A 234,231-nucleotide genomic window follows, 5' to 3' on the forward strand; every position below is an offset into this window, starting at 1 on the left:
CAGCTGAAATTACGGAGCTAAAATCTCAACAAACTCGATCGGAATCAAAGGGAAAATTATATATACATTTATTTTAAAAGCATTTATAAAAATATGCCTAAAACCAGGGACATTGTAGTTTTTTTTTGTTTGTTTTTTTAAAGAAAGTTTTTAGAACATGGAAAGCATACTTTCAAATACATTTATTTATTTATTTATTTATTTTAAAGCTTTACATTGGTATAATGTGTGGGGAAGAAACAGCAAAATGAACCACCTCAGAGCAAAGATCTGTGCAGTTATTTACTGTAGGATTCTACTGCCACCTTCAGGTAAAACATCATCATCGCTGGTCATCGACTAGTTTTTAACCGAGTATCTCGTAGCATAGCATAGTGGTATCATATCTACTGTATATATAATTATTATTGATGATGTACTTGAGCCCTATTCCAAGTACCTGGATTAATGGAAGTCCTGGCTATGTTCAGGTTAAGATGAGGCAGATTCTGGACTTCACATTCCAAAACGCTGGATCACTGTAATCGAGACATTGTTGCCATGGTAACTTGTTCCATGAATCAAACCCGCTCTTTGGCAGGTTATGATTATATCATGAGAATGATGACAGTCTAAAGTCTAAAGCTGCAAACATTGAGGGACGTTAAATTGTTGTTTTTGTTTGTTTGTTTGTTTGTTGCTGTTTTTAATCAGTGGATTGATGCAGGATGCAGGGTTTTGTTTTTGCCGAGTCATGCTGTGGCTGATTCCTTAATTGTTGACAGGTGTGATAATCAATGTGCACGTGTGCCTCACGTGCACATTGAGGAAGTGAAGTGTCTGTAACAGGGTGAAGTACTGACAACACTGACAGGTAAGCGGTGCTTTTTAACACAAATTCTTACTGAGTTGTTTCTCTGTTTACTCAGTATGGCATTATGGACTATTTTAACCAACTGCTGCCTAAATATATGCAAATTGTATTTTTTTTTTGTATTTTCAAATCAATTATTTTATTTATGCACACCCCTCAGCATTAATGCATGTTAAAAAAAAAAAAAAAAAACATTTACGGCATATATGTTTAGGTATTGAGTGATTTATTTATTAACGCAGTGGTTCTCAAACTTTTTTATTTTAGCTCAAGTAGCTACCGCCTTTCTCTTGTTCCTGAATCCAAAGTACCCAAAGCCACCTGATATAGAGTATTACAGCACTGGGACTTTTTACAGACTATATCGCGTTCTAATAACCGTTTTTTAAACTTTCAGTTAAGAAATGTTTGTGTTGCCAGGCAGCGGCCTCGTCTCCCTTCCAGTTGTGGACCCATTTGTTTGGGGGCGGAGCTAAATAAATTATTAAATAAACAACTCATAATCTTTTGTCACTTAATACTGTTGACTATTAAAATGTGTGACCGAATCACACCAGTGTTGATATTTCAGTGCAACAGCACTCCCTCTCATGTGATATGGTTAATAGAGTAACTAAACCTCAAAACCACTTTTTTTTTTTTTTTTTTTGGAGTGCTGTTGATTGATCCTGGTCCAACTCTCAACCTTTTAGTCAAAATATTTCAATTTGGCATATTTTGTGGTAAAATGTTAGAATGACTGCCCTCTATGGGTTGAAACCCGGCTATTACAATTGATTTTTGCTATTGACTGAGAACAAGATTGTGACGTTTTGGGGCCATCTTGCGTCACAAACAAGCACTGTTAGCCCCGCCCCTTTTATAAAAACTAGTACCTATGGGCTCTAAATTTTGTGGTGAGTAGGTTGGAATTTGGAGAAGAGTGAATAGAGAAGTAATGAGCAGTGACGTGCCGTGAGCTCTAGGGTTGGGTAGGCAGGGCGTTCCAAATCGAGACCACCAATGACAATTTCATATGTTTTTGCTGGCAAGTGTCAATTCAATTCAACTTTATTTGTATAGCGCAATTTACAACAGTCATCTCAATGTGCTTATCAAAATATAAAATTCATAATAAGAAAGAAAAAACCCAACAAGATCCACATGAACAAGCATTTAGCCATATAACAAAATCAACATTGTAAAACACCATTAAATAAACAAAAAGTTATTTAATATTGCCTCCATACTCTCCCAACAAGATATATCTCATGACATGACAGCACATCCGTTGTTTGTGTTGGAAACACAGAAAATGACAACAACCCAGAACAGCCTCAGTGAGGAGCATCCACAAAGCCAATGCTTCCATCCACTGTTGAAAATATGAACAATTTTCTGACCTTACCTTTGCTGAAGGTCTGCAGTGACGTGCCATGACCACTAGGGTTGGGTAGGCACGTTGCAAATCGAGACCACCAATGACAATTTCATGTTTCTGCTGGCAAGTGTTAATTCAATTCAAATCAGTTTTATTTGTATAAAGCAATTTGCAACAAAGTCATCTCAATGTGCTCATCAAAATATAAAATTCATGATAAGAAAGAAAAAACCCAACAAGATCCACATGAACAAGCATTTAGCTATCTAACAAAATCAACATCGTAAAACACCATTAAAGAAACAATTATTTAATATTGCCTTCATACTCTCCCAACAAGATATATCTCATTACACGGCAGTGCATCTGTTGTTTGTGTTGGAAACACGGAGGAAAAGACAACAACTCAGAAAAGCCTCAATGAGGCGCATCCACAAAGCAATCCTTCCTTTTGTACCATTCACTGTGAAAAGTATGAAACATTTTCTGACCTTACCTTTGCTGAAGGTCTGGTAATTCAGATGTTTGTCTCCCATCTTTTAAAAGCCGTCGTTTTTCCTAAAAAAAAGAAGTTTCTCTATCATCTCTGGCGCTGTCATCCTGCCTGTAGTGTTATCCCGCCCACTAGCGAGAGAATGCAGCAGCAGTGGTCACATAGCATCAATTCACTAATGTACTGTGAACTTACGTGTAGCATTTAGCATAGCGCGGTTACGTCCAAAGTCAGCTCTCTACGCTGCCTTTGGACGTAAATGGTTGTCATCTTGGGGACTTGACTGCGCATGCGCAAACACGCAATGGGAACGGAGGCAGAGGAGCAACATGCCTTTGGGAGGGGGCGTGGCCTCCCTCTGCCTTACAGCGGAGTGAGACTGTGCAGCTGTTCCAGGAAATAGCGCTGTTTAGTAATTTGGGCTATGAAACGCACAAAATGCGGACACTTTCAAATTTATAGGTACTGTAGGCTATTGGAAATGGAAAAATAAATAATTTATAATTATATTATTATAAAACAAATAATCTAAATGTCAATTCACCCTTGAGTAGGCACTGCCTACCTTGTCTACCCTGACGGCACGTCACTGAAGGTCTGGTAGCTCAAGTGTTGGTCTCCCATCTTTTAAAAGCTGTCGTTTTTCCTCAAAAAAAAGTTTCTTTATCGTCTTTGGCGCTGTCATCCTTACTGTAGTGTTATCCCTCCCACTAGCTAGAGAACGTAGCAGCAGCGGTCACGTGATATCAATTCACTAATGCAGTGAACTTAGGCATAGCATTTAGCATAGCGCATTTACTGTAAATGGTTGTCATCTTGGGAAACTGACTGGGCATGCGCAAACACAAAAACACGTTATGGGAACAGAGGCAGCGCAGCAACGTGCCTTTGAGAAGGGGTGTGGCCTCCTCCTGCCTTACAGCGGTTAGGAAATAGCAACGTTAAGTGATTTGGGCTATGAAATGCACAAAATGCTGACACTTTCAAACTTATAGGTATTATTGGCTATCGAAAATTTAAAAATGAATAATTTATAATATATTTAAAACAAATTATCAAATCACCCTTGGGTAGGCACTGCCTACCTTGCCTACCCTGATCGCATGTCACTGGTAATGAGCACATAGTTGGCATAGCATAGGTTGTTCATTGGAGATTTCATAGTATAGACTTGGCGTGTCTTAACTGCTCCAGGATCCCCGCCCATTAACGCATTTGTTGAATTTGTAGACATAGATGCACAACAGCCAAATCCTCCACGTTTAGTAACTAAACATAGTTAAGCCTTAAGCAAGGCAACATTTGATACAACCGTACCATTGCCCACTCTCACTCAAGCAGGTAATAACTGGCATTTTGTTATTGTTCTCAAGCCTGCTAATTCATTTTACACATGCACTGATTCATATTCCTCATCAAATTCAATGAAACATATCCCTCGCCCACACACTGAGCCATAGAATCAAATTGAATTTCATATTATAAGCATGACACCGGCTGCATAATTCATAGCGACACCAGCCACCGGCCCTACTTTAGTTCTGATGTTCGGACAAAGGCAGAAGAAGCAGGGCAGGTTCAATGATGTTTAATAAAAGGCACATGTACAGCCATAGTGAGATGAGTGAGTCCACTGGCATCGAGATAAAGCAGTAAAACACAGGACGCAGAAGTCAGGAGGAGAAAGCAATCTGCTTTACAGTAGAATCTACTTTAGTAACATCTCTCTCATCATTCAAGTAATCCTAACAATGTTACCAGGTGAAAACCCTTCTCACCTGTGGCGCTCCTGCCATGCACACACACCATCCACCTGCACACAGCGTGATGCAACAGTTTCTCACATTTCAAGCCTCATTCATTCCTTTAAAGCAGTGTTTCCCAACCTTTTTTGCCCCATGTACCCCTTATTCTTTCCGTCATATCGCAAGTACCCCTTAGTTCCTGTTATGCGTCTTTTATCAATGTCTGCAAGCTCGTCTGAACCCTTTCCTGCATCTGGTCCAACATTAACCTCAGGATTAAGCTTTGTATTCATCTAATTCTGATGTTTTTGCTGTTTTACCTTTTGAACCTAACCTTTTGATGAAATTCAAAGAGTTGTGCCACAATTTATTATTGATGAGAAAAATGTGTCATATAATAGAATTTAATTTGACAAATGTTTCTGTGTATCCCCTGAGATGTGAACAAGTACCCCTAAGAGTACATGTAACCTTGGTAGGGAACCACTGCTATAAAGTACAACTTTGTTTTTAATGAGACAACACAGCCATCCACAACCCGGGACAAAGCCAAGTTGTCTTGTATAGGGTTACACAGAACCCCGACATATTCCGAATGCCAGAAATCTATATTCACGACAGAGTGCCTCACATTTCAAGTTGTTTACATGTGTACAGCTCAATGTGAAAACAGGAAGTGCTAAGTTACGGAGCATATGTAGCAAAGCACACAGCTGCACCACTGGTCTCAATCGCTCCCGTTCAGAGGAGGTGGAGGAGTAACTGGAGGTGATGGAAGAGCATTAGGAGCTGCATGTGGGACTTGTTCTTCAGTTGTGGCATCTTGAAACAGTGAGAAATGAAGTGAGGATACGCTCCAAATGCTTTCAATCTCTATTGCGTTCCAAAACTGATCAGCACGGGGAGACACGGATGTTCAGGCGCTGCTACGCATAAATATGGTCACATTCGTGGAACATTTTTTTTTGACGTGTCAGTGCTCTGTGTAACCCCAGCATTTTAGTTTCGTTCTCATGATGAAATCTAATTTAGAATTAAAAAAAAAAATCATACTGAATAAAATGTAGCTTCATCCAAAATATAGTCTTGGGTGTTTCTTGAGTTAGGTGGATAATCACATAAAATGTTGACAACTTGATTAAAATAAGGCATCAAAATTACAAAGATCAGGTACTATTACACAACTTATTGGATTTATATTAAATTAAACCGATGAACAGAAGACAACCTGAGGCCATGGGGGATCTGGTGTTAGCTCAGCCTTGATAAAATTGTCCTCAAGGATCTCGTGGTTGTTTACACACTCTTATTGGTAGCTGTTACAACACTAAAAACTGAACTAAAGAGAAAATAGTTCACGGGTACTTAAATAATTAGTACTAGGATAAATAAAAAAATATTAGTGTTTGAGTGTAAATATAACTTCAGTTGAAAGAACTGAAAAAGCACACAGCCAAGTTTTGTCTGCTTGTGACCTTTGGGAAGGAGAAAGTCACAAATGTGTTTTTGCAGAAACAGTGTCGACTAAACTGGGCATAATTTGTAAGAGCAAAAATAAAAGGGAAGGGGACAAACAACCACTCAGTCCCCACGAACACACTCGCTCTCCCTTCTCTTTAGCGTCCAAAGAACAGCTACGGAGAGTCCGTCGCTCGTTTTTCACATTATCACGTCTTTGGGACGTCTGTACATGTGAGGAGAGTTTGGACCACACTCAGCCGTCTGTCTCTCAACTCTTGTTTCTCAACCATGTACTCGCATGGGTGGGTGGGTGTGTGCATGCACGTGTGTGTGTGTGTGTGTTTCTGTGTGTGTGTGTGTAAGAGGTATCAATGGTTTAGTGGTGTCACTCTAACAATTACAACCTCTGTCTCAGACCTTCTTCCTCTCCCGTTTTACTCATTATTTTTGGACTTGGAAGATGAACAGGCGCAGGTTGATGTTTTTGGCAGCCAGCAGTTTGTTGCACTCCACTGAATCAGAGATGGGCAGCAGGACATACTCGGTCTCATTGGTGTCGTTGCTGAACGAGTGATGGTGGATGACGGGCTTGATGCGCACGTCGTCGTATGGGCCCTTCAGTAGCAGGAAGGAACATTCTAGAGCCGAGTTCACCTGCAGACATGAAACATGTCAATACAGGCCTTAAACATAACACTTAAAATAACATAACTAGAATATTTGTGAGGATGCAGGTGCTGGCCCATGTCATTAAACACTGTATTAGCAAAACATTAATCTAACATTAACCTGGCATTATCATTAAGCCATCCATCCATTTTAAGACCCGCTTGTTCCTGTTTTTCAGGGTCGCGGGGGTATGGCGGTGCTCATCTCCGGCTCACATTTGGCGCAAGGCGGGGGTACACCCTGGACAGGGCGCCAGTTTATTGCACAGACAACCACTCACAATCACTAATACGGGCAATTTAGAGACTCCAATCAACCTTACAGTCATGTTTTTAAATTGTGGGAGGAAATTTGCATGGGGAGAACATGCAAATTCCACACGGAAATGACTCAAATGTCCACCCCAGGACTTGAACCCAGGACCTTCTTGCTGTGAGGTGGACGTGCTAACCACTAATCCATTGTGCACTCTAAATTAATCATTAAACTAGCATTAACATTAACCTACCATTAAAATAGCATTAACATTACTCCGCATTAGATGAGCATTAACCTAGCAATAACCATCAGACAAATGAAGATTTTAAAAGTGTAATGGTTGAAATCTGTTGAATAGCTGAAGTTCAAATTTGAAGCAGTTAAATCTTAAAACACTGAAATTCCCAATTGAGATGAATGGGGGGGAAAAAACCTATTTTAAAAAATTGATAAAAGTTGCATATCGCAAAAGTAAAAGCGCCCCTGTGCTGAGTTTTTGACAATTCAGATATCAAAGCATGTCAAAATCGGTCAAACGCTGAAGGTGTTGAAACTCGCCAAAATTCCTCCTGTATCTGAACTAAATAACGTGCTATGAACACTCTCAAAAGGTTCACACAAAATCTGTTAAGTCACGCTTCCCGACCCCTTAAAGAAGCCTGACAGGTTTAAAAATAAAGGGTAGCATACCTTGCTCTTGAGAATGAGCTGAAAGGAAAGTGTGCGCTTGCAGGAGAGATTGGGATTACGCTCGGAATCATTAACCCGGGCCTTCAGCACCCACGTCTGGTTGAGAACAGTGAAACGCGGCGTTTCATAGTACAGGCGAGTGATGAAGTCATCGGTGCGGTACGGCCTGAACTGCACCTCTGTGAGAGGACATGGAATAAAAATAAGTTTCTAGCCAGGAGGCAGAAGGAAGTTTCCGATAATATAAGAAGTTGTTGCATTCAGAAGTTTCCCCAAAGCCTTTTCTCACCAAACTTGGCATGTACCTGTGAAGCCAATCTTCTCATAACAGAGCAGGCTGAAGATGCTGTTGTAGAGCTGCATGTCTCTACGGTGGCTCTGGTCCATCTCACCCAGTATACCCATCAACTCTGTTCCAGTCTTGGTGGGATGAGAGCACTCTTCCTCGTGTGCTGGCAGCTCATGGAAGGGACCTTGCCAGGGGCAGCCGATCCTCTTGTACTTACATTGCGTCACCCTGGCAACACGATGGGTAGACAAAAGAAGCAAAAGTTCAGCCTTGTATAATTGGAGCTTTCACGGGTGGCCTTTTTGATGATTACATGATACTTGTAGTGCTTGAAATAATAACATGGGTACTAATTACCAGAGGTTTGGATCTGAGGGTAATTATTACTGAACAAAAGATGAGTTCTTTGTGAGAAACCTCAAGGATAAGAAGACATGATCTACATTTTTACACCCAAGAAAGAAAAAAAGTCCTTTAAAGGAATACAGAGAATTTCTCAAAGCATGAGTCACATGAAAGGCACTAGTTACCATGTACAGTAAATTATCTAATTAAAGGCAGATTTACATTATATAGTCTTGTGACTAAACACGTGTTCAACATTGAAGATTGACAACAATAACTGTTAGTTAAGGTTGTAATTTGTTTTATCCGACTACGCTGTTGCCATGGCAACCCCGTGTACAGCGTATGGCTGTACAAACAAAGGTCACCTGTTGCTATAGCAACTGTCTTGGGACTAGATGCACAAACATGTGGTCAGTGCTCACTGTCTCTTCCTTTTCCAAAGTAAGGGATCACAGATCAGCAAACACAAGATAGATGGATGGATATAGATAGATAAATAGATACAGATAGACAAATGGATAGTAAAAGTGCAGCATTTTGCATAAAGTTGCATGTACCTGTCTTGACACTCTTCTTTCTGGTGCCTCTCTAGGCTGGAACGAGGGAACTGTTTTAGGCAGAAAGTGCACTCTGTCGGCAGTTCGCTGACAGCCTTCTCCACTGCCAGGTTCCGGCAGCATAGGTTCTTGCTAATCTCACACCTGCACAAACACACACGCACACACACCCAGGTCTCACACTTCAGTGTTGCAGCATATGTAATATTTTGGGTATGGAAAGAATGTTGCTACTGGTATTGGAACTACACAAACGTACTAAGGCTGTGTTTGAAATGGCACACTCCGTTCTATACATTAAAAACTTAATTGAGTATATACTTTACTTTTTCCAATAACAACGATTACGACGAAGACAAATGAGTGTTCCCACTGAAGTATATTTCTAAGTTTCCAAAGATTCATTTCAAACCTACAATGTCAAAAACCTGAGGAACACTGAGGCTAAATATCTCCCTTGATTTGCCACCTTTGAAAGTTCTGAAACCATTTTAAGCAAGAAAGCGACTAAGTAAAATATCAACATGTGGTCATTTGATCCATAAAACTTGCGGAAACATTTCAAGCCGACATTTTAGGAGATTTTCAGAGGCCCGCCATTGTGCTACTGACAAACTTCCGGTTAACTTCAAAACAAGAACCCCATTTATGTAAGTGCTGAAAAACTAATGGAAGACCAGAGGAGATGCTTTTGTTTTGAAAAGGAGAAGTTTGATTTTTAGCTTGAAGCCAGTCCCTCTACGATTTTACATTCCACTAGCAATGCATCATGGGGCGGTTGAGTATGACGAGTGTGCCCACCGTGCATACTTGTCCCGATATAGTATTTCTCACGTACTCAATCTTTTCCTACTATCTAATGTGAATGCACTACATACTCATTTTGACATCACACATGAGTAGTATATTGGTATGCTATTTCAAACACGGCCTGACTGACAATGTGGTTTTAAAAATTAGGCAATTTCATTTGTTGGGCAATTTCGTATAAACATGTTGACGAATCACCTTAAAGCTGCTTGTTTAAACTAAACTTTACAATTGTTTATAACAATATCTGGTCTAAGCAGAACTGGCAAATTTTTGTCTAATTTATCTGGTTGTGTTGTCAAATGGAGTTTGTTTTGTGTCATCTGGGTCTCCAATTGTAAGGTTTGGTTGTGATTAGCTCAGGTTAAACTATTTCTCAGTACATAATATATCAAACTTATGTGAATCAATGATTGAAGTTGGTGAAGGGCAGTCGGCCTGGTGCTGTGGTGACTAAATATAACTAGTATGACTGTGGTGTGACTGTTATTAAGTACCAAGTACCCACTTACCAGGGTGAAGTCATTATGGCTTAAAAGATATATTTAGCCCTCTTTGGGAATTTGGTGACCTGGATTTGTTCTGCCAGAAAATGAAATCGAAAATCCACTCAGTAAAATATACAGTTTATGAACTGAACTTGCAACTAATTAACTTGTTTAATTAAAAATATTCAGATTTTTTTATTTATTTATTTATTTTTTTACTCTTTTAGGGATTTTTATTTTTTAGCTAATTTACTGCAAAGGGTTCATTTATGTGCTGCATGACCAATGCATTGAGAACCAATTTACTATAATATGGTAACAAAAACACTGTTTGGGCAGCTTGTTTGAACTGTTCACTGGTTTCACCCAGAGACTGTATGGGTAGTGTAGTAACAAGAAGGCCAGGCCACACGAAACCTTCCTCTCTGTGGGTGTGTATGTGTACGTGTGTGATATCGCTGAGTAACCCGGTGCCACCCTGAGTGCAGGAATAAGCAGGCACAGGAAATGGATGAATAGGTTTTTAAATATACAGTAGCCTTTTAATATTATTTAATATGGAAGTTTACGACTAAGAACAATTTTCCATTGTTTTTAAGCAACATAAGTTTGCAACCATCTCCATAGACACATTTAATTTGAATAGCATATACAGCATTTTTAAGGAACACAGCCTCTAAGTGCGTTTGGAAAAAAATATACCATGTCAGGAAAATGGCTGAAGAAGATTTAAATGACCAAAGCCCAACTTGGACATTTCATTTAATGTAAAATCCTGTAGTCTATGGTGTCACTAGGTTACCTGCAGTTGGGACATGTTGCTTGTTCCTCCTTGAGACGAGAATCAGCCAGGAGGTGGATAAAGCAGCCGGCACACATCAGGTGACCATTGGTACACTGTGTAGTTGGGGGTGGGGAGGGAGGAGAGTTAATCAGTGTCAAATTAAGACTTCTAATGATAGACAAAATATTTTAAGTGCAAGTACACCCTAAAATCACTTTTTTCTGCTGAATACATATATGGTTAGGTATGAAGTAATGAAGTTTATTGATCCCAGTCCCACTTTTCACATTTTAGTCTAAAGCAGGGGTTCTCAACTGGTCTCACCCTGGGACTTGTATTTTGCCACGGTCATTAAATAGCCACTCACTTTTTTTTCTCTCCTTTTTTAAGAATTCCACCAACCAGAATTTAGTTCTCCAAAACTAGCTGTTGAAAACATGCACAAAAGAAAAAAAAACACTAGAAGCAACGCCCATAATTACGGCATTTTTTAAATTTCCCCCTGCAAAAACCTGGGAGTGTACTTACACTTTAACAAATGCTTTTGAATTGAAAAAGATTTTTCTGTTCAAAATTGAAGCCAAAAATGTGACCCTAATTTATTTTATAGATTTTAACACGTGTGAATTTGAAAAATATTTCTTCAGAAGAAAAAAAAGGTACTCAGTGGAGAGAAAACCACTTTAGTTCTATGGCCTTTAACATCTAAATTTCTACTTAACCTTTAGACCTTCAGATTAAAGTACATTAATATTAAGTTTTAAGACATTTGCAATGGATGATTACAATACACATTAAAATACTGCAGCTCAGTGTTAAGCATGACATTAATGTTGAATTGAGCTCTTTGACCTTGTGGGCATTTATTATTAAAAAATTATAAATTGTGTCTTAGATATTTGTGTAAGGTGTTTGCTGGATTAGAGGAAAAATGTGTGGATGTTGACTATTGACAACAGTGATTGATTACATGTCCTGGGTAGTTTGAAGGGCAGTTGTGATTAAGGGCTGTGATGTGAGTTGTGTTTTCATTGTATTGGTTTGAACTTCTCGGGGGTCCACTGAGCCCAGTATTGTGATGCCTGGGCCTCATGGATAAAGCCCTTTGAGGCCTGGGTTGATGCTGTAAATAAGTGAAGCTGGGCCAACGTTCAACAGGTTGCGAGTGATGATGGATTGGGAAACGTAGGGGGTCTTTAGTGGAGTTCAGCCTTGTTTGGTGGTGTTTGACTGATCTTAGGATTGTGGTGGGGTATGTGATTCACACCAGGTTTACCTGATATACAGACGCCTTGGGCAAGTCTAGGCACACAGTGCAGCACAGCACTGAGTACAGTCTCTCCTCCAGCTTTCCTGATTCTCCTTCGGGTGCTCTCACCCTCTTCTTGGGGGGCTCGTCCTGGTGAGGCTCGGGCCCTTCTCGCCGTATCCCGATCTCCTCCTGCAGGGCTGCGACCCCGGCCGCAGCCTCCACCGCTGCCCCCACAGCTCCGAGGCCGGCCGAGGAGGAGCCAGGGGCGGCCGCAACGCCCACGTCCCTCTCCTCCATCGAAGACATGGCGGTGGCTGTCTGGCAGTTCCGGACGGGTACCTGCTGCGATGGGGCCCGAGATAATCGGAGGTTAGCTCCGGGCTAACGAGCTGTCACGCTAACGGTCAGCTGACAGCAGGCTAACGTTAGCAGGCTAACACTTTTAACTGCTGGCTGTCAAGAAGGAAGCGGACTAACTGACAATTAACGCCTCCTCACTCAGCCAGTCATTGCGTAATAACGAGATCGTATGCTAATTGTCAGGTTAACCGACTCTTTAGTACACTTACAGTGGAGCTAGCGGAGTGTTTGGCTAGCTGGGTCGACACAAACGCGGCGGTCCTCGGCTAAACAACAACAGCTCAACTGCTTCTCACTCTCGACGTTCGTTACCCGTAGTGACAGCAGAACACAGCGGGGTGAACCGGCGGAGCGGCTCGACTGCCCACCGCGTCCGAGCTCCGACACCGACCACCTGTCCACAGGACCCACGAGACGTTTCGGTGACTACGGTTGTGCTGGGTCTCGTCTCTCTCTGGCTACACAGCCATCTTTGTTTTCCCTTCTGAATTCACCCTTCACCACCACTGCAGCTCAATTCCGTTATTACTTGAGCAGCCTCTTGTTTGTGATGAAAAATAAAAGTTGTGTATTTAAAAGTAGACAGGTTGCCTGTATCTGAGAGGCCTGGTTGTCCCTGACTGCTGAGCAGGGCCGTGAGTGGGCTGACAGCAGACTGTTTTGTTGTGGCAGATGACTTGGGGTATTTAAAGAGTTTCCAACCACGCATGCGCAGCGAACAACAGCAGGTCAGGGTTTGGCAGGACTGAAAGGTGACACAAATCTGGTTTACAAGACGCGTGGAACACGTCCCTCAGACTAGCCTTTGTTAGCTACATCCACATGTTTATTACACAATAGTTGATGACATCCTGTTTTGTTTCCATTACCCTCGGAATTGTGCAAAATCTAAATAGCGCAATGAAAACTGCTAATGGAAACGCCCAAATTTCGAATAAGACTCAAATATCGCAAAAAGTGTTTACGTTTTCATGAGGAGGTATTTCAGATTTTTAGATATTGAAATGTGTCGCAAAAGGGCCATGGAAACACTTTTAACGCAAATACACGTCACAGGACGTGACGTACCTGGTCAAATGACCACTTCTCTCCGAGTAAACATGTGGACAGAAGAGATCAGGACATTTCTTGGCGTTATACTTATTAAATTATTAGTGCCACATTAGATGTGAAACAACAAAGGAATACGGAGTGTTATAAGGAAGTTCTGAGCTTCCGGCGCCGAAGTCTCGCGGGATGAGATTTCACGGGAGTTGCGAGGCTCCAGCACAAAACAATGTTCAATGGAAACACGTTCCAAGCGCAATTATATTATATATAGTTTGTCGACATTTAGAAATATTGATTTTTATTTTTCGAAAATCTGTAATAGAATTCAAGAGACAACTTTTAGCAAAACTTTTCGTGGAGCTTTGATGCAATCCATCAATGTGGCTAAACTGGTTGAGACGTCCCATTGTTAATGCTCACGATGCATAAATAATTCAACCTGAAAGACGTGATTGAAGAGAGCCTGGATTACAGAATTTAGATTTGATTGAAACTAGGCTATAAACACAGTAATAACAAGTCTGGTGGGATGTGAATGGCCAGGATGGGGGTTATGCATGTGATCTAAACTGGGTGGGGTAGGATGTCACTCGGTCAGCTGTCTGTAGGATTAACCATACATATACTGGAGGGTCACATACCATATTTGGCTCTGGCATATCAGCAGTACCACCCCCAACTATGCACACTGGGTTTCTGCTCTAGGTGGTTACACACTGACCTTAACTGCAACACATAACTGTTGTTTGCTTTCTAATAGTAACTTCATTCATTTTCTGTACCTGAATATTTTGGTGTATCTTATTATGACCATCATCATATACTTTTCAGTGGACTTTCACTTCCCCTCCTGCATTGCAGCTCCATTCGCTTTTTTTTTTTTTGCCCAATACAATCAATATCACTCTGCTGATTTAATCTTTCTGACTTTATTTTCCTAAATCTCAAGTTTAGCTTATTCTCTCATCTACTAATTTCCAATCCTTACCATAGTCAAACTCTACAGCTGATACTCCCGTCCCATAACCATACATTATGGCAGCGCTGTTGTCCCTTTTAAATGCAACATTTTGAGAAAATATGTAGTTCTGACTTGATTGTAATGAACATAATTTATATTGCAATTTAAAAAGACATTCTGTAGTTAAAATTATACCTCATAGACCCTTTTGAGGTATAAGAATTCTTGAAATATCAAACCGTAAATAGTCTTTTACATTTTCACCAATTCTTTGTTGCCAAAGAAATCAAAATTTAAATGCAGGACAAAAGTCACTGAGGCAAAAATAACCCCTATTAACCCAATACATACATCCAGAAAGGAATGGAACTTCAAGTGTTTATTTGTGATACTAGAGCAGTGCCCGTAGGAAGTACATATTGCTATATAAAAATGGAAGGTTTAATATTTAGCGCTGTAATATAGGCTAGCATACATCTGCAGCTTGCTGAAAGGTGTGTCTATCTCTTGCCGTTCAAATGAACTGTGCAGAGCATAATATTTTGCACTGTAATATAGGCTACAAACATATAGTCAAAACCTATTATTACTCATTATTGTTGCTCACAAGAGACACCCGCTGGTCAATATTTATTGCGTGTTTTTTTTTTTTTTTAGGATATTAGACCCACTTTAGTTGTTTTTAAAAGCCCTTTGTGCAATCACTTCTGTATATTTTTCTTCTGTGTAGTTTTTCGGCAGTTGGCAACCAAGGCAAGAAGATTCTACGCATCTTTACCCTGAGTTACAATGACTACCTGTCAACACTGAGCTGTTCTAACTTATCCTGAGTTACCACTACCTGTCAACATTGAGCTGTTCTACAAAGCTGCATTTAAGACAGTTTTATGAATTATTTATTGACGTATCATTGCAATCCAAACAAATTCGACATTGCACACTCTTGAACCAGGAAGCAGCCATGTTGAAAGTCTTCTTCTTCTAATGGTTTCTAGCAGGCGGTACACTAAAAAAGCATAATGCTGCCCTCTTCTGTGCAATAGAATCACTCCACTATTTATGTTCTCGAATAGAGGTTGGCAGAGAGAAGATGGCTCATGACTGCCTTATGTATTAACCACGAATTTGTTCTAGGCGAACATGGATTTTATTGAAAACACTGTAAGCCCCAGAGTTGAAAGTTCTTTAAATAACATTCCTCTTTCAACACAGTAACAGACACAGGACAGTAAAGCATATGAGATAGTCTCAAACTGACCACACTGACATAGACAATCTGGATACTTGCAAATTTTTATTTAAATATGCAGCAAGCCCACAATGCCCCAGTCTTAATCTGGTTATTTTAACTTGATTTGATCGGCAGGTTGACCACAGGAGTCTACTGCCCTGCACAAGAGGTTGATAATTAAAATAGTGCCTCCCTCTAGTCTCATTCTCCCACTCCTTTTTGCCATTGTTGATAAATAGTAGTTTTAAAAATACTGAGACACTCAGTCTTCCCCAAACGGACCATATATTCAATTTCCGTCTCGAGAAGAGCCTTCTTAGCAAGCATATCAGCAGCTTCATTCCCCACAATACCTGAATGAGATGGGATCCAGGAAAAAAACAATACTAGACCCCATCAACTCTATCTGGCGAAGTCAACACAAAATCTCCCGCACAATATCTGCTTTAGCCCCAGAGGGACTGTCAGAAATTGCCTTTAAGGCAGCCATAGAATCAGAATAAATATACAACATCTCAGGTTTATTTCAATCCAATCTAAAGCCCACCAAATGGCTAACAGCTCAGTAGTAAACACACATACATAATCAGATACTCGCATACTTTTCCCAATTTCATTATCCATAAGGTAGACTCCAAAACCAGCTTTCCCTGAGCTCGGATCCTTGGACTCATCTGTAAAGATGTGATAAGAAGTTTCCTTATTAAGATCCACAAACTAATTTACTTGGCCACTAACACAATGTGGACAGTCTCAGGCCAATCTGAGTCTGATTCACAGAGATATTTCAAGGAACGGACACCACACAGATACACACACAGACAGAGGTTCCTTGCTTTATAGATCGATTGATTCAGCCCACTTTAGTCATTTTTAAAAGCCCTTTGTGTAGTCACTCCTGTAGATTCTACGCAGCTTTCACTTATCCTGAGTTACCATGGCTATCTGTCAACATTGAGCTGTTCTGCAAAGCTGCATTTAAGACAATTTCATGAAATAATTAATGAACTGTATCATTGCAGTCCAAACAAATCCAAACTTTCACACCCTCGAATCAAGCAGCAGCCATGTTGAAAGTCTCAGGTCAATCTGAGCCTGATGTGCAGAAATATTTGAGGAACAGACAGACAGACAGAGATTCCTTGCTTTTATAGAGCGACGTAAAAGGAAAAAAAAAACAGCATTCAAAAGCCATTGTCAAAGTGCTGTTTTACTTTGAAAGTCTTTAAATTTGAGAAAAGTTCCACATAAATGGTCAGCATAAGATCCTTGTTTGTTCATTGGTAAAGGAGACAAGACTAACTGATAGGAACAAGGCACAACTGTGTGACATGGATAACTTGGAAATTTGTGAGGCTTCTCTTGAGTGAAACAAGTTGTTGTGGAATTCCAGGAATTTAGTGGCAGTCTTTATGATGTCAGAATACCACTGAAGACATTTACACCTCAGGCTGACTTTGGTTTTATATACATGTTTTTAAATTGTGGCTAAAAATGTCTCATTCGTGAATCAAAAGACTTCAATAATGTAATACTGGTACATTGCTAAATGGATGTTGCACAAATAAATACTGTCAGGATAATGGCCACCATGCTTTTCTTTAAAATAAATCTAAATGTATCATTAGTGTAATAATTGTTGCTAAACTATGCACAAGAAGATATTTGGTAATGCATTAGCTAAAACAATCAGGCTTAAACACAATATTCTAAAGGTGTACCATTGAGTAAAGTAGCAAAAACATTCAAAAGAGAAAAGTATTTGAAAATTTGCCAGAATTATTATTGACTAAATCGATGAAATTGCAGACTCGCTGTATGCTAAGGTTCCCATCCAGATCTCATCTGACAGCCCGAGGATGCACACATGGCTTGGTTATTACATAAAGTCTCATGATTGATTGCAAGATAAATGGATTACACACATTTATGAGATGTTCCTGGCCTCATCAGTCAGACTTTATTCCCACCAGGAGTAAATTTTATCTTCAGCAGGTCATTTAAGATCTTAAATGCCAAGAAATTAGTGTTATCATCCAGAACAAATTGCCTGATGAGCCTCACCTGAAAACCCAATCAAACCAAAGATTGATAGCACTATAGGGAACGTGTGGGTGTCTGACCATATCATTTGATGTGGATGTTAGTTGGATAGTCTTGGAATGGTAGTTTTATGGTTGTTTATTGGGAAAGCTGTATCCTGGAAACGGGAAGATGAAGAAGTGAAGCGACTGGTATAATTATGTTGATTGTCCTGCTGACTTGGATGAATGTTACTCTGTATGCCAGCATGTGACTTCTGTTTACCATTTTGACATAATTGTTGATGTCTGATTACTTCAAACTTGGGTCTGTAAATTAGTGTCTCTTTGTGTAGTTGTGTTTATGTTGACATGGTGTGGAGTCTAAGGATGTGCATTGTGGTGGTATCCTTCTGTTGGTCTCCTTAACTGGAAGCTGGGTTGGTTTGTTTTCCGGTCCAGTTTCTCCAGGTGTCTTGCTAAGCCTCTCTTTATGTTTACTGGGCTTGTTGGGAATTACTGCATTCCTGCCACCTAACATGTGTCCAGATGACTTTTCAACAAATATCTCTGCTGGTTGAGTTTCAGTAGTCTTTCCAAGTTCTTCTCTTTGGTCTCCAGTATCAGTTGAATTCCAGGGATTTCTGTCTATGAGCGCCCCCTGCCTGCAAGAGGCTGTCATAGCTCTCACCCATGGATGCTGTAGCGTCTGCTTGGCTGTCAGCCTCACCGTGGGGTCTGGCTGAAGGAGAGCTCTGACGAGGCTTTTAGCTTCTACACACAAAGATCAGAATTTATTTTTTAATTAATACATTTTGGGGTATGTGCACCATGTCTGCCAGATAGTACACAGCTCACCTTCTGTGATGGAGTCCCAGTCTTGGGATGGGAAGTGGAATTGTGCTTGTTTTATAAGTTTGAACAACTCCTCTTGGTCCCGATCACGACTGCGAAATGGTGGGAAGCCACACAGTAGGATGTAGAGAATTACACCCAGTGCCCAGACATCCACCGCTATCCCGTAACCTGATAAATACACCACAATTTAAGAATTACAACCAAAAACGTAAAATTTTGGTGTTGTGTCTGGACCTCACCTATCTCACAAAGAATTTCTGGAGCTACATAGGTGGGTGTACCACATATGGTGAACACTGGTTCCGACACCACCATGGCAAGACCAAAGTCTCCCAACTTCAGCCGGCAGATGTCAAAGGACACTTGCTCTATCTGAGCGAGGAAACAGGAAGAGATAGAGCTGAGATTTTATTTCTGTACATTAAGTGCATCAGGAAATAAGTCAAAATCATTCTGACAATGGATAATCCAATATTATGTGAGTATTGTAAACAAAAAATTTCTTTGCTTTGATTTTGTTTGCACATTTACAACTTTTGTCACCACAAAAACTGGCATTTTCATTGTACCATTTAAAAAAAATAAAAAATAACTGAATAAGTAAATTATTCATATTTTAAATAAAATCAATTACATAAGATTATTTTCAGTTGGAAATTTAACTCCTGAATGAGTAAAACATGGAAGCAGGACAGACTGCCTACAGGACCTGCGTGACATGGTAATTAACTGTAAAAATGTATTCTGAATCTTCCTGTGTAGGTGATTGTATATTATCTGTGTAAAATACACTGTTTACTTAAGGATTTTATTACTTAAGCATGTTGCTGGACAAAGGGAATATGAGGGTGGGTTTCTTGGTTTAGATTTTGTAAAGCTTTAAATTTGGGATGAACCCTTCCATAGGTAGGCTTAGCACTTGATACATACTTATTAAAGTGTGCACTGTCCTTGCACTAACTTGGATACCTACCAACAGGTTCTCTGGTTTGAGATCTCGGTGCACGATGCTCCGGCAGTGGATATAATCCAGAGCTTCACTCACATCAGACACCATCATTCCGGCCGCAGCCTCTGAAAATTTCCCTCGTTCACTGATGGCCTCGAACAAATCCCCACCACGGACCAGTTCCATCACCAGGTAGGAGTGTGTGTGTGTGTGGTGGTGTGCAAGAAGCCTTACAATACGAGGATGGCTCAAACTACCCAGGAGGCTCAACTCGTTCTGCATCATGTGCTCTCGACCAATCAGCTTAGAGCGTTCCACAATCTTTATGGCAAGCATTTGGCCGTTGTCACGGCGATGGCACTCCCGCACCACTGCAAAGTTCCCATCTCCAACCACACGTCCAATCTGATAGCAGCGCTCGATCTCTGACATGGTGACATCATTGCTATCTAGTGAAGGCTCAATGTTGACCTTTTTTTCCTCTTTGTGCACTTTCACCAAATCCTGAACTGGTTTTAAAATACGTTTGTCCTCATCCCTGCTGATTGGTTGAGGTGGTATAGAGTGCTTCTTTATGTCATGCTTTATAGGGGAGCTTCTTCTCAGCTTCCCTGACACAGGAGGAAGTGGAGCCTTGCCTGATAGTATACTGAGCATTTCTGCACCGTGATGCTTTGCTTTTCTTGATAAGCATTTTTCACACAGCATGGGAGAGGGGATGTCTGCTTCCTTAAAAATTTCATCATTCTTAAATGGACCAATACCAGAAGGCTCTCGCTCTCTGATCCTGCTGCCCCTGATTCTCAGCCTCTGTAGGTGGTTGGGGAGGTGAGCCAGTTTTCTAGAAGAATCTCTTTTAACAACTTTCTGAAAGTCATTGTTTCCTGTCTTGTGCTTATCAGCATGCAAGGAGGACATGGTATTTCTTTGGTTCTTCACATCTTTCTTTGAGTCTTGCTGTGTGTTTGGGTTGACCCCATTGCTGTCCGCTCCTTCACTGTATCCACTGTCGGCCTTAGGAGCCTTGCCTGGTGGTGTCCGGAGTCTTCTTTCCCAGGCCAACAGTGCCTCAGCTCTGTAATTCAAGTGGTCAGGAAAAAGTTCCTCCAGAGATTCCTTAATGCTGCTCAGCTCAGGGCGACATTTACCAAGAGCCAGGAAAGCAACATCACCACGAAAGAAATCGCACACACCCTTTACCTGTGACAGGAATGGAAAGAATTAGGGTTTTAAATGTAGTTGCACTCCCAAGAACCAGACAATGGCTGTGTTGGAAATCTCATATTAACGTACACACTCAATGAATATATATTGTCGACTATATACTATTAGTATAATTAGGATGGAGCTTGGGAAGCTGAAGTTTCCCAAGATGCATTTCAAACATACGACAAAAAGCGGAAGCACACTAAGGCTAAATATCTGTCAATTCGCCACCTTTGAAAGTTCTGAAAGCATTTTATGTGAGAAAAAGACCAAGTAGAATATCAACATGTGGTCATTTGATCCATAAAATTCACAAATTTCACACTGACATTTCAAAGTTTTTCAGAGACCCGCCATTGTGCTACTGACTAAATTTCCAGTTAACTTCAAAATAAGAGCCCTATTTATAAAAGCATTAAAAACTAATGGAAGACAAGAAGCGACGCTTTTGTTTTGAAATGGGATATTTGCAGTTTAGCTTGAAGCTGGTCTCTGGATGATTCAGCTCTCAATGCGTCATGGGGGGTTAAGTATGAACTTTGTTTGTGAATAAACCACATTGAACTCATACTACTCGTGTAATCTGTCAAGCTCTTCAATTAAACGGTGCAGGATAAAGTAAATGTATGGTGCTTCCCTAAAAATGAATGCTGTCTTTAAGTTAACCTGGTCATGATTGGGCCTCACCTCTCTGGCATGTGTGGTATATAGGCGTGTGACTCTGGCACTGTGCCAGCGAGGAACTCCCAATGCTTCTGAGATATCCAATAGCAGCTGCTCGAAGGATACCACACCTCTTCGATTCAGCAACACCGTTACCTGAGGGACACAAATGACAATACATTGTGGTCATAAACAATGAAGTGATGTTTAGTTACACCACATTCTTAAGTTCATCTACTTGTGATGGAGTAATGGATTATTGGGTTTTTGATCTGGTTGGCCAATAAGTAGCTCATGCGTTAATGAATGAAACTTTGTACTGAATTGACTGCGTGTCATCTGCATTGTCTCACTATCTCCATCAAGTAACAACGAAGGATCAAGCTCACACACCAATGTAACACTAGCTTCTCGTGGACACACTGTAGAGTCAAAAAAATAATTAACAATGAAAGGGATTTTGTTCATATGGGTGAACAATGTATTTCATCTTTAATGGTTTACAATAAATAGAATTAAATAAATTCACCTTCCGCAGGATGTTTTTGCCACATGGACGGACAATAGTTACAAGATGTGGCCTCTCAGCACTTTCCTCTGCATGACGGGTGTGAAAAAGGGGGACATGAGGTAGAGGAGAAGGAATTTGGGACCTGTGGACATGTCCACCAGGGTGGGGGTTGACTGGCCATGGTTTGGGTGCTGCAGCAAGATGTTTGAGGGGAATAGGGGGGACTGACAGAGATGGAGAGAGACAGAGGTAAAGGATGGGGAAAAAAAGTGAACAAATTAATGGTGAGGTTGTAATCCAAAAAGATTGTGGAACTGTTTTAATGAAGGACTTCAACATTTAGCCTTTAAAAACTCAACAGTAACAGAATACTCCATCTTGTGACTTTGTGTTTGTGAAAGAAAATCCGACTGATCGCATTTTGGTTTTTTCCATTGCATTGAGTGCAAAGGGCTATTTGAGATTCCTGAAGCACTTTGTACGACCAACTAAATAATTTAAGCTTCCTTAAGACATATAAACCAATACACACACACACACGCACACACACACACACACACACACACACACACACACACACACACACACAAATACATGATTGATGAAGTATTAGGAAACACTGCATCTTTGACATTTCACTTTCTGGGACACATACAAGAGATGAGGTCTGTACTCATAGGGCTTTGAGGGTTTTATTGTTTTGCTTGCTGTCCAGACAGCAGAACAACAGACAGAAACATGAGAACCTTTTTCCCCCTTTATTCACGACCTGGATCCACCTTTTCTCACTGTCTGTGCAGCACGTTTCTGTTTTACGTTGAGGTTTAATTTATTCAGAAAAGGTTTTTCAGGAAATTTTCATCTCCTCTGACGAAGACTGGCTGTTTTCCTGAAAAACCTTGCCTGAATAAATTAAACCTCAACTTAACATACTATCAAAAATGAATCTGGTGGTACTATGTGTTTTTTGAGGGAAAAAGTAGGCTTTTTGAACAAGAAAATCAATAAATGTTATTTTCCATCCACAATAAACTTAATGTTTTGAAAATGTACACAGTTTGCCCTAATAAAGTTACAATTTTTTGGTGTTCCTGTCTTTAATGCCAAGGAATGAAGCATTAGGGAAAAGAAGAAAAAAATCTAGTACTATATTTATATTATTTAAATTACTGCTATAGAAATAAAAACTCAATAAATAATCTTTAGCCAAAGGTATAAATAAATAAATGACAGTTTGACCTTTATCCATTAACTGCAGATTGGCATATATTGATAGATGATATTACATTTTGCCTGCAGCACTTAGTGCTAATATTTTAAGTTGTAATTTAATTATTTTGAATCACCATTAAATCAATTACTCCATTCTCACCTGTCAATCTCCATTTGGGGCTGTGCGCCTTGTCACAGCTGTACCAGGCTCTCTGTGAGGGCGTCATGGCTTCCCAAAAAAAGAACAAATATTACTGAGAAGTGAACGGAAGAGCTATTTTGTGTCAGTCCTCATGTTTCCATTGATGTTGCTGCATCGGGTCCTTTGCCTCCTCAGAAAGTAACGGTATCAGCTCCGGGACAACAGTGGTTGTCATGGAAACACGTCAAGTTAAACGGCAAAGGAAAAGGAGCCGAGTGGAAACACTGTCAAAATAAAATACAACAATGCCTTTATTGTGTGCTCACTCACTGAAATATTTGATTCGAATTCCATTTTTTTTTTTTTTTTTATTTATTTATTTATTTATTTATTTTTTACATCAAGCTGCATTTAGATGTCAACTAATTGCTGCCACACACTGCAATCAATGGGCTGGAACAGACAACTCGGCAGGTGGCCATGACGGACTTTTATTTTGGTAGATATAATTGAATTTTATCCATTTATTGATGTGTGTTCAAAAGAGGCGTAGAAGAAGAAGACTGCGACAATTTGTTGCGTAAATGTTTACAAAGAAAGAGAAGAGGTGAAATATTTGGTAAGGCTTCTGGTAATTTTTATTGTGAAATGAACACATTACAAATAATATTGTTGACGCCTGAGCAGAGAAATAATCCTTTATCAGTCTTGTTTCTGTCATATTGGAAAGCGAGCTAGCTACGAAAAAGCTAGCACAGATACAAAAGTTAGCCCAGTGATGGTGAATGAGTAAGATTTGCATATATATATATCAATTTATTTATTGATATTGAACAAATATGTTCTGATATTGTCCAACACTAAATTTTTGATACCGATGTCAACCTTCGTCACATTTTATGGCTAATTGGCCGGTAATATCCCATTTCCTGGGATAGTCTTGCTTCGTGTTAATGAAATGAATGTATACCATTAAAAGGCAGATTAATTTAATTTTGAACAGTATCACATGTTGAAAGGAACGTTAGTGAGAAAAGCAGAAAAATGAAATTTTGTGGATTGTACCCATGATAAATTGCAACCAAATGAATGTCCTAAGTTCATATAATGTGAATGAGTGCAATGTTATGCAGTTTTCTTGGGCTAATCTTTGCTTTTAAATGTTATTTGTTTTTGTTTTTATCCATCTGAATGTTATTGTTTTTGTTTTACTTCTGAGTTGTGCACTAAGGTGTTGGGAATCTGTGGAGAGTCTCAAACCTTTTTCTCCAAATTTAACCCAGTTTGTATATTTATATTTCCAGTCCAGATGCTGACCATTGTGTCTTAAATCTCATCTGGTGGCTGCTCGACTGTGGTGTAAAATGGGATTTACTCAAGGACAGCCATTCCAAATATCAGTGAGTGCTACTTGTAAGCCAGTCCTGTTTGAACATTAGAGCTGCTGAGTGTAAAAACAGAATAATCTACTATTAAAAAAGAAAATAATAATAAAGCATATTCATTTTAATCACTTAAAGATAATGAACACGTATACGAAGACATGGATTTATACAAAGTAACAATCTTACAATCTGAATAAATTGATAGTTTATAATGATAATAATCTATGATCAGATGAAACCCACCACAGTGAACTACTGCATTATAGCAGCCTAAATGAGAGAAAACCCAATAGTAATATCAGCTGCCTTATCTGCACAGATAGTGAAGTGTGTGTGCGTGTGGAAAATTCCCATCATTGTCTTTCTTCTCACATTTCCCATCTTGTCTTTTTTTTTATTGCGAATAATTCTATGTCTAAGATTTCAGTCCAATCAGTGAATTTATGCTACCTTCAAAATTATCATTGTGTTAAACAAGGGCAATAATACAAAAGTTTAAACAATAATACCCTGCTTTAAATATGCATGTCCTCCAGCAAGTATTAGTGTTACTCTGTTGTTGTTGTTGTACAGAAGAATATCTAATGGGAAAACTCTGCTACAAGAAATCATTTAGTGTGTCAAAGACTGAACGACAGTTATGGAAAAGCTGTGAAATGGCAGAAGTGTGTGAGGAGCTTCCAGTTACCCAGGTTCACTGGAGGAATTTAACACAAAACAAATGCAAACTCACACCCCGTGTCCAGTTAGGCTTTTAATACTGACTCCTGTGGTTTTGCCTCCATGGTTACTGTTGGTGTTCCGGCTCCTTATCCCGGATTCACTAAGTTGTGCAATTTTTCTTCATCCACTAGTTTCATATCTTTGATTTTGTTTTTGTTTTTTTCTTTGTTTTTTTTTGTCTGGACAAAGTTGTGTTTTTGAAGGATCTAGCTAAATAATGCTTAAATAGACAGTGATGAGTGGTAATAATACTTAATACTACAAGTTGTCATCACAGTGTGATAGCAAGAATTAAAGCAAACATGTATCCATACAAATAGATGATGGTGTTTCACAAGCCAATAAGTGTTGAAATAAAACTACACATTTATCTGTAAATGGAGGGTTATTAAATCAACAATTATGTTTCTATGCATCATATATACAGTATCATTTTCCATATCTGCTTTATCTTTAGGGTTTTTGAGAGGGTTGAGTAAATCTCAGTATATGCCAGTCCATTCCAAGGCTGAAAAACAGACTCCGAGATATACACACACCTATTCATTTCTTTGGTCTGTTTAGAAACTACAATACATTTGTTTATGCACGAATAAAATATTCTGATAGTTGAAAGCAAATATCCTGTGATTTACCCAAAATACCCTAATTGTTTCCTTCTTACTCCATTTGTTTGCTGTTTTATCACATGGTTTTTCTGTAATATTACTGTACATATAGTTTGGAATGATGTCGCAGTTTGTTGGTTTTCTTGTCTGGCAATTGAAAACTAACCCCCAGAGTTGAAGCACTAGTTTCAGACCAGCAGAGGGGGCAAGAGTGTACCTGCTGCAAACAATATATTATGTTAGGATAGTCATATGAAGCTCAAACTAAGCACGTTTGTCTCCGGAAAGGAATAAATCATTCTTTAAATGTTTGTATTAACACGTGATCTGTTACAAATATATATTTTCAATCTATTTACATCAACAACTTTTTAATCCAAAGGATATTGCACATAGTAACAGAGGGAAAGCAATATTTAGGAAAACACTCTATAGCAGGGGTGTCAAACTAATTTTAGTTCAGGGGCCAAATACAAAGCAGTTTTATCTTAAGATCAATTTCAATATTAATGTCCCCAAGTTTACACTACACCAACAATTGTGTTCTTTGAACAATTTGAGATTTAAAATGACTGCAATCGTGATAAATATTGTGGAGTTTCATTGAATTTGTGTATTTAGAGGGGCTACGATATCTACAACTGAAATCTTTGGTAATTTAGACAATAATTTAAGTTGTTTTCTGTCTTTTTAACTTTCTCCGGCGGGCCGAATTGGATGGTCTAAAGGGCCAGATTTTGCCCCCAGGCCTTGAGTTTGACACATGTGCTCTATAGGCTATTACTTGTTTTAAATATATGTATTTTGAAAGATGTGAAGTTTTAACCAAACAGCATTTTATTAATTTCATGCAATTGTAGTAAATGGATGATATGTGTACATATTAATTTAATTTTGCTGAATTAAATTAATTTCATGATTACACATTTCTTAATGCAGTCCGAGTATGATCCGTTGATTTTATTCTCCATTCATTACTAGGAGCACAGAACGCTTTTTTTTTCCTTTTTTTCTCTCTAACAACCAATCACAGATTTTAGCAGAATGCATCATACCCAGCAACGGGGTCAACCACACCTCCTCACTAGGATAAACATTTCTGTCAACTTCTTGCTTAGAGTTGCTCTCAGCTCAAAAGTTATTTGGGAAGTTTCTAAGATTCCTTGCTAGGAATTTTAAGGCTAAATTAGGAGCTCTGAGAAGCTTTGTGAATACGGGCACAGATGTTTATTCAGTTGCTTTATTCTCAGTCCTAAAAATAAGAAATCAGCTAAAGAAATCTGGACAACATATCAACATTCCATAGTTTATGGGTGCCTCTCCATCGTTTCTCAGATTCAGTTATGCACAGCTGTGCTGGCCTGCTTTATGCTGTTGTTAGTAATGTATTGTTAATTAGGACTGTTACAATATCTCGATAAGGCGATATATCGCAATATTTTTTTTTTTCTTCGCGCAATCGATTATCGATATGCTCGATTTTTAGATTTTTTTTTTTTCAAAACCTTTTCTGCTTTTTCACTAAAATGTGCAGGTAGGACTTCACAGAAATGTTGTCACTGTTTGTTAAATGAACCAGTATTTTGTTTACTGGCACTATTGGAGAGACTTATCATAGCTTAATTTCTGACCAATATATTGATAGTCATATCATGAGATAATCGTTATCGTGAGCTTTGTGTCGCGTATCGTGAGGTACCCAGAGGTTCCCACCCCTATTGTTAATACATTAAGTACATTGTGTATTAGTACACACAGTTAGTCATGTGTCTTTAGGTCAAAACAAGCTGCACAAGGTTCACCTGGTTGTATAAGGGCTGAGATCACAGACGAGGCTGATGACCTCAACTGTCTAGTCAGTAATATTGATTGTGTTTCACAAGTCAGAAATCATAACTATGACAGAGTGAATGAGAGCACAGGGTTCCTCACATATTCTATGATTCAAATATCAGTTTTGATCATCTGTCTGAAATGTGGCTCTGCTGAAGCTTTTTATGATATCCAGAGAAATTCCACCTAGAAGTCCATCTGCATTTGATTTATGACCACTGTGCCACACTAAAGAGCATTATATCACAGGATTGCACAACACGCCCTCACTCACACATGTTTGGACACATCTGCCCTTAACGCAGTAAAACTGGGAGTCAGTGTTGTTGTTGTTTTTTTTCCTGCTTTTCCGAGACTTGAATGTATAATTGTGTTATTTATTGTCCATCTGGAAAAGGGTTTGTCTGAATGAGGGTGAAAAAGTAAGGAGAGAAGCTCAAGCATGACGACTCCAACCTTTCACCTCGTCTCTCTCTCTTTTTCTCTCTCTTTCTCTCCTTCCATCCTTTGCACCTGTTTGTGTCAAATGCTTGTCTCTGCCATGCCACACATTTGTTCCATCACAAGCCATTTTATCCAAAGAAAGGTCAGTGAGGACAAGGGCTGTGGGACACCAGTGTGTGAATGCTAAATTAATTTATTACTTTTTCCCCTACCCTTTGTGTGTGGTGGAACAAATCTCAATGACATGGCCCAGTGTTACATGACTGCATGCATTTGCAGGTAGGACAGTACGTTACAAAGGAATATGCAGAAGGAAGGAGGATAGAGTATTTTAATCTTTCATTTTAGTAAGCTATACTTTTCTGTGTTCTATCTATATTTAAATGCGACAGGCGGTTGGACTGCATGGTGTTACAGTGGTTAGCACTTCTGTCTCATAACAAGAAGGCAATAAAAGTTAGGATTGTTTCTAGTCTGAGGACCTTGAGACTAGGGCTGGGCGATATGGCCTTTTATAAATACCGCGATATTTTTAGGCCATGTCACGATACACGATATATATCTCGATATTTTGCATTACCCTTGAATTAACACTTTGATGCACAAAATCACACCAGTATGATGATTCTATATGTCTACATTAAAACATTCTTGATCATACTGCATTAATATATGCCAATTTTAAACTTTCATGCAAAAAAGGGGATATCACAACTAAGTCAAAGTTGACATAACTGTATTTATTAAACAGTGAGTGGCTCAAACATAAAATTGTCAACACGTTCTGTGCAAAATTGTCACGGAGACATTTCAAAACAAGACATTAGTGCAGGATGCAACTCACATGGCATTTCAAAACACAAAATGAAAGTGCACTTTTTGTACATAATGCCACTACAATGTTTTAAAACAAATAGTGCCCTTTTGTGCATGTTGTCATTAAGATGACATTTCAAAACAACACTAAATTTAAGTGCACCTTTTGTGCATAATGCCACTAAGATATTTAAAAAAAAAAAAAAAAATCAAAAAAAAAAGTCCGCGAGTTTAACGGTATGGTCATTTTCAACACCGCACAGACTACAAGCTGCGATATATCGAGTATATTCGATATATCGCCCAGCCCTACTTGAGACCTTTCTGTGTAGAGTTTGCATGTTCTCTCCATGTTGCAGAATGCTCAGGCATCGTCCCATAATCCAAAAACACATATATTCAGTTTATTTTTTCTCTAAATGTGCCCAAAATATATTAAAGTGAGTAATGTAGCAAAAATGCATTAAAAGGAGCAAAAATATGGCAAGAAAGTCATGACAATAGCTTTAAATATAACAAGTTTGGTTTAGGTGCAGAAAAGTCGTAAAAATAATTAAAAAATGGGCTCAAATTAAGAAGAAAAAAAAAATCGGAGTTTCTTAAAGGCATCTGGTGACCCTCTCCCAGTTTCTCGTGACCCAAAATGGGGTCCTGACCCCAAGGTTGAGAACCCCTGATATGGTGACTGGGTCTTACTTAAATATAGGGTGATTTTTGCCTACAAAAAAATTTGAGGTTTTTTTTTTTTTTTTTTTCCAATGCACTTCTTAAAAATGACTGCAGACATCAGATATATTGTCAAGTCCAACTTTATTGCTGTGATTGTCTTCAAGAGTTAAAATGCATAAAATAATCCCAAAATAAAAAGTCAATGAGCCTCTGTCATTCAACAATTTCAAGCTTTAACCCAGGTTTAAGCAAAAGTGCAGCAGCAACTTCACAATAGCTTCAATTTTCTGATTTAGAAATCAGATAACTACATATTTTATAACATTACAAATAAAAAAATAATAAACATGCTTGTGGCAGACATATAGCCTACTCAAAGGGTAAACACTTTTTTTTTTTTTTTTTTTTAACTCGAATTTGCTAAATCATTTTTATCTACAAATTTGATAAATCAATTAAATCCATTTTTTTGCTTAAACCACAACTAGAAACTAGAAATACAAGAATGTTGTTTGTTTTTTATGGATAAGACCTAAATAATCAAACAAAGCCTGCAGTGGACAGCCAAACAAAAAGTTGTCATCAATCAGTTAGCTGGGATGGGCCACAGTGCACACATGACCAGGTGTAGAAGGATAATTTATTTGATGAATGGGTGTATTTATGCAGCCTTCTATGTCATGGACTTCTCTTTGAATGTGTTCTCTTCCTGGTCAGTGTCCCTCTTTGTCCTCCTTTTTGTATAAACCTCTACATTATTCATTCATAAAAAGCACATGTACGGATCATGTTTGGCTTTCCCATGCGGCACTTTTCTAACATTTCACTGAAACCGGTTTCAGACTTGGGTGAGGCTCTCGACCATCGTCTGGATACTGGATGGTTTTTTTAAAGCTGTTAAAAAATCTAATCCTAATCAGAATATTACCAACAAAACTAAATGAACCAATGGTTTACTGTAATTCATTGGTTCCCAAACATTTCACAGTCCCGTACCCCCTTTAGACATTTAACCTAAAGCTATGATGTACCCTTTACTCCTGCACAATTTAAAAAAACATAATAACATAATGTCATATACAATGTAGCCCTATTGTGAAATTTGTCTGAGTTTTACCTATCCTGTTGAGGAATAATATATATATATATATATATATATAAAATGAATAATAATCTGTAAACCAACAAAAAACATCTTATTCAGAATTATAACTTGAAATATTTAATTTGCAACATATTCATCACCCTGAAACTGAAATACAACTCGCTACAACTTTAATGAGAAGGGTGTGGTTCAGAGGATGCACAGAACTTAAATTGTTCTCCATGTCTTTTTCTGTATTTTGTTTGTCAAAGCTCAAAATCCACTTTAACACAAGTATGTGGTGAAAAAGGGCGTCAAAGTCTGGACATCACATTTGGCTAGCGCAAAGCATTTGCAGTTTTTTGACCAGATGTTACATGGTCACCACCAGTCTTACATAGGCCAATGTGTAGGTTGTGGCAATGCATGGAGGCTCCTGACTGCTGCTCTATTTACATTCTAGTTTCCAATGTTGTTATGCTGTTTTCACTTTCTACCCCCAGCGGTCTGCAACCTTTACTCTTAAGTTAGTCATTTTGTCTCCTGGATTGAAATTAAAGTGAAAAATACTTTCTCAATTAAGACAATAGTGTGTGTACAATTCTATACAGTTAAAATTATATCGAATAATGTTATGTGAACAACTTTTTTTTTTTTTAGTTAATGTATTTGAAGGACTAGAAAAATTGCTTTAATTTGATAACGCATGATCATGTCGGTCGACACATGCTACAAATAAAATTAAAATAATAAAAAATAAAATTTCTATTTTTTTCCAGAACAGTGTTTTTGTTAGTTTAGTTATCTTACCAAGGATTTAAAATGGAAGGTTTGCCACAGGTGCAAGGAAAGTTAATGGTCTGTAGATGTTGCTGGAGGTGGAGTAGAAAAGTGGCAGTTATTGCACAATGTGATTTATTTTCATAATTTTATCTGACGTTACCATCATCAATCATCAATACTCTCTGTAGGAAATAACAATTGATTATTTTAATATATTTTTTAAAACTATAGGGAGCCATTTAAAAAAGAGTCAAAGAGCCACATGAGGCTCCAGAGCCGCAGGCCCTAAGACAATTTGCGTACCCCACTTTGGGAACCTAGGCTGTAATGAATGCTAGTTCAACATATAATAAACATGCTTCTATAGTTACGTTTACCTGAATTATTGTGTTTACTTTGCAATCCACTGTCTTTAAAAAAACACACAAACACTATTTACAAATCCAATTATCTCCGGCTGGCCAGACTGGGGTTACCATAGGTCACATGTTGAATATAAGATGAAGCGAGAAGCAGCAAGTTAGGGCATTGTTCAACCTGCAGGCTGAAATGAATCAATCGTGTTCCCTCCTCCCCTTGGGGTCAATCTGATTTTTTTCTGTGGCTCCATCTCTGTCAGCAGAAGCTTACTCACCAGCTCCTCCTCCACCCACAGTGTGGTCTTTGCTCTACTTTATATTCTCTTTGCTTGGACTCCTTTGTTCAGACTCTGTGGATTTCCCTCTCTCTCTTTCTCTGTGTGTGAAGGAGGAAGGAACGAGCGACTGAACACTTTGTCATCTTGCATTGGGACGCTTGACAAACGTGCAAAAGCTGCTGCTGAACAGTGCCTTTAAAAGAGTGTCGAAAGTGATTAAAAATAGCCCCATGAAGGTGTAAACCAGCACTTTAAATACAGTTTTTCAAAAGAATTCACAAGATTTTCCCGTCTTAGACACGTTTCAGAGTAAAGTGCACTGCAATCAATGTTGCCCAATTGTTACTACACAGCATGTTGTATTACTTTGGTTTACATGTTGAGACTGCAGGGACTTTTCTACTTTATTGGGATCATTACTGCCTGATTATGGGTGCAACTTCCTTTGTAATAAATAGATTAAAGACTAATAAAACGCTTTGCTAAGTTATACAAACACAACAAGAACCCTTTGAAATGACTATACACTTGTAATAAGTCGACATCTTTAACTCTGGTTTACTCACATTCTATTAGAAGTAAGTTTACAATTATTAAAAGAAAATCAAGTTTCATTAGCTGATGCACAGCGAACATAAAAAATTTGATTGTGTTTTGATCTGATGCAAAATGTTGCATACAAATCTTCTGAAAAGTAAAATTATTGCACTTGTATATTGTATAACCCGTTAGTGGGTGGGATGCAATGAACTGACTTTTTGCAGGAGAAATGAGTGACTACAATCAGGAACAGATCAGATCCCAAACAGAAAACAATCCCCAGGAGAGTTTGACCTCACGACCCAAAAAAAAAAATTCTAAATCAATTCAAACTTACACACAGAAATAAACAGAATCAACCCACAGACCCTGATTATGGCACCTTGTTTTTTCTTGTTTATTGATCTCCACTAAAGGAGGTAGATGGTCATAATGCTATGGCTGATCAGTGTCCTGCTCACATGCTTTTTATGTCTCCTCCACAGCCTCCCTCCTCCCATGTAGTGACTGCACAGCCTGATGACATCAGAAACAGCCGGTGCACATCCAGCCAGTAGGAAAGCAGCGATCGAGGCTTTTACCGTTGACTCCTCTTTTTCTGCCTCTCCCTCTTCTCTCATTCTAAAGCTCCCCTGCATTGCTGCCTTTCACACACACATTCTTTCTCTCTCTCCCCCTCACTCTCATTCCTCCACTCTGCAGACATGGCTGAGGCTTTTGTTGGAACATGGAACCTCAAAACGAGCGAGAATTTTGATGAGTACATGAAGGATCTTGGTAAGTGGGGTGGAGTGGGGTTTTTTTTTCTCATTGAATGCGTGGGTGCATGCATGCTGTAACAGGAGATGGTGATGATGATGCAGTGCTGCAGGAGCTAAGTGTGAGCACGTGTGTGTGAGAGAGACGATCCTCACACAAGACGAACAGTTTTCAGTGTGTGTTTGCTAAAGCAATTGGATGGAGGTTGAAAAGCAAATAGATATAATGGATGATTTCATGCTGCAAAGTAATAGAATGAATGAACCACTAATGGAGGAGCATTATAGGATGGAAAAAGCAGCTGTGGATGGGAATGAGGGAAGAATAAAGAGGAAGAGTGGTTGACCACATGGTCCCAAGTGCTGGAAAATGAGGGTGGGGCCATTTTTTAGTGCAGTGGAGAAAAAGGAGCCCCACTGTGGGAAACAAATGCACACAACGCATGCATTTTAGTCAAAATGTGGATAATATATTATTTGGTTAAATCCAAATTCAATAAGAATAAATAAGAAATAAAAGCAACCAACAACTCCAAATGATCTCACGTTGTTGTAGTTTGCATGATGGGTGCAGGTGCAATGAATACAACTGTGAGAATGATCCTAAAATACGTGACTTCTCTGTGTGTAAAAGAGTGAGGAAGATTTATGCCTCTGGAAACCAGAGAACCTTTAACCTCTAACCTCCAATCTCTTTGATCACACACATGCTGCACCATTTGGTTCCACTGGGTGTGGGAGTTTATCCGTTTTAGTTCTTAAACTGGATTGACGACCTATTTTTTTTTTTTTTTTTAAAGAAGATGGTGTGATTCATTCTTGCCCAATCAAATGCACCGTTTGGATCTCACACACACACATGGGTCAGAGGGTGCTCTGCAGTATTTGCAATGCTTGCTGTTGGTTTGGTAGTAGATAAACAAAGATTAGTGTCAGTTGAAGGAGACCCAGAGGGCAAACCCTCAGCTCCTGCTTTGAAATCCTAATTATATTCCTATAGACAATTATGGATGAATTATGAGTCAGCAAAACACTTTGAAGCCACTCCAACAGTTCTTTACTTTCCCAGAGGAACAAACCTGTACGGACATATTCACACACAATTGAATACATCTGTTTATAGAGCAGAGATTGATATCGGACTTTCTAAAGTTCATATTTGATAATAAAAAGAAGATTTTCGAGGCTTTTGTTTTCGTCTCAGATTTGGCTGGACAATATCTGAACTCGTTTGGAATGTCAACTGTTCAACCCTGAGCCAGATTCAGGCTTTTTCCATCCAACTAAAAATATTAAACAACATACGTCTTGTATCAATGGTTTTTACTTCCTATAGCAACTTTGTTAAAGTATACAGCAAGACTTGTAATGGTTATCAAATGAAAGGTGAGTTCTAGAGATTTAAGAGAATGTCATGAATTCATCACAAGAGACATAGATATTTCTATGCAAGTAGGCCTTCAGCGTGTTTTTCTTCCCTATGTTCCTCATGTTGTCTCTACACAGGTGTGGGCTTTGCAACACGTAAGGTGGCTCTTGTAACCAAACCCACGACCATCATCGAGGTCGATGGCGACAAGGTAACGGTGAAGACGCAGAGCACCCTCAAAAACACAGAGCTGTCCTTCAAACTGGGAGAGGAATTTGATGAGACCACCGCTGATGACAGGAAGGTCAAGGTGAGAGGTCAAAGGTCATTATGAATTCAAAACAAAGACACTCATTTTCTAAAATCTGTGAATTCTTGGGAGATTTAAGAGCTTGACTTTGAGTGATGTTTGAGCCCCATTCAAATGCACAAATGTAACGTGATGCTGCCAATAATACGCGGCAGGAGTAATAGGGGTAATGACAAGATTGATGGACTGCCAAACAAACACAGTCATAGTTGGAGGAAGTAGGTCAGAAGTGAGAAGTCATGGTAATAGATAATATGAGGACCATACGCTCTCCAGACGTAATATTGGTTTATTTTTTACAGCCCATGAATAAGGAAGGGGTTACACGGGTGAAGCTGAGTAAATAGAGGAGACTGAAAGAACTTTCATCAAATAGTAAACTTGGTCATTTACTCTAACTACCAGGAAAAGCCAAATTCAATGTTTTACATTGTAGCGCCTCCATTCATTTAGTTAATTCACTCCATTTATTTGTTTGTTCAATATTATCGTTGTCGTCCTCATTTAAACAGACAGTGGAATCCCTCACTATGAACCAAAATAACATTGTGGCTCATAGATTTAGGTTAGCTTGTTGAACAGAAACCTCAAGAAAAACAATAGTTTTGTCATTATTTATTTATTGCTTTCATGCCAAGTTAGCAAAAGAATATTTGGCACATATAATGCTAACCTGGTTTGAGGACCACATCTGCCCAACAGCTGAAGGACTGTTGGGCAGATGTGCTGTGTTGGCTCAGGCTTTTCTGACAGGCATTTTTGACGTTTTTAGTGATTGTACGGCTCTTCTTAAATTAAGGATGATGATTTAAGTGGAGTTCCTGAATTAAAATGTTTTCAAATGTTGCTACTTGATGTTTTTGAGTTGTTTTAATGTGTAATAAATTAAACAATACTTAACAACTGTTACTAGCATTTGTAACCTGTAGCTAGCAAGCTAAAAAAGATTTGGAAGCCTTTTTTTTTTTTTTTGCATTTTTCTCTTGTCATGCGTTACTGTTATTTAGTTGTGTAGATTTTGATACTTTAAAATCTCATACTCACACTTTTCTCACATTTGTAAAAGATACAACAGATAAAACAGTGAAATAAACTTGCTAATAGGACTAGCACTGAAGCTAATAAACACCAGAGATGTTTGGCTTGCACATGAAAACATTTAATCAAAGTCTATATTTCAAAATACTTTGGTACAGTTTGTGATGTTCTGTGTTCATGAAATCAAATCTGATTATGTCCTCTGCTTTCTTCAGTCTGTCATCACTATTGTGGAGGGAAAGATGGTGCACGTACAGAAGTGGGACGGCAAAGAAACCAGTCTGGTCAGAGAGGTCAACGGAAACTGCCTCCTATTGGTCAGTACGTCCAACCATCAGGTCCATATATACACGTCTTTGTTCTTTGTTGTGTTTGAACTCTTTGTCTTTCTCACACAGACACTGCAAATTGGAGACACTGTTTGCACACGTCACTATGAGAAAGCCTAATGAGACATTAAAACAAATCCCCAACCCAACAGCATCTACTCGGATCAGCTGACGTCCTGAATGCCAGACTTTGCGTCACCCATTTTGTTCCAACTGTGTAAACCCGTTGTATGACTGCTGCTGTCGACCTTTCAGTGTCCTCCTCATTTTGTTCATCTAGTGTTGACATCGCATCTACCTGCGATCTCACAACATTCTTTCTGCTACTGTAAAAAAAAGAAAACACTGAATAAATTGGTTTGTTGTTGTTTTTCTCTATACATTTGTATGGCTTTATTTTGTAACCAGAAAGAACATGTTAGTGTGAATAAGAGTGTACGTTTAATTTTGTGATTGTGTTATTGTTAACGTTGGACAGTTAAGGGTGAGTTTGGAGGTAAAATGTTAACCATAAACAAGGTATGGCAAATATCCGATTGTATAGTTAAAATCTTTATTTTATTTTGTTTCTTTGCAGTTTCCTGCAGTGATTCATGTAATCTAAGAGGCTTAAATATCTCCTGTTGCTTTCCCCAAAAAACGGCAATAAAAAAACAAACAATAAAAACCACAGTTGTGGCGTTGTCGGCCAACTCTAATACCCAAAAAGTGTGACCACATTTTCCATTGAGACTGTCTTTACTGGGACTCACATGGCAGCTAATTATAGCCCTGCACCAGCTCATGTGTGTGAGAATGAGGAGTGTGTATCTACTCTGGCTTTGTTGATGGCTTGTTGGGGGTGTGTGAGTATTATCTGTTGTTTAAATGTTTGTGGGTGCTCTAAATTTAAATCAGTCCCTGCTCGAGAGGTGTCATGTGTTAGCGACACTCTGTTAAATAGAGGTCAAGGGGTTCAACATTACAAAGTTCCGCCTCTTGAAGTTACCCCAGTGTTGAAATGGTCAATGTAGAATAGGTGAGTAATGTTGAATGGTTCTTCATCCAGACCTCGTTACGACAGGAATCCATCACGTGGAGTCCCACAGGGATCTATTCCTGGTCCTCTTTTAAATTATCTTTAGGTTCAATATGGTCTAAATATAATGTATTTTAACTTGCTATGTTGATAGCCTTCATATTTGTCTCGTTGCGCAGCCTGAAAAAATGGTTGTTGCGTTTCTTGTTAAACATATCAATAGTTTTAAAAGCCATGCACGTGATGTAAATGAGAGATGGAGGGCTTTGCCATCATCATGTCAGGTTTTTTTAAAGTGCTCGAGTTAAAGTTGGAAATGTTTGCCATCATTCTATCAAGTAGTTAAGCAGTGGTACCACTTACATTTTAAATTTGATTTAGAAGGCTTTACCAGTTTTTTCGTAGTCAGTTTTTTTGGACCAATTTGTTAAGTTGAGGTTTGGTTTATTGAGACAAGGTTTTTCAGGAATTTTTTTTTATCTCCCGACATGTTTTGACTGTCAACTGCCAGTCTTCATCAGAGGAGTTCTGCTGATCGTCTTTGATGGATCCTTTGAAGTGACCGTTCACAATGACAAAATGAATCTTGCTGGAACTATATAAATTATTTTCTGATTCTATTACATTGAAGTCAATTGAAATTTCAAAGGAACCATCAAAGATGATCAGCAGAACTCCTCTGATGAAGACTGGCAGTTCAAAGTCAAAACATGTCAGGAAATTTTTTAAAAAATCCATAAAAAGCTTGTCTTAATAAACAAAACCTCAACTTAAACTGTTCAAAAAGAAGACTAAATTAATCTTGCTGGAACTATTTTTTGGACCGAAATTCTTTCTCCGCATTTTCCCCGAGGGGTAGCAGTGGGCTGCCAATTACAGACGCTCCGGGGAGCAGTTGGATTAGGGTTAAGGGACTTGCTCAACATCCCACAGTGATGTGCCCGGGCGAGATTCGAACGGGCGACCCTCGATTACAACCCTGTCCTTAACCACTAGGCCATCACTCCCCTAAGGAAAATGAAAGCTTGTGTAGTTGTCCCTTTGACATTTTCTGTTGCAGAGTAAATGGCTATTGGAGAACATTTTGTTCATGTAGCGTACACATTGTACTACCACAGTGTAACTTCCAAAGCTAAGTATCAAAAGACCAGTTTGAAGGTTGGTCCCATGTTCCCACACCCACGCTGCCTCTGCCATGCTGTTCTCCTCATAGTACAGGGGTCTGCAACCTTTACTCTTAAAGGAGCCATTTTGCCTAATCTCGACTGGATTAAAGTCCTTCCGGAGCAGAAAAAAATATCTTCTCATGGAAACAATACAGCGTATAAAATTCTATACAATTAAAATAGTATCGAATAATTTTACGAGTTAATGGATTTGAAGGGCTACAAAAATAACTTGAAGTTGATAACACATGATCAACTCCAACTCATGCTAATTTCTTACAACATATCAAGCATTTATATTAAGCCGGTATGTTAGCAGTTAAATAAATCTTTCCCCACACAAATAAAGTCTGTATTTTTTTCCAGAATAGTCTTTTTTGTTATTTAAGTTATCTTACCAGAGATTTAAAACTGAAGGTTAGCCACAGGTGGAAGGAAAGTTAATGGTCTGTAGATGTTACAGGAGCTGAAGTAGGACGGTGGCAGAGTTATTCATTTTTAGGTTAACCAATTGTTTTATCATCATTTTATTTGAAGTTAATGTCATTAATCACCAGTACCCTCTGTAGGAAATAATTCATTTTCTTATTTTTTTAAATCGTCAGAGATCCACATGAGGCTCCAGAGCTGCAAGTTACAGACCCCTGTCATAGTACATACTGTTATTTTGTGTTTGCCTTGTCAAAATACAGGAACTAAATAAATATTTATTGGTCCAGGTTGTGTTGCATCAGTATCTCCTCCTACAATTTAAGTAGCCCAACTGTAAAATATGACCTTATTGAACGGTCGAGCCAAATCAAATAAGTACAATACAGCTTCTTCTTTTTCAGTGAAAGACTGTTTCAACCTACATGTAAAAACAATTATATTCAACGCAAGCTTAGTCTTTAAGGGGTATGGTTAAAAACAAATCTAAATACTCTCCATGGTAATTATTTTTAAGACATGATTCCTAAAGTCAGATTGTGTCTGACTGGTGTGGAAGCAACAATCCTATTTGTTTCAGTAACACTGTATTAAAAATGTTCCTTCCAATCAAACTGAGGTCACATTAAACCAGGCTAGACATTGTAATCAAACCCTTCAACTGTTGCATTTATTGTGTAGTGAGTCGGGTGTGTAGGATCCAAATGACTGTGCCCAGATATAAAATCTTGACAATAATTGATTTGGAAATGATGTTTAATAAATACATTCATTTATTTATTATTGTGAACAAAGTTGGATAAAACACAGTAAAACACCATTTTGTAGACTCTGAATAGCCTAAAAAACATTGTTTTAAAATGAAAGGAGGAACATGTGTACAGTTCAAACTCCTGTTATGTCTACCAGCATGTTAAAAACACAAGATGGAACAGTGAGGGCAAGAGGGATAAAAAAAAAAAAAAAGACTGACTCAGATGCTTGTGGCTGTAAATGGTTTTTAACTGCATAATGTTCTTAGGTTGATAAGACAGCATCCTCTAAAACAAAAAGATTACTTCATTCCTGAACAAATTTGACTTTATGAAACCTTATACCTGTGTAGTGTAATGTAAATCCTCTGAAACATTAACTTAATATGACTTCAGGCTGGAACAATTCCCATAAACAACCTGTGTGTGGTGTGTGTGTGTGTGTGGTGTTTTTCAGTCCCGTTAGGACGAGGTGTGCTTTCAAAAACGAACTTCAGTTCAAGGTCTAAAAACAAAAGACACCAGGAGACATTTTTTTTTTTTAAAGAAAAACAAAACTGATTTAATGAAGCTGCCACATTACATGCAGGAAGAGGGTCACATACAATTAAAATAAAAATACACAATGAGTGCCAAATGACCTCAGGATACATGCACCCTGTGAGGTCCGGTTGCACTCACTTGTGCTACAATGTTACACTTCCTGTTTGCAACTTTACTATTTCCTATACCCCCCCCCACCCACACACACACACATAATCATTCATGTGGCTTAATGGAGTTCCCAGAGCAGAGCATCAGAAACCAGAGAGCTGCAGACAATATTGTGGATTTGAATAGGGAGAGCCATACTCATTACGCCTATCCTGTTACATTTCAAACACTGACTCCCAGAGGTTACTTTAGGACATGTGGACGCATGTCACATGAGCTTCTGACTGAGTGGATGCAAAAAAAACAAAACTTTGACAGTACGGAGGTTTTCATAGAGATATTATAGCGTCACATGCAGCTCCACTTACAGGTTTCCCTCTTTGCGTGTGTGTGTGTGTGTGTGTCCTGCTGACTCAGCTGTGCTTGTGGGACTTGTGTTTTTTGTGCTTCTTCTTTTTCTCCTCTCTGTCACGGCTGTGGTCTTGGCGTCTCCTCTTGGACTTGCATTCGTCGCTGCTGTTGCTGCTGCTGTTTGCTCTCTGATGCCTTTCTCTCTCTCTTCCTCTTCTTCTTTGTTTTCTTCTCCTGGCAGAAAAACACACGATAGATTGACAACAGTCTAAGACTTTAGAAGCATTTCTATCTTTTACCAGCATTAAAATATAACATTAGCTTTTCCTTCAATAGACTTTTATTAGATAAAACGATAAAATCAAATCATGCACACGAAGATACTCGTTTTACAACGAATGTTTCTGAAAAGAGGAAATGAAAACCACACGTGGTGCCAACATCTCACCTTCTTTTTCTTCTTTTTTTCTACATCCGGCTGTTGCTGTTGAGGCGCTGTCGCGTTCATCTGTGGCTCTTCGTCCCCCTCTTCAGGCAGAAGAGCGTACTGCAAGCCCGGTGCAGTGAAACAGTCCTTAGTGAAGTGACCTGAAGAATGAAAATTTAACATTTTCACGCTGTGAAGTTGATTGACAGAAATCACATTGGGAGGATTGTGCTTTCTTTTCTTTTTTTTTCTTTCTTTGGCAGATTGGTCGTACCTTGCAGCCGCACTTTGCGCATGTGTGTTGGTTAGGGACCGCCTCCAGAGTGATCCGGTTACCAGTGTGGTCTCTGAAATTCCTGCGCCGCCTTGCGTCTTGCCTACAAACACATAGGAACAATGATAGCACCAAACCCCCATAAGGACCAGCACCAGGGTTGGGGTCAACATAATTGTAATTGTGTAATTGATAGTTGATTACAATTATGGGATTACAATTGGGTAATTTAAAATGAAATAATATGTTGCCGTTGTAGCCGTAATTCAATTGTAATTGAGTTCAGATAGTAGACTTTGTAATTGTAATTACCATGGAAATTCTATCACAAATGTAATTTACAATTTAATTAAACACAAAACAGTTATATGGTTTATACATATGTAGTGAATTATTAAAATATGTTTTACATCAAGATTTCCCGTTTCCCGTTACCCTTATACAGGTTAGAGAGATGTTATATAATAGAATTATATACAATATAATACAATCAGATACAATTTTACATTGCAACAAAACTGTGAATGTAACTGATGTTTTGTACAAAGAGCTAAATTCCAACTATTGTCCCTAGTAGGAACTTTACATAAGATATTATGATCAATGCACTAAAATATAGATGTAAAGATACTAAAACGACACCATACACATACAACCATCACAACACAATAATATGAATAAAAGTTAGTAAAATTGCAATTAAACTTTAGTAAATTGAGAATGTAATTTGTAATTGAATTTCAGGGAAAAAAAATAATTACAATTTATTTGTAATTGGGAAAAAATGCTGGTCACCGCAATTGTAATTGAACATGGATGATTAAAGACGTAAAATATAAAATTGACCCCAACCCTGAACCAGACAAACATTGTAAAACTCACTCTGCCAGCACATTGTTGGGGTCCAAGTCCCGCCCTGTTCCCTGATTGACAGCTTTCATTGAAAATGAAAGCTTCACTTTGTCACCTTGAATCTAAGGAGACAGAGGCAGGTGTGAGCATTCTTCTCTGCTGCGGTGACGTGTGTGTTTGTGTGTGTGTTACCCTCTCTCCCAATGGACTTTGATCCACACCTGTTCCCCCATGTCGACTATCTCTGAGGCGCTCTCCACTCGAGACGCCGACATCTCGCTTACATGTACAAGACCTGTATGTGACAAACAGAGGGCCCTGTCAATCTTGTATCTTTTTTTTTTCTCACGCGCAGAAAAATTCCAACGCGTCAAGTTGTCCTTTGGTCTTGGAAAAGGTTCAGTGAAAACAATCACATTCGCTTTAATTAGGGTGCATTAATGATGTTCTTTCTCTTCACATCGTGCTGAACTACTTTAAATCGACTCTCACATTTAAAGTAGGCCAAAGTTAAACAAGATCAAACTTTCCATCTGAAAACAGTCGCTTAAAACCTCTTCAACGTATCAATTCCTCCCAATAAAGTGAGTCCAGGACTAAGAAAAAGCATTTGGCACACGATTGAGTACAAGTGTGTCAAGGACAGTCGTTCCACTGCCTCCGCTTCAATTAATCACTTATTATCTGAAACCCTGCTCTAATGTAGACCTCGTTATTAATCCTCCTTCTTCATCAATCTGTCCTATTTCCCCACAGGTACGCTCTCTCCTCATTCTGCCAATTTTCCTTTCTTCCCAGAGGAAGTTCATTCTAATGTGTGCACAGACAACATAATAGAAATTAAAAAATAGTGTATGTGAACATAAACACATCAGGTTACAATATTGTTTAGTGGCTTATACCATTAACCTTATTAGTGTTTCAGCACAGGAGTGAGTGTGTTCTAAAGGTAGGGCAACCGTTGACTCCCAATTAGTTTTCTAATTCATTTGTGTGGGGTGTGTGTTGGTGGACTGGCAGGGGCTCCCCGGCCCCTCCCAGTCCGCCAACGTGGGAATGGCTCTTGTGAGCGGCCGGGAGATGAGCGCACCAAGAAGCAGAGAGCACAGAGTGACAGATGTGGTGACAGCGAGGAGCAGCAGCTCCACCCGACCAAACACATGTGCTTTAAATGTGGGTGCCTGAAGCAGAACCCTGTTACTTTTTTCAAATATCACCTTCCTTTTGCTAAAAAATATCCTTTTCCCTAATTTTTGTCCATCTTTGCAAATAATTTTTTGACATTTATCCAATTTTTGTCCCTACTTTATCTATTTTTGCCACTTTTCATTCAAATAAGCAAACTTTTGCCCAATAAATAACACCCTATATTTTGCCTTTATGTTCCACATTTTTCCCCTTTTTCACTTTTGTTTGCCACATTTTGCTCATTTGAGCTACCTTCTGCCATTACATACCACCTGCTTCCTCTTTTTTTGTAAAAATTATTTTGTCACTCTTAACTGCTTTTGGCCCATTTTAGTCACTTTTCACTCTTTCTTTGCCACCCGTGACTCATTGTTTCACTTTTCAAATGTCTGGCTGTGATTGGCTTGATCACCATTTCATCAATCTAACTGGACCAATATGTTTTCAACAATGAATCCCTCTGTAAAAAGTGAGAGGGATTATTTTTTCTTTATGTGAAAGTGCGGGTATCGCATCCCTCGCATTCCCCATGAGTGAGACGCGCCTGCTGTTTCATGTTCATTGTGTAATCCCTTGTATTTCTGATACTGAAATGTGTCTGTAACTGTAATCATTCTCACTCATTTTGACCCCATTCTGGATTTTTCAAACCCGCTCAATGCTTGCCATCACTTTATCATCTGCTCACCTTGCTTCCTGTATCCTGGCAGTCGCACGAATGCACCGTAGGTTTGCACTGAAACAACCTCTCCCTTAAATATACTGTACAGTGGTGGCAGGCCATCCAGCCCAGCTGGCTCTGATGCCTCAGCATCTCGGTTAGACATCACAAAATCCCCATAGATGGCAGGTCTCGATAAAAGAATCTGAAAAATTGATAATTTCACACAATTAGAAACAGTAGCTACAAGCAACAACTTGGTACTTTTTTTTTTTTTTTTTTTAAATGAATGATCATTTGTAACTGTTACAGTCAGGCACTCACACATACTGTACTAAATGCATTTCAGAAGTAAAGTCACGTAAAATGGTCACAGATTCCAAATACATCACAGGTTTACCTATTTCTATTATCACTAGAGATGAAAAACCTTCCCCGTATATAGAGCATTATCTGTAGTAAACCTATTTATCACTATGTAATGAGAAAAAGGCTCAGGTCTGCACACCATGAACTAATCTGAAACTCCCACTGCAAACCTCTCTGACACCTCAGTCAGTCCGCAAAAGTAAGATACATTATTCAGGCAAAAGAAGAACGCTGTGATTACTTTCCATCCATTGTGGCATAAAGCCATAGTACTGCTCTTTAACGTCAACTTCCTGCACATTAAATGTATCCTTTAAAATGTGTCAAACTCAAGGCCTGTGGGCCCAAATCCAGCCCTTTAAAGCAGTTATTCTAAACTGGTGGGTAGGGACCCAAAAGTGGGTCTGTACTGGGTGGTTCGCGAACAGCTGGTCTTTTCTTTTGGGAGGCATGCTGTGAAAAGCATGTTGCACAGGAAAATACATTGTGTTTAAAAAAAAAAAAAAAAAAAAAAAGATTATATGTGTGTGTGTTTTCAACAACTATTTTTTTAAAAAGCTACATTTGGTTGAATTAAATTAAAAAAAAAGTAGGTCATGATTTAATGTCCGTGGCAAGATGTGGGTCCCAGAGTGAGACCAGTTGAGAACCCCAATAAAAAACTTTACCAGCTGTAGTTGTTTAGGGACAGCAGATGAAAAATAGGCTAACTCTGGCATGTTTACTGTATAATGTTGATGAATGTACATTGTCCCTGCCAAATAAACAATAATAAAAACAGATGACTCAGCCAATAATTGAAATATTTGCTGGACTCACAGTTTGCTCATGCTTATCTCACATGATGGCAGTCATTTTTAATCGCATAGTGTTTAAGAAGTCTCAATTCCTCAAAAACGTCCCCCAAATTAAAAAATGAAGTGTCTATTGATACGGAAACGTACGTTTTCCAGACCTTTTCTACGTAAGCGTAATGTGCCTGTGTTTTCACACTAATCCGCCGCACTCAAGGATCCTTCCTCCTGCTAACGTGGGTTCGAATCCCATTTTTGTCATATATATTTTTTCATTTTTACATAATCAACATGGCAATTTCCACCTTTAAAAATACATATACAAAACAATAAAATAAAACATTTTAGGGTATTTCCTGGGTTAGGGCTTAAATAAAAGGGTTAGCAGGGTAGCTAAAAATAAATGAGCTAAAATAAAACTGACGGAACTTTAAGTCACGTGGTGCACCTATCACGTTACCGAAACTGGCCAATGACTCGTTTCCGTATGAATAGCCACGGCCATTAAAAAAAAATAGGGATATTTAAATTGTAGATTCTACAGGGACTAATATCTCCCACTTCTTGCGTGGATATTGTTGTTAGGGCCTTAGATACTTTAAGTATCATTTAAATAAGGGAGTGCTGCAAACTATGGCACATTAATGTTGAAATTGCTTGTTTTCCTCATCTAAAATCTGCAGCCCATTAGAGATGAAACTAGTCCGTGTTTGGCCCCTGAACCAAGTTTGATTTTGCTTTCAAATGTACACGCTTTCTTCTGCACCTGATAGAAATTGATGTTATTCTTCAAGACTGTTACAGAAACTGGCTACAAAGTCCACAACACTGTCTTTAGGCATGCCCCATGCCCCTTTAAACATTTTCCTCATTCTTCAGCACACTCAACTTATCCGCTACATTTTCCATGTTAAGACAAATGTAGCGGTAATCGTCCAGGTTCAGTAGCTCGTTGGGTCAGACACATGTGAATTATTTGGAGAAGACTAACTCATCGACTACAGCAAAAACACATAAAGTAAACACCATAACCTGAAACATCAAAACACGCTGACTAATGTCTAGAGGATTACACACTTTACAATTTAGCACCTCGACCTGTACCCGTCATCAAACTATGAACACATTTCACATTTTATGTATAAATTCGCAAGAAAACATTTCCTTCGTTACCTTCAGCGCTTACAGGAACACTGCTCGTTTACTTCCGGGTCAAGTTGTAGTGGTCAACAAACAAAGGGCCAATCAAATTCAACTATACTAATCCCGGCCAATCAGGGGAATTTGCTCCCCGGAAGTACTTTCCCGTGTCGGAGCCATAGCCCCTGAACGACTCATATGAAAGACACTCATTCATTTTGATAAAAAGCTGTACTAAAGTTTCCCTTTGGGGCTGTTTTCAGTGGACTGATTCGTGATGATTGAACCGATGAAGAGAGCGGCGGACATGGCGGTGGTCTCAGCCGGCGTGAAGCGGCCTCGGATGGAGCTTGTGGCGGCGGCGCAGTCTCAGCAGCTCATGGCGGCGGTAGGAAGTTCACATATGAGTGGAGGGACAAGCATGAAACTACACAAACAGACACATTACAGCTAACAACTTCCCGTTAATGTATATGCTCAAAGACTATAACTGCACAGGCAATGTTTATCCTGTGTCAATAATAATAATTACTCATTTAAATAAGAGGAAGTCCGTGTTGCTTAAAATAATCGGAACGTGATCATTTCGTTCAGATGTATTCTGTTTGACAAATGTTAGGAATTGAATTATTGTTTTTATAGTCACCTGTTTACACTTAAAAACATATGAGTAATGAATAAAGGTGTTGATCCACCTTTTATAAAATTAACTTGGCATCTAGTCAGTTTAAAGTTTCATATTTTAGCTCTCAAATTAAATGATGAATACAGTTGGCTATTACAGGAGTTCAACTTAACTACTATAGTCAATGTATTTTTCAATGTGGCACTGATTTCAATCATGTATATATTTAAAGTAAATAGTTGACCACCTTTGTTTAACAAAAATTCAAAGGAAGAAATTTGACCTAATTAGTCTGGGCCTATATTGCCGTCACTTAAAAGAAAAACGAGGTACAAACTCAAGCAAACCATGCATGATTAAAACTATTTATTTTTAACTATATCCAGAAATATTGTAATCGAGAGCAGTGTTTTTTAAAAAGAGAAAATTGAAAATTAACAAACGAAACGTTGTAAAAATGGGATTGTATAATGTTTTTTTTTTTTTTTTTTTTTTTTAAACTTAAAAATGATAATCATAATAATGATGATGGAAATGATCTTGATTATTAAATGTAAATACAAGGACCAGTCTTGGTCCCACATCAGGTGGGAGATGACCAGAAATGATAAAAAAAACTATAGAAATAAATCTATTCAGGAGGCACTAAATACTGTTTAATTTAATTTATTTATAACAATGGGATCACTCATTCTTTCCATAATTTTGATCTATAGTTGTTGTTTTTCCATAGAATTTTTTTTTCTGAGCAATCAAACGGTTGGACAAAGGGGTACTAGGATTCAGAAATAAGAGAAAGGGGGTACTTGGGCCAAAAAAGTTGGCAGTGGCAATCATTACGTAACACTTATCAATATACCGGCATTCTATCTGTACGCAACGGCCCTCATTGGCCAGTTTAGGTGACGTGATAGGTGCATCACGTGACCTAAAGTGGCCAGTGAGGGACTACTTCTGTTTGTATCAATACGTCAACTACGTTACGGACTAACTAACCGTAAACTACGTTACGGACTAACTAACCCTAACAATAACCCTAAACTACGTCACAGACTAACTAACCCTAACCATAACCCTAAACTGTTACGGACTAACTAACCCTAAACTACGTTACGGACTAACTAGCCGTAAACTACATTACGGACTAACTAACCGTAAACTACGTTACAGACTAACTAACTGTAAACTACGTTACGGACTAACTAACCCTAACAATAACCCTAAACTACGTCACAGACTAACTAACCCTAACCATAACCCTAAACTGTTACGGACTAACTAACCCTAAACTACGTTACGGACTAACTAACCGTAAACTATGTTACGGACTAACTAACCCTAACAATAACCCTAAACTACGTCACAGACTAACTAACCCTAACCATAACCCTAAACTATGTTACGGACTAACTAACCCTAAACTACATTACGGACTAACTAACCCTAACAATAACCCTAAACTACGTTACGGACTAACTAACATAACCCTAAACTATGTTACGGACTAACTAACCATAACCCTAAACTATGTTACGGACGAACTAACCCTAAACTACATTACGGACTAACTAACCATAACCCTAACTTACGTTACGGACTAACTAACCATAACCCTAAACTACATTACGGACAAACTAACCATAACCCTAACCTACGTTACGGACTAACTAACCATAACCCTAACCTACGTTACGGACAAACTAACCATAACCCTAACCTACGTTACGGACAAACTAACCATAACCCTAACCTACGTTACGGACAAACTAACCATAACCCTAACCTACGTTACGGACTAACTAACCATAACCCTAACCTACGTTACGGACAAACTAACCATAACCCTAACCTACGTTACGGACAAACTAACCATAACCCTAACCTACGTTACGGACAAACTAACCATAACCCTAACCTACGTTACGGACTAACTAACCATAACCCTAACTTACGTTACGGACTAACTAACCATAACCCTAAACTACATTACGGACTAACTAACCATAACCCTAACCTACGTTACGGACCAACTAACCATAACCCTAACCTACGTTACGGACCAACTAACCATAACCCTAACCTACGTTACGGACTAACTAACCATAACCCTATCCTACGTTACGGACCAACTAACCATAACCCTAACCTACGTTACGGACCAACTATCCCTAACCATAACCTACGCTACGGAATAGCTAACCCTAACCATAACCCTAAACTATGTTACGGACTAACTAACCCTCACCATAACCCTAACCTACGTTACGGACTAACTAACCCTAACCTATGTTACGGACTAACTAACCCTAATAATCTACTATAAAATCTACATCCACCCACACACTCATTTTCTATGTTTAAGATAGCAGAAATACCCTTCATAGAACAAATAAGCGGATGTCATGTATGTTTTGCACAGTCACCACATAATTAGGACAAAAGACAAGTGGAGTTGAAGGCTTTAAAATGGATAAATAGTTTATTCCACTCGAGATATTCATCAGGCTTCTTGAAATGTATTATTATATGTAGAAGACGATTAAATCTGAGCTTCCCTCAATAAACAAAAAAAAAAAAATGAACTCTAGAAAGTAAGTTATGACAAAATGAGTACAATTTATGTCATTAAAAATGTACCGGTAGTTATTATTCAGCCTTCTGTGAAAAGATGTCACCATGACCTAAAAATAAATCTGTTCATGGAGAACCAAACACCAACCACAATGTATTATCCAGCTGCAAAGAAACAGACAAGAGATCAGTTTTTTACTCCTCAACACAAAATTCTTATCCAAAAACTCTTTAAAAGCTGCTGGAACAGGATGCTTTAGATAAAACCCAATTACTTCATTTCTTACATGATTTGATGTCAATCATCAACAAAGCATTTAAAGAGCCATTTTACCTGATCGCAGTAGGTCAGGAGCACAAGTCTCACTTTAAACTTTATTAAATTCACCCATTTTCTAAGTTCATCTGCTACAAAATTAACCACATTAACTACAGTAATCATTGCATCCCAATCATGGAAAAAAATGACCCAAAATCAATGTTAGGAAGTAGGGCTGAACGAGTAATTGCATTTGTGATATTATTGCGATATTATAAAACGCAATTTTCTAATCGCAAAGGCTGCAATTGATTTTATTTATTTGTCTCGTCCTGTTAAGTTCAGAGAGTGTTTAAGAAGTGCCGTCCACATGTTTACATGTTTCATGAAACGTGAAGTTTGTTAGATATGTTGATGAGGTGAAGCCACAGATTTGTTTGCTTTATTGTTGTAATACGTGCTTTAAAATGTATATTTTATATTTAATCTGAAATTGTTTATTATGAAACAGATTAATTTATTGCTTGTGTTCATTGAAAAATACATGACAAGTGGCCCTTGAAAAAATGATTGCATATTAAATTGCAATCTCAATATTGAGGGAAAAAAAATCGCAATTAGAATATTTTTTAAAATCGTTCAGGCCTTTTAGGAAGTTAAGAAAATACCTCTTTTGTGCAAACAAGTCTTAAATGTAAAACAACAACCCTGCTTGGTGCATTGCTATAGAACACCTGCGATACGCAAGACTACTACTACAAAAAATACAAAAATGACAACAAGAATACTCAAAAGGGACTCCAGAAATGCACACAACAACAAAAACACACAAAATAAAAGGAAAATACACGGTGACCCCAAAAACAGACAAAACTGCAAAAAAAAAAAAACACACTTTCCTGTATTAATCCTCAAATCAGTTATATATATATATTTTTTAAATTCAGACTTGAATGTTAGTGAAAAAAGTAGCCCATCTCTGCTCTTGAAGCACAAATATTTAATTTGAAAAAAATCCAATATGTTTCAAAAGTTTCTATTTGTAGGTTTCACAAATGTGTTCTATTGCCACTTTCTAATCAAACAGATGTTGAAGCTTTAGTCTCTGTAACGTGTCATCCTCCTTTGACACAACTTGTCCTGTTTTGAAACCAGACGGTTATTATCCAATAAGTCCCCAATAAACAGTCCTGTTTTTATTTCACGTGTCTTCATATTTCCTGTGAAAAGCATCGACAAGCGTTTCAGATCTTATCATCTCTGCACACTGCTGACACTACTCCTGCTCTTTCCCGTGGAGATGATGTTTTTGTGTTGCTTTTTATAAGCCAACATTAATCTGGCTTATCCTTCTGACAATTTCCCAGTGTGTGGATATCTGTGGCGTGAATAATGCTGAAAGAGGCTCTTGTTAGTTGTTTCACTCGATAGCATCTGACAGCTGATGCAGATGTTTTTGTTAAAGTGAGAATAATGCACTTATATTTCTGCCTTGCAGTTATAATAAAACACATTAAACTGTTTATGTATATTGATAGAGTCAGTATGATGGCTGATTTAAGAATGCTGGCATTCTTTCTGAAAGAGCATTTGAGGTAGCATTGTATTTCCTGTGGCTGATTTATAAAAAGGTTGGTTATGTGTTGATCAGGGCCCTCCACGCAGCTCCAGCCTGCAGGCTCCCATCATGCTGATGTCGGGCCACGAGGGCGAGGTCTACTGCTGCAAGTTTCACCCCAACGGAGCCACTCTGGCCTCCTCGGGATTCGACAGGCTCATTTGTACGTTATTACACCCACTTTATGTCATGTCATGTCATGACCTCACATGCACATCGTGGTTTTGTGTCTGGTGTGTTTGTTGCAGTGATGTGGAACGTGTACGGAGACTGTGAGAACTACGCCACTTTAAAGGGCCACAGTGGAGCCGTGATGGAGCTGCACTACAACACAGATGGAAGGTGGGACACGGATACAAGTACTCTCGTTACTGTATTTGAGTTGCTTTTGTGGGTACTTGTACTTTTTTGAATATATTTCTAAATTTTACTTGTACTTAAGTACGTTTTACAAGAAGTAAAGTAATTAATTATAATTCTACACCCAACCGTTACTGAGTAAATTATCATTTTGTGTTTTAAAGTGATGAACAAACATTGTGAAATTACAAAAACTGAAATAACCCGACGACAAATCAAATGCATCACATCATAGCCGACCAATCAGATTAAACGTAATGCACGCCACTAAAACGGCATCGAATGGAGGTTATTTTCTCAGTTTTAGAGTTCATGAGTTTAGCTATACTGAAATAAGATAAGTTCCAACTGTGCAAGATTTCCTGTTTACTGTATGCTAGGGAACCGTGGCAAGATTTCTTGCCAAAAACAAACATGGAGGGTGAAAGTAACTAGTAAGTTTTACATGACGCACTATTTATTTGAGCTACTTTTTACTTGTACTTGAGGACATATTCAATCAAGTAACAGTACTTCTACTTAAGTAGGATATATCAGTACTCTTTACACCTCTGCACAAGTTTTATCTGCAATTGCATTGGACAGGTTGATGATATTCTTCCAGTTTATTATAACATGATCACCAATAGTCAATAAATCACTAAAACTAGACTTGAACCGTTAACACTGTCGGAGCGTATTCACACCTGTCTGTTTGTTCCAGCACTGAGAGCGTTTCCTCCAAAAATGGGTTTTTTTGGACATATGGGAGCACAGAAGTTAACAAACGACCCAACTTAAATATGCAACAATTGTATTGTATCTATTTAGCCTCACAGGTGTAAATACAGCCTATATTTATTTAGAGCAGTGTCGAGTGAGTGTAATTTGTTCAAGAATTTATGAGAATAAAAGTATTTTAGGTTGTTTTCAAACAAAACACAAAAAGTTTTACAAAAAAGCAGAAATGTAGCTTACTTAAATTTAGGTTTGTGCTTTGCGAACAATGCAATTATAATATTCTTTATTCATATTGCACATTATGTTAGCACTCAGTGATGAAAATAATAAACACAATTTTGTTGTTTCAGCTCATTTATTGTTTTCATTGATTCAGTCATATACCAAAATCTATTTAAATTGGAAAAATGTTGCTTCTCGTGTCAAATGTTGTTATGCGATTAATCAAGATTAATTATTTACAAAGTCTGTAATTAATTAGATACATTTTCATTAATAATGTCATTGTTATGTTGCGTTTGATTTCAGCACCCTGTTCTCAGCCAGCACAGATAAGACTGTGGGCGTGTGGGACAGTGAAACGGGCGACAGGATCAAGCGTCTGAAAGGCCACACCTCCTTTGTTAACACCTGCTATCCGGCCCGACGAGGCCCTCAGCTGGTCTGCACCGGCAGCGATGACGGGACCATCAAAGTCAGCCCTCACATGTCTTTTAGGATTCTGTTTTTCTACAGTCGTGCAAAATGTTAACGATCCGGTTATGGTCCAATGGTGTTTACCTGTAATTGTTGTGTCTGTGTAGCTGTGGGACATCCGTAAGAAGGGGGCCATCCACACCTTCCAGAACACCTACCAGGTGCTGGCCGTGACTTTCAACGACACCAGCGATCAGATCTTGTCTGGAGGGATCGACAACGACATCAAGGTACCATCACATTTAGATCATAAGTAGTTTTTAAAGAAAACATAAACCCATGTCAGACTGGAGGTTGACGATAAAATGACAGTGACAAACAAAAGTGTGTGTGACGCAGGTGTGGGACCTCAGGCAGAATAAACTGATCTACAACATGCACGGCCATGCTGACTCAGTGACCGGGCTCAGCCTGAGCTCAGAGGGGTCGTACCTCCTCTCCAACTCCATGGACAACACAGGTAGAGTGACACCTGCCCGTTATTTCATATCCAATAGATGATTTCAAAGCAAACATCCATCCCTGACTTCTCTGTGTGTGTGTGTGTGTGTGTGTGTGCGCGTGTGTGTGTGTGTGTGCGCGCGTGTGTGTGTGCAGTGCGTATCTGGGATGTTCGACCGTTTGCACCCAAGGAAAGATGTGTGAAGATTTTTCAGGGCAACATTCACAACTTTGAAAAGGTAACAGCAATACCGGCAAATGTTTTATTAGCAAATGTTAATTTATTATATATTTATTATTTTGTATTTTTCTTTTAGTTGCTCAAATGACGTGGAGTCATTATTTAATTAAAACATAGTAAAAGTAAGGTTTCCTTTTACTTTCCTGTTGCACTTGACTGATCAAGTTTTCCTCTGTGTAATAAACATCAAACTAATTCACGTTCTGAAACAGAAAAAGCAATCTGTACCACTGTTTTGTGCGTGTTTTGGGATGATATCCCACATTTACAATAATTTTCTCAGGAAAACGAGTGACTGAATGTGTAGCACATGGAAGAATGTCCAATTTTGCTCATTATCTCATTCAAAATCTCTCTACGTGTTCTATTTCTAGTAATAATCATGTTATCCTGTCATCTAAAATGAATGAAGAGCTTCATCTGAAGTGTGTTTTTAAAGGGCCCATGTTACGCTAAATCGACTTTTCTGTGCTTTAAACATCATAAAAGTGCTATTTGGGCTTCGTACACATGCCCAAAGTTTTTATTGATTCCTTCAATCTTTAGTTTGAGGGTGATTTGCTCCTTTCTTACTGGAGGACGAGCCCAAACACCTTGCTCCAATTTGACGACGCGTTTCACACTGAGCTGGAGAAGCCGCGCCTCCAGGAAGCTCTCTTCCGTGATTGACATATAATAAGACACGCTCACAAAGGTGAGCATTTCAGCGTCCTTCGCGCAGTGCTTCCACAGTCTATCACCGCTGCACATTGAAGGCTGTTGTCAATCGCCGCTTAAATAGCCATGTGTTTCACTGTAATGTGCAGTTTTACTGATCCCCTCGTAACAGAGCGAGACACGCAGGGAAGTCAGTGCCCCGTCTATAGACACGCCCACTCATGAATGTGCATAAGTGGGCTGCAAATCAGCCTAATTGTAAAGTTGCTCAGAAAGTGACTTTTCAGAGGCTAAAACTCTGGAAAACAGGCGACTTTGGGAAAATAAACCTCCAATGCTATGTTTTTGGGGTTCTTCGAACAAATGGAGATGGGTGAAAAATAGCACGATGTGGGACCTTTAAATGTGTTGTGATGAACAAACGGTTCACATTACTATGACCTGATTCAAATCTGAAAAGACAGGTTCAGATGTTGGTGTAGCTGGTGACACATCATGGCAGAAACATTACACCTCCAATAACACGGCTGTTCAGGATTTCGTGCAAAACTTGAGAGTGATTTGACGGTTGGTGGTAATTAAAGGTTTCAATCATAACGTTAATAATGAAAAATAAAATAACGAAGCTGAGGGTCGAAAGTGTAACAAACGGATACGTTAAAGATCTTGCGTAACCCTCCTGGCTTCCATTAATCATCTGAAGGATCGAGATGATGTCAAATTAATAACAGCAGTTTACTCTATTCGTATGTTTGGTACGATTTCTGAAAATGTAATACGCAGTAAAGTTATTTAAACAGGGGAAGACGATCAAACAGAAACTGAATAGAAATAGCTAAACTCAAGCAGAGATGAGACAGAAATAAGCAAACGTTGAAATGGAATTGAAGAAATCGGAGGCTTCAGACATCTTAGTAGAACTTTCTGCATCTCTACCCGAGAAGATGGACACAAGGACTGGAAACTATCGCATCTAAAACCTGGATTGATTCAAGTCATCTGGAAAAGTGTTGATGTGATTAGCTCTGAGTTTTTACCTGGTAAATACACAAACATGTAGCCGCTTTCAGTACTGAGGACAGATATTGAAATCTGCAGCTTCTATATTGAACAGCTTTGTGTGTACAAAGTTTGTAACATTGTTTTTCTTTTTTCTTCTCATTCTCGTTGTTAGAATTTGCTACGGTGCTCCTGGTCCACTGACGGCAGTAAGATCGCTGCGGGCTCTGCTGACAGGTGAGATTAAATCACTCCCACGCGCTCTTTCAATTCACACACCAGCTTTTCTCAACGACTAGACTTTTGTCTCTGGAAAAAAAAGTGTTTGTCTTCTCTTGCGTTGGATCGTTCACCCACTAATAGGGAACGTGAGCTGGGTTTACACCGTCATGAGACAGGGTAGTTTTACCCTACTGATGATGTGTTGTTGCAATAGTAATCCTTAAATCTGTTCATTAGTTTGATTTTAAAAAAAAAAAAAAAAAAAAAAAAAGTTCAAGCAAAATATGGTTTAAAGAAAAGTTATTCACGTCACCATGAAGAAACCAGAGCTCTGTTACAGTAAATGTGCTGATTCACAGTTTCTCACAATATCAGAGGAAGTGTGTGTTAGTTCCAGGTAGAGAAAAACACTTAGTCTAATCAAATGTGTTGGTTTTCTTCATTTTACTTTTATAAACATTGCTTTATTGCAGTCTGCACACTACTGTTAGAATGCTGTTATTTATAGCCGCAGTCAGGTGTCACTGTCACTATTGTGGGTTTTTTTGTGTGTGTGTATAGATTTGTGTACATCTGGGACACCACATCACGGAGGATCCTGTATAAGCTACCAGGCCATGCTGGCTCTGTCAATGAAGTGGTCTTTCACCCCGAGGAGTCAGTAGGTGAGTCACACTCCTGGTTTACTGTCAGGAAGAAACGCAGAGGAAGACTGAAGAGTTTCTAAACGCTTAATCAAAAATAATGAGGAAGTTAGTGTATTTACAGAGTTACTGGTATACGTTGATAATTCTTGTTTTTTTTTTCTCTCTTTGCAGTGTTGTCTGGTTCCAGTGATAAACGTCTGTACTTGGGGGAAATTCAGTAGCGTCCCCCTCCGACTGGATTGTGTGTGTGTGCGCAAGGACGTGTGTCCTTCCATGAGTCTGGCGTCTCTGTAAAATGCTGACCTCGGGCTTGTCTCGAGATCAGCATTTGAACTTTGTATCGATCCGTCAAAAACAACCTCAACAAGAAACTTTTTTAGGCTTATTTTGTTTTAATAAACTTCCGTTTTCAACTAAAAGTGGTCATTTGTGTCATTGTAATGTGTCTGTGTGTTTTCATATGGAGGGTTTTTTTTCAGCTGTGAAGAGTGTTTTTTGGTTAAATTGTGATTTATTTATTTTTTAAAGTGTAGGTTGTTTCTTGTTTACTTTTTTCCTTTTGATCTTATTTTTTCTATATTTATATTTTGTTCATTTAAATTCCTTAAACTGTCTTTTTGAATTGATTTAAATTCATTTCAGCGTCTGAGCACTTTCTATCAACCTAATCACCATTACTCGCCTGTATGATTTCTGATTATATCTAACCTTTGAGAGCTTTTGTTCTTATGATATGACAAAAACTTGAAATAATCTGTCTTGATTTTGTCATAATGTAATTGTTTGCATTGCCTAGGTTTCTTTCATTGTAAAAATGATTATTGACAAAAAACGTAACAAAAATAATTTGATAAAAATCAACAGGCCTTACCGTAGTGTTCACATTGTGGCTCTACAGAAATAAAATTGAGTATGTGTTCATCAAATAAGCAAGATGGGTGACATAGTTATTATGTATCTACCATAAAATGTAATGTCTGTTATCTGTATCAATTTTTTTTCCCCCACCAATATTAAAAACAGATGTGATGTTTTTTGAGGCATGTTATTATAATTCATTAATTAATTATAATATTTTTGTGGATTGCATCATATTAAAAGTAGGCTTAACATGTTATTTCCATATAGAGATATAATGTGACACAAAATCAGGCTGTGGGGAGGGTGTGTGGGTAAATATCGGTATCGTTATCGAAAATGTAATATTGGACAATATTGTGTATCGGCAAAAAAAAAAAAAAAAAAACTAATATCGAACACCTCTATTTAGAATCAGATATAAAGTGATTAGAGGATTTAAATGTGTCCCACTATACTGGCTGGTTTAACTGGACTGTGTTAAGTAGTTGAGATTAAACTGGGCTTTGAATCACCGCAGGCCTTGAACGCATCACGGCTGATGGAGCGATAACGCATGACATTATGATTTAGTCCGTGAACACCCCCTCCCTGCCCTGGTCCTGGTCCTTTGTGACCTCTCCGGCTCAGACGCAGCTCTTCCTCAGGGTCGCAGTGACGAAGACCCCCCCCTCCTCTTCCTCCTCCTCCTCTTCCTCCCCCGGCTCCTCCTGCTCGCTCCTCTGCACCGATTGTTGACAAAAGACGCTGGTAGACGGAGCCTCGGAGCCGGACCCCGGTGTGTAAACCTGGGCCCTGCCTAAAGAGCAGCGGCTGATCCAGACTGAGGGTCTAGTCTGAACCCCGGGGACCAGGACCTCCAGCTCAGTGAAAACCGTGAGTCTCATCGTGTTGCTTTGTGTCCTCGGTGGATCGCATGCAGTCGGCCGTGGTCCCTGTGCGGGTCCGCGCCCCTCCCTCCTCCTCCTCTGTGATCCCGTATCATATGATGCTCATTTCTGGCTCCAGCCCGAGGCGGATTATGACAGCTTTCCGTCTTTCTTTGTGTCTTTGTGTGTCCCCTGTTCGGAAGGTGTGGCCGAGGTGATCGCAGCAGGCCGGTGTGGACTGGACCCCCTCCTCCCCACCCCCCTCCTGCACCTGGAAACCCCCGGACCAGGCTCAGCTTTAACCCAGTCCCCGCAGGCTGAAGATGGGACACTAGCTGGGGGAGAACCGTCGGAGTGGGTCGTTAGAAGAAGAAGAAGAAGGGGGAGACGGGCAGGCAGGGGCCTCTCAGTTGGGAATGGTGTAAACTGAGACCACCAGACACTCTGGATCTAACCGGGGAGCCGTCTTTCCCCCGGAGCCTCCGCGGCTCCAAGCCGCGTCCGGAGCCCTCCAAGATGGGGAAGTGCGACGGCCGATGCACGTTGCTGGTGATCTGTTCCCTGCAGCTGGTGAGTCTATAATTATATCCTCATAGCGGGCCATGCACACACCAGCACATTGTAGTCCACCAGACAGACCGCCATAGGGTCTCCTTGCTGCAGCTGCTGGACCCACATGCCACATTAGAGGCTGGCCTATGGGGGTCTGAGGACACTGGGACAGGGTGGCTGCTCCATCCAGCCGGTGGAAACAACATGGGAACATGGGAATGTTCAAGGTTCACCATCTGGTCTCTATTCCAGGGCTCATGGGGAAGGTTCCCTCACAGCTGTAGAGCTGTGTAATAGGAGCCGCAACATCTATTCCTGCCTGGGAGAGATGCAGCACTGAGCAGCAGAGTGAGGGCTGCTGCTCAGTGCTGCTCAGTGCTGCATGCACACCATGCACTATTGTTTCCTTGTTGTGAAGGAGCGGGTCCAGCCCACCGCCTCTCATTAGTTTGGCTCTGCTTTTTGGGGGGTGCCCTTATTTTTACAGTCACTGGACTGGATGGTGCTCCAGGCAGTTACCATGGAAACAACTGCGGCAGACCTGTGCATGTGTGTCCTTGTCACACTCTGTGTGTGTGTGTGTGTGTGTGTGTGTGAGATGGATTTGCACGTGTGTCTAAATGCATTATTCTGTGAGTATGACTGAAACACTGTCTCTAACTCTCTCTGTGGCCCCTCCAGGTTGCCGCTCTTCAACGACAGGTGTTTGATTTCCTGGGCTACCAGTGGGCTCCAATTCTGGCCAACTTTCTGCATATTATGTCCGTCATTCTCGGGATGTTTGGCACAGTGCAGTTTCGCTTCAGATACCTCATCTTTGTGAGTAAACCCACCCTTCATCCTTATAACTCGAGCCATGTGCAGAGCTACTCTCATGTAAACAAAGACCTGTGTGTGTGTGTGTGTCACAGTATGCTGTGTGGCTCGTGCTCTGGGTTGGATGGAACTCCTTCATTATTTGTTTTTATCTGGAGGTTGGAAACCTGTCTCAGGTAAGTCTGTTACTTTTTTCCACGTTGGTGGGAAATCCAGTGTGAACTTTCACTGTTGGTTTTGTTCTACTTTAAAACGAGAGTTCTCAGAGTGCACAGACCTCAGTCAAATCTCCTCTTTGCCAGATTTGATCATTTTTCTAGATCAGTGATCCTGATCATGGTACCATGACCATTGACACTGTAAAGGCGTGGAAGACATTTCTATCCTCATTAATAACGATACAGTAGGTCCAAATGTATGGAAGAATCGCGAAGAAATGCACAATCCAGATCCGATCCAAATGAAACTCGGTAGCGTAACTGAGTCAAATTTCATAAAGATTGGTCAATGACTAACCGGGATATGAATTTTTGAAATTTCTCCAATGATGAGACAGAAACTGATCCAGAACCAGTATATTTATCTGGATCCCCTCCAAATTTGAATAGAATCTGCCGTGGCATCAGGTATATTTTTGGTTAAATATGGTACTTTTGATGTACTCTTGCTAATGCCAGTGAATACATTACCTCCTTGGTGGAGGTATAGGAGGACAGCAGAAGATGTCCTTTGGAAGTATTAGATTTATCCTTTTCTTGGCCTCATGTTGCTAACTTATTGGCATTGCAGCTCCTATGATGTTATAAAGTATGTCAAACTTCATAATCATATAAGAGGTATGTCATTTCAATCACTGTTAGTTAGGAGAGGGTCAAACACTGCTTTGTTCTAAAATACTTCAATTTCCAAATGCATGTCTTTGACCTGAGGAAACATCTTTATCATCTGTTACAGGTTAACTTCTATTTACAGAGCTGCTCTTTTTGGGTTGGCTAAAAGGCAGATTGGATGATATATATGACACATGAAAGGATACATTTCTCAGTTGAAACATGAAGATTGCCAATCATTCAAGGGTTTTTTTTGGTTTACGTATCCCAGGTATTGGATTTTGTTCTCAAGTGAGAGGTATAGGATTACGGTAATACCTAAAGTGCTAACATCCGAGAGAGTCTCGGAGTATAGAGCTGCTGCTCCAGCATGTTTGAAGGGAAACAGCTGAGATTTTTTTGTGAGGATTCCTCCTGAATAGCACGCTGGGAAAGTGTTTCAGGCATGTCCGTCTGGGGAAAGGCCTCAGAGCCAGTCGAGGTCAAACCAGAGGGGAATACGTGCCAGCTGGTCTGTGAGGTGGGGGAGACGGGGGTTTTCTGTATTTCCTCGCTGAGGATGTTTCCCTGTGATTAGTGGACGGTGAAATAAAATCAGCAGTAATGCAACTAGAACCTGTTTGTTTGCTTATATTTTAACTTCTAGCTGTGATACAGATAGTTTTTCTTGAAATTGGAACTTGAGAAATCGCATGCTATGGTATTGTCTCAAATGTTGTGCCTTTTTAAAATATATATATATAAAGGGGTAACGTTCATTTATTTTATATGTGTACACATAATTAGGACCGACACTTCCTCATGACATTCAACACATCCCTTCACCGTTCATGGTGGATGGAGCATGGACCTGGTTGCCTGGTAACGCCTGTTTTGGACTCGCACATGGCCCCAGACGACCACCATGTCATCACCGTTTCTGGATGCCTACTTGACTACCAGTACATCGAGGTGTTGAGTTCTGCCATCCAGGTCTTTTTGGCTGTACGTATATCCCACAAACGCCTAAATCATATAAAACACAACAATAAATCACTTGATAATATTGTCTCATGACTTCATGCAAACAGCCGTGATCTAATTTCTGATCGCCTCTCCTTCGACAGCTCTTTGGCTTCGTCTATGCCTGCTACGTTAGCAAAGTCTTCCAGGATGACGAGGACAGCTGTGAGTGCATTTCCCTCCTCCTAAAAGCTTGTTGACTTTCTTCCTGTGCCGTGTTTAGCTGATTAAGTTTACTTGTTGTGCTGTCAAGAGGGCTTTTAGCATCGGGGATCATGGCTCTCAGTGTGACTGATGCTATTTCACAGTTAACCCCCGTTTCCATGAGTCACGGTATCACAGAGTGATACCAGCACACTATCTATGGGATGGAACATTCCCAGTAACATGCTGTTGCACACATCAGACAATTCTTTACTATTTTTGCCTCAAGTAACATATTTAGACCTCACTTGTGGGGAAGAAATGCAGCTAAAAGTAGAATTTTCTGTTTAATCTTGCTATTATCCTTGGGGTCAGTTTGACCCCATTCAGTGTTTATCATTAAAAAAATAATAGTTTGATGGGTAGAAATGATTAAGCATAAAAATATCATGATTATATTTTTCAATGTGTTGAACACATATTGACCCCAAGTGTAAAATGTGTTAGTGATATTTTAGGATAATAGGAGGGTCGTATTTGATCTATTATAAACACAACAGCAATCCCTCTTTTTCTTCATGACACGATCTGACGCTCTAACATAGCAATGCAATTATCAAAGTGAGCACTACACTTGCTTCAAAGAGGCTGTTTAAAGGAAAGTGGAATGATGCCGTCTGTTTCATTTCTTTCCTGTTGAAGTTGATTTTATCGGTGGGTTTGACTCCTATGGCTACCAGCCTCCTCAGAAATCCTCTCATCTTCAGCTGCAGCCACTTTACACGTAAGTCACAAGTACAGACGCTTCTTCACCTTTTATTGCAGCATGACGATTATGGTCTTGTGCTGCAATTTCGCCGAGCATTAGTCCTGTTTTTAACTCGCAGGTCGAATAATCCAAAGAAAGTGCTATATGAGCAAATTAAATTAGGGTAACACTTTAGTTTAGGGAACACCTAGTATTAACCATTAAGTAGTTGCTTATTAGCATACAAATTTGTAACTTAGTCATTATTAAGTACTTATTAATGCCTTATTCTGCATGGTCTTATTATACTACCAGCAAGCCAGTAACTAAGAGTTTTCCCTCAATAACCTTAGAATTATTACCTTTTAGTAGTAAGTAAGTAAGTAGTTGTATATGAATTACGATCTCAACATGCTAGGATTAGGGATAACGTTAACCCTAATCCTAAGCCTAACCCTGTTTGGACTGCGAGACTGCCATTAAGTGTATAATAAGGCATGAACAAGAATAAGACATTAATAAGGACTTAATAAAGCATTAAAAAATACTTAATGATGACTAAATAAGAGGGGGGGCGGGGGGTGCATTTCCAGGCCTTTACTGCAGCCGCTTTCAGTTCTTGTTTGTTTCTGGGGGTTTCCCTCTTCAGTCTCCTCTGCTCTATTGGGTTAAGGTCCAGTCATTGACTTGGCCAGTCTAAGACCTTCCACTTTTTCCCCCTGATAAAGTCCTTTGTTGTGTTGGAAGTGTGTTTTAGTATGCATCATTTTTCTGTAAATTGCCAGACAAAATGGTTTTGTAGACTTCAGAATTCATTCTGCTGCTACCATCATGAGTTACGTCATGCAAGCACAAGTCATGACATTACCTCCACCATGCTTCGCAGATGAGCTTGTGTGTTTTGGATGATAAGCAAATTCTTTCTTTCTCCATACTTTGGCTTTTCCATCACTTTGGTAGAGGTTAATCTTGGTCTCATCAGTCCATAAAACTTTGTTCCAAAACTTTTGTGGCTCATCTCTGTACTTCTTTGCATGATCCAATCTGGACTTCAGGTTCTTTTTGCTGATGAGTGGTTTGCATCTTGTGGTATGGCCTCTATATTTCTACTCTCAAAGTCTTCTTCAAACAGTGGATTGTGATACCATCACCCCTGCCCTGTGGAAGTTGACAGTGATGTCACTGACTGTTGTCTTTGGGTGTTTCTTCACAGCTCTCACAATGTTTCTGTCATTAACTGCTGTTGATACCCTTGGCCGACCTGTTCCATGTCTGTTGCTCAGTACACTAGTAGTTTCTTTCTTTTTCAGGACATTCCAAATTGTTGTATTGGCTATCTATGCTCAGTGTTTGTGCAATAGCTCTGGTCGATTTTCCCTCTTCTCTCTGCTTCAAAATGGTTTGCTTTTTTCCCATAGACAGCAATCAATCTAAAAGACAACACCTGAGCAACTAGAAGCACCCATCAGTCACATGTTCCAATATTTTTGCTCACTTGAAAAGTGGGTGGGTTCAAACAAAAGGTGCTCTGTCCTGAGTTGTTTAACACATCTAGATGTAAATACCATGAAATAAAAACTGGAATTCTGAACTTTTGTCTCATATTCATGTTTTGATCTGAAACCCAAATGTCTTCAGTATACAACAAAAACAAAGGGATTCCAAACCTTTTAGAGGGAACTGGATGTAATATGGACCCTTAAATGTCTTCTAAAAAGCTGCTCAGTAAGAAAGGGGTAAAGCTTCTCTTCTATTTGATTCTCTCTTAGGATTATTACATTCAAAAATACTTGATGAAATTTAACAAAGTTTTAACTAAAAGTTGGACTTTAAGCCATGGAAGATTCCATTACATTTTGGAGGAGATCCGGATCGATATACTGATTTTGGATCAGTTCCAAAATTCCAAAAATCTTTATTGGTCATTATTGGCAAACTTAATCTCAATCAGATTTTTCAACAATCACTCATTTTATTGCGATACTTAAAAAAAAAAAAAGATTTTCTGCAAAAATGAGGTGCCCATACATTTGGACCTACTGTATCGTTATTAATGGGGATAGAAATTTCTTCCAGGCCTTTAAAGTGTGAATGATCATAGTACTATGATCAGGATCACTGATTACTCCAGATAACTGCCAATATCTGGCAAAGATTACATTTGGCTCTTGGTGGAGGTTTGCGCTCACTGAGAACTTTTGATTCTGTAATGAGTTTAGTTTAAATGTGTCTCAATAGGAGTATTTACATTTACATCAACTAAACCTGACTTTCATGTGTACAAACCTCAAACCTTAAAGACTTGTTCATCAGATAGATCATTTGATATAAACTAATGACTCTTTTTTTTTTCCTTCTCCTCTCTCTGCATTTTAGAGCTGGATAACTGCTCATAGTGCCCCCTTCAGGCTCAGCCCTAACTGTGTCACTGTGGATGGGCTGGGGTTTGTTGACCCTGTTGCTCTCTGAAGAGTGGACCTAAAAACACCTCACCCAGAGGGAGCTGTGTGTGCGCGCGAGTGTGAGAGTTTGAATGCGACAACTACATCCCTGAATGTACAGAGCTCAGGGAATACCCAGCTGGCTGAGAGGTGTGAGGGAAACACAGAAGACAAAAAAAAAAACAGGGACACATCTATCAATCTATCAAACCACCTGTGACACAGCTCATTAAACCACTTCCTCTCAACACTCCCAACACTGTGTGTGCGTGTGTGCGAGAGACTCCGAAGGACTCACCGACGCTTTGTGGCTGCACCATAAACTTTTACCACTTGGTGCTCCATGTGATATTTTCTGAGCGTTGTTTGTGTGTGTGTGTGTGTGCGAGGAGGACATGAGTGTGTGAGTGTGTGTGTGTGTAATAAAAAGGCACAGTTTGTACCTGTTGTCGTTTTAGCACGTGGTGATGCTGAACTAGAGCAGTTTCCCTGATCCCAAAACCATCTTTCCTTGCCTTCTTGTGCTCTTTAAACAGATTGTTTACAATGTGTTTACATCACGATCTAAACAGCGCTTTAAACGTCACGTCCTAAGCCTGAAGGGGTTATAAAACCAGACGGGAGGGAAAGAATGCAAAGAGATTTTTGGAAAAATCTCAAATTTGATCTTCTTGGTCAAAATATCATTTTAGGTTTTAGGTCATTTCCAACGACAGTACACTGTATTTTCCAGTACAGGTTACTCCAAACGCAGTGTAAGAGCATTGGCGTGAGCTATGCACAACTATTTATAGGATGTTCTGAAGCTAAACCGTCAAAATTTGTGTCTAAAAACACTTTATTGTTGGATTCAAGTATTTTCCTGAAAAGCAAACATTCCGTTATTTTGATTTCCAAACAAATGAATTCAGCTTTTAGTATCTGACTGAAGGATATAGATGGCTTTGGGATCAGGCATTAGTGCATCTATAGGAGGGGCGGGAGGGGGGGAGCAAAGGGTTTACTGTGCATGTAAATAACCAGCAGTTTGGTTGGTTTCATTTAGAGAAGAACAACTGGGTTGAATTAAGGGCAGGTGGGTTGTTGAGACTGGAGCAAAAGGGGTTACACATTCAAGTTTTCCTGTTTCTCACCTTTTCTCTTATGGACTCCCATCTGCAGTTAATATTCTAACGTTATCTTTCCCGGAACTACATAAACGTCTGCAACTAATTTTATGATGCCCACTGTAATATGTGGGGAGACATGGGAGGGAAATGCATTAAAATCACTGAGTTCTTATTTGTAGATACAGTTGGAGACGGAAAGCAAGAAGGAGGCGGTTGTCAAGTGAAGTTTGAAATAATAAAATCACTTTCTACAATAAACTGCAGTGAATATTTGATAAATTTCAGTTGTCATCGCTGCACAGAAACAGCTCTCGTCAAAGTGATAAATGATACAAGATTCAACACTTGATTCAAGAAATGTTTCTGTTCTCATTCTCTTGAATCCAAGTGCTGCTTTTTACAATGTGGACCAGGGGCCTCATTTATTAAATATTGAGTAATGTGGAGCTCACCTGCACACATGTCCCCACAGTAAGCACTGTGCGTCACAATCCTATGGTACGGTTGTGTAGCATCATTTAGTAGTGTGTTTATGTCTTGTTTTGTGCAGTAGTTGATGTTAAATTGTCTTACAAAAACTCAAAATCAATTTCTTTTATCTTTGAACTGAAAATAGTGTTTTTCAATATTCTTGAAGCCATGAGTGTACATTATAAACACTACCCTACACTTTAAGAGGGATATTGTTGTCTTTATTATAATAAATAGTTATTTTAACATAACCACTGCAGTTTGGCTCAGTGTAATACGCAGATTTGCACGTCATTTTGCAACTTTTTTAAAAAAAATTTAATTGCAATTATTGTCTTAATTGATTCATCTTTAGCAACACTGCCCAATGACTTCCCCAGATAAAATGTGTTTTTTTTTTTAGACCTGTATGTCTAGTAATAGTAATGTGCCTTATGATAAACATGTAGTCATTAAATGCAGCTTTGCAGGACAGCTCAACGTTGACAGGTAGTCATGGTAACTCAGGCTGATCTACGGGAGTAGATCAGGAACGACTAAAGGTGGACCAGCAGATGTCATCAGCGAGCAACGTTGGTGACCAAGGTAAGTCAAAGCGGGTCAGATAAATACATATTGAGTAGAAATAACAAAAACTAATTTGAGTCACAAATAATACTAAACTGTTAGAATTTTGAAGCATCGCTAGTTGACGTAAGTGAGTAAAATGTGTTTTTGTTTGAAGTTTCTCCTCACAAGGATATTTAGAATATTCACATATAGGGGATGTTTTTTCTGTGTATTCGAATATTTGTGTACGTCAATATCTGTTTTTTCCCAAACGTGCAAAGCAGAAAAATTGACTACAATATTAAATATTTCATTAATAAAGGTAAACGACATTGTGGTGCAGAAGCCTCTTCAAAAAAACACGTGGGTAGATTTTAATTCGAGCCGTTGTCTCGCGACGCGCACAAAGCAGCCCGTGCTACACGCGCTGTATCTGCATTACGTCATCCTCACACCGTCTCAGGGCCGGTGTTCACCGGGCCGCGTACCGGACTGGGTACCCCGTGCACACGGTGTGAGTTTTTATTGACACACGTTGTGGGGTCAGCAAGGTCCACGTGAATAACGGAGGTAACGCTGGCTCGCGGTGTGGCGCAGCCCGTTGCCATGGTTGCCAAACTCACCTCGCGACCCCGGTACATTGTGTACAACCCACCCAGGAAGGTGACATTTTATTACTGTACATATAATATGAAATTGCGCTGCTAGGCTTGCACTCACAGACCTGTGGTATTGTTTAAATGTACATGTTATTTAACTGTAATAAAGTAAGGTTTTTGCTTGTGGGTAGACAAAGGAATAAAATGCCGCATTTCTATCTTCATGACAGCATTTTAAAGAGTTCAAATTAACAGCCATTGCAGTACAAACAGCAGACGTTTCTAACAAAGGGACCGTGCGGTGAGAGGAGAGCGGACGGTGGGACCCTCCCTCCCCTCCCGGTTGGCGCACTGAACCGCACGCTCTCTCTCATCCCTTCCCGTCATGCCTCGCTCTCGCCTGCTCGTCCGCCGAGCCGCCATGTTGTCGGAGTGAAAACCTGAGGTGTCAGAAAGAAGCTGGGGCCAAAATCCGCTATCATCCACCCTCTCCGCCAGTGAGTATCGCCGTGTGCCTGGTCCTGGGAGCACGTAGCGTTATTAAGCTTCGTGTCGGTGCGGGTATTGTTGCTCTGACGCCATTAACGGGGGATTTACGGGGTTGTTTTGTGAGGCTCGTAGCGGGCTACCTCCCTCTCAGCTGCTCGCCTCCTTCCGCCACTTCTTCCGCTCCAGACAGCTCTCAGGCCTTTGTTAGCATCCACCTCACCGAGACCCGAGCGGCTGCACGCTTGTTGGACAGGTGGCGACCTCCCGCTGTGTAATAATTAATAAAAAACGCCATTAAAACACAACACCGACTGTTTATAAACATTGCACCGGAGCCCGTGTTGTCTACCGGGCAGAGCTTGTGTCGAGAGGCCGTGTTTTTGTTCGTGTACTCGGGGCAGTGAACCCCCCCCATGAACACAGACGGACCGGCCTGGACGGAAATGAAAGCCCCTTATTATTGTCGGGGAGGTGTCAGAGAAGCCCGTCTACATGTTGTGTGTCATGTCTGCTGTGTGGGTGAATGTTGAGACAGCTAACACTGGAGACCCTGCGTGTTTTGTCACACCCCTGCGTGCGATTTGATCACCGGTATTGAATCATTAACCCGGTTAGACTGTGGAACTCACTGCCTGAGTTTTGGCTGCTTCACACCGGGTCGTGTGAGCGCTTCTCTGCAGGGGGATTCAATGGCCGTGCTGGGCTGGATTTCCGGGTGTTTCCCTGGTTTAGTCTGAGATGGTGTCACAGAATGAATTGCCAACATTTCGATGTTGATCGTGGAGTGAAGCAGGAAAACAAAAGGCATGGAGTGTTATGGTGAAGGATCATTGATACTGGTTTGTTTGCATTCTGTCACATTGGTTACAGTACATTTGTGTCTTTATGGAGGGGGTGTGTTTCTCAGCATTCTCAGAGAAAGCCGTTTGTATGAAGCTTCAGTGTCAGTCATAATTACTACATATGCTCAGTGAGACATGTCAACGCGTGTTATTTTGGCCTGTAGGGCCATATCTAATATCAAACATAGACTTCATAAAGGTGTAATAAACAATCTCCAGTCCACAGAAGATTGTGTTGCCAAATGTTACCTCTAACCTCCAGTCAGCTCCCTGTGCACAAAGCACCTTTCTCTGCTTTATCACAAGTTCGCCCTTCACTCTTTACTCAAGTTAAATAACACTGTCCCTTTGACCTTTCATGAGGGCTATTATTTCCACCTCAAAACTGATGACTTCAGCATATGCAATGACTCTTCTATACATGTTGAGTTGTATGTGCTTTATCTAAAGTGTCTAATAGCAGTTGTCAAAAAATGTGTTGTATAGTGCTAATAAATGCTTACAAAGGAGTAGTACTAGCCAAACGATTGTAAGTCTTAACCCAAAGAGAACCAGTAATGTGTGTTTTCCTTATCTTTTTTTTTTTATCAGCATAAAAACCAAACAGAACTGCTTTTAGGAAAATGTTTTTACTTGTCTTTACATGGACATGTCTTAAGAGTTAACAAACTTTAGTTGTTCTTTCAGTAATACATTGGACAAATCACTGTTAATTCTCAGGATATACTTGATACTACATTTTCCTTTCCTCTGCAACTTTGCTCTGCATGATGTACCGCATTAGGGCTGCACGATTTTGACCAAAAACCTAATTGCAATTTTTCTGACTGATATTGCGATTTCGATTTGAGTTACAATTTTTAAAAATATTTTATACATTTAAATGCATATGCAATCTTCTGTAGCTCTGATGAGATGTTTAAATGCTCTTAGCAGATAAAACTGATTAAAGCTGCTGCTGTTCTCACAGGGCGCAGCAGCGCTACATGAGAAACGGACAGAGGTTTAACGACAAGTTAAAGTTAAACGGGCACTGGTAGGCTCTGATTTAGGAGTCAGGGATGTTTTGCATAGTTTTTTTGCCAGGATAGATGGTGTTTGAAGCGGCCAGGATGAGAGTGGGAAGGACATTTCTGCATTTAAAAAAAAGTCCTTTCCCTCACGGTGACAGCGTTTAAACCCGTTTCTGTCCATTTCTGTGTTCAGCAGTAGATTCCGTTTTCATTGGTCGGTTCTCTGATTCCATTATCATGGATTTTATAGGACCCTAATGTAGTTGTTAGCGCACTCAGATACTCGCTGCATTGCATACAAGCGTGTCCTGTAACCATCTCTGATTGGCCAGCAGACCAAGAAGGCGGTTCTCGGCAATTCTGATTGGTGGACATATTTATCACTCAAATGATGATGACGGAAGAAAAAACCTTGAGCACCTGAGGTTACGTTATCGCAGTAGTGAAAACCATAATATTGGTGTGATTAAGGTTAATCGTTCAGCCTGATAACACATCACTGAAAACAATGCTCAAGAACTGGCTATTCTTTATAATTATCCACAACTCATTTTAAGAAATTTTACGACAGACTTGAACTGAAAAAAATTGACATCAATTAAAATGTACAGCTTACACTAGGATTGTTTAAATACATTTACTGCTTCTAAACATTGGTGCTGCTATGGTTGTGTGCTTATGGTGCACATTAGCCAAGAATTGGGTGTTTGTGTTCATTTGTCTCTATTGTCACCATTGTTTTATCCCTTAAAACGTTAAACAAGATTTCATGCAACACCTAACATTTTTGTCCTCATTTTAAAAAGAATTGTAAAGCTACATCTTGTAGTTTTTAGGTTATATACAAGTTTGTTCAAGGCTGCATTGTGCACACATTCTTTGTACATATCATCTTAATTGTTTATTTTTATTTTTATATACCGATACTCTTAAATAGTGCTGTCCAATATGACCAAAATTCACAGGATTTTGGCAACACTGCACGTTTCTCAATCACTTTCAGGAGATTGTGCATGACTTGCGGGGCATCAGGAACAGGAAGACACTATTAGGAGACTTCCTCAACTTGTGGGATACCTTGTATGTCTGCATCCACACGCTTCACACAAGTTGTGTTCTCACATGCTTGTTTGCTTATTGCATCTGAAAAACAATCCATCCTCAAACAATGAAGGCTCACAATAACAGATTCATATACACATGAAAAGTAACTACAACACATCCTTGTGTTGTCTGACCGTAGTAATAGATGAAATGATGTTAAATCAAATGTTGAGAAAACCACAGGAAAAAAAAGCAGTTAAGAGGAAAATCAAATAAATTTTGGTGTAATGTAAACATGCCACCAGAATCAACGAAAATGGCTGCTTCCAACGGATTGTATTTTAAAGTATAAAAACGTTCAAAAATCTACTTTAAATGTGTGTTTTTTAATCTTGTTCATATTTTGTTTATTGGTATTACATTGTACACATTGTTTTTTGTTAATTTTTTCCACTACAGTTACCTTTTAACCATGAAGCCTCATTTGATTGCTTCTTCATCAGTAGGGTGAGAATCTGCATCAGAGTGGATATGAACGACATGTATGAGTAAAATGCAAATGCATTTCACAATGCATTGAAATTAATCCATCCCACCCTATTTGTGATTAAGTATAAATACTATACCAATAATAAGGTAGTTCATACCATAATTTAATTGATTCTGGATAATTAAGGCTGCATCTCTTGACAATTGCTGTAATACACGTCACCAATATTTAACCCTAAATCAACTGCCATGCACTGTGACCTGCAGACACAACAATAAATAAAATGTAAATAGTTTAATATTTAAAAAATCAATTTGTTTGAAAAAAACATTTATATATAAACTAAGTATTGTCTATAGAAAACATTTAATAGCCAAAGTCTCCTCTTAAATAGATGTTCTGACATCTTGTGATTGCGTAATAGATCAGCTGTAAAGTGTGTGAACATTTGACCAACTATTATTGCATTATTGCATTCATTTTTCTTCAGCCAGCTGACTTTAGCTTCGGGGTAACTTTTTTTTCATCTTTCTCAGTTGTGGGAAAATTCATTGCAGGACTTAGATTGTCACTTGAAGAGCATCAAATTTGTGAGTTACTGTACAGGAATTATCTCTACTGCATCTCTCATCGCTTTTACCAACGTGCCTGCGCTCTCCTGCCTTATACTTAATTCTTTCAGACTCTGATGCTTCGTTCGCGGACACCTGCAAAAATACCACACAATCTTTTAACAAAGCCATGCAATTATGACTGAGTAAAAGAAAAAGTCAGGGAGTGATTTTTCAGTCAAAACAAAAGGGCCTTTGATTTTCTGTGTCTGATCACAGAAAACAGCTGGAAATCACGCAATTAAAATGGAATGGAAGTAGTTATAGGACACGGATACCGTCAACTACATGTTTTCAGATAATATAAGGCGTTTTGACTATATCTTGCCCAGAAAATTAATGGTTATATCTAGGGCTGGGCGATATATCGAATATACTCGATATATCGCAGCTTGTAGTCTGTGCGGTGTTGAAAATGACCATACCGTTAAACTCGCGGAAATTTTTTTTTTTTTTAAATATCTTAGTGGCATTATGCACAAAAGGTGCACTTAAATTTAGTGTTGTTTTGAAATGTCATCTTAATGACAACATGCACAAAAGGGCACTATTTGTTTTAAAACATTGTAGTGGCATTATGTACAAAAAGTGCACTTTAATTTTGTGTTTTGAAATGCCATGTGAGTTGCATCCTGCACTAATGTCTTGTTTTGAAATGTCTCTGTGACAATTTTGCACAGAACGTGTTGACAATTTTATGTTTGAGCCACTCACTGTTTAATAAATACAGTTATGTCAACTTTGACTTAGTTGTGATATCCCCTTTTTTGCATGAAAGTTTAAAATTGGCATATATTAATGCAGTATGATCAAGAATGTTTTAATGTAGACATATAGAATCATCATACTGGTGTGATTTTGTGCATCAAAGTGTTAATTCAAGGGTAATGCAAAATATCGAGATATATATCGTGTATCGTGACATGGCCTAAAAATATCGCGGTATTTATAAAAGGCCACATCGCCCAGCCCTAGTTATATCCTAAATGTGCAGCAAATTTTGGAAGATGCAGACTTTTTATACATGTGTACTATAGTAGAGCTGTATAATTGGGCTTCAAAGGGTTGGACCAACATTATTCAAATTCTGTTTTTTTTTCTTTAAACATTTATTCTTTTTCTAGAGGCCAGTTTTTGATTTACCGCCTCAGCATCCATTTGCGCATCTTTCTCGGACTAATTGAAACCTATCACCTGACCTTTTATTTACCGCGCAGCACCTGAACCCATGTAAAATGATGGAAATTAAGAGTGAACCCTAACCCGGCCCATTGGGTTTGGGCAAAGAGCTTCAGCTCTAATATATAGAACAAAATGTCATGTGACTGTTTGGCACAATTTGAGAGCACTGTTTTGATTCTGAAGCATAAAAAAATACAATTATACACAAGATGTAACTTAGATATTGGTTGTTAGACATTTCTAGCATGATTTTGAAAATTTTAGCATGTTAATATTAAAAAAAAAAAAATTGAAGTGGATGTAACAGAAATAGCAAGGAAATTGGTGTTCTGAACCAAAAATTTGGGGAAAAATAAAAAACTGGAGTCCTTAGACTAGGTTGTAAACAGCACTTTACTCCTTGTTGCACTGCTTCCACTACAATGTTTGTGGAGTTGTGGCCACTAGGGGCGCTAGACCTGTAACTTTCACGTCAAGTGCCCCTAGTGGCCACAAACGCTGCAGCGCTGTTGCAAAAATCAACAAACAGTCAGGCCAGCCTCCCTTGTTTTTTGATTGTGTATGCAGACAGTAGTTGACCTGTAAGTTCGGGATAAGGATTGGCTGTAAGGGTTGAGGTGCGAAGCGGGGCTGGGCTCGCGCCATGGTTACAGTCTATGGGCTGGAGAAGCAGCCTCCACCGCCGCACCACCCTTCTCCGGCGGCGGGGAGAGGAGGGCGGTTGCAGACAGGCCACCCAGCACACGCCGGGTCGTTCCCTCCGTACCCTGGCTAAGGGGGCCGGCAACGGCAGCGAGGCCAGGGAGTAAGGGGCGAGCACCATCGACACGGCGAGGCAGGCCCGCTTCTCCGGCGGCAGGGAGAAGAGTGCGGCGGTAGCGGCTGCTCCTCCAGCCCATAGACTGTAGATGTGGCGCGAGTCAATCCTTATCCCGAAGTTACAGATCTGACTTGCCGACTTCCCTTACTAAAGAATCCACGTTTACTGTAACTGAACTATGGCGGCGATTAGTGCACCATTAGCCCAACACAAAACTACTATATTGTGCTCTTTTGGCTGTAAACAGAGGCTAACTTGTTTCAGCTGTCCACAGCAATGGCACCGGGTTGGGAAATGCACGTATGTTGTGACGTCACATGGGAACTATATATATCCGAGCCTGTGGTCATGTGACTGCCGTAAAGTGAAACATTTTCCAGGCATTCTCCAGGTCACATGACCTGGTGAAAGACAGTCCATCTCCTCCAAAGTTACATAGTCGGTATTTCAAGAGGGAAGCCCCGCTCGGAGCATTGATACTGTCAAGCGCTGTATATTGGCCTGAGGAGTCATTTAAAATAACTCATATGGGTCAATTCTTTAGGTCAAAAAGTCCACGGTGTGCCTTTAAGTACGGAGCTCTTTGGTGCATCTTGGGGTGTTTTTCACCTTAAGTACACAAGACATTATTTTATACTTTTGTTTTAAGATTGAATATTTGGTACATGGTAGATGTATTGACATATTTTCATTAGACTGCTATGTGCGCAATACAGAACCAATTCAATGTTGTGCTCAGTATCTTAAAATATCTCAATACTCCCAACACACCAGAGTCCATAAAATATTTAATTTATCCAATACTTTGAGCTAATATTTGTTTTCCTTTAGGGCGTTTACAAATAGCTAATTAAACAAATAATAGTTTCTATGTGAGCCTAATGTTTCTTCCTCTCTGTGTGAACAGGCTGTGGTGGAATGAGCAGTGTGTGTGTGTTGAAGAGGAAAGCAGTGCTCTGGCAGGATTCATTCAGCCCCCACCATAGAAGTACATCTCCCAGCATGCCCGTGGTGCTGAGCAGCGGAGGACATGCCCCTCCGACAGGGCAGACTCCTCAGGCCACGCCCCCCAGCCAGCAGGTACTGCCTTTTTACGGATACCAAGAGCTTAAATGTATTCATGAATTAAAGGACTTTGGGCTTGTAAGGATGAGGTGTGTGCACTCTTGCGAAAATCATTTGGCACCAGTTGAGATAACCCCAGTTAGGTACAGATGTTTTAAATCTGGATTACACAGAACAACGTCCAGGTCATGTGATTATACGCCTGACTTGTTAATGAAAGCTTGACTTTATTTGTTTTTTTTTTTTTTCCAACTGTTTCCATTTTTTAAAGGCTGTATCCGAGTAAGTGATTTTAGTTCAAAATAAATGTTTCCTTTTAATTACTAGGTAACAAATACAAGTTTTATTTGTCATTTACGTTTTACAGATATCATTATTTACAGTAAGATGTTCTTGATGCGAGATCTCAGTTGTTTACTTTTTATTTTCTAATATATAATTAGTGTTTATTGCCACTTCTCATGTTTGTGGATCCTCTTTTGATTGAAGATTTCTCTTTTTTTGTTCAAGATGCTCATCTGTCATGATTTTTGTTTTTGCTTAGTTTTGTGAATTTCTTTTTGTATGAAGGAGGCTGGCACAGACGAGCATTTAAAAAAAAAAAAAAATAACACCTTTAAGAATAACCTCCTACATTCAAAACTCAGCTTGTTCAGGATCTGCGGTGTTGGTGTTTTTATTTTGTTGTCCGAACGCAGGTCCTCATGTCTTACTCTGGTGGTTGAGTAAACAGTTAAATAACTGACCGATATTAGCAGTGGTTGCAATGGCTGCCTATTTAAAAAAAAAATAGCTGGACAATAAAGTTAGTTCATCTCTTGAAAACTTGTATAAAAATTGTGTACCTCCAGCCCTGTTGTTTGCTGTAGTGTGAATGTTGTGATCTGATTATACTGGGTTAAACTAGAGGTATTCTATAGAAAGGAGTGTTGTTTGAGTGAGCATGTATGTTCTTTTTTTCTCTGTAGGGGGTGGCGGGTGCTGGGCGTTCCCAGGATGATGCCATGGTGGACTATTTCTTCCAGAGGCAGCATGGTGAACAGCCTGGGAAACATCGCTGGCCTACTGGAGACAACATCCACGACAGCCAGGTGTGTCTGCTGGTGTATTACACTTCAGTCATTGTGTTCATCTGCAGGAAATGTTTGTTAAAAAACCTACTTTGTAAAATTAAATTTCCTCCCGTATACAAAGACTTCAATAAGCTTCACAAAACTCCACATCAATTACTATAATTTTTGAAGGTAATTACAAACAGACCAGTAATTAGGGGATGTGGGGAAGGTATGCTTGCTATGTCTATAAAGCTTTTATGACTCTCCTAACAATGTCACACTAAGTGCTGTGTTTGTCTGAAGGTGCGGTCAATGGACGAGCTTAACCATGATTTTCAGGCTCTGGCTTTGGAGGGACGGGCGATGGGGGAGGTGAGTACGAGGGTTAATTGCTTTCCATGCTCATTGGGAGAAGGGAGTGTGGTTTTTTCCATTCCAGTCTCACAGATTCTGCAAACTGCAGTTTTAATGCTTTATTAATTAAGATATATTTACTTATCAAAGTGTTTGGTTTTCCATAAGTACTCCTGGGCTCCAGCAAACGTTAGGTAGGGCGGATGTGTCAAAGTTGTTGGTTTGCTTTTTGGTAAATTGCTTCCTTTCAATGGTGATGCATGAGCCAGTGAAGTAATGCATACAGACAAATACACAAGGCCATCCACCAAGAAACTGCTCCTGTGCCCATGGTCGCTGTGACTGGTTCTTGGCTATGCAACTGTATATGCAACAAATGGCCAAGCTCCAGTTTTTGGACAGTTTGTAATGTCAAATATTAATAATTACTATTTCGTGACCACTAACAACTATTTTGTGCACAAGTTAAACACAAAGTAGTATTTTGTGTCCACAAACTACTATCTTGTGGCCACAATTTAAATTTGTTTTTCCCATGTCATGTCTTGGGTTCCGTAAAATTCCGTTTCAGGGTTTATCCATTTCCGTGTCACCATACACTTTTCCATTTCGTGTCCATTTCATCATCTTTCTCTATTTAGATAACATTACTGTCCCTTAAACTTCCCAGAATATCATACCCAACATGGTAATTATGGTGCAGATCAACTGTTATTAATTTGACATTGTTAATGCTTCAGATGATTTACAAAAACGTGATAGTTTGGCTGAAATCACATGAGATCATGTCCAAGAGCGATGTTAGCCCCAGTACTAGGCCCTCAGCCACCCCTTTAATGGGAAAAATACCATGGAAATGTGTGATATAGTTGGTGCAGTGCTTCTGCTGTCACATGTCACCAGGTAAACTCATCACCAATTGGACTATTATACCCACAGCTAAGCCTGTTTTTGTACCTTTTCAGATTTGAATGGGGTCATAATGATTTGGACTGCTTGTTCATCTTAACACATTAAAAACATACTGTACTGTATTTGCATTCAGTTTCAGTCACAGGACAACACAATCACTACTCAAACCCTAACATGTAGCGCAGTATTTTAAATAGAATTATCGGCAGAAGTGGGCATATGTCGCTTTGCCACACTTTCTAGACATTCAGTCATTTGTTTTCTGGTGAAAAACTTGGTTAAACTTAATCAAGATTGATTTTTTTATTTATTTTATCCACTGTGCAATTGTTTTATTAAGGAGACCATTGGGAGTGTTTAATCCCTTTTCATGATCAACAAAATAATTTATTGTAAATGCTTTCTCATGTGTACCAAAGTTGTTGGAATACAGATGTGTAGCTAATGCCACCTGTTTTCTACTGAGATGAATAAAACAGCAAGTTGCCAAACTTTTACAAATATGAATTTTGAGTTGAGGAGCTTAGAATCAAATATGTGTTTTGGTTTATTTCAAACACAAAACAGCCTGTTTCTGTCGTGTGGTTTTGAATTTGCTTGTACAGCATGAATGAATGTGTTGGAAATGATAATGACAAAGAAAATTTACAAATATATGGGTTAATATATTGCAATAACCCGACTATAAAATTGACTCATTGCTTTGCTTTTTCCTCTTTCTTTCCTCTTTAAAAAAAAAAAAAAAAGAATTAAAAAAAGCCATACATAATGCTTATTTCTGCCATTGCAGCAGCTTCTAACGGGTAAGAAGTTCTGGGAGCCGGATGACTCCGGCAAGGATGGACCAAAAGGGATCTTCCTGGACCAATGGAGAGACAGTGCATGGGGTGCCTCAGGTATTACCTTCTCTGTGATATCTTAGCTGGCTAAAATGAGCAGTAAATGCATGATTTTTGTATATGTTTTCTACAATGAAACCACAATTGACTGTAACAGTGTGTTTAAAGTACTAATGTATATTCAGATTTCTACTATAATCAAAGGCAGATTTTAAAGTGAAGTCTTATGTCCAACCAATTCGACATTTGAGGTTTCCTCCATTTCAAACCAACAGGGAAGTTATTTCTGTAGAAGTGATGACAAATAAAGTCTGAGTTATATAGACATGCTCAGTCAATTGTTGCATTAATTCAACTTTGCCAAATGCCATCTATGGAGGGAAGCTCTTTCTTTTCATGAAAACTTGCTTCATAGTGTACCACGGCTCACCAGGTTAGCAGAGTTCTATTGCTCCAAACTAACAAATCTATTCATTATTCTTGTTGGATTTTTCCCAAAGCTGCTGAGAATCAACCTTTGAGAAAAAGATAAAAAGCTCATCTGAATTTTTCACTTTCGTGCCTGAGCAAGTTGTGGCGTAAATGTGGCATAATTTTGTCCATAAACGTCTATTATCACGTCCCTCTCATTTGATTTTTTTCTTTACAGATCACTCAGTGTCTCAGCCAATCATGGTGTCTCGTCGGCCGGGGCAGGGTTTCCACAGTGGAGGGGAGGTTGGGGTGGGCTCGGTCATGTCACCACGTTCTGAAAGTGGAGGTCTAGGAGTCAGTATGGTGGAGTATGTCCTGTCCTCATCACCAGCAGACAAACTGGATTCCTGCCTCCGAAAAGGACCTTATGTAAGCCTAGAATACATTTGATTGGACATTTATTAATTAAATACTTTTTTCTTTATTTATTGTGCTCCACACTCAGCTTATGTCACCATTACCGACTCTTTTTCCCCATTAGAATTTGTTCTCCAGTGTAGGGACTTTGAGAATCGATTATTTTCATGTCAGCCTGCAATTCTCACTTGATTTTTCTTGTCTGCTAGTGTTTCATTTATTCATTTATTTTATTGGTTTATTTAACAGAGACAGTGTACATTAATATCCATACAGAAAATGTTCCAGATTTAGCCAGGAGGCTATTTTTCATCTGTAGTCCCTGGACAGAATGTTCAAAAACACCCTAAAAGAGTACAAATTACAGGAAAAATGCAATACACTATACAGTGGAAAATGTAGCTGCATAACATATCACACTTCCATTTACATTATATTAAAAAAAAACTGTATTTGATAAGAGACAATCATCAGATATTAAAACATTCAAGTTCATAAAATCTGTTATGCAGTGATGAGCAATAACTTGTTACTATAATCTGATTACTTTTCCAAACTAACGAATAAATTAAGGGATTATTATTGAAACTATAATTAGATTAGTTATTTTTCCCCACGCAGGCTGCGTTACTAAATGAAACCGTCTCGCTAATAGTTGCTGGGAGTCTGGTGTTTTATAGCGCATTATAACCCAGTCGGCCACCGTAGTCTCAAGTCACTGACGTAAGCGGTGCCATGTCATTGGTAAACGACGAATTTCTAGGCGCAGCCAGGGCGTTGAGGGGGTCCGGTTCGGGGGCCTCAGTATTGCATCACTGCTTTTTGCAGATGATGTGGTCCTGTTGGCTCCAACATACCGTGACCTTCAACTCTCACTTGATCGGTTCGCAGCCGAGTGTGAAGCGGCCGGAATGAGAATCAGCACCTCCAAATCCGAGTCTATGGTTCTCGACCGGAAAAAGGTGGAGTGCCTTCTCCGGGTTGGAGATGAGGTTCTGCCCCAGGTGGAGGAGTTCAAGTACCTCGGGGTCTTGTTCACGAGTGAGGGAAGGATGAAGCGAGAGATCGACAGGCGGATTGGTGCGGCGTCTGCAGTGATGCGGAGTCTGCACCAGTCCGTCATTGTAAAGAGGGAGCTGAGCCAAAAAGCGAAGCTCTCTATTTACAGGTCGGTCTACGTTCCAACCCTCACCTATGGTCATGAACTTTGGGTCATGACCGAAAGAACAAGATCACGGGTACAAGCGGCCGAAATGAGTTTCCTCCGTAGGGTGGCTGGGCTCTCCCTTAGAGATAGGGTGAGAAGCTCAGTCATTCGGGAGGGGCTCAAAGTAGAGTCGCTGCTCCTCCGCATCGAGAAGAGCCAGATGAGGTGGCTCGGGCACCTAATTAGGATGCCCCCTGAACGCCTCCCTACTGAGGATGCTGCCCCCGCGACCCGGAAACGGCTAAGCGGGAGAAGATGGATGGATGGATGGATGGACGTTTAATTTTGATATTAAGTGGGTAGAATATCGTGATAATATTGTATTGTGATACGTATTGTATTGCTACATCCTTGCCAATACTCACCCTTAATGACAACACAACATTACTTTGAGTTTGACTCTGTAAAAGACAACAGAAACACTAATATTTTGTGCGTCACATATTTGAAAAGTAACTTAATTATATAAAGTAATCATTAACTAATTACTGTTTTCAAGTAACATGTCAGTCATATGTCTTGTGGTTTCTCTATTCCCAGAGGGACGGCGAAGTGGAAGAAGAGAAGAGAGACAAGCCAAAGACAACATTTGAGGGAGAGAAATTGAAAGAATTGACAGAAGTTGAATCTGATGTCATCAGTGACGTCATTAATCCAAACGGAATGCCTGTGCAGAACGGCCTTGATGTTGACGTCAAAGAGTATGGGTAAGAGTACTTGTGAACCAAGATGCAGAGAGAGATGATTGTGTGACTCTGCAGAAGACAGTGTTTGACTGTACACGTATAAATACTTCATTTTTGTTTATTTTTATAATTAATTTTTTTACTTATACATAAGCATTTGGCTCCTTATTATTCATTTGCACTTTGTTACTCAGTTTACCTTACGACCTTCTTGTTTTCTGCGAGGTGTGTATAATTATTGTTATTAGTGTTGGTTTCATTCATTATTGTTATTGTTTCTTTAATTTACTTAATATGCCGCTCTTTGCCTTAATAATTCCTCCAGAGGGATACATTTTTTTTTTCTGATTCTGATAAACTGCTTGTTTCCTGTCTCTTCAGTCGTCCACCAGTCAACATGGCTGCCCCTGGCCAAGAGGGGGACCTGCTGGGAGGCCCTGGTGGTGTAGGGGCTGAGGGTCTGACACCCATGGGTGGTGGTGGCCCCAAAGCTCCTGAGGACTTCTCCGGTGTGGACCAAGGCGGTGTCACCATGGACCACATGGAGTCTGTGATGGAGCCGCTTCAGTTTGACTACAACTCTCAGATGCCCATGGACTCAGCACCCACTGTGGGACTGTTTGATTACACGAATCAGCAACAGGTCAGAACCACAGACACTCACACAGAAGTGTATTTCATTTGTCACAGAGGTCACAGTTCAGATGGTATTCAACTGAGGTGCACCTGTCCTTGTGTCTGTTAGCAGCTTTTTCAGAGGAACAATGCCCTAGCAGTGCAGCAGTTAACAGCAGCTCAGCAACAGCAGTATGCCCTTGCAGCAGCACAGCAGCCACACATTGGTAGGTATCTGAAAGGGATGCATTTCAGAGCAAGAATGTCTTAACATGAGATTTTCTGATGGTGACTTATTTTCTTTTACAAAAGATATAGCTGGCTCTTCCTTGATGTTTAGTGTACTATACATAAGCAATGAATACAATTGGAAATTTTACCAAAGCTTGAAGTCATCTATTTGGTTTTCATTAAAAATATAGAAAATATCAGAAAGTGGGTTAAAAATATGTCCCTTCAAGTCGGCTAAACTAATCACCTGATGTTTTTTCTGTAACTTTTTCATGTTATTTACCTAAAGCAGGGGCTCCCTACACTTTTTCTGCTTATGTTTTTTTCAAACTGCTTGTATCAAAGTTAAAGGCACTTTTTTTCTCTACTGCATATGATTGAGAGAGAGATTTTTGGTTATGTTGATGATGTCATGTGTTTGTTGATGATTTTAATGATGATTTTAATTAATTTTACTGATGATTTTAATTGATTTTACTGATGATTTTTAATGTTCTTATTGATTTTAAACAATTGAATGTTTTATCATGTAAAGCACATTGAGTTGCCTTGAGTATGAAATGCGCTATACAAATAAATTTGCCTTGCCTTGCTTATCAATGACAGACACTCGCCCACTTTTTCCCCTGCTTTTTGAGTGTTAATTTACGACAATTTATCAAACTTTTAAAAACAAACAAAAAAAACTTAATTGAAACACATAAAATACAGGACAGGAAAACTTTATCAAACTAGCTAGTAACCATTTACATTGTCAATTAATTGCTAGTCAGTGCAAATATATACTAGATTTATGTCAATGTGTTGTGTTCAAAATTACAACACATTTATCAGTCCTGAGGGGTATTTCAGAAAGCGGGTTATGTTCAAATTCTGAGTATGTTTGGGCTCAAATGAGGGAAACCCAACGAGTAATCCATTCCTGAATGCAGGGTAAGTTCTATTATTGTATGTCACCATGGTAACATTCTCAGTAAACTGAACCTGCTCACTTTCAGGTTTTGTATCAGAAACCCTGGGTTTCTCCCTGGCTCTGCCCACATGATCACCGCTCCTCAATGAACACTTTAATTAACCTTGACACTCTTCTCTGACACACATTTGTAACATCACACACCACAGACGTGCATTCACATTGTTAGAAATGTTGTGCTGCTTTACGTTTTTTTTTTTTTTGGAAAAATTTAGTTTTCTTTATAACCTTGTGGATGCAGATCATTTGGTGAAAGGCTCTATATGCAAAGCAATCAGAAAGGTTGATCTGCATTAAAATGTCTACTGACATTTATAGTAAAATCCCTCTATATACAAACCTGTGGCAAATGTAAACGTATGTAAATGTATACTTATTGACCATAGAGCGAGAATTGAAATATGAATGTTACGTGGCGCAATGGTTCAGGAAGCGCGCTTGGAATCTAACGTTATTCTTTTTTTTTTTGGGGGGGGATTTCCAGACAACTCTGGCGACTACATTATATTCAAAATCAATGTAAATGATCCAACGTCAACCGGCCGTCACTGTCTGTAGAGCCGAGGCTGCACTGAGAGGGCTGTACACTTCCTCTACTTACTGGGGCCAAATAAGTGTCATACTTCTTGAATACGCCTTTCAAATTCTGAGTGTAGAAGAAGTGATCAGCCCTCTGTAGGCAGCAGCCTCGGCTCTGCAGGCACATTCTATTCATATTATTCCCCTGTCATCACTGGAGCGATGGAGTGATGAAGCGACCAAAAAGCCACACAATGTTCAAGGGACTTATCACAGGCGATTTAAGCTACTATAATCACTGGTGGCATTTTGTGTGAACACTCCTTCAGAACAGGCTCATATTCCACAAACACCTGCTTATTTCACCCATCGGGGTGAATAAATCACTCTTCCAGGCGGTTACCATGGTAGTTTGTGTTATCTTTTTGCTCCATTTATGATGGCTTTTTTATCACGCTTGTGCACATAAGTAAACCAAGGTTTATATACTCAGGGTTGATTGACCCACTTCATACCAGCTCCAATGGAATCGGGTACCCAGAGTGTTGAACCAGAGTTTATGGATAGACTCAGTTTGTTGAACCTCCTTTCTGGAACACCCCGCAGGTGTTGGGAGAATTACTGGAGGGCTCCAGCAGGGGGTCTCTACTGCTGTTCATAAGCAATGGGCTAATGTCAGGGCAAACTCGCAACAGATGGGAGCTATAAAACGTTTGAGAACGAGCACAATTTCTCTGCAATAACCTGAGCATTCACTGTGTTGTTTACAAATTTACAAGATTTATTTAATTGATTCACACCTAATATAAACACAATTATTGCACCGGCCCATTTTAGTGATATGAATGACGAGACGATCAACATGCAAATCTGCAAGATAAAGGACTGAAGGACCAAATGTTGAGCATTTGTATCTCAGTATTTTTCAAAGAGTAGATTTGGCTGTACATGATGTAAAACATTCTTGTCTAGTTTGGTTTTATGTTTACCTTTATGTCTTTTGTAGGTCTGGCTCCTGCATTTGTTCCTAATCCTTACATCATCAGTGCTGCACCCCCAGGAACAGACCCCTATGCTGCAGGACTCGCAGCAGCAGCCACACTTGGTGAGAAATGCACGTTTTGGAAATACCGCCGGCATGGCTTACATGCTGCTGAAAAGCAATAACAAAAGTTAACACAATCCCCTAATGTCCTTTTGGTGCACATCTGTTTGTACCTAGGTCCGGCAGTGATGCCTCACCAGTACTATGGAGTGACTCCCTGGGGGGTCTACCCGGCCAATCTGTTCCAGCAGCAGGCTGCTGCAGCTAACAACACGGCCAATCAGCAGGCAGCAAGCCAGGGTCAACAGAATCAACAGCAGGTTTGTCAGCTGCCAAAAAAAAAGAAAAACATTACACTGTGTCACCACTGGTTCAATATGTCACATGTCTTATGGAGCAAACTGAGCTCTTATTGCAACAATACACAGACTTTGTAGCTCATATTGATTTTAAGAGTCAGCAGCATGAGGAGAAAATTCCTGTTGCCACTTAATTATGCTGATGTTTGCACTACACTTTCATGCTGGCTGTTTATTACACACCACCGTGCTTGTTGGTGTGCAGACAATCTTTTAACCATTAAGGCCAAAAACCTTACACAGTCGAAACCTGCTCTCTTCTTTCATGGAGTGCTTGAGTATTTGGAGCACAGTGATTATGGCCTTTCAAATACTTGCTTTTGCTTCTTTGTCAAGGTGATGCGTGCTGGTGGAAACCAGCGACCTTTAACCCCCAGCCAAGGTCAGCAGGGTCAACAGAATGATCAGCTCGTTGCTGCAGCCGCAGTAAATTCAGCGCTTGCTTTTGGCCAAGGGTTGGCAGCTGGTGTCCCCGGTGAGTAGAAGTCATCAAAACAAATAATGCTTTTGTTCTTACAGTGCAGAAACAACAGGATGTTATTATTGACTAAAGGCTGACTAATCCCCCTCTAAATGCATTTACGACACATCCAAATAGTTTGGAAAAAGAAAAGCTGCATTACTGAACTGTTGTTTTTCTTTCCATTATCCAGGGTACCCGGTTTTGGCCCCCGCAGCCTATTATGATCAGACAGGAGCCTTGGTGGTCAACACTGGGGCGAGGAGTGGTCCTGTCCGCCTAATGGCTCCTGCATCTGTTATCATATCTCCCTCTGCAGCTCAAGCAGGTAACATTTAATTTTCTTTACTCACACAAACGCAGTCAAAAGCACAGTTCCTATATTTTGTAAGCAACAGTATAAATCAGAATGTCATAGACTCCAAACAACAGATTATACATTGTTGCTTTTAAAAACATGTTCTTTGTTTTTTTTTTTTCTCGCTCAAAACGTACAATCATGAGATTAAAAGATTTTAGTTTAAAGCTTAGGGTCAAAAAAGTACAAGAAGTTCTCACGAGTTAATGCTGTTCACTGTTGACTGAATTCTCGATAGTGTCGTGACACATTGTCAGAAGTGACTTTCACGATCTCTGTACAAAACTGAGCTGAGGAAATAATTTACACTTTGTTGTTCTTAAAGTAAAACCTGTGTAGTCACAGATTTGCAGTTTGACCTAATGTTTCCTCATGTATTCTTCTGCAGTTGCTGCAGCAGCTGCCTCTGCAGGCGGTGCCAATGGTGGTCTAGGTGGTGGGGCTAATGGCCCGTTTCGTGCCATGACCTCTCAACAGCCTCAGCAGCAGGGGGGCCCTGGAGGTGCACTGGGAGGAAGTTCTTTCTACGGCTCCTCATCCCTCAGCTCCTCCTCCCAGAGCTCTTCTCTCTTCTCACAAGGTTCTGGTCAGCCAGGACCTGGGTCTGCCTCGCTGGGTTTTAGCCAGGCTGCGTCGTCCTCACTCGGCGCTACTTTAGGGGCCACGTTGGGAGGCTTTGGTACTGCAGGTGAGACTGATACTTATTGCTTGGATATAATTTTAAAAATTGATGATTTTGCCTAGATCCTAGGTTCCCAAAGTGGGGTACAGGTACCCCCAGAGCTAAGCAAATTGTGATGGGGGTACGTGAATAAAAATATTCAGTGCGACATTGGAAACTAGAATATAAATCAAGCAGCAGTCAGGAGCCTCCATGTATTCAGAAATCCATATAGAAAAACAATCTCATCAAAAAAGCTCAAATATGAAATTCAGTTCTGTTAATCCACTCAACCTCACTTTTCTCTTTAAAGTTGTAGTGAGTTGTATTTCACAGTTTCAGGGTGATGTTGTATTACTGCTTTATGTTCAATCAACAATTGTTTTGTAGATTTCTATTTTTAAAAAAACAGATTGTTTCACACTGAAAATGCCAGTAGGCTAATTAATTAAATAAAGCGATAATTCTGAACAAAGATATTTACTTGTGCTTACACATTATTTTATTTTTAATTTTTTTTTGTTATACATTATTCCTTAACAGGATAGGTCAAATACAGAGACACATTTCACTGTAGGGCTGCATTATATATAACATTACATGATTATGTTTTTTAAGTTGCTAGAAGAACACTAAAAAGAATGAGTATAACAATATCAGTGCTTAAATTAGGGAACTGCCTAAAGGATTAAATAAGACAAAGCGCCAACAGCTTTTTAAGACATATTATTAGTAAGTATGAGAAAGAAGAGCAACAATTTTACCTAGGACAGCAATTATATATATATATATATATAATGGTATAAAATATATTAATACTTAATAAACCTATTAAAATGCATATATTGTGATTGAGAATATTATTGGTTTATATATTGCCACACTAGATTTATTTGATGAAATTTGAGTCACAGATATGAAATAGTATAATATTAATATTATGTACATTCATGTGTATTTACTGTATGTATATGTTTGATGTGCATATTATAAACTGTATACTGTATCTAAAACTTGTGCAAAATATATATTGAATGTATGTTGTAAAAATAGTATTATAATTTGAATTTGTGTGTGTGTGATATTATCAAGAGAACCTCATTTTGTTTTGTTGTAATTGGGTGGGTATGTATAAACCCTTTCAGCTGTAGAATTAGACAATTGAGTGTTGTTTGTTCTGTTTTTGTTTTTTTGAAGACTGCCGAAATAAATAAAAAAACAAAAGTGTGCAGGACTGGGGGGTACATGGCTTTAGGTTAAATGTCTGCATGGGTAGTTTGGGCACCAATTGTCTACATAAATCTAGCTGCACAAAACAAAATATTTGGATTTTATGTTCAGACCTGTTTCTTTGTCTCCCTCTAGTGGCTAACTCTGGTGGTGGCAGTGGTTCACGGCGAGACTCTCTGACCGGCAACAGTGAGCTGTACAAACGAACACCCTCCAGCCTCACCCCAATCGGCCATGGGGGCTTCTATAACGGCACTTTGGGTTTTAGCCCCTCCCCTGGTCCTGTGGGCATGCCCCTACCCAACCAGGGGCCTTCTCACTCCCTCACACCTCCTCCTTCTTTGTCCAATCACAGCTCCTCATCAAACCTCAATCTGGGTAAGCCTTTAACAATATGCTCTTCTTTGTGAACATTTCTTGTTTTGTTTTTTTCATTCTTTGGTTTGTTGTGTTTGGTTGCTCAATATTAGTATTTAAAGAAGAAACCTAACTAAAGGTTAGATTATACTATTCCTAGAGTTTTTCCGCTGGTTCGTTTTCATTAACTGAGCATTGAATTTATTTCTTGGCTGAAGAATAAATGCTTAACACTTTAAACTTGAGATTGAAGAAAACCCCAGAGTCAGCAGTTCTTCAAACAGCTTACACAGTGTAGCAAAATGCAAAGGATCCTCTTGAGTGTTGATAAAATAGGTCTTAAGGCACTGAAAACCAGGACTTTTGGACGGTGATGGATAACCTTGCCTTGAAAGTCTTTTTGAACTCTGTAAGTGTCATAAAGTACAAATACAAAGTAGGGCTGCAGTGAACGGTTGTTTCAGAAGCGTATTTTCCAGGGTATAGAGCGCACCTCGTCGCACAAGTTCAACAATAGAAAAGATAAATAAAGTTTTGACTCGTAGCTGAAAAAGTAAAACGCTGTAACTGTCGTTTTTTAGGCTGCGATAATGTGCAATGTTTGTAGCTATGTTTTAACATCATTATCCGATTTCTGTTTTATATCCATATTCATGGAATTTCCTTTTGTTAAATGTAATTTTTATTGTTTATTATAATACAGGTTTGGAAACATTTGAAATGATGGAGGTTACGTGTGATTCTGTGCTCCAGAACCAAATACAGCTGAATCATCGCTTGTTAAATGCACTTGTCACTGAGGCAACTCGAGCCAAAAAACACATCCATTTACTAATGGTCACTTTTTATCTGCAATTAAATTGACACGCAGTAAGTGCATTGTTGTTTCCGATACATAATTGGATGTATATCTCTGCCTTGATTCAGAGAAAATAAACCTGCCCTGCCTGTACAGTCGGTTGAGTGGCTCCACTAACACTAATTAAACGATGCATAGCCTCAGTTTCCTAAGCGGTTTAGTTGTTTCAGGCCTAATACAGCGTGCAGTACAGAACATCTTTTGAAGTTTAGAGGATTGGCTGTTTTATTCTCATCTACACTTTGTAAGTGGAATATAGATCCTCTCTGAGTGGGGATGAAACCAGTGATCCCCAAAGTCTGGACTATTGCCCTCAAGAGGCCATTTTCAAATACCTCGACATAAAATGCTATCAGTTTCCATGTTTTCAATCGAGTTTAAAATCAAAATGTTGTGTTATACAAGTGATAAATTAAGCCGATAATTTCAGGGTTAATACATTTTGTTAGTCAGTCTTTGATCAAAAGTTTGCCAGTTTTTGTTAGTTGGAAGGCACACGACCCACTGACCTTTTCTACTCAACATTGATGCATCCATGACAGACTTGTCTATAAATGCAGTTACTCATGTCTGATATCGTTTGCTTGGTGTGAACAGGGCATTTTTTACCACTTACTATTTTACACGTTTTGCCTCATTAAGTATTGTCTAGTTCCTGATTTAATGGGTTTCTATAGCTGTGATGTACTGGACACAGCATTATCAATGACATATGTTCTTTATAAATCTGGGATATATTGTTATTAGCTGATGTTTATGAAATTCTTTGTTTGTGGAATGAACGTTTTGAAATCTTTCATTTAGATTTTAATCCGAATTTTCCATGTTGGATAATGAAAAGGGTCACACCTGTCAGTTTAACTCCATGTGAGAAGCAAAGTATGTATTCATTAAAGTAAAGGACAATCACATTGATTGACTGATTATACTTTATAAATCCCCGAGGGGAAATTCAGTTTCAGTTACATCCCGACCAAGAAACATGAATAGACAATCACATATAACATGAGGGAACAGGAACGTGAGAACAGTGGAGCAGCCAGCTGTGCTGCCATGCTTGTCAGACGTCTTTGCTGCAAGGCGTGATGTAATTTGTACTTGAGTCTGAACATTTTAATACTGCTGTGCTGTCATCTTAAGTAGCTCAATCAAATAAGAACGTTCCTCGAGGGTTTCAGTTTACAGGATTAAAATGAGTATCTCTCTAGCCTGTAAATTGCGATATAATTGGATTTGATGATGTTCCTGTATTTCTACAGTTAATGATTGAGGCAATAATTGTTTTTTGTGACATCACTGCTACTTTGTTTGACCCTGCAGGAGGCCTGACCAATGGTAGTGGGCGTTTTATCTCTGCGGCTCCAGGGGCGGAAGCCAAGTACCGCAGCGCCGCCAGCTCAGGCTCCTCCCTTTTTTCACCCAGCAGCCAGCTGTTCCCGTCGTCACGGCTACGCTACGGCATGTCTGACGTCATGCCATCGGGCCGGAGCCGTCTGCTGGAGGACTTCAGGAACAACCGCTACCCCAACCTGCAGCTAAGAGACATAGCTGGGCACATTATGGAGTTCAGTCAGGACCAGCACGGCAGCAGGTACCAACAGACAGCCCTGAACATACACTTCAAACATTAGAAACCATTTTTATCCTGTAGGCCAGTCTCAAGAAGACTTTGAGACAATATTTAGGTGATGCAGATCTGATTCCAAAAGTACATCAAGGACAATTTGAGTCATAATGGAATTAATTTAATGCATGTGCTTTGATTAGTATGTGCCATCAAGTAGTTGTTACAGACCACAGTAACACTTTACGTGGAGTTTTATACATAAGGCTGACATTACAATGTCATTATTATGACATGAAACTTGTCATTAGCATGTGTAAGGTGTCATTAAGTGTCGTTAGTTACCCTAACCCCACTTAGATCCCTCCACCTCACCCATAAAATGCCAACATAGCTCCAAAAGTGTCATAATTTAGCAAACAGCACTTAATGACAGCCTTCATGACACATTATTCATGCTAATGACAGCATAAATCTAATGTCTTATGTATAAAACTTGAAGGTCAGTAGAGTCCTTGCTTTATTTCACATCCATCCTCTATTAATTCCCTCTTCACACTAACAACTCCTCACTGCTGTTCGTCCTTTTGACTCTTCTCCTCGTGTTGGTTATAAACATTAAATTCTGCTTTATACTTCCTCTACTTCCAATTTATTCTTTGTATTTGAGTTTCCCAGGTGAACAATATAGGATCGGGTCGTTGGTCTCACCAATTTTTACTGCTCTTCCTCCCCCTGGTTTTGTTTATTTTTTGGCTTTAATGTAGTGCATATTTTGTCACTCTAAGTGGATCTTTAGAAAGACTAGGCTTTTCTTTGCACAACATAAATAGTCATTCATGGAACTTCATTAATTTAAAGTATGTGTATCTGTCTGTTGAAGGTTTATCCAGCTAAAACTGGAACGAGCGAGTCCAGCTGAGCGCCAGCTAGTCTTCAGTGAGATATTACAGGCAGCCTATCAGCTCATGGTGGACGTATTTGGGAATTATGTCATCCAGAAGTTCTTTGAGGTATGTTGGCCTTGCTGGTCTTTATCACTAAGGGGATTTTTTTTCTCAAATGATAATGGAGCTTATTTATGTGGAAAATGCATTGCAATGTATCAGTATTAAGGTGTATTGTTCTGGCTTCTCTCAGTTTGGCAGCCTGGACCAGAAGCTGGCTCTGGCGGAGAGGATTCGAGGTCATGTCCTATCTCTGGCGCTGCAGATGTACGGCTGCAGAGTCATTCAGAAAGCTCTGGAGTTCATCCCCTCGGATCAGCAGGTCATTGTAAGTACACGCTAATTTGATTGTGTGAGTCTGGGATTGATGCAACATTCTCCCCATTCCTTCTTAAATGACATTAAGTGTTTCTAAGTCTTCATGAACTCTCAAGGTTTTAGTTGTACAAGTACATGAATGTGTGTTTGAGACGAGTAGTCTCTGTTTCTTTCAAACATGCAAACATTTCATTCACTTCATTGATAAATGTATGTAGCACAATTCAGCACTAAATATTTATCACTGACTTCATGCACCACCATCGACACAGAACAATGCTGATGATCCTTTGGTTTAAATGCAAATGATTAACTGCAGCCATTAGAAACTATGTTAATGAACATTTATAATTAACTCCACAGTAAGTTCCGTGTGGCAAAAAGTCATCAGTTCTTGTGTAATGGATGACAGCAGATGTCTGGTGATTTTGTTTAGCTGCGAGCCACAGGAAAAAATAAGTTTCCAAAACCGCCTCGTGGCAATTTTTCATTCTCTGCAAACAATCACAAGTGCCTCCACAATTTCAGACCTGCTCTGTTTCCCTCTCCCACCCAATCTCCGTCTGTTCCCCATGATCCCTGCAGAGTGAGATGGTGCGGGAGCTGGACGGCCATGTGCTCAAGTGTGTGAAGGACCAGAACGGAAACCACGTGGTTCAGAAGTGCATTGAATGTGTCCAGCCTCACGCGCTGCACTTCATCATTGACGCCTTCAAGGGACAGGTGGGTCCCCGCTGCACTCCTTCCATAAATATTTACACGTTCAATCTCGGCAGTGCTTGACACACGCACACACACACACACACACACACACACACAGTTGCTGCCTCAAGATACTTGGCATACTGTCACCGCCAGTGCTCAGACAAACACTCAGTCTTTTTTCGGGGACAAGGTACGTTTCTTTGACCACAGAGACTTTGCCCTACAGACAACACCATTCTACTGCCTACAATCTAAATGTTAGCATGAAGTATTAAAGGCTTTGTCATCTCAGCACCCAAGGAAAGTTTCAGTTGACAGACTTGATTCAGGACTAAGGGTGTAGAAGGACTTACTGATGTGCGGCTCTTTAATGTGTTTACTTGTTGTGCAGCAGCACATTTTCCACTCGGTGACTCAGATTTGTTTGTTCAGCTAAAAGCATGTCAGGAATCTGCTTTAACCTTCCCTGTGGGATTCTGAAATTATTCCTCCTATAATTTAAGGTCATAAATCCACCTTCCCTCTTCTACTACAGACATTTAACATTTTAAGCCGAGTGCTGTATACATTTCCAAGCTTTTATTTGTGTGTATCTCGCAGGTCTTTGCCCTCTCCACCCACCCTTACGGCTGCAGAGTCATCCAACGCATCCTTGAACACTGCTTACCGGAACAGACACTGCCCATACTTGAGGAGCTCCACCAGCACACGGAACAACTCGTGCAGGTGATGCACAGACGCAAACAAACTCTCAGTTTAGCTTCTCATCATAATAACGCCTCGAGTTGGCTTCAGTGGAACTCCTCCAGAGCCTGGAGATATTTTTTGAAGCCGCCTGTGTTTGAAACGACGTCAGAGGCACCAGCTGTCCTCCTCACATTTGAGTCAATGTGTCTCTGTGGTTTGGTTTATTTAGGACCAGTATGGCAACTACGTGATCCAGCACGTTTTGGAGCATGGCCGAGCTGAAGATAAAAGTAAGATCGTGGCAGAGATCAGAGGCAACGTACTGGGCCTCAGCCAGCACAAGTTTGCCAGGTAACACTTCACATGTGATTGTGGACAGGTTTAAAGTTTAAGACTATTTGTTTCTATTCTTAACATCTTTAGTATTGCCTAAATATATATATATATATATATTTCTCTCTTTTGGAAATGTAGGTTTCTTGCTTTAAAATTCTCAAAGCAAAAAATTTAAGTGATGTTTAGATGGAGATTAGGGCTTGAACATTTTTGGTGATTAGCTAATTCTTAGTACTGTGCCAAATGACAGAATTTTTTATTTTATTGTAGCAGTTATTGATAATTTTTAGTTTGATTACTGTAAAAACTTACAGCATATATTATGCTGTTTGTTTTTTTTGTTTGGGATACACTATCAGTTAATGGTTCGGACACACCTTTCCATATATTTGAAAATGAAAAGCATACGTCTCCGTACTCTTAAAAAGACACAAAACAAAAACTGTTTTTCTTTTGAACATAAGCGATAAGGACAGTTTGTTCTTTTGTGCCTTGTGTGCAATGTATTGTGTAAAGTCTTGTGGTTTCTTGTTGAAAAGTATCTTCTTGTCGCACAGTGAAGTGTGAACTAACCCCTGCTCTCCCCTCGTCTCGTCTCAGTAACGTGGTGGAGAAATGTGTGACCCATGCGTCACGGGCAGAGCGAGCTGTGCTTATAGATGAAGTGTGCAGCCTGACTGAGGGCCCCCACAGTGCCTTATACACCATGATGAAGGACCAGTATGCCAACTATGTGGTGCAGAAGATGATCGACGTGGCTGAGCCCACACAGCGCAAAATCGTAATGCATAAGGTGGGTGGAGCTTCTATGTGTTTGAGTTTTAGATGAATTTCATGCACTCATAATCTGTCAAAATGTTTTACTGGGAAATGTCTTCACACCAGAATGCTGCTGATCAGCTCTAGAAACTTGATTCATTCTTTGTGACCCAATAACCAAATGGTACCACAGTTGTTAGGGACCAGTGCTTTAAAGCTCCTCCACACTTTGTCTGTGAACCTCAACTTTACAGAACTCCACCTGCATTTAAATTACTTCTATCATTCAAAGAGGCTTGCATTGAGTTGGGGTTCGAACTGCACATAACAAACTGTTAATCTAGCAATTAAATATTTATGTGCACTCATATTTTTCTAAAGTTTGTCATTACAGCATTCTGAGGCACTCATTAAAGCTGCTGGAGATGATCATTTTTAATCAGATAAAGACATAGTGTAGGCCTCATAGATCAATAAATAATATATAAATAATCATTTGCTTGAGAGAAAAAAAAGATGTACTGTATGTTTTGCCTGTTTCATTGTGTGACATGAAGTCCCTTAAACAGATGCATGGAAGTGTTTTTAGTGAATTCTTTGTCCCCAAAATCTCTGCCAAAATAACTTCCCAACACATTTCTGGTGTTTTCATGAACTGGAAATTGTGGCAAAACAATGGTGGATGTTTATTTTGGGGTCTACACGGAAATATCTGAATCCAGCTCAAATTGAATGTCTCGTGGAGTGAGGTGATATAACGGAATCAAACTAGAGCAAAAATAGTGTCAAGTGAATTCCTGTCCTCCAAAGAAACACAATAAATCACAGCAGGAAAAAGGAAACCCTCTACTGGACTCCACATCCCACAATGCATTGCGTAAAACTTCTGAAAATGTCAGTAAAAGTGTTTATGGTGGTGATGAAAACAAAGTTAATTTCCAGAGGCAATTTCGACCTTTTCCATTTTTTTTTGGAACAAATGATCTTTCATTTATAGAACTGTGACGCCTATACTGTGGATTTAGCTGATAATAAATATAAATATACATATTATATTATATTCAGCTTAAAGACCAGCTAGCAGCACCAACCAAACCCAAATGTTCAACATGGGTTTAGTGAAAGTGATTTCACAGGTGTCACTGTAGGTTGTTTCAGTTTTCTAACTGCAAATACAAAAAAAATTAGATTTTGTGTGAAACATCACAATGTCTGGTTGTGTTAAAGATCACATTTTTTACCCACCACTTTCAGTTGATTGTAATTATAGTGACATAGTTCATTCCAATTAATTTGTTGTTGCTAAAAACACCTGCTCAGTCACAGCAGAGCACTGCTTGTTTATGTCGGCTTCATTTAAAAAAAAAAAAACACGCGTTCACATTTCTAAACCTCTCAGTGTGACAGTGAGTCGATTTGTTTGTATTGATCAGTTTCTAAATGCACTTGGCATCAAATAACCGGCGCGTGTAACGGGAGCCGCGCTCATTCGCCTGCACATGAGTTTAATTGTTACCTAGCAACCAGGCTAGGCCTCAACTGTACATTTAGATACGGCGCTAGTGCTGAACGACGGTAAAGCGATGTGTGTGCGAGTGTGTTTCACCAACAGAGATGTGTGTGTTTTTTGTGTCCCACACAGATCCGGCCTCACATTTCCACCCTGAGGAAGTACACGTACGGAAAACACATCCTGGCCAAGCTGGAGAAGTACTACATGAAGAACGGGGTTGACCTGGGTCCTCTCTGTGGTCCTCCTAATGGCATCATGTAGACTTCCCCCGGCGGCCTCACCTAATGAGCTGACCCCCTCCTCACCTCCCTGCCCCGCCCCTTAGTCTGGATCATGTTCTTTATCCCAGCATCCAAACCCTTCCCACTAAGGATGCGGAGTACCCTTGGACCAGTGTTACCATGACAACCTTCCGGGAGGAGCCTTAGATATTTCTTTTTGTCACCCCCCCCCCCCCAACACACATTGAGCCCCAGCCTGTAAAAACTAGGGGACGGAGGAAAGGAGGGCACAGGGTGGAGAGATGGAGAGAGAGTTGACACATGATCCACTCATCACTTCACTCCCCCTCTTTTCTTTCTTTTTTGTGTTGGTTCCCCTTTCAGTTCCTCTTCCCATTGTGTCTGAGAAAAATCCATTCACTTTTTGCTAGTGCTGCACACACAACTGCCCCCTCCTCCATCCCAGCTATTTACCACTATGCGATGGAATAAATATTTAAATTGTCTGACATCAGAAAAAAACATTGTGGAACTCTCACACACACACACACACACACACACACACACACACCATCGGCTAACCAGCGGACAGATCATTTAGCATGGGAGATTTGTCTTCTGGTCTTGCTTCTATAAATATAACGTGTATACTTGGTGTAGACCTTTGCATATATATATAAATATATATATAAAACTTTGTAGTTTTTCTGGTTTTTGATGTTGAATCTGTATCTATAATGTATCCTAGTAGTGACCACATTCTTCTGACTGTATAATTGTACATTTGTAAACCCTTGTAATGTAAAAGTGCTTTACCACCCTTTTTGGTATGAGAAGAAAAAAAAGACAAAAAAAAAAAAATCTCTCTTAAAAAAAAAAAAGAAGAAAAAAAAACCTGTGCATTTCAGTGTATATTCTCACCTCCTTGGTTGTGACATATGAGTTGTTGTATATTGTAAATTGTAATATCAAATTTTTTTTGTTTTGAAAAGCCCTTTCTATACAGCGTAGTACTTGTACAAAGATTGGCCACGCTTGGTTTTATTATCTTTATCTCGTCACTGCTTAACTTAAGTCGTCAATATCCCACTGACTCCCGATTGGACATGTTCTGTTCTGTTAGACTTGGTCGTGTCTTCTAGGTTTTGTTGAAGGTTTTACTTTTTGTTGGATTTTTTTGTTTTTTAATATTTTTTATAGGAAGGCTTTACCCAATGAAATCAGTCATGTGTCTGAGGTCTGCTGTTTAAGGAGGGAAGAAAGGAAGACCCTCCTCTACCCATGACTGTTTTCAGGGGTAAAACCAATGGATTGTACAAAGGAGATTCTTGTGTTTTCTGGCATTTCTCTAGTGCTGTAAGTGCTGTATCATACTGTTCATGTCCTTATGGGTGAGAGAGGCCGCCCGCCTCAGCGCGGTGTACATTTGGAGCAAGCCTTGTGTATATTTACTACGAGCACACCTGTAACCATATGTGTATAGTTAACAGAACCTGTGTATGCTTATTGCCTGGGCAACTATTTTTTGTAACTCCTGTTGTAGATTGTCTCTAAACAATTGTGTGATCTTTATTTTGAAACCAAACTGAACAAAAAAACTTTGAAAATTGAACTGCGTGTTGTGTATTCTTGGCCTCAAACTGCTTTTTACTTTTCTTTTTATTGGTTGTTATCCATTTTTTTTCTTCTGTCACAGAATTTTGGCGCGTTTCAGCTCCTTCAGCTTTAGACTGATTTTAACAATTAAGATATCAAAACGTGTGAACAGCTACATGCGCACCTTTGCTCTCCTAAGACGGTAGCAACCGATCACTTGAGAAATCCTATTACAACAGTGACAATAAGGGTGCTTTCACACACATAGTACCATGTGAACAGTATGAGGAAGAGAGACAAGTAAAAATAAATGAATGACGTGAGAGTAATACGGAAGGGAGTGTGGAAATGTGTGTCTTTGTGTGCTGACAAAGCGCTTCTGAAAATGGATGGATGGATATTTGTGTGTGTGCTGCCTGCTGGAGCACTGGGTTATGAGCTTGTGCGTGCCGGTCGCTGTGACGACAGTGTGTGTGATTGCTGTGTGTTGCTGCTGAGCTGTCACTGAATGGAGTTGCTCCGTTCCTCAGACATTGGTCTTCTCTGCCTTTTTTTTTTTTTTGCTGGTTCTGCCATGATATATGTTTGAGAAAAGTGAATTTGTAGACAACCGTGTGCAGCCACGGGGCTGATCATGATCTAGCATCAGTTTGTATTGGGCTGCCGTAAAGCAGTACGTTTTGCCACCGGGTTGGAGGCAGGGAAAGTACGGTTTTCTGGCCAGGGAGAGATGAAATACCCCCCAATCACCCCATAAACACTTGTATTACCCTCACAGGGACTATGAGAAGGATTTATTAAGGTGAAATAGTACTTAGTTCTGCTTTAAGCTTTAACGCCTTCAACTTTGAACTTAAGCTTATAAAATATTCAGCTATCTGTTGTTTTTCAACTTTTCTCTGTCTTCAATGTTTTTTTACCTACAGCTCTTCAACTACAGTCAGTTTTTAGCTCATTTGTAGAGTAAATGGCTAATTAAGTTAGAGTAAAGCAAGTCCAATTTTTACCTTAAAACGTTTGCGAACAAAATGCTATTGCAGCGCTAATGCTAGGTTAATGCTATTGCTAGGCTAATGCAAGCAAATATTAATGTAAGCCAGTGCTAGCTATTGTTAATCCTATAGCTAGCAAATGTTAATGATCGACTAATATTAATGCTAATGCTAGGAAATGACTCTGGGTTAATACAAATGTTAGCTAATGCTAGCAAATGTTAGTTAACTCGTGCTAGCTATGTTAATGCCATAGCTAACAAATGTTAATGATCGGAATAGGTTAATATTAATGCTAAATCTCGCAAATGTTAATACTAATGCTAATGTTAACAATAGGTTAAGACTGATGCAAGGTTCAATGACACCCGCCAGCATCTGCATCCGCACTTGCATTTTCTTCAGGAATTGCAAATATACCAGTTTGTGCAGTGGTTGATGTCATTCATCTGAATGAAGGAGTTTGTCTATTTACAGTATGTGGCTGATTAATGAGGCAAACACCCTGTCATAACATTACACTGACTGACAAATACCAGTATTAATGGCAGCTCATTAATGAAGTACAGGGATATTATTCTGACCCCCTGGTGTGATTAGTCACACTATGATTACATTTAGAGGACCCCTAATAAAAGTCCTTTAATTTAACTTCACTGAATAAAAAAGGTTGTGAGGTTTATGTAAGTCATTGGTCTCTTGGTGTGCAGTTAACTACTGTATTTAATAGGCAAGAGATAAATGAGATCAAGAAAAGTGACTACAGTTTATCCCAGGCATGGGCAACTGGCGGTGCAGGGGCCGCTTGTGGCCCTCGGTCTAATTTGGTGAGGCCCCCAAAAATTGTATTTCAAGAAGTTGGAAGGAATATAAAGCCCAGTGTCATGTACTGAGTTTGTAACTCTAACCTATTCCAATAAACAAATAAAACATGTCCGTTCACTTTGAAATTTTTTTTTTTTTTTTAGCAATATTTCATTTTATGAGCATATGCAATCTCAGTACGATGTAATCCCAGTATGCCACACCGGCATAATACACAAAATAACTCCCAAAACACAGAAATCGACAGTGAAGTACACAAAAAATTCGAAAAAATACACAAAATGACAAGAAAGACACAGCAACCACATAAATGACTACAAAAACACAGAAAAAACACATTACAGAATAGCTCCAAAAACACACAAATTGCACAAAATGACAGAAAAATACACAAAATTACAAGAACACAAAAAGTAACAAACACGATGACTAAAAATTGACAAAACCACAAAGACAAAAAAGACAAAACCCTTGTTTTCTTACCCTGCATTAATGCTCACATCGATCATTATTCTACATGCTGACATCAATGTTGGTAACGTGGCCCTCAGATCAGATACAATCACAATTTAGTATTCCCCCACTGTGATAGTTGCCCATCCCTGGTTGATCAGATTGCATTGTAGCATCTCTGTGCTCCAGTTTCAGTAAATCTGAGTCTGTTCTTACATGTTCAGCCTTGGCATGGAGCCAGTTGAGTCCCAATAATAACAAGGGCTTCAAAACCAGTCTGGTTAGGTAGCAGTCATGGTAACGCAGAGAAATCAGAATGTCCACAAATAAAGCTGTGCTGTCTACTCTGCCAGGATAGGCTAGTGAACACCGTACTAAGATGGTAAACCATGCTGAAGTATCTCAAAGCTGCACCGATGAATCGCATAATATCAATATGGACCAAAATTCACATCTCAAAATGGTGACATATGATATGAATCTTCATATTTTTAAATCAAAGTCAAAAAATGAAAACAATTGTAGGTTACATTTGCTGATGAAAAATGCCACACAGGCACATTTATTAACAAACATCTGCACAATATGTGCCACTTTTGCCATTTTCTCCTATAAGGGACAGCACGTGTGAGTGAGTGTGATGTGGCTTGTTTCGAGGTAGGTCTCCTAAAACTAGTGACTCCAAATAATAGTATTTTAATACAAAATAAGCTATAAAAATGAATATATATATATATATTGATATATGCGCGTTTGTAATTTTCTATATCGCCAAAATAGAAAACTCGATATGCAGTATCTTAAATCTCGATATCTTGCCCAGGCCTAATACCATCTGAAACATATAAACTTTAATACATAAAAGTAGACAAGGCAAAGTATGAGAACTATTGTGTTTCAAATGGAAAGCTCTTTCCAATGTGTGTGAATGTGTCATGTATAAAGTGCTGGTTTTCATGCTCCTATCTGTCTGTGTTAGTGTTATATGTGCTTTGTTGCAAGATGTATAAGATACTTTATTATTTCTATACCAGCACACAACTTCTGCACACACACACACTCACACTGAAGTTCGTTTTTTGAAGAATGCCACTGATGAGTCGTTATCAGCTCTAGTGACCATGACTGATGAATCCCAGTTGGTCAAATGCAGGATGAGAGAATGTAAAGGCTGTGAAAGGCTCTGATTATCCTTGGGGGGGGAAAAAAACAAGTTTTTTGGTGGTGACTATTCTCTTTAACACAGAGAGAGAAGGAGAGGTGGCAGCCATGACCTTATTTGCATCTTTGTGAAGAGACCAGTCTGACTTGGACCAGGACCATTTCCTGAATGGTAAAAAAAAAACAACTTGTTTTTAAAAGGATGTAACCAGGGGAATGTATAGCGGACCTATGTGAAGGCTCATTACACTTGAACTGCACAGTGCTTAGAATGAATTGTTAAGCACAGACAGGTTTGTAAAGTGAAGGAGAACTATTGCATGTTCGCTAAACAGCAGCTTGGAGACATTTTCATGGAACGGCTCGATCTCTGTTCGCTCTTTGTCGATGATGAGGGTAGGATCTACCCTCACCTGTGGTCATGAGCTTTAGGTCATGACTAAATGAATGAAAATGGAATGGAAAGAACTGGACGAAGTAGCCAGGGAGAGGGAAATCTGGGCCTCCCTACCAAGGATGCTGCCCCCCGGTAGAGGATGGAGTTCTCCGACAAAAGCTACACAAACATGCAGAAACACTCTGAAGAGCGTTAAACATGACTGGCACAGAGAGGGAATTGCTGGCAAAACTTCCTGTCCAGGACTTCAGGGACCCTGTGGAGCACCATCAGCTCCCGGACCAAAAACTGTCCAACTGGCACAGATCAGCAAAGTCTTGATGGTGTTTGAGAAGAAAACATTGGCATAGAATTTATGGCACGACTTTGGATGAAATCATCATCAATCATGTTCTCCATATACTCTCCTACAATTAAAAAAGAAACATATTTTTGGTGAATTGGAGTCTGACCCCAAAAAGAAAGATTACCACGATTTAATCAAACCAGCACTCATTTGTGTTTGAGCTAACTCAACTAAATATTAGGGCTTGGACGATTTACGAAGTTCACAAGACGCGACAATAAATTGTGTTGACGATAACGTTAAGATATTTTTGGAAAGGGACAAAAAGACAAAATAATACATTTTGAAAAAAATAAATAAATAAAATTATGCCTTTATTTTAACTCAGGGCATTACATAACATAACATCTGGGTAGAACCTTTTAAAGTAAAGTGAATATAAAATCGAGATGAAACAATAACATAAACAAGACCATTTTTTTTTTCCTATTTAGAGTAAAAAAAAACTGAGACTGACAGTTCACCGAAGATATTTCTATCTTTGCATTAACTTCAATCTCAAAGAGTCAACACGGCCAAGATTTAAGACAAACGTGTTCTTTTTCAATAATATCATGGCAACATTTTTTGCAGTAATAGACCATAATGATTATATTGTCATTATACACATGCAACGTACAACTAAATCAAAAGACAACTCTCGTGGCGCAAGATACAAATAAGAATTGGTGGCGAAGGTGGGATAAGGAATTAGGCTTGTAATTGGAGGGTCTCCGGTTCCAATCCAACTTGGTTCATCACTGTGGGATGTTGAGCAAGTCCCTTAACTCCAACTGCTCATGTTGTACGTCACTTTGGATAAAAGCGTCTGCTAAATGAAACTGTAGTCGTGTGTACAAAGGGAGCCACTACGACAATAAACAAACAGTGAGAACAACAAAACGTCAATATCGTGAAACTATTGACGATATATCGTGTGAAGTTTTGATACGGCGATATCTTGTTTGCACGATATATTGTCCTACTCTTACTATTATTCTTAGTAAGAGTTGGATAGTAAAAATAAAAAAGTAAATAAATGTAAAAAAGTAAATAAAAATAGTCCAGGGTGTACAGCTGCCTAATGCCAAGGGAGATAGGAACCAGCAGATCCCCCAACCCTGAAAGAAGGAGCAGGCAAGTCAGAAAATGGATGGATGGGTAAAAAAATAGTAAGGGTGGGACAACAAAAATAAAAAAGCAAATAAAAGAAAAAGTACTTTTTTTTTTTTTAACCACCTCTGGAAGAAGGAATCCAGACTCCCAACTCTGATTAATAACCTGTGTGTGTGTGTGTGTGTGTGTGTGTTATTTATTGGTCGCTCTTTGGCTGCGGGTGTCGAACCGAGCTGCAGGGGGCATCCTCGGCTTTACGCACGGAGATCCCCCCCCCCACCACCCCCCCCACCTTCTTCCTCCAAAATCTACACACACACACACACACCAACGTACACACGCACGCACGCAGATATTTTCACGCGCACTCCTCCCTCCTCCTCCTGCCAAACTCCCAGACCAGGCAGCGTCACCATACGGAACATCCTGCCCTCATCAGAAGAGGAGGAAGAGTCTCACAGTCTCACAGGGAGAGAGAGAGAGACGGGGTCTGCTCTCCCGGTAGTAAACTATCACGTTTCCAGAGCTAACACTGGAGAGCCTGGCAGAGGTAAGCAGTTAAGGCCTGCTGGTAATCCGCCTGCTGCTCCGGTGACCGGGACAGACCGCTGCAAGCGGCGTGCGTAAAGCCTGGGATTTACTCCCGTGGAGGAACGGATGGTCGTGCAGTGAAGTTGCTCACACCTCTGCTCTGAGACACCGACGGCATCCCTTTCGTCCTCCCCTGAAACCCCGAAGGCAGCGGCGGCACCGGGACGCTGCTCCGTGTCCGCGCACCGAGCATGAAGCTGCCTTGGCTGCTGGCGCTCAGCGCGCTGCTGGTTCACTCCGCCACGGTGAGTCTCCCCTCTTTGTTCACCGGGCAGCCAGGTGCTTTAGTGCGTGTAGTGCACGCTTATTAACACCGACTGTCGGCGATCGGTTGGAAAATCCTACACTCGACCTACATATCAGCCCCCATTGGTCGTACACGAATAACGTGCACCCCACCCCCTCTTTTTACGCACACACACACATCAGCCTTTGTGTCTCAGAGTGGGGATTTATAATGGCCTGACTCCCCCTGACTCTCTCTGTGTGTGTGTGTGCGTGTGTGTGTGTATAATTAGCGGGTTATCTCTAATTGGGCTTGATGAGGGGGTTTCGTGCAGCGGCTCGTTACGCAGTGTTTGTGCCACCAGTTTCACATCCTGCTGGTAATGTGGGGGCTCCTCCAGTCTGACTGCGGCTTTAACGACTTTATCACCGGCTAGTCTTACTGTGTGTGTGTGTGTGTGGTGCTGATTGGACGTCAGACCTCCAACCTGTGAGGTGCGCGTTCCTTTGGTCACCAAATCAAGACCGAGCTCATTGTCCCGTCAGGATCCGATTAGGAAGAGGGCACCCTGTGTGCGCGTGTCCGCTGAAATAAAAGTGGGTGGGGTGACGTGGAAGTTAACGGCGATGCGGTGAGTCTGGTGTTGAATGATGATGTCATCGGGAATCGCGCGGCACGGTACCTGATTAGGAATGCGTGCTGCTCTCTTCCTCCTCCTCCTCCTCCTCTTCCACTTCCTCCTCCACGGCGGGCTTCACGCGCCCCCCGTAACACGCCCACGCTTTCCGATGAATCCAGATTTATCCTATAAAGGAGGTGGAGGAAGAGGAGGCGCTGCATCATTGAGAGAAAAGGAAGCTCCAAAAATAATCCTGAATGCTGATGCGCTTCACGTCCCCACTGAGTGTCCATGATCAGACCTCCAGAGTCCATGGATTTGTGCCTTTGTTCACTTACATGCAATAGTTATTAGTGCTGGTGAAGCTTTTACTGTCCCACACTGTACACAGAGGTGTAAAGAGTACTGATATGTAAAAGTACTGTCACTTGATTTGATTAAAATTGTACTCAATATCAAGTACAAGTAAGTCATACATAAAATACTCAAGTACAAGTAAAAAGTAGCTTAATTAAATAGTTATTAGTTATTTTTAAACCCCTATATGTTTATGTTAGGTAATAAATCTTCTCACGGTTCCCTTGCATACAGTCAACATCTCATCTCCCAACTTGAAATGTACAATTCTTTTCAGAATAAAATACCACCAATGAATTAAATTGAAAATAATAATAATAATAAAAAAAATCCCAGGCTGTAAGTGTGGCTACATTTATCAACTCTAAAACTGAGAAAATAACCAGCACTCAATTTTGATTTGGTGCGGTGAACTACGTTTACTCTAATTGGTCGGCTATGATGTGATGCATTTGATTGTAGTTTCACAATGTTCGTTGATCTATTTTAAACAAAAAATCAAAAAAATAATAATCCTAACTTACTCAGTAACGGTTAGGTGTATACATGTAACAAATGACTTTACTTCTTTTAAAATGTAATTAAGTACAAGTAAAATCACTGATTCATAAATATACAAGTACCCATAAAAACAGATCATTTACAGTATTGTGAGTTCTTGTGACCCATTAGTTTCACCTCTGTACAAATACAAACCTGCACAAGCTCTGACTCACACATCTGTTGTTGTTTGTGCGTTTTAACCTGTCCACGCTTTACAAACACTCCTATTTGCATCGCCACATCTAGAGGTTTCTATTCAGCTTGTGTTTGACATGAGGTCACGTTCATGACGTGTTCTTTGCTCTCCAAGCGCTAGAAAATCAACTTTCCACTATTTCAATTCTCAGGATCTCCCCATACAATATACGGAAGAGGATTAGGGCCAATTTTGATGCAGAAAATAATTTTGGGCAAATGAATAAAGTCAAGATGTCAAGATTAAAGTTGAAAAGACAAAATTAAAGTCAACATTTCAGAAATAAACTCAAAATACAGCATTGTAATCTACAGAAGCTGATGAGGGCCAATTTGTTATGACAACAAACAGCAGATTGTGGCCATTCACAAAATGCCGTATATCGATGAATGCATTAAACTATTGTTCACAGTTGGGTTTGATAACAAAGAGATTCTTTCTCCTTTAGCTCATAAACACAGTGTTGTGATGTCTTTATGGATATTGAAGAGATATTGCTAAAAATGTAATCTGTTCAGAAGGAAAACCTAGTCAAGTTTGGTAGAGGTGGAGCATTTAGTCCGTCTGGCTATTGAGGAGTTACGGAAACAGATGAGGACCGGTTCTGATGACTTGTCGTATATGGTGAATTGGCCCTAGTCTGCCTCCGTAGATTTGACTTTATTACGATGTTGTATTTTTGAGTTTATTTTCAAAATTTCAATTTTAATCTCGTCTTTCCGACTTTAATCTTGACATTATATTTCAATTTATTCTTGAAATTTCAACATTTCGACTTTATTCTTGATTTTTCCAAAATCATTTGGCCCTAATCTGCTTCCGTAAAAACATCTAACAGCAGTCATTAAAGGAACATATTTTCGACTGGAGAATTTGGTTTTAGGCTGTGAAGATGAAAGAGTTCTGACTATGACTGTGTGCTGGTCTTCACCCACAGGTCAGGATGTATTCTGAGGTAACTGGTGCTTCTTGTCCATTTCTATTCTCAGGCTCATTAATGTTCAGATCAGTCCTAATCCAGTTAATCTGAAAAGCAGTTTGTATTGATTGCTTTTATCTATCGTGTTCAACCAGAAGATTACGTCAGTGCATTGATCTCAGTCGGTAATTCTTTCATTAAGGACAGTTGAGTTTGTCCGAGGATGGATGGATGGATGGATGGATGGAGATGGGTTTCTTTGCATTGACTAAAGTTTCTATGTAACCCGTGTGCATCATGGCACCATAATTATGTGCGTTGAAGATCAAAGGACATATTATTCATGCGATACAATGGTCTGATGTTCGATGTTTCCCATTACATCCAAACTAAAGTTCTCCCTTTGATTTTTAATGGTTTAAATTACAGCAAATTTGAAAATTACCCTGAAAGCAGAACCACATTCATCACTGATTATAGGATTTTAGACTTGGAACTTTTTTTCACCACATTCTCAAATGGTCAGATCATGCAAACCAATTGGCAGACGGCGAACCTGGAGGTTTCTGTGGCCCCTCGAAGTCTGAGGCCTCAGGGGCCTCTGCATGCCTCGACCGGCCTGATTCAGCCTGGGTTTCATCGCTGTGCTCGGACACTGTTTGTATTGTCAACATGTTAAGGCTCCAGTTTGTTCTGCTGGGATGCTGCATTGGTTTTGACAGGGGGTTTTCAACACTACACACACACACACACACACACACGCACAGATTGCTACTAGGTCAGTGCACGCCAATCTCTGCCAAAGGTCCTTGGCTTCAAGATGATCTAATCTGTTTTAAGTGTACAGATGGAGACAGGTGTGACACACACACACAGAAAAGTTACAGTTTTTGGAGCACACAGATGCAGGTGTTGCCTGGATTAGTTACACACACACACGCATCAACAACAGTCCAAGTACGATGCTCTCCTCCAGCAATAAACACCTTTTAAACACACAATGGCTAACAAGATTTCTCTTCCGATGCTTCCTGGCTCGTGACCAGCTGACTTCATGTGTCTTCAGAGAAATCCCTGTTACCTCTGAGGGGGATACTCATTTTTCCCATGGACATCTGCTGTGTCCAATAATTCTCCTGTGCGTGTGCGCGCGTGTGTGTGTGTGTGTGTGCGTGCATCCGATTGCCTTCATAAGAGCCCTGACTGTCCATCTGTCTGTGTGTGGGCCCAAAAAAGTAGTTGATATACTTTTGCCAAGAACTTGTTCTCACCAGCCCTCACTCTTGGTCTGCGTGGCAGATAAGCGTTGTGTTCTCGAGGATCATGTTTAACTCGTGGAATGAATCAGTGTTTTGTGCGCCCGATAGCAGACAAAGCCCCCCATAGAGAGAGGAAGAAGAAGGATCAAGACAGAAGGGGGAAAAATAGCCGGAGCGAGGCGGATTGAAGGAGAGTGTGGAATGCGAGAGGCAATTTGACACAGGAAGTGGGTCCTTCTCACTCTCCTGAAGGACAAAGTCCTCTCACAGACAGAGAGGTGCGGGGCAGGGTCGGCTGACGGCTGCCGGAGGTGCTTCAGGTGTTTGTGAACGCATAAAGTTGTATATGAAGGTAAAGGAAATGAATAGGATCACGGTTCATATCCGGAGCTGTGAGTTGATGTCTGGAGGTCAGTCCGGGCAAAGCGAGGGGATAAAAACAGTCTTCAATGGGAAAATGATCAGCCTGACTCATTCATCCTCTGCCTTTAGCAATGTGTGTGCGTGTGGAATGCGTACACACTTTTCACCTGTATACAAAAGCCATTTCTTATCACATGGGATGAACCAGCACGCCAGATTTGCCTGAAATGAGTTTTTCTCTGCGGTGGATGGTGTTTCGGTGTTTGATTCACCTCAAAAGAAGTGAAATATCCTATTTGAATATTACAGTGATAACAGCTTGGAGACGTTACATTGTGCCTCCATGCACAATATTCCTCTTTTCCATATTTTCTCTTTTATGCTGGGAGAACAATGGAGTCTGAGGCTTGCAATGGAGTTTAACTCTGCAACTAAAAAGTTCACTGCAAAAAGTTTCTCAGTTTTGATGGGAAAAAAAAAAAAATTGGTTCCTGTTCTAATCAGGACATGGAGAGCTTTAAAGACCAAGCAGGGAGCTCTGGGATCCTCAACCTCTGATGTTAAACTAAAGACTAATCTTTTAATGACACATTTGACTCGAGTTTGGTTTTACCGTTTACTGACATGTAAAGGTTTCCACAGGGATACGTTAAATCCAGACTTTCTCCACAAGTTCATTATAGAGTCCTACAGTACAGTTCTGTTTACCTTTTCAGAAGTAGGGGTGTTTGTAAACCCACAGATATGAACAAGTTATTCGAGTTTCCTCAGGTGTTTTTAGTTTTTCGAAGTTCCAATTTTCGTTTCAGGGTTTATCCATTTCCACGCCATGTTCGCGTAACGTTGCACTTTTTCGTTTCCTTTGCGTTCCACATATTTTCCTATTTGGTTGACTTTACTGACTATTAAACATCCTGGGTTAGTAGAGCCAACTAGTTATTATTACTATCGCACGAAACTCCGCCCATCCGTATGATTGTCAACGTTTCACCAGGTAAAACTCATCACCAGTTCGACTAGTACACCATCTAAAGCTAAACCTGTCTTTGTGCCAGTGGCTTTTCAGTCGTAATAATCCGAACCGCTTGTTCATCATCACGACACATTAAAAACACACTTCAGAGGAAGTGCATGGATTTTCAATCGCAGGATAACACGATCACGAGTCTTACTGTAACACGTAGCGAAAGATTCTAAACAAGAGAATTGGCGGAATTGGATATATTTGTATGTTTGTCAAACTTTGTAGACAATAAATCCCCCGTTTTCCGGTGAAAAGTGGCGTGCAAATTTGTGCTATTGTCCCAAAACCTACATGTGAGGCATTTATGTGTCAAGCTGTTTTAAATACAGAAAGAGAGAGAGAAAGAATTGCTTTTTTTTTGCGTTTTTTTCCGGAAATTTGAGGCCTTAGAATTATAAGATGAGGAGAATTTGGTGTTTGTTCTTCCTGGTTGAAGCACGTGACCTTTCCTCTAGGGAACGTCAGAAAAAACCTTTAACTGACCAATTAGACTACCAAGTCCCACATTTTAAATCAAACTGCATGATGGACTGACCAAATATAAGCTGTGCTGCCAAAATCAGAGCAATAATAGTCAACACTTATCACCGTGCAGATCCCAGGGAGACCCAGATGACTGAAACGTGTGTGAAGTGCTGAGAATTGAATCCGGGCTTTTGTGTTTTCACAATTAAATAGCTGTAAAAGATCACACTCTTAACTAAGCTAATGTAGCTGCACGGATGGTTTGAAACGCTGCAGTTATCCACTAACACAGACAGAATGAAGCCCCTGAGTGTACGTGGGAAACACCGAGCTCATCAAAGCTCCTTTAACTTGAGGCTCATTATTAACGTGAAGCGTGTGTGTATGTTTGTGCGTGTCTGTGTGTGTGTGTGTTGTCTGAGATACAGTTGAACACGCCACTATTCACTGCGTAGCTCCCATCACTGAGTACAGACGCATGAACCACGTGCTGACGTGGAATATCAAGTCAATAACAAACTCACTGAGGCATTTTCAAGCAGATTGTTGGTGTGGTTTTTCACAAGATTGTTCTCCCATGTTTCACATTTTTAGCAGCTGTGTAAAAATGTGGGGCTCTCTTCCACGCTCACACTGTGGCAGTCATAGTGAATAGCTGGGCTGCGTTTTTGTTGATTCAGTGAGTCAGAGGGAGACGGAGAGTGCTGGAGGTGCTTTAGGTAGGTCAGAACAGGCTGCAAGTAACACAACACGGGTTGGTCCCAAACACACAGGCTGCCTCACTGTAATTGTGCAGCTCCGTGCAGACGGTCAAATTCTCAGGCAGGGGTAGGGTTGGGTTTGAGGGGGCGGGGGAGGCGGGGTGGGCACAGACCTGGAGGATAAGTAGGAAGAAGTGTGCGTGAAAGGGAGAAAGGTAAGAATGGAAAAAGAGATAAGGTAATGGTGAGATGGAGGTATGAGCGAGGGGAAAAACAGGGAGTAAATGGAGTGTGGGGACTGCGGAGCGATCGAAGGCGGATGATAAAAGGAGGAGTCCAAAAAATGAGGGAGGGAAAAGAGAACGGGAAAGGAAGAGGATGGTGGGATGTGGTGAGATAAGGAGGAGAATAAAGGCTGAGTGATGGGGGTGACAGTCAGTGGATGGAGGCGGGACATGGCCATGGAAATGGAGGGATGGAAGGATGAAGGGATGGGGGAGGGAGGGAGGCACGGGCTGCTCATTCCCAGGAGACTGTGCTCTACCTGCTCTTGGTGGCCGTCGCCATGACAACCACCATGGCTGCCACTGTCATCGCTTTATTGGCCCTGTCTGTCCCCCCTTTATTCTCCTTCATTTTCATCCCGTCATGCTCTGTCTTTCTTTTTTTTCTTCCTTTCTCTCTCTTTCACTGCTTGTCCATCTCTTGGTTTCCTGTTTCTCATTCCCGTATCACTCGTTTCCTCTGCACTTCTCATCCTGTCCGACCCATCTGTTCTACTACAACGAATTAGGATAACACGACGGAGAGAATTGGCAGCAGGGCTTCACCTTTACTGTAGATTTAGTGTCTTTGCATGTACTATTAGAGTACTCTAAATTAGAGAGCGTAAAAACCACAAAGCATGCTGGGATCTCTGTGTGTTACAGTGTCAGCTATAAATAAAATCCCCAGAAACAGGGCGCCTCCTTTTCCACCAGTAAACCTGTGTGCATGTGCGTGTGTGTGTGTACGCGTGTGTGTGTGTGTATATATCACAAAACGCTTTTCTGAGATGTGGGGATTTTGATTTGGTGCCGTTGAAATGTTTGTGTTTGTTTGTGCTGCTCACGCCCAGCTTGTTTCAGTAACTAATTGATGGTATTAGCAGCGAGCCGGATGGGCAGGGTTACAGAAAGCTGCCCAATGGATCCGCTCCAATGTGCATTTTCTTAAAAAAAAAATATGTAAAAAAAACCCACACACAACCGTAGCACATTTTTATCTTTACAAGTTTACATTTATTTAAAGAGAAAACTGATGGTTTGTTCCCAGTGCATGCACGACCGATCAATCATAAGGGTTATTTCTCACTCATAAGGTGCCAAAGTAACTGAGTAATGTATTACATCATACTATATCTGTTAGGGGGTTTAAAGATTAATCAATTTAGATCGATTAATCGATTTAGATCGATTAATCGATTTAGATCGATTAATCGATTTAGATCGATTTAGATCGATTAATCGAAAAAACGTTTTTCAAAGAATATCTTTGGCAGTAGCTATCCGTACGGTTGCTGTCATTATACCAACATTACATCCCTACGCAGCGCCCCTCATTGGCCAGTTTTAGTCACGTGACTAAGACTAAACCTAACTGTAAACCTTGCCCTGAAAATTGTTGCGATATAGGGTTATAACCCTAACCCCAACCGTACGAATAGACACTTTCAATATTTTTCATGTAAATGCCTTAAACAGTCAGGCAATGAAACTCTCAAAATGTATCGATATTGTGTTTTTATTCTTTAATGTGAAAAAAACCCCAAGATTATTGTCTGATATCAATCGCAGGCCTTTAAATCGAAACAAGTCAAAATCGTATCGTGGCGAGATTTGTGACATCAGCAAATATTGAATCGTTCCGATGATCGATATCGTATTGTATCAGAATGAAACAGTTGATTTACACCCCTAATATATGTTGAAATAAGCAGATTAACAGACTAGATAAGTTGATGTAACCAACAAGTCGAAGATGTGCATCATTGTAACAATGAGGTATTATACGATACGATATATCCCAATATTAAAGTATAAGGCGATTATTACTATTTTTTTAAGAAACAACTAATCTGTAAATGTGTACACCTTCATGAGAACATTACGTATGAAATATATTTTATTGGCATATTTTACACTGAAAACATTGGCTTTAACATGCCATGTGCCAACAACTTAAAATACAAAAATAACATACAATCTGCCAACTTTAGTGCAACTTAACTGAGGTATATACCTAGAACAACAAATAAATACAGAAAGTTAGTATTTTCTTTTTAGATTTTATTGAAAAAACACAAGCTGGTCAACATACCCAGGTTTCAGAGCACTTCTTTGTGCAGTTACAATGTCTCCTGTAGTGGAAAAGACTTTCCTGGTTAAAATAAAGGTAAAAAAAAAAAGGTAAAAAAGAATAAAAATAATATTGATATATATAGATAAAGAAATAGATATTTTTTTATTATATATTTTTTTTTATTTAAAAAAAAAAAAAAAAATAGGGCGCACGGTGGCTTAGTAGTTAGCACATCCGCCTCTCAGCAAGAAGGTCCTGGGGTGGACACTTGCTGCGTGGGTTTCCTCCGGGTACTCCAGCTTCCTCCCACAATCCAAAAACATGACTGTAAGGTTGATTGGAGTCTCTAAATTGCCCATAGGAGTGAATGAGTGAGTGAGTGGTTGTCTGTCTGTCTGTGTTGCCCTGTGATGGACTGGCGCCCTATGAGAGCTGGAGATTGGCACCGGCAGACCCCCGCGACCCTGATAAACGGGAATAAGCGGGTATGAAAATGGATGGATGGATGGATTTAAAAAAATCAATATGGATGCATTATCAATCTATCCGTGAATCGCGAGACGTAATATCGCGATATATTGCCGAAATTGATTTTATCCAACACCATTATCCCACAGCATTATTGTACATTACAGTATGTATTCTGGTTTCCTCCCACAGTTAGAAAAATCCTTGCTTCCTTTTGGTTTTTAAATGGATTGTAGAAGTGAATGTGGGTGCAATTGATTGACCTTTATGAAGATGAAGTGCTCAAGAATGACTGTTTGGAAATGAAATGAAATATCTTTTTGGATTAATCGGTTAATATTTTGTCAGTTCAATTGGGAGAAGGAGTCCCTTTACGCTGTGGGAAGGCTTGTGGGCAAATGAAAGATTATAGATATCACTGTAGAAAAAAAAAAACCATTAATGGAAATAATTTGAAGAAAAAACCCTTCAGACCTTGGAGTAAATTTGTCGCCCTGACTCTCTTCCCTCACATGTGACGCTACATCCGTGCTTTGGTGCAAAGAACTCGTTTCCTGCTCTGATTTTTTTTTTTTTTTTTGCTCTCTGGCTGAAAGTGTTATCACAGTTCCTCTGGGAGCCCATCCTTTGGAAATGGCCACTATAGCCACTCTGTAAGGTTGTTTGCAGAGAGTGCACATAAATGAAGACACAGTGGAAGATAGAGAGAGCAGCACACACTCCCAGGGGGAACGTCTTTAAGGCCCTCCAGGAGGGGATAAAAAATCCAGTGTAATGGGACCACGTCAGATCCGATGTAAACATCAGAGAGTTTATGGGTGAAATAGCTGCAGTTCATCCAAGTGATGGTTTGTCTAAAGTTCTCGATGCCAGTAAACAGAAAATGAGAGTTATGGTACGTTCACACCAAACGCGTTTCGGACGTCAAAATCGTGCCTCACGCGCGTAGTTGGACGCTTGTGCTTATTGAATACAGACGCTCGTCACCAGCACTGAAGATGCTCGGGACGCGCGTCCAGCGCGTTTAGGGGAGGGGCTTCTCTTTTGCCGGTGGTGTTCATACAGTGGATGATATTGTGGTGATGTTACGTTCATAATTCACCCAGTGACTGTGAAGTGGTGGGGAACATTATTGTGTTGAGAAGGATGTGTTTCCGGTCGGATGTATTTTGGTGTGACTCAGTGTGTGCACTGTGATGTTAGAGGAAAAATAAAGTTTGGAGTTCTTTGCTGAACACGCCGTCTCCGACTCCCGTTCATCGGCTCTACATTATCCAGAGAGTGGCTTGACTTTATTTGCGCCTCGGCGCCGTTTCTGGATTCACCAGAGCTGCGCTTGGACGAGATTCGCTTTCAGCGCTACTTCCGTCTCTCCCGTGCCCAGTTGAACGACCTGCTTACCGGCATCGGTGCTTGCATGTCCTACCAGGACACCAGCTACAGGCTCTATTCCAGCGGAAGAGCCTGTCCATCTGTGTCCGCCTCCGGTTAGTGTTTTTTTTTATTCTTCTTCTCATTATTCTGATACGTCACAGTTGGGGAAAGCTCCGGATTGGTTGACGCGCCTCGCCCCAAAAGTTCAACAATCCCAACTCCAGCGTCTGTCGCGTGAAATGCTTTAAAACGCGACGCACAGCGGGAACTCCGACGCTCCCTAGAAGCGTTTCGTGTGAGGGGGGGAATTCTAGGAAAGCCTTTGTGCTCAAAAAGAAAGGAAACATGTAGAAACAATTACATGTTAATTGTAACATGTAATTGTTACAATTAAAAACACTAATTACTTTAGTCTTGCTTTAAATTCCCCAAAGTTTTCCTTTTTCTTGTCTGTTCTCCTGCTTTGGTAACAGATTTCGTCAGTTTAACTGGACAGGTCATGTTTATCTATATTCCTGAATGTGTCTGCTTTAAAACGAAAAGGTTTCCTTGTTTGTTTGCTGATGTTTACAAAGTCAGCAGTGTGTTTGTGGGCCTAAGTGGTTGCAGGGTTAAAGCATGGACACGGGAAGTCAGTATTTATAGATCCGGCCTCCAAGCCTCTCATTGAGACACGGCTTCCTGAGGAGTGCACAAACTAGGTTTTTATTTGTGTATCTTGCATGTGTTTACGTGTGTGTGTGTGTGTGTGTCTACATGTGAAGTAGTGAAGGCAGGTGAGGCAGCACGGATAAAGCCAGCTGTGCGAAGCGAGAGCGAGGAAAAAAACCCGGTGTGTCAAAGACATGTGAATTATTTAGCCTCGCGTCCCGACAGAGGAGTGAATGAGGTCAGGAGCTCATTGCTGCCACGTGTTTTTCCCCCCTGCATCCGTCCTCCTCCACAGCTTCCCTCTGTCACCTCCCGGTTGGTTCTGCTCATCGTAACAAACAAGAAGTGAGTAACAAAAGGCTTCCCTCATGTTACTCACGTCCCCTCAATTATCGAAGGGCCACGAGCAATGAACATCGATCCAATTAAAAGCCGACACTGATATTTTCTCTCTCTCTCTGTGTGTGTGTGTGTGTGTGTGTGTGTGTGTGTGTGTGTGTGTGTGTGTGTGTGTGTGTGATCTGTTCTTTTGAAGTAAACCTTTGAACCCTGACTTTTTAAAAGGCTCTTTCAAAGGCATTTGCAGTTTGAACGAGCAACTGGAGCTAATGAGCCGTGTGTGTGTGTGTGTGTGTGTGTGTGTTAAGTGTGTGTGTGAGAGAGAATTTTAATATAATATTTATGTTCGTCCGCCTGCAGCAAGTTTCTTCCCTATTGGGTGTTTCTTTAAATGCCTCCTTGCTCTTTCCTGCACACACACACACACACACACACGCACGTGCACACACACACACACACACACGCACGTGCACACGGCAGCAGGTGATTCATTCTTAATCTTTCATTCCAAGAGTTGGATTAACCTTAATCTCAGGCAGCAGAGACTTCAGGTCTGAAAGGCTGAGTGACATCAGTGCGTGTGTGCGTGTGTGTGCATGTGTGTGTGTGTGTGTAATGTTTGTGTTGTGTTGTGCGACGGGGTAATTGTTTGTCTTGTTAAAGTGAGGGAGGGGTTTGACAGTGGGACATGACATGAAAACAGATACTAGAGACAGAGTGACCCCACGACGCTGACATTATACACACACAGCAGGAGGAAGAACTGATCAAGTAGTGATGAGGCGTGTCACAGTACGATATGTACCGACTCCAAACAATACCATAGACATTGCGATATCAGTAATTACAAATTTCACCTTTGCAAGTACAAAATGGTGTGAAATACAATTCATTTCATTCTTTTTAAACTTGCAAGAACAATTAAATGGTAACAAACTGTACTTCAAGCGCCAATAATATCAAAAAACACTTTTGCTTCTACAGCAGCGTCTGATTCTGTTAAGTTCTTAAATTCTAAAAAAAAAAAAAAAAGTTAAAATGCATTGAGGAGTGAGGTCGTTGACACTGATTTTAATCAAGTTTTAAAAAACATGATTTAAAAAACAAAATAAACCCGATTTGGACATTTTTTTTGGGTCGATACGTTAATCGAGCGGTGAAATATCGTGATTTATCACCTAATCGATTATTTTCTTACACCCTTAGCTGTGATGTTTGACTTTTCCTTGATTGTGGGTCTGTTTCACCAAGTTTGAACTTAGATAACAATCTAATTTCAATGAACCTTTTAATGGTTTTATTTAAACACGTGTGTCATTTTATGGAAGGAGAGCTCGGTTGTTTGCTACTTTCAACCTTTTCTGTTTCCGGATAAAGTTGAAATTAAACATTCAGACTTGAGCTTAATGGATTAGATGGAAAAACGTTTCAATCCACAATAATGCGTCCATTGTGCTTCCACCTGCGTAATCAATGCATGAAGGTTGTAAAAGGACAAAAACAATGAGAGAGACATACGCTCTAACAGAGCAGAGAACAGATAGATATTTGACCTCAGACAAGCGGCGCTGACTGACTGATGTCTGTGACGGAGAGGAAGCGCGTGACTTGAGAGGAATAAGACCCGATGGCTCCATTTAGGAGAAATGATTAAAGTCTGGTTTGGATGGAACAGAAATAAACCTCGGTAACGGTCCTGTTTCCTGTTGTACATTTGTTTATTGTGCACTGTGATGTACCCTATTTTTTAATTTTTTTTTTTTTTACTGCAGCTGATTTATTGTCTACTTAAGTAGTCTCCATTTAAATGATCCGTTTTCATCGTTCAGAGTTAAAAAAAAAAAAGAAAGCGTGCATCTACTTAATCACATTCATAATCAATTAAAAGAATAATTTCCAGCTTTCGATTGAAGATAATCCAAACCAAATTTCTAAATAAGGGTCATATTTTAATGGAAATTAAGAAGCAAACTATGTTTCATTTGTTCTTTTGATTCATCACACAGTCATCAAACCCAAGTCTCATGTCTTACATGTGCATGGTTGTGAGTAGGGGTGTCCCAATCTGATATTGATATTGAATATCGGTCCGATATCAGCCAGAAAAGAAATATCGGATTTTATCGGACTGCATCTAAAATCTCCGATATATATTATATTATATTTATTCAATTGTATGTTAAAATTGAGGTCGTTTAACATATTCATAGCCAGTTTAGGTCACGTGGTGCACCTAACACGTGCATTTTAGTTGTTTTTTTTTTTTTTAGCTACCCCGCTAACCCTTTCGTTCTAGCCCTATTCCTAACCCAAACGCAGGAAATATCCTAATGTTTTTGTTTTAAAGGTGGAATTTGCCGTGTTAAATATGTTAATATTGTAAATATGTTCAAATGAATAAATGTATATGTCAAAAGTGGGATTTGAACGCACATTAGCGGAAGGAAGAATCCTTGAGTGAGGGAGCTTTTGCTACGTTTAACGTATCTTTAGACACTTTCTAATATTTATGCACTCAATTGGTTAATAATAAATCTGTCAGTTTTTCTCATTCCTACAGTCGCTGACTATTGTTCTCTGAGTAACGTCACTTGATCAAAACTTTTCTAACATTCCACATCACAAAATAAGTAATAAAAGTATGTATGATTTGTGCTGACATCCGATCAATATCGATATCGACCAACACTCAAGGCTGCAATATTGGTATCGTATCGCAAATGAAAAAGTTGTATCGGGACATCCCTAGATGTGAGCATTAGCTGGACCATCATGAGGACCTAGGACCCCTCTGTGAGAGCTTGTTTTCTTTTTAATTAAAAAAGTAAAATGAGAAAACAAATCTAAAAAATGAAAATGTAACGTGTGAATTGCATTGGACGCTACAACAAAAAGCAATAATAAACAATGGGATTACATCAGGCTGCACTACAGGGAAAACGCAAGCTGCGCCCTGTTCAAGGTGGGGAATGGAACGTTTCCCCATAAGTTAAGAAAGCAAGGCTCGCCGTACCTTGAATAATGAAAAACCAATCTGCATCCTCCACTTTGACATGTTTTGCCTTTTGCCAACAAAATACGACCCAAAACATTTGGATGAAATGTAGCCAAAGCCTCGCCTCGCCTCGAATCCTGATTGCACAAACAGCGCTGCCTTTTCTCAAATTGAAGAAAGCATTACGGTGTGGTGACAGAAGTTATTAAACAGTGTGTGCAATTGGAAGAAAGGGAGAGGAGGTTTGGAAGAAAATGGAAGGGGAATGAGGTCGGCGGGGATCGGAAAAGTGATCCTAGAGGACGAGGTGGTGGCAGGAAAGCTGTGAGATGTAGAATGAGGCAGATTGGAGTTAAGAACAAATATGCATCAGATGTGAACAGAAGGTGGTGCAGGGTAGGGGTGGGTGTGAATAGGTAAAAGTATAACAGAACGGGTCAAACAGGCTCCTCTGATAAAAGAGCAAGAATAGAGATGACCTGTTCTTCCAACCTTTAGTGGGATCAAAGAAATAAAAGAGAGGATGTAGTGATGAGGAAGAAAAACCAGGAAATGAAAGAAACATCCATAGAACCTGGTGGTTAAGGAGAGGCCTTTAGGAGCTTAGAGCGTCTGAGATGGATTGAATGGACAGAACAACCTGGATGAGATTACAGACACAGACACAGACACAGACATGGGTGGACAGGGACAAAGATTCAGCCCTGGCCTGTTCTGTCCAGACCAGCCCACTACATGATCAGCTACACCATGTAGAAGCTGTTATTAACTTAAGTGAGTGATGATCAACATGTGGCTCTTTATTATGTCTTAATTTTAATTATTATTTTCCCAGAAAACCTTTTAACCCCGTTTTATTTATTTCCTTTGGCCATTTTGCCCCTTTTCAAAAAGTTCTGACACCTTTTTCAGACTTTAACTACCTTTTGCCAATATATACCTCTTTTTTTTCCTATTTTTGTCCATTTTTGCAAGTTCATTTTGACACCTTTATCCAATTTTTGTCCTTTCTTGAATTTTTATTGACCACTTTCATCCCAAAAGGCTAACTTTTGCCCAATAAACAGTAAATACTACTTTTTTCCCTTTTCCCCTACTTTTTGTTCCACATTTTTGCCCTTTTTCACTATTGTTCACCACATTTGGCTCATTAAAGCTACCCTTTGTCAGTAAATACCACCTGCTTTCCTTTATTTGCCCATTTTTTGGCCTCTCTTTACTGCTTTTGGCCCATTTTAGTCACTTTACACTCTTTTCTTGCCACATTTATGCCACTTTTGGACCGGTGTCACATACTGAGTTTATCTCCGTATTACTGAGATTATAATCCTAACTTTAACCCAATCCAATAAACAAATAAAACACGTGTCCGTTCACTTTAAAAACAAAAATAAACAGAAAAGAATGAATTTTTTTAGCAAAAATTCATTTTCCTGTGGTGCGCATGTGCGGCCCACTTTGGGTCGACGGCCCACCGGAACCATGGCTGGTATGGCAGATGTTCAGTCCACCCCTGGACGCATTTTTCCCCTTCAGCCCCTTTTCCTCCAGTTTTTACACAGACTCTGACTGTTGCGCCACAAAACAATTTAATTAAACGGCTTCCCACTATACGCAGCAGTTATAGTTATCACTAATTGTTAAACTAAGCACTTGTCTTTTGTGTTCGACAATCATTCTCATGCCATTAGTTACTAAAATCTTGCTCCTAATCAGTGAGTTAGTGGCTAATGTTGTCTATAAAGAAATAAAACTCTCTACGTGAGTGATTACTGACTTTTGTAGTTGCTGCTAAGATGACGCTTGCTCACAGAAAGTAGGAAACTCCACACAGTTTACTTACTGTATATTAAGAATCACTCTGTTGGTTTTACACATTAATCCTCATTATCTGCATTTTCACTGCTACAACAGCAGCCAAGTATTAATTATACTGTGTAGCAGTGGTACTATTCTTTCTTTTTTTTTTTTTTTTAGAGTCATTGGAGCTTTAGCTTAGCATTAAGCCTGAAAGCAAACATCTGTGAAGCTTCTCTGTCATCCTACTGGTCATGGTGGGTAGAAGAACATCAGAGCTAAAGGAACCTCCTGCATCAGACATCAAACGTCCTCAGGGACACACAGTCTAGCCGTCTTTATTAAATCTATGCGACGCTACAATGGCTTATTATGTTACAATTGAACGTTATTGGCCATATTGGTTGATGTAAAGTGCACATGTCAAAATAAATGCATTAGGCCAGTGTTTTTCAACCCCATGTGGGGTCGCCTGTAATTCAAATGGGGTCGTCTAGAGTAATTACTGATTAAAAAGATGTGTGTGTGTGTGTGTGTGTGTATATCTATATATATATGTTGCTCATTTTATCACCTCTAGCTCAGACGTGGGCAACAGGAGGCTTGGGGGTCAAATGCGGCCCACGGTCTAATTTTGTGTGGCCTCCAAAGTAAGCGAACAAAATGATTAAGATATAAAACACAAAAACCACAGATAAATGTAAAAAATGACAACAAAAATACCCTAGTTGACTCAAAAACATAAAATTACAAATAAAGTACACAAAAGGACAACAAAAATACACAAAAGAAATAAAAAAAAAGGGAACTGAAACAGAAAACTACCCAAAAATTGTACAAGACTACTAGAAATACACAAAAATAACCGAGAAATGTATGAATTAACAGCAAAAAACACAAAATTCCTCAAAGAAACACAAAATTAATTAATGATTAAAAATATATATTTGTATTTTTTTTTTTAAATTATTAAAGTCTTGAATTATTTTTTAAATTTAAACACGACAATCTTAAACAACTGTATCCTATTCTTTCACTTTCTCAATTATAAATCTCGTAAGAATGAAATACGGTATAAACATATCTGAGCGACTAATGAATAATACATTTTTTTTTAAAATTATTAATTGGAATTATTATATTAATTCTCGCTAGAATTTTGTGATATCGAAAGTTTTACAATTTCACTAGTCAATAGGTGCTGAGAGGTGTTACTCAAGATCAATAATAAGCAATAATCAAAATATTTAATAGATAATGAATTGAGACTTGGATAATCAGATTGTAATCAGATTGTTGGGCTGATTAACCAACCTTATAAAACAGATCCATGGAGAAATGTGTGGTTTTGCCACTTTCACTGATGTCAAACTAGCACCGTGCTAAGCAAGGATTTTAGCTCACCAAATACACAGTCCACGAGTCTTATTACACATCATCTTATTGTGTTTATTAGAACACCTTTAAAGCATCAGCACACAGACACTGAATGAAGCATGTTTGACTGTATTGATTCTCTCCATCACGCTGTGTGTGTTCCACGGTGCTTTCTAGAGACTCAGAAGTCAAACAGCAGGTTTCTTCAGCACATTCCGGCACAGAACTTTGATTTTCTTTATAAATGACAACCTCTGTAATGGCTTTGTAATATTGTCACCGGGCTGTGCTGGTGTATAAATGAAGTGCACCCTGAGGCGGTGACTGCTGTGGTCAGCAGTGTTGTGCTGCCGCCTGCATTTGAACCAAAAGGTGGCTGTGCAAAATGTTCTGTAACAAATCTTTTACAAATTTAATTTTGACTGTAATGCTACATTTAAAAACACACAATTCATTGCCTTTCCTTTGTCTTTAAAGTAAAAGTTTTTTTTTTTTTACCCTCGTACCATATGGTGGGACACAGCAGCGGTCTTTAAACATTGAGCATCTTTGAATTCCCCTGTGTGTCTGCAGGGTTGGAGGTTATGTCACCACCACTGAACATTGGGACCAGTCATTAGACTTTTTGTTGTTGCTGCCTCGTGATTGGTTACAGCCGTCTGACATTGATTAGTTTGAGTTAAACGGCGTCTCATGACAAGTATCTGATCAGGTCACAAGTGTGTGTGTGTGTGTGTGTGTGTGTGTGTGTGTGTGTGTGTGTGTGTGTGTGTGTGTGTGTGTGTGTGTGTGTGTGTGTAAAGCAGGAAGCATATGCTCCTGCCTGGCTTTATCTCTGCTCGGCTCCGCTGCCAGATCTCACAATCTAATTAGTATTCACTATAAGGCGATACACGAGGAAGCAACGGGCGACCCCATTGGCCGGTGTCGCTCTCAGCTCGCCAAAGTCGTCCTGCCAATAAGATGAGCAGCCAGGGAAGAGCAGCAGGGCTGTATTTAGTTCACGCTTGACTCTTCATGAGTAAGTGTTTGAGAATGACCAGGTTTCTACCCATGAGAACAAGGCCAATCACGCCTTACACACACACACACACACACACACACACACATACGGGCGTACCTTTTCACATCATATTGAATTACACAAAGCTGATTGGACTCCTCTCCCTCCTGCATCAAAGACTGACACTCCTCTCTTTGTTCTCCTGCCCGCTGCCCTCTGGCTCATCCCATCCTTCCTCACTGTTACTCGTCTTCACTCAAACTCTCCCTTCGAACCTTTTCCTTTCAGCATCATTGGCTGCTATGAATCGATTTCCCTCCTTATCATCCCTTCCCTGGGGTTCGCATTGTTGCATGACAGTCATTAGCCTGATTACAGAAGCTGTAATTATAGGAAGTCTCTGTGAGCTGCTGCTTTGCGATTCTCATCGCCGTCTACGCATCAGAAATGGGATTCTTATCGTCTCTGCGGGCATGTGCGTTGAGGTATTTGATTTGATACCAAGGACGAGACCATTGATTACCGTTCCAGCGTGTACTCTGAGTGGCCCCTCTCTCTCTCTCTGTCTCTCACTCGCGCTTTTCTGTCCCACAAAGGCATCGTGGTCCACGGGGCGCCCTCGCTAGCACACATCCGCATTTCTGAGCCTCTTTGAAAAGTTCCTTAGAAACGGGAGGAAAAGTCGCAGCCACAGGCATCGTGCCCTCCCACCGGACCACTGAGCTGCTCTATAATCACATACAGGATGTGAGCACACACCAGGGTTGGGTTCAATTCTGTTTCTAATTGTGTAATTGACAATGAATTACAATTATGATTGAATTGTAACTGAAAAGACGTGTTGCTCTTGTAATCAGAATTGTAATTGAGGTTCGGATAATTGACTTTGTGATTGTAATTGGCATGGAAGTTGGGGGACCATGTTACCATTCTATGGCTCACACATACTTAGTTAACAATCAGTGGTGGGAACCTCTGGGTACCTCACGATACGATACGATAACGATTATCTCACGATATATAACGATACTGCGATTATCGATATTTTGGTCAGAAATCAATCTACGATAATCTATGACATAACAAGAAGAAAATAAAGATTAAGTGAAAAAATTCAATTTTTATTTCATATCTCTGAAAGACAATAAATTGAAAAAGTGTCCTATGAACAGTGACACTATTTTAGTCCAACATTTCTGTAAATAAGTGTCAACATACCAATGTAAATGATTAAGTCTCTCCAATAGTGCTTTGTGTAAACAAAAAATAGGGTCTTTCTTACCAGTGACACCATTATAGTGCAATAATTTAGTAAACAATATATTGGTTCCTTCAACAAACAGTGACAAAATGTCTGTGAAGACGTACCGGCACATTTTAGTGAAAAAGCAGAAAAGGTTTTGAAAATAATAAAATAAATCTTAAATCAAAAAAAAAAAAAAGAAAAAGTTAAAAATCGATACTGAGCGTGAGCGTTACGATAATCGACCGTGCGAAAAATAAATAAATAAAAATAATCGCGATATATCGCCATATCGAGATATCGTCACACTCCTGTGAACAATGACTAAAATATGTTTTCCCACTACCTGTCACTTCTCCTGAGGATTATTTTACCATTTAAAAGAACATTTAAATCTAGCGGTACACAGACAGAAAAAAAGGCTCATACGCCCATGTTTTTTAGTGTATTTTACAGCTGATTTAAGACACGGGTCAAAACCGACCCGTTATCCTAAGAGATGCTAACAGAAAGCTAACACAAGAGGAAGGATATGCATTATGAGGTTGTTTATTCCAGTGATTAATTGAATATTAACTTTAGTAATTGAGAACTTAATTGTAATTGACTTTCAGGGGAATAATAATAGTTGGTAATTGGAAAAAAATGCCGGTCATGGTTATCGTAATTGAACATAATAATAATAACACATTTTATATAGTGCTTTATCATAGACACTCAAAGCGCTTTACAAAATGAAGGCGTTATTCTTTCACTCCACACTTAGTGGTGGTAAGCTACTATTGTAGCCACAGCTGGGGCAGACTGATGGATGCGAGGCTGCCATAGTGTGCCATCGGCCCCTCCGACCACCACCAACACTCAAACACGCTACATTCAGACTATCATACTAAACATGGAGAATTGTAGATGTAATTGTAATTGAAAAATGTAATTGACCCCAACTCTGACACACACACACGTCTTCTATCGCTCCCTCATCGTCTTCTCGTCCACACGGCCACATATTTAACTATTGGAACATCGGCTGACGAACAGGCCTTCGTCCCTCGCTGCATCATCATCATCATCATCATCACACACGTGCAACACACTCTACGGGGAAACTCCTCCCATCCCCACACTCATAAACTCATTAAACACACTTTCAAAGTGTGGGAGCGGTGTTGAGATCTAAAGACATTTTTGGCAGCAGGTCGGTGACACTCACACTCACTCACTCTCTCTCTCTCAGAAATGCATCTTTCATAAGGTCATAAATAATGGAGGAGGATTCCACGCGTCAAGGCCGCGTGCGCGCGCGTGTGTGTGTGTGTGTGAGTTAGAGATGTGGTTTTTAATCCTGTTGGATTGTCAGATTAGTGTAACAGCTGGGTTACTCACACAGATATACATCTATGCCTCCCTGTGTCTGTATCTCCCCTCCTCCCTCAGCAAACGTGTGTGTGTGTGTGTGTGTGTGTGTGTGTGTCTCTGCGTACGTGTGTGTGTGTGTCACATCTCCAGTCCGTTACTTTGTTTGAGCCCAGCTAACGTGTCACTATACAATCATGTGAGTCCTGTGCTTTAGTGTCAGCCGCCTGAAAAACTGAGACGTTACAGGATAAACACACCTCCAGTCTAAACGATGGAGTCGCAGCTCGTCCGTTCTGAAAATAAACAGTTTATTTTCTGTACTAACACATCAACCCATAGCTATCCTGCACATTTAATCTGAATGCCTGAATTGATCAGTGAAAGTGAATGAGCTCACTCCTGACACTCATCTGGGGTAACAATACAGCTAAACGCTCTAATAATAGTTGTATACGGCAGCTTAGAAAAAGAAAAGCCAATACAGTTGTTTTTTTTTTCTTCTTCAAAGCACATTTATAGCGCCAAATGTCAAACTTTAAAAAAATGTGTATGCCACAGTTTATCACTGTTTCCTGCCCGCAGCCACGGCAGCGATCCAACCTTGATAGCTAAGCTCAGAAAACCTATAAAAGCTGGATCGTTGCAGGAAATAAAAGCTTAACGTTGTGTGTCTCAGAGCGAGCGAGACAGAACTGAGTGGACTTTTAGGAACACAACACCGAGCAACCCCGACACTCCAAGTAATACGTCTCTGCCAAGCAAAGCAGAGCCAGGAATCCCTCAAACCACAGCGTACACTTAGTTTCAGTTTGAATAAGTAACGTTTCAAAAACATTCAACACACCCCAGTGTTTAAGTTCTGTTTCTTTTCTGTGCCAAACAGTATTCCTTTCTTTGAAAAACCTTAATTACAGACATGACTACACAACACAACACACTCGCTGTTTCCTTTTCGGATTCTTGTGGCACCAATACTAGGGATGTCCCGATACAACTTTTTTTAAATTTCCGATATGGTACCGATATTGCAGCCTTGCGTATCTATCGGCCGATACCGATATTGATCAGATTTCAGCATGAATCATACATACTTTTTTTTTTTCAGGTTTATAAAAAAATAATAATTACTTATTTAGTAGTGTTGAATGTTAGAAAAGACTTGATCAAGTGATGTTTACTCAGAGAACAATAGTCAGCAACAGTAGGGATGAGAAAAACTGACCCATTTATTATTAACCAATTTGTTACATACATTTTAACCTTCAACATAATATCTACAGTATTCTACAGTTGAATAAAATAAATACAAAATTAATTTGGGGGGGGGGGGGATAAATAAATGCAAAATAAAAATATCAATATCCGATATCGAAATTGGATCGGGACATCCCTAACTAATACCAAGTCACATGTATTTTTCCCTGACGCTGTTTCATTTGTAAGCTCTAAAATATCCATTCTGGCTGGTTTTTGTGCTTCATCCTGTCCGATAAGTCCGATTTAAATCGACCACTATCAGTTTACAGCACATCAATCCAAAACGGAGTCTGTAACATCAGATTTTCTCCACACAGCAGCGACTTTGATGACATCTTGTGCCGTTTCTGTAGAAATGTGACAGCTGGCAGTTCTCTGATTGTGAAGACTTAAAAAGACTTTTTTGTTTATTAATGTTTTTTCCGTGATTTGATCATAATAAAAACCAAGACATGTCTTACAATTTGAATGTAGCTACTGTTGGATTTTCAATAACTCAATAAACTTCAAATTAAATCAGGCTGGAAGGGATTTATTGCCTGTATCACTGCCTTAGAGTGCCTCGTGCTGTGGAGGTGGTCAGAAATCATACTTAAACCAATGTAATGAACCGTCCCACACGACCATGTCATCAGACACTGCAGTGCCATCAGGAACCTGATGAACAAAGATGACTAAAATGAGGAAATCACGTTACTTGGCTGCAGAATCTGAGCGTGTTTCTGTTTTGTTCCTCGCTTTGCATTCATTTATCACAGTAAACTAAGCATCTGTGTGTGTGTGTGTGTGTTTTTTCATTGTGCGATCAAAAATTGGTTTGGCATTGGATAAGCATTCCTTTCTTCCCACTCAGTGCTGCTCACAGCTTCATGTCAACATGGATCTTCGTGACATTCAGTAGCAGTTTTCGTTTATTGCATATTCTTTAAATTGAGGACGTTGCTGTAAATGTCAGATGGTATTTGTGTTATCGCAAATGACTCCAAACACTACGATCCCATGAACGTCTAATAATCTCCGTGTAGTGGTGATTGCATAGGAAACATTTACAGCCACTACCCATCATTTAAACAGCTAATAAGGGTACAAACCGCTCAGGAGGATTCTTCGTGCAAACAAAAAGCGATGCTTGTTCATCACCCCCTGCTGCAGCTGTTGCTGTAATGATAATTTACCTTCCATTTCAAAGCTGTGATGCTTTATATTCAGCAGGAAACGTCCCTGTGGGCTGCCAATTATTATTACTTGGGGGAGAATTTCCATCAGGGACTCACTTTTCAGACAGTAGATGTGTTTATCAGTAATAAGGACGATCTGATTGGTTCTACAGAGATGTCCACAACCCGTTGAGCACTGCTCACATGTAACATCTCATACTGTAAGAAAAACCTCAGATTTTCCATTTCAAATGTATCCAGTTTGTCATTACTGGCTATTAAACCTCGAGAAATTGTGCCAAATATGCTTCATAGATTAAATTTGGTTAAAATATTTAAATAGTATTACACTGTATTTCTATTCTGCAGAAGTGTGCCAAGATTATGTGCTGAAATCACGTGAGATTATGTGGAAAGAGATTTTGCACGAGATTTGGTCCTAAAACATGTAGGTGAGGGTTTAGTCTGTGTCATTTTGCTATTTCTATGCCAGAAGGTGAAGTTTGTTATATTTCGTAGCAAGATTTGCACGAGATTTGACATTCCCCTCTGTTAGCTGACCTGTTTTATAGGGAAAAATTGTGTGTAAATGTGTGACATTGTCCCAACACGTGCATATTTTGTGTCGTATGACAATTTCTGCTTGATTTTGTTTAAAAAAAAACAAAAAAAACGGAAATTCAGGAATTGCCATTATTAATTCCAGCAAGTCTTCGTTTTTGAAATAATATGTTAAGGTTTCATTTATTCAGACAACTTTTTTCAGGAAATTTACTTTGATCTCCTGACTTGTTTTGACTGCCAACTGTCAGTCATCCTCACAGGCATCTACTGATTGCTTTCATGTGTCCTTAGGAGGTCCACGCCCAGACAAAACTATTTTTGCCACAAAAAAGTTGTCTGGATAAATGAAACCTTTGCATATTAAATGCAAATATTGTTATTATAATTAACAACAATAATATGATTATTAGGGGGCCAAGCCCGCGGGGCCGGGGCCTGGGATCCGCGTATGTATGTATGTAAGCATACGTGGTTCTCAGGAAACCCTATTGTAATTGTTCTGATTTTTATTATTCTTTCTTTTTATTTTTCCGTTGGTAAAAGTGGTGCTGCAGGCTAAACCGTGCAAGGGAGGGCGGTGCCCTTTGGAGGGTTGTTCCAGACACCTCAGCTTATCTCAAACATTTATTTCAGCTGAAGTCACGTGGGAAGGCTTGGTCCCCTTTCATAACTGCTTGCAGTTCTAGTTATTATTATTATTGTTATTAATTATAATAACAAATGCGTGACAGTAACAAAAACCTGAAACGACACAACAGTAAAAAAAATAAGTTGACGCCCAATGCCCATTTCTTACAATTTGATCAGTTAAGGTCATCCAACAGATTGACCCCATCAATGTACATCACACCACATTGTTTCCTCCTACAGTATGTGCACATTTTGAGCAACAACACAATCAGATAATAACTGATTAGAAATTGGTACTAAAAGGGATTTCAGCTCGACTTTCCCACACATTCCCGCATGTTCATGTCATTCTCACAAACATGACAAGACAAGGATGATATGTGACATCCGAGCCTCACATCTGATTAAAGAAGTTTCCATTTCAGAAATTTTGACAGAGTTTGAGTCGTATAGTAATAAAGCAAGCTGAAAGGCTGATGTTCCCATGTAGATGCTTCGTGTATGTGGCAGATGAGAAAAATTAGCTGTTGCCTGCAAATTGCGACAAAGTGCGACAATGGCGTGAAGTGAATAAAGCACATTAAATATAAACAACATCATGTCTGGATGAAGTGACGGGTTAAACATCCCTGGGTGAAATCCCCTCCCGTGCTTCCTTGTCTGTGTGCATCACTTAAGGTTTATCTCAGGGATGTTGCCTTCCTTCACTCTCTCTCCTGCGGCGTTTGTGTTCATGTGGGAGTGATGAGGAGGATCCCCACGTTTATCACCGATACTCTTGTTCCCGTCGAGTTGGCAGGAAGCTGTCTTTACTTTGTGCAGCTGCTTCTCGTTTGTTGCTGCAGATTCCTGCTGTCTGATTTTTATTTACAAAAATAGACAGATGGGAACCTAAGAAATGTCACTTTCACACGCCGTTTGAACAACACAAAATTGAAAATTATTAGCATTTCAATTTCCTTTGAAATTGAATCTGCCATATGTTTAAATCACTGTCTTTTGTTGTTGACGTTTTCAACCATTTATTTATTTCCTTAGAAAGATCTCATAAGCTCTGGAGAAAAGCAGGGAAACTCCAGAGGAAGCTACTTAAACTCAGGATCATTTACCTCCACTCCTTAAAATCATAATGGCTCATTTACCAGATGAAAACAGATTAATTCCTTAAAAAAAAAAAGTCCTGGCTTCAATTTATTCATGCCCCGAAGATGAAAAAGTATGTAATTTCCAAATAAGTTTAACCTCCTCGATAAATATGAAGAAAACTAATTATGAAGGAATTAATGAATGTGTTATTAGTTTTGTCTTGATGAACAAACTTAATAACAGTTATTCATCATGTTTTTGGCATTTTACAATCTTGGTGATGATTTTAGCTCCTGAAAGTTGTGTTTAAATACAGCCATGACACAAAGAATGAGCTTGGAGGCTCTGCTCCTCAGGGAGATAAAGGTCTTTGTTGTTTCACTGTGCACACGTGGCCTCGTTGTGTGAGAAGGAGAAGATTGTCGGCTTTGGATCCTTCAAGGTAAAACTGTGCTCGGGTTCACTCCTCCTCCCCTCCTGCTGAAGTGTGCGGGTGTTTGTTGCTTTGAGGGTTAAAGAAGCTCAGGTGACGTCGTCGCCGCGAGATATCGTCTCCGAGTCGGACTGTCTTTGTGTGTGTGTGTTTTGGTAAGTCTTCCAAAGTGTGTGCACAGGTTGACGGTGCAGAGGCTCTTTGTGCTAATCTATGCTGAAGGTGACAGGTGTTCTAACCAGGCCATCACCTGGTAACCTACTCACACAAACACACACACACACACGCGCACACTGCTCAAAACCTTATCTCATTCCCATCTTATCGTCTCACTGTAAATGTGCTGGAGTCTCCCGCCTGGCCGCCTGCTCAGCTTGTAAGAAAAAGGTGGAGCAGGGTTGTAGAATGAGATGAGGCGGAAAAATAGAGATTGGAGGTCACTGCTGACAAGGCCGGGGATTTTCTCACTAAAAGCCATTGGAGCACTGTAAACAGACTCCAGGCCTTCCAGTAAGCATGTCAGTGATATTGGTAAAGCGTCAGTGTCCAACGTGGCTCACACTGCACGGGTCCTATCAGCGAGGGTCAGACTGGCTATGAAGAGGAGCAGACACAGAGGCGGCCATGAATCAGCTGCTTTATGAAGTGTGGGCTCTCCACCTACAGTGAATAAAACCAGAGATTTGAATTGCTGCCCATAAGCGATCGCTTACATTTAGGGACCGTCGTGTGACAGGTTAGTTTTATCCTACTGATGATGTGTTGTTGCAATAGTAATCCTAGTAATTACTATGACAATAGTAATTTGTAGATAAAAACTATTTTTGTTTTGCAAATTTGAGTAAACATTTTTTAAAGAATTTATTTTTTGTTTTTTATTTATTTATTTTTTTCCGCCACAGTTTTTTCAGACTTTTTCACGTTCCGTCTTTGTGGGTTGTTTGTTTACATTTGTTTGAGTAGGCTATATGTGTGCCATAGGCATGTTTAATTTTTTATTCGCACTATGCAACGCTGCTAAGGGAAGAGTTTATTATTTTTTAATTGTAATGTTATATGTTATAAAATATGTAGTTATCTGATTTCCTAATCAGAAAATTTAAGCTACTGTGAAGTTGCTGCTGCACTTTTGCTTAAACCTGGTTAAAGCTTGAAATTGTTGAATGACAGGTCAGTGACTTTTTATTTTGGGATTGTTCTTTGCATTTTAACTCTTGAGGACAATCACAGCAATAAAGTTGTACTTTTGACAATATATCTGATGTCTGCATTAAAAAAAAAATTGAAAATCGAATCAAAATTAAAATTTTTCTTTAAACCTCAGATTTTTTTTTTAGGCATTGATTTCAAAGACCATAAATCTGCTAATGTTTGCTCTGTCTGAGTAATTCCACCAGTTTCTGAAAGCAAAGGAGTTTTTAAACTCTTTAAAGCCAATATGAATCAGTACTGTAATTTTACTCACACGTGACAGAATTATTAAATACGCTGCTTTGTTTTGACGAAATCGTCACATGAAGGGAAAAGAAAAACTGGATCAAAGTCCAAGAGAAAGAGAGAGATTAAGAGAGACCATATATTCGTGGATAATAAAGGTGATTGACTTGAGTCACCGCTGATTTCACCTTTTTTTTAAAGAAAATTAATGTTAATTAATGAATATCAATAAGTAATAATCCTTTTTTTTGTACCTTATTGACAATAACAAGTTATTTATTATATTGTATTTTGCCTTTACAAGGTAAATTCAAGAAAACGTTGAGCACTTTTTGAGTATGTGTCCTCTTTTTTGGAAATCAAAATATGGTCACCTTATCATACCAGCCACTTAAGCCCCGCCCACCAAGCAAACAGGAGGCATAGAGCAACAGATAAATCACTATTAATAAACTATAAGAAAACATGCACACGCTCACACTCTTGGGGTGATGCATTTGTCTTTCTCAAGCTCAGCTTTTCTACCAGAGGGTTGTTCAGTATTGGAGCTGTTCCTCACACTGTACGCATAGTAAACCAATGCTTCAGATTTGTTTCTGGAATCTATTGGAGCTACCCTCTCAGTTTTGGGGTCACTGCCCTGATTGCTCAAACTACCACGGGGACCACTTTGACTTTGATCTTCCACGTCTGCTCAAGGCCTTGATACTTTCTCCTGTTCTTCTTTCTGACGTTGCAGTCAGCTTGTATCACCACATCTATGACCACTGCCCTCTGCTGCTGTTTGTAACCATCACTATGTCCGCTTGGTTTGCCAGAAGCTGCTTGTCAATCTGGAAGCTAAAGTCCCACAGGATCTTGGTCCTGTTGTTCTCAACCACATTTGGTGGTGTGACCCATTGGGATTTGGAAGCTTCCAGTGCATACTGGGTACAAATGTTCCTGTGCACTATTTCAACCATTTACCGTAGTTGTGCCTCTCCATGTAGGCGGATCCTGCCGGCATCTTACACCATGCCACTATGTGCTGGACCGTGCCTGCCTCTTGGGTCTAATCTGCTGTGGTAGACCATGGCCTTTCTGGCTCTTGTGCTTGTTCTTGTGCTGCCAAGATTGCTGCCTCTTTTTTCCAACCACTGGTAGACAAAGAAACTAGTGTTGTTCCAATGAACTTTCTTTTCGTACTGATGCCTATACCGATACCCTGCTGCATAGTATCGGGCCGATACCAATACATGCCAATACCGCGGTGTTTAAAAAAAACATGACCTGTTTCTCTTCCAATTCTTAAGAGCTGCATACGCACTTGGATGTAAAAATCATTGCAATCATGTCTTGGTCCGGCACTACTTAAACCTTTGTGAAACAGGAAAAAACACCAACACAGAGTAAATGCAGGAGACCTTTTTTATTGCCTACCTGGTATGGGTGACAGATGAATAAACTCTTTTCTGAAACCTGAGTTTTGGCGTGCTTTGGTGGTGGATTCCTCTTCAATGGTGTTCGGAGGCTTCTTTGGGTATTGAAAGTAGTTTGATGCTGTAAATGGTGTTGGCGTGTTAATAGTTAATACTTGCCGATACCAGCCTTTTATTGCCGTATCCGGACCCCTCCCGATACTAGTATTGGTATCGGCACAATATTAAAAGAAACCCACCTCTGGCTCCCATTTGCAAAGCATGAGAAACTTCCATAGGAGGCAAAAAGATTAATGAGCTATAGTGTGTGTGTGATTAGAATGTCTGTAACGCATTGGTTAATATAATAAATGGGTCAGTTTTTCTCAAACCTACTCTTACTGACTATTCTCTGAGTAATATCACTTGATCAAAGCCTTTTCTAACATTCTACACTGCAAAATAAGCAATGAAAGTATGTATGATCCTTGCTGATATTGTATCGGTGTCGGCTAATATGCAAGGCTGCAATATTGGTATCACATCGGATATGAAAAAAACATATCGGGACACCTCTAGTCGGAGTGGCTCAGTGATTGGTCACTGAGCTACAGAGGAGGTTGACAACCGTTAGTCTGCAGCGCTTCCGTCTGCCATGCTTGTGCATTGCTCGGTCTGACGCCCAGTCTGGAAACATTTTCGGTACCAATAACCCACGTTCATCGCTGTGATGTTTCTCCTCTTTATGCGATACTGTAGATAAAATATGAGCAGACACGACACAGACTCTTTGTTCAGGGAGCCTGAACGCACCGCTTTAATGAACTCCAACTCCCTGAGAGAAACGTTCACACTTCACATACATCTAATTGCTAATATAGAAGAAGGCTCAGGAGACAGAGGGGGAGAAATTGCTGGAGGCAGGCGGTGATGTAGCTGGGCCGCATGTTCATCTGGGCCGCCTTGTGTTCGAGGTGTATCATTAGTACAAATTACCTGTTAGAGAAATGAGTTTATTACATGAAAACATGATGGGTTTGGATGAGACCGTTAAATCAGACTGTCTTTGTTTACTTTGGAATAATTTGAATAAGAACAAATTAGAGGGACTGTCTATGTTAATAACAGTGTTTGCAGCATGTGTGGCTACTGCTACTAATCCTAGCCTGTTAGCTAACCATGGCTACAATCACTTTCAGCAAAACTGGTAAAAAAAAATATTACTTGCAGGAGGAAACAATGCATTCTTGCTTAAACTTATGAGAAGATTGTGTCTCAGCTCGGGGAGAACATGCAACTGCGTCTGTACTAGAGATCTCCTCATGTATGAGCCCTTAGTGTGTGTGTGTGTGTGTGTGTGTGTGTGGACAAGCCTAGAACAACCCCTGATGATGGATCATCCGATTTTAAAGGGCGTCACTAACATAAAAATACAAGCAAAGAAAATTAAAACTGTACACGCAATATTATGCACCTGGTCCAGCAGAGCATAGATTAAACTAGTGCAGTGCTTCTCAGTAGAATAGGTTGAGATTAGAGGTATGACAGGTGGGGCGTGACAAACTTTTCGTTATCATGCCAAATGCCTTTCTGAGATCAATAAGACAAAACAAATTCCCTACACAAAAATAAATAATAATGAGAAGCCTAAAAATGTAGTAGAAAATAAAAGAGCATTAAATTATTAGACTGCATTAGATATGCAACCGAGAACTGAAGTGTGAAAATAATTATTTAAAATGACTAAAAAAATTACTTTCCCTTTTGGTTCTCTCATGCTTTTTGCCACAGATTACAAACAATGTTCCTTTAATTCCTATATTTTTGACTAAATAACTAAATTTGGTTTTCATGCAGGTGATTAGTTTCATTTAGTTTTTGATTCATTATGAAAAATTAAACATTACTTGTGTTATTTGTCAGGATTGTTTGGAGGGCAATGTGGGCGCAGGTGGGGGCGATTCCCAGAAAAGTTTGAGAACCACTGAACTACTGTAAATATGAACGCTTCTCTATTTCACAAAATGTGAATAACGGCTTTTCCTCCGAAGAGGAGCACCGTTGAGTGTGTTGTTTTAGACACTAATGTGTTTTTGTGTGTGCGCACACGTGTGTGCCAGGTTCTGTGCAGCAGCAGCAGCAGCAGTAAACTCTCAGGTTACTGAGGAATGTACTTGAAGTGCATCACAATGAAGGTCTGTATCTGCACGACTACCTTAAAGGGGAACTCCAAAATTAGGAGAATTGGACCAGTCAGAAAAAAAAAGCTTCAGCAAATCTTCGATCAATATTAATATATGTTTGAATCCAATGCTTCTGCATGTTTAACTCATTTGCATATCCATCTTTTTACCCCAAAATAACAGTTTAGTCTTTCCCTACATTGTAATGCTGATAATTGTCGTATGACCTTCAAATACACACTGTCTCATTTATCAAGCCTCTGCAGCGACAACGCTTTAATATCAGACCCTCACTCACACACTCGTCATGATCTTCCATCTTTCCCCAATCCTGAATCAAAATTAAAATATGGGACAGATTAGCTTCAATGGAATATTGTTATCGGCGAAAATGCAGCTCAGGTAAAAAGATCCAGGCTGTGAAAGACAAGTCGGCACACGTGCACACACTGAAGCTCCCGTGGGCCTGATGTCAGCCACATATCAGGTTTCTATCTATACAGGAGTCACTAGATCTATTGTAAAAGATGTGAACATCCTGGTGTCTACATATAGTCACGATGCTCCTAAAACGCTCTTTTCCATTTATATACAGTAGTGCATGCACCATTTATCATCGTTATACTTACAGACGTATGTGTAATTATATGTTCTGAGACTCCAGTTTGTTTTAAAATGATTCACACAGCACACATGGCACAGCACATCTCACAAAGGAGCTGCTTCATAATTTTCCAAAAAAACCTGGCTTGCATTCACTCTGCAGATCCTCTAAATGTGGCTGTCATCCTTCAGTTTCCTTTGATTGTGAATGGGAACAAAATGCAGTGGTGGAGAGAAATTGAGGGCAACATACAGATGATTTTAGCCCAGGGTTATGCATGCGGTGGAAGGGAGCGCGGCGTTGCGTCTCACTGTGGTTAGTTAGCTATGTGGCACAGACTGGAAGCACAGCTGTTTATAGCTTTTGAATAAGAGGCAAAATGCAGAGCTGGCCCAATCTGCATTGCCCAAAATCCCATAAAAACCCACACTTACACACACACACACACACACACACACACACAAATGCATCTTAGGGGCATTTGAGTCTCTGCACACACACACACACACCACAAACAAAACCTGTGATTACACCTATTCAACACACACTGTAATTACGCACAATGACGCATGACTGCTTTCCATACCGTGATTTCACAGATAAACCTGTTCAGGCCCAGAGGAGGATTATATATCACTGTGAGATGTTCACATAGATGATCTATGTATATAGATGCACATTGTCAAGTGAAGTAGAGGAAACTAATGATGCTTTTCCTTCATGAAACATTAGTTCTACTATACTGTACTAATCCACTAGGAAACCCTTTCCCTGGAACAACCTTTTTTAGGAACTGCTTACCTGGGGTTGCAGAAAACCCTAAGCAGGGGCTCGGGGTACTAAAATGTGACTTTAGGCGCTCTGATCGGTCAGAGAATCTCATCACGACACAGTGGAGCTGGTATCACTGAAAAATGTACCATAAGTCGTGGAGGCGGTTTGTGTGTGTTTTGGAGACTTGTAAATGTGGCCCCCGAGGTGGGCTCTGGTGCTGCCCCTGCAAGTGGGTTGTGTTTATCCAAGTTAAACGTGTGTGTTTTGTTGGAGTCGTGCTCGCCCAGAGATAAGACATGGAGTTTAAGATTAAAGGAAAGTGGGGCGAGGATGGGGAGACCCTGGCAGAGTTTGTGGATCCAGTGAGGAGAGAGGCGGGGAGGAGGGGAGGGGGGGGGGGGGGGGGGGGGAGCTGGAGGAAAGGCTGTTTTTAGGTTGTTTATTCAAGGCTGCAGAACACCTTTGCTTTGCTCTTTGGTGAAGGATATATACGTACTGTATGTGTGTGTGTGTGTGTGTGTGTGTGTGTGTATAAACTGGTACGCATACACGTTGTGTGTGCGTGCGTGCGTGTGTGTGTGTGTGGGAGGTTTGTGTTGTAGCTGTTCTCACTGGGAGACAGGAATTTGGAATTTGTCTGAAAGGCAAAGGTTGCCCATGGCAACGGACTTCATTGTAAAAGTGATCATCAGAAAAACACACACACACACACACACACACACACACACACACACACACACACACACACACACACACACACACAGCATCTCCCCCTTTCCACAGCAGTTCCACGTTATGTTCGAGCTCCAAACTACTTTATGTCAATTTCATTTTCAGGATCTACATCTTTGCATTTCAGCTCCATCTCTGCTCTCATGTGATGGACTGGGGTGCTTGAGTTTCTAGATTCCATTATGCTTTTATTGGCTTTTAAAGGCATCAGGTTTCCTCTATCTGGAGCCGGGGAGGAGCTTCCGCTGCCCCTCTCTCTCTCTCTCTCTTTCTTTGTGTGTGTATGTGAACACAATTAGCATCACACAAGCTAACAGAAACAGCTCTACAGGACCCAAGGATGGTTAAGATGGCCTAGTAGATAAATTTGCTTTAGTTACTGAGGCCATGAGCGACATGTTTTCCAAAACACAGAGCAGCCCTGGGCTCTCTTTTATCACTGTTATCATTGTATTATCGCTTGCTTTGTAGCGAGGGAAATAACTGAAGCTTTACTGAGAGGCAGGAGAAGAAGCCTTCATGGTTTCTGATTACAAGTTAGAGCCCTGTCTGTAAGTGTGTGTGTGTGTGTGTGAGTGTTGTTGACTTACTGGGATTTAAAGAGCCTGATTCATCCATTCAGATTCAAAGAAGACTATAACAAAGAAAAAGTCAATAAATCTCCTCGTCATGGCCAGAAACACTCCTCCTCAAGTCTAAAGTTAATGTGGCCTCATTCGTGCTGGGTGCGCCATTGCCCACACGTTTGCGAACAGTTTGAGCATGTTGACTTTTGGAAGGAGTAAAATGTCAGCATTGTTTCATTCAGTTGTTCAGGTGTCCATTCTAAGCTCTCCACACACACTTATTTCATACATATTTAGGTTGTAAGAAGATCAATTTAATCTACTTTCCGTCAGTCGGACATCTGTACAAAGCTACACAATCACATTTTCTGCTCACGTCTTTAATGCAGACCAGTTACATTTTATTTTAATCAAACAGAATTCACTCTTTTTTAGTCGGAGTTCATGTATCATCATGGTTAAATGAGTCTACAGTTGAGTCTAAAGGGACTTGTATCATGCTTTATCACCACTTGACTTGTCTTAAAGTACTTTACGCTGTTTATCACATTGATCGATTGGATTAACTCACACCAGTGATATCAGAGCCCAGTGGCGTAAATTTGGAGTCTTGCCCAAAGACACTTTAACACAACAACCCCATTCATAATTTGCACTTGCCTGAGCTTCATTTATGAGAAAAACAGACTGATCCTTATGTCTGTACTTGATTTAAATTTCCTTTTTTTTCCTGCACTTACAGTGGATATAAAAAGTCTACACAACCCTGTTCAAATGACAGGTTTTTGTGATGTAGAAAAATGACACCAAGATAAATAATTGCACAACTTTTTCTACCTGTAATGTGACCTATAACCTGTACAAAACAAACTGAAACCTTTAAAGGGGAAAAATAAAAAATAACCTGGTTGCATAAATACGCACACCCTTAAAGTAATACTTTGTTTTTGCAGCACCTTTGGCTTTTATTACAGCACTCAGTCTTTTTGGGTCAGAGTCTATCAGTGTGGCACATCTAGATGAGGCAATATTTGCCCACTCTTCTTTACAATACCGCTCCAAATCTGACAGATTGTGAGGGCATCTCCTGTGCACAGCCCTCTTCAGATCAACCCACAGATGATTCAGGTCTGGACTCTGGCTGGGCCATTCCAAAACCTCAATCTTATTCTGGTGAAGCCATTCTTTTGTTGATTTGGTTGTGTGCTTAGGGTCCTTGTCGTGTTGAAAGATAAAGTTCCTCTTTAGCATTCTGACAGAAGCCTGAAGGTTTTGTGCCAACACTGGCTGGTATTTGGAATGGTTCATGATTACCTCCACCCTGACTAAGGCCCCAGTTGCAGCTGAAGAAAAACAGCCCCAAAGCATGATGCTGCCACCACCATGCTTCACTGTAGGTATGGTGTTCTTTTGGTGATGAGCACCAAATATATCATTTGGAATTATGGCCAAAAAGTTCAACACATTTTCCCTCCTATGATATGAATGTTATAGACCTGTGTGCACATAGGTGGTAAAATATTGAAATTTATATTTCAAAAATATCAAAGTTGGCTCTTGATGTTTTAGTTATTTATTATTGTAGCACTTTGTTGGATGTTAAGTACGCAAATAAAACCTATTTATAATAAATACTTGATCTATTTCAAAGGTTATGTTATGTTATGTTATGTTATGTTATGTTATGTTATGTTATGTTATGTTATGTTATGTTATGTTATGTTATGTATTTTTTTTTAACTGATTTGTTTTGCTTTCAGTGCTTTCAGTGGTTTAAAAAATAACTATTGTAAGTGCTTAAAAAAGCTCTCATTTCCTTTGGTTTTTGGTGTTAGAAAAACAGATATTTGTGTAAGGGTTAAGGCAGAGTTTCTCAAATGGGGGTACATGTACCCCTAGGGGTACGCAATGGCACTACAGTGGCTACATGAGAGAGAGTGGAAAATTAACAAATAATCTGTCAGTCTTGATTCCACCCCAGGTGTGAGATGACCAGAAATGATAAAAGCTAAAGAAATGAATCTATTCAGCAGCCACTAAATCTCTGAAAAATTAAACTAGATTTTTGAAATGTTTGAATCATTATTCTTTTTTTTTTTTTTTTTTTTTTTTTTTAAATTAAAACAACACACAATCTTAAACAACTGTATTTCTATATTTTCACTTTGTGAAATATAAATGTAGTTCAACTAAAATGCACGAAAAAAAAATAAAAATAAAATATGTCTTTGGGCTCTCCAGAAACTCTTGATATCAAAATGGGGTCACAATCCAAAAAAATACCATTTCTTTCCACTTATTTACAAAATGAGATTCTTTAAAATGTGTGTTATCACTCTTTCATTCCATTATTATGCTCTATAGTTGTTTTTAAATAGTTTTCTAAGCAAAATGTAGTCGGACAAAGGGGGCACTTGAATTCAGAAATCAGAGAACGGGGGAACTGGAGCCAAAAAAGTTTGAGAACCACTGGGTTATGGTACTGTAAATAATTTCCCTCATAACGATTAGCTTCCTTTCATTTTCATTAATAAACATAAATAAATCTCAGCGATTAAACTGCATTTACAAAACTACAAACAAGGCTGTTAAAACGAAGTTAATTAGTTTCACAGACATGAAATGTTTTAATCTGTAAAGCGAGGTGCCGTGCTCCATCCTTTATCCCTGCGCTGCACTGCTTTGTTTCCATGCGGTGCCTAAGTGCATGCATCTGATTCCAGCATTAGTTGACCCTGCATGATGGGAAAAGCCTCTGAGTGCTAAAGTGTGCATTTAAACATCACAGCCGTGTGAGATGGAGGTCAAGTTAAAGGGAGAGCGATGAATGAAGGGAGAGAGCCCGGATCAGCCTCAGAGTGACCGAAGGGCTGAGGTCACACTTCAGAGGTTCACCCCCTAATCTGTCCTGCCTGACCCCTGGAAGACGAAGGTCAGCGAACCTGTGCTCTCCCCTCACAGGCTGACATCAAAAAGGTCTGGATTAAGGTGGAGCAATAAAGAATGAAGATGCTGTAAAATGAGCCTTCAGAGACAACAAAAGTAATATAACAGAGCAAAGGGCAACTGTAAATCTCATGTAGAGCCGCAGTTATTCAGAGGAGACTCAGACACAGCAAGAGTTGAAAGATGTGACGTTGTCTCTGGTTTTTTTTCATTCAATATATCATTTGAAATGTTTACCTGAGATGTGAACCGTTAAAAGAATTATCTTGTAACAGAAAGAAAAAAACAAAAAAAAAAAACAGCAGCCGACCTGCAGGGAGTAGCATTGCTTTTGTCATTCCGTGCACCACTTCTGTGCACGTTTCTCCAAAGAAGACGAGCTTCAGAAAATGAACAAATGGATGAAAAATAGCTCTTAAAGGCAAAACCTGCGTTTCATTCAGAGAATCCGGTTTCTAAATCCCACAACCGTAACCTTGTGAAGTGAGTGTAAAAAGATATAAAATGTCGCCCTCACAGCCACTTGAAGTCTAACAAAAACCTATTGAAAACGAGAGCCGTGGAGTTTCAAAGACCAAACATTTAGGTTTGGAATCTAAACTATCCCTTTAAAGAAACTGTGAAAAATATAGTTTTTAGACGCTTTGAAGACACTTTTCTGTTACATTACGAGAAGATAATGATCCCACGATTAAAATCTAATCTTCCATTATTTACTAATTACTAATCTTTGATCACTGAGACTCAAATGAAGCCTGAGACCCACTCTGTTAATTAACTGGCAGACAGTTTGTGTGAACAATTTAGCAAGTACATAAATTCAATGTTAAAAAGTACACTTTCATTTAATTATATTGCATTTAGAAACATTTGAAAACAATTTTACTGCATTACGATGTGTTAAACACTCCCAGTGCCTCAGATGAAGACTGATTCACAGGAAAAGCAAAACAACAATGGTTTTATTATTTGGTATTCTCGAAGTGAGCCTCCGTTTGAAGTGCAGTGTGCGTTTAACTTCTGGAGACAGGATCACGTATTTAAACCATTTTTATTCAAATTATGAAGCTTAATCAACACTAAAGATCAGCTTTGGAAGCCTCAGGCTTGTTGACAGTTCTGGTGATTAATTCAGACAATCTATCAAACTCAACGTGCGCTATTAAAGTCTGAAATGTGATTCTTTAGTGCTTTTAAATCTTTCCGTCTAAGAAGAACTCCTTGTTGACATTCTCAGATACAGCTAACTGTGTGTGTGTGTGTGTGTGTGTGTCAGTCGGCATCAGTCGGTTCATAACTGAGGCTTTTATTTTTTATCACTGGAGTCGATACCTGCTCAGTCAAGGCTCTGAGGCGGAGGACGGCATCACTGAGCTGCCAGCATGACTGAAGACTCATATCTTATAGAATTAGTCGGCTGATTAAGCGACTCATTACCCGTTAAGAAAGGAGGAGTGACTAATGCCCCAAATTCATACCTTTATGCAAATCAGTTTGTGAAGATTTGGACTATTTTTTCAAGCAAATGACTTTAATTTTGTAGTTTTTACCGCTTGATATAACATTTCACACATGTGATCGCTCACAACCAATTGGAAATGTTTATGTCGTTCGTCCTCTTTTGTGTGTGTGTGTGCTGAACTTTTACTATTTAAAATGTGTTTTATGTTTTGAATTTGTATTCATTTTTTAAAAGCTGCATTTCTATTTGATTATGTCATCTTTAGTTAAAACAGTTGGACGCTGAAAAATCTAAATTGAATCGATCGATAATAAAGGCCTCAGATTGAAATCAATTTGCTCAACAAAAAAAAATACGGATGTAAAAGATTCAAATTGCCACTCGAAAGTTTCCATCGAAAACACTTTCTGTTGACATTTTTCTTGCATTGCATTGTGGGTTGTGGGAGATGAAAACAAACTTTCAAGTGGCAATTGAAACCTTTTTGTCGAGCAAATTATCTTTGATTTATTGATCAATGTGACCTACTCTGTCTTTACCTGATGAAAGATCATCTGGATTGCAGCTTTAATGAAAATGTTTGGCAAATTAATAAAAGACTATTATGTTATTAACCTTGAAGGGTTGAATTGGGTTTTCAGACTGATATTAATGTCTTATAATATTAACAATTCTCAATTCATGTGATAAAAAGAGAGTTAATACAGATGAGGTTAGAAGTTAATTACTTTCCGGCTGCTTGAAAGTCTAAACGTTGCTTGCACTTGACACGGAGGCAGAAAATGAATGAAACACTTTGAAGTTGCTAAGCTGAAATCCTAGCATGAGGTCAGCCCGTTAACTGTGAGAGTCACAGGCTGACAGATGTTGTTCTACAGTAGAATGCATCCTGCACCTTGTCTCGGACCGCGTGTGTGCGCGTGTGAACGTGTAATCTGCCAGAGTGGTGTGTCCTTTGAATGAAACGACAATAATCTATGTGCTCTTTGCCTCCCCCCCCCCCTCTTGTGTTTCTAACAGACACAGACATGGTCGCCGTCCGTCGATGACGAGGGCTCGGCGACAGATGACTATTACACAGACGACGACCTCTACTCGGGCTCCGGCTCTGGCTGTAAGTGTGTGTTTCATTGTGCGAGAGGTCATATGTTCACGCCCAGCTTCTCTCAAGCTCGACAGCTGCTGGGTTTCAATCTGCTGACCCCTCAGACCCCAACCCCCCCCCCTTCCTCTCTGTCCTCCAGTTGGGATTGCCCTGTTCACCACAGGCTGATGCACGGGGACGGGGGACGGGGGTACTTTTATGTAATCACACCCTACAAACACAATATTAGTCTTTTCCAACCAATTTGCATGCAAATCTAATGAAAACACCTTTGACGGCCATTATTTGCTAACACTAACATAGGCTTCATTCCCATAGATCTTATTTACTCTAATCAGATTACACTTCACACAGATTAGGCCATCACACACACGCCAGCAGTAAAGCGCAACTACCTTCAAGCTGTCTGTGTGTCTGTCTGTGTAAGCTTTACTTCTTTAACTTAAATCACATTGTTGTAATTCTGGCTGATTTCCTTATCTGGCTGTTAAAACTGGAGCTCTGCACTTCTCATTAAGCATGACTCATTGAAAGGTTGTGGAAGAGCGCACACAAAATGAAGATACAACAGCAGGCTAGTGAACAACTTCATTTTAAACACTGATGCAATGTCGCCGTGTTTGGTTTCGTTTTAGGATGCTGCCGTTTCAAATTGAAGCGTTTTGTGGCGTCTGATCGGTTTATCTGAAGCTGCGTTGCCGGAGACCATACTTCAATATCCTCCTCTGCGCCTCCGTCATGCCTTCATGTCTTTGTGCACCGTAAATTAAATTTGTTTCTCTTTCAACCCGAGAAACTGCAGTGCTCTAACAGAATGGAAGGTGGCGTAATTCTATTATAAAAAGAAAATAGGTGGCTCAGGCATTTTTTGTCCCATTCTTCTCCGCGCCTCCTTTGAAAAAGCAGTTTATCAATTAAAAACGTCGAACTGGCGTTTCACTTACGGGTAATTTCTCTAACAGGCTCTATGTGCTCTGAAAGACCAACACAAAAAAGGCAGGAGATAAAAGCTTTTTGGCAACAGAACGATCGTGATTAATCACAGCCTGCATCTGGTCAGGAGACAGTAGAACGCCTGGTTAGCTCTTTGATCAGCGTCTGTGTTGCATTTTGCTCGTTTGCTTTTAGTACAGCTGAACTCAAACGAACTGTAGTCTATCTCATTTGCATGGTGCTCAGATTTCATTGTCAAAGCGCTAAATGGGCAGAAAATGTAACAGTTGATCCGACTGCGGCACTAACTGCTATTAGAAGGGCTTCATAATAAGGTGCTGCAACGTGAGCCGAGTGTTGTGAGCAACAGTAGGTTTATGTCGCGTATCAGAGGAAACTCTATGTATGTATTGAATAAAAGCCACAAGAAACAATTTGCTCCTTTGTAAAATATGCACAAAGTTGTTGATTTTCAGGAGTTTTCTTGTTTTCTCAAGTTAACAAATCACAGTTTGGAAAACATAAGATTTAAAAATGTCACTGAAGGACAATGCTATAAAAGTGACTATCAAAATAAAATGCAATAAATTCAGCGGCGACAGATGTGAAACTGGGAGACAAACTGCTGTGAATTTAAAACATGTTGACATTTGGAAGTAAAGCACATTCCAGCTAAAAGATGCTCTCTTGGTGCATTATGAGGTGTGTAGGAGGGAGAAATCAGGCTCTCCATGTATTTAGAAACGGGCTGCAACGTCTGCTTTATTTTCCTGAGAACTGGATTAGCTCTGTGTCCAAAAGTGTGTAATCTTAATCTCTCTTTTTTTATATATATATCTGGAGATCAGCTTTAAAAATACTGTATGTTTTCAGATAGGAAGGATGCTACTTTGTGTGTACCAGTATATACAACATCTACAGTATGTAGGCTTGTGTTTGGTGCCTCTCTGTCCACCCCATGCACCAGGTCTAAATCCTAACTGAGTTTATTTTAACCATGAATTAATTTAAGGATTAGTAATTGTGTTATTAACCAAACACAATTTGTTTATTCTGACTTCCTTTATTGGGAATCCTCTGCAATAACTCTACAAGCAAGCCCCGTTTAGCTGTGCAACATTATTGATAATATACCAAATATTGCACACAAATACCACACATTTTCTAATGTTTTATGCATTTCTATTTTCCTCCTCTTTGATTCTGTATTACACTGTATATCAGACATGGGCAACTGGCGGCACAGGGGCCACATGTGACCCTTGGTCTATATTTCTGTGGCCTCAAAAGTAAATGTACAAAATAACTCCAAAAATACATAAAATGACTACAAGAACATACAAATTGATAGAAAATTACATGCAGAACAACAAAAATACACGAAATGCCAACAATTTTTCTGCGTCCCCAAAGTAAATATACAAAATGTCTCCAAAAACACACAAAATTACAGAAATAGTCACAAAAATACACAAAAAAACAACAAAAATCTCCAAAAACACATAACACAATTACAAATAAATAAGTCAAAAATATTAAAAAAAAATATGCAGAAAAAAAATATGCAAAATGACTCCAAAAACAGCCGACACGACAAGAACACACAAAACCCTTAGTTCTTTCCTGTATAAATGCTCAGATTGGTCATTATTCTGAATGCTTCCGTTTCCCAATGATGTGTATTTACCGTTCTACCACTGTGTCGAGTGAAATCTCAGTTTACTGCTCACCAGAGACTAACCTATTAGGCCTGAAATGTCTTATTTGCTGTTATCTGTTAATGGCTGGATGAGGCTCGAGGGAGTATGTTTAAGATTGTACATCTTGACCCAGTAATTTTGTCTCTTCAGTTCCTGATTTCCGGGTGAGGCCGACTTCAGCCAGTGTGACTTACACCACAGAGGAGCCTCTTCTCCTCTCCACCACACAGGCCACCAGCCCCGCTCCCTCTGCCTCACCTGCTGCTGAGCCCAGCCTCAGCCCAGAAGACCCCATCGCCACCCCGCTGCCCACTGAAGCTGATGGAGAGAGTGGTGCATTCTGGGAAAGAGACAAGGAGATTGAGAAAGAGAGGGAACGAGAGAGAGAACTGGAGAAGGAAAGGGAACAGGAGAGGCAGCGTGAACTGGAAAGAGAGAATGAGAGACAGATGGAGAGAGAGAGGGAAAGAGAGAGGGAGAAGGAGCGGGTCCGAGAGTTAGAGAGGGACCGGGAGAGGGAGCGCGAGCGGGAACGCGAGAGGGAACGTGAGAAGGAAAGGGAGAGGCAGAGAGAACGGGAGCTCGAAAGAGAGAGAGAACTGGAACGTATCCGAGCTGCCGCCGCTGCCAAGACCACAGCTGCCCCTCAACCGCCTTCGTCTGTTCCTGTGGTCACCACCGACACAGCAACTGTGGACGGTACAGTACCCTACACCAGTTCTGATGACCTGAGCACCACAGAAGAAGAAGAGGACGTCTACTTCTCACCCGAGCCCACTTCAGTTTACCCCGGCTTCGGCATGGAAATAACCACCGAAGAAGATGCATCCACCACAGCTGAGCCCATCCCGTCCTCAACACCTGCACCTACCACCACCATGGCAAGGCCAACAACAAAGACCAGGAACAGGTTCCCCTTCAGACCCAGGGTTCCCATGACTACAGCCACTCAGGCAGTACCAACAGAGAGAACAACACGCCCACAGCCGCCTACAACAACACAGGTAGGAACCAGTGACATGTTGTGCATGGCATATTCTGTGCTTCAACTTCCATAATTACCACTACACCAACAACACTCAACTTCACATACAGTACTATTTACAATAAACATATGTTTAGTAACTTTAAGACCATATCAGCTGAAACAGAAGTGATGAGCGTTAAAACCTTGGGCACTGTAACAACAATACAAGCTTGTGTTCTAGTCTTATTAAAACCATCTGAAAACAGATGAAGAGAGCCATTAATAAAATAATAAATATTAGAGAACAAACAATTGTTTTATCCAAGATTATTGTAACTCTTCCCTTTTTGTAGTTTAGTAAGCACTACATTTATATTTAAATATCAAATCCCATAATCAAACTATACATGGTCAGACGTACATCAGGAGAACTTTGGACTACAACTATGAGAATGATCACAGTTTCACATCAGGGCCCTTCTTATGGTTCCTAAGCCATGTTTGGTCACTTGTTATTCAGTTGGCAAACTCTTGAACATTCTGCTCAAGAATGTCTGGCAGGCAAAGCCTGTTCAGTCCTTTAAGCCCCTCTCCTTATACAGATCTTTATTGTTTTACCCTTTCTGACAGATATTTTAATGACTTTTTATGCTTTAGTGGAATTGTACTGGTTTTATTCATAATGGTTTTCATCCCATTTGTGGTTTGTTCCGAAAGCCCTTTGTAACTGTCCCTCCTCATTCACACTGAAGACATCAATGTGGATCAATGTTTAGAGGTTTTCCAGCAATGCCAGTGGGTTCAGACTCTGTTAGTGCCATTAAGAGAGTTGAGGTCTGCCATCAGTTTGTCCTCTCTTAAACTCTGACAATTAAACAGATGAGAACTCTTTATCAGACTGCAGTGTTTTTCCTTATTTGCAGTTGCTCTGAATTAAAGTGTAGCACAGTTTGAATTGCCTGGTTTTCCACTCTAATACAAATGATGCCAGTTTTTAAGAAGTGTTTATAAATGCTGGACCATCTGCAACGTTCCGCCAACCAGGACATACAGTAGCTCATTGTTTGAGAAGCGGACATGTGCCATGGAAAGTTCTGTGTGTGGGTTGGGATAAGTTACAGCGCGGTGGTTCTGTGGAAGAAATGCAAATGTATCAAATGTAGAGTTCCTGTCTTAAGCTTTTTTCCCCTTTTTCCCAGGAGGCTAATAACGAAGTGGGTGCAGTGGGGCCGAGTGGGGATTTCGAGATCCGGGATGATCGGCGTAATGGCCTCGGCCGTGGTGTCATGCCCGTAGAACCGGATCTGCTCGGTAACTCAGTGGACGGAGGAAGCTCAGCCGCCCAGCTGCCACAGAAGAACATCCTGGAGAGAAAAGAGGTCTTGATAGGTAAGATCATTGGTTACTTATTTGAAAAATGTATATATGGGTTTTTAATCTGTTTGATAATGTTTCTCTGTCACTCCTTATACAGTATATCAGCCGCGTAGAAATTTCCCTGAAAGCATTTCCCCGTTGCCTCCTGGAGTCTTTCCCTGCGGCTGAGATAAACTGGCATTACCTTGTATTCACGCTTAGAGCCAATTGATCACCATGAGTGAATGTGCTACTTAGCCCCATTTGACGCGATGAGAACAAGCGATCCTTCTTTTAGGTTTGCCCAAAGCCAACCTCCTCACCTCTCATTCTTATCTCCTTCTGCCCTACATCGACGTCCCTCTGGGTCAATCACATTTCCTTTCAAGTGCCTCCTTGTTCTCATTGCAAAGAGCTGTTGTAGAAAGTTAAGGAGCAGACAAACTTCTCTGGACCTGACTGGCTCTCTGTCTCTCCTTCAGCTGTTCTAATTGGTGGACTGCTGGCGATGGTTTTCGCTGATTTCCTGGTCATCGGTAAAGAGCAGGAGGCAACTGATTTTAGAGTAGACTGTGTGATAGAAAAGAAAGTGTGTCATTACATGTCTGACCCAAACATCCAATCACCTAGTTTCGTTAGCCCAAAACACACAATAATGACCAATAATGTTTCCAAATTTCACCTCCATCCATCCCATAGAAGTTTATTTAATCAACACTGTATCAAAGAGGTGAACTCGCATACGGAACACCATATGGTACATGTTAAATGATAATTAAAATCTGAGGTTTAATGGAAACAGTTCCACTGTCAAGCATTTCACGATTGTTGTACATTGTGCACCTCATGTTAGAGAGTTTCCTTTAACCTTTTACAGTTTAGTTTGGATACATTTTAAGATAAAAACAAGCTTCAGTTTTAATTGCAGGAGATGCACCACGTTCCATGTAAACCACAACAGTAAATTATATTTAATGAAATAGCAATGCAGAGGCAAGACCAACAGAAGATTAACAGAAACAAGCAGAAGCTAGAAAAAATACATGTCCTTTAGCATATTTTAAAGTGCAGACATTGAAACTAAACCAACAGTAACAATAATAGTTAAATTGTCCTATGAATCCAGGTAGTCCAGTTATAAGAAGAAACTACCCATTTTAAAATATTTAAAGACAACACTGGCCCAAGTTTAACTAAAACAATGATTTTCAGTGATTTTTGTTTCAGTTTAAACAGCCAGCAACGATTTAATAAGCAAATATATAAACGGTGTGAACACCTCTCGCCCAAAAAATGCTAATATTTCTTGAAGTATCAGTTACACAAACACCGGTTTGTTTTCTCTATTGACATTCACAGCAATTACCAGAGCAAGGCAATGCTTTATTATTTGAATACGAGATGTGAGAGGAAAAAAGGAACAAAATGCATTGGCTGCAGATTAGCAACACCAGCCTCGTTCAATTGAACTGCAAGCTGCTCTGTAGGGCTGCTGTTTAGTTTGAAACTGTTGGCAGTGCACAATATATGTTGCCACGTTAAACTTGTCAGTTTTCAGTGACACTGTGGTAGATCTGCTTTGCTTTCAGAGCAGATGTGATTTTAAATCAGCAAGAGTTGTGATGTAGCATTCTGCAGTATCTGCCAGTAGTCCTAGTAGTAGCATCTCTGTGGTGTTTTTTTGTTAGGGTTTTCTTCGGGGTGGGGGATTGTTTGGAGAGCCTTTTTCACTGCCGACTAAACATTTCCATGTTATGCCTCTGTCCTGCTCCAGCTGTGATAGTGGGAGGCGTTGTGGGAGCCCTTTTCGCCGCCTTCCTGGTGATGCTGTTGGTGTACAGAATGAAGAAGAAGGACGAGGGCAGCTACACACTGGAGGAACCCAAACAGGCCACCGTCACCTACCAGAAACCAGACAAGCAGGAGGAGTTTTATGCATAACATTCACCAGAGAGACAACGCCGCATACCAAGGATGAGCGGAAACGCAAGAGAGAGAGAGAGGAGTACTCTAAGCCCCGCCCCTTCTACCCTTTTCCTCTTCTTCTTTGTTGCTTTGCCCTCATCTGCTTGTCTCTCCTCGCCCCTCTTGTCTCCAAAACACTTTAGAGCGCCATTCTCTCTTTGTGGACTAAGAACTTCCTTTTCAAAGAAAACAGAAAGACAAAAAAACATAAAAATCTAAATATATTCAGAAAAAAAAATACCACATCCACACAAGATGTTTTTAAAGTAAATGTTGTTATTCATATTATACAGATTATCCTGTTCTGTACTGATATAAATATTTTGTAAGAAAAGAAGAAAAAAAAGAAAGCCAAACAAAACACACACTGAAATGTGTTTTCTAGCACATGAAATGCTCCTCATCTGTTTGTAAGGAGCAAAGGAAAAGTCAGGAGGAGAGGAGAGGGGCGTAGCGAGCTGAGGACACGCAAAAACAGGGGAGCAGCCGAGAGCTCGACTCTCACAAACAAACAAAACGGGATTAAAACACGAGCAAAACAAGTGTTTTAATTGTGCTGTGTCTGGTTGGCCGCGCAGAGCCCAAGGTCAAAGGTGAGAGGAGAGGAAAGGTCTCATCGGTGCCTTCCGTCCCCCCCGTCCCCCCGGTGCTCAGAGACATTCAGTCGCACATACATGAAAACCAATATTACAGTAACATGCACAAACACACACGCATGCACGCCTGCGTCGGCTCTCAAAGGTGGCTCTGACCTCTCTGTGCTCGGCCAACCAGAAGACAGCATTCAACCTTGGGCGTGTTTCACCATGTACATGAGTCGCCATGGAAACGATGCTGGTCACAGAGTGTTCGTCTGCTCCTCTGAGCTGTACAAAGACTAGTATGAATAGTAATAATAACCAATAATATATCATTTCTTTGGGCTGGATGGCGACGAAGATGATAAACCACAATAATAATAATAATTCTGAAATGAGGAGGATGTGTATTTAGCAGTTTAAAAAGTTTATATGTAAATATCTGCGTATCCTTTCTGGTGTCACTAACCATCTGCATGATCATGAAGAGTTATCCATTACATCTGTCATCACTGTTGACGAGCTGTGCTCTTTGTCACATATATGCACACACACACACACACACACACATGCACACACTCAAAGTTACATCCAAACGCCACACAGACTTTATATACACTGTAAATCGTATCATTCAGACATATCAGACCCATTGTCATCTTTATGATCATGATCACTAGTGATCAAAGCGAGATCAGGTGGTTTCAGTATGTTAAGTAGTTATCTGTTACTCAGTTGTTGGTTGGTTTAAAGTTTTCTCTGTTTGTGTAAAAGCACAACGACACATCCAGTCGTTATTCCATCTGATATTCCTCTCCCCCCACATACATCTTTTGCATGCCACACTTTCTTTTTCCTCCTTCACTGGCTCTCTGTTCAGGTTGGGAGGTGCCTTGGAGAAGTGTGAGTGGCTTTAATGGGAGACTAAGTAGCCCTATAGGCAGAAAGTCACACCCACAGGCTCTGATTCTTTCAGGGTTATGACATGGTTATTTTTTTTTTTAGTTGTTAGGGTTTTTTTTTTTCTTTTCTTTTTTTAAAGAGCCTTTATGAGGCCAACTTTGTGGGACCCTTTTCTAAGGGATGCGGAGGGAAAACGTGTTAAGACAGGAGGACTGTGCTTTTATCTAAGAGATTGTAACAATAACCACACCAGTGTGACTGGGCTAGTAGCTTCAATTATACTCAGTACTGTAGAGCAAAAATGCATGGGAGTCAAACCTATTTTTGTCTGGATGTGTGCTTTGGTCCGTGTGTGTGTGTGTGTGTGTGTGTCTGAAAGCGCTAGAAGACGTGAGTTAAAGCTGGAATGTACTGTGGTTGAGTGTGTGTTTACCTACTCCAGCATTTCACATGCTCTTCCACAGACAGGTAACGCACCTCTTCCACTGCTGTGTGTTATGCCACCTGCCTCCCTTCACAAGTGTGTGTGTGTGTGTGTGTGTGCATGAGTGTGCCACCTTGGTGTTTCACAGCAGACTCTTGTGTACGCTGACTATAGCCCGTTGACGTGTGCGTGCGTACCTTTGTACTTGCGTTTCTTAAGTTCACGGCTGAATGTGGGGCTGAACGTCCCTCACAATGGCCCCCACACACACTGACTGTGTCCCTCCACTGTCTGTCCTACTCGTCCACCTGTCTGTCTATCTGCCGCAGGACAGATGGACAGACAGCACGGCCACTTTCTCACAAGCGGGAATGATCCTAACACGTACTGTCAATGTGTAAACGTGTGTTTGTACTCATCTAAGCCTGCGTAGCCAAATAATGGTGTGTATGTGTGTGTGTGTGTGTGTGTCTGTAAGAGAGGGAGAGATTTTCTGTGACAGACAAATGAATTTGTATGTATGTGTGCGTTTTAGTGTGTGAGTGTATGTGTGAAGCCCACTGGAGGCTACACGACTCTGTTTGCTGTTCCCATTCCTGTTTTTATACATTTGCATTTTTTTAAAGGCTGAGTTTCTGTCATTGGCCGAGTGAGTGAGAGGAGGCGGATCCTCCACGCCACCCGCCTGTCACTAATCTGCCACTCTGTTCCAAATAAAAAAAATCTGATTGGGTGAATCTGTCCTTCTTTGTCTTTCTTTTAATATGAGAAATTGATACAGTGCTACACGTCACAGCTTTTGTTAAGCTTTGATCGTGATTGAAGTGTGCCACAATTAGGCCTGCTGACTCGGTGATAATGATCTTTGTTGATCCTGAACATATCATGACTGACAGGTTGTGATATTTAAACAAAGTGATAAAAGCTAGCCTACAGCACAAAAAGAGTCACTGAGGGTGCGTAACTTCATTCCTGTTGCCTTCAGGTTAGCTACAAAATGTGGGTAAAAAGAGCTTTATTTAAAGCTGGTGGGGATGATAACTAAAATGTACCTGTATTTAACACAAGAATTGTTCTCATCCACAACTGATGCCAGTGTTACCCTAAAAAAAAACTGCCAAAGTAACATTTCTGGTGTTTTCACAGATTGAAATTTCTGACCAAAAAAATGGCCAACGTTGATTTTGTAGCTTTCCCTGAATACGGCCAAAATGTAATACCTTGCAGAGTGACGTCATATGACGGGGAACACCATAAAGAAACTCCTTGTCTGGCAAAGAAACACAAGAAATGATGGTTGGACTAGAGTTGAAAGTTTCTTTAAGAAGTGTTTTTCAATTCTTCAAGAAACTTTCTCACTTCGGCATTGCCTTTGCATTCTTCCGCAGGACTCCCAAACCCACAATGCAATGCGTGAAACTTTTCTGAGTCACATGGCCATTTGTCAACAAACCCATTGTCTGTGATGGAGTAAAAAATGATCTTGAGAGCAGCAGTTTTAACCTTTGACATTTGAGTAAATTCTGCTGGTTTTTTGTGAATAAATACCTTTACATTATTGATCTATGAGGCCTCTACACTATATCCATATGTGTTTATAACTATGTTTAGTAATTAGTTATTGTCCCCTTTAATTTACTTTGTGTTTTCCTGGCTAAACTTCTGTAAAACATGTCACCTTTGATTGTACAGGAGTGAAATTTCACATCTTAATCTAGAAATCTGTATTTTGAAATTTCAGAGTTGATGTTTGGCAGCAGAGTGATTGTTTTGTGTGTGTTTTTGTTTGGGTTTGGCCTCATAGTTCCAGCTTCTGAAGACCAAGACATTTTGGATAAATTCATGTTCACAAAGTTATAAAGCAAGAGCTATAAAGACTTAAACGCCTGGGGTTCTGACTCCTGAAAACATCTGTTAGATGAATTAGAGCAGACACAACAAGCCAGGCCGTTATCGTACAACATCAGTGCTCGATCTGACTAATAGAGAGAGAGAACAAAAGACAAAACTACTTCTCGAAGTTAGAAAGAGTGGGCAAAATCCAAAGTAAGCACCACAGATTGGGAATAATGGGACATTATTAAAGTTCATGTGCATTCAAAGGCAAATGTGGAACACTTTTGGCACCATAGTGTTTATTAATCATATATCAAAAGACTATTTAGTCACTTAACTTAAACTAATGTACATCATGACTGCAGCAGAAAACCAACATTCTTCAAAACTCACGTCATGATAAACATGCACGTGTTTTACAAACAAACCATTGCAAGTGTCTTAACCCACACCATGTTAGCTTTGAAGAAACATTGCTACACAATATGTTTTAAAACAACACAAGACCAATAACAGTCAATGTTGTCCTTAGGTATGCTAATGTATTATTATCAAATGGAAATAATTACCATGATATGATCCTGGGGTCTTGCAAGATGAAGTTAATATAGTTTTGCTTGGAATGTAATGACTTTATTTACACAAGCTTCACATACTGGGCTGAAGATGCACTGTTGACTAAAATCATGTGAGTTACATTTCCAGAAATTTGGTCTAAAATTTGTAATGCTTCATTTTCAGAGCAATGAGAGGCACAAGTTTAATGAACACATTTTTCCTTTGAGCTTAAATTAAAAAATGCTGCTACAACTACTTTAATGAGGGTGATTTTATCTGGTTAGAGTAAAGATTCAGGATGATAACTTTGTTATTAGTTTTTTTTATTTTTTTTTATTACCCGGTTGTGCTATTAGGTGAATAAACCCTGATTAAACACATGATGTTCAAATGCTGAAAAAGTTTTCAAGTCCGCTTTCCCCTCACTGTAATCGATACTCACAGTCTTTGCAGAATGTGTGAACAAGAATGAAAGGCAGAGTTTTAGGATATTATGTGTCGTGGCTATAATCATTCATCCAGAAAACAGACAATCAACATTACAGGTTCTTTGAGTACACCAAGCACTGTGAATACAGTGAAAACGGATGTTACTGTGGCATCGTATCCACCAGGACGTTGTTGCTGGGAAAAAGCTTTACTTGAATAATTTAAATGTCCCTCTTCTGTGCTGTAAGCGCCGCAGAAGTAATTGCATTTGTACAGTTTCTGCAGAAAGAAAGGAGGAATAAAAGGATGAGATGTAAAGTCTAGACTATTTGCAGGCCTTAATGGTCAGTGAGGAACGTTGTTGGATATCGGACGTCAAAGCATCCTCTCACAGTGAAGGTGCCCGCAGACAGACGGTAAATACACATCCATAGCATGCGTTGAAAATGATCTGTGTGCATGCAGACACACTGTCTGTAATAACACAGCAACATTATTAACTTGGCCTACATACCATTTCTGACCCACTGACACTAAACACAGCTCCAGTGTGTGTGGTGTGATCTCATGAGGGATCACAGCCTCTTAACATTCTATTTACACTCCCTTAACTCTGGAACCTCAACAGATAGAGATGGTTTTGTTCTTGAGTCGTCACATGGTTGTAGTCTTTGAAATCACACTGTTTGATTGGTTCTCTGTTGGAATTTAAAGTACACACACACAAAAAAACAAAAAAAAACATGGCCACCTCCACTAACTTCATCATGTCACCAAGGTCACTTGATGTGGACAAAAGTCTGGGAAGCAGCAGGGCAGGGGGATCAGTGGATCCATAGAAATCCATCCAGCAACCTTGGCTTTGGTTTCTCTGCTGGTGTAGAAACAGGCTTCCTCAAACATTCTGAGATAGTGTTTTGAATAAGCATTCACTGTTTGGGAGGGGACTCAAAGATGGTACATTTCTGAATAGAAAGTAGGCTGCAGCAGGCTGTTATGCATGTGGTCCTGCTAGTGCCCCATCTGGTGGGGGAAAGAGAAACAACCAGAGTCAATGAGCATCATACACCAAAACAAACAAGTATATTTTGTTAATGCATAAAGACATGTAATCTGCTTCAAATGTTGATGCAGCAAAATGTAGAAATGATCAGCTCTGATTAAAATGATGAAAAAACAACATTAAATGTATATTTTCATATAAATAAGTTTTGTCGTTATTAGATGATACATCAATCAGTCCTTTCACTGTTTTTTTTTTTTTTTTTTTTGTATCCATCAAACTGCTTCATTTTCTCTTTACTTGAATTATATTTTTTTTTATCCAAAAGCTGCAGCCATCACCTGCATTTCAGTACATGCTGTGAAATATAACAATTTATGCAATATACAGTACAATGTACTTTATAATCAGGCTTGTACATGTTCATGGTTGGGGATTCAATTTGGCAGCAGCTTGCAATCATGTCTCACTGCACAATGGTCCAAGATTTGACTTTCAATGTAATATCAGCACTTTATTGTTTAGTAGGTTTCAGGCTGCTTTTCTGTTTTTTACTCCCAACTTTCTTAATGGTGTGAACTAAGCGTGTAACCTGCCTTGTGCCCGGAGTGATCTGGTTTAAGCTCCAGCACTCAAAATAGATGGATCAGTCCAAAAATACACTTTTGCAAACAAACAAACAAAAAAATGTGTTTTTTCTTAACCACTCAGCACATATATGTAGTTTAAAAAGGTCTGGAAATAGCTCATTGCTGGTTTGTATTCTTTATATTCAAATGCGTTATTTCACTTTGAATCGCTTCATATCTACAAAAGTTTTAGAGCAGATGTGGCTTCATTTGTAGCTTACCCCCTCTCGTATTTGTCGTGAGTGAATAATGGCTTTTTCAAAGGATGTGGGGTGTCGTGAATTAACAATAAATAAATAAATAAATCAAATCTATTAACACAACACCTTTATGATGGATATTATATTGATTTTATAGAGTACACACCTTCTTCCTTCAAGGCAACCAGATAAAAGAGCATATATCACAGCTCACTAAAATAACGAACACATCAAATCATGAGTTACTGTGTAATTATAAAGTTTGAATTAAAACTTATTATTCAACACTTTGGTGTCTGAGCTCAAGTTGTCAAAAAATGGGGGGGGGGGGGCGTTTTGTAATTATATATTAGTTTGTAAAATGCATGCTCTTAATATAAATGTTACTTTCAGATGGAGGGATACAATAAAAAGCTGTATTTGTCCAGTGTAAAAGTCCTGACACGTAGTTTGAAAGTTTAGATTAAAGAAGTAATGCAAAAATACTAGAGCACCACTCTGTCTATAAAAATGTATATGATTTAACATTAAAAAAATAAATAAATAAACTGCAGCACAGGCCACTCCATTGTGCTAATTATTCTGCTTTTCTGATAAATAATGAAATTATTTACTGCAGGACATGAACCACGTGCGTTGGTGAACTCTGCCAGGGTTTCACGTGAGTCCATGAAGTGAACCTCTTTACCCATGCGTGACCTCATCCTGTTCTCCCTTCTGATTGGCTGTTGCGGAACCCCCTCTTCACGTGGCTATTGCCGTCTGCGGTTTGAGCAGGTAATCAATCAATCAGCCTCATTAGGCTCCGGGCCTCTCTCACGCCCTGCAGGGCTTAATTAATTATTATTAGAGGATTATTGGTTTCTACGTTGGCTTGAGTCGCCATGGACGAAGACTTTGGTAAGGACTTTAGATTGGTGTTAACAATGGCTTTATTGGTGTGTTTTAGCGTCTCCAGGGCGAGACTTTAATTCATTTTATACGCTGCAAACTTTGATTACTTCCATTAAAAGTCGCTTATCTTTCCTCCCTGGGCTGCTCTGCCCCCTCGGAGAACATTAAAAAGTCTATTAACACCCAGGACCTGCCATTGTTTGAAGACAGGTTAGCGGGTTTAGCCTCGGCTAACCGCTAAGAGTTAATTAACAAGCAGGTGAGGCGGCGCGAGGCGCTGCACAGCTGTGACGATGCAGTTTACGCATGCGCAGTGTTTGATTTAACCTGCAGGTCAGCACAGGAAATGTCACCTACTCCTACACTATATACTGTAGACCTATAGCTGCACACAGTGACATTTCAATTTCCTAGAGGTGTAAAGAGTACTGATATGTCATACACAAGTAGAAGTACTGCTACTTGTTTAAATTTTACTCAAGTACAAGTAAGTCATACATACAATACTCAAGTAAAAGTAAAAAGTAGCTCAATTAAATAGTACTCAAAGTGAACTTTACTAGTTGCTTTCACCCCCCACGTTTATTGTTGGTAATAGATTTTGCCACGTTTCCTCTGCATACAGCAAACAACCAAATATTGCGCAATTGGAACTTATTTTAATTTGCCTCTGTATAAGATAAAGGGTTTGTCAAAATGTACTTTTTTTTTTTTTTTTTTTTTTTTTTGATTCTTTTTTTTTTCTTTTTTTTTCTTATATTTCCTTGAATTTGTGACCAATTTTTATGTAGTTTGGAGAAATTTCTGTGAATAATTTGAGGAAAATTGAAAGATTATGAAAAAATTGAGAGTACTTGCAACAATTTGAAGTTAAAAATGGCTGCTATCATGTGATTATAGGTATGGGAAAACTGTGAGCCCTGGGAAAAAAATGAGCAGTTTTATTGAATTTGTGTATTTGGAGGTACTGAGATATCTACATCTGAATTAGTTGGTGATCTACACAATAAGTCATATTTTCACTGTTTTTTACTTTCTCCTGCCGGCTTTAAACGGTCAGCTTTAGCCTTGAGTTTGACACGTGAACTAACTCCTGTGGATTCAACTTTAACAGAAATAAAGTCACAAAGATGATATATATCCCATATATCCTCCTAAATCTGTTTATCATAGATCAGTCATTCCCTAATGTCAGGAAAACAAACTATTACTATTATGAATTTAAAAAGTAAAGTTTTAACTAAAACCTGATTTCTTCTTGTAAAGCTTCGATTACAACAAATATGAATTGTGAAAACCAAATAAACACAAAAAGTCATATTCTATCGACACCAAAATAATAATTAATTTTTTTTCTCCTTTTTTTCCCCAATGAAACAAACCTTGATAAAGGTATTGAAGCATCTAGCCTTATGAGCACATGTATTCTTATTACAACACCTTTTCAATTGCCAGGGCTCTCAGAGATGATCTCCACCTTTATCAGCTTTATTAACTTTAGAAATGTATGAAAATATAGTTTCTCCAAATGTTCTGGTGTCTTGTGAAGTTCAGTTCTCTGTGTACATCTTCTAAAGCAAGTTGACATCTAAAAGAAACATGTATTTGCTTTAAATAATTGCATTATATTTGCTTTGGAGAAGCAGGGAAGCATTATCAATTGGTGTCTAGAGAATATAAAATATAATTTTAAAATATTTTCTGTTATTGATATGTTTGACTTCCCTTCTGAAGATGTGCTGATAAATTGTCATTATAAAGTAGTTCAGGCATTGATTAGGCCTGAATTAGATCTGAAGTTAGAGATTTCCATTTTGTTGTGCTTCATTTTGTTGCAGACTGTCCAAACCTTCTGTGTGAGGAACTGGAAGTTTCAGAGACAAAGAGCTGTCAGAGGAAGATGAGCAGGAGGAGGACAAGGAGAACAAGAGAGAGAGAAGAGGCGTTTAATCAGAGGAACAACAAAGATGTTGCCAAGCAAAAAGAGAGGGAGGGTGACAAAAATAGAGAAAAGAAAGTTGACGACTCAGAGAAGGAAGTGATGGGAAATGAAGGAGGAGAGAAGCAGCAGGTAGGGCAGGATGGTTTGCTGGAAGAGGAGGTCTTGCAGGAGATGCAGATGGAGGAAACAAACAAGATTAAGAAGACCAAGAGAACGGTCACTGATAAACCAGAGGGAAAAGGTACAAAAAGCTTAGAGAAGAAAATTGAGCAAATGAGGAGCAAGAAGAAGCGAGGTAGAAAGCAAAATGAGCAGGTGAAAATCAAGGAAGGGCTCCGAGAAGCCAGTGAGAACCGTGAAGTGGAGGTGAGCAGTAAAGCACAGGTGATGAGCTCGGAGGAGAGCGTGGCTCAGTCAGAGCCGCCCATCGGCCTGATGAACAGCTGCGACCTGTCTGATCCGGTGTATGTGGGCTTTGGGGGGACGGGGCTGTATTGCCCTTCCCTGCCTATTCCCCTGCTGTACTCATCACAGGCTCCACCTCCTCAGCCACAAGGACCAAAAAGACCTCATAGTCCTTCTCCTCCTCTTCCTCCTCCTACTCAAAGTCTCCATCAACAAGACCCACAACCACTCGAGGTGAGAGGCAATAACACACAGGATCCTTCCCTGATTAATACTATATTATGGATACTGGGCACCCTGTTAACAAGATGATTAGTTTATTATCAATTGTGAACTATATCTAGATAGTAACGTTGATTACGTTAAAAAAAATCCACAGTTTACTCTTGTTGATCCTAGGGCTGGGCGATATGGCCTTTTTATAAATACTGCGATATTTTTAGGCCATGTCACGATACACGATATATATCTCGATATTTTGCATTACCCTTGAATTAACACTTTGATGCACAAAATCACACCAGTATGATGATTCTATATGTCTACATTAAAACATTCTTGATCATACTGCATTAATATATGCCAATTTTAAACTTTCATGCAAAAAAGGGGATATCACAACTAAGTCAAAGTTGACATAACTGTATTTATTAAACAGTGAGTGGCTCAAACATAAAATTGTCAACAGAAAGTGCACGTTCTGTGCAAAATTGTCACAGAGACATTTCAAAACAAGACATTAGTGCAGGATGCAACTCACATGGCATTTCAACACACAAAATTAAAGTGCACTTTTTGTACATAATCCCACTACAATATTTTAAAACAAATAGTGCCCTTTTGTGCATGTTGTCATTAAGATGACATTTCAAAAAAAAAAAAAAAAAAGTCCGCGAGTTTAACGGTATGGTCATTTTCAACACCGCACAGACTACAAGCTGCGATATATCGAGTATATTCGATATATCGCCCAGCCCTAGTTGATCCTCAAATTTGTTTTACATAATTTTCATTTTTATGAACATCGTTTAATATTAATCTAACCTTGCTATTAAATTGCACTTTTATTCAACAAATGAAACAGTCGATTGACTCTGGCAGGGATAAAAATACTAGGAATACAAAAAAATTTGCAAACATGAAGACTTTTGAAAAACACAAGCTTAAAATATTGCCGCTTCCTCGCCTGAATAATTAGGAAGTTAAACGTAGACGATTGGTTTTGTGGTATCAAGATGTGAACGTCATTGACCCTGAAACAGAAACTGAAGAAAAGATATGTTCGACTACAATGTCATACACATAGTTCTAGGCAGGCAAATGAAATGTAAATTATTTAAGATTTTGATCCATGTGACTGTAGCCAATAGGGTGACAACAGGAATATTGATGATTAAAAACTTATACGGAACAGAATAGAGATGATACAGATGTTAATCTAAGAGGCCAGAAAACTGATTTACAAAACAAAATACAGATCCCTGTTTTGCAGACAATATTAATATAATAATAACATTAATCATTTAAAAAGTGCTTAATAGGGATTAATTGAGTTAACTATTCATATATTATAATAATATTTACAATTTGTCTTCTTTTAAAGTGTGAAACAGACCAGCACTCCAAATCACAGCAATCATGCGACAGGGTGTTTATTTCATCCAAACATTTGCTACAAGTTCAACCACTTGTTTTACAAAGAAAGCAGGCAGTTGTAGATTAAAGGTGAACTGCACAAAAAAATTGCACGCACACACAGTTATTTATCTGCTCAATGGTAGATTATCAACAAGTTCACTGAAAGTGTCAATTTTGGAGAGGCTTTTTTGTCACATCTGTAAGTCTGCTGCATTTTGCCATAAATCAAAGGAAACCTGAAACCTTTCTGTTTCAACTACATGTCACACAGAGTGAGCTATTTGGAGGCACAGCCTTGGAGCATTAATAACTGCCGTAGCGCTTGTTCTATATCCTCTCACATTTAACAGTGTGAGTGAAATGATTGCCCGTTTGCTGCAGCTTTGGAAATAAACATGACGGAAGCACACATGAAGATACAACACATCTAATATGGAAATTAATAATTTGGTGATTGGTTAAGATAATCTCACTCATGCATACGTAATTTAATCAGCTATATGGAAGAAATTACTCAGGTAGAACATTATAACTGCTTGGCATCTGTGAAATTTTAGCAATGATGCATTACTCTGACTTTTGAACAGCCCAGATCATTTACAGTAGTGTTTTTCTTCTTATGTGTAGTTTTACGGTGGTTGGCAACCAAAGCAAGGAGCATTACAGCCCACCATTTACAGTTATCTATCTTCTATCTATAAAGCAAGGAATCTCTCTCTGTCTGTCTGTCTGTGTGTTCCTCAAATATCTCTGCGAATCAGGCTCAGATTGACCTCAGACTTTCAACAAGGCTGCTGCTTGATTCAAGGGTGTGAAATGTCTGATTTGTTTTGGACTGCAATGTAACCGTTCATAAATTATTTATTTCATAAAATAATTTTAAATGCAGCTTTGCAGAACACCTGATCATGGTAAGTCAGAACAACTCAATGTTGACAGGTAGTCATGATAACTCAGGATAAGTTGAAATCTGTGTAGAATCTACAGGAGTGATTGCACAAAGGCCTTTTAAAAACGACTAAAGTGGGTCTAATATCCTAAAAAAAACCTCCCCGTAATTACTGACCAGCAGATGTCCTCAGCAAGCAACGTTTGTAACTAAGGTGAGTAATAATAATAAAAGATTGCGTGTGTGTGTACTTCAAAATTAAATTCGCTTTAGGAATTGCGTGTTTACCAGGTCAGTTTAAAGAGGATTTAAATTGTATTCTGAATTAAAGAGGGATTAAAGCTCCCATGTAAACCATCCATGAAAAAGCTACCTGTCCTCCACAGATGGAGATTACACAGGTCTACTCTGCCCAGCGCTCCATCCGGTACAGCACCAAGGGCCGCGGTCGGGTTCTGGGCTTCAAATTACTGCCAACGTTGAACAGTGTGGAGGACCCCTGCCTCTTACAGCCAGCCCCAAGAAAGAAAGCAAGGACACTTTACAGCACAGGTGAAGGGGTTCTATTTGTCTGAGCATGTTTTAATTGTACTGCTTTGCAAATCATTATGTGGGTGTATATGTGCATGCGTGCAGATCAGATAAAGCATTTAGAAGCGCTGTTCCAAGAAGATCACTATCCTGATGCAGAGAAGAGGAAAATTATTGCTACGTCAGTCGGCGTCACACCTCAGAGAATCATGGTTGGACTGCCACTAACTAAACCTTTTGTCTGACTTACCAAGATTGGCCTTTGACAGCTTAGGTCATGCATCGGAAGAGACGTTGATCTAATGACACTATTTTTCTTCATTTTACTGCTATTCTTTTATTAAGGTCTGGTTTCAAAACCGAAGGGCAAAGTGGAGGAAAGGACGCCCGGTCACAGAAAGTGCTGAACACAAACCCAGTGTTGCTGACTACAGTGGAGGCAGTCCTCATCGACTCATCAACACCAGCCTGCCCACGCTGACATCAACCAAGTATTGCTGCATTTACAACCTGCATTGCTTTGAGACGATGTTGTTGTTGTTTTTGGTAATTATGTTTTTTTCTTTTTAGTATGGGGGCTCCTTCCTTCACAGGTCACTTTGTTAAAAAATTTGCTTCAGTGGCTCCCTGTTTCTCTGCTCAGACACCACCCTCATACAGCACCAGCATGGCCAGTTTCAGCAGCCCAGGTGCACTCCATAATTTACTATATTCACAATTTTAAATGGAACATTTTGCTCTTGATATAATAAAGAATATATTAACAGATTATTTAACACTATCACTTGATCAGTGTTTTGACAATTCACACTCATCAAGTTTTCATTGACTCATGCACACACTCTCCTGTGCTAACTTCTCGTTCAGGGTGACATTGGCCGCGTTTACATGAGAGCGTTAATTCCCCTTTCATTCAGAATAAAAGTTAAATCCTCTTTAAACTGACTTTTTGTAAGCGTTAAATTAACTCCAGTTGTTCTGTGCATGCTTGTCCTGTTGCAATAACGCGCTGGTGACGGAAAACCCTTTGGAAGTGACTAGTAGTAAAATCTAAGATGTGACTGTATTGGTAAAACAGATGCACCTCTTTAACTCACTCAGTGCCATTGACGAGATTACTTGTCATTTCAAATCCAAACGCTCAATGCCATTGATGAGATAACTCGTCATTTGCGTTTTTTCACGGGGATTACTAGAAAACACCCTGGCGGAGGTCCCTCATCAATATTTAAGCTGTGGGGTGATGTAGTGACCGACTGTGCCCTGAAGATGGCAGCAGTGCACCTTTAGGAAAGGGTGAGATTATGGCGCTACAGAGTGATATTGTGACGTATCCAGCAGCTCACAGCTCCACATACTAACACAGAACATGTGTGGACCTGAGGAGATTATTGATAATGTTGAGATGATGATGAGAAAACCATCAACTAACAGGGCTAAACGGGTCATCTCTGCGTGTCGGGAGGAGAGTGGGGGGAGGGGGGTGGTGGTACAAAATACCCCCAGCCTGTGAGCCAGATAGCAAAATAATAGGTGACATGTAAGAGGTAGCTCCATGCTAAGCAGAGCTCAGAGGAAGAGGAGGAAAGGCGTTTATGAGACAGAAAATGGCGCTACGTACAAGAGTTGACGTTCCCAGCAGCGAACACTCGACCAGAGCATGTGTGGAACTCATGGATAGTGTGACGATGGTGAGATAAAACGATAAAAAGAACAGGGACGCAATGACACTCTGTATGTCCGGAAAGAGGAGGAAGTTGCGTGTGTGCAGACTGACAGGAGAGAAAGTTGGAGGAACGCCAAAATACAGTAAGAAATCCATTCAACTCTGAACCAGATAGCAAAATAATAATAATTTTGCCATCAAAAGCCCGGTCTCAGTGTTTTTTTGTTTTGTTTTATATAAGGAAACAATGCTCAGATGCTAGAGTTGTCACTAAAGCAAAAAAATAGCTTTAAAGTCACTGACAGGGTTTTTTTTTTTACAAAAAGCCTGTTTTCTCAGCTTTTTGCTCTGAAACTGAAGATTTATGTAAAACTTGCTCTATTCAATGGCTGATTACAAAAGAACAAAATGAGCCAGAAACAACTTATTTTTTATGATGAAAGTAGAGGCTTCAATCTTTCAGAATCCGGTGTCAGATTTTTGATAGTCATAGTAGAAAATATTCTGTGGGTCTTCAAAAATAGTCAAAATGCTCAAACGGCTGGCAATGAGGGGGGTGGAAAATCTGAAAATGGCTGGCACTGAATGAGTTAATAAGTAGTTTGAAAATCAGCTCAACTTGCATCTATTAGCATCAACTCTCCTTTCTGTATTTCACTTAATATTGTTTAAACTCAGTGGACTTCACTGTAGTAAATTCAGCCGAACCCCAGGGCAGGGTGTCTCTAATCTGTTCTAATCTTTTTGTTTCATCTCCAAGGTCAATTCCCAGCCAGCGATAGTGGCCAGCGCCAGCTTTCATCCCAGGAGGGTTTGGCGGAGTATCATCCCCGGCCATTGCAAAGCCCGCCCCCACTGCGGCGAGCCAGCTTCCCCATTTTTACATCAAGATACAACACCATGAACACCACTCTTCCGCTACTTAATACTCCATCTCACACACCACCATTCTACATGGATTCCCTGGAGGGGGGCTCTGCTTTGGCATATCGTGAAACCCAGGGTCTACAGACCGATTCCAGGTCAGCTAAGCACAGTTAACTCTGTCACCCTATAATATGTTTAAAACACGGACAACAAGAGGGCATCCAATAAAAACACTGGTTTTGCAATGGTAAATTTGCTAAATTCTCTGAAATGAAGTCCGTGCAAGTTTATATTTTAGGATCTGTGTTTATATGTATGTGGCCCTTAAGCCTGTGTTTCCCCACTGCTGATACATACTGGACCTGCTGTTTCTAGATGATTGATTTGATCCCTATTATAATGATTGTCAGTGCCAGAGGCTTTCGGGATTTTTATTCATTTTTTACATCAAAAGTGTTTTCATTCATAGTTCTGGAAATTCTAAAGAGCTTTTATAGTAAAGCATGATTTACACTTGTGAAAATGAACAATGTATATCTGCTTTTATTAGCATTTTAAACTAGAGTTCACTGTTGGACAATTTGTTAATGATGCACAATGAATATCTACTTTTGGTTTTTGAGTAGGGTTGCATTATTTAGGTGATTATTCAGTGCTGACAAAGGTGATAGATTTGTATAGTTACAGATATTTGGCGTTTTGAACTCTTACGGTTTGGGAAAATTTTTATTGTTAGACCAATAATTTGCTATGAATATTTAATAATCAACTGAGAATTCATGGTTATCTAAATTGATCAAATCAGGTGATTAAGAGACAGCATTGATGTTGCTCATGAAACATGTTATTTTGTGTTGTTTTGTCTTCAGCTCACTGTTTGAATTCATCGAGAGGCTGGACAACTTTTCATCCAGTCAGCAGAGCAACAGTCACTCCTACCAGCTTCAATCGTCCTACCCCACCAGCCAGCCTCAGATCCAATCACAGGCCTCCCTCTCCCATATGAGCTTCCTTACTCCCTCCCCGTACCTTACCCCCAACCCTCCAGACTCCAACCCTACCTCATACCTGTCTTTTGGACCAGGAGCAAACTCAAATGGGGTGATGACTTTCTCAACTGGAGGTCACAGCTACTTTGAATCCCAAAACACAGGACAGGTTCTGCATACAGACCATCAAGGTAAGTGTTTAGTTTACCATCATTTTCTTGAACAACATGCGGTTCTTTTGCTCCATAAACATAATAATTCATGAATTTATAAAAACACTTTTAAAGTAAATACAGAGGAAAAACAAGCACTGAACCTCAGGGCCAATTTTCAAAGATAATTAACACTGACTACTGACTGTGAGTTGCCCTAGTGGATGTGTTGTGTACGTGCAGTTAATGTAATCTGATCAAGTGAGCATGGTGTGCTCATTAAGTTGCTCGTGATCACAGTGGGAGCTTGATCGCGCCTCTGTTAGCAGTTACCTCTGCTTCTGAAAGACACTGCGCTCTGCTAATGTTTGGGCTTTGTATACAGTGATTTGATGTGCTGTGTGCATTACAAACAAACTGATAAAACGATCACAACTGGCTCCCCTCTGCTGTGTTCATAGGTTCGGATGTGTGTGTTTTCCTATCCGATGTCTGCCTGAAGTGATTTAAAGATTGAGATAATAAAATATTTTGATGTCAGAACGCATATCAAGTCAGGGCCGTCTTAGTGATAGTTCTTGTTGTTAAACTAACGATCAGAGTTCTACTGTAAGCGTTCAATGTGTTCCCACTGCTGCTGAAGGAAAACTAAAGAGCAGCTTGATTCCTGCAGCTACAGGTTAAAGCAGAAATCTAATCAAACCGTGCAGGTTTCCAACCTAAAACAAGGCCAAAGGACCTTTGGTACGGCTTATAGAAACACAGGACAGGTATTGAAAATAGAAGGAACAGTACATTTCATTCAGAATAGGACATCTGTTTTAATAATGTTCCAACATAAAAGGAGTTTTGCTCTGCTTTTGATGTTGACGATGTGTTTACATGTTCCATTTCAATTTATATTGAAAAAGTAAACTTAACTTTTGATATAAGATGATACTATGGCTACGTTCAGACAGCAGGTCTTATGCACAATTCAGATTTTTGTTTTTGTGTGCACGTTCATATTTACCAAAGTGTGAAGTGGACGCGACCCTGAAGTGACCTGCAAATGCACAGAGGTCCTGAGGTTATATTGCAATTTTCTGGCCGATCTCCAATTTTCATTAAAAGCCTGACCTGCCGATACTGATTTTGGCCGATCCCATATTTTATTTTTAATATCTGAAATTAATCACCTTAAATGTTTCAATCTTATTTCATTGTACGTGTACGTGTTGTTTTAACTGCACATGTGACATGAGGTAGTTATCTCAAATATAAATTAAAAGTTTAGAACATTGCTGTTCAAAATACTAAATTATATCACTTTCTTTAGTCTTTAATTTTTCACATTTTAAAAACGAAATAAATGTGTCCAACAGGTTGCACTGCAGAGCTGTTTGGAACTCTTTGCCAAAAATAAAGTGCACAGCAGTATTTTGGTTTTACAAATAAAGAAAATTTCAGGGTTTGGGGTAGGTGATATAATTATAATCTACAGGACAAACTAACAAAACATCTTAAACTACCAATAAAGTGTCCTGAGTTTTAAATTTCCTTGCAGTGCAAAAATAAAAAAATGTCCAATTGCAGCAGCTTTGTAGATATTTAAATGTAAAAATGTTAATCTAAAGATAACTTGCAGCGGAGCGGAGTGTACAACAATTATTATTACAGTACCAATTAAAAAAGGAAAAAACAACATAAAATCCTCCCGACTTTGCTGAAAATGGAGCGTAGGGGGCACCATTGCTCTGTAGGGGAGCAAAATCAAAGCATCGGTGGCCCATATGCTCAACAGTGTTGGCGAGAAGCGAGAACCCTGGTCTTATTACAGTCACTTGTACATTAGTGGCAGCTTTTTCTTCAAATCCAAAGCCGTGAACTCTATCATTTTCCTTCTCGTAACTTTGCTGTTTTCACTGATAAGCTCTCTCAGCGAACCACTGGCTCTTTGCTCTGCTAGCTTTAGCATTAGCTTGATTGCTCGCTTCAAATGCTCCACACTCAGTGATGTGGTGGTTTCTAAATGGTGAATGAGGTAGCGTATTGTTTGCAGCTGCATCAAGACAAATTTTCACATTACAGGAATGACAAATTGCGATTTTTTTTTGCTCTCTTTTTTTGTGTAATACTGCTGACATGCTAAGCTAACCATGCTCTGGGTGACTGTTGTCGTTGTCCTGTGTAGCAGAGGCATGCACATGCACACATGACCTGGTGGGCGGGTCTGTCAGTCATCTCACAGCAGAAGAGGACAGTGCCTGAATTTATGAGAGATTTTAAGACCATTGCGGAGGTGGAAAAGATCGGTTTCTTATGCAAGGATAGGCCGATCCCCCAAAATAAGGGAAATCGATTGATCGGTGCATCCTTACCTAAGGTTCTACGTGACCACACAGGCACGCACTGTGTTAATGGAAGTTAATATAGAGGCACCTGGTCTTGGCATGTGTGTAGCATTGATAAATTATATGTATAAATAATTATCACTCTTCCTCCACTTTCCACTCCGTCCTTAGCCTGGCTGTTTTTCTCCCCGCCACTTCTCCTGGGACGCAGAATTGTTTCTCACATTTAAGTGATGTAAAGGTCACATTTGGCTGTTCAGGCAGCAGTCTCATTGTTAAATATTAGATGTGTATCGGATTTCGGACCACATATGAAAGTAGCCTGGGTCGTATAAAACAAAAGTACATTTGTGCTGTTCAGACTGCATTCAACAGCCACGTGCCTGCAGTTTGAACGTAGCCTGTGTTGTTGGTCCTGATGACCCTGGCCTTTTCAAAGTAGAGTGCATGTCATAAAAGTGTGGGTTTTATCAGTCGTACGGTAGCATGAGGAGGCTAGGTCCCTTTTAATTATCAAATGCTTGTTTTAAAATTCCTTCCAGGTGAAATCCCAGGCTACCAGTCCTACCTATGGGGTAATATGTACAACCAGTCAGCAGTGCAGCAGCATTCCCATTGCCCTCCTCCATACTCTGCCACTTTGGGCTCTGCTTATGATCACCAACGTTCCTCTACCGCCAGCTTGTCTCTCCCTCGACCTGAATATGGACATTCTCATGGAATCTCTCAGTATTCTTCGTACTCTACACACACCAGTAGCTCCTCCACCGTCCTCCCACCTGTGTCATCCCTGAGGCCTCTGTGTCTTAGAAAGGAAAGCCCTCCATCAAAGATCTCTACCCTGCTGCCTCCTCAGGTCAGCGGCCCAGAAAGCTCTCCACTGCCCCCTAGTGTCAAAATAGAGTATGACAGTCCTCGAGAGATAAACAGTCACTTCCACTGTGACTTCTCTCCTATACATTTTTGAACTTATGTGAGGGTTTGAGAGATTGTGTGTGCGTGTGCGCCATGTTCGGGCTGTACTCGTCTGGGAACCAGTAATGTTAGTTGAGCTGGTGTTAATTTATTAGTATGTTTAAATAACTGCAATTTAAAAAGAAGTTTCTTAACATGTTTTATTTTGCTAATTATTTTTTATTGGAATGGTTTTGTTTTGGACCAGCATAGGGAATTCTACACTTGTGTTTTTTTCCCACAATATTGTACATGTACATGGATCCAGGCTCACAGTTTGGGAATGTTTAGATGTAGCCACTTAACAAAATGCAACAAAGCCTTGGCATTATGGTAGAACAGTAAACATTAAAAAAAGTAGTTTAAATGAAAGCAGAGAATGAACTCAAATGAGGATTCTAACCAATTAAATCTGCACTTGTAAATGTTAGCTGTCATGACTTGTGTGTTGAAAATAAATAATATGTGGTTATGCGGAGACTGTTGCACATAGACCAACAACCTCATGCTTATGGTTGTATAAAACAAGAGAGTGAGAAATAAATATCAATGCAAACACCCATTTATTGAAATTCATGTATTTCTTTCATTTAAAAAGAAAAGTTTTGTCATGAGCAAAATAGTTTAATTGATCAGATTGGTAATTGAGAATCATTGACTAAAATGAAAATAGAGCCAGATCTAAAGCCTGTTTCCAAATACTGTGCTGTAGTTGGTCCCAGGCTGTAGATCCAACCCCATGTCACTAGCTCTTTGGTAATGAATCAAATGGTTTTATTGATTTGGGTGGGAGGAATGTTGGGGTTATTGTGACTGTAATCTATGGACAAGAACAGTTACATCTTGGGAAGCAATGAAGCAATAACCCAGACAATCAACATTCTCAATCCTTAATCTGTGTTGCCATCTGCTGCGTTCACACACTTACTGCATTTTCTGCTCTGTTTATTTCTCATGAGATGTTAAGAAAGAAATCCAAATCCTTTCTTTTAAAGACCTTGAGGCATAATTAGGAGAGGCAGGCACTGAGGAGGAGTCGTATGACTTGTTTGCTATAAGTTGTGCAGTAAAATATTGTTCTTCTGTTTTTGATGTGGTTAATATTCTGGGATTGTTGTCCTGCTGATTGTGGATGTTTGGAGTGATGCTAAAATGGTTAGTGAGAAGAAAATGTTAGAGGAGAGTAAGGAGTAGGTGGAGGGGAAGAAGGCAGCAGCCAAAACGGGGCAGAAATATGGCGCAGCGAGTATAGCCTGGGATGAAGGGTAGAGAGCTGAGAGGAGCGCGTTGCTATGGGACAAGCAGAGGATGATGGGTGGGCTTTGCCAGCGGCAGGCGTGGGTGGGAGAATATGGGGATGAAGGAGTGCGTCTGTGAGACTGGGGGTTCAGGGATGAACAGAGCTTCTGGTTATGTAAGTGCTGTATTTGGATTTTTAATGAGCCTCGCTCTTCCTGCTCATTGGCTACTGAGCTGTTTTTGTTGGCAGGAGAAGATGATCCTCAACATAGGGGCTTCATTTGAGATGCAGAAACTTCAGTGGATGTTTGAAGACACACAAGTTGAGAAAAGAAGACATATCTCTGTCTCTGAAGGTGAAATCCAAGACTTAAATCTCCCACGAGTTGTAGAACGTGTCAGTATGAATTATTTCAACCCTTTTTCATACATGCATAAGTAGGCTTTGCACGTGTCTGGGAAGAGCTTTGTTTAGGTTTAAATTTGCAATTAATTTTTCCAGGACTGCCTCCAGTGCGAACAGAGGGGACTCAGAGTAGAGTGTGTGTGTGTGCGCGCAGCTATGGGATGCTTCTCTCCAACCCCGATTCCGCCATGTCAATATTGACTCGGTATTCTGAGATTTGAAGAAAGGCAACTTGTTTCAATATTTATGGATGTGGTCAAACATGAAATCCTCACACTCTTTCCAAACCTCATGACAGTTTGCATGCACACACTGACCGTCTGTGGGGAAAGAAAACCTCCCGCTAAATCGAGCAACAAACTTTATTGATATAAGAGAACAAAGTTTGTTGATAAAACGAATCAAAAATAATGTTTGGGATTTAGGAACAAACCATAGGCACAGTCTGGAGATACTCCAGTTTTTTTAATAGACACAAACTGTTGATTTTTGCTGTAAGAGCACTTGACAGGGATTCCTGGTGGTTAAATCCAAGGTGTGTTTAAGACGAATATAAAAAGATCTGGATTTGCCAGGTATAAAACGTGTGAAAATTGTGCTATTTATTTATTTATAAAGACTTATTTATGCATTGCCTCTGGCTTCAGTATAGTAGTGAATATGATCTATTTTCAGCAGGCTGTAAAAGTTTGTTTGCTGAAAGCTGTTCAATTTTCCAAAGGAACAACATTTGTATTTGATTACCAAAGATAAATGTGGAGAAAAGATAAATAACACTGTAGGCACTCAGTTGAATAAATTAACACAGTAAATGTACACAAAGTCGGTGTGTATCTAAATAAATATGAATTGATAAAAGGAAATGTTTATAAACAAAAGGTTGGGAACTGGTTATTTTTTGGTTAAAATCCTAACTTGTCCAGCAGTTCCTCCAAAATATTATTAGTTCAACACACAAAAATAATTTTGTTGACTCAAACTAAAACATTTCTTCCTAAGTTTTTATGTTTTCTTTTTTTTTTTTTTTTTTTAAAGCTGCTGGAAACCATTTTTTTTAATCAGATGGACATTATTTAGACTTCCTAGATCAATAAATTAAAGATCATTTGCTTGAAAAAGATGTAAAAGTTTAAATTTCTGCTGAAAAGTCTGTTTTGATCTCCACTGTAAACAATCGTTTTATTGGCATTGTTGGACAAGTTTTACGCATTGCATGTGGGATATGGATTCCCGTCGGCGGATGTATAGTTTTTCCTGCTGTGATTTCTTGTGTTTGTTTGTCTGACAGTGATTTGGCTTGACACCATTTTTTGTTCTAGTTTGTTTCTGGTCTTCTGTGTGATGTCACCTCAATCCACGAGACATTCGTGGTCAGCCATGTAAGCCCTTGTTTTGCCACAACTTTTAGTTTGAAGTAAAGACACTTCAATGCATTAGTCTATGGGACACCACATCCCACAATGCACTGCGCGAAACCTTTCCGACAATGTCAATAAGCTGACTCCTCGCAGGTTGTTGCCACTTTTGATTATTCGGAATGGACATCGCTGCATATTGCTGCACAGATGAACCAGTACCATGACTCTTGTTTTTGCCTTCATGCCTTTCAAGTACTGTATGTGTCATGAACTGGTGAGAGAGCAGGGGACAACTGTCTTACATTTCCTTGAAATGAAAATGTTCAGTTTGACTAACTAATGGAAGCATGGTTAGCACTTCTGCCTCACAACAACAATATTCTGATTTAATCTCCTTGGGTTGGAACTTGGGACCTTCATGTGTTTTCAAGATCGTAGTTTGCATTTTCTCATAATGCTTGCATTAGTATTCTTTGGACACCCCGGCATCCTGCCACAGTCTAATAACATTAGATGTTATGTTAACTGTAAAGAATTGGTTTTACTACCCAATGTGAGTCGGAATAGACAAGTACAGACGATAAATGAATGAAATCAAGTAAACTGCTTTTAGCAACTGGCCACCTAATGGTTTTAAACCTGTCCTTGTACTGTGGAGTTTGCATGTTCTTACTGAGTGTAGCTGGGTTTGTTTCAGGTAATTCACTTTCTTCCTACAGTCCAAAAACAATTATATTTGGTATATTAACTCCATTAGAGTTTCTAAATTGGCTGTAGGAGTTAATGTGTGAAAATGTGATGGTCACACATTATCCTACCTTCAAAGGTGTTATTTGGGAATAATTTGTTCAAAACTATTGAGAAATTGTTCCCAAACATACCCAATGAATGGATGTTTTCTTTTATTTTGGAAAACCTACAAAGAAAACAACCACGCTTCAAATAAAAATACCATCAATGTGACGCTGTGATAATTAAATGCTTTAGAGTTGTGTAGTAGTTCAGGGAAGGAAGCACCGATAGCTGCAGGTGAGGCATCGCCGGCTTCCTGCTTGTGTTTCTTTGTCCAGCAAGGTTACATAACGTGTGTATGTGAGTATGTGTACAGATACATGAAGTGTGAGTGTGTTGCGAGCCAAAAACAACACTACCTGAGGTGACACAACATCCATGAGTAGCATCTCATCCCTCTTTCATCCTCAACACCCCCAAACCCATCACTAACAAATCACACACATTTGAGTTGGTGTGACCAACCTTATTTTTCAGCAGCAGGTCTTTCTCTCCAGTTACTGTAACAGCCTCCCCTTCCCCTCCCTGACGAACCCCTTCAATTGCAGCTTGTTGTGTGTATGTGTGTGTGACAGAGGAATGCAGGGCTGAGCAGGTCGGGTGGAGTGGGCTGTCTGAAGGTAAAGAGGGCTCTCTGTTGAGTGTGGTATGGACTTATGGAGAGATTAAAGGTGTGAATGGGAGCTGATTGATGCTGTGTGTTTGCCGGTGGGGCCCACGCTCTAACTGACAGGAGCTAATTGGGAAATGCACAAAAAGAGGAAATCTTATTATGGCTTCATAATTAGGACTGTTTTGTTCTGTGCTTTTGTTTTTGTCAAGTTAATTTTGTCCAAAATGTCTTGTTCTCAGTTAAAAACTTTTTAAATATGAAACTCAGGTCGAGAGATAAATTTTAGATGGAGCAGTAAGGAAATAATTTTTAAATTGCACTTTTTAATCGTACACAATGTGCAGAGCAGCAGGAACACTGTAGGCTGTGTACAGCAACTCTACCTTACTTCCGCACCATAAATGTGTGTTTGTTATACGAGGGAACACGAGGAGAAAAGAGGAATTCATGTTGGTGTTTATTTGAGCTCAGGCCAAATCCAACGTGAGAGGACTGTGTTGGCGTGCACCAAACCCCAGGAGCTCCTGCACCCCCAGCCAGACACTCTCGGGGACTGGAGCGCACACAGAACACGAGTTATACCACTCGTACACACACACTTACCTGTCCATCCTGGCCATATCTAGGTGTTTGTCTTTCCCTTGCTCAAGGTCCTCCCAGAGCAGGTATTTCCCTCTCTTTCCCACAGACGCACACACCTACACTGCATCAGAAAGGGGGGGTGGCTGGGGGGTGTCTGTGGGGTAAGTGTGTGAAGCTCGTGCATTGATAACCTGCAGCACAAAGTCACCCAGTCTCACTTTGTGGCTGTCCGACTCCCCATCGCCTGGAGCTCCCTTCGCCCTGGTCTGTCTCCTTCCTGCCTTTCAGTCCTGAACCATCTGCGGCCGCGCTCGGACCCCCTTTGTCGCTGTCACCATGAGGCTTACCTCATCACTTTTCTTCCTCCTGCTGGGTCTCATAGGAGCTCAAGCAACTGTAGACCTTCGTACAGCTGCTGCTATGGGTAAGAAAGAAAATCTGTACCCCAAATAGTCATGGTTTTGTTTTGTTTTTGGTTTTTTGGAACAGATTGAACTCTGACCTCAGGCTTTAGGATTAACTGAACATTATCTGATGTGAACACAATCAAAAGTGGTGGTCTAAACTGACAGCTGTCCAAATTGTTTTATTTAAGTGTTTAGTTGTTAACATTTTTAAACTATTATTTTCAAGACAATAAAATATATGTGAAAAAGGAAAATTTATTTGGTTTTGGGGTAAACATTAAAATGTGTTCAAATATAATCTTCCAAGTGCACTTTGTCAAATTAAAATCTTATTTATTTTTAAAGTTGTTTCATCTTAAAATGTTGGAGAAAGGTATTTTGTTAATCCAAGTTTGTTGGAGGAAGTTGCAGCTGATGCTGCAAGAGTATTTTTTTGTGGTCGTGAGCATATGAAATTTGCCAGAGGAGGAAATGGGGGAGGTACAGAGAAGTGTTAAAACAGTGATCGATTAACAGTTGTAGTGAGCTGCCAATTATTGGTTCAAATGTCTGTATTTAGATTGCTAAAAACACCTATTGTGAGTTGAGGATTTTTGGATCTTAAAGACCTGCTTATAGGTTTCAAAGAAACTATTAATGTTCAGAAATGGGTCCCTTTGATCTCTTTTTGTTCTCCACCCTTATTTTTCTGACCCTGTTTCTCTGCCTCCATCACTCCTTCAGTCCGCCCTTTTTTACATCCTGTTTTTCTTTTTCCACCCATTTCCTCTCATATACATCTTATTGGCCTCTGTCACTTCAACTTATCCTTCCCGTTTAATCTCACTACTTCCTTTCTCCACACGCTCCTCCCACTGCTCTTTTTTTCCCTCAGTTTCTTGGTCTTCATTCCTATGGTATTGACAAGTTTATTTATTCACCAAAATGACCAAATAAAACATTTTAATTTTAGGTTTAATTCATTATGTGCAGCTGCCGGTTTGTGCAAGACTCGTCCCACAGACCTGGTGTTCATCATCGATAGCAGCCGCAGTGTGCGCCCCTCAGAGTTTGAGCAGGTGAAGGTTTTTCTAGCTAAAGTGATTGAAGGCCTGGACGTTGGACCCAACGCCACCCGAGTCGGAGTCGTCAACTATGCCAGCCGCGTCAAGAATGAGGTCAAATTATAGCATTAAAATGTTTTTTCACACATACCATAATGTTTTCTTTAAATGTGAATTATTGCTGATTCAACCTGATTTGACTCTATCTAAGTTTACCATTCTCTGCTGGATCTCTAGGTGTCTTTGAAGACGCATCGGACCAAAGCCGGGCTTGTTAAAGCTGTGACTAAGATTGAGCCTCTGTCCACTGGAACAATGACTGGTCTAGCCATCCAATTTGCCATGAATGTGGCCTTCAGCGAAGGCGAGGGCGCTCGTGCCAAGTCTCCCGATATCAGCAAGGTTCAGCACACTTTATTTCATTCATATATTAGCTTGATCTTCTTTTTCAACCCTTATAATCACGTTTTATATACTTAACCCATGCTGTGACAGGTAGCTATCATTGTGACGGACGGACGTCCCCAGGACAGCATAAAGGATGTGGCGTTGCGCGCACGAGATGCCGGCATTGAGATATTTGCCATTGGCGTTGGACGTGTAGACATGAGCACCTTGAAGCAGATGGCCAGTGATCCCCTGGACGACCATGTGGATTACGTGGAGAGCTACAGCGTCATCGAGAAGCTCACCAAGAAGTTCCAGGAGGCGTTCTGTGGTAAGAGAGGAGACGGGGGTGCAATAGAACGAAGGCAGAATGAGAAAAGCCATAGCTGGCATTGAGAAGGAAGGCCAGAGGACGAGTTGGTTATTACATGTGAAACAGATAAAGTCCTGTGCTCAGGGTAAGGCCTCAGGAGTGGTACCTCCTTGATTCCAATGGATTGTCTCCTCCCTTATGTCCTCTGCTTCTCAATCAGTGGTTCTAATGACTTCAATCTTGTCTGTGCACGAGGGCATGAGGAAAGAAACAACCTATTCTCTTCTTCAGTCAACTCTCACATAACCAAGAGGCGAGACTGATCTGTCTGTAATTACTGATCCATTAGTGACAATAATTAAACCTCTAATTAGTGATGCCCTTCAGCGCTGCTGGCGCTCTGCAGTGGTTTTGACTGCTGCCTCACTTTGAAGCAGCGAATCCTACCGCAGATGCAGAGCTGAATAACAGTGCTGGACTGTTATTGGATGAGCCTGTGTAATGTTGTTTATGCAGGTCTACTCCAGTCTTTCCTCCCCCTGTTTGATTTAAGGATCCACTGGATTCATGCGTTATCCGTGCAACATACACATCGAAATTGTGTGAAGTCCCTTGCTGATCACAGTGGATCATTAAAATTTGATGATAGGGTTTCCCAGACTGACATAGTTTCATTTTTCCTTCTAACCCCAACCACCCCCATCACCGATAAATGTGTGTGCGTGCTCCGTTGTGTACGCGCACACAGTATCGGACCTGTGTGCCACTGGGGACCATGACTGTGCACAGATATGCATCAGCAACCCAGGATCTTACAAGTGTGCCTGCAAAGAAGGTTTTACCCTCATGGACGATGGTCGTAGCTGCAGAGGTGAGTGTGCGTGAGCGTCTGAAGGTATCTGTTCCAGGCTGATCTCCGAGCTCCAAAAACCCAGGTATTTAATTTTTGTTTTCGTGTGTTTGACACCTCCAGCTTGCAGTAACTCCGCCACAGACGTGGTGTTTCTGATCGACGGCTCCAAGAGTGTCCGTCCGGAGAACTTTGAGCTGGTCAAGAAGTGGATTAACCAGATCATTGACAAACTGGATGTCTCTGACAGCAAGGCGCATGTTGGACTGGTGCAGTATTCCAGTGCAGTCAAACAGGTGAGCGGTTTATCGTTTGTCACCAAAAGGAGGAGCTTTTTTCCTTATGTTTTTTTTTTTTTCTTTGATTCCCAAAAGGAGTTTCCCTTGGGTCGCTACAACAACAAGAAAGACCTGAAAGATGCTGTGAAAAAGATGGCTTACATGGAGAGGGGAACCATGACAGGTCAGGCACTTCGTTATCTCTCAGACAACAGCTTCACCGCTGGTCAGGGTGCCCGACCTGGAGTCACAAAGGTCGGTATTGTTTTCACTGATGGGCGGAGCCAGGACTACATTGGAGATGCTGCTAAGAAGGCCAAAGAAAATGGTAAAATTGGATCGAAATTTAGCTTTTATTTACACTTTTCAAGCTAATGTAAATATACCTATGTATTGCATTTTTCAAGGCTTTAAGATGTATGCCGTTGGAGTGGGTAATGCAGTTGAGAATGAGCTGAAAGAGATCGCCTCTGAGCCAATTGGAGAACACTACTTCTACACTGCTGACTTCAAGGCCATGACCCAGATTGCCAAGAAGCTGCAGATTAACATTTGTCAAGGTGAGAAGTTACTGTTTTAGAGAGACGGAGTAAATTAATGCATTACTTGTTGTTTTCTGTCTGCACACACTGGAGTGATGCTACAATATTTGTGCTTGTTGATCCCACAGAGGAGGACCCCTGTGAATGTGACTCCCTCGTAAAGTTCCAAAAGAAAGTAGAAGATGCCCTACAGGCACTAACGAAAAAATATATCCTTATAATCCCAGTATGATCCTGGGGGTTTTTTTCTCCTCGTTATCATGATGTCTATCATCTTGGTTGTTTATGTGTTGTCATACTGACAGTTTCCATCTATTCAGTCCTTGACAGAATCTTACTAGAGATCATGTCGAAGAGGATCGCTCTGCTGGAGAACAAAATCGTCTGAGGAGTCACTTCCTACCCTCGACCACACACCTGCACACCCATGCATTTACACACATAAACACACACATTTCACATTCAGGTGGGACCGTTTGTGAGTGAAATCTGACCTCCCTGGAACCCTGAGTTATCGCCAACCCCATCTTATCTTTCTGCCTTACCTCATTTACGCTCAGCCCTGCTGAAACACAACGTTTGTGGGTGTGTTTGTGTGTCCGCCAGTGCTCTGAAGGTCATCCTGCAAAGCCAGCCTGTGTGTTTGTTAATAAAGGTCTTCCCTCATAGGGAAACGGTGGCGGTACACTTAAGGGTTTTTCTTTATTGCTACAACAGAAGTTGAAGCTTCTGAAGCCCCTCTCATGTCAAATGGAAGTATATAATCTTAACTTAATTGATTTTAATTTGTGTACTGTTTTCCTCCCAAATAGTTTTGCCCTATAAAGATATTGTATATTATACATTGGTTTAAAACACAAATGCACACTCATCATGACAAATAAGACACAAATATTGAAAGGTATTTCTTCAATAAAAAGATAAGGAAAAAACCCACAAATGGCTTAGTCTGCATCAATCGTGGGCTTGGAGGACTACAAGGTACAGCTGGAGCTGGTTTTATTTTCCTAAAGTTTCAACGTAATCAGGTAAGACTTTCCGATCTTATGGGATTCAGGAGAAGTACTTGGTTTTTGGATTAAAATGTTTCCAAAGCTGTACACTAGATCAAATATATTAAAGTAAAGCTGAAACAGCAGACACAAGTGTTTATCTTTTCAGATATTCTTTTTTTTTTTTTTTAAATGTTGACAGACATGAGTATAAAGTACACTGACTGACATTGCCATTGAAAAAAAAATAAACATATATGTATAAATTCAATAACAAAATTAAATCAACATCACAGTCATGTTCCTATGCAGATAAATAATACTTTGTGACTAGGGATGTAACGATTCACTCAACTCCTGATACGACTTCATTCACAATACAATTTTCTTACAATTTATTTTACAAAATGAGACTGTAGACAAATGACTGAAAAATGTTCCTTTTTGTTTTTTGAAAATAAAAATTCTGTACTATTTTCTTTTGTCTTTCATTGTCAAAAGAATCCCTTGATAGACTATGCAGAACAACACAATTTAATTAAAAATAAATCCTGAATGAAATAAATAGTACAAATGAAGAAGAAGCCTATTCGTTTAAATTCTGGCTCTACAGTAAACTATGAAAAACTGCGTAATAGTTCCTTTTCTTTTTAAAAGTGCAACTGAAAATGTATTTCGTGCCTTAACAATTGGACTTTAAAACAAATCCAATATCAAAGAAATAATACGAATAAACTATGGCTTTCATTCTTTCTCGTTTCTCCCTTTCCTCTCTGAGCCCCTCTTATCTTGGATTTCACATGTTCTTTCTTTCTCACCTATTTCATTTTGTCTTGGGAAGCAAAAATGCTTCCACACTTCTGAGTTAAAACACTGTGGTGCGTCCTGAATTTAAAATTCTAAAAATTAATTATATATATATATATATATATATTTTTTTTTTTTAAGTACTGCGATGAGACATTTGAATCAATTTTTAACTGCCTCAATTAATCTTTATATCCCTAATTGTGACACACCTAGAAACATAATCCATCATGGTGGGGAAATCAGTACAGACAAAGAAAAGTGAAATAGTATTATTCCCAGAGTTATTGTTAAGCGACACCAGCGCTTACTTTTAAAAATATTGCTTAATTATACTCTACATTTACAATGTAAACTGGTGGAGCATTTATCCCGTATTTCACCATAAAAGTATGAATTCGATTTCCACTGACCAATGATTTGATTCACAGTGTCATTGGTTTGCATAGTTCTCTAGTTTAGAGGTGTGTCAGGTTTGTACCACTTTAAAGATGACTTGTTAAAGGGACAATAAAGTGACAGATCCTGACCTCCAAAGGGTTGCGGCCCTCAGTTTGAGAATGACTAATTCAGAGGCAGAAGCCTTCACAACTGTGGGTAATCATGTGTAAAACCAAACTGACTGATTAAATGAATGGCGTGACAATGAATACGTCACAGTGACGTCACTTAAAGGGAAGAGAAATCAGCGGCGACTGGTGGTCGGTGCAAAGTCCCACCGGTACGACGTGCTCACCGGGTAAGGCTCGTGGTAAACTATCTGTTTTTGGACAACCGACCGAGTCCAGTTGTGTCGAGGTTGTTCACCGACGGACTGACTTCAGTCTACATCCATTTGTCGCCTCTGCTGGCAGCCGCTAGCATAGAGCTGACAGACCGTCAGTCCGGGATGAGAGGGAGAGTCCGGTGTCTGTAACCGTGGTCAGTGCTTGTCGGTGATTAGTAACGGATGACTGCGCAGTGAACCAGACACCGACACTTCAAGTTTTAGAAGAAAAGCCTACGTTTGCGTCAAGCTAACGATTAGCATCCAGTCAACACTCGAGCTAACAGCAACCTGGTGAGGTGGCCCAGTTTACATGGCAAGTAATTCTGCTCCAGCACTCCAGACCCAGTCTAAAGGAGACGAGACACAAGGGTCCAGGTCTCGACTGTTATCTCGTCAAGAGTCCGAGTCGGAATCAGACCCGGGGGCCACGACCAAGATTCTGTCCCGGCTTTGCAGCAGGGACAGCGGGGAGCGAGCAGCGGCTCTGGACGAGCTGAGCCTGGGGGTGCAGCAGGGCGGTGCGACCCGGATCAGTACACAGACGCTGCTGCTTCTCCTCCGGCTTTCGAGGTCGTGTCCGCTCCAGGAGGTCCGAGAGAGGGCGGACAAACTGCTGCGTATCGCTCAGGTAAAACACCGGCATTATTTATGATCAACACCAGGGAAATAAACACCACACATATATTTATATATGTAACACTGCACTGGAGCGTCAGCTCCTGTTGGGAATCCCATCCATATGTAGTAATATTATTGCCTCTAAGCTGCTGATGTTTCATCAGACCTTCATCTGAAGGTGATGCAAGACCTTGCTGCACTAACACACTGAGGACACGCCCCCTCCTGTTGTCCTGAAAACACATCCACTTCCTGTGAAACACACACTCTGGGACACTTTACCTTTGTTGTGCACTACTCTGTCGGTTTTAATAGGCGGTGGGTCCTGATGTCGGTGAGTGCATTTAGTTCTGATCGTGCTCTCGTTTCTGGGCTGAACGTTATGAAACTGGTCTGCTGTTCCAGCTTAGCTGACCCACTTTGAATAGTCCTAGTCCTAGGAACTTCTAGAGATCTGCAACTCCTCTTTGTCCTTTATTTACGGTGCCTGACAAGCGCTAAACACTCAAACTAATTCACATATTTGAAGAAAAACACATTAACAAAAGCCACAACAAATTTGCGTAATTAAATTGCAAAAACACAAAGGTTGGATCAGATTTACAATGGTGCACTTGTAAGTTTAAATTTGTTTTCCGTGTTTGTGACAGTGTTGACGTTTGTGAATTTGTTTTTGGAATTTGTGTTGTGGCAATTTGTCATTTTGGGGAAAAAAAAGGTGAACATTTATTTTCAAAATTATACCTTGTTGTGGCATTTGTAAAAATGTTTTGTTCGAAAATGTAATTTTTTATTTATTTTTTTATTTTTTTAAACATTTGTTCTCTCACTACTACTACTACTATATTGTTCCTTTCAAATGACTGTTTCTGGTCTTTTTTTAAGAGTAATGTTTAACATGTTGGACCACTACTACCAAAACAAACTGTGTGTTGAATAAACTTAAATCTGTCCTATCACTTCAGTCAAACTTAATGCATCAGTTTAATATAGCGCTTTTTTGGGACTCAAAGCTGCTTTACAGGAAATGGAAAAATAGAAAACAAAAGCAAAAAGGTGAAGGAAAATTAGTCAGTTTGCCTGCTGCAAACTGAGATGACAATAAAAGACTAACTGTAACTGGTGCCGTCCCACCCACTCCACCTGGTCTCAGAGCAGGACACAGGAAAGTTTGAGGACGTCTGGGTTTAGATGTAGTACAAATAATTACTTACTGACGTATAATATGCTCACTGATCCTTTGTCCTTTCTGCTGTTGTTTTCTGACTGCTGACCAGACAGAGCAAATATCTCAATGTTATCCTTGTTTTCAGGGCAGAGTTCATTAAGATATGCATTAACTCACTTTTACATAAGCGAAAGGACTCATCTCGATAATTCCCATGCCCTGAGTAGATAATAGATTATTTACTGTGGTTATTTTTTAATGACTTTGTCTTCTTTTTCCTCAGGAACAAGGAGTGGGAGTACCTCGGCCTTTAGTCTCTGGCCCAAGTGCCTTTATTTCTGCTAAAGAGGTGAGTAATAACTAATAACTATACCATGAGACAATAGTTTATCTGTACAAAAGTGTAAAGGGGAGTTTCTTCACTATTTCCTCTTTGCCATAAAAAGTAAATTTAAAAAAAAACATGTAATGTGTAGCTGATAACAGTGTGACTTCTTGACTTTTCCATTTCTGGAGAAGATTGCAGGGTTTGAGGCTTTCCCGTAAATGATGAAATAATAAAACCTGTCATTAATTCAGCTGTGATTAAAGCTGAGTTGACAATGGGCTCCTAAAGCTCTGTTGTTTTTGTCACCCTCGACTATTTTCAAAACTACCATATCTTTGACTTGTGTGCCGACACGAGTTGACTGACGACATTCTTGTAGTTCAGTCTAATCTTATCGTGAGGTAATGTTGTAACAGCAATTCTGCCGTCACAGATATTGGATCTTTTTGTTTATAGCGCCATCCACGGATATAGTTTATTCATTCCTGTCAGAAGGTGGATCACCTGATAAGTAGTGTGTGTATACTGAAGCTGTTAGATCTCTTCCCTGCTGATTTTAGTCTTTCTGCACGCAATAAACTTCTTATTTGTCTGAGTGGACATGACTGTTGATGATGTTGCAACACCAATGTCAGTTGCTTCAGCATTCATTTGATGACTACGGCTGGTTTCTCTTTTGGAACCAACAAAGGAAAGCAGTCGTGTGGTATCAGTGGTGGACATTTTCTGCTTCAGATCAGGAGTGTGCACTGTCATGAATCTGGTGATACGTTTCACAATTTGCACGTCACGATACAATATATCCCAATGCTAAACAATATGATATATTGTGATATGAATAATTACAAATTTCACCTTTACAAGTATGGAATGTATGAACTACAATCTATTTCAGTTTTTTAAACTCACGAGGACATGAAAAACCAGTAGTATGTTTATCAAAACTGTCAAATTACATCTTTTAGAAATGTTTTACAGATTCTGATTCTGTTAAATTCTCAAAAAAAAAAAAAAAAAATAACATATATATATATATATATATATATATATATATATATATATATATATATTTATAAATAATGTGCCCAGTATGTTTTTATGAAAATAAAGTGCAGTCAACTTCCAAGCTAAAATGCATAGTGGAGTGAGGTAGTTTAACAAGGTCTGATGTGCTTCGCTGACACCTAGTGACCTAATGCATCTGTTAAATTATTTTTTTTGGATCGATACAATAATCGCACGGTGAAATATTGCAATATATATCACCAAATAGATTTTTCTCTTACACCCTTACTTCAGATGGAGCTTTTCAATAAAATCTGGTCTTAAAAAAAACCCAAAACATTATGAGTGGACTTCCCCTTGGTTTTTACACTTGAAACTAACTTTATATGCACATTTTGTTGGTTTTTCCTAATCTTTTTTTTTTTTCTTCATTTTTTAAATTTTTTTTTGTTTTTCTTGGGAATACAATGGTACACAAAGATAATACACACATTGCCCATCCTTTTTTTTTTTTTAACACTAAAATTAAACCCAAGGCCCTGAAACAAGGGTCAAACAACAAGAACAGTAGAACAGACAGTGATAATAATAAAATACCATAAATGGTAAATTGTAACAATAGGGAAAAAAATGTAAATATAATAATAATGTAGATGCACACAAACAAATGCATATGCATACACAATAAAATTTTATATATATATATATATTTATATATATATATAAATTAAGTCAAGTACAGGTGAGTAACCGTGGCATCTAGTACATTGGGTTACAAGAATGTGGTAAAGGGACAACAGTGGCATTTGGAATGATAGCATGAACAAATAATGCTGATAAAACAATAATAGTAGAAAAAAAATGAAAAATAATTAAATAAAATTTAAATACATTCAAAGTACAATAAAAAAAAAATGGTTTGTTTAATCTTGTGACTTTCTGTTGTCGTCCATCTGCAGATGCTGAACGAGGGGCCGAACCAAGACATCTTGGTTGAATCTTTCCTTTCTCTCGGTCGAGTGGATCACATCACCATGGTAATGGCCCTGCACCCTGCCTATCTCAGCTGCTTCCTGAGGACCCAGCATGCTTTGCTGGAGCTGGACGGCCCTTTGCCTCGGCACTGGAGACATTACATCGCCATCATGGTAGGAAACTCATGAACTGGAAACATGAGGTACCAACTCAGCCCTTTCCGTGTACTCCTAAATGTCGACTTTAGTGACGTCTACAAATCCATCTTCATCTTTTCTGTTCTAGTTGAGTTATCGCTTGCTGAAGCTACATACTTTGTTTTTCTTGTTTTATGTTACCAGTCTAAGCTGGTCCTGTAATAGACATATCTCTAATAAATCAAGGAAGTTCTGCGTGCGTGCGAATTCCTCCCCGACGCGGTCTCTGTTCAACCTGAAACTTTTTTGACTGCTTGCACATAGGTTGAGTGTGTGCATGCATTATTTTGGACTTATTTGGTGCTGCAAAAAGTTTGTTTTCATTTTGTTTTGAGATTACGGCTCCCAATTTTGATCGCGTCGTGGTACTTCCGTGTCCTTTCTTTTTGTTTTTCTCTCAAGTCTCACCCATTGGGCATGAGACACACCCATTTCAACAACTTGTTACGAAGTACGTGCATGCGCGCAGCTAGTGCGTGTGTGAGAGAACCTTCAGAGGAGATGGAGAAAGTCCCACACTGCAATCAGGAGAACAGGTAGCGAGTCTCACACACACACACACGCACGCACACATATATCTCAAAACACTCCCTCAGCACGCATAAGGTATTCATAATAAAAATATACTAAATGAGTAAAATAAAACAAAAAACTAAATATACAATAAGTACACAAAACGACAACAGAAATGCACAAAAATATACAAAAAGGCTATGAAAATACATGAAATGACTGCAAACATACATTATAGAATAAAACGACAAAAAAAATATAAAATTATGAGTCAAAATACATAAAACTAAATATTTATACACAAAATGACAACAGAAATGCACAAAATTGCATAAAAAATTACACAAAATGACTCTTGAATCACACTACAACGGCAACAAAAAACAGTAATTATACAAAAACACAACAGAGAGGAAAAAAAACATACATTACAGAAATATACACCAAACAAAAAAAATATATAAATGAATAAAAAAAAAAACCAAACGCATTCATCATGCGCATGTCCCATAGAATTAAACCAGGAAAATTGCAATTATTTTACTTTGCCCCCACAAATATACCCCTTTATAACAGTACAGAGTATGTACAGCTGACCTTCAAACACATACTCATTTGGCCACAATTGACAACTCTACTTAAGCTCCCACTATATGAATACATACTTCCAACGGGCACTTTACTTGTAGTATCTAATGCGTGTGAAGCTTTGCATGTCACTTCATGTAATTGTTGTTAAACTGGAAGGTTTCACACCCGTCCTTTGTTTTTAATTAGAGCGTGACACGCACAATCCATCTTATTAGAGCAGATAAAAGCAGAAGAATGTTTAAATTAATGTTGGTGCATAATCTCCTATTGAGAATAGACGAGGCTGTTGTTGGTTTGGATTCTTTCTTCGTGGTTTCCAGGTCTTGTTGCAGCAAGTTGTGACACTTCAGCTAAATGCATGAAGTCACTGTTATTACTTCCTGATCTGATTTGGAGGGAAGTGATTTCAACCACTCGTCGTGCTTTTGTATCCACTGTTTATTTCATTGTGCTATTATTTCAGTCCTAAATGAATTCTACATTACAGTGGCACTATAAAGCTGAGTGAGAAGCTAAAGGTACACGGAATCTTCATTTCCAAATCTCCGACAATCAAAATGCAGCCCAAAAGATTGAAAATATAAGCAAATTCTGTTGTTTTTTCCTAAAATCTTGATGTTTGTCCTACTCTCCATAAGCACAGGAGCAATACCACTTTAATGAAGCGACACATATAATGTTGTTGCTCAATTTCTTTTAACTGCTCAGTTTGATATTAGTTTTGCTGTGAATGGTGTAGAAAAATTGTAGGTGTTGGTGGTGATCAGGACCAATGTTATCTATATTTTTGGACATAATCTGTTTCCTCTTGTATTTAAAAAGCAAGTTTGACACTTTGTTCTCTTTTCTTTCCTTTTTCTTTGATTTCCTTTTTTTTTATTATCAACTCTTGTATTATAGAAATCTCTTAATTTCACATGCTCTTTGAATGCATGTCACTTAATCGATTGGAGCTGTATAAGCTCTTTTTGATGATGCGTTAACTCTATTCTCCCCAATGTTCTCAGGCCGCAGCTCGCCACCACTGCTCGTATCTGGTGCAACAGCACAGTGTCGGTTTCCTGGAGGCCGGAGGCGAGGAGAGCTGGCTGAGCGGCCTGGAGCACGCTCCCATCAAACTGCGCAGCCTGCAAACGCTCAACAAGCTCCTGGCACACAGACCGTGGCTAATTACAAAGCAGCACATTCAGGTCAGACACACCACCCACTCCGTCGCACTCACTTTTGTTCTTTCTTTGTCGAATGATAATGAATATTTTATTTCCTTGGGTATCTGACTTGCATTTGAAATCACTTTGTGCTCACAGTCCAACAGTTAAACCTTTTAACAATCTGTAAATAAATGTTGCAAGGCAATTTTCCTTTTTTTTTTTTTTTTTTACAAAACTCAACGTGAAATATTTATTTTTACCCACCCTGCACTATACTTAATATATATTGTGGTCAAGTAATTCAGAGCACTCAATACTATTAAATCTGATCAACATTAAAGGGATCATCCACTGTTTTTACAAATGTGGCCTAAAACCTTTGAAATGTCCTTATTAGAAGATCTATGCCTAATAACATGCATTATTTTGCACCATATTTGTTTTATTAACTGACTGTTTAAGACTCACAATCCCTTAGGATTAAACCGTCCGTAATTTACTCGCCAACTTCAGCCACCAGAGTGTCAGCTGTGCACTGTTTAAGGGAGAGTAAAGGTGAGTTCTTCTTCTCTGCTTCATTGTCTGCTACGAAATCGCAGTGTGTGAACTCTCCCTCCTGTGGTCATAGATTGTTTTTCGTGTCACAACTGTTTTTATCCTCTTTAGGTGAACAAACGAGGGTTACATTGACATCGTTAACTTTTCCTGATTATTTAGAGCAACCAAAAGAAAGACAAATTGGTATTTTGCCCGAAAAAGCTGCTAAACAACCTAAAAAGCCGGCTGAATGCTTCACTCTAACAGAAAACAATGGGATGTTTACAGGCAAATTGGGTTGTATGACTTCTTCAATCATGTGATTTCAAGATGGTGAAGATGTCCCATTTTTAAAAGTTAACAAATACGATGCAAAATAATGCACAGATGTTCTAATAAGGACATTTGAAAGGTTTTAGGCCACATTTGTAAAAACAGTGGAGGATCCCTTTAATGACGGAAATGGTAGAATTGTCACCAACTTGCCAGTGTTTTGGTGTAGCAATTGAGAGGTGTTTGTAGGCTTTCATCTCATCTGTGTATTAGTTAACCTGTATGTGGCTCCCTGCCCTGCAGGAGCTGGTGTGTCCGGGGGCGGAGCCTCGCTGGTCCCTGGCTGAGCTCATACATGCTGTGGTCCTGATGGCACACGCACACTCTGTGAGCTCCTTTGTTTATGGCTGCGGTTTAAACCCTGAGCTGGACCACATCGGAGGTTACACCTTCCAGCCTCAGTCAGCCAATCAGCATCTCCAGAGCCCTCACAGCAGCCCGGCTCAGGAGGAGGGCAAGCAGGAGGTGGGTCCAGCAGTTTTTAACATCAGCAGTAGACATGGCAAACTGAACTTCCTTGGCTTTTTGTGGTGTTCCAGCTGGTCGACAGTGCAATGGAGGTGGAGGTGTTGATGAAGAGGATGGTGGCACTGCAGCAGCAGCAGCAGGTGGAGGAAGAGTGCACGCAGGAGGTTACTCTATTTGAAAGGGAGAGGAGTGAGAGCATCCCAACAGGTACGAGCACCTCAGATTTACCTCCGTCACTATGTTGGACAATGGCTCATCACTTCCTGTTGTTTGTTCAGCTCTGGTGCGGGAAGCTCCACCCGACCTGGTGTTGTGTCTCGTGGAGGAACCAGAGTTTAGATATGAGGACTTTGTCCCAAGGGGCGAGCAGGCTCCGCCTACCATGAGGGCACAGGTAATTGGAGTTTTATTTTTAAATATTCTCCTGAGAGGCTTTGATCAGTGGCCCAATAGGAAGTTTTTAAATCCTCACTTGATGACTTTGCTCTTTTGTTTAGGATTATTCCTGGGAAGATCACGGCTTCTCATTGGTCAACAGGCTGCTGCCAGACGTGGGCCAACTACTGGATGAGAAATTTCAGGTGTCACCCACTCTCTTTACAGCGCCCTTATCAAGCAGCTTTTCTTGCGTATCTTCTACACCACGTGTCAAACTCGAGCCCTGGGGGAAACATCTGGCCCTTTGGTGCATCAAATCTGGCTTGCAGGATAAAGTCAAAATTGCAGAAAACATGAATCATTGTGTAGAAATACCAAGTAGTTCAGTTGTAAATATACTGTATCAGACCTTCCAAATACATAAATTCAATGAATATCCAGTTTTGCCAGGCTTTTATCACATGATGGCAGTCATTTTAAATTGCAAATTGCTGTTCTAAAATCCTGCAGTTTTAATAACATAATTTCCCAAATTGAATAAAAATTGGTCACAAATTTAAGGAAATGTAAAGATTGGATATTGCCTGTAGCTTCATTACTTTACATATATTTCTAAGGCAGATTGCAGAATAATGTTGAAATAGCTCGTTTTCTCACTTGAGTTAAAACTGGGCCGTATTTGGCCACTAAACTAAAATAAGTTTGACACCCCTGTTCTACACAGATGCTGTCTGCATTGCTAAAGGCATTTGTGATAATGTAGTTGTATGAGACCTCGCTAAGACCTTTCTCTTTGTATCTCTGTTGAAGTGCAGTTGATTTTGTGCCTCCTGATGTCATTATAAGGAAATGTGAATCCCTCAGATTGATGCTTTTCACACGCCGTGTTTGACCCCTTGAAAATACTCTGTTTTTCTCGACTTGGAAACTGTGCAGGAATTAAAGGCTCAACAGAAAAGCCAGAAACACTTCAAGAGCTGCAAATCACCAAAGTTTAGTTATTGACCAAACAAATAAATGAACCACAACAAAACAAATTGTTGGAAAAATGATAGAATGATCTTTTCTAATTTAAATAAATACAAAACGCAGGTCGGTTCCTTGGAGTTCTTTTACTGATTCATTTTAATGCAAGTAGCAATCGATCAGCTGTTTAAAAACAACAAATACTGTTTATATCTGGGTTCATGCACACAGATGAACCGTGCAAGTATGGTGGAGACATTTGGGAATGTTTTAAATCCTTCCAGCTGCTCCCATTGGGTTAACTTGAGCATTTTTACATGTTTATAAAGAATATGTGTCACATTTGCATCGAAGCAGAGACTTTCCCATATAATTTTTTTGTTTTGTTTCTTAGAGCGCCGTCTTATTTAAAGCTTGTTGCTAATGATAAGCCACGAACACAACAGGAGGTGAACTTTTGTTTGCAAACTTCACTCTGCAGCAACTGTTAATAGATGGAGGGCACTGTGTAGAAGAAACGAGAGCTGCTTGTGTTTAGTTTTTTAAAAAGAAAGGCATGAGCTGATGTGAGAAAATTCAACATTACAGATTGTGAGTAACCTGACCTACCATCGGATGGCTATGCACGAAGGCGTGGACACTCAGACTCTGAGGAAAGCTCTGTGGAACTACATCCACTGTCTCTACGGGATAAGGTCAGTATTAGAACTGTGAATATGTGCACAAACCCGGCTTAGTTTCTATCGTTTTAACACGGGCTCGGGCGCTGCGCATAAATAAACCTTCAGGTGATGTTTCGAAAGACGCACAGATGGATGCTGAGGAGGTGAATGGAAGGATGGCCTCTGGTAAATTAATAAATTGTTAAAAAAATGCATCAACCACTCATTCTGGAGATGTGATGTCACATACTGTATGTAGAGAGCAGGTATGAGCTGTGTGCGTTACCACATGTTTTACTGCAGAAGTAAACTGGTACGTAGCGTGTAGCGGCACATGAAGCTGCTTTGTCATGTTTATAGTTTTATGCAGAATGAGTGGCTAGTAAATAAAATTAGTAAAGAAACACAGATGTGAATAGTGTCAGGCTCTAACTGTGTTTTCATTGGTGCTGTGACCATGTGATACTGTGATTTCATTTTAAAGCTGCTGGAGATGATATTTCTTTTTTTATCAGGACATGGTGTATGCTTCAAAATCAAAGATAATTTGCTTTAAAAATGACAAAAGATTGAAATTGCCGCTCGAAAGTTTGTTTTCATCTCCTCTGGAAAGGTTTTGCGCATTGCATTGTGGGATGTGGAGTCCCGTAAACGGATGCATTGAAGTTTTTTTACTTCATTTTTCCTGTGATTTCTTGTTTTTTTTTTTTTTTTTGTCAGACAAGTTGGACAGTGATTCATTGAACACCATCTTTGTTCTAGTTTGGTGTTCTCCGTGATATCATCTCACTTTATGAGATGTTCAATTTCAGCTGAGTTTTGGTCTTTCTCTGTGTAAACCCCAAAATAAATATCTATTAATGTTTTGCCTCGTCACATCAGTAAAAAACACATTTAATATGTTGAAAAGTTCCTTTGACATTTTTTTTTTTTTTTTTTTTTTTTTTTTTTGGGCGAACACAGAGGAAGGATTACATCTCTACTTTGTATAGGTTTGACATAATAGCACTATCAGAAACTTGGATGAATGAAAAAAAAGGCATGGATTTTATGATAAAAGGATATAAATTTGTCTATAAGAACAGATTACATAAGCCAGGAGGAGGTGTAGCACTATTCATAAAAGAAAATATAGATATGGAGATAATAGAGTCTTTGAGTTTAACTGTGGAAGAAGTAATGGAATGTATAACAGTGAAAATTACAAGTCCAGAGGGACGTAAGATAATAATCTGCTGTTTGTATCGTGCACCTGACTGTAAAATAGACATATTTAATGAGAAACTAACCAAAATGATAGAAGAAATCAAAAATAAGAGATTACTGATATGTGGAGACTTCAATATAAACATTTTAAATCCTTTAAAAAATACACACATTGAAGACTTTGCGATCACATGAAGGCAGTAAAGATGGGATTATTCAGTTCTGCTGAAATAACCCCGCCACTAACATATATAAGTAATCTATCATTTAAGAATGGGGTATTCCCAGAAAAAATGAAAATTGCAAAAATCAGACCGATTTACAAGGGTGGAGAAAAATGTAATTTCACTAATTATCGACCAATATCAATATTACCACAACTATCAAAAATTCTGGAAAAACTGTTCATGAACAGACTCGACAAATTTATAGAAGACAATAATATACTACATGAAGGACAATATGGATTTAGAAAAGGACGTTCAACAGCAATGGCTATAATTGACATCACGGAGAATATAAGAGAAGCATTAGAAAAAAAACTATTTGTATTCGGAATTTTTCTGGACCTAAAAAAAGCCTTTGACACAATTAATCATGATATTCTAGAAGAAAAACTTCAAAATTACGGAATAAAGCGCAACGCCTTAAAATGGATTAAAAGCTATATGACAAATAGGAGACAATATGTTGACTTTGAAGAACATACATCAAAATGCCAAACCATACAATGTGGTGTTCCACAGGGTTCAATTTTGGGGCCAAAACTGTTCATTCTATATATAAACGACATTTTCAAAGTCACAAATTGCCTAAAACTAACATTGTTTGCAGATGACACAACCATTCTATGCACAGGCAAAGACATTAACACTCTAATAGAGTCAACAAATGAGGAACTATTAAAAATTCAAACTTGGTTAGATGTAAACAAATTAGCCCTAAACGTCAGTAAAACAAAATTCATTAACTTTGGAAAGAGAAAAAAAACAGGAGATATAAGACTGAAACTAAACAAGGAAATAATAGAACAAGTTAAAGAATATAGGGCACTAGGAGTGTGGATGGACGACAAGCTGACCTGGAAAAAACATATACAAATAGTTCAAACAAAGTGGCCAAAAGCAGTTACATCCTATGGAAGCTTCAACAAATCCTACATACCAAATCACTTAAAACAATCTATTCTTCACTCATAGCATCGCACTTAAATTACTGCTCCGAAATATGGGGTAATAACTACAAAACGTATCTTGAACCACTATTTAAACAACAAAAAAAAGCTATAAGAATTTTACATAAAGTACCACACAACACACACACAAACGATTTATTTGAGAAGTCAAAATACCTAAAACTGCAAGAAATAATACACCATAACACACAAATACACGCATTTAGGGCTTCATCAAAAAAATTACCACATCAAATCCAAAAACGTTTCACATACAATCAAAATCCCTATGAATTCAGACATAATAATGTGTTTAGACCAAAAAGGATCATATCAAACGTTGGCAAATATAGTACTGTGTATAGAGCCATGAACCTCTGGAACAGCCTTGACGCAGAGACACAACAGTCCGATAATCTGAAACAATTTAAGGAGAAAACGAGGAGGACATTTTTACACACATACAGATCTCAAGACAACTCTCCATTGAACTCTACAGCGACGACATGGAACTCATCAACTGGTCATTGAGCACCATTGACAAAATCTTCTCAACGAGGCAATTGCTTCAGCACGAAATACCGTGTCCAAAGGACACATACCCAAGTGGATATGTCGTGGACGCACGAGGGAGAAGCCAGATGCTCTGTCTCTCCCAGCTGAAAGTGGAAGATGTGGAGGACATCTATCTGCTAGGAGTCATGATCTTTGGCCTGCTAATGATGGGGGTATGTGTCTGTGCATGTGCCTTCCGGATGGATCGTAAGCTGAGGCGACTCTCAGAGGATATGAAGGTTCTCCGAGAGAAGAAGAACTTCACGTTTGGAGAGTTGGAGGAACGTAAACAACGACTGGAAAAGAAAGCTCGTGGAAATACGGGGGAAAAAGACTGTGAAGAGGAGTAACAGCGGGAACAATGACTGCAGACGAGAACACATCACAAAAAAAAAAAAAAAAAAAAAAAAAAAAAGGGAAGAAACGAGGTTGGATGTAAAATTATCTGTGTTCAAATTAGGGGACGGATCTAGATAAGCATAATGCTTTTTTCCGTCGCCCTTTCCGGCATGAAAAAAGGACAAAAAAAAAAAAAAACAATGTGATTTTGCTCTGAATGTCAAATGAATTTCTGTGAATGCAACCGTGTCGGAAATGAACTGAATAAATAAAATAAAAATAAATAAACACTTCCTGCATCTACGGGACTCCACATCCCACAATGCAATGTGCAAAACTTTACCAACAATGTCAACAGTGTTTACAGTGGAGACTGACACTTTCACACACCTTTATTTATTTATTGATCGATCAGGCCTAATAGGTCTTTATTACATTTTTAAAAAACATTTTTTTACTCTCCAGCAGATTTAATTTTGTTAATGTGTATGGTTTGATCATTGTTTTTAAAAGATGAGCATTAATTAATTCATCCTCATTGTTTTATTTGATCCATTATGTATTAACGTGTCTGTGCATGATGTGTAGCAGTCAATGGTATTTTTGGTTTTGCACAAACGTTTGTAGACAGGAAAGATGTGCTATCATGTAATTACTGAGGCTGCTATATTCACTTTAATGAAAAACACAGACCTTCATCAATGCTGTAATCCGAGAAAATAATGGCTTTCTATTTGCTGTGTGTCTATCAGGTATGATGATTATGACTACAGCAGTGTGAACGTGTTGTTGGAGCGCTCTCTGAAGGTGTTTGTGAAAACCATGGCCTGCTACCCCGAGCAGACCACAGCCCGCATCTACCACACCTTCTGGAGACACTTCAGACACTCTGAGAAGGTAAGGAGGAGTTCAAACGAGGCCTAATCCGGCCTCCTGCGCATCAAATCGTTTACCACTTTCAACAGGTCGCCTCTCTTTGGTTCGCTCTCTGCGAGGCATGATTCAGTTGGCAGTTCACTGTGTCCTTTCTTTGATTCCTTTTTAAATGCCGTGTTAGAAGAGTGTGACAGACGGACCTGAAGGTCCATCACTTGTGAACTCCAGGTAAAGACGTGCTGTTCTCTTTTTCCTTTTCTCTGACAGGTTCATGCAAACCTAATTGTGATGGAAGCCCGACTACAAGCAGCCCTTCTTTATACTTTACGAGCCATCACACACTACATGAGATAACGTGGTCACACACTTAGCCAGCTGTGACACACTACATTTTACACACACACACACACACAGAGTAGAGGATTCTACATGCATACGATACGTTTCAGTGTTAACGTCTGGATGCTGCTTTGCGACTGGGATGTTTTATATTTGTAATGCACCTATTTTTGCACTGACGTGTGTCTTTGTTTGTTTTTTGTTTCTCCTTCTTTGAGCCTTGAGTGTTGTAAAGAAATAAATATTGCACACATTTTGCAGCACCGACATGCTTGGAGCCAGATATGGCATTAGGTCAGGTCTGAACTGAAGTCATTGGTACGATTGCAGAAACGTTGCTACTTTACAATGAGTGGTCTCTACTGCGAATGCCTCAGTCCTCTCTGTCTGCAGTGCACAGAGGCTGAGAGAAAACCTGTATTTTTATATGCAATAAAGTGTTACTTTGTTATAAAATCAAACTGTTGCAAGTCTGTCGGTCAATAATGCACAACGAATATTTCTGATGAGGATTTTCTCCCACAATCCAAAAACATGTCTGGTTAGTTTCTTATAGTGTACTACTATCGTCTTTGCATCACATCTGACCTTTTGTAAACAAACAAGGCTGCTCGACTTTACGTTTTAGCTTTTTTTTTCTTTGTTTTTTTTAATTAAAAATATTAAAAGGTAAACTGATTATTAAATGTTTTACAATTGCAGGGCTTTACCCACTTGTGGCTTAGTGTCAGCATTTAAAATGTCTCATTTCCAGGCCTTTTTGTACTTTATCTTTGGAGCCCCACACATGATATTGTCCAAAAAAATATATCACATTGTAGCCAAGAATTAGCAAGATCTGCACATGAAATGCTAATTCATGGCCATGAAATAAGTATACTGTGCACACGAAATGGTTTAATATTCTCCAACATTAGAGGGACTAAAGCTACACAATAGACAGTGATCATATGATTGAATTTCATTTTAGGTTGTAAGTGAGCAACAAAGACGTACGAAAAGCCTGGAACCATTATCTATGGAATATTGAGAACCAGCTTCTTTATCGGTGGAGAGAATTTTTTTTTTGTGCACACGTTTGACATATTTTGTGGTCACAATTTAGTATTTTGTGCCAAAGTTATTGGCTACTTATTTTGTTGCCATGAATGAATACTTTGTTGTACTTCAGCACATCTTAATCCAGAGCTCAGTCATCAAAACTCACCATCATCTGATAAAATCACAAACGAAATTAAGAAACATGTAAAAAAAAAAAAAAAAAAAAAAAAGTTGACGTTACGCTTGCAATTAAAAGGTTCATTAAATAATCTGTGCCTTAAATGGTATGTCATTTAGTTGGCTTTTTTTTTATTTATTTTTTTTTAACTAAAGTCCAAATTAAATAGTGCTTTCAGTGGTTTAAAAAAAAAAAAAAAACGCACCTTAAAGCTACTATTATGAACTTTCAATTTATATATTGAAAGTTTTATATATTTAATTGATTTGGGCAAAAGCTTAACTTTTTCTTTCTGATCCACATATTGTGAACATAATGCCTTAGTCTTATGAAGAAAAGCAGAATGGTCTGATATTCAGTAAAAAAAAAAAAAAAAAAACTGGAAAAATGTTACTTTTCTTAGTAAACTGATGTACTATTGTTAAAGTCTGCACTTTGAGACAAAAACACATTCAGTAAGCAGCAATGAACTACAGTGAGTTTAACTATTCTCTACTAGATGACGTAATAATGCCTGTTTACTAAATGTATGGAAAGCAAAGTGAGTCATTTGCAGTTGCTGTTATGATAGTTGGCCGATAGGTGGCGACAAAGGCTAGTAATTCAGAATGAATGGGTGCAGTGAGTCAGGCAGCTTTTTTTTTTTTCTTCTTCTTCCTCTGTTCACATCTGGTGTTCCTCTGCAGAGAGCATGCAGAGGAGTCAACCTGTGTGTCAGTCTCACTATAACACCAAAGTCTGACAGATACCAGTGAGCTTACACAACCAGTCTGCAGCACACTGGTAGCAAAACACACACTTTCTGTTGAATATTTCACATGATGTAGGCTACAGCAGTGTTGCTTCCAAATCAACTTCAATGTGAAACAAATGAACTATTCCTAATGATTGAATACAGTAAATCAGCAATGCCTCATTGTAGTATAATAGCATTTTAACAAGTTATTTTTCCTTTTTTTTTTAAAATGATAAATATAAATTAATCCCATTTAAGAGTATACTTTTATATATATATATATATATATATATATATATATATATATATATATATATATATATATAGTATATTTGTTTGCCAAAGACCAAAACACTAAAAAAACAACACAATTAATGCACAAACTGAGCAACATAGTTCATTATAGATCAGCCATAGAAGTATAATGAAGTGAACATGTGATTATTTTATTTATTCTAACCTGTTGGTGTATGAGATATAGATGGGGAAAGTATCCTTAAAGGTTTAAGCCAGGACAACAGCAAAGTGTATGATTTAAAACCACTTTGACAGGTCATATTTCAGTAACTGGATCAAAGCTTTACTTGTCCAAGGATGGATGAGCGGTGAACCGGAGACAGGGTCGTGGTGTGCCATGTCTCACTGATGCACACGGGAGCCAAAGTTATAGCAAAGTGGGATGAGTTTGAGACAATAAATAAATAACTATTATTATTAACATCATTCAGAAATAGAAATACTTCATTCATTCCAGGGGGAAATAACTTTTGTTGCAATGGCTCCAGGTAGTAATTATAACAAGGTGAAAAGAAACACTAACAAAAGATACATATATACTGTAAGAGTCAAATGTAAACATAGAGACCAAAATAATGATTGCATATTAACATAATAATGAAATAAAATATTGCACAAGGATTAGAAAAATCAGAAAAATCAGAATCATAATTCCTTTATTAATCCCAGGGGGAAATTGCTTATGTTACAACCACGAAAAAAAAAAAAAAATATATATATCACAAATAAAAGAGTAAAAACGTTAACAAAGACGAAAGAAACAAACAATAAATAAGTGTATCATTAAGTAAAAGTGTTAAAAAAATAGGGATCAGATACACATTCATTACAGTAGTAGAAAATAAAGCAGGATTGATAATACTAATAATATAATAATAATAATACAAATGATATACAAATATGATACAGATATTTACAAAAATAATACAAATATAGAAATATGATTTAGATATTCACAACAATCAAGCTATGAGGTTACAGTGATTAATTATATTTATAATTATTTGTAATAAAGATAATAATGATTACAAATCATATACAGTATAGCCTATAATTTACTAACAATTGGTGCTTCTTATACTGAAAGATATTTAACTATCTACTGTTAAACTTTCTGCGTCAAAATATGACTTTTACATGTTCATGTTATCCTGTCCATGTACAAATATATCGTTTCTACATGTCACATTTTTCTAGATTTGCCGATCCTCAAAAAAAAAAAAAAAAAGAAAAAAAAAAGACAATTATCATCGGGCGTTAGTTACCATGGTAACACGTTGCAGTGCAGCCTCAGATTTTCACACGGAATCACAGAGGAAGGAACAAGGTGGGTAATTAGTGTAATATCAACACTTTTATTATACTTTTGATGACATTGAGACACAGCAGGAACTTTCAAAATGTTACTTTATTTAAATTAAATCAGTTTATTTGCTTTTAGTTAGCCACATTAGCTTGGTTACCCCACAGGCTGAACTGGAGCGTTTCAATTCACTTCAAAACAACTTTATTGACATGACAACATGTTTACATTATCAAAGCATGTGTGACACGAAACCATAAGTGAAAGTTCACATTTCTGTAATTGAGTTGCTTTTATGGGTACTTTTTTTGTGTATTTCTATAAATCAGTCATTTTACTTGTACTTAAGTACGTTTTAAAAGAAGTAAAGTAATTTCTTTCATTTCTACACCTAGCCGTTACTGAGTAAATTGTAAATTAAAAAAAAAATATATATACATTTTTAATTTTTTTTCAGTTCCATGAACATAATTCATATGTTCTTAGTCGTGCCACTTTCGTGTGTTCAGGTTGGGGTTTTTACATCAAGGTAACTATATATAACTATATATATAACTTGGAATATTCTTCATTTAGAATTTTTATTAATCATGTAAATGGCAACTTAAAAACAGTTTAAAATAAAATAAATTGACATCAAGAAATAAAACAGTGTCTTCCATATTCAAATTCTGACGCATCTCAATTTACATGAACACAACGTTACATAAAGAAGATTTTTTTTTAATTAATGTATTTGAAAGGCTACAAAAAGTAACTTGAATTTGATAACACATAATCATTTGTTCAACACATGCTAATTGCTCATTTCTTGCCACACTTAAAGCATGCATATTTAACCGGCACATTGGTGGTTAAATGAATCTGTTCCCACACAATAAAAATCTCTATTTTTTCCAGAATAGTGTTTTTGTTGGTTTAGTTATTTTACCAGGGATTTAAAACGTAAGCTTAGTCACAGGTGTAAGGAGAAGTTAATGGTCTGTAGATGGAGGTGAAGTAGGAAGGTGCTGAGTCATTGCACAATGTGATTTATTTTAGGTTTATAGATTGTTATATCTTGATTTTATTTGTCAATCATTTTTTTTGAAAAAAAGCTATAGGGAGCCATTGCATAAGAGTCAAAGAGCCACATTAGGCTCCAGAGCCGCAGGTTGCAGACCCCTGTTGTATACAATATTTATTTAAACTAGGGGTTGTGAAAGTAACTAGTAACTTTTACTTTGAGTACTATTTAATTGAGTTACTTTTTTACTTGTACTTGATTATTTTATGTATTACTTACTTGTACTTCAGTATAATTTCAATCAAGTTAACAGTACTTCCACTTGAGTACTATTTACACCTCTGCATAACACAATGTACATCTCTCTCTCTCTCTCTCTCTCTCAAATTCAAATTTCAAATTCAAAACAGCTTTATTGGCAAGAAAAAGCAGGTTTACATTGCCAGTCGGTGGCGGGATGGCCCTGCTTGGGTGGCTGATGGCGTCCTCTCTTTGCCGGGGGGGCCGGGGCCGCCTCCCTGTAGAGGGCGTTGTATCGTGGTGCCCTGCGGGCCTGTGCTGGCCCTGATGCGGGCCCGGGCTTCTCTCCTGCCCGGCCGCTCCCTGTTGCGGCGAGGGGGGGTGCGCTTCGGGCTGGCGTGCGGCGGGGGGTCGCCCCCTGGACTGCTGGGGGGTGTGGCTGGTGCCTGGCCACGTCTGGGGGGTGGGCGTGCCGCCGTGCCCCGTGGGGCCGACGTGGTATGGGGGGTGCCGCGGGGTGGGTCTCCGACCGTGCTGCTCAGCGCGTCCCTGGGGTCCGCTGTGCCGCGTGTCTGTCTGCGCCATCTACCCTCTCCGGTGGCCCGCCATGTGGATGGGCCGGGCTCGCACCAGACAGGCCTCCTAAAATGAACACCTCACTTCACTCCCAGCTGGTCTGGCTCACTTGGTGCACCACACACCCATACCCAACCCTTGGGGTGCTGGATGGTGGGGCTGAGGGTGGAGGGTGCCGTGGGGGCGGCATTCCCACCTCAAATTCTCCTACCAATCCCTCCAATTTTAATTGCATCTCTACACACCACCACCCGGAGGGTGCGACAACCACTTCCACCCTCCGGATCTATTTGCACCACATACACATATATTGCACGTCATACATTCACTAAACACACACATTCACACAGGGGATAGGGAAGTGCCTCTACATTGGGGAATGAAGAGGCACCATAACAGGAAGGTGGGTAGGATCACATATTTGGGCCTGTCGGGTGGGGGCCTGATCCCTCTGTTGATGGCTTGGCCACCGTGTAGAATGCAAATACATCAGGATGGTGCGGTCCAGCATGGTGGAGCGGTGGGTCTCGGTGGGCGTGGGGGGGTGCTGCTGGGGGCTCTCTTCGCGGGGTCTCTCCGGGCGGTGTCGACCCGGCGGGGAGTGGGGGTGCCTCTTCCCTATGGGTGTGGCTTGGTCCTTGTCTCGTCTCCTGGTCGCCTTGGAGGCTGTCCTCGGTGTGTGCGGGCCCAGGGTGGCTTGCCTCGCCGGTATGGGGGGTGGGCGCGCTGGGGGGTGCTGGGGTCCGTAGCGGGGTTGGGGCGGGGTTGCTTGGTGCTTCGAGATGATGCTGTTTGCTGGGGGGCGGCGCTAGCTGTTCCGGTGGTTACGGTTGCCGTCGGCTGCCTGGTAGGTCTGTCCTGCTATCTGCGGATCGGTGGGTGGGTCCAGGGCGCCCTTAGTTGGGGACTGCTGTTCCGCACTGGGTGGGTGCCATTGGAGTGCCTCCCTCCTGCGGTGGCGGCCACCGGTCGCTCGCGCGCCGATGGGTGGCATTGCCTTGTGGCTTGTGCTGTCCGGTGGGCGGCGGGGCCTGGACTACTGTCCTTGCGCCGTCTGGGGCTGTGCGATCCTGCTTGACTGTGGCTGGTTCGTGGGCTGGGTTGAGGAGGGGGTGCTCCCTAGGGGGCTTCGCACGGGTCCTTCTGGCCTGGGGCCCGGTCCCTGCTGGCTCTGGGCCCACTGACGGGTGCCCGCCGGCTGCCCGTTCGTCGCGGCTCTGACCGTCTGCTGGACGTGGCCTTGGTCCCTCTGCTGGGGTCTCGGGCAGGGGGCTCTCTGGGCCCTCCCCTCGGGGGATTGGGTGCGAGGGTGGGGGTGGGGGTGATGGGGTGGATGTCGGTGGGGGGCCTTGGGGTTGGGGGTTGGGGGCTGTGGCGGAGTGCGCCGGCTCCTCGGCTTCTAGGTGCTTTCTTGGGTGTGTATGTGGGGGGCGGTGGCTGCCTCTCGGCTTGGTGTCTTGGGGGCGTCTGGGGGGCTGCTCGGCCGGGGGGGGGGTTGCCTGGGCTCCCTGGCCCCCACTTTTTCTGCTATTCTGGCTGCGTCCTCGAGTCCGGGGCAGCGCTTGGGTTTACAGTGGCAGTTTCTTGCACATACATCAGTCTACGATGCACTAGCATGCCTTGGACTGTGGGATAAAACTTGTAGTGGGCTTAACTTTAGACACGTTGATCCCAAATACCTATTTCAGGTATTACTACTCACTCCTTCCCCCTTCCCACAGCCACCACCATTATAGTTAAGCCTCATGCCTACAACTTAACATCTCACTTTACAGTAATCAACTCTTCCCCACCCTTCCATTTCTCTACCTTGAATCGCTCCTCCCTGCTCTCTTCCCCCTCCACCTCCCCCCACCCCCTCACCTAGGTGTAACACTGCCCTCTCTTTTTATATTCTCCCTTTAATAAAGTGTTTCTTACCCTTCCTTAGGGAGGGCTGGTGATGGTTACAATTATGCAATAAAATAATGCAATTTATTTAATTGCAATAACAAAAACAAAATTTAAAAAAATGCATTGCTGTCTAAAAAAGATTGCACTTCTTGTAGTGTTGACCTTTGACAGCATGTGCAGAAAAAAAAAAAAAAAGAAAGAAAAAAAGGTTTACATTGTAATCATGTACACACGAAAAGATTAAATGTTATAAAATTTGTGCAAAACAATAAGATTAAAAGAAATAATAAAATAGGCTTTCACTATATATATATATATATATATATATATATATATATATATATATATATATATATATATATATATATATATATATATGACACAACTTACAATTAAGTTATAAATGTTGTAAAGGTCGAGGTTTCCTACAGAATGTTACATATATTGATATACACACACATATGTGCCCGGTTATACACACACACACACACACACACACACACACACACACACACACACACACACATATATATATACACACACACACAGTACATGTACACAAACACCTACATATGTATATATTCATACATGTATGGGCAGACTACCTATATATATACATAAATGTAATGGGACTGTAGGGACTGGACTTCCCTGAGCAGGTAGAGGAGTTTGTGGATGTCTCTCTCTCTCTCTCTCTCTCTCTCTCTCTCTCTCTCTCTCTCTCTCTCTGTCGGACGCGCGCTTCCTCAGGGCTGGACTCAGCTGTAAATGTCAAATGCGCGCTCACAGTGACGGCTGCGCGCACTTCTTCTACATGCGCCCGTGAAGCCGAGAGCCGCTGACCTCCCTCTCCCTCTGTCCCCTGAGGGCCAAACCCAGCTAACCCTGGACAGGTAAGACTCCTGTGTGTCTGTGAGCAAAACCTTTACCTGTGGTTCTCTCTGAGTGTTGGAATAGAAACACGTTTTCATTTCATGGAACAGGTGACAAAAAAAGAAAGTAACTTTTTCACTTTACACTTTTTTTTTTTTTTTTACACTTTAGTTTATTCACGTCACATTGAAACCAAACCCATCAGTCCATCCAGCAGACTTTTCTGTGTGTGTGTGTGTGTGTGTGTGTGTGTGTGTGTGTGTGTGTGTGTGTGTGTGTGTGTTTTAAAACTTTTAAAACTAATGGTTTCTTCTTATTTTCACTTTGTGTGAGCGTTGGGTAACATTGGAGAGCTTGTAGATAATAGGAAGTTGAGACAGTTGCCTGTGAAAGTAAATAATGTAACCATACCCACTTCCACAACTGTGGCACGTTTAATAATCCCTCTGTTTATTTTGTAATAATGAAATGATCAGAGGTTTTCTTATAACCCACAAGGCTGATCAGAAGCAGAGAAATGACATAATACAATATTTGACACCATAGGCCTGGGTAAAACCAAATCGATCAATTGGTTTAAATCGATTACGGTATTTAATAACTCTTTTCCTCGTGTGTAACGCAGTGCTGTTTGCTCAATTAATAAGGTAAATATTAAAACTTACTTTCTACTATTTACATTTTTTTTGTATTTGTATTTTTATTTATTCCATTCATTAAAAAGGAAAAAAAAAATCACTTTAATAACATAAAAGTTTACAAACTTCTGAATGAAAAGGAGCAGAAAGAAGAATAATCTTCTGTAATCTTCCCCTTTCTACTCATAATCAGCATGAGAATACAACAACAAACAATTACAATGTCTACGATGATTAGAAAATAAGCAAAGCCACGCGTTCATGTCACATTTTTCTGTCGTAAGAAACAGGAAAAAAAAAGAAAAAAGAAAACAACACTATAGAACAAAAACATACAAGCAAAGAGGGTAAACAACATCAACAACAACACAACATTATGGTACTTTAGAGGAGTTCATTATATTTGAATAATAAACTTGTTTTAATTAGATGTTTACATCTTATATTTGCTTTACATTCTTTTAAATTCTTGCTCAGATTGTTCCATAAAGATTTTCATAACTACATCATTAGTTCTCTGAGAATCTCTTCAACATATAAGCAAAATTAGTGCTGAAAGTGCTCGAGAACAGAATTGAATTGGGAATCAAATTTGGGGAATCTGAATGGATACTCAGCTCTTTTTGATTTATTTAGTCTCTAGATTTGTGCGACATTCTTTGGAACACACTAGTAATTGTGTGTAGGTATGAGTGTATTTAGATGATGAACAGTGCTGGGTAAGTTACTCTAAACTTGTAATATATTTGTTTTACTAGTTACTGGGATAAAAATGTAATATATTTGTATTATAACATTACTGTTTTTTTAAAAAAATGCAACTGAGTTACACTACTTTGAGTTACTTTTGGTCCAGAACACTAATAATATCAAACTGATAGTGTGTGAATAACGTCGGTCTAAGTTTTGTTTCAAATACTTCTGCTGATTCAGGAGCAGAAAGTTCTTTTTTGTTCCCTATAAGTTATATTTAACTATAATTATCGTCTTTTTTTTCCTCAAATAATTACAAACAGTGAGAAAACAAAGCAAATATGCACTATATTTGATCACTTTTCACTTTTGTAATGAGTTACATTACTGATTTACTTCAAAATGGAATATATTACAGTAATATATTACAAAAATAACTGGTTACTCCCAACACTGATGATGGATACGTATCTGTTCGCTCTAATACTTGTCCTTTGCAAAAGTTCTCGAAAGTTTTATACATCTTGATAAAAGCTATTTTCTGTACCACGTTATGTGAATCAACTGTTGAGGAGTAACTCTTGAAAGGAACAGAGTTAAACAGATATTTCTGTCTAGTTTTGGAGCTCAGAGACTGTGATTTATCTAGCAGCAGACCTGCAGGAAACCTCCATGAGGAAAAGGCCAGGCTGCCTGTTTCCTCTCCATCTCCGACTATCTGAGGCGTTCCCGAGGCTTTGACGTTGTTTGATTGATGCACGTGTTTATTCCTTCACTCCGCACAGTCACACCTCCAGCGTCTGCAATCCATGCTTCACGTGAAAACTAAGAAATGAAGAGTGTAGGAGTTGTCCTGGAATTTGGCGGGTTAAAGGGGGTGGAGGGGGACTGAAAAAACCTGTCCAAGGCCGGACTTCATCACTTCCTGTTTCTTTACGAGGTCACTTCCTGTCTTTAGCCTTCGGGCAAGGCAGGAAGGAAGGGGGCGTTGACCAGTTGTTTCAGTTGGAGGATAGAAGTGGATGTTCCCAAGGAGCAGCTGGGACTGGGACTACTGGATATTTACTGGAGTTAACTCCCCCGACACCCCCAGGGTGTCATCATCCCTGTGTAGATGAGACGTGAACATTTGATTTGATTTGAACATTGATTTGAATGAATCTGCTGCTGAAGAAACTACATCAAAGTATTTATAACACCAGTGAAATAATATTTAAGTACATTATCCGATCCCAAGCAGCTTTTCAGTATCTCAAGGATGTGGTGGTGACATCATTTGGAAACAGGATATCCCACCTTACTTTTCCATTGCCCCCCCCCTCTTTCTGTGGTCTATCGTGCACACGCTTGGTGACAGCTTGCTCTCCATTGTCCTATAATTCCTGTCCCCCTCACACTCCGCATCCTGTGGAGTTTCCTGCTGAGGAATGTGACGGAGAAAGGAGAGAGCTGAGGTAAGACAGGAGGTGGAGGACGGTTAAAATATGACTTCAAATTTCATACTATAACAGCTATGGTACAAGTGTGTATAGATAATTTAGTTGAATTTATTGATGAGAAAGGTGGAGAGAGTCTGAAGTCTCATGCACTGTGTGTGTGTGTGTGTGTGTGTGTGTGTTCCCCTGTGAGCGTACAGCTTATCTGCTGTCCACTCACAAGGAAAAGGTGTGTCACTTTTATCTGCATGTTTGTGTGAGTGAGGGCGGTGATGGAGGGCAATGTTATTGTGCTTTTGTAATAAGAGGCTTTGGGATCCAAGCTTATTTTCTTCCTTACAGTGTTCAAAGTGAATGAATGTGAAACTGTTTTAGTGTTTTGCAAAGAAAGTTCTGGTATTTCCTAATTTCGTGACTTCCTTATTACCGAATTCTTAAAGATTGTGTAAAGCAAATTCAGCCATTTTCTTCTAAACACATTAAATATGTCATAAATGTGTTCCTTAAAACATGTAAAAAGCCATTCAATCATTTATAGTTTAATTGTGGAGCTAGGCTTTAAAAACTGCCTTTCAAATTTCTGTGTTCAGGATTTAGTGGGCGGGTCAGAAATCATAGCCGCGTTACGTCACGGAGGCACCATTAGCATAAACCCGACTCTGCTGCTGAAGCACAGCAAACTTCTGCGGCCTCGCCGAAAACAAACCACATAATTGACTCAGGGGAATAAAACGCGTCCACCGGTGCCACATTTTCCATGAAATGAACACGTTTTTTGCCTCTAGCGGACACAGCTTTGAATATACCCAGGAGGGATGCACATATTCGGACTCGGGCTGAGCATATCTTTCCGCTGATATCTCGTTTGGCCTGATCCGAGCACTTTTGGAAAACCAAAGGGAGAAGCACTATCGACGCTGGAGCCACTTTCACACTGCTCTCTCCCATAGACACAGTACACTGAGGCTGCACCCTTCCCGCGCGTGGGCGTGGTTCCAGCGCCTCTAAATGACACGCCCCCAGTGTCTCAGAGCAGAGAGAAGTGCTTGTTTTTCCATGATTTTGAGACCTAATTTTATATACTTAGCGATTTATTTTTTTCATCATTTAAATTTGGCTCAGTGGTCAATGACACATGTTTCCATGGTGTGACAAACTCATAACACAAATTGATTTCTGCTTTACATGGACTTTAAGCTTTGCGTTGATATTTTGTTTAATACCTCTTGAGTATGGTTTTATTTGTAAGTATATATAAAACAAAAGATAACCATCATGCTTTAAAGTCTAAATTATAATGGAAAAAAAATGAACTTTTACTTCTTTGAACATTTTGAATAATGTCTAGACTGTTATTGAAGAATAAATAAACTTCTGTTTTTGAAGTCAGATATGAACTTGAATGATATCCTTTGGAAAACTGTGGAAAAAGTTGGGGACAGAGAATAATTTAAATATAATTTAGTTAATAATAAAGTTTTTGCACTTTGTATTTCACAGGTTTCTCTTCAAAATAAGGTTGCTTTCTGAGGTCTACCTCTAGGTCAGGGGTTCTCAAACTTTGTTTCTGAATGCAAGTACCTCCTTTATCTGACAACATCTTTGCTCAGAATTCTATAAAAAACAACTGTAGATCATAATGATGGACTGAATGAGTGTTAACACATATTTTAAAGAATCTTATTTTGTAAATAAGTGGAATGAAACAGTATTTAGTGTCTTCTAAATAGAATTAATTCTAGGGATGCACCGAAATGAGAATTCTTGGTCAAAAATCAAAAACCTAAACACAGAAATAAATTATTAGTATCATTGCATTTATGGTGTAAATGTGTGTAAATGTGTACTAACCTCACTAAAATCAAAGCATAGCAATTGTATCAATTCATATTAATGCTTTAAAGAATATATCAATCATCCAGACTCACACACGCTGACCGCGGTGTTTGAAACATCCTGTTTCGGTGAATAAAAATGTTTTGACCAAGAGCTGAAAACAACTTTTGGGCCAAACATTTTTGGTGGATAATGTTTTAGTGCATCACTAATTACTATTTCTATAGTAATTAGTTGAATATTAACTGAAATGACATCCCTTGTAATTTCAGTTAATATTCAAAATATTTTTCTATCATCATTATTATAATAATAATTTTTTAACTAAAAATAAACATTATAAAACCCCATATTTTTAATGCTTTCATTTGTTAATTTTCCACTCTCTCCCTCTCAAGTACCCCCTGTAGTGCCATCGCATACCCCCATTTGAGAAACACTGCTCTCGGTTGATATTCACATAGAAAAGCATGGTGGCAGCGTCATCATGCTGTGATGGTTGAACTCGGAGAACTCCTTGAATCGAGAGCGATCATTCAGCCTTGAGTCTATTTTTTTCATCTTTGTCTGGTGTTGAGTAAAGGTTCTCTTTGCATCTTTGTGTTGCTCATTTAGGTTTACCTGGAGCAGGATGACACCGTTATAGGATTTAGTTTTTTTTTTCCTAATGAACTTTTGATTCAGAGCATTTTAGAAAAAATACTTTTTCTTTCTTTTTCGGTCTTTGAAAGAGCAATTTAGCTCATTATTTCCTGTAATTCATCAAAGTCAAAATGAGTCTATTCAATAGACACAAACAAGACGAAGAATAGACAATAGAAATAGAATTCTTTGTATAAAATACGTACATTCAAAGCCAAAGCCTCTCAGCATTCCTGTTCCTGATAGTTTGTTACCGGATAAGGAACAAAGATGAGTTCAAAACCTTTTAAATGTATCTATTTAGAATGAAAATGTTCACAGTCGAAACATGTGCACTATTGTCTGTCACTGGAAATGTTTTAATATTCAAAACCTTGACATGTAGACTAAGCATTTTCTCCATAAAGGTAGAAGATACAGTACATTCAAGTTATTGGCTGATTTATATTCAGAGGAGTGTGTGCTTGCATGTGTGTGTGTGTATCTAACTCACAACGGACACAACAATTTCCCACTACAGGTGTTTATATAAACTAGCACTGTTGTTGTCTTCATTGGAAATATGATAACTATGATGTCTTGCTGTACTTTTGTTGTGCACAAGTCTGCCTTCCAACAACCGTAGAAACATGTTTGTTCAACACCTGAAGATCAGACAAGAGTTTGACACCTAAAGAAATGTATTTTTGTCTTGTCAAACTATGCTGAAAAGAAAAGAAAAAGCAACATGCACGGCTGTAGCCCCTGCTTATCTCGCTTGTATCAAAAGTCGTCAGCGCCCTCTCCTCGCCAGAGGAAGCCGTTTCTGTTCACAGCCCTCTAATTATTTCTTGTCTGTATTTACCAGCTGCTATCAAAATGTACGGTGACACACAGCAGCCAGTCAGTGAAAAGAAGTTTAGTTTCGACACAGCAACAGGAGGCTTTAGGGGAGAAAGAAAAAGCTGATGTTTGGGTGAATGCTGTTGCACGAGCACGAGGCACATTTCAAAGACAGTTGCATTCTCCAAGAATAAAATGAAAGTAAAAACATCCAATTATGCTGAATTAATCTGAAATATGTTCTTGCATCGTTGCAACAGGGAGGTTTTACTCTAAAATCTCATAGAGCTATTACTTTCTATTAGAGCTGGGCAATATATTGAGATTTAAGATATAACGAGTTTCTAAAATGACAATATCGCCTATATCGAGATATACCTATTTTTTATTTTTTTTTACTTGTTTTGATTCATACAATCGCAGTACGTATCACATAATACAGGTATTTAATTTATTCAAAAAGTGTCCTTCTTTACAATTTTTCCATATTTCTGAGATATATACATTTTATAGCTTATTTTGTATTAAAATACTTGTTGTAGGAGTCGCTGCTTCACTACCTCTCAGAACAGCATGAAAAGCACAGTTAGATGGATTGATTTCTGAGTGCATCCTAACCTAGACCTTCATCTAAACAAGCCACACTACAGAACTCACTCACACGTGCTGTCCCTTTATAAGAGACTAAGCCAAAAGTGGCACATATTGTTCCTGTGTGGCATTTTTCATCAGTAAATCTCATCCAGAAATGATTTTCTGGTATGATTTTATTGAGTTAAAAATATATTGTATATCGCCATTTAGAGAAAAAATATTGAGATATGAGTTTTGGTCCACTTTCTAATTTCTATTTTTGCTTTGTCCCCTTTACTTTTTAAATATGATTTTACCAAAAAAGCAAACTGCAGTATTCTGGTACATTTGATGCTGTTTCATGCATGAACACATAAGGACGACCTAATAAAGGGAATCCTCGCAGCTTATGTGTGAGGTATGAGTGTGTGCATGTGAGTGCATGTGTGTGCACGTGACCTCAGAAGACAGACAGAGCACAGCAGCTTATTTGGATGGAGAGCATGTGAAAGGTGGATGTTGGCGTGAGGCAGTGACTGAAGCCCGACAGAGAGGAAAACATTTGTGTCGGGTGTGTTTGTCCTACTGTAGCGGGCGTGTGTGTTTGTGTGTGTGTCCTTGTGTGTCCTTTCCTCAGTTTCCAGGAAAGAGAGTTAGCCATCAGAAGGGTGGACAGGAAACTCTACCAAAGCTGGCTTCCTGTAACTTTTATGATGGTCAGCCTGATAGGGATTTTTCGTGTGTGTGAAATCCCCATATTTGTAATGCTTTTATTTGTCAATTTTCTACTCTTCGCTCAAGAGTACCCCCTGTCGTGCCTTTGTGTATCCCTAGGGGTACACGTACCCCCATTTGAGAAACACTGCTCAATCAGACTGGGACTGGCTCTGTAATAAACTGGAAATCTGTAGCAAGCGGTGATAAAACTAAAGGACCAGTTGGTTGGGACGATAGATTAACTGTGAAAACTTTTAATAGAATAGTCTTAAGATTGGCAAAACATTGGACAACTTTATATTTTACTGTTAAAAGAGAAAATGTATTGAGATACATCCTGTTAAACTTATATATAGTATGTTGAAAACTTTTATTAAAATAGTCAATAAATTAGCTAAACATTGGACAACTTTATATTTTACTGTTAAAAAAGAAAATGTATTGATAGACATCCTGTTAAACTAATATAAAATCTTTTACACAACAACGTTTAGTCTTGAAGCTATTTTTGTCTAATCTTTATTTCATTTTAGAGAAGCTAAAACACAGCTTGCTTTATATTTGCTACAACCCAGTCACTGATACATTGAACATGTTCCCATATAGACAATGACCACCTGAAAGACTCTTGAAACTGAGACTCAAATAAGGGAAGTGGCTAACCACGCACGCCTCTCTCTGCTTTTCTTTATTTCAAGCAGCTGCTTGTACATGTGTCAATGCATCACTTTATTCACACTTTATCGCTGTCGAGTCTTCCTCTCACGTTCTCCTCTCTGCCGCCCATTCCAGCCCGTGCCACTCACCTCCCTTCCTTGTGTCTCCTTCCAGTGGCGATGTTGATTGACAGATGATCTGACAGAGGAAGACATCAGGTGAGAAAAAGTTAACTTCTCCATCGCGTCCTTCCTCCACCCTTTCCTCTTCCTCCTCCTGCTTGAGGGAAGTGACATTATTTTCACAGTTAAAGTTTGTAACTTCTCTCTTTTCGGGTTTCTGTAGTTTCTCCTCCACACTGTAAATGATGAGTGCTGCTTTCACTTTCTGCAAGTTGCTATAATGCCGTTTCTATAATATAAGCACTTAAATGGATTCTAGACTCCAACAGTTGATGATACACATAGATGTACAAAATACTCTGTTTATCTGTTTGTTTGTCTGTCTGTTAGCAGACTACTGCTAAAGTGCTTAACACATTTTGATGAATTTATAACCAAAGATAGATCTTATGCCATAGAAGATTCTATTAAATTTTGGAGGATATCCAGGTCAATATACTGATTCTGGATCAGTTTCTAAAACAAAAAAAAAAATCAATATTTCCCATCATTGGAAAAATAGGCCGAACAACAAAAACACAACAATGACTCAATACACAAAACTAAATATTTATACAAAAAATACACAAAATGACAACAGAATCACACTCCAATGGCAACAAAAAACTATAATTATACAAAAACACAACAGAAAGATACAAAAATACACATAATGACATCCAAAAAACATACATCACAGAAAAATACACCAAACGAAAAATTATGAAAGTGAGTAAAAAAAACAACAACAACAAACACATTTATCATGTTCATGTCTCATAGAATTAAACCATGGAAATCACACACACTATTTTACTTTGCACCCACAAAGATACACCTTTATAGCACAGAGTACAGAGTATGTACACCTCTTTGTACATCCGACCTTCAAACACATACTCATTTGGCCATAATTGACAACTCTACTTAAGCTCCCACTATATGAATACATCCTTTCGACGGGCACTTTGCTAGCAATCAAAAACAATTATACCAAAAATGCACAAAAAGACAACTGAAAGATAAAAAAAAAATACACGACTCCAAAAAACATAAATTACAGAAAAATACAATAAAAATATGAAAATGACTCAAAATACACAAAACTAAATATTTATACAAAAAATACACAAAATAACAACAGAAATGCACAAAAAACATACATTACAGAAAAATACACCAAACCAAAAAATATAAAAACGAGTAAAAAAAACAACAAACACATTTATCATGTTAACGTCCCATAGAATTAAACCAGGGAAATCACACACGCTGTAATTAATAATAAACCCCTTCATAACACTACAGAGTACAGAGTATGTACACCTCTTTGTACAGTACATCCAACCTTCAAACACATACTCATTTGGCCATAATTGACTCTAGTTAAGCTCCCACGTGAATACATACTTCCGACGGGCACTGTACTAGTTGGTGAAATTTAAAAAAACTTCATATCTCAGATTGTAATTCACCATTGTTTTTGATATTTGATTCAGGTAGGTGTGTTTGGTTCCTCAATCACATTGAGTTTCATCCGGATCTGATCAGGAATGTCCACTTTTTTGTGATCTTTCTGTAAAACAAATGGGCTGCCCATACATTTGGACCTACTTTATGGTTATTAATGTGGATAGTAATGTCTTCCAAGCCTTTAAAGTGTGAATGATCATGGTACCATGATCAGAATCACTGATCCAGATTACTGCCAGTATATGGCAAAGAGGATATTCGGAACATGCCGGAGGTTTGCACCAACTGACTTCTCAGTCCTTTCAATTTCATAAATTTGATTAAACTTTTGAAAATCATTGGCAGGCTTTGTAAGTGTTTTGGAGAACTCTTCGTTTTCCAATAAAATTTACATTAAAATGGTTTAGAAAATTGATCGCAAATTCAAGGACTTTTGGCATTTTACTTAACATTTAGGATATTGTAAGGTACATATACATACATAATTGCAAGCTAGAGCACAACAGGGTTGACGTGTTACTCTTTTTAATCATAATTGAGATCAAACTGAGTCATATGTGGCCCGTGAACTAAAGTGAGTTTGACACCCCTCCTGCCATTGACGATTAATATGCAACTATGGCTTTAAACTCAAGCTTCTTCTCCCAGTGATGTTGAATCAGTTAACTATAAAATGACCTGCCATTTTTTTTTATTTATCATCAGGGTATGTTTAACTTCTTCACATATAATATTTCATCAAAAAATTTTGTTTCATTGGTCTTTTTGTCAACAAAGTGGTTTTTATAGACAAAATAAAAGACATTGTATTGCATACAAGTGCAACCATTGCTAATACAAGAGCAGTGTTTAGTTTATCACAGTTTTAATATGAGATCAACAAGTACTCATGGTGCTTTGTAAGTTAAAGCCCTGTGCATCACACTGCTATCAAGTATCAATCTGACTTTGAAGGTGTTTCTTTCTCTTCCTCAGACGTGGTCTCTGTGCTGGTTATTATGGGGTGTGTCTGTTGCAAGCATAAAAAGTCTGCCAAATGCGTAGCAGAGATATCGACAACAGCCGCAGCAGACGTTGCTGATCTGTCTCCTAGCAACACAGATGGAGGGTTGTCCACGGCCATGTCCCTGGGCCGTTACTGTCCTGACCCCACTCAGACCATCCCGGATTTTAACAAGGGCTTCTCGTCCAGTGCAATATTCCCTAACACCAACATGCACCAGAGGCCAGGGGGCATCACAAGTAGGATTCTGTGTGTGTGAGTGTGTGTGTGTGAGAGAGAAAGAGAACCATAGTGAATCTGTTTTAAAGAAGAGCAAATTCTTATTGATAAAAAAAGATTCAATGGTTAAAACCTTTCGTGGCTCCAATTTGAAAAACCTGTGCGTAATTTTAGTTTTAGTGTCGTTTGTAACACAAAGTGATTGTTTGCAGGTGGTGGAGTCACCCTGTTTGTAGCCTTATATGACTACGACGCTCGCACTGAGGATGACCTCACGTTCCAGAAAGGAGAAAAATTTCAAATCATCAACAACATGTGAGTAAAGCGAGATATCAGACTTTACTGTATACAAACATTCTGGGATTATTGATAAAAAATAAACTAAACTAAAGTATTACTTTTTTAAGGAATGGTAAATATGACGAACAAACCATAACACTGAGAACAATTATTTGTACTTTTTCTTACTGGGTCTATTTTTTGTACAACATATAATAATGACAGATATTTAATAATATTATGAATGCCATCAAATAAAAGTGAATAAAAGCGTCATTACACCGTTTGACTATGTAATATACTTACACAAAGTTTGTTCCGTCTTTATTTATTTATTTTGATATAATATGTGTAATGGCTGAGTTGGAATTTATTGTATTATTCTAAATTAGTTTTTTAATCCACACTGTAATGCATGGGTCACCAACCTTTATGAAAGTGCGAGCTACATCAAAGTCACTGATTAATCCAAAGGGCTGGCAGTTTGATATACACTTAAAATACTAAGATTTCACTGTTTTACTTTAATCAGACTAACATTGACTGCAAAGGGTTGGAAATACTTTACTTTATTCATCCTAATTTCTGCAATTGTTTCATTTTCAAATGAGCACTTCATTGGAAATCATCATGTTCTTATTTTACTAGGCACTAACTACTTTTAGCTAAACATGTTTCGACAATTCAACAAATATGTAAGATTTAAAAAAAAAAACTAAACAAAATCTTAACACCAAATCTGCACCATAATCTGCAACAAAAACCTATCCATGATACTTGAACACATTTGTCACAATGTTTAAGTGAAAATAAACATTTGAAGATGGTTAAATCTGATATTAGAATAAAAACTTTTCATCATTTAACTCTACTAAGACACTGACTACATCCGTCGTTTGTATTTACTATTGTAAGTTTGAAGCCTGGCAAGTAAATTGCATTGGGCACTGTGTTGGTGAACCCTGGTGTCATGTAATGAAGCATTTTTATTAAATGCATTCAAACGCCAGAGAACTAGTTTCATGTTTGTACTTGTAAATATGACTAAAACAATATCTTACTGTATAAATGTGTGAGTCTGTGTCATAATGTGTGTGTGTGTGTGTGTGTGTCTGTTACATATTGTGTGTGTGTGTGTTTGTGTGTTAAATATGTGTACTGTTATTCTATCAGTCATCTTGTTGATTCTGCCAATATTTGCAGAGAGGGCGACTGGTGGGAAGCTCGCTCTCTGGACACCGGCAACTCAGGTTACATTCCCTCCAACTATGTTGCTCCTGTTGACTCCATACAAGCTGAGGAGTGAGTACACATGCATACACACACATACACACACACACACACACACACACACATTGGGCGATCAGTGACAGGTTAGATTCTCAGATTTAACAATGATGGACATGTAGTGTGAAGGCAGAAGTCAAGTGAGGTGTGCTGTTGCGGCGGTGACCCGCGTGGTGTTGTCATGGTGACAGGTGGTATTTTGGAAAGATGGGGAGGAAAGATGCAGAGAGACAGCTACTTGGCCATGGCAACCAGAGGGGAACCTTCCTCATACGAGAGAGTGAAACCACCAAAGGCGAGTCGAGCAAAACACTCAGAAAAAGTCAAAGAGCGTGAGTCGCTTTATGTTTTTATCTGACTGTTCCCTCTGCCTCTCCTTTCTCTACAGGTGCTTACTCTCTGTCTATTCGCGACTGGGATGACAACAAGGGAGACCACGTCAAACATTATAAGATCCGTAAATTAGACAATGGTGGATACTACATCACCACAAGATCTCAGTTTGACACTGTGCAGCAGCTGGTGGAGCACTACTCAGGTAACACACTCAGCAATTAGTCTACCTCATATGTAGAAACATTTACTTCAGTAGATTGTCTGTATCTTATCATTTTAGATCTATCGTATATATACAGTATATATCAGTGATGTGCAGTCAGGGTAGGCGAGGTAGGCAGTGCCTACCCAAGGGTGAATTGATAGTTTGATTATTTGTTTTAATTATAATATAAATATAAATTATTTATTTTTCCATTTCCGATAGCCTACAGTACCTATAGGTTTGAAAGTGTCAGCATTTTGTGCCTTTCATAGCCCAAATGACTAAACATTGCTATTTTCTGGTACGGCAGAGACGCTGCACAGTCTCACTCCGCTGTAAGGCAGGAGGAGGCCACACCCCCTCTCAAAAGCACATTGCTGCTCTGCTTCTGTTTCCATAGCGTGTTTTTATGTGTTTGCGTATGTGCAGTCAGTCCCCCAAGATGAAAACCATTTGTGTAAAAAGGCAGCTCTCTACGCTGCCTTTGGACGTAACCACACTATGCTAAATGCTATACGTACCTTCAGAGTGCGTTAGTGAATTGATAAAGCGTGGCAGCTGCTACGTTCTCTAGCTAGTGGGCGGGATAACGCTACAGGCAGGATGACAGCGCTAGAGACGATAAAGAAACTTTCTTTTGAGGAAAAACGACAGCTTTTAAAAGATGGGAGACCAACACCTGAGTTACCAGACCTTCAGCAAAGGTAAGGTCAGAAAATTGTTCGTACTTTTCTACAATGAATTGAAGGATTGGCTTTGTGGATGCGTCTCACTGAGGCTGTTCTGAGTTGTTGTTGTTGTTATTTTCTCTGTGTTTCTGTGTTTCTAACGCAAACAATGGATGCACTGCCGTGTCATGAGATATATCTTGTTGGGAGAGTATGAAGGCTATATTAAATAATTGTTTATGTTTCTTTAATGATGTTTTATGATGTTGATTTTGTTAGATGGTGAAATACTTGTTCATGTGGATCGTGTTGGATTTTTTCTTTCTTATTATGAATTTTGGATTTTGATGAGTGCATTGAGATGACTTTGGTGTAAATTGCGCTATACAAATAAAGTTGAGTTGAATTTAATTAACACTTGCCAGCAGAAATATATGGAATTGTCATTGGTGGTCTCGATTTGCGACGCACTGCCTACCCAACCCTAGTGGTCATGGCACGTCACTGGTATATGTATATATTATTATTTTTTAAACTACAGAACATCATGTGTTTTATGTATTATATATCATATATTGTTTGGGAAAAAAAACACATCATCTCACACATTCTAAACCAGAGGTGTCAAAATAATTTAACCTAATTTTTACCACATACGGCCAGAAATAGATAGAACTCTACATACATTTTTGTCTTATTTTTAGTGCAATGTAGTCTTGAGGCATTAAGATACTGACATGATATGAATTTATCCTTTAACAACGCATCTTATTATAAAAGGCAACTAAAATTCTAATAAAATAACTGCAGTTTCAACAATACTATGTCTTAGTTTATTTAGACATGCACATTAAAACTGACAAATTCTATTTCACTTATGTAATCAGACAAAAAAGATCATCAGCAGAATGTTATTTACAATAAAAACATTGTTTTGTAGCACTTAAACAGAGCGCACCCTGTGGTCAAATATGAAACTTCAGTTCGTTGTGTTGTACCTTCTCCTCATATTTGATAAATTAAAGCGGCGGGCTGGATTGGACCCTCTGGCGGAGCAGTTCTGGCCCGCGGGTCACATATTTTACACCACTGTTCTAAACCCTAGCCTTTGTATTTTAATTTATTCAGAATTTCTTGTTGATACATATGTTTTTAAACCACATATTTATTTGACAAAATTAATTTAAGAATATGGTTTCTCTCCATCTGATGCCATACTGAAAAAAAACTTGAAGAAATGTATTGGTAATGTTATTATCTTCTTCAAACTGTGGATAAATAGCATTTATTCTTTTAAATTAATCAGGATGATCCTTCGGCCCTGACTGTAAGTGAATCTTTAACCCTGCTTCAGAGTTTCTGTTTCTCTCTCTTTTCTGCTACTGTCAGTGTAAACCTGTCCCCTACTGGGCGACACCAACATAGCACCCATTCTGTTCTAACTACCTGAGGGTTTGCAGCTTTTGTCAGTGCTCTTACCTGGTGTGTGTTTTTAGCTCAATGTTCATGACTGTTTTTGCTGCTTGCACTTCAGTGTCAGCAGCACAAAGGCAACCATTGTTGTTCTTTCTTCATCTCCGTGTTTGCACTGTTTGTCTTCTTCTCCTGTTTCCTTCCTTTGCCTTCTGTTGGTATCTCTCCTTCTTTCCCCTTTTCCTCTCGCTCTCAGAGAGAGCCGCAGGACTGTGCTGCCGTTTGATTGGCAGCTGTAAACGGGGCATGCCTAAGCTGGCCGACTTATCGGTGAAGACCAAGGATATGTGGGAGATTCCACGAGAATCTCTTCAGCTGATTAAGAAACTGGGAAATGGCCAGTTTGGAGAAGTCTGGATGGGTAGGCCTGGTGGGGCTGTAATGGTGGAGGAGGGGGGGTGTAACAGCAAAAGCACATCTGAATTAGAAGTCACACAAAAAACTGCAGTGGAGAACATCAATGAACCTACAAAGCCTGAAAAGCCATTTGATTGCTTTGTCTTTCATTGCTTTGAACAGCAACAGCTGTCAAATCACACAAGGTGAATACACTTGTCAGATGTCACTGCCTTTTATTTTTAGAGATGGGTAAAATAATTTAAGTGAATGTGACGGATCGCTATAAAGGCAGCTGGGAAGTAAATCCCTTTATTATTTTGTGCATCCAGATGTGCTGAGTTGTTCCTCTCACCTCCTCTTGATTGCATGTGTATGTTCACCATCTTACATCACCTCCCTGTCACCCCCTACCTATGTTTCTCCCCTGTTCCACCTCTCATCTGCACCCTTCCTCACTCACCCCCTCCTCCACCCCTTCGTCACCTTCCTCATCCTCCTCCTCATCCTCCTCCTCTCAGGCTCTAACGATGCGCTGTGTTATTACCTGACAATGCCCTGTCCTAACTCCATTCCACTCACAATGGGTCTTGGGTGGGATGCCTGGGAGGTATCGAGGGATACGCTGTGCAAGCAGAAGAAGCTGGGACAGGGCTGCTTCGGGGACGTGTGGTTGGGTGAGAGTGAACACTACGACACCCCCTCTGGCTCAGAAGGACACTTGTCAGTGTAATCATGTCATATATAGTGTCCACTGCACCCTGTAGCTTACTATGGTGGCCCTGAAGTACAATGCACGAATGTAAAAGAAAGAACACACACAAGATAAAAGAACACAAAAGGCAAAACACAAACCAAAAAAGAAACTGGGGTCACATGACACATCGCTGATTGAATAAGGCAGCTGTCGTTCAGCTATTGAATCAGAAGAAATTAGACGATGGCGCCATTTGACTTTTTAAAAAAAAAATAATGTTGCTGATAAACCAAATGTAGCTGCTGCTATCAAGAATATTTGCATTTAGGATACATACGAAGTGATCCTGGATATGGTTTGGACTAATGACAAAGTTTCAGTTAGTATGCGTACACTGAAGCTGAACTGTACAGACGAGGTAATTACTAATATTTCCTGGTAGTGGAACAGACAGTGGCCTTGTCCAATCAGAGATGTCACATATCAACCCCCCCCCCGTACCCACCTCTTCTAGTTTCTGTTTTGTTTTCACATTTTTGTTTTTGCATTTTCGTTTTTGTGTGTGTGTTTTCTTTTTTGCGTTTGTTTTGTCTTTGTGTTTTCTTTTTTGTGTGTGCTTTCTTTCTTATATGTCGGTGTTTTCTTTTTTACGTTTGTGTTTTGTCTTTTGTGTTAGTGTTTTCTTTTTTGTCTTTGCATTTTCTTTTTCACGTTCGTGTTTTGTCTTTGTGTTTTCTTTTTTGTGTGTGTGCTTTCTTTCTTATGTGTCGGTGTTTTCTTTTTTACATTCGTGTTTTGTCTTTTGTGTTTGTGTTTTCTTTTCTGTGTTAGTTTTCTTTTTTGTTATTGTGTTTGTGTTTTCTTTTTTGTGTTTGTGTTTTGTCTTTTCTGTTTGTGTTTTCTTTCTCTCGTTCCTGTTTTGTCTTTTGTTTGCGTTTTCTTTTTTGTGTGTGTGCTTTCTTTCTTATGTGTCGATGTTTTCTTTTTACATTCGTGTTTTGTCTTTTGTGTTTGCGTTTTCTTTTCTGTGTGTTAGTTTTCTTTTTTGTTATTGTGTTTGTGTTTTCTTTTTTGTGTTTGTGTTTTGTCTTTTCTGTTTGTGTTTTCTTTCTCTCGTTCCTGTTTTGTCTCTTGTGTTTGCGTCTTCTTTTTTAAGTGTTCTCTCTCTCACGCATTCGTGCTCTGCACTTCAGGGCCACCATAGCTCACACTCATGTGGTGCTCAACATCAAAGTCTATCATACAGTCTCTTTTTCACTGACCAACTGTCTTCCAACAGTGGAGTCTCTCCCAGAATTCTCGGCTCTGCACCAGCCTCTGTCACATAGATCAGTTATTCACTCTTCATGTTGTGCATGTTCACATAATTAACAATCACATGCATGCACAACGAATGTGACCTGCACTTGTACAGCCTGTTACTTATTTTGCATCACATTTTTTCCCATATAGAATATAGATAGATATGCATGAGTGGGCGATTGTGTGCCCTCATATATTGTCTAAACAGTACACTATGTGCAGGTATAGCTGCTTCAGTATGACAGACATCCTGGTGTAGTCGGTCTTTGTGTCCAGGCCCTGTATTAACGCCTGCTTGTCTGTATGCCAGGCATGTGGAACGGAACCACCAAGGTAGCAGTGAAGACTCTGAAGCCAGGAACCATGTCCCCCGAGGCCTTTCTGGAGGAGGCTCAGATCATGAAGAGACTCCGTCATGACAAGCTGGTGCAGCTTTACGCCGTGGTGTCTGAAGAGCCTATTTACATCATCACGGAGTTCATGAGCCAAGGTATCTCAATAAAACGGACAAACAGGGAGTGAATCTATAATCAAAGGTCAAAGATTCAGTTATCCAAAGGTGAATTTCCTGCCTAAGTAAGCATTCATGCCACATATTGATTAATTTTTCAATTTTAGAAACATGTTCTCGTCTTCTTAAATTAGGCTTTGAATTAACTCAGCTTATCCAGTAGTTGATGTTTTCAATTTAAGTAAGTGTAAGTGAAAGTTATTCCCACCTGGCTGCATCTGCACATGGATCAGGACCGTAAGCATGTATCACTTTAAATCTGCTGCTTTCCCAACATTCCTAGCTCAAATGTGGCAAACAATATTAAAAAAGGGCAAAAATGTGGAACAAAAAGAGGGAAAAAAGTAAATAAGTGTTATTTTTTGGGCAAAAGGTAGCTTATTTGGATGAAAAGTGGCAAAAAATGGTTAAAGAATCGACAAAAATTAAATAAAAGTGGCACAAAGAACTTTTAAAAATTTACAAAAAATAGGAAAAAGGGACATTTGTTGGCAAAAGGAAGCTAAATGTCAAATGTCCAATCTTTTGGAAAAGGGGCAAAATTGGGACAAAGAAAATTGCAAAATGGCCAAAGAAAAAGGTAAAAAGGGGTTCAAAAGGGAATAATAATCAAAATCAAGACATAAAGAGCCACATGTTGAGTATCACTGACTTAATAACAGCTTTATCATGGTTTTAGTAAATTCATTTAATAAACTAAATTGGGAGTCGACAGTTGCCCTAACCTTTAGAACCCCCTCACTTTTAAAATCTCTGCTCCACTACTGCTTTCCTCCATCAGCACAAACGTCTTCTACTACACCATGGAAAACTAGCAAATGAGTGCAACTTCAACATTCTAATAAGTAGAATCACTGTAATTGATTTAGAGACACAAATGACCTGAAACATATACAGATGGATAAATGAAATGGTTAAATTACACTGTGCAAACAGAACAGTGTGGAAACACCTGAAACTGAATAAAATAGCAGATGTACACTCACGGGCAGATTCACTAAAGTTTTAGTGCTATTAAAATGTGTGCAAACATCACTCCACACGCTAATAAGTAGTATAAAGCCCAGGGAATCAGGAGTGTGCTGCTGCTGCGCCCTCATTCAAATTCCCTATGACTAGCATAGTAGGCGGATCTCCCAGGGGGAGCAAAAATATGGGAGGAGGAAATGCAAACAAATGGAACTGTTTGCGGTGATAGTTTTAGTACCAGAAAATAGTACAACTGAAAGCAGGTGCAAACACACACACAGAGATCATCACAGAAAACACAATGGAGATGAAAAAATAGGCTCCAGTTGTGTGTGTGTGTGTGTGTGTGTGTGTGTGTGTGTGTGTGTGTGTGAGAGAGAGAGAGAGAGAGAGAGAGCAAAAAAAATAGTTGGACGTACATCCATCTCTCTTCCGCGGATCACTGTGTCACACACACGCACGGAATCAGCCGCAGGCACGCACCCATCCATCACTCACAGTCACATCCACGCACATTTCTCCACTGCAGGATGAGTAAAGAATATCTATCTATCTGCTGTTATTAATCCATTTTTTTTATTCATTTCCTATACTAACACCTCCAATTCTGCTGCTTCACATTGGTATTTTTGCTTCTGCACACTCATATTCACCTTCCATGTTCAACACAACATGTACAAAACGCTCATTTAAATAAGGGCGGTCTGCACCAGTTCTGCACGTTCACTAATCATTGCTGCAATCTTTGTGAATTTCGCGCAGCAGATGAGGAAAGCAACTGGTTTACCACCCTTTATTTGAGATCTTAGTGAATCTGCCCCTCAATATTCTCTAACATGTTAATGTAGAGACACCCTGTATGTGAGAGATTAGTTTATTTATTATTTATTTCCAGGAAGTCTGTTGGAGTTCCTCAAAGATGGAGAGGGGCAGAGTCTGAAGCTGCCTCAGCTGGTGGACATGGCTGCACAGGTGGGATACAAAGTGATGCAAACATGCAGTGACAGACGAGTGTCTCAAACTCTGAGCACCTTTCATCCCTGTGGGAGAGCAGATAGCAGCTGGAATGGCATACATTGAGAGGATGAACTACATCCATCGTGACCTGCGAGCTGCAAACATTCTCGTTGGAGACAATCTGGTGTGCAAGATCGCTGACTTTGGCCTGGCCAGGCTCATTGAAGACAACGAGTACACAGCCCGACAAGGTATAGCAGCAGCGCGTGATGATAAGTGTGGGGCTGTGGGCGGGACCGGGGGGAGCAGGGCACCGCTGAGACAATGCAACTATGAAGGCGCTCTCCCTCAGCAGCCGTGACTACATCTCTATACATACCTCATCCCTATTATGCCATTATGCATCTTTACTGTGTTGCCATGGTTTCAGGGGCAAAGTTCCCAATCAAGTGGACGGCTCCGGAGGCTGCGCTGTTTGGACGCTTTACAATCAAGTCAGATGTGTGGAGCTTTGGCATCCTACTAACAGAACTCATCACCAAGGGAAGGGTGCCCTACCCAGGTACTGGAAGATACCTCCTTGTCCAATGTGTTATCTCAGATTTAAAAGATGTCCTTATATGCAAAAGCTCATTTTCTGTACAACTTTTTCTTCCGCATGTATCTGAGGAGGTGCTTTATAACGTCTTAGTGTGTGTGTGGACTCACTGGTGGCTTTACTCAGTCAGAACACGCCTCTTAGTGCTCCGTTGGTCACAAAACAAATCAACAGGGGACTTCACTGCTTTGATAGCGTGCTCAGCAGTGCTGTACAAACAAATGAAGGAGGGGTAACTGCTTCTTTCCCCTGACTCTCCGCTGTGTGAATCATACACTTTGTTTTACTGCCCGGCTCAGGGTTCACAAATTTTTCTTTATTAATCCAATATTAGGGTAAAAAAAATGACAATGACTAAACGTGATATACCACTCCTTTAGATCAGACACGTTACAGATTAAAAGTCAGTTGTTAGTTTTAGTCAGTGGGTTAGTCTGATAGTAACTGGATTTTTTTTTAATCATGTAAACAGGTTAGCTTGACTGAAATTGGACTATCTGTAGCTCGATTAACGCACCCTGACAAAGTGATTGACAATCGAGCCAATAGTTCCTTTAGTCACGTTAGCTCAATAGAAATTAGAATTTTTCTCCCGCGACCATCCCTCTGAAGACGGAGGTTGATGGCGAGCAAGAAGCAGGCGATGCATATTTGGACGGACGAGAAAAGCAATTTTGACTTAACAGTAACATTTAACAATATACACTCACATGGATTAATGTGTTCAAAAAAAATAAATGTACAAACATGAATTAATATTTGAATAGAAACCGCGTGGATGGCCAGGCCTATCTCCTGTTCAGGCCTTTTATAAGGTTTTATTTGTGCACGTAATTAACTATACAAACATGTTTTAACATTTCAACACTCCGAACATAAAACCCAGTGAATACTGTACATGTTATTTTAGAGATAAAATATAAGAAATGCACTGAAAGGAAAATTCTTGGCCAAAACTGGACGCGAGAAAACCAAGGCTGAAAACTGAAACACACAAAGAAATGAAAGCTGCAAGCAGCAATGAACACACGCATGTCGGGACGTAGCGCGCGTTGAGGTGTGTTGCATGTCGGGGTGTGGCAGAAATTTTAAAGTGTTGAGACGTAGCTGACCATTTTCAACGATTATTTCATAAACTTTCTTGCAGTGTTCTGTGCAAATATAATGTCTATGATTTCCATTTAACAATAAGTAAATGACGGTTAGGTAACACAAATAACTACTTTTTTTGGCATACAAATGAAAGCTGCTATAATCAGTTAGCATCTATTAGCTATACATACTTTTAATAACTTCCGTAAGCGTAGCACATCATCCAAGTGAACAAGCTGCTAATAGGAATATTTCAATCCATAAAATTTCTACTTTATTGTCAAGATTGTTTAATAACACAACCAAATAAGCATGTATGTTTAAAATAAAAATATGAATGTGTGAAGTACTTTAACAGTGCAGTGTTGGACGCAAGACGTATCTCTATGAATCTGTCTGTCTGTGATGATGATGTTGCTTCTGCAACATGTCAGAATGTTACAGAAGTTCCACAGTGATGATGTCATCAGTGCCAGCTGAGAGCAAAAATAATTTTCAAGGGGATGTTATTGAGTCACTTTGCTATTCACATGTGCATTTCCCCCAAAATATCATATTTTTCACCCGTCCTAATATGCGTTCAAATTTTCATGAGTGTTTGAACGTGTTAAGGCTCTCAAAAATGCGATCACTTTTTTGTAAGAATAATAATATTAATAATAATAATAATAATAATAATAATAATAATAATAATAATAAAAAAAAACGAGATGCATTGCAATAGGGTCCTACGCACCGTTGTGCTCTGGCCCTAATTATTAATCCAATTACTGCATTTATTACTTTGATTGTGTAAAAAGCTCAATAAAATCAAGGCAATACAAATGCATAAATTGATATATTGCTTCAAAGAATATATCAATTAAAATTATATGAAAATATTTATTTAGCATTGACATTCCTACAATGCACAATATAGAATAAAATACAAAATAAAATGTTTAACTTGACCCCACATATTTATACATTAATAATAATGTCCAGGCTTATAACTGACTGGGCTGCTGATAGATGGATTTAAGTTTTAAAGTCTTACACTGGCTCCCAGTCAGCCTCAGAATAAACTTTAAAATTCTGCTGCTGGTGTCATCAGCATCCTGTTTCGGTCGGGTTGTTTTGGTGATAAATGTGCTGAAAATGCACTTTTTGGCCATTTTTGGTGCATCACTGTAAAATATTCCTTCTTAATTTTGTTTCAAGTAGAGAAGGATGATGTTATCAGCTGATATTAGGTATAAAATGTAATATAATTCTGTATTTGTATTGGTTTTTTCGCCCATATTCAAAAACCGATAACGTGAAACATGTAAAAAAAGAAAATATGGCACTTTTTTCTATTACTGAAGTTGAATTGGTTTTCTTATTTTGCACAGATGATGTTTATTTTTTAAAATACATCCTGTGGTGCATCACATTCAAAGCAGGCTTAATGTGCGTTTTTTTTTTTTAATTCATAGAGATATAAAATGTGACTTAAAATTAGTTCAGGGAGGAAGGGGGTCTTTCTATGTGTTGTATTGTTTAATATTAGAAATTAAGTGTTGGACAAAATTGACACGTTGGATATCAGAAAAAAGCTACTATAAAACATCCCTCGTTTCAAGGCATTTAGTGATTTAATGCTGCTCATTATTTGCAATTATTATTCTCATCACTTGTGTTTTTTCCTGGCATATTTTGGTATATGAGTTATGTTGAGTTGACCCTTTTCTTTCTCTGATTAGGCATGAATAACCGCGAGGTGTTGGAGCAGGTGGAGCGGGGCTACCGGATGCCCTGCGCCCCGGGCTGCCCTGCCTCTCTCCATGAACTGATGCTGCAGTGCTGGAGGCGGGAGGCTGATGAGAGGCACACCTTTGAGTATCTGCAGTCTTTCCTGGAAGATTACTTCACTGCCACAGAGCCACAGTACCAACCCGGAGAAAACCTGTGACCACACAGGCCTGCAATAAACAAAGGAGCACCAAATGGACAGAAAGCAACTGCCTTGCACAGTGAAACATGATACATACATACACACACATTAATCTACATAAGGTTTTTTTTTTTTTTCTATTCTTGGTTATAGAAAGTGTTGGCGCTTCTTTGGCCAGGCCTCACAGTAAGGTTGCTTTACTCTGTAACCATGACAACACAGACCTGAGAAATTACGTAGACGTGCTCTGGTAGAGGGAAGTCAAGTTTTTACATGATCGGTTCAGCTATAAGACACGTTGATTCTCTGAATCTGAGAGAAGCTCGCTGACTGATTCCCCAGCTGAGTGTTGACATAAGAAAGGTCATCAGAGACCCTTTAGAGTGATCTATGAAAGCTACCAGATGACCTTGTGGCCCTGCGTGCTAACTGTATCTGTACTGACACAATAACCAGAGTGCTCGTCTCAGCTTTGTCAATATGATAATGATTATATGGCTGTCTCGCGGAGAGGATTTCTGTCTTTCCATCAACGTGTGCCTTAAATGTGCCAGTTTTACATTAGGTGGCCTGAAATACTACGTTTAAAAGTTGAGGAACAGCAAGGCGCGTGTCTTCTTGTCCATTATGATGACAGTTTAAAAAACAGAAAAAAAATTCTCATTTGTTTTAATTTAACTCAGCTACAACAGAAGCTTAAAAATCTATTTACCATGTGTGCAATTTTTTTTTCTTTTTTTGTCATTTGGGAGGGAGTGCAAAATCTAACACCCAAATAAGAAGTATTTTGTTTGAATAAATGTCCTTGAGAAGAAGGTAACCATCACGTTGAGACACTCCTATCATGTTATTGTAATAAAGATCATATACCTTTTACACATTACGAAACCTGTCCCAATCATATGTTTACGTTTTATTATGTGCAGTGATATATGTGTACCCATCCATAGTGATGACGACACATGTATATTATGGACTAGTTTTCCTTTTTTTGTAGACATAATGGGTTTCAGATGCCTGCCTTTAGCTGTAATAAGTGTTTTAAAACGAATGTTCTTCTTTTTTGTGAATTTTACAAAATACTCGCTAAACTCACTTATACATTACCAATCAATCAACCAACAAACCAGGTTTCTCCATTGATAGATTTAAAGAATATACAGTATCTAGAAAATAATTATTTATACAATCTTAATGTCAAAAGCTTTCTTTTTGCTTTAACATTATTTGTCATACATAATCAATTCATCCTTTGTTTGTTAGCGTATTCACCAAAAAGGCCTGTGTTTTAATTCCCATGAAGAGCTTGTGATATTATGATGGATTTTGCATGTTCTCCCCATGCTTGGGTGCATTTCTTATACCAAGGGGGGCTGCATTGATAGTGGATACTGTGGGAGGAAACCCTCAAAAACTGAAGACGAACACGTACACAACCTTGTCATACAGTATAAGCAAAGTTGGAGTCACTGTGCTATTTGTTCAAAACAGAGATTTGTCAGAGGAAATGTTTCTTTTGAATCAATTAATCATTTAATAACAGACGTGTAAAGGAAGTAAATCAACAGAAATAGCAATTTAATTTGAAAAAAACAAAAAAGATCTAGATGTTTGTTCTCAGCATTTTATCTAGTAATTCTCTCTGTCCCTTCTCCTCCTCCTTGGCATATAGAACATACATTATATACATACAGTATATATATATATATATAAATCCGTATAATGTACTTTAATAACTAATTAAAAATCAAACTTATATTAGCCTGGAAGCTGGAATGTTGAGATATACAAAACACTTCGACTATAAACTTAACATTAGCTTTTAATAATATATTTAATGTTTTCACATTGTGTCATTTAAAAAAAATAAAATGTATACATTTGAGTGATAATATTTAGGATTATTGTTGTTAATGTATTCATGCTATGCAGGCTAAGTTACTATAGTATATAGAGAAAAAATATTCATTTTTATTAAGTTTAATGTTTGTGTGTGTGTGTGTGTGTGTGTGTGTGTGTGTGTGTAATTTTTGTTTCACTTAGATGTATATAAAATTAATAAATGTATATTAAAATTAGCCATTAGCTTCACCAACAATAATAACTGGATTACATTACTTCTGTGGCTGAGAAGTGCAAAACACATTTACAAATACCACAGAAAAATTTGGAGCAAAACACATTGACAAATGCCACAATAAATTAACAATTTTGAAAACAAATTTACATAAATAGTGTGCAAAAGTGTTTCCATTTGTTTTGACCTTTTGTAAAAGTGTTGCAGTAATTTGTAAATGTGTTTTGCACTTCTCAGCCACCGTACGTTACAGAGAAGAAGAAATGGATATAGATTGCAAGTTTATTTATTCAGAGACAACACACACACACACACACACACACACATAATGAAATGATTCATGGTCCATTCTGAATAAACTCTATTTGTTGTATGCACGCTGAGGACTACAGCCCCCATGTTTGCAGAGGTGTGAACTACGGGTGCCGGGATGCCTCTGACAGCCAGGCACGTTGTGGCGGAGGCAGAGCGGAGCAGACAGCGCTGGAGCTGCAGAGGCTCGCACACGTACCGGGGAGTCCCGACACCGACGGACACCCAAACCGGACTCAACCACACGAATGCGGCTTTGTCAGCGCGTGAGCTGTGAGAGGAGCTGTTCATTAACGGTTCTGCTTTTTGTTTTTCAACTCTGTCTGCGTTCGGCTCGTTGATTTTTGTTTTTTTTATTTTTCCCCATCTGTGCGCACGGACGCGTGTGAGTGACACACGGGTTGCGGTTTTTTTCCCCCGCGCACACACACACACACGGACACCAGACAGTGTCCACAGTCCCACCGCTGTACGGAGGGAGGACTGACTGTCGGTGGAAGAAGGGACAGACAGCGAGACTCGTCCGTGCCCAACAACCACCGACCCCCCCCCCCCTCTCTCTAGTCCCCGCGGAGGCACGCGCTCTGTCACGGTGAGTATGCGTGCCACTCTGCCAGCTGTGCTGCGCACATCTGGATGCTTCTGGAGCGCTTGTAATGAATGATGTTTTAAAGGAGCTCTGTGTGCACAGTGGGAATGAGCTTTACTGGGAATGAGGATGAGGATGATTTGTGTTCAACGACTATAATTATCTATAATTCATAATACTTTGACGTCCACGCTTCGTCAGTGCACGTATACGTAGTGAAGAGCAACAGTGTGTGTGTGTGTGTGTGTGTCCCTCATGTCCCCACAGACCTGTGGGTGACTCTGATGGGACCCTGTTTATTACCTGTCATTAAAGCTTCCCTACCAATGCGTTGGGTAGTTTACCAGGTGTTTGCCATGCACACAGACAGACAACATAGAGCCATAGAGTCAGATACGGGTCCCCCCCCCACACACACACACACACACACCCTCTCTAGGCTGACCAGGACATCTGAGCAGCAGCATCTCATCCTGCAGTAGATACAGCAGCTCTGATGGAGGCACACAGCACACTCATGGTGGTGATTATCTGCTCTCATCTGTGGTTTAGCAAGGAGGCGGGGGTCGGATGGGTGTGTATGTGTGTGTGTGTGGTGGTGATGGGGGGGTGGGGGGTTCTGGGGTGGGTATTAAGGAAAGAAAAGAGTGCAGCAGAGATAGAGAGAGAGCGAGAGAGGGTGAGGGAAGTCAATGTCAGTGTCTGGGCAGTGACAGTTTGTTATTTAAGGGCCCCATGGAGACGTGTACAGGCTGCCCCAGTGCAGGTGTAGTTAGTATGCAGAGTGATGCTGTCTGTCTGTCTGTGTCTGTGTCTGTCTCACACAGTCCCTGCTTAAAGAGTGACTTCTCTCATTGGCAGCTCCACTTGGACATTATGAATAATTTCTTCTGAATGCTGGAATGAAAAGGAAATGTCGGACCTGTCTTGATTGATTGTGTGTGTGTGTGTGTGTGCGTGCGTAAGTGCGTGTGGGACACATTATGTGAACCTATAACAGCTAAGGCCCATTGTGCTACCTACCTGTGTGAGCGGGGCCAGTTGTCATAGCAACGGCCTTGTAGCTCCGTTGATGTTCCTCCTGTCCTCATTGGCAGGGTCAGCACACCAAACGCACCGCGTCTCATCTTGTGTGTGTGTGTGTGTGTGTGTGTGTGGGTATGTTGTGCGTTTGTGTGTGTGTGTGTGTGTGTGTGCGTGCGTGCACTGCAGTGTCACAGCGATACACGCCGCTGATATGACAGCCTCCAGCTCCACCAATCTCCCTGCTCCCAGCTCTCCCTGCCTATCAGCATGTGAGGTTGCTTTAGTCAGACGTCCTCTTCTTATGGAGGTCGTCATGGAGATGGAGAAGACTGAATAGACGCACATAACAATCACGCACACGAACACCTAGCAACATCAGACTCTGGTCTGTATGTGTGGGTGTTGTTCCTGATTTATCTTTCTTGCAACCTGTTGAAAGTTTTAAGGTTCACTTTAAAAGTTGCTGTTGACCTTTTCTGGGATGTCGTGATCGTGCATTATTGAAGCTCATTGTTCTTGATCACACAAATGAATGAGCGAAAAGCACTAGAGTTCTTTTCTGTTTGTTTTAAGGATCAAATGAACTTGTTGTTGTGAACAGTATTGGTTTTGTGAAGGTCAAACAGAATTTCTTTGACTGTGTGTGGATGAAGCCATTCAGGAAAAGGGAACCTCTACCACCACAACTATGAATGAGTCAGACCATTGTTACTCAGTGCTGAGAACTCGATTCATAATACTCAAAAAATTGATGCCAGACAACTTTTTCCTCGTCGGTTCCATCTTTCACGCTCACGCTCGACTTTTTCAGGTCGGGCTCTAACATGTTTTCCATTCGGCTGAAGTTCATCCTCCAACACGACCACAGCGTATTTGACACAAGTCCAGTTTTATAACAGAGTGAACAGATTATTTTCCAACACATGAATTATACTTGCCATAAACTATTGCTGGCACAAAACAATTAGCGGTTATTTTGTCCTTGAGGTGAATGATCTTCTCCTTAATGGCTCCTTTTATTCCAATCATCTCTTATAGAGACACTTTGCCACAGGCAGGTAAATGTGGTCCAATTTAAACCTCCTCATATGGACACACACACAGAACAGCACCCACTCACACACACACACACGCACACACACGCACAGCAACCACTTAGCCTGAGCGTAAGCAGTGTTTGTATGCTCCATTCTGTCACCTCCCACTCAATACATTCATAAAACTCGTCCTCCGCGCCAAAGCCAAAGACTCAAATGAAGAATACAGCCTTTCTTTTTTTGACTCCCGCCTCCCTCCCATTTATAACCCTTCCCAATATCCCACACACACACACACACACACACACACACACACACACGCATACTAGGGCTGTGTATTACCTGGCGTCTAGCGATACGATTCGTATCCCGATACATTGGTCACGATACGATTCAATATATACCGATTATTGCAATATTTTTTTAACATATGACTTAAGAAACAACTAATGTGTAAATGTGTACACCTTCATGAGAACATTATGTATGAAATATATTTTATTGGCATATTTTACACTGAAAACATTGGCTTTAACATGCCATGTGCCAACAACTTGAAATAAAAAAATTACATACAATCTGTTACAATGGCTTTTAAACCAACTTTGACTTTAGTGCAACTTAACTGAGGTATATATGCCTATAACAACAAATAAATACTTAAAGTTAGTACTTTCTTTTTAGATTTTATTGATGAAACACAATCTGGTCAACATGCCCAGGTTTCAGTGCAGTTCTTTGTGCAGTTATAATGTCTCCTGCAGTGATTTGATTTGATTTGATTTTTTTTTTTTTTTTTTTAATGCACTTAAAAATGACTGCAGACATCAGATGTATTGTCAAAAGTGCAACTTTATTGCTGTGATTGTCCTCAAGAGTTAAAATGCATAGAGCAATCCCTAAATAAAAAGTAAATGAGACTCTGTCATTCAACAATTTCAAGCTTTAACCCAGGTTTTAGTAAAAGTGCAACAGCAACTTCACAGTCGTTTAAATTTTCTGATTTAGAAATCAGATAACTACATATTTTATAACATATAATATTACAATTAAAAAATAATAATAAACTTTTCCCTTAGCATCTCAGCATAGTGTGAATAAAAAAATGAACATGCTTGTGGCACACATATAGCCTACTCAAAGGGTAAACAAATGTAAACAAAGAGGGGGCTGGATCACATCAGAATGCAAAAAAGTTAGAAAAAACTGTTGTGGGAAATAAAAAAATAAAATAATTTTTTTTTTTTAACTCAAATTTGCAAAATAAAAATTGTTTTTATCTACGAATTCAATTAAATACAATTTTTTTGCCCAGCCCTAGTTAAGGTTCCATTTATTCAGACTACTGTTTTTCACATCAAGGCGATCAGCAAACGCCTCTGATGAAGACTGACAGTTGACAGTGAATTTCCTGAAAAACAGTTGTCCGAATAAATGAAACCATAATATATTACAGGTAGGAAATGTTGAGGTTTCAACATGAAGTACTTTATTACTTCTAGTTTATGCAACTGTTTCATTTTTATTAAAATTTATAGAAAATCCACCTTGCATTTTTAAAAATATATCTAATATATATATACGTATATCATATTATATAGTGATGTCTCGATACAAATTTAAAATTTCCGATATGATACCAATATTGCATCCTTGTGCATCAGCCGATACCGATATTGATCTGGTATCAGTATGAATCATACTTACTTTTTTTTTCTCTCTCTCTCTTTTCTTTAATAAAAAAAATTATTACTCATTTTGTAGTGTGGAATGTTAGAAAAGGCTTGATCAAGTGATGTCACTCAAACAGAGAACAATAGTCAGCAA

At 39.6% G+C, this 234,231-nt stretch overlaps 11 protein-coding genes across 22 annotated transcripts; 8 read left to right on the top strand and 3 right to left on the bottom strand.

Moving 5' to 3' along the window:
* Positions 1–4,279: 4,279 nt before the first annotated feature.
* On the bottom strand, positions 4,280–13,196 carry zftraf1 (zinc finger TRAF-type containing 1). Of its 3 annotated transcripts, none has more exons than XM_028461522.1 (7): positions 12,627–13,196; positions 12,082–12,396; positions 10,824–10,918; positions 8,724–8,867; positions 7,835–8,046; positions 7,530–7,708; positions 6,354–6,566 (listed from the first exon to the last, which is right to left on the bottom strand). In XM_028461522.1, the coding sequence occupies exons 2-7, from the start codon at positions 12,361–12,363 to the stop codon at positions 6,354–6,356; spliced, it is 1,125 nt and encodes a 374-aa protein (XP_028317323.1). In that variant the 5' UTR covers positions 12,364–12,396; positions 12,627–13,196. The 3 variants fall into 3 exon arrangements, with proteins under 3 accessions (XP_028317324.1, XP_028317323.1, XP_028317322.1); XM_028461521.1 differs by having other exon boundaries at positions 12,082–12,399; positions 12,627–13,195; XM_028461523.1 differs by lacking the exon at positions 12,627–13,196 and having other exon boundaries at positions 4,280–6,566; positions 12,082–12,363.
* Positions 13,197–16,991: 3,795 nt separating this feature from the next.
* dclk3 (doublecortin-like kinase 3) lies at positions 16,992–23,438 on the bottom strand. The gene is made up of 7 exons (XM_028461526.1): positions 23,240–23,438; positions 21,886–22,091; positions 21,381–21,512; positions 19,512–20,687; positions 18,778–18,910; positions 18,539–18,706; positions 16,992–18,454 (listed from the first exon to the last, which is right to left on the bottom strand). Exons 1-7 carry the CDS (start codon positions 23,304–23,306, stop codon positions 18,018–18,020), a joined length of 2,319 nt encoding a protein of 772 aa, XP_028317327.1. The 5' UTR covers positions 23,307–23,438; the 3' UTR covers positions 16,992–18,017.
* Positions 23,439–24,525: 1,087 nt separating this feature from the next.
* fabp3 (fatty acid binding protein 3, muscle and heart) lies at positions 24,526–36,915 on the top strand. Its single transcript, XM_028461525.1, has 5 exons — positions 24,526–24,621; positions 33,229–33,520; positions 35,008–35,180; positions 36,434–36,535; positions 36,617–36,915. Exons 2-5 carry the CDS (start codon positions 33,448–33,450, stop codon positions 36,665–36,667), a joined length of 399 nt encoding a protein of 132 aa, XP_028317326.1. The 5' UTR covers positions 24,526–24,621; positions 33,229–33,447; the 3' UTR covers positions 36,668–36,915.
* A 3,204-nt stretch (positions 36,916–40,119) lies between these two features.
* Positions 40,120–46,612, bottom strand: zcchc17 (zinc finger, CCHC domain containing 17). The gene is given in 8 exon segments (XM_028461527.1): positions 40,120–41,099; positions 41,101–41,151; positions 41,366–41,507; positions 41,620–41,721; positions 42,501–42,592; positions 42,680–42,765; positions 44,347–44,524; positions 46,365–46,612. Coding segments are annotated over 8 exon segments (798 nt in total). The 5' UTR covers positions 46,392–46,612; the 3' UTR covers positions 40,120–40,979.
* Positions 46,613–46,783: 171 nt separating this feature from the next.
* Positions 46,784–57,097, top strand: snrnp40 (small nuclear ribonucleoprotein 40 (U5)). The gene is made up of 10 exons (XM_028461524.1): positions 46,784–47,010; positions 51,729–51,858; positions 51,944–52,037; positions 53,304–53,469; positions 53,579–53,701; positions 53,811–53,931; positions 54,069–54,151; positions 55,985–56,046; positions 56,593–56,696; positions 56,850–57,097. Exons 1-10 carry the CDS (start codon positions 46,900–46,902, stop codon positions 56,897–56,899), a joined length of 1,044 nt encoding a protein of 347 aa, XP_028317325.1. The 5' UTR covers positions 46,784–46,899; the 3' UTR covers positions 56,900–57,097.
* Positions 57,098–58,122: 1,025 nt separating this feature from the next.
* On the top strand, positions 58,123–66,305 carry nkain1 (sodium/potassium transporting ATPase interacting 1). The gene is made up of 8 exons (XM_028461097.1): positions 58,123–58,412; positions 58,609–58,975; positions 59,639–59,776; positions 59,869–59,949; positions 61,390–61,587; positions 61,710–61,770; positions 62,452–62,533; positions 64,874–66,305. The coding sequence occupies exons 2-8, from the start codon at positions 58,922–58,924 to the stop codon at positions 64,881–64,883; spliced, it is 624 nt and encodes a 207-aa protein (XP_028316898.1). The 5' UTR covers positions 58,123–58,412; positions 58,609–58,921; the 3' UTR covers positions 64,884–66,305.
* A 1,709-nt stretch (positions 66,306–68,014) lies between these two features.
* Positions 68,015–97,435, top strand: pum1 (pumilio RNA-binding family member 1). Of its 4 annotated transcripts, none has more exons than XM_028461030.1 (23): positions 68,015–68,163; positions 75,065–75,237; positions 76,191–76,313; positions 76,581–76,649; positions 78,334–78,439; positions 79,032–79,225; positions 80,961–81,127; positions 81,488–81,749; positions 81,852–81,948; positions 84,451–84,549; positions 84,667–84,809; positions 85,185–85,323; positions 85,502–85,636; positions 86,055–86,354; positions 87,693–87,935; positions 90,094–90,364; positions 91,221–91,350; positions 91,478–91,612; positions 92,188–92,325; positions 92,908–93,033; positions 93,224–93,345; positions 93,931–94,123; positions 95,732–97,435. In XM_028461030.1, the coding sequence occupies exons 2-23, from the start codon at positions 75,076–75,078 to the stop codon at positions 95,861–95,863; spliced, it is 3,486 nt and encodes a 1,161-aa protein (XP_028316831.1). In that variant the 5' UTR covers positions 68,015–68,163; positions 75,065–75,075; the 3' UTR covers positions 95,864–97,435. The 4 variants fall into 4 exon arrangements, with proteins under 4 accessions (XP_028316831.1, XP_028316833.1, XP_028316834.1 ...); XM_028461032.1 differs by having other exon boundaries at positions 81,855–81,948; XM_028461033.1 differs by having other exon boundaries at positions 78,337–78,439.
* Positions 97,436–103,070: 5,635 nt separating this feature from the next.
* sdc3 (syndecan 3) lies at positions 103,071–150,482 on the top strand. Its single transcript, XM_028461445.1, has 5 exons — positions 103,071–103,524; positions 143,143–143,236; positions 146,011–146,864; positions 148,027–148,216; positions 149,958–150,482. Exons 1-5 carry the CDS (start codon positions 103,471–103,473, stop codon positions 150,122–150,124), a joined length of 1,359 nt encoding a protein of 452 aa, XP_028317246.1. The 5' UTR covers positions 103,071–103,470; the 3' UTR covers positions 150,125–150,482.
* A 6,993-nt stretch (positions 150,483–157,475) lies between these two features.
* LOC114472463 (cartilage matrix protein) lies at positions 157,476–179,463 on the top strand. Of its 2 annotated transcripts, XM_028461720.1 has the most exons (17): positions 157,476–157,608; positions 159,441–160,183; positions 162,863–163,028; positions 163,113–163,219; positions 163,353–163,498; positions 163,578–163,696; positions 165,434–165,695; positions 166,410–166,720; positions 176,338–176,522; positions 176,646–176,810; positions 176,904–177,126; positions 177,857–177,979; positions 178,082–178,254; positions 178,333–178,564; positions 178,644–178,796; positions 178,907–178,987; positions 179,117–179,463. In XM_028461720.1, the coding sequence occupies exons 1-17, from the start codon at positions 157,593–157,595 to the stop codon at positions 179,164–179,166; spliced, it is 3,255 nt and encodes a 1,084-aa protein (XP_028317521.1). In that variant the 5' UTR covers positions 157,476–157,592; the 3' UTR covers positions 179,167–179,463. The 2 variants fall into 2 exon arrangements, with proteins under 2 accessions (XP_028317521.1, XP_028317522.1); XM_028461721.1 differs by lacking the exons at positions 157,476–157,608; positions 159,441–160,183; positions 162,863–163,028; ... (3 more) ...; positions 165,434–165,695; positions 166,410–166,720 and adding an exon at positions 174,716–175,382.
* A 1,771-nt stretch (positions 179,464–181,234) lies between these two features.
* On the top strand, positions 181,235–195,959 carry sesn2 (sestrin 2). Of its 2 annotated transcripts, none has more exons than XM_028460564.1 (11): positions 181,235–181,974; positions 183,416–183,481; positions 185,425–185,613; positions 187,749–187,931; positions 189,006–189,227; positions 189,302–189,437; positions 189,509–189,624; positions 189,728–189,811; positions 191,163–191,269; positions 195,263–195,407; positions 195,654–195,959. In XM_028460564.1, exons 1-11 carry the CDS (start codon positions 181,657–181,659, stop codon positions 195,738–195,740), a joined length of 1,653 nt encoding a protein of 550 aa, XP_028316365.1. In that variant the 5' UTR covers positions 181,235–181,656; the 3' UTR covers positions 195,741–195,959. The 2 variants fall into 2 exon arrangements, with proteins under 2 accessions (XP_028316365.1, XP_028316366.1); XM_028460565.1 differs by lacking the exon at positions 181,235–181,974 and adding an exon at positions 182,064–182,298.
* Positions 195,960–203,765: 7,806 nt separating this feature from the next.
* On the top strand, positions 203,766–228,246 carry yrk (Yes-related kinase). Of its 5 annotated transcripts, none has more exons than XM_028460568.1 (13): positions 203,766–203,888; positions 212,018–212,100; positions 214,492–214,758; positions 214,951–215,053; positions 216,221–216,319; positions 216,496–216,599; positions 216,693–216,842; positions 219,183–219,347; positions 221,632–221,811; positions 223,697–223,773; positions 223,856–224,009; positions 224,189–224,320; positions 227,173–228,246. In XM_028460568.1, the coding sequence occupies exons 3-13, from the start codon at positions 214,515–214,517 to the stop codon at positions 227,379–227,381; spliced, it is 1,617 nt and encodes a 538-aa protein (XP_028316369.1). In that variant the 5' UTR covers positions 203,766–203,888; positions 212,018–212,100; positions 214,492–214,514; the 3' UTR covers positions 227,382–228,246. The 5 variants fall into 5 exon arrangements, with proteins under 5 accessions (XP_028316369.1, XP_028316373.1, XP_028316370.1 ...); XM_028460572.1 differs by lacking the exon at positions 219,183–219,347 and adding an exon at positions 219,844–219,999 and having other exon boundaries at positions 227,173–227,381; XM_028460569.1 differs by having other exon boundaries at positions 203,778–203,888; positions 212,057–212,100.
* The last annotated feature ends 5,985 nt before the right edge of the window (positions 228,247–234,231 follow it).

Source organism: Gouania willdenowi, chromosome 11 (genome assembly GCF_900634775.1).
Source record: "Gouania willdenowi chromosome 11, fGouWil2.1, whole genome shotgun sequence".
NCBI lineage: Eukaryota > Metazoa > Chordata > Actinopteri > Blenniiformes > Gobiesocidae > Gouania > Gouania willdenowi.

Coding starts and splice junctions, on each gene's coding strand:
- yrk (XM_028460568.1), top strand. CDS start 214,515: ATGGGGTGTGTCTGTTGCAAGCATAAAAAGTCTGCCAAATGCGTAGCA. Junction 215,054..216,220: donor TTTCAAATCATCAACAACAT/GTGAGTAAAGCG, acceptor CAATATTTGCAG/AGAGGGCGACTGGTGGGAAG. Junction 224,321..227,172: donor GGGAAGGGTGCCCTACCCAG/GTACTGGAAGAT, acceptor TTCTCTGATTAG/GCATGAATAACCGCGAGGTG.
- sesn2 (XM_028460564.1), top strand. CDS start 181,657: ATGGCAAGTAATTCTGCTCCAGCACTCCAGACCCAGTCTAAAGGAGAC. Junction 189,625..189,727: donor CGCCTACCATGAGGGCACAG/GTAATTGGAGTT, acceptor TCTTTTGTTTAG/GATTATTCCTGGGAAGATCA. Junction 189,812..191,162: donor TACTGGATGAGAAATTTCAG/GTGTCACCCACT, acceptor TCAACATTACAG/ATTGTGAGTAACCTGACCTA.
- LOC114472463 (XM_028461720.1), top strand. Junction 163,220..163,352: donor TCACACCTCAGAGAATCATG/GTTGGACTGCCA, acceptor TCTTTTATTAAG/GTCTGGTTTCAAAACCGAAG. Junction 177,127..177,856: donor GTTCCAGGAGGCGTTCTGTG/GTAAGAGAGGAG, acceptor ACGCGCACACAG/TATCGGACCTGTGTGCCACT.
- snrnp40 (XM_028461524.1), top strand. CDS start 46,900: ATGATTGAACCGATGAAGAGAGCGGCGGACATGGCGGTGGTCTCAGCC. Junction 53,470..53,578: donor GCGATGACGGGACCATCAAA/GTCAGCCCTCAC, acceptor GTGTCTGTGTAG/CTGTGGGACATCCGTAAGAA. Junction 53,702..53,810: donor GGATCGACAACGACATCAAG/GTACCATCACAT, acceptor TGTGTGACGCAG/GTGTGGGACCTCAGGCAGAA.
- dclk3 (XM_028461526.1), bottom strand. CDS start 23,306: ATGACGCCCTCACAGAGAGCCTGGTACAGCTGTGACAAGGCGCACAGC. Junction 22,092..23,239: donor CCCCAAATGGAGATTGACAG/GTGAGAATGGAG, acceptor CATCTCTGTCAG/TCCCCCCTATTCCCCTCAAA. Junction 18,911..19,511: donor TCAAACCAGAGAACCTGTTG/GTAGGTATCCAA, acceptor TTCCTCGCTCAG/ATAGAGCAAGTGTCCTTTGA.
- nkain1 (XM_028461097.1), top strand. CDS start 58,922: ATGGGGAAGTGCGACGGCCGATGCACGTTGCTGGTGATCTGTTCCCTG. Junction 61,588..61,709: donor CCATCCAGGTCTTTTTGGCT/GTACGTATATCC, acceptor CTCCTTCGACAG/CTCTTTGGCTTCGTCTATGC. Junction 61,771..62,451: donor CCAGGATGACGAGGACAGCT/GTGAGTGCATTT, acceptor TTCCTGTTGAAG/TTGATTTTATCGGTGGGTTT.
- sdc3 (XM_028461445.1), top strand. CDS start 103,471: ATGAAGCTGCCTTGGCTGCTGGCGCTCAGCGCGCTGCTGGTTCACTCC. Junction 103,525..143,142: donor TGCTGGTTCACTCCGCCACG/GTGAGTCTCCCC, acceptor TGTTTCTAACAG/ACACAGACATGGTCGCCGTC. Junction 143,237..146,010: donor CTCGGGCTCCGGCTCTGGCT/GTAAGTGTGTGT, acceptor TTGTCTCTTCAG/TTCCTGATTTCCGGGTGAGG.
- pum1 (XM_028461030.1), top strand. CDS start 75,076: ATGAGCAGTGTGTGTGTGTTGAAGAGGAAAGCAGTGCTCTGGCAGGAT. Junction 76,650..78,333: donor AGGGACGGGCGATGGGGGAG/GTGAGTACGAGG, acceptor CTGCCATTGCAG/CAGCTTCTAACGGGTAAGAA. Junction 92,326..92,907: donor TTGACGCCTTCAAGGGACAG/GTGGGTCCCCGC, acceptor TGTATCTCGCAG/GTCTTTGCCCTCTCCACCCA.
- fabp3 (XM_028461525.1), top strand. CDS start 33,448: ATGGCTGAGGCTTTTGTTGGAACATGGAACCTCAAAACGAGCGAGAAT. Junction 33,521..35,007: donor TGAGTACATGAAGGATCTTG/GTAAGTGGGGTG, acceptor GTCTCTACACAG/GTGTGGGCTTTGCAACACGT. Junction 35,181..36,433: donor CTGATGACAGGAAGGTCAAG/GTGAGAGGTCAA, acceptor TGCTTTCTTCAG/TCTGTCATCACTATTGTGGA.
- zftraf1 (XM_028461523.1), bottom strand. CDS start 12,363: ATGTCTTCGATGGAGGAGAGGGACGTGGGCGTTGCGGCCGCCCCTGGC. Junction 10,919..12,081: donor CCAAGGCGTCTGTATATCAG/GTAAACCTGGTG, acceptor CCAACTACACAG/TGTACCAATGGTCACCTGAT. Junction 8,047..8,723: donor AAAGAAGAGTGTCAAGACAG/GTACATGCAACT, acceptor TCGTGTTGCCAG/GGTGACGCAATGTAAGTACA.